This window comes from Dromiciops gliroides, chromosome 3 (assembly GCF_019393635.1).
Source record: "Dromiciops gliroides isolate mDroGli1 chromosome 3, mDroGli1.pri, whole genome shotgun sequence".
Taxonomy (NCBI): domain Eukaryota; kingdom Metazoa; phylum Chordata; class Mammalia; order Microbiotheria; family Microbiotheriidae; genus Dromiciops; species Dromiciops gliroides.
The window spans coordinates 95,525,270-95,789,155 of NC_057863.1; the positions used below are offsets into that span (position 1 = coordinate 95,525,270).

The window sequence follows — 263,886 nt, forward strand, 5'->3', positions numbered from 1 at the left end:
TTGGAAAATACTATTCTAGGGGACAGCTAGGTAGTGCAGTAGATAAAGCACCAGTCCTGGATTCAGGAGGACCTGAGTTCAAATCCAACCTCAGACACTTGACACTTACTAGCTGTGTGACCCTGGGCTAGTCACTTAACCTTCATTGCCCCGAAAGAAAGAAAGAAAGAAAGAGAGAGAGAGAGAGAAAGAAAGAGAGAAAGAAAGAAAGAAAGAGAGAGAGAGAGAGAGAGAAAGAAAGAAAGAAAGAAAGAAAGAAAGAAAGAAAGAAAGAAAGAAAGAAAGAAAGAAAGAAAGAAAGAAAGAAAGAAAGAAGGAAGGAAGGAAAGAACCTAATTTATATCAATCCCCATCCCAAAAGACTTGACAATTTCCAAGTTAATGGTTTCAGAGCTAGGAACATTTAAAATAAAGAACAGAAAGACAAATTGAACTGCCCCCACCCCATTCAAGTTCCCATGACCACACTACTGCTTTCTTTAAAATCCTCCAAAGAGGGTTAGTTCACACATCTCTTCATGGTCTTATTACTCTTTGGAGACCACTCTTTTATTAAAACCTCTGCTGATGGCAGAATGTTTGTGGTGGTGTTTGTGGTGGCTCATTTTCTTCCATATTAAAGGCTCTTCTTTCTAATAGAAACATATTATCTAATGGTCAGTGGGGTTATTTCAAGGTTACCAGTGAACATAATGGTCCAGCCTTGCTCTAAACTGATGTTTTCTTTTGTGCAATCCATCAATTAGCGTTTATTAAGCACCTTCTATGTGTCAAGCATTATGCACAAACCAAACTAACAGCTTCTCTGTTCACAGTGTGGAGGGAGTTCTCTGGGGGCTTGTTAGCTATTTGTTTTGGATCATCAGAAATATACATACTTTCTAATGTCCTGTCCAGATCAGCAATGAAGTCCTCTAGTTCTTTGGTGTCTCCAAGTTTGGCTGTAAAACAGGGGATATATGAAAGTTAGTTTTTACACATGAATGACACAAAGAGACACATGGTGCCCTAGTTCAGGATCATTCCACCTCTTACATTCTTTCATTCATACAATAATACTCAACAACTATTATGCTGCTGCCAATTGCTTGGTGCCCAAGAAGACATTTCTGCCTTCAAGGTGCTTACAATCCAATGGTTTTTCCAGATGGGGGACTACACCTGTGATTTCACTGATATAGAGAACTCCTGGAGAAAGGAAATTCTGCTCCAGGTTGGCACCTTCTCTGTGACTTGGACTCTTAGAAGGCTGTGTCAATAAACTGATTTTTACCATTTCCTCTGGGCACCAGCTCCAAGAATCAGGCATAATAACACTTCTGAAGTTTGAGCTAAATATTTTCTCCCTTCATAGTATAGTAGAGAAAGAGTTTTCCTTCACTATCTTTGTGGAGATTGAATTAAAATCCTCTCTCTCATTTTAAAATTGGAGTTATTGAACCTCCAGATCTTGGCACACAGTTTATTTAGCCTTCAGTACAAAGACAAATTGTGTTTTACTAACGATGATCTTGGGTAAGTCACTGAACCCACCTGAGCCTCAGTTCCCTCCTTTGTAAATTGAGGAGCTTGGACTAGAGGCCGTCTGAAGACCCTTCCAGAGTTAGATTTAGGACTTTATGACCATTAAGGAGACTCTGCTGGTAGTCCAGGCAAATGAAAAATGAGGGCATGAATTAAGGTGGCGGGGCACTGAAAAGAGAAAGGAGGGAACAAACATAGAGGAAGAATCAACAAGGACAGATAGGTGGCCCAGTGGGTAGCGTGCTGGGCCTGGATTCAAGAAGATCTAAGTTCAAATTCAGCCTCAGATACTTACTAATTATGTGACCCTGGGCAAGTCACTTAAGCCTAATTGCCTCAGAAAAAAAAATCAACAGGACTTGTTGACTGAATATGGGAGGTGAGGGAATTATAAAACCTAAGAGCTGGATGGGACCTTAGAAATAATTTAGGGGCCAGATAGGTGGCACAGCGGATAAAGCACCAGCCCTGGATTCAGGAGGATCTGAGTTCAAATCCAGCCTCAGACACTTGACACTTACTAGCTGTGTGACCCTGGGCAAGTCACTTTAACCCTCATTGCTGCACAAAAAAACAAAACAAAACAAACAAAAAAGAAAGAAAAAGAAATAATTTAGTCTGGTTCTCTCATTTTACAAAGGAGGAAAGTGATGCCCAGAGAAGCAAGGTAGGAGGATAAGGCAGATCATAAAAATGTCTAAGGACTTCTCCTTGGAGATTCTGAGATTTTTTTTCCCATATGGGTAACTGGGAGGGGAGTGCAATTAGTGGGCAGGGTGGGAAATAATAATGTCATTTCAGAAACAGAAAAATCACAATTAGGAGCTAGCTTGGGTTTGGATTTTATTTGGAAGAAAGCTAGGAATATGGAACAAGAAGTAGAAACTAGGATCAGTTTGCTTTTAGATATGTTCACTTTGAGGTGCCAACAACACCCCAGCCTCAATAATCTAACCAAGTTTCCTTTCTTGAACTAGCTTCCTACAAGAGGTGTGAACAAGGCAAGCTTAGAACCAACAGCCTGAGAAAAACTGACAACTTTTTTTAAATTGTCCATTTATTTTGCCGGTGACGTCTATGACCTGATATTTTTAGTAACAAATAACTCCTTGCTACATTGCTTTTTAGCCCTCACGGTCCGTTTACCAAGAGGTGTTCATTCTCTGAGCCGGCACCCCTGCAGGATCAGGTAGCAACTTCAGGCAAGACTGTGCCATCTTGAGACCACTAAATAGGCTAGGCTCATCAGAGGATGTGGGGTGGATAGCTGCACCAACTCCCAAGAAGTTTCTAATGTTACAAGACCTGTGGTGGGGGTGGAGGTGGGGGTAGGGGTGGGTGTGGAAATGGAATAGCTCTCTCTTAGGAAAAGCTCTGTTTTAATATTAGGGAGTGGTAAAATCCAAAGATTTTATAACTCCCTCCCTCCCCCCCCCCGCTTTTTTGGGCTACATTCTATTCGGGTAATATTTTTTGGGCTACATTCTATCTGGGTAATATTTCTTCTGAAAAACAAACACATCGTTTTGCTGTCAGAAAGGCAACTGTCCAGTGTCACCTGATGTTCTGCTATCCAGCAAAGGCATTTGAGGTTGAGAACATTTAAGGTCAGTTTCCTTCCCTCCCACCTAAGTCAATCCACTAACCCCAAAGAACTAGGAGGTTTCACATGAGTTTTAAAGCAGCGTGTCTCTCTCTCTCTCTCTCTCTCTCTCTCTCTCTCTCTCTCTCTCTCTCACACACACACACACACACACACACACACACACACACACACACACACACACACACACACACGGTCCTCTGCTAGGACTGGGGCACCTGAGTTCAAATCCCATCTCTGCTACTTGCTCCCTATGTGACTGGGCTCTTTGGGCTTGTTTTCTTCTGTAAATGAGGGGTTTGGATCACCTAAGACTCTCAAATCATCTAAGATCTTTTGCACTCCAAATTTTGGGATCTTTTGTTCTCAAAACAGGAAATAGAAAAGCTTCTAGCTTGACTTAACTTCACGGCATCTCACTGCACATCATGAAAATCCTATTTAATTAATTGTCGAGTTGGTTCAATTACTGAGAATGTGGGTGAAATAATTGATGCAGTTACAAAACCCCACCTTCCATAAATTCCAACAGAAGGGTTTTACATTCTGGAACCAACCAGTCTGGGAAGAGTCTGCCAGTCAGTGCTGTTTGGCACAGATTCTGCCTATAACCAGATTACAATCTGTGCCAAGGACAAGAACAAAGAAGCATCTGGAACCACTTGCAGATGTGTTCACCCCACGAAGTTCTGCAAGTGTTAGAAATCAGAAGTCTTGCCCATCAACTCAGATTCCACAGAGGTCAAAAAAGCACAGACCCTTTGGTGCTTCATGTCATGCTGGACAGAGATCGCCCCAGAGTCTGGGACTGTTGAAGAGAGGGGATGGGAAGGGGAATGAAGAGTGGAAAGACCATGTGCCCACTGTTAAATTTACCTTTACGAGGAACGACAAGGGGAGAGGACAAAGATGGCGCCGAGACTGTTGGAGAATTCAGCTTTTCATCGCTGCAGCTGAAACTGTGTCTATAAGGAGAATCTGCACCTTTAAGGAAAAGAGCACATAAGGCAATTAGAATGAAGGTATACTAATAACAGATAGTCATAAGTACAGTCTCTAAAAGAAATGAGGTCCTAAGCGTGCATGGGAAAAGATATCTGCATTTCCAGGTGTAGGCATGCATCTATGTGGATGTGTGTATATACATATACATATATGTATATTTACACACATACACATATATATACTCACACACATATACAAACACATCTGATAGCTAATAATAACTCACAATGATTAATGTTTTAGGCTTTACAAGGCACTTTCTATGTTATCTCATTAGATACTTACCAACTCTGGGAATTAGGTAATCCAGGCATTATAATTCCCATTTTACAGATGAAGAAAATGAGGCACAAAAAGTCTAAATTACTTCCCCAAGGTCATAAAGCTAGTAAGTAACTGGGTGTTTATATGTACATAAACCCAGTTCTTTATATGTATATACATATATATGCATGTAACCAATATATTTCTGTATAAATATAGTCATATCTACATGTACTATAAGGTCTGAAAAGCAATGTAGTGAGTAGTGATTTATTACTAACAGTATTAAATAACATAAAATAAATGAACAATTCTTTAAAAAGTTGACAGTCATTTGGGGCAGCTAGGTGGCGCAGTGGATAGAGCACCGGCCCTGGATTCAGGAGGACCTGAGTTCAGACACTTAACACTTACTAGCTGTGTGACCCTGGGCAAGTCACTTAATCCCAATTGCCTCACCAAAAAACAAAACAAAACAAACAAACAAAAAATAGTTGACAGCCTTCTCAGGACCAAAGGAGAGCAAGAACTAGGTAGGTAGGTAGGCAGATAGATGATAGATAGATAGATAGATAGATAGATAGATAGATAGATAGATAGATAGATAGATAGACAGACACATACATACATACATACATGATACCCAGATACCTAGACAGAGACATAAACATATATATGTGTGTCGACGGAAACTGTACATACATGTTTCTTTTTAAATATATATAAAATATTTCTATGCCTTTTATTTCATATCTATGTTTATATATTAATATTTATGTATATATAAGCATATATCACTTCATCAATTCTTTATTGAGTGCCTACTATGTGCCAGATTCTGTGACTGCAAATGCAAAAAGAATCAGTCTCTGACCCCAATGAGCTTATACACTATATGTAATAGAGGATATGAACAATATTCACATATTAGCACATGAAATGATAATTAGAGAATTATACTGTATAATGATTGCTATGAATTGGCTCATTTCTACAGCCCTCTAAGGTCTGCAAAGTGTTTTCTACCCAGCACCCCTGTGACATAGGTGTTATCATGAAAACTCCCATATCCACTAATCAAGAAGGGGATGATGAATGAGTTGCCTCCATTCCAATAATATGCAGGACTCCATGGGTATAGTGGGGATCTCGGTGTCTGTCACATGCAGTCAAGCCAATAATAGCTTTGGTTGTTTCAGGTTGTGGGGGGGGTTGGGTGAGGCTGCATTGCTCTACACAGGGATATACTTTAATGAAGAGGGACATTGTTTCTAGCCCCTCCTGTGTCAGATGATCTGAGGTCACCTAAGAACATAAGTAAGTACAAGGAAGCCTGGTCTTGTGACTCCTTTCTCAAAGATACTTCCAGGGAGCAGCTAAGTGGTACAGTGGATAAAGCACTGGTCCTGGATTCAGGAGGACCTGAGTTCAAATCCAGCCTCAGACACTTGACATTTACTAGCTGTGTGACCCTGGGCAAGTCACTTAACCCCCATTGCCCTGCAAAAAAAACCACACACACACACACACACACACACACACACACAAAGAGTATTTCCAAAGGTCCTTCAACAAGCCTTTACCTGGGTAGCTGCACCCTAAAACTGTTGCTCTTCCTAGATTTATCCTCTCTTAGAGTTTGGTGAACCAAAGAGGAGCCAGAAAGCCCTGGAAGAAAGGTTCTAAGTCCTATAACTATAGATTTTAGAAATAACCATTTAGCCCCTACCCCACCTACAACAATGCTTATTGTCTCCATTTCTTCCTTTACTCTTACACTAGAATGTAAAGAAAGGTAGGAGCCATATGGGAAACATCAGAGATACCAAGACAATAGAGTTAATGGAAAGCATTGGAAAATCAGCTTGTTTAGTTCTTGGAGAAGAAATGAGAAATAGCATCTTCATCCTTTCTTGAAGAGGTAGGAGACTATGGGTGTGAACCACTGCATATTACTGTCACACTTGGCTGATATGTTAGCTAGTTTTCCTGGAACATTTTTTCCCCTTCTGTTTTTCGTTACAGTGATATCTCTTTAGGTAGGAGAGGAAGAAAGAATATATTTAGAAATGAAGGTAATATAAAAACAAAAGAAAAATCAATAATTTTTAGAGAGAGGGATTCTAGTCTCAGGCTTTGCCTCTAAAGCATGTAACCCATCAGGGCTATTTCCTCATCTATAGGAATATGCAATTAGACAAAGCAAGTCACTTAATTTCTCAGATTCAGTTTCCTTATCTGTAAAATGGGGGTATTGTTATGAATATCAAATGATATGGCATGTTTAAGGCACTTTACAAACTTTACAAACTCTATATAAATGCTATTAAGTCTCTTCCTGCTCTAATATTCCCTACTATTAATTAAGGCATGCCCCTCCCATGATTAAGGAGAAAAGATACCAATCACTTCTTTATGTAAGCAGAAGTCATGTTCATTTCTAAAGTTCCATGAAAAGCATGTTAAATTAGACCAAAAAAAGAATCGATAATCAGTGTAATTTGGGGTAAGGGACAGAATATAGACTAAACTTAGACTTAAGACTATTTGTTTTGTATTTCTACTTTCCTATCCCTCTAATCAACATCACCTTGTAATTTCCAAACAATAAAAGTTCTAACTAGAGATACAGAAGCTTCTTCCATTTACTAGTCTGGGAGATAAATAAAGGAAACAGTTAAAAGGGGAGGTTAATGTTCATTTGGGGGCAAAGACAGTATTTGAAAACAATGTGAATATTTGACTAAAGTCTAGAACCCCCTTTTACTTTGCTTCTGGGAGAACTTTAACACAAACTTATGGCCTCAAGTATATTTTTATAGCCAGGTTATACACCAGGAAACATTTGTGATGGAAAACACAGGCAGATTCAACTATGGCAGTATAAAGCACAATATTAGCTCATAGTCCTTTGAATGAAAACCCATGTGGCCAAAACCCAGACACTCCAACGAACCAGCACTCAGCAGCTGCCAGACACCCCTGCTCCTACAGACTCCACAGGAAACTGATGCTGTCCTGACCTTCCCAAACTGATCTTACAAAGGAAATTCGGAAATGGCATTTCAATCCAAGGCCCCAAGCATGTGAAATTATGCCCGGTAACATAATTTCAAAGCACCTATTTAAAGAAATGTGACCTTTCTGTGAAAGCTTTAAACCAGGACTCTATATGTAATCAAACAGACTTCCATCAGTTTATATGTTTTAGACCTCTAATCCCAGGGACCCATATTTATGTCTATTTACAGCTGCCAAACTCCATAAAACATGAGCTTTTATGGTTAGTAGATTAGACTAATAGAATACCAGACTTGGAGGGAATGGGTACTAGTCTCATCTTGTGCCGCATGACCTTGGGCGACTCCCTTCATTTCTTTGTGCCTCAGTTTCTATATATGTGAAATGAAAGCATACTACCTGCCCTTTCCTGCCTGTCTTTGAGCTGTTATAATGTTATATGAATTCTTTGGAGGAAAGAGCTTCTTAAAAGTTATGTAATGCACACACATGTATCTCACAAATATTATATAATTATTTTAATTGGGCAGACACAGCTATTTTTACCAAGCAGTTTGAATCAACTCTTTTGCCTCAGTCATTTCAGAACTTAGAAAGTCTTTTTGTTGACTTCTACCTGAACACACAAGTATAATATACTTTTAACAAGACCTAAAGGAAAGTTTAATACTTGAGGATCTAAATAAACCCATGTTTACCACCCTTTAACTTCATCCACCAAACCAACACATTCCTGCCCAGCTCATTCCAATATCATGAATGGGGTCCACGGTACCACTCTAAAGCAGTGGCCATCAGGGTAGAGTCTGCAGGTGTTAAACCAAGTTACTTAGAAGAGAATCACTCACATACCCCCACCAGTAACCCATCCAGAGGTTTGCTCAAATCCCCCTTAACATTCCTGTGTACCCCTATCTAGGGAGAAAAATGTTTTTTAACTATAGCAATAATTTAACTGGAGCAATAGAAGGGCCAAGCACGGATCTTAAGGAGCCCCCCAAAAAATGATTGGCCTGTTATAATCTCTGGATTCGATACTGATTTGATCCAAGTTTCTAGCTCATTGGAAAGAGGAACACAAAGAAAGAATATCTCCCAGGGAAGGATACAAAAGCTGGTGGCCCAAAAGAGACAGCTAGCACAGCTGAGAACTTCACCATAGACTTCCTTCTCTTCCTCAGAAGATCTTCTAAGCAGTGACCTAAAACTGATCAGAACATTAAAACTGTCTCGAAGGCAAAATTGTAAATAAGAGAAATTTCACAGGATCACAAATTTGCAGTTGGGAGAAACCTTAGAGATTATCTAGTTCTACATGCCTCATTTTACAGATGAGGAAACTGAGGCCCTATGGTTAAGTGACTTCCCCAAGGTAACACTGGGCAAAGCCAGGATTAGAACTTGGGTCCTCCAACTCTAACACTTTCTTTCCATTGCACCACTGTTAGTAAGCAGCAGAGCCAAGATTTGAACCCAAGTCCCCTCACTCAAAAGAGGAACCTCTTTCTCTTCTTTAGCTATTCTTTGAGCTCAAAGCTCCTTCTCCTGGTTCCCCATTATCCTCACCCCCTAAGCTTCAGACCTTACCTGCTTCCCGCCCCCATCAAAGAACTTATCTATTTTATATCCTTCACCCCTTTTCCCTCAGGTCCCTGTTTTCTGCTAGGCAACAGTTAACTAATATAATAAAATAACAGTAATGTGTTCATGGATGTTGTTGTAGTCATGGGGCCCAATCCCAGGTAAAGGACATCATGGACATAATGAACCTTATGATTCTAATAGTAGACATCTCAAAGCCTTTGGACCACAGGTGAGAGAGGGATTTCTGAGTTTCTGAACCAGCTACTCTCACTACCCCCAAAGGCATGGCTACCTTCCAAAGATATCTGTCCTAATTAGACATTTTTTTTGGTAAACCAATTTCTTTTCTCTAGTTGGAAGTCTCAAACTAAGTGCAAATGATTTCATTCTTTAAATTATAAATAAATGAATAGAAAGGGGAATTTTTTTTTCAGGGCAATTGGGGTTAAGTGACTTGCCCAGGGTCACACAACTACTAAGTGTTAAGTGTCCGAGGCCAAATTTGAACTCAAGTCCTCCTGAATCCAGGACTGGTGCTCTATCCACTGTGCCACCTAGCTGCCCCCAAGGGGAAAAAAATTTTTAAATTAAAATACCATAAAGAAGTATTAAATACCTGTACACTACTAGAGTTTGAGGAAGTCAGTTGGCTAGAGAAGCCAAAATAAGCGGCTTGTTAAACAGGGAGGTATGTTGTTTAGCTAGGAGAGAAGGGAAGGGTAATTCAGGGTTAGCACTAACATTTGCTATTTCAGAACAGAATGAAGCCACAAAACATAAAACTTGTCCAAAACTCCTACAAACATAGAACAGCCACCCCACAAGTTTCAGGAAAGTAAACTATAGTAATTAACTGAGAAGAAAACCTTAAACCTGTTTGCCTTTTGTCATAGGGAATGGAAGGGGGTGGGATCATCTTCCTTGGTATCTATGTTCCAGTGGTCCAAAAAAGTTAAGGGAAGAAAAGCACTCCAGAGAAAAATTTGACCAACAATGCCATCAGCTTCTCTTCTGAGACAGCTCATGTCCTGCCACAGCATCTGAACACAACAAACCTCCCACTCAGATTGCTTAATAATATGACCTGTACATCATGGAATTGGCATAAGTATCCCAAGCCACCCAGCACACTGTTTACTTTGCCAGTGTCCAGACACAAGACTCAGCCTTCAGCCTGGTCTTAAAGCCAGGTCATTGGCACGTGCATGCTAACGTGGGTGATGCCAACACCCACAGTACCTAAAATAAAGGTGTCCTACCAGGTAAGAAGCAAAAGTAGACTTTCAAAGGTCCTTCAAATTCCCTTCCAGCCCCCAGGTTAAACAAGATAAATTGAGTGAGCCTTTCCAGCAGTTCCTCATTCCTTAAAAGCTTCCTACAATCTTCCTCAGATTCTGGTCATTTAAATGCTATTTTAATTTTATTGTCACTAAAAGGCCTGATATTATCTGCTAAAACTCAGGACAGCAGAGGTTTGTGGGAAAGACTAGGAAGGGGATTAATTCAACTCCAATCAATTTGGCAATTTGGTGGAGAAGGAACCAAGAAAACAGCACTCTGAAGGTACTTGTCATGAGTTATTTTAATGTTTAGTCCTTAGGACACCACCTTAGAAGCTGGAACAGGAAAAGCAAGGGCTCATTGAAATGTTACCTTCTAGTCACCCCACCCTTCCATCCAGTGTACATTACTGGTCTGCAACTCTAGGGCTCAGAAGGAATGTCTGCTATGCTTATTCTCTCCTTAGGATGAAAAACACCCTTGATAGAGTTTCTTCTTTTCTGGAGGCTCAGATAATGGCACCATTTTGATCTCTCCCAGAAAGTTGGGTTGGAGGCATGGAGGAGGTGGAGATGTACGGAAGAAATGGAAGAAAACCACAATGGTATTAAATTTACAACTGGATACATGTTTTCATATGTGAGAGATCAATTACTACAACCAACATTTTTTATCATGATGATGAAATGTGACTAGACAGAGATTCAGATCTTATTGATAAAACTGATAGCCTTATTAGCTGTGTGACCATAAGGGAGTCACTACAACCTCTAGGAGTCTCAGATTCTTCACCTGTAAAGATGGAGGCAATTATAACTGTGGTCCCTACCTCATGGTACTGTTGTAAGGTTCAAGTGAAAGGATATAAATAAAGCATTTTGCATACCTTAAAGCACTGCCAATTATTATTATTAAGTGATAGAAACAAACATTTCAGGAGGATGCCAAAGTACTTTTCAAATATGAACTTTTCAATCCAAGTAATCATGTTCCAGTCTTACATATGGAGAAACCAAGTCATCCCAATACCTCAGTGATTTGCCTGAGGTCCCTGTGTAAGTCAGGGGGAGTACCAAGAGGTCCTGACATGATCTCATGTCTATAGCCATGATTCACCACCTTTTAAAAATAACCAAAATTGCCAGTCAGGCATCTTGACTAATATCTTAAATGAAAATTCAGTTCATTTCAGGAGATCTGGGTTCCGTTCCCAGGCTTGCCACTCATTCATTGCTAAGCAATCTTAGATCTTAAATCAGACAGCATTTCAATCGCTACCACCTTATTTTTTTCCCCCATCTGGTAAATGGATTGTATGTGGCTATTAAAGCTTAAAAGCTAGGGCAGCTAGATGGCGCAGTGGATAGAGCACCGGCCCTGGAGTCAGGAGTACCTGAGTTCAAATCCGGCCTCAGACACTTAACACTTACTAGCTGTGTGACCCTGGGCAAGTCACTTAACCCCAATTGCCTCACTAAAAAAAAAAAAAAAAAAAAAAGCTTAAAAGCTGCACTAAAACTTTTTGGACAACCTGTATAATGGGTCTGCTGACCTCTCTCTCCCTCTCCTCAAATGGTATAGCTATTAACAAATATGACTAAAGTTATAGCACTAAAAGCCAACTAGTTAATATGACAAGTGCTCCATGCAGCTAATTCCTGGCAGCAACTGAGATGCAGGTTAAAATACAGCTCCTTAAAAAGATGATGATTTATGTGACAGGCTAACCACCCCTATATTCTAACCTAGTCTTGTGTTGATAATGGACTCAAATAGCCACCAGAGAGTTATATATGTAAGGGGTATTTTGTCTATAATCTGTAATCCATTCTTCCTTTTTATTTTCTTAACTACCAAACTAATGGTTAGTTTCATTAACACAAAAAGCAAAAAAATAAAATAAAATAAAAGGCATTCTGGGTAAAACACAAACACATTCACACACTGGAAATACCTCCCCCAATGCTGGTCAAGGATGTTTTCCAGTGCCTTCTTCCTGTGTCCACAAAAGAAACAAGAAAGGATTCTGGATCTGAGATCCCACCCAATAGAAGTCCTGATAGTCTATGAATGGGCAATCTTATACTCTATTCAAGAGGAGTGTGGTCACTGCCTGAACAAGAGCTGTTTCTTTGCAATGAAATAGCACTGGACAAACTGTCCTCATTTTCTTGCCTTGGTAGGAGAGGATGTGTATTTCACGTCTCACTTTCTATCTCATACCATAGCTGATGCTGACATATTCAAGTGTGGCCCCAGAAATAGAGACAAATTTCAAGGAATGTAAGATTTTCTTTTGATATCAATTTAGAAGAGAAGCCCGGGGCTGAGGGAGGCTCTCTCATTCAATTCAGCAAGAGCTCCAGGCTATTAGCAACAGAATAAAAAAAAAAAGTTCAGGAAAAAAAAAACAACTATTTCACTCCCTTGACTCTTACAAGCTGTAATTCATTTGAAACCTCCCTGTAAAGTAAGAATTATCCTTATTTTCCAAATGATGTGTCTCGGCTGTGGCTGCCAAAGGAAGAAAGCTAGAAGTCAAGTGCCTGACTCAAATCCTGGGTTAGGGCACTGAGTGCCCTTTATCTGCATTTAAAAAAAAAACAAACCAGTTTATGTTCGAATTTGGTGACTGAATTTTTCCCTCCTAGGAAAGGGAGAAAATAGCTCCCGATTTCCCTAGGTACAATCACAAAGAGTTTCCTCATCTGCCAAATGAAAGGGTTGAGTTAGATGATCTCTTGAGATCCTTTTAGCTCTGAAACCATTTCTCTGACTATAAAGTTTCACTGAGTTCACTTCAAGAGTAGAGAATAAATAGCGGGATGGTAGCATCGGCAACATACAGTTGTGGGAAAAGGACAGGATGAAGATGTCGGAAGGACTGGAATTGGGCTCCTATTCTGACATTCACTAGCTGCTTCGGTTCTGAACCTGTTTCCTCATGTGCAAAATTGGGGTAATAGTATCTGTCCCCTATGTCACAGAGCTATTTTGAAAATCAAATAAGTGTATATAAAATAGTATTTTGAAACTCTAAGGCACAAATATTATCATGAGTATTTAAATTACATGCAGGTACAAAAACAAGGATTTCTTTCATGGTTTCCCTTCCCTTCCCCTGCCCTAAATAAACTACCATCTTATTCTAATTGTTTTTGTGTGCAAGAGGGTGTAATTCTTTTTTTGTTGTTGTTGGGTTTTGTTTTGTTTTTTTTAGTGAGGCAATTGGGATTAAGTGACTTGCCCAGGGTCACACAGCTAGTAAGTGTTAAGTGTCTGAGGCTGGATTTGAACTCAGGTACTCCTGACTCCAGGGCTGGTGCTCTATCCACTGCACCATCTAGCTGCCCCTGAGGGTGTAATTCTTTAAAGAGGAATTCCTAAGGACCCCAAACCCCTATCCCTATCCCAAACCCCCTACCCCATTTTCCCCATGACACCTGGTTACTTTTGTTAATGATTAAAGAACTAATAATCATAATAGACTTAAAAGTTTTGAATTCCTAGGAAACCTATATAACTATCTAATTCTTACAGACAACTAATTCCCATGAGGCTGTCCTTACCCCTTCTCCCTCAGTTTCCTCATCTGTAAAATGGGGCCTCAACTGTGAGGTCCTTTCCAGCTGTAAACCTCTGATCTATGCTCCCTAGGAGTACTAGCCCAGCAGTACAAAACAGGCATATCAGCTGGTAAGTGACTAGGCAAACCAAAGCTTCTAAATCCAGCATGTTGAAGTAGCTGAGGAAGAGAAGAAAAATAGAATTCAGCAAGCCATGTGCCTTTGGAGAGTCACTTTTCTGTCTGTTCATGGCATGACTGGCTTTCTTGATATTTTTCACCATCTTAGGTTATGCCAAGTTGGCATAATTCAGTAAACACAAGGAGAGGTGCCCATCCCTAGGAGATGTGATCAGGTTTTCATAGAGTGGAGAGCCATAAAAGTCCTTTATACATAGAAGAAAAAAAAAAGAGAGAGATACTGGACAACTAGGTGGTGCAGTGGATAGAGCACCAACCCTGAAATCAGGACGACCCAAGTTCAAATGTGGCCTTAGACACTTGACACTTATTAGCTGTGTGACCCTGGGCAAGTCACTTAACCCCCATTTCCCTGCTGAAAGAAAGAAGGAAGGAAGGAAGGAAGGAATGGAGGAAGGAAGAAAGAAAGATACAAGGGAAGGGGAAAAGGAATAAGCATTTATATAGTAGTACCTACTATGTACCAGGCTAAGCGCTTTACCTCACAACAACCCTCAGAGGCAGGTGCTATTATCATCTCAATTTTTACAGCTGAAGAAACTGAAACAAACAGAGGTTAAGTGACTTGCCCAGGGCCCAGAGAACAGTACAGAAACCTCAAGCTTAGGGTTCTGACCTTTAAAAAAAAAAGTGCAAAAGGTTATTTTGAGAATCCCCAGGGTGTCATTTTTAGAAATTAGTTCTTAGCCCCATAGGTGTTTCTATACTCTAGATCTTGTCTTACCTCTCTCATCCCCTCATTGTTGGTCATTTCCTGCAGAGCCCTTGAATGAAGTCTTTTATTGTGCTCCTTTTCATTAAAAGTTCAGAATCTGGTGGCAGCTAGGTGGTGCAGTGGATAGAGTACTGGCCTTGGATTCAGGAGGACCTAAGTTCAAATCCAGCCTCAGACACTTGACACTTACTAGCTGTGTGACCCTGGGCAAGTCACTTAACCCCAATTGCCTCACCAAAAAAAAAAGTTCAGATTCTGATCCTAAAATATGTTCCCAAATAAGCCATGGGTTTACTGTGTAACTTGGAAGAAAAACTGTCACCTTTCAGTGTCCCTAGATGCTAAAGATCGCAGACCTGAGTTCACATAGTTCTTTTACCCCAGTGAACACTCACAAGACTCATCTCCTTGCTCTCACAAGGACCCTGGAAGGAACAGGTATTCCTGTTCTAGCTGAAATCCAGCGGTGAGGGAGAAGAGGTCTTGAATACAATCCCACCTCGCTCTGTATGAGCCAGACATACCCTTCTCTCCTGCCAACAAATAGCTTTTATCTCTCACCCCCACCTCTCCTTGTCTGCAGTTATTACCCTCAGAGAATACACAAAAGCTTCTCAGGTAGGGAATTCTTGCTTGGCCTCGGAAGGCGGGCGGACAGCAGGGGCTGTCCCAAACCGAAGATGAAACGAGAGCACTACCAGCCACAGAGGAAGAGGAGGAGGACAAGAAGAGGGGAACGGAGAAGGGGATCGAGAGGAAAGGGAAGGGGAAGATGAGTAAGGAGGGGGAGGAAAGGGGAAGGGAAGAGGAGGGAGAAGGGAGGGGGAGGAGAGGAGGGGGGAGAAGAAGCCCACTCACTCTCTGAATCGCTGAAACCGCTGCTGCTGTCACTGACGCTGGCGCTGCTCCTGCGCTTCATCCTCTTCAGGTGCTCCTCATACTCAAAGTGGCGCTCGTGGAAGGGGGACGAGAAATCGGCCATGACCTCATCAAACTCACACAGGACATCAGACAGGTCTGCAACCACCACTGAGTCCAGGGAAGGAACTACAGAGGACGAAGAGGCCGGTCAGAGAATGTGAGCTGGGAGGGGGAGACGTAGCCAAGAGCAGGAGGAGGTGGGGGCGGGGGGGGGCGGCAAGCCCTTCCCAGACAAGCCCCACACCTCCTCGACCAGTCCAACATCAATCAGCCTCTTCCCTCCAGGATTCCAAAGCTAGGGGCCCCGAGGGTCGCGTGCAAACCAATGCAGCCGGGAGAAGACGGGTGTGAGACCTCATCTCAGTCTCTGCCATTTTAACGAGTAAGGATGGAACGGAATATAGAGGCAGAAAGGAGAGAGATTCAGATGTTTGAGGCGTATTTTTTTAAAAGCCTCCCTCCAACCCAAGGCAAACAAACTTCAGGGTCAGACTCGCTCCCAGGCAGAGAAGGCGTCGGGTCACTGTACCAGATGGCAGAGTAAGGGAGGGCAGAAGCAGTCAGAAGGGAGAAAACAGAGAATCGAGAAAGATGGGGAGACAAGCAGACTTTCCCCTTTTCTTTTCTTTTTTTTAAGGAGTTCATAAAGAGGATTTTTTTCTTCTATTGGGAATTTAGGAGGGAGTTCAAGGTTGATACCCTTTTCCCCATGACCTTTCTCCTCCCTTCCCAAATCGGACCCCACCTGATGGTCCAGGACTAGCTGATAAGATGATGGTGAAGCCTGGATTAAAGGAGCCAGGGAGATTAGGCTCCATTCCAGGTCAAGGCTGCGGTCCGACCCCCGGATTGGCCCCGGCCCCAGCGCCCTCCGGGGGCTGGTCAGCTCCTCGGAGTTCGCTGCCCTGAGGGCTGCACTCACCTGCCCCAGCAGTGGTCTCCGCCGCGCCCCCGGCGCTGCGCTGTACTGTGGGGGACTTCATGGGACCGAGCTCCGGATCTCTCCGCGAGTGAGGCTCAGATAATCCTGTTCCCAAACCTTTAGCTCCGCCGCCGTCACCCACGTCCCCTGCGTCTGCGGGACTCTGGACTCGAAAGCACGAGTGAGCTAACAAGTGAGAGAGCGGCTCCCAGTGCAGTGCGCTCCCAGCGCTCCTCTGCAGTCCGAGGCGGCCTCAGGCTGTTATAGCCTCGGTTCACCGGGACAGGGAGGCGGGGCCGGAGGAGAGGCCTGTGGGAGGAGACGTGCCGAGTGGGGGAAAGCCGCCCAGCGGAGGAGACAGCCAAGAACTGGTCAGGGACTGGCACCTCACAGAGCCAGGCTGAGGGTGGAGGACGATGTACACTGATACTGCCCAGGAGTACCCAGGAGGTCCCCTGGTCCAACCTCTGTGTGTGTGTGTGTGTGTGTGTGTGTGTGTGTGTGTGTGTGTGTGTGTGTATGAATGAATCGATGAAATGAATTATTATTAAGGTGCTTATTACATGTTAGGTGGCAGAGTGTCCGGACTAGAGTCAGGAAGATTTCCTCTTCCTGAGTTCAAATCCTGTCGACACTTACTAACTGTGTGACCTACAGCAAGTCACTTAACCCTGTTTGCCTCAGCTCTTCATCTGTCAAATGAGTTGGAGAACTGGGAAGCTACTCCAGTATCCTTGCCAAGAAAACCCTAAATGGGGTCTCGAAGACGACTGAAAAAACGATTCAACAACTTAATACACGCTATGTACGCTGCTAAGCACGGGGCATTCAAATACAAGCCAACAACATGGTTCCTACCCTGAAAATCTTACAGTAGTAAAATACTAGAGAAAGCTAGGGGAATGTGTGCAGAAAGGAGTGTTTTAGAATAGTCAGGGAGAATGGAGTTTGGAGTAAATAGGGAAATTGATTTAGATGTCCTTGTCAAGAATGACAGTGGGGGGGGGGGTCAGCTAAGTGGCTCAGTGGACACAGCACTGGCCCTGGATTCAGGAGGACCTGAGTTCAAATCCAACCTCAGACACTTGATACCTACTAGCTGTGTGTGACCCTGAAGCAAGTCACTTAACCCTCATTACCCCACAAAAAAACAACAACAAAAAGAATAGCAGTACCTCTGTTCTCAGAAATTCCCAATCAGCAGCTTCTAAATATTCCACTTCGGGGGCAGCTAGGTGGCACAGTGGATAGAGCACTGGCTCTGGATTCAGGAGGATCTGAGTTCAAATCCGACCTCAGACACTTGACACTTACAAGCTGTGTGACCCTGGGCAAGTCACTTAACCCTCATTGCCCCATCAATGAATGAATATTCCACTTCCACTCTGACCTTCATTCCCCACCTCCACTCCAGGGGAAACTTCTGATTGGTTAGTTCTCAACTTATATTGCTGGGATCCAAGCCTCCACCTTAGTTCCCAGAGGCCAGCTCCAAAGCAAGCCTGTAAAAATACACGATCCCCTTTCCGACACTCCATTATATGTTATCTTCCTCCCCTCATTAGAGTGTAAACTCTAGAGTATAGGGTCAGGTCTTGCTTGCTTGCTTGCTTGCCTGTATTGGTAAAACCCTAAGCTTAGCATAGTACCTAGTGTCTAATAAATAATAAATGCTTTCCCAGGGGCAGCTAGGTGGCAAAGTGGATAATGCACCAGCCCTGGATTCAGGAGGACCTGAGTTCAAGTCCAACCTCAGATACTTGACACTTATTAGCTGTGTGACCCTGGGCAAGTCACTTAACCCTCATTGCCCTGGGGGGGAAAATGCTTTCTCTAACTAGCCACCTAGAAAAGAATGAAACTTCTACAATGGGTGAAGGCAGTACCACCACCACATTAAATCACTGCCCAGACAGGCTATAGCATTAGAGAGGCACCAGGTTGAGGAAAGGAAGACCCTGAAACCCTAGAACAGAGACTGTAATCAGGGGGCTGAGTGAGTGAAAGGGGACTGATTAATGTGCTGCTGAGAACAAAGCCTGTTCTCTGTCTCTGTTTCTATATCACCCCTCCTGTTTCCTCAAGGGAGATATGGACCCCATTTTTATTCCCCCTCCCAATCTTTGTTCTTTAAGAGTTCATTTTGGGGGGCAGCTAAGTGGTGCACCAGCCCTGGATTCAGGAGGACCTGAGTTCAAATCCAGCCTCAGACACTTGACACTTACTAGCTGTGTGACCCTGGGCAAGTCACTTAAGCCTCATTACCTCAAAAAAAAAAAAAGAGTTCATTTTGCTTTCTGTTTCACCAGTTGTTTTGGAAAAAAAAAAAAAAAAGACAAACCAGTTTCTCTAAGATGACATGATCCTTCATCAAGGTTCTCTGATTTGTATGTGACCCTGAGATATTAACAGTAGCCAAAGAGGGAGGTTATGGTTGGTGAAGAATGAAGAGATATGAATAGATTTTGGCACTGTGAGAAAGTGTACCCTGGCATAAAATTGGGAGCTCAGAGGGGGAAAAAGGCATTTTATTGAGATATAGAGATAGATATATATGTGGAAGAGACAGACAGATTATAGATTCCCCAAAGCAGACATAAGACATGACTCTGAACCAATAACTAGACCTAATGGGTCTTGGGTAGTTCTGCTAGAGGAAAGGTCATAAATGAGCCAGAGTAGGTTTTGTGAGGCAGTTACCTCTGGGATTTTCCTCCTTTATCATTTTTCCTTTCCAGGGCAGGTTTGAAAAGAAACCCATCCCAGGGGTCAGCTAGGTCATGCAGTAGATCCAGCACCAGCCCTGGATTCAGGAGGACCTGAGTTCAAATCCAGCCTCAGACACTTGACACTTACTAGCTGTGTGACCCTGGGCAAGTCACTTAACCCCAATTGCCTCACCAGAGAGAGAGAGAGAGAGAGAGAAGAAAGAAACAAATATTCTTATTCGATCATCACAACAACCCTGTGAAACAGATGCTATTAAAACCCCTATTTTACAGTTGAGGAAACTGAGGCAGAGAGATGTTAAGGGACTTGCCCAGGATCACACAGCTAGTAAATGTCAGGCTGTATTTAAAAGCAGGTCTTCCTGATCCCAGGCCCCTCACTATTGTCACCCAGCTGCCAAGGAGGAGGAGGAGGAGCTGGGAACAAGTGGTACTGTCCACAGAAAGCTGGGATCCACCCAAGAGGAAATAACCAACTATCCCCCCACAGCCAATACTTCTACTGCACTTGCAGCTCTACTAAAATCATAGTTGAATCTTACTTGCAACCCCAGACCAAGTTCTCTTTCTTTCAACTTCCTACATCCATGGTCAGCTAAGCGGCACAGTGGATAAAGCATCTGCCCTGGATTCAGACACTTGACACTTACTAGCTGTGTGACCCTGGGCAAGTCACTTAAACCCCATTGCCCCACACCCCCCCCAAAAAAAACCCCAAACTTCCATGGAAAAAGCAAGTTCTTTTCCCAATCAGGCCCCAGATCTCAATGGAAGCTCAGCCTCAAATGAAAACTTGAACTGACCTGTGTCCCCTGAGCTCTCCATCCACAGGAATCCTCTGCATGCGCTTCCCCTTGCTTTAAGGGACTCAATAACTTAGTTTCCTAAGCACATCCTGAGTTTGCCCAACTCTGGCTCTTTTTCCTACTCTCTCTTATACTCACTTTTGGCGTTCAAGTAGGTCATTGAAATCATTCTGGTTTTTCTTCCTCTCTGAACCCACTATTGCTCTAAAATCCCCCCAAGATGCCTTTCGGGAGCTGGTAAAATAAGTTTGCCTCTCCACAATCCTGCATCTCCTTATTCCCATCCCCCAGTTCACCTGGTTCAGCTCCAAGGTCAGTAGCTCCCATCTGCATTTAATTACACTTCAACTCTCCTGGCTCCAAGCAGACGATCACAACCATCCAACTACCTTAAAGTCTGGGAAGGGGGCATTTTTGCTGCAGTTATTACTTAGGGAACTCGAACCACCTTTTTTGAATTGGTGAAAACCCAGCTGTTTGTAAAAGGGAAGGATTCCAGGGCCCTTCTTTAGCTGAGCTTCAATAAATCTGGCCCCAAGTCCACTTCTCTTACCAAGCTGTGCTGGACATTTCTCCCTTTCAGGTCAGGGTATTTTGAAGTTTTCAAGGTGGGCTTGCCCATATAATAAATTCTTTGAGAACATAGGGATAAAATATTACATTAAGCTATATTAAATATATATATATATTTTGGGGGGTTAGGCAATTAGGGTTGAGTGACTTGCCCAGGGTCACACAGCTAGTAAGTGTCAAGTGTCTGAGGCCAGATTTGAACTCAGGTACTCCTGAATCCAGGGCTGGTGCTCTATCTATTGTGCCACCTAGCTGCCCCTAAATTACATATATATATATATATATATTTTTTTTTTAGTGAGGCAATTGGGGTTAAGTGACTTGCCCAGGGTCACACAACTAGTAAGTGTTAAGTGTCTGAACTCAGGTCCTCCTGAATCCAAGGCTGGTGCTCTATCCACTGTGCCACCTAGCTGCCCCTTGCCCCTATATATATATATATATATATATATATATATATTTTTTTTTTTTTTGGTGAGGCAATGGGGGTTAAGTGACTTGCCCAGGGTCACACAGCTAGTAAGTGTTAAGTGTCTGAGGCTGGATTTGAACTCAGGTACTCCTAACTCTAGGGCCAGTGCTCTATCCACTGCGCCACCTAGCTGCCCCTTGCTCCTATATTTTTAAAAGGCATCTTATTGATGCCATCTGCCTTCACTTGAGTCATTTGAAACCCCTCTCCGAGATTGAACACTCCCTTGTGACCAAATCAATTAAGCAAAAACAGCCTACATGTCAGACAATATGTATACTATTCTGACCTTGTAGTCACGAGCCCTTCTGCCATGAAGCAGTATATATGTAACAACATTACATATTTTCCACACTTTCACTGGTTTTCCCATTACTTGGAGTTCAGCTTCCTTTTGGTGGTTTTCCCCCCATTTACATCGGTGCAGTCATTGTCTATATATTCATTCTGTGTGTTTCATGCTACATCAAATCATATCCATCTTAGGGTCACAGCCTGAAGGGACTCTAAAGGTCATTTAGTCCAATGCTGTTTGTGCTGATTTTGGCCTGACAACACCAATAAAACACCAGCCAGCACTGCACCATCCATCTGTGGAACTATCAGTTATAGCAAATGGAGAAATTTTGAATGCTGTGGATAAATTCACTTACCTTGGCTGTATACTTTCCAGGGATGTACACATAGATGATGAGGTTGGCACATGCATTGCCAGAGCTAGCTCAGTGGTTGGGAGGCTCTGGAGGAAAGTGTGAGAGAGAAGAGGTATTAGGCTGCCTACCAAAGTGGAGGTCTACAGAGCTGTTGTGCTGATCTCATGGCTGTGTGCCTGTGAAACCTGGACAGTATACCAGCACCATGCCAGGAAACTCCATGTTCCATTTGAATTGTCTTAGGAAGATTCTGAAGATCACCTATCAAGATAAGGTACCAGACAAACACTAAGGTCCTTTCTTTTTTTTTTTTTTTTCGGTAAGGCAATTGGGGTTAAGTGACTTGCCCAGGGTCACACAGCTAGTAAGTGTTAAGTGTCTGAGGCCGGATTTGAACTCAGGTACTCCTGACTCCAGGGCCGGTGCTTTATCCACTACGACACCTAGCTGCCCGACTGAGGTCCTTTCTTAAGCTGAACTGCCAAGCATTCAAACTCTACTGCAGAGAGCACAACTCTGATGTGCTGGCCAGGTTGTTCAAATGCCAAAAGTACGCTTGCCTAAAAGACTTTTACAGAGAACTCACACAAGACAAGTGCTCACATGGAGGTCAGAAGAAACAACACAAGGACACTCTCAAGGTCTCTCTGAAGAACTTTGGAATGGATGGTGAGACATGGGAGACACTGGCACAGGACTGCCCAGCATGGTGTCTGGATCAAAGAAGGTACTGTGCTCTATGAGGAAAGCAGAATTGCATCAGCTCAAAAGAAATGTGAGATTTGCAAATTTAGAGACATCTCCACCCCAAATGTCCATATGAACTATTTGTGCCCAAGCCATGGTAGAGCCTTTTGAGCTTGCATTGGTCTGATCAGCCACTGTCAGACACACTGTCCCTTGACCCCAGCATAGTGATGTCATTTTGGTCCTCCTTGACCTCAAAGGACAACAACCATATACTAATTGCTTCCTTGCTGCCTACAGACACACCCACATCTGCCCCATCTTTTGAAAACCCTCATTTGATCCAACCATTCCTGTTAGCTATTATCCTATATCTCTCCTCCCTTTCTTTTATGACTAAATTCCCTGAGAATGCTATCCACAATCAATTTCTTCTTCTTCCTCCTCTTCTCCTCCTCTTCTTCCTCTTTCTCCTTCTTTTCTTCCTCCTCCCCCTCTAGCTCCTCCTCTTCCTTCTCCTCCTTCTTCTCTCTCAGTCCAGATCCCAATACTGATCATCATCATGGAATCTTTAACCTGCTCTGTTTTTCCAATCTGGACTGCTTTGTCTCTCCTTAAGCAGCTTGGTGACCCTCCACTCCTGAGGGTTCACCATGTTGGTGCTCAGCTTAGTGTGGCCACCTGAAAATCTTTAGAGCTAGCTACTACAGCTCAGAGCTCTCAAACCCAAGGGATCCACCTGTCTCAACCTCCAAAATAGCAGTGATTACAGGCATGCACCAGCACTACCAGCCTGTCTTTCTCTTCCAAACCCTCTGTAGCCTGGATCATTTAGCTAAAACTGTTCTTCCCAAAGTTATCCACACCTTCCTCATTTCCAAATCTAATGGTCTTTTCTCAATCTTCATTCTTCTTGGCCTCGCTATAATCTTTGACATTATCAATGATCCTCTTCTCCTGTATACTCTCCCCTCTCTATATTTTTTTGGTTTTGGTTTTTTAGTTTTGTTTTGTTTTTTCTTTTTAGTGAGGCAATGGGGGTTAAGTGACTTGCCCAGGGTCACACAGCTAGTAAGTGTTAAGTGTCTGAGGCCGGATTTGAATTCAGGTACTCCTGACTCGAGGGCCGGTGACAGGCTTTGAAATGCAAATCTTTGCTGAAAGCAAATGTTAATTTCTTCCATTCACATAGGAATTTAGTAATCATAAAAATTATCTACAAATGTTTACCTTTCCCCTTAGTTCTTCTCTGCTAAACATTACACAATGTGAGTCCTTAATCAGATATTACCCATGTACCCCATATAACAAGATTTACTCAGGTAATCCAAATCAGGGAAGGCTCAGAAGATTGTAATTTTCTAAAATATCCCCCGAATCTTCAAAAGTTGTCAGATTTTCCTCCTAGTTTTGACATGGGATCAACTGTAGTATGGTACATACTGATGGGTCTGTAGTAAAGGAGACCTGGGTTCCAGACTTGCTGATTACTAATCATGTGACGGTGGGAAGCTCATTTAACTGTGAGCCTGGTTTTTTTCATTGGCAAAGTGGAGGCCTCACAAGGTTGTGTAAGAAAAATGTTTTGTAGTACTATATAAATGTCCTTTACTATTAAAAAAAAAAAGATGAGCAGGATAATATCAGGAAAACCTGGAAAGATTTACATAAGCTGATGCAAAGTGAAATGTTCTGTATACAAAATAACAGCAATATTGTAAGATAATCTGCCATGAATGACTTAGTTATTTTCAACAATGCAATGATCCAAGACAACTTTGAAGGACTTGTGGAAAATGCAATCCATCTACAGTGGAAGAGCTGATGGTGCCTGAATAGGGATGGAAGTGCATTTTGTTGTTGTTGTTATGAGTCCCTTTTTCTAAAGTTTTTTTTTTTTGGTCTGCTCTATTTTGCAGGACTACACATGTATAACTTATATTGAATTGCTTGAAGGATGAGAATTTGGAACACAAAGTTTTAAAAATTGATGTTACAGGGGCAGCTAGGTGGCGAAGTGGATAGAGCACCAGCCCTGGATTCAGGAGGACCTGTGTTCAAATCCGGCCTCAGACACTTAACACTTACTAGCTGTGTGACCCTGGGCAAGTCACTTAACCCCAATTGCCTCACAAAAAAAAAAAAGAAAGAAAGAAAAAAGAAAAATTGATGTTACAATTTGTTTTTACATGTAAGGTGGGAAAAAATTCTAACCCAGCTCTCTAAATATTGCACCGGGCTATCTCTTAAGAATGATAGATAGGTATATAGATATATAGATACCTGCTGTCTAGGGAAGGGGGAGGGAGGGGAGGGAGGGAGAAAAATCTGAAATTGTAAAACTTGTATAAACAAAAGTTGAGAACTATCTTTACATGTAATGGAAAAAATAAAATACCTTATATGTAAAAAAAAATTTTTAAAAGAATGATAGGGCAGCTAGGTGGCACAGTGGATAGAGCACTGGCCCTGGATTCAGGAGGATCTGAGTTCAAATCTGGCCTCAGACACTTGACACTTAATAGCTGTGTGACCCTAGGCAAGTCACTTAACCCCAATTGCCTCACCAAAAAAAAAAAAAAAAAAAGAATGACAGACAGGGGCAGCTAGGTGGCGCAGTGGATAAAGCACCAGCCCTGGATTCAGGAGGATCTGAGTTCAAATCCAGCCTCAGACACTTAACACTTACTAGCTGTGTGACCCCAGGCAAGTCACTTAACTTTCATTGCCAAAGAAGAAGAAGAAGGAGGAGGAGGAGGAGAAGAAGACTGGGGAGGATTTTTTTTTCATGTTTTAGTTGGATTAGCTGGCCACCAAGGTGCTTTCTCAATATAAGATTCTATTACTGTAGTTGAAGGTGGAAACTTCCCTATAGAATGTGTTTCACAGTGAGGGTTTAAGGGTCAACACATCCAGGTTACACCTTTCCTTGGAATCTTTCAGTGATCCCTGGCTTTCACCATGATTGAGTTTACTCTAACAATGCAGATTACTGACCCCCGTTTAAAAAATAGTGGCCAGACATCGACCTAGCTCAACCAGGCCAGGCTTGTTAGATTAAATCTGATGACTCCATTAGAATGAATGTTTTACACTTTCCCATCTGCTTTAGAGATTCCTGCTGACAGAGCATAAAGTTCAGAGAAAGGAAGATCATGTTTTATTATGCCATTTAATAATGCCATGAAAACATGTGCCCATCTGTTCAGAGTCTGGAAGAAAGGGAGCCTCCAGGAAACCAAATTGTAGTTAATCAGTTCAACCATCAAAAAAACATTTGGGTGTCTACTATGGGTGAGAAGTAAGAACGGTGAAAATCAATCGGCAGGCTTAAAATACATTTAACTTTGCCCCCCTTTCTATTCTTTTTAGTTACTTTTCCAAGTAGTGTTTGTAGAAAAAATGTGAATGTGTTTGTAAGATAAAAATTTAATCATTTTTATAAAATGTCTCAATGATGCTCTTTTTTTAAACATCACTGTCCACTTCTATAGACTCCCCCCACACCTCAGAAGCTTTTTTTAAGCTGATAAGTACAGTCAAGCAAAATAATCAACATGTTGACCCTATCTGAAAATGTATGTATGCCTCATTCTTCACCTGAGGTGCACAACTTCTCTGCTCAGAGGTAGGAAGCACGTCATCATCATTCTAAAAGAATTAATTCTTGATGAAGACTGGTGAGGTCAGGCCTCAACTCCCAAAAGGAACAGTTGAGAGACATGAACATAGGTTCAGCTAGAGTGATAGAGAAGTGATAGAAATAGATAGATAGGTAGATAGATAGATAGATAGATAGATAGATAGATAGATAGATAGATAGATAGATAGATAGATAGATAGATAGATTGATAGATAGATGATAGATAGATTGATAGATAGATGATAGATAGATAGATAGATATAGATAGATTGGTAGATAGATTGATGATAGATAGATTGATTGATTGATTGATTGATAGATGGATAGATAGATAGATAGATGATAGATAGATAGATAGATAGATAGATAGATAGATAGATAGATAGATAGATAGGTAGATAGATAGATAGATAGATGAGAGTGAGAGAGAGAAAAAGAGAGTTAAGATACATGAACATAGATTCAGCTAGAGTGATAGAGAAGTGATAGAGATAGATAGATAGATAGATAGATAGATAGATAGATAGATAGATAGATAGATAGATAGATAGATAGATAGATAGATGAGAGTGAGAGAGAGAAAAAGAGAGTTAAGATACATGAACATAGATTCAGCTAGCGTGACTAATGAATCCATAGAGCAGCCCCTGACACTACCTGTTCATGATCGGTGTATTCAAAGTTGCTAGAGTCTGCTTACCCAAAATTGAGGAATTTGTATAAGAATCTATTCTCCAATCTAACAAATATACATTAAGGGCATCTTATATGCAAAGTACAGCACTAGAGACTGGGAATACAAAGGCAAAATGAAAAACAATTCTTGTCCTCAAGGAACTTATACTCTACATATAAAAAGGGAGAATAAGGAGAAAAGTTTTCTAGTGGCCAAAATAAACAACCAAACCTAGAGAGTTTTGCTTCCAACAGATACACATAATAGGACTTCTTGCCCAGTGAGTGGAGAACAATGAATGACTTGCCTCCTTTACTTCTTTTTTTTAATCAAACTTGCCTGTGTGACCCTGGGCAAGTCACTTAACCTCTGTCTGACTCAGTTTCCTCAACTGTAAAATGGGTATGATAATAATAGTACCTACTTACAAGAGTTATAAGAATCATAGGTGATAATATTTATAAAGCCCTTAGCACAATAACTGGCATATAGTAGGTACTTGATGAATGCTTGTATGCTTTCTTCCTTTTCATCAGGAATGCTTAGAAGCCTTCTATTTCATTAAAAATCCTATAGGATTATACTCAGTTTTGTTGAGAAAATTATTCTTGGTTGTAAGCCTCTATCTTTTGACTTATGAAGCATTGTGTTCCAAACTCTCTGCTCCTTTACAGTTGGAGCTACAAAATTATGCATGATCCTGACTGTTGCTCCTCAATACTGGCTACTTACAGTATTTTTTCTTTGGCCTAGAAACTCTAGATTTTGACCATAACTTCACTTGAGGAGCAGCTAGGTGGCATAGTGGATAGAGCATCAGCCCTGGAGTAAGGAGGACCTGAGTTCAAATCCGGTATCAGACACTTGACACTTACTAGCTGTGTGATCCTGGGCAAGTCACTTAACCCCAATTTCCTCACCAAAAAAACCCCCAAAAAACAAAAAAACAAAAACAAAACATAACTTCACTTGAATTTTCATTCCCGGTTTTCTTTCAGGAGGTGATCAGCGTATTTTTCTGCTTTCACTTTGCCCTTTGGTCCTAAGAGCTTGAAATATGATGTCTAAGCTCTTTTTTTGGTCATGGCTTTCAGGTATTCCAATGATTCTTTAATTATCTCTCTTCGATCTGTTTTCCAGGTCAGTTTTGTTCTTGTTACTGTGAGATAACTTAAATTTTTTTCTGTTTTTCTTTTTTACTTTGTTTCAGAATTTCTTATTGTTAAATTTTAATTTTCAGGAAATTTGTAGTTTGGTTTTATACCTCTAGTGTCAACCTGCTAATACTATTTCAATTCTTTCTTCCACAGTTTTCATTTCTTTTCCAATTTTTTTCCTCCAGTTCATTTCATTTATTAAAAAAACGTAGGTCTTGTAAAAATTCTTGCTTCATATCTTGCAGGAATTCCAGTTGGGCTTATACCCAAGCTGTGTTTTTCTTCAAGGCTTTGCTTGAAAATGTTTTGGAGTCGGTCTCTTCTTCTGAATTTGTTTCTTTAGGGTCCTCATCACTATAATAGTTCTCTATAGCAGGATTCTGTTTTGTTTTGTTTTCATTCTTCTAGTCTTCTGACTTTGGACTTTTTGTTAGGGTTAGGTTCTGTGCACCTTCAACTCTACCCCCATCCATCCCACTTTTCAGCCCCTTTTTTTGTTTTCTCCTTCCTTATTAGACTATAAGATCCTTGAAGGCAGAGTCTATCTTTGTTTCTATTTATATCCCTGTGCTTAGCGCATTGCCTGGCATGTAGTAAGTACTTAATAAAGACTTGTTTCCTTCCTACCCACCCCAAAAGGTAGAACTAGGAGCTAGGCTGAAATTTAAGAGAGGCACATTTTGGCTCAATAAAAAGAAAAACTTCCTAACAATTAGTCAGACTATGATGGACAGGCTAGGCTTCCTATCTTCAGGGAAAAGAAGGGCAGAAATCACCCATAATATGATATACATGGGGGTAAGAAGTAGGCAAGACATATAGAATTCCACTGGCAATCTTGTCAAAAAAATTGTTCATTTGTCATTGTCCTTTGTACTTTAAGAGGACCAAAATGAAAACACCATGTTGGGGTCAAAGTACAGTGTGTCTGACTATGGGTAATCAAACCAATTGAAGCTTGAAAGACTACCACAGGTTGGCTACAAATAGTCCATATGAACATTTGGGGTGGAGATGTCTCTAAATTTGCAAATTTCACATTTTTTTTTGAGCTGATGCAATTCTGCTTTCCTCATAGAGCACAGTGCCTTCTTTGATCCAGACACCATGCTGGGCAGTCCTGTGCCAGTGTCTCCCATGTCTCACCATCCATTCCAAAGTTCTTCAGAGAGACCTTGAGAGTGTCCTTGTGTTGTTTCTTCTGACCTCCATGTGAGCACTTGTCTTGTGTGAGTTCTCTGTAAAAGTCTTTTAGGAGAGCATACTTTTGGCATTTGAACAACCTGGCCAGCACATCAGAGTTGTGCTCTCTGCAGTAGAATTTGAATGCTTGGCAGTTCATCTTAAGAAAGGACCTCAGTGTTTGTCTGGTACCTTATCTTGCTAGGTGATCTTCAGAATCTTCCTAAGACAATTCAAAAGGAACATGGAGTTTCCTGGCATGGTGCTGGTATACTGTCCAGGTTTCACAGGCACACAGCCATGAGATCAGCACAACAGCTCTGTAGACCTCCACTTTGGTAGGCAGCCTAATACCTCTTCTCTCTCACACTTTCCTCCAGAGCCTCCCAACCACTGAGCTAGCTCTGGCAATGCATGTGCCAACCTCATCATCTATGTGTACATCCCTGGAAAGTATACAGCCAAGGTAAGTGAATTTATCCACAGCATTCAAAATTTCTCCATTTGCTATAACTGATAGTTCCACAGATGGATGGTGCAGTGCTGGCTGGTGTTTTATTGATGTTGTCAGGCCAAAATTAGCACAAACAGCAGAATCAATCCATACTCTGTTGTATCTCAGCCTCAGAGGCTGGTGACTCTGCAAAAAAAAAAAAAAAATTGGATTTGGAGTCAAAGGACCTAGGGTCTGTGATGAAATAATGAGATTTAGCAGATACTCAAAGACCCACCTGGAGATTAATCTAGACTGATTGAATCAAGTGAGAGTGATTAACTGCTGATTAGCCTACTTCAAGTTAACTGAATTGTAATCACACCTTGAGAACACCTTCAGAACCAAGGGATTTGGATGACACCAACCAATCAGCTTGAAGCAGTGTGTAAGGACTGCCTCTGTTCCAGACCTATAAAAAGCTTCCACAATCAGTTTGCTGGAGAGAGTTTGTGATTCAAGCAGACTTGTGGCAGAGGACTTGAGGAAGAACCAGACCAGGCTGGAACTCTAGGCTAAATAGGCTTTTTTCTTAACTTTCTGAACTCCATGGGAATATCTGTATGCTTTAATAAATGTTTAATGCCCAAGGACTGGTGCTAAAGCTTCTAATTTAAGGCGACCACGATTTAGATTTTAAACATCACAGTTTGGTGACCATGAAGGGATTGCTGAACCCCTCAACCTTCTGATCTTCACATTGGGTAAGAAATTTTATGTTTTTAAGTATGTTAATGCTTCATTTTTGTGGACTTTCTGTTTTGATTTATCTTTATCTGCTTTTGCCTTTAACTAATAACTTTATAAAGCATTGGTATTATGAAAGAGAAAATAAAGGGGTTGAAGAAAAACAAGAGAAACTTTATCATTATCATATTTCAAGAATCTGCTTCTATTGCCATAAACTGGCACATATTTTGCCAAAATGCAGAAGTAGACAGCAAGATATTAATATGAGATGTGGAGATTTTAGAAATCAAAATCAAAAATGCTCTAAATTCACTCAGAAATAATGTCAGTTCAAATGTTACATAAAGGTTTCCTTTTTATGCCATTGTATCTATATTTTGAAATTAATAGTATGAGTTTGTTTTCATAGAGATTTTCATTCTTTTAAGATTGTGTTTTGTTTTTCCAACTGATTATTTGATCAAATTATATAAAGTATTTCCTTGGTAAATTGATTACTATGACAAGTGTAAATTAATTCTAGAAAATCATTGTACATTGTAACATGTTCTGACTCAAAGCAAATTCACAGTTTTTGTGATCATTTCACATTTTTTGCTATCATTATCCTCAAATTTTTAAATCCATATGAGACTTGGATTATGGGAATTTACCATTTAAGACATTAATTGCCTTTACCCATGAGAGGAATACATACAAGAGCAGGCATTGAACTCTCACAGACAGGGAGACACTTATGAAGTCCAGGTACTGCACAGACGGCTGTAAGTTTTCATCCCACCCATCTCATTCTACACCTGGCTTCTATTCCCCTACAATATGCCTGGTGCCATGGACGTCTCAATCCCATGCATCTCATTAAGCCTGACTCAGTTTCCTCCAATATGTTCAGTGGCATGGACGTATATCCCATTCACGTATTTTAAGCCTGGCATACTGCATGTGCTGTATATATTGCTCAATGGTAATCCCCATAATTATCTCAGATGTCATGATAAATACAGTGTTGGATTTGGCCTTGACATCTGTTACCAATTATATTAGATTTTAAAATTTCTCATAATGGCATGAGGATAATTAGGCAGATGATACAAAAGGTGATGAAATGAAGATTTTTAAAAATTCTTATCTTCTCAATTCACGTTTTGTTTGTTTGTTTTTTTGTTGGTTTTTTTTGTGGGGCAATGGGGGTTAAGTGACTTGCCCAGGGTCACACAGCTAGTAAGTGTCAAGTGTCTGAGGCCGGATTTGAACCCAGGTCCTCCTGAGTCCAGGGTTGGTGCTTTACCACTACGCCACCTAGCTGCCCTCAATTCACGTTTTTAAGAACTTTCATTGTTTGATTTGATTACTGGCAAAGCTATTTTTTACTGTTTCATCAGGGAACACCTGTTCCTAGAAGAAACAAAGGGGGGGAATATGATGAAATAATGAGATTTAGCAGATACTCAAAGACCCACCTGGAGATTAATCTAGACTGATTGAATCAAGTGAGAGTGATTAGCTGATTAGCCTACTTCAAGTTAACTGGATTGTAATCACAATTTGAGAACACCTTCAGAACCAAGGGATTTGGATAACACCAACCAAACAGCTTGAAGTAGTGTGTAAGGACCGCCTCTGTTCCAGACCTATAAAAAGCTTCCACAATCAGTTTGCTGGAGAGAGTTCGTGATTCAAGCAGGCTTGTGGCAGAGGACTTGAGGAAGAACCAGACCAGGCTGGAACTCTAGGCTAAATAGGCTTTTTTCTTAACTTTCTGAACTCCATGGGAATATCTGTATGCTTTAATAAATGTTTAATGCCCAAGGACTGGTGCTAAAGCTTCTAATTTAAGGTGACCACAATTTAGATTTTAAACATCACAGGTCAAATCCCAGATTTGTTACAAATAAACTAGGTGGGGGAAGCTAGGTGGTGCAGTGGTTAGAGCACAGGCCCTGGAGTCAGGAGGACCTGAGTTCAAATCCAGCTTCAGACACTTGACACTTACTGGCTGTGTGACCCTGGGCAAGTCACTTAACCCCAATTGCCTCACCAAAAACCAAAACGAAACAAAACAAAACAAATAAACTAGGTGGCCTTGTCTAAGTTACCCTCAATTCCCTCATCTGTGGAACGAAGAGGGAAGAGTGGAGAGGGAAAGAAAGAGAGAGAGATATAGACAGAGAGATAGATAAATGGATAGATAGATGGATAGATAGGTAGTAGGCAGATAGGTAGATGATAGATGATGGATAGATAGATAGATAGACAGACAGACAGATAGATAGATAGATGATAAATAGATGATAGTAGGTAGGTAGATAGCTAGACAGCTATGGATACACACATACATATACATACATACACATTTATATACATATAAACATACATACATATACATATATATATATACACACACACTCAGAGACAATGAGAGACAGAGAGAAAGAGTCCCTTCTAGTTCTACTTCCTATAAACCTATGCTGCTTTGATGGATATGTTCTCCTAAATGGGTCCTATAAACTGCTTCTGACCCTGTTGACCAGTAGGGGGTGGTAACTTCTCTTCCCTTTTTGCTATGCTGCTTCTTCCCCACTACCCAGTGAGCCTTCTCTTGTATTAAAAACAGTGAAGCAACCACATCTCAGAGCATAGACATTTTGCATCCATAGTACCCTTCCTCTTAATCCATGTCCTCATATCTTCTCCAAGACCAATTTAGTCATTGTAATTACACAATCTTTGACTTCATCGTATTATTCTTTCTATTTACATTGCTCTAGATATTAGGCATAGTTTTCCTAGTTCTCCTTACTTCACTCTGGGTTTGTCCATTTAAGTGTTCCCACTTTTCTCTATATTCCTCACATACATGTAATAGAGACTGGAAGGTGCACAAAGTGGCTCTGATGGCATTTCTCCATGTGGAGAAGCTAGAGATCTGCTTCCAGGAGAATCATGCATCTGTGTAACAAAAGTGCCTTGGAGATATGTTAGAGCATGCATAGATATTTATGAACTGGTTCTGGTCAGCTAACCACATGGTGAGGAGGATGCTCTTCGGGTGCAGAAGAGATCAAAAGGGAGCAATGCCACCTCTGGAAGTAAATTTGTTGGGGCCAAAACCATGTAGGAATTGAGCTAAGTTTGAGCCCACCCTCACCAGACAGTAAGCTGATGTGGACCAGAATGTCCCCCTGAGGTATTGGGCAAGTGGATGTGGGGTGGAGATTGTTTGTACTTTTGCTCGTGTTTATATCTTCAAAGCATGTCTCCCTTTTTAAAAAAATTAATTTGATGGGGCAACTAGGTGGCACAGTGGATAGAACACCGGCCCTGGAATCAGGAGTACCTGAGTTCAAATCCAGCCTCAGACACTTAACACTTACTAGCTGTGTGACCCTGGGCAAGTCACTTAACCCCAATTGCCTCACTAAAAAAAAAAAATTTAATTTGATGTTAAATAGGTAATTGGAACTGGGGTACTAATCATTGGCCCCTAATAGTAGAGAGAACACAGTAAAGATGAGACAACCTCCAAACCCTCAAGTTACCGCTAGACCCTTGAAGAGCACTGAGTGAGTCAGAACATACTCGATACATACGCCATGTCTTATTGGCACATTAATATCCCATAATTTGTTCAGCCATTTTCCAATGAAAGGATGTTTCCAGGATTTTGCTACCATGAAAAGTGCAGCTATCAATATTTGGTATAGGTAAGGTCTTTTTTTCTGACTCTTTCCTATTTAGGGTTTTGCATCCAGTGGTGAGATCGCTAAATCAAAGAATATAAATAGCTTAGTGACTTTTCTCACATAATTCCAAACTACTCTCCAGAATGGCTAAATCAGTTTATAATTCCAACAATATATTAATTCACTTGTCTTCCTGTAGCCCCTCCAACATCGATTATTTCTATCTTCTGTCTTCTTTGCCAATTCAGTGGGTACGAGTTATTTTGATTTTTCACTTCTCATATTATTAATGATTTGGAGCAATTTTTCATATGGTAGTTGATTTTTTTTATTTTTTATTTGTTTTGGGTTTTTTTGGAGGGGCAATGGGTGATTTGACCAGGGTCACACAGCTAGTAAGTGTCAAGTGTCTGAGGTCAGATTTGAACTCAGGTCCTCCTGAATCCAGAGCTGGTGCATTATCCACTGTGCCATCTAGCTGCCCCCTGGCTGATTTTTTTTTTAAAAAGGAAGATTCTCTTTGACTTTCTCTAAGCACATCATCTCTTTAAGAGAGAATTAGGGGGCAGCTAGGTGGCGCAGTGGATAAAGCACCGGCCCTGGAGTCAGGAGGACCTGAGTTCAAATCTGACCTCAGACACTTAACACTTACTAGCTGTGTGACCCTGGGCAAGTCACTTAACCCCAATTGCCTCACTAAAAGAAAAAAAAAAAGAGAGAGAATTAGGTGTATGAACAGTTAATAAGATTCAGGTTTCTTAAAAATGGAAATGAAATAGGACCATCTCCTCCCACAAAATTCATTTGGGTAACATAAATATTTGTATGATATAAATGATAAATGTCAAGAAGTCAAGGGCTAGTTCTTTCTAACTTGCCTGATGCTAGGTCATACACAAAAGGACGCTTGTTAAATTTCTTCAATGATGATGGTGATCCTGCATCAATCTCACTAATAAGTTTCTCTAATAATTATTATACTTTTTCAATAATGCCAACACCTGGGAGTTTCACATTTTAAAATTTAAGTCTTATGGGCAGCTAGGTGGCACAGTGGGTAAAGCACCGACCTTGGATTCAGGAGTACCTGAGTTCAAATCTGGCCTCAGACACTTGACACTTACTAGCTGTGAGACCCTGGGCAAGTCACTTAACCCCCACTGCCCCACGCAAAAAAAAAAATTTAAGTCTTGACTATAGCTATTAGGACAATATTCTTTTATAGGCTACCTGTTAACTTATTAAGAAAAGCCCAAGACACTGATTTTATGCTATAACCTTTCTTTAAAAAAAAAAAGTGTCTTGGGCTGTCATAGTCACAAACATATTGACTCCAGCTGTGTCAATACTCTTCCAGCACACCAGTTTTCAGAAGAGTCAGTCTGTACTGGAATTGTTGCCAGCTCCCAGCACCTGTACTTATCACCCAGCAGATCAGCTTTTGTTTATAGGTGGTAATGCCCAGCATGTGAACAGCAATGTAAACTGCTGCATATGATATGATTTTACTCCCTTCTTTCTGTCATCGATCCAATATATATATTAGACAAATCCTCCCTTGGCATTCATCCCAGTATATCACCTTGTTTGTCCTGCTAATAATCCAACCAATGCTTTGCTCATCTTTATTACTGATTTATTACAAACAATCTTGTATGTCAATTTGATAAATTAAACTTGCCTTGCCATCACATGTTGAAATAAGTGAAATTCAACCCACGACATTTCACAACTTTCAAATGTTCATGGCTATTATTTTATTGTACAGTGATTCACCAATTACTTTTCTTCTTGTAAAATTGAATGGGGAGGGGCAGCTAGGTGGCACAGTGGATAAAGCACTGGCCCTGAAATCAGGAGTACCTGAGTTCAAATCCGGCCTCAGACACTTATGGCACAAACCACTGCACTGTGGGCTTTCTCTACACTAAAGAGGCCCTAGTTCTGCACCCTTTGAGTACTAAACAGGCTTACCACATGTGGCAAGTAACGGCACAGATTTCTCTTAGATATAATGGTGCGGGTGTATACATATATGTATCCATACACATATTTATGTGCATGTACAAATATTGCATTGTGTGCCCATGCATACATATATGCATTTCTATCATGCAAACAATTGTTACCCAAATGAATTTTGTAGAATTGAATCTCCTTAACCATACACCCAGTTCTCTCCTAAAGAGATAAAGTCCTTAGAGAAAATAAAATAGAAACTTCCTTTTTTAAAAAAATCAACAACCATATGAAAGATTGCTCCAAGTCATTAATAAGAGAAGTGAAAAATCAAATATATCTGTATGTGTATGTGTATTATATATATATATATAATATTTTATATATATATATAGGGGCAGCTAGGTGGCTCAGTGGATAAAGCACCAGCCCTGGATTCAGGAGGACCTGAGTTCAAATGCAGCCTCAGACACTTGACATTTACTATCTGTGTGACCCTGGGCAAGTCACTTAACCCTTATTGCCCTGCAAATATGAGTGTGTGTGTATAAAATTACATATACACATCTAAATCTATTATGTGATGTTCCAAAAGTCTTAGTGCATTTTTAAGCAATGTATATAACATAGGGGTGTGTTAGAGTCAGCTCCTATCAGTTTCCAAGAGCCAACTGTTAAATTTCCAACTTAACAATTTTCATTGTGAACATTTACACCTCGGAAATCAGGCGAGCCTTTAGAAAGTGATGGGGGATATATTAATAACGCAGATTCAAAAAGGAAGCCCTGGGCACATTCTTTTTCAGAGTGCCATGCAGTGTGTGTGTACATGCGTGTGTTATATTGTATATGCATATGCGTGTATGCGTGTCTATTAAATACTGTCTCCGTGTCATGTGGGCATTTTGATCGCCGAAAGGGGCAGAAAAGGAGTATTCGTGAAAGGAGCATTGGTCAAATCAGCTTGCGTTAAGAATGCTAGAGGAGAGGCGCAGTCTCTTTTGAGGACCCGTTGGAGAGCAGAACAGAGATCCCAGAGGGCTAGAGGCGTTATCCACCACCTTATTTGCATATGACTGTTTTCAGGATTTTGAAGGTGAGAACGAGAATCCCGATTCCAATCACTGTTTGGTGCTTGTGGGGAGTTTAGAGACAGACGGTCAGTCCTCCTCGACATAAAAGTGGATTTTTAAAGAAAGTATAACCTAGGTTTGAGATGGGTGGCTGCTGGTGAAAAAGGACAGATCTGAGCTTTCGGAAGCTAGAAAGAGCCGACCAGGTGAAGACGGGAGGCAGAGGAAGCAACGAAGAAAAAGGGGAAAGCTGACGAGTGACTTTGCTGGTCTACGAAGTGCTGTTTGATTGGAGAGCGCCGCGGCCGCGGCAATCTGATTGGAGGAAAGCATAGAAGGGCTGCCAGAGCTCATTGCCCTCTACCACCATCTACAGCCTGAAAGAGGGAACAACTGTCAGGAACCCCGGTGTTGGATTTTACTGCCCTCTCTCACCTGAGAGAGGCTTCGCTGCTGTTTGGCTGAGAGCTCTACTTAATCTGCTCTTCGCTATTTAAAACAAAAGAAAAGAAAAGAAAAAAACAAAACACACCACCACCACCGTAATATGTTTAATTTTTTGGAGGCTGAGTAACTTCCAGGTCTCGCTGCCATTCAGAACACAAGTTGAATGTTTGTATTGAAAATATGGACCTCGGGGCAGCTAGGTGATGCAGTGGATAGAGCACCGGCCCTGGAGTCAGGAGGACCTAAGTTCAAATCTGGCCTCAGACACTTAACACTTGCTAGCTGTGTGACCCTGGGCAAGTCACTTAACCCCAATTGCCTCACTTTAAAAAAAAAAAAGAAAATATGGACCTCAAAATAAACAAATTAATTAATTGAATGAATGAATGAATGAATAAAAACAATAATAAAATAAAAAATAAAGAAAATATGGACCTTGGCTATTAATGGAAGCTTGGGGTCAGTAAAAAATGCTTTGCAGTTTCCTGAAAGCAATCCAGCCTTCTCTCCTCTTTGACTCTAGGTGTATGTGTGTGTACATGTATGTATATGTGTGTGTGCATTTATATACCTAAGAATATATGTGTATATATACACATACCACATAAACACTATATTTGTCAATACTATAAATACACACACATAGTGTTGGACATATATGTTATGTGTACATATACATGTATATGCACACACCTAGAGAATATATGTGTATATATACACCTCTGGTGTATGTGTATGTATATATAAACATATGTACACACCCCATATATACACTATAGATATGTCAACACAATACGTGCATATTTCACATTGGACATATATGTTGTATATGTGTATATATTATATATATATATTCTATAGGGGGTCCATTCAGATACATGTTGGAATCTGGACAACAGTCATTTTTCATTGATTTCCCCAGCTTCCTATAAATCCCAACTAAAACTCTTTTATTGGAAGCCTTCCCCAACTCCTTCCTTCCCTCTGTTAATTATTTCCTATTTATTCTGTATACAGCTTGCTTTGTATATAATTGTTTGCATGTTGTCTCCCAATTAGATTGTAAGCTCCTTGAGGGCAGGGACTGTCTTTTGCCTCTTCTTTTTTATCCCCAGCACTAAGCACAGTGCCTGGCACATTGTAGATGCTTAAATGTTTATTGATTGTTTGATTATGCCTTCCCTGATGCTTATTATCAAAAAGTTATTAGGGGCAGCTAGGTGGATAGAGCACCAGCCCTAGAGTCAGGAGGACCGGAGTTCAAATCTGACCTCAGACACTGGGCAAGTCACTTAACTCCAATTGCCTCAACCCCGCCCCCCCAAAAAATTATTAAATAGGGTTATTTCTTTTGTTTGGGGGCAGATAGATGGTTCAGTGAATAGAGTTTGGGGCCTGGAGTCAGGAAAACTCATCTTAATGAGTTCAAATCTGGCCTCAGACACTTACTAACTGTGTTACCCTGGGCAAGTCACTTAACCTTGTTTGCCTCAGTTTCCTCATTTGTAAAATGAGCTGGAGAAAGAAATGGCAAACCACTCCAGTATCTTTGCCAAGAAAACCCCAAATAGGGTCACAAAGGGTCAGACATGATTGAAGATTTCTTTTGTTATATCTTCCAGGGAATCACATGATCTTAATACTTGGGAAATGCCTTATTGTAAATAAGATTATAAGGCATTATCTTGTTCTATCAAGTTTAATGCTTTTTCATAATAAACAATGGGATTTAAACTTTTTTACATTTTTCAGTCTACTGTGAGATGATTAAAATGTGGCTAATTGCTGAATATTGATTCAAAAAGATTGCTTGTTGGGGCAGCTAGGTGGTGCAGTGGATAGAACACCAGCCCTGTATTCAGGATGACCTGAGTTCAAATCCAGCCTCAGAGACCTGACACTTAACTAGCTGTGTGACCCTGGGCAAGTCACTTAACCCTCATTGCCCTGCAAAAAAAAAAAGAAGAAGAAGAAGAAGAAAGAGGGGCAGCTTAGTGGCGCAGTGGATAGAGCACCGGCCCTGGAGTCAGGAGTACCTGAGTTCAAATCCAGCCTCAGACACTTAACACTTATTAGCTGTGTGACCCTGGGCAAGTCACTTAACCCCAATTGCCTCACTAAAAAAATAATAATAATAATATAAAAAAGAAAGAAAGAAAGAAAGAAAAAGAAAAGAAAAAAAAGATTGCTTGTTCCCCATCAAGGATGTCCACAATTCATATATAGATGACCCTCATCAAAATTTTGTATAAGAAAGTGAGTTTAATATGTAGGTCAATAGTTACTGATGTTTTCTCAACTTTGAGGTTCATAATATTGAAATGTATTACCCAGTTCAGACCTTTGTAGCTTTTATTTATTAAATTTCATTTCTCCATGAGTTCAGTGGCAGACTCAAAGCTTTCTCCTCCTCAATTCCTGCCCTTATATTAAGGGACTTCAGTATATATATTGATGGTCCCTTACATACCCTCATTTAGCTATTTCTTAGTGTACCAAATCCTCATGACCTCCACCTCTCCACCTCAGCTACACAAAGAGATGGTCATATCCTTGATCTTTCCATCACCCACAAGTACTCCACTTCCATGTTAATGAATTCTGAAATTCCTTCAGCTGATTATTAATTTTTACCATTCCATCCCTCCCTATGGCTTGTGTCCCCCCATTCCTATTCTTTTTCCTCACTCTAACTTCCAATTCCTCTACCCCTCAGTTATTTTCTAGGCCATCACCCCAGAACTAGCTAGCCTCTCTTCCCTTTCCTATCTGAACCCTTTCATGTACTAGTTTAACTGGACACAATCCTTTCCCTTTAAATCCCTTGTCCCCTTGTCCTATCACCAATCATGGCTTGCCAAACTCTAGCCCTGAGTTATTCTCATCATCTGCCTCCTTCACTTTTATTTACATGCTGCTGAACCAAGCAAGAAAAAGGCAGCATCAATTGAGAAATGGCGGAACAAATTGTGGTATATGAATGTCATAGAATACCATTGTGCTGTAAGAAATGATGAGCAGGCAGATTTCAGAAAAAATCCTGGAAAGACTTAAGTGAACTGATGCTGAGTGAAGTGAGCAGAACCCGGAGAACATTGTACACAGTAACAGCAACATTGTGTGATGATCAACTGTGTTAGACTTAGCTCTTCTCAGCAGTGCAATGATCCAAAACAATTCCAAAAGACTCATGATGGAAAATCCAGAGAAAGAATTGATGGAGAACAAATGCAGATTGAAGCATATTATTTTCACTTTGGGGGGTGGGAGGTATAGTGGTTCTTTCCCTTTTGTTCTTTCTTCTTTCACAATATGACTTAATATTGTGGTAAAAAAAATATGAAAGTTTTTTAACAGTCGGTTAGGATAACTGAAAGACGCCAGTTTTTCTTTAAGGACCACCCTTTTGGGGAGAGAGACCGTCGCAGGTGCACTGGCGTGCGTAGCTCATGCCATTGGTCTCCTCCCCAAAAGGGTGGTCCTTAAAGAAAAACTGGCATCTTTCAGTTATCCTAACCGACTGTTAAAAAACTTTCATATTTTTTTACCACAATATGAAAATGTGTTTTACATTATTGCACATGTGTAATCTATATCAGATTGCTTGCTGTCTCAGGGAGGAGAGGAGGGGAAGACAGGGAGAAAAATTTAGAACTCAGTCTTTCAAAAGATGAATGTTGGAGGGCAGCTAGGTGGTACATGGATAGAGCACTGGCCCTGGAGTCAGGAGGACCTGAGTTCGAATCTGGCCTCAGACACTTGACACTTACTAGCTGTGTGACCCTGGGCAAGTCACTTAATCCCAATTGCCTCACAAAAAAAAAATAATAATGTTGAAAATTGTCTCTACATGTAACTGAAAAAATACTAAGGGGGCAGCTAGGTGGCAAGGTGGATAAAGCACCTGCCCTAATTTCAAGAGGACCTGAGTTCAAATCCAGCCTCAGACACTTGACACTTACTAGCTGTGTGACCCCGGGCAAGTCACTTAACCCTCATTGCCCCACAAAACAAAAACAAACAAAGACACTATTTAAATTGTTTTAAAAGAAAAAGAAAAAAAGTGAATCTGGAATAGAAAAAAAATTCTGCTGTTAGTGTAAAAAAAAAAGAAAGAAAAAAGAAAGAAAAGAAAAGAAAAAGTCAGAAAACCATGCTGATTGTTTCCACTATAAATTTTTTTTCTCAACTTGGCCTTCACTACTGCAAGACTTTCCTTCTCCTTATCACTAATCAACACTATATCTCACTCCCTATAGCAACTATTCCAAACCATTCCAAGCACCCTTCCCTAGCTCTCTCAGCTAAGGATCTTATCTCATATCAATCAAATAACCAAGGCCATTGACTAAGTATGCCCTCTTCTTTCCTCTACCTTATCTCACATCACTTGGACTTGTAAGGTGACAGACAGCACAAGTTCAAGAAGTCTGCAAGTCCTGGGTCCATTAGTTGGTGAATGGCTGCCAGAGGAGTTCTTACATCAGAGAAGATGGCCACCAACAATAAACCAATCAAGCCTGAGTAGCCAACAGATATGGACTTTGAGACGATAGTGCAAAGACAAAGTGAATTGTAATAATGGCTATAGTCATGACAATAGTCCCAAAGTTTTATGTTTCTTATGAGGTTTAAGTATCAACTCCTGAGGGAATATAACAATACCTACCAAAAGTTAACAATGCTTTGTCTTTCTGTCAATGCATGCTTGTGTTTATGTTTAGCATTACTTTTGTGTGTAGGAAATAAATACCTCTCCCAAATTGTACATTGAGTTTTCTACTCCTCTCTTTTGAGGAGACACTACATAGGATCTAAAACCTAAAACTGAAGAAAATTGTCCCCAGAATAATGGAGTAGGTATGTAATAAGTCAAGAAGTGTGATAAAGATAGCATCACCTTTCTCATTAGGGGTTAGGCTCTTTCAGGATGGAACTTAGTCCAGACACCATTTGTATGAGACCAGAGTTGAGAAGAACCTCTTAGGGAGAAGTTGGTAACACAGCCAGTATGTGCCAGAGTTTCATTGACTCAAGATCAGGCATCCAACTACTAGCCATAGCATTAACTTTCCATCTTTGAATTTGCTTCATGGTAACGTTTGCTGTTCATTTTAGTCTAATTTCCTCAGTAGAACAATGGTAAGGATCACACACAGTGACTGTCTGGCCTCTCCTTTGCCAGGGTGATCCAGGGCCCTTCACTTCCCTATCCTGTCTCCCCCTGCCCTCAACACCTCCTAGAAAATGGGGGCTTTAACTTACACATTTTGGATTCTGCATGATTCCTAACACAGCATCTTGCACAGGAAAGGCTCTCAATAAATCATCAAATGAAGGAATGAATGCATGCTAGACCAAGGAATAAAGTCTGGGGGAAACACAGATTCCAGAGGAAGAAACAGCATCCACTTCCCTGATTTATCCTTCCACGTTCTAAGGTATTCTGTCTTCAATCTGCAGCTTCCTCTATGAGACCATCTCCTATGCTAATACTCGGTGCAGTGACACTAACTTTATTATTCATTTCTACCCTTAAACACCCCCCAATTAATTTCACTCCCCAGCCAGAGCAGCTTTCTATTGGCAAACTTCTCAATTTCTACCAACCCTGGAGGATGTGAACCAGCGACCTCAAGATGAAAGTCTTTGTATCGTATTACCAAACTCCCTAAGCACCTAGTTTCCAACAGAAGGTTTCAATTATTTCCAAATACCAGTAGGCACTATTATTATTGTACACATTTTTCTTTTTTCCTTTTCGATATTGGTAGGAGTTGCCTCCTATTCCAAATCATAACTTTCTGGCATGTCGTTGTTCTGTTTTATTAATAATATCTTACACATGTATGTCACCTCTTATGTTTTTTTTAAATGCTCAATCTCTCATTTCATTCTTGAGTTGAACCTCTAAAGTCAAGGTTGTACAACTATTATTATCTCCATTTTACAGATGAGAACAATGAGGTAGACAAATGACTTGTGCAAAGCAGAATAAAAATTAAAATGTAAAACACTTTCTTGGGCTCATGCAACATGCATATGATGTGCTTCAAGATATAACAACAAAATATGGTCTTTGGCCTCAATGATCTTCTATTTATTCACTCATTCAAAACCACAGCAGGCAATGGAAACAGATCCAGAGAACAGTAGAACCAAGGATATTGTTTTTTCTATCTCTGTCCAAACAAGACCACTGCCTCATCTCACTGAAGTTTCAACCTCTTAGTTAACCTATAGTACCCAGTACTGTAAATAGGGTTGTCCATCCATTGTCTATCACCCTTTACATGTGACTTTCCCAAGATCTCTTCACTCAATAAATTGCCTGCACTGAATTTGCCACTCCGGATCTCCTGAAGAGCTCTTTATTTTTTTATAAAGATGGTACTACAAAGGATGATTCCATATATGCTTCTTTACATTGTAAATCAGGTGACCGTAACTTCCTACTCTTTGTCCTTTTTAAAAAAAATGTTTTTAATCTTTTGTTTTTATATCATCTTTATTTTGGAATCCATCCCTTCCTCCATCCCCTATTCATTAAGCCATCCCTTGTAACAAAGAATACAAAAGAAAAAGGAAAAAAACAGTTCAGCAAAACTAACTCCATAAATCAATGGATTCTGACAGTTTATATGCAGTTTCACCTCAACATGTCCTCCACCTCTATAAGAAGGGAAGGAGGTGCATTTTCACATTTCAATATACACTTTAATAGTCAGTGATTCAAATACAAAAGAGGGAAAAGATAAGAATAGCAAGAAATATTTAGGAACTTATGGGTTTTTTGGGGGGGGGTTTTGTTTTGTTTTTGTTTTATGGGGCAATGAGGGTTAAGTGACTTGCCCAGGGTCACACAGCTAGTAAGTGTCAAGTGACTAAGGTTGGATTTGAATTCAGGTACTCCTGACTCCAGGGCCGGTGCTCTATCCACTGCGCCACCTAGCTGCCCCCGGAACTTATGTTTCAGAGAAAAGGAATGAAGGAGACCAAACACTTATAGATGACAGTGTACAGAAATCTTATAACTTTATATCATGAATGCTTTCTTTGAGAAAAGAACTGGTATTTGGTATTCAAAAAATGTAATTGATTGTATTTTAACAGGTAGGGAAATACTTAATATTTAAGTCAAAGTTGCCCCATGAATCAATCAGACCATTTATTTGTCAGGGCAAAGATCCAAATTAATAAAAGGCAAGAAAAAACAAGAATGAGGAAAAAATAGTACACCAGTGAAAAAACTCAATCCTAAATATTTCGACAAGTAATCCACAACAAAAATGGGAAATGGATGTATATCAGAAATGAAACTACTACTCATTAGAACAATTTTATATAGTAGTGTAACTGATGTAAATATATTGCCACAAGATGACCAAAAGAGCTCCTAAAACTCCTTGGTCAGCAAATATTTGGCTTACTTACCAAATGGAGCGAGAGAGAGAGATGCCAAAGGTAACCCCAGTTTAAAATAGAAACTTATTTTGGTAAAATCTTACTAAGAAGAATTATGAGCCATGTAAAAAATGAAAGGAATACCACAAATAGAAGAAAAATGGAAGAAATTACTATAATGAGCTATTTCTACCATCTATGACAATGGAACTACAACATGTAAACCCTAGCATTGCAATCCCAGATGTTCTCATAGGGGAAGTAGAAATGGCATTAAAGAAAACACAGATGAGGGGGAAATTACCTGATTGGACCAATTCTCCATGCTAGAGGAAACAAAACTGTGGCATATATTTTGTTTCTGAGGGAAACTGAGGGATCAATATGAAACATATTGAAGGAGGGGGAGATACTAAAGGTGTAGGGAAAAAAATTGTACCTTATTAATAAAAAAAAAAGTAACAAAACAACTACCAACCTAGTCTCCCACCTATACAAAATTTAATGCAAACCATCCATACTAGAACAAAGGGCATCCTTGAAGACAGTATTAGTATGAAACAAGCAGGCTTCACAAGAGATATTTGGCAATAAATCACATCTTTGCCCTTATACTTATTTTTTGTTGTTGTTGATTATGAAGATGGATTTAATTCAATAGAACAAAATGCTGTCTCAAAGGTTCTTTTCCAATGAGGTAGGTATCTTCCATGCATACATAAAAAGCATTCAAGATTCCTTGAAAGATAAAACAAGAAAAATAATCCTCTTCCATGACCCTCTAATCACAAACCTCAGGAGAGACAGAAAACAAGGAGATGAATCTTTGCCCAAAGTGTTAGCCATTGTGATGGAAGAGCTCCAGCACAGTCTAAAAGGGATTTACTGTGGATACTTTGAATATTGATGTGCAAATGTTCCTGTTTGTGGGTGATGTCATGCTGAACACATCAAGCCCCAGAGCATTTCAGAGCATCTGGGAAGACATCTAGAATCAATCAAAGGAATTTGGCCTGTCTGGCTATGCAAGAAAGACCAAGTAGACAAAAAATATCTATTGCCCAGATTTCAACATGCATTTGGATGAACAGTATCTGTAATACTCTGTATTTCTTTTTTTTTTTTTTTTGGTGAGGCAGTTGGGGTTAAATGACTTGCCCAGGGTCACAGTGTCTGAGGCTGGATTTGAACTCAGGTCCTCCTGAATCCAGGGCCAGTGCTCTATCCACTGTGCCACCTAGCTGCCCCTCTGTATTTCATTTTATGCATTTAAAAATATTATTCTCCCCAACTGACAAATGGTCAAAGGATATGAATAGGCAGTTTTTGGAGGAAGAAATCCAAGTTACCAATAGCCACATGAAAAAATGGTCTAAATCACTAATAATGAAGGAAATGCACATTGAAACAACTCTGAAGTGCCACTTCATATCCATTAGATTGAATAAGATGAGCCACCACAATTCCAAAGGACTCATGATGAAATGTACTATCTACCTTCAGATATAGAGCTGATCGACTCAAAGGGCAAATTGAAGCGTATTTTTTCTCTTTCTGCTTTTCTTCCCTTTCGTAACATCATGGCTAATGCAGAAATTTATTTTGCATTCCTATACATATTGTAAGAGGTTTTGTTTTTCTTGCCTTCTCATTGGTTTAGGGAAGATAGGAGTAGGGAGAGAATTTGGAAATGAAAAAAAGTCTCCTTCCTTTAAATAAAAATTTTATTCTTAGAAGGAATCCAGGGACAGCTAGGTGGCACAGTGGATAGAGCACCGGCTCTGGATTCAGGAGGACCTGAGTTCAAATCTAGCCTCAGACACTTGACACTAGCAAGCTGTGTGGCCCTGGGCAAGTCACTTAACCCTCATTGCCCCACAAAAAAAAAAAAAAGAAGGGATCCATAGCTTTCACCAGATTGCCAAAGAGGTCTATGACATAAAAAATGTTAAGAACTTTACACCAGGAGTTCTGAACCTTTTTTTTGTATCCTGGACCCCTTTGACAGTCTGATGAAGCCTATGGGCCCCTTCTCAGAATAATGTTTTTAAATAAATTAATTTAATTAAATACATCTATCAACACGTGTTTCTTAATAAACATTTTTATTTAAGGTTTTGGTGGGTTTTTTGGTGGGGCAATGAAGGTTAAGTGACTTGCCCAGGGTCACACAGCTAGTAAGTGTCAAGTGTCTGAGCCCCAATCTGAACTCAGGTCCTCCTGAATCCAGGGCCGGTGCTTTATCCACTGTGCTACTTAGCTGCCCCCCTTTTATTTAGTTTTAAGTTCAAAATCCTATCCCTCTCTCTCTCCCTCCCCTCCCCCTTCACTGAGGCAGGATGCAATCAGATATAGGTTATGCATTATCAACATACATTTTTTAAAATTTCATAGAACCCAGTTTAGAAATCCTGACATCCAGGGGGCAGCTAAGTGGCGCAGTAGATAAAGCACCGGCCCTGGATTCAGGAGTACCTGAGTTCAAATCTGACCTCAGACACAACATTTACTACCTGTGTGACCCTGGGCAAGTCACTTAACCCCCATTGCCCTGAAAAAATAATAATAAATAAATAAATGAAATAGAAATCCTGACATCCAGCTTGTTCAATAGTATGTCTATCTGGAAGCTACAGTACTGAGGGACAATGAGTTCAACCTAGAATTTAATAGGAGGAGAACAAATCTAATCACCTTTGGTTAGGCAGTTAACAAGCATTTATTCAGTTCTTACTTTGTGTCAGGCACTATGCTAAGTGGTGGGGATAAAAGAAAGGCAAAAATGTGGTCCCTGTTCTCAAGGAACTCACATTCTAACAGAGACAATATACAAAAACAACATACATACAAGATATATACAGATCGAGGCAGCTAAGTGGCTCAACTGTGTCACCCTGGTGGAGTCATTTCACTTCTGTTTGCCTTAATCCACTGGAGAAGGAAATGGCAAATCACTCCAGTATGTTTGCCAAGAAAACCCCATGGACAGTATGGTCATGAAGAGTCAGACACAACTAAACTCAACAACAACAACAGGTACAGATTAGATGAAAGGGAATCTTAGAGCAAAAGGAACTAGCAAAAGAGGGGTTGGAGGTGGGAAGGGAGACTGGCAAAGGCCTCCTTTAAGAGGTTTGATTTGAAATGAGTCTTGTGGTGGTAAAAAGGGAAAACATTCTGGGCATAGGGAACAGCCAGTGAAAAGATATGGATTCAGGAGATAAAGCGTTGTGAGGAACAATGAGAAAGCATGTTTTGCTGGATTGTTGTTTGTCCCTCATTTTTGAAAAAGACCAATGACATCATGAGGTGATGTCTTGATTTGTGTCAACAACTTGACTTGGAATGAATTAGGAACAAAAGATGGCCATTGGAATAAATTGTTCTCATTCACCCATTTCAACAGGGGAGGGGGTGGGAAGTCTTCACATGCTTGGGGTAGACATCCCTCTAATTCACCAACAGGTGAATATTGGGGTATGGCTGCTGCATTATTCTACAGCTTCTTGGAGTCACAGGTGAGAGTTGGGTGACCAGTTGGACACCAAAGGTAGATGAGCAGCCCTGAAAAGGACTTACACCAGAGGATCTAGAAGTATAAGATTAAAAAGTTGGGCGTAGCTAGGTGGCTCAGTGGATAAAGCACCGGCCCTGAATCCAGGAAGACCTGAGTTCAAATCTGGCCTTAGACACTTGACACTTACTAGCTTTGTGACCCTAGGCAAGTCACTTAATCCTCATTGCTCCACAAAAAAAAAAAAAAAGTGATGGGAAGGGGCAAAGTTGTGAAAGGCTTTGTATGCCAAACAATTGATTTTATATTTGATCCTGGCAGTAAGAGAGAATCACTGGAGTTTATTGAATTGGGGCCGATAACATGGTACAAACTGTAAATCACTTTAGTAGCTGAATGGAGGATGGATTGGAGTGGGAGAGACTTAGGACAGATAGATCAACCAGAAGGCTATAGCAATAGTTCAGGCACAAGGTGATGGCTTGTGGCTGTGTGAGGGGAGAGAAGGGGACAGGTAGAAATGACAAGATTTCACAATCAATTGCATAATGGGGGTGAATGAATGAAAAGTGGATGAGACTGAGGTTGTGTGCCTGAGTGACTAGGAGGATGGTAGGATCCTCAAAAATAATAAGGAAGGTTGGAAGAGGGGAGGTTTTCACCAGTAGGGAAAGGGAGATAATGAGTTCTGTTTTGGTCATGTTGAATTTGAGATGTCTTTAGGATATTCAGTTTGAGATGTCCAAGAGGCAACTGGTCATGAGGCAATCACTGGTTATAAAAATATTTTACATAATTACACAAGTATAACCTGTATCTGATTACTTATGGCCTCAGAGGGGGGAAGCAGGGGAGAGGGAGGGATAGAATTTGGAACTCAAAACTTTAAATAAAAGTGTTTCTTTTTCCCTATCCAAGTCACCCTCTTTTAGACACACTCCAGTTTATCAATGTCCTCTTTAAAAGATGACTCCCCCCCCCCGCCGAAAAATAACAAACTGTGCTTCCAAGAAGTGAACCCAGCATTACAAATCTGGTCTGACTAGGGCACAGGGTATAGCAGGGATTTTTGCTTCCCTCGTTCTGAATACTTCACTTCTATTAATGCAACCTCGGCTTAAATCCTAGAGTTTCAAGTAGAGACTGGGGATCACCTTAAAATTCTAAATTTGGTTTTACCATAAGAATGTTGTTGAAAAGTCTGCAGATTGAAATGGGAGAATGAAACATATGGTAGAACAAATGTGTGTAAATAGGCATCCCTCTCTGCAGATACATACAGGATAAACACTGTCCACGTTCAACAGAACAGACACACAACTCCCACAGCCAGATTCACACATGCAGAGCTGCCAAGACAAATAGCGATTCAGCTGGACTAAATGGTGCTGCTATTTTAAAAGGTTCAAGTCACCTCTTTCTTGAACCCAGAACTCCTACCGCTGAGATGCTTTGAGCTTTGGAAGAGAGGTGACTTGGGCAGATGGCAAAAACAAATATAGTGGCTTTTACCATGTATGGTATTCTGCTGGTGAAAAGGCAGGATATTTGCAGGATGATGAGGTTTCCCAATAATGAGCTTCCAGGGGACTGGTGAAAAAGTCAGAGAATTCCTCTAGTAGGTGCAGCCAGGTGAGAAACAAGGAAGTGTTAGGAGCTATGCTCCCTCCTTAAATGGACATTTGGGGAGTTCATGGCTCCACCCTCCCATCATCAGAGGGGCAGAGAATTGTGGTGGGTGGTGATGAGGTAGAGTGCCAAGGCTGAAGAAAATACACCCCTCTCCAAGGATGGAGAAATCTTTTGAAATAACAGCAAATAGCATCACAAAGAGGGGTTTTCTTGACAATGATATTGGAGTGGTTTGCCATTTCCTTCTTCAGCCCATTTGACAGATGAGGAAACTGAGGCAAACAGGGTTACATGACTTGCCCAGAGAAACACAGATAGTATTTGAAGCCAGATTTGAATTAACAAAGAGGAGTTTTCATGGCTGCAGGTCCAGTGCTCTATCCATTGTGCCACCTAGCTGCCCCAGATCTCTTTTTAACCCCAGATATTCATATTCAAAGGTCTGGAAGAGGGGCAGCTAGATGGCGCAGTGGATAGAGCACCGGCCCTGGAGTCAGGAGTACCTGAGTTCAAATCCGGCCTCAGACACTTAACACTTACTAGCTGTGTGACCCTGGGCAAGTCACTTAACCCCAATTGCCTCACTAAAAAAAAACAAAAACAAAAAAAAAACAAAGGTCTGGAAGAAAGCTGGAGCCAAATGAGAATGGGAATGGGAATGGGAATGTAGCTCAATGACTAAGACCAAGACTCAATTTCAAGGAACATATAACAACCATATATATATATATATATATATATATATATATATATATATATATACACATACATACATGGATCAAAATTAAGATTTGGGAATAAGAAGAGATGGTAAATAAATGCAGAAAATAATGTACAAAAGCAACTGCCATCAATTTTTTGTTTGTTTTTTGCAGGGCAATGAGGGTTAAGTGACTTGCCCAGGGTCACACAGCTAGTAAGTGTCAAGTGTCTGAGGCTGGATTTGAACTCAGGTCTTCCTGAATCCAGGGCCGGTGCTTTACCACTGTGCCATCTAGCTGCCCCCATCAATTTTTTAAATAATATTTTCCTGTGATAGCCAAGGGCAGCTTTTGGATTCACCATAATGCTAGATATGAGGATCTTCATTTTCAATCTACTAAGCTTCAATTCTCTGCTCTCTCCTCCATTTGCCACTCACTCCTCACCTCCTTCTAATATGGCTTCCAACCATATCGCTCCATGGAGATGTTTGCCAAGTGATCAGCGTTCTAAATACAATGGCCTTTTTCTACTGTCTACCTTTTTGATTCCTGCGCCATCTGACGCTGTAAAGTACCGCCTCTTTCTAGCTACTTTTTATTTCCTTGGATTCTGACTCTTATGGTTCTCCTACCTCTCTGACTATTCCTTCCATGATTCTTTTTATGGGCTCCTAATCCCTCTCCCAACCTTACAACAAGATAGCCCAAGGATCTCTCTGTGGTCCTCTTCTCTTTTCTTTTCTCTATACCCTTGGTGATCACATCCACTTCCTTCAGTTATGGTCTCTATGTATGACTCACAAATCTACATGTTTACCTTTATTTTCTTTCCAAAAGTCTGGTTCCATACGTTGAATTACCTGCTGGTTCACAGCATGGGGATGTCTCACGTGTTATCTAAAACTGAACTCTCTTCCCCCACTAAATCTTCCCTTCCTCCTAATATTTCTATTTCTGTTATTGACACTATCAATCACTAGTAGTGATCCAGTCTTAAACCTCAGACACACAGGGGGCAGTCAGTAGCAAAACCCTTTTGAGGAGGAATAGGGAAAAAAAAACCTCAGACACATCTTTAATTCTCCAGATGCCAGTCCAAGTGACCTAGTCACTGTGCCATTAGCTGCCTCTGCATTACCGCCTATCTCTCCCTCCTTTGTTTGGATTTGTGTAATTGGAGGCAGTTAACTCCTTGTTACAAGGCATGACGCAAAGTTTATAATGGCTACTTTAAAAAAAAAACCACCAATATGCAATCAAGAGTCTTGGAGAGCATGAAATTCTAGAGATAGTTGTCTCCACCATATTTAGTAGCAAGCTTATCACTTTTACCATTCCATATTTTAAATTGATTTGTGCCAGAAAACAAAAACAAAAAACATGCCAATATCATGCCTTTCTTGGGCAATTATCATGTTATCCCACCCGCTTTGACAAAATACAAAACCGTTCATCTATAAGCATTTTAGTGGACACTGGAAAGGCTAGATTCATCATACCCCAGTTTGCTGATCTGCTCAAAGTGGGACAGGGAGGCCAGGACAGAACTTCTAATATAGGCCGACTACTAGAACTCAGGTGGGACAGTGGTATTAATTTCCATTTTTCTTGCTGAAAGGTCCTTCTACATCTTGTCAGCCAAGCCAGGGTACATTACAGCACCACAAAACAACATGGTATAGTCCTAGAGGTCTTTTATCAGTTGGTCACATTTCACAATTGAAGTGAAGATAATTTTGTGTTTACCAAAGGATTCTACACCTAAGAAAGATGATTGGAAGAGAGACGCTGGCCATCGGAATCTTTCTTTGACAACAGGGATAACTTGAACATCAGACAACTCGTAGATCTTTTATAGAGAAAACCTATATCCACAGTGGCCATCTCCAGCTCAAAGTCTATGGCAAGGGGGCAGCTAAGTGGCACAGTGGATAATTTCATCAGTAAGTCTTTATTGTCTCTAGGTAAATCATCTTACTGTAAAATGAGGTTAATATTTCTTATCTCAAGGGAATTTTAAAAGTAAAGTGATTTGGGGCAGCTAGGTGGTTCAGTGGATAGAGCACTGGCCCTAGATTCAGGAGGACCTGAGTTAAAATACAGCCTCAGACACTTGACACTTACTAGCTGTGTGACTTTGGGCAAGTCACTTAACCCTCATTGCCCCACCCCCCCAAAAAAAAAGTCTATGGAAGCATAACACAGATTCTTTATGTCATGCACAATTTTCCCCTCAACTGTGGTAGTTAAGCAGTCGCCTCTCCTCAGTCAGGATCTTCATGAGGTCAGATGTCCACAGCTGGAGAGATTCAGAGCGGGGATAGCATGGGGAAGGGAACACCTTCATAGATATTCATAGCGTGGGTTTAACCTTAATTGGGGGCAGCTAGGTGGCACAGTGGATAGAGCACCAGCCCTGGATTCAGGAGGACCTGAGTTCAAATTCGACCTCAGGCACTTAACACTAGCTGTGTGACCCTGGGCAAGTCACTTAACCCCAATTGCCTCACCAAAAACAAACAAACAAACAAACAAAACACCAAAAAACCTTTAATTGGGATCCATCACAATACCAGTAGTAAAATCAGATACAAATAGGGACGGCACAGCTTGGCAATACATGTAGCTTAAATATGATCTATCATCTTTTCTCGATTTCTTTTGCACACCAAACCAGAAAATTACAAAGGGATTGGGATACAGAAAGTTTAAGGGATGAGGAACGTGTTGCCAAAACAACAACAAAACAATTTTTCCTGAACTATTACAATTATTCACTAAATATCAGAGACCAAGGATTTGGTGGGAGTTTTTTTCCCCCATTTTTTTTTTCTTTTGTTTTAAGAAAATCTATTCCCTTGTCAAATATACACTGAAATGCTTTGAGTTGTAAAGTTTGCCCTCTAGTGGAAAAGTAATGGCTTGGCTGTGCTTAAAAGAAACAGGACAGAAATCATCACTCCAAATAATTTATGAGCACATGACCTAAAATTCTTGGGGAAGTGTTTCAGTTCAGCAAATATTAGTTGTGTTCTCCCCTCAAAGAATCTTACTTATTTATGTACGCTGAAAATTTGCTTTACAGGCTAATAATAATTTGTGGTTTTTTAATAAGACCTGTGATTTTCTAAGTGCAGTGACTTCCTAGTGAGGAAATGTTTCTACTGAGGAAGTTCTTTGTCATTAGAAAGTTGTGACTAAGAGTCTTGCCCAGAATCACAAACCCTTTGTATGTCAGAGAGGACTTGACCCCAGGGATTCCTCACTCTGGAGCCAGTTCTCTAACCATTAGGCCGTATGATGATAATTCAGTGCTTTAAGGTTTTCAAAGCGCTTTACATCTTGTTTGATCCTCATAACCAGGTAAGGTGGGTTCTGTTATATGGTGTCCATTTTACGGAGGAATAAACTGAGGCTCAGAAAAGTGAAGTGAATTTCTAGGGCCACATGGCTCGTATCTGAGGCAACATTTGAATACAAGTGTTCCTGATTCTGGATGCCAGTGTCCCACCAAAAAACTATGCCTTGAATATACTTAGGTAGGTCCATGCTATTCTCCACAATTAAAATGTAAGCTACTTAAGGGTAGGGACTATATAACCTTAATCTTTATATTCCTAGCACTTACGTTGTTTAGTCTTTTCTGACTCTTCATAACCCCACTTATAGGGTTTTCTTGACAGATAATGGAGTGTTTTTGCCATTTCCTTCTGTGTGTTGTGGTTGTCAGCTCTGACAAGCTTGTGCCCCTCCCCCACCTGGGCCACTGCTACTCAAGCCTACCTCCTGGTTCCCAGCAGGGGTGAAAAACCCAAGTTCTGCTTCAGCACCAGCAGAGACCCCTGTAGTCTCCCCCCTACCCAGGGCTCAGCCCTCTCACCAGACTGTGAGCTTAGTTCCAGATGACATTTGTGCTGCAGCTGATTCAGAGGCTCAGGGGCGGGGCGGGGGGGGGGGGGTCTCTTTCTCTGTTGAGGCCTTCCTGGGACTGGATCTGTGTCAGGGTGACTGTGGGGTTGGGCTCCACTCCTGTCTCAGTACAGCAGCTCCCTCCTTCTGACCCTCCAAGCTATCCTTGTTTGGAAGATTATTTTAGCACATACTTGTGTGAGTTTTGCTGCTCCAGGCATTGTCCTATGGCATTATTTGGATGTTTTTTGGAGGGATCCTGTCATGAGTTCGAGAGCTCACTGCCTTTCCTCCACCATCTTTGCCATTTCCTTCTTAAAAGTCCCCACTTATAGGGGCAGCTAGGTGGCGCAGTGGATAGAGCACCGGCCCTGGAGTCAGGAGTACCTGAGTTCAAATCCGGCATCAGACACTTAACACACACTTACTAGCTGTGTGACCCTGGGCAAGTCACTTAACCCCAATTGCCTCAATAAAAAAAAAAAAAAAAAGTCCCCACTTTACAGTTGAGGAAACTGAGGCAGGGGCTAAGTGATTTACCCAGAGTCACACAGATAGTGTATGAGACTCAATTTTTACTACGGTCCTCCTGACTTCGGGTCCAGCATTCTATCCACTGTACCACTTAGCTGCCCCTGAAATTTAATTAAAAAACAAAACACAACTTGTTCAGTCGTGTCTGACTCCTCACAAGCCCATTTGGGGTTTGTTGTGGGATTTTTTAGCAAAAATACTAGAGTAGTTTGCCATTTCCTTCTCTAGCTCATTTTACAGATAAGGAAACTGAGACAAATAGGGTTAAGTGACTTGCCCAGGATCATACAGTTTAAGTGTCTGATGCTGGATTTGAACTTGGGAAGACCAATCTTCCTAACTCCAAGACTGGCACTTTATCCACTGTGTCACCTGGCTGCCTATACATATTCCCCAAACCACCTATCCCACTAGACTAGGCAAGTCTATCTATGCTCTTTATTCCTGCACTCATTAAATCTATACAAAGAAGTCATAAAACATTTCAGTATAGCAAATAAAACCAAACTCCTTACTGCAAAGAATTCTATGATCAGGAAAAAGGACTAATCTCTCTAGCAATAAAAAAATGGCACCTTTGGGGCAGCTAGGTGGTACAGTGGATAAAGCACTGGCCCTGGATTCAGGAGGACCTGAGTTCAAATCCGGCCTCAGACACTTGGTACCTACTAGCTTTGTGATCCTGGGCAAGTCACTTAACCCCCATTGCCCAGCCAAAAAAAAAAAAATGTTTTTTTAATGGCACCTTCTCTGCAATTTAGAGTCTTAGGTACCAGGTCATAGGGCCTGTATTTGTCAAAAGCATGACTTCAAGCTGGGTCTTCCTAGCTAGCTGCACGACAAAAACATATATTCTAGTGGAAGAGTATATATTCAGAAATGACTGATGTTAAAAATAAAAAGCAGGGGCAGCTAGGTAGTGCAGTGGATAAAGCACCAGCCCTGGATTCAGGACCCGAGTTCAAATCCAGCCTCAGACACTTGATACCTATAAGCTGTGTGACCCTGGGCAAGTTACTTAACCCTCATTGTCCTGCCAAAGATAGATTAGATAGATAGATAAATGGATGGATGAATGAATGAATAAATGAATGAAGAAAAAGCAAAAATAACTTTTTTTTTAAAAATGCATTGCAAGCTACCTATCCTTTTTTCTTTCTTTTTAAAAGTCTTTTCCCAGACATTTGATGCTTATTCAGACACTTGACACTTACTAGCTGTGTGACACTGGGCAAGTCACTTAACCCCAATTGCCTCAAAACAAACAAAGTCTCTTCCAATAGAGACTAGAATCATAGGATACCATCAATCCATGGAAACAAGAGCAAAAGAACGATGGAATTCCTGGTTAGGTCCAGGTTGGATCAGATGGCCTTCCAAACCAGAGATTTTATCATTGTGACACATAATTGTGGGGTGTGTTGGGAGGTTGGAGAAGAACTTATTAAGACATGTACTTGACCTTAAGTGTTCCCTAGATGCTCTTCTCCTTTAGAGCTATGAGAGAAATGCAAAACTCCAAGTTACAAATTGCTGTACTGATCAATTCAACAAACATTTAAGTTCCATGTGCAAAGTATTGATAAAAACACTGGTGGAAAAGGACAGTCTCCTTTTTGTGGTGGCTAAGAACTGGAAATCAAAGGAATGTCCATCAATTGGGGAAAGGCTAAACAAGCTGTGGTATATGATGGTGATGGAATATTATTGTGCTATAAGAAATGACAAGCAGGAGGGGCAGCTAGGTGACGCAGTGGATAAAGCATAGGCCCTGGATTCAGGAGGACCTGAGTTCAAATCCGACCTCAGACACTTGACACTTACTAGCTGTGTGACCCTGGGCAAGTGACTTAAACCTCATTGCCCTGCCCCGCCCCCCCAAAAAGTGACAAGCAGGATGATTTCAGAAAGGCCTGGAAAGAATTGTATGAATTGATGTATAATGAAGTGATCAGAACCAAGAGAATGTTGTGCACAGAGACACCAATGTTGTTTGACAAACTGAATGACTTAACTACTCTCAACAATACAATGATCCAAGACAATCCCAAAGGACTATTGATGAAAACATACTATCCACCTACAAAGAAAGAACTGATATTAACTGAACACAGACTGAAGCATGCTATTTTTCACTTACTTTCATTTTTTTCTTTTATTCAAGTTTTTTGTACAAAATGACTAATATGGTAATGTTTTACATAATTGCATATGTATAACCCATATCTGATTGCTTACTGCCTTAGGGAGGGAGGGAGGGAAGGGATAAAAATTGGAACCCAAAACTATAAACAAAAATGTATTAAAAAAAAAAAAAGGCAGGGAGGCAGTTTCTAGTTTCTGAGTCCCTCTTCAAGCTCTCCAGAACCAAAACTACCTAAGCAAAAAGAATTGCCTTTTTGGGTACCAAACATAAATGCTCCAAGTCCTGCCAGCTTCCCCACTTCTAAATGTTCCATTCCCCAGGATTTGTGTTGGGAAGTTGCAGGAATAGCTGTCCTAGCAGAGATTGCTTCATTTTGATCTCAGTAAGGTGCGTACTTCGGCCCAGTATGATTCCATGCATATTAACAGTCTTAAATTGATTTGCTGAGTTCCGTTGCACCTAAGCAATAAACAACGACTTGTTGATAGGTCAGACTTTACCTCTTGGGCTTTTGTTTGGTTCATTTTGCATGGCTGAAAATCTCTTTCCTCTACTGTGTTCAAGACTCTTTATATGTGAAGGGTTGGAGCACACCCACATAGAAATAACATCCTGGATAGAACTTGGAAGTGTTAACTTCACAAAAGCCTTGTGAAGCAGATAATTATTCTCATTTTACAAGTAGTTCAGTATGCCCAGAGGGCTATGGGACTGTTCATACTCTTTGACCCAGTGGTACCACTGCTAGGTCTGTATCCCAAAGAGACCATAGAAAAGGGAAAAGGAACCATATGTACAAAAATATTTAGAGCAGCTCTCTTTGTGGTGGCAAAAAATTGGAAATTGAGGGAATGTCCATCAATTGGGAAATGGCTAAACAAGTTGTGGTATGTGAATGTAATGGAATACTATTATGCTGTAAGAAACGATGAACAGGAGTTCAGAGAAACCTGGACTTACATGAACTGATGCTGACTGAGAGGAGCAGAACCAGGAGAACATTGTACAAAGTAACAGCAACATTGGCGATAGGCTTGGTTCTTCTCAGCACTGCAACAATCCAAAACAGTTTCAAAGAACTCATGATAGAAAATGTTCTCAACATCCAGAAAAAAGAACTGTGCATTATGAATGCAGATTGAACCATACTGTTTCCACTTTTGGACTGTTTTTTTTTTCCTTCTTTCTTGAGGTTTTTCCTTTGTGCTTTTGATTCTTCTTTCACAAGATGACTAATGTAGAAATATGTTTAATTGTGATTGTACATATACAACCTATATCCACCTTGGGAAGGAGGGAGGGAAGAGAGGGTGGGAGAAAAAAATTTGGAACTAAAAATCCTGTGAAAACAAATGTTGAAAACTATCCTTATATGTAACAGGAAAACAATAAAATACTTTTTAAAAAAAAGTAGTTCAGAGGTCTAAGCAGACATATTTAAGTCCATAGTGATGTGGTAGAAATTTGAACACAATTCTGTGTTCACTCTCACTGCACCATCTGAGGCAAACAATTTCAATTAAAATATATATTTAATAAGGCTGAGAAAAATTTTCTTTATGAGAACATAATTGCTATTTATTTAGAAAAAAAAAGGTTGTCACACAAGAGATTTACAAAATTCATTTCTTCTTGTTTTATCTTCAGTACATTATGTTTTAAAGCATTTGAGAGGCAACAAGGTATTGTAGACAGTGTTGGGCTTGAAGTCAAGAAGACCTGTGTTTGAATCCTGTCCCAGACACTTACTAGATGTATAATCCTTGACAAGGGTCTCAGTCACCTCATCTGTAAAAGGGGAGGGTTTGGGTAAGATATTGGATACATTCAATGGTTAAGAGAAATGCAGGAGCAGGAGCTGGTTTTACCACCCCTGGGCTGCATCTCGGTGTTCATGAAGAGCTCTCCCAAGCTACACAGCATCAATCAGGAGGCACTGGTGCTCAATGCCAAGGTCATAAACTCTTTGCTCAGTATCTAGTCACTTAGTCCTATAAACTTGGAAGCAGAATATTTATCAAATACTGCCAAAGAATCAGAGATCTTTCAATTTCGTGCAGATGTATTACCAAAGATTTTAACCAGCAGACTCATGAGAGGAAGACGATAAAAATGGAAATGATTGGAAGACGCTACATCTTAAAACATAAAAAGCAACACTTTATAATTAGCCTATGTATTACTACTTCCCCCTACTTCTAGAACCAGTACCTATTCTACTAAATAGAGCCGATAAACCTTAGTCCCTTAACTTTTCTAGAAGTCTGAACAGATTATATTATGTTTTCATTAGAATTTTAGATACAATAAATCTATGCTCTCCAGCCTCAGTAGTAAAACAAAAGCCTCCAATTTACTTGGTCTAATTTTATATCTGAAGCCATTACTGATATGTGTATTTCTCTCAATATCATCTGTGTAGTATTAGGCATTGATCTTCTGTATCTTTAAGGGAAACAAATACGAAGTGCCTATCTTTTTTATTAATCAATACAGATTTAAGCTGCAGTTACAATAAATGTAAATTAATATCATGTACGTATTATGAAATTGTTTTACTTGTGGACCAAACACATATTCAGTTAAATATGTAGTTTGTTGTTGTTCAGTCATTTCAGACTCTTCATGACCCCATTTTGGATTTTCTTGGCAAAGATATTGGAACAGCTTTGCCATTTCCTTTTCCAGCTCAATTTACAGATAAAGAAATTGAGGCAAACAGCTAATATCTGAGGCAGGATTTGAACTCAGGTCTTCTTGACTCAAGGCCTGGTGCTCTATCCACTGAGCCACCTAGCTGTCCATTCGTGGGTAACATAATACTAATTTCTATATAAGCCTTTTCCATCCCATATTTTTTAAATGTACTTAATTTTTCCCAATAAAATGTTTCATGTATTTCATTCATAAAGAGATAGATATAATGATAAGACTGGACTCGATCTCTAAAGTCACCTCCTGTTCTAACTAACCTCTCAAATACAAACCAACCAAATACTGCACCATGTTTTGTGAAGAACTTATTATCAAATTCAAAATTCAATTAAATATTACTCCATAGAAGTTCACCTTTCAAAAGGCTGATATCAATCAACCACATCATGGTAAGATATATGAGGGGAAAGATTGGGTAATCAATCAGTCGATACCTTTTCACAAATGGCCCTTCACCATAAATTAGAAATGTTTTTAAAGGTTAGAAAGAAACTAATGGTGAACATTAATAAAAATGATTCAACAGCTACACAATTTGCAAAACACAGAGCATACTGTTTGAAGTCTGGAAACTTAAGTATATTTGATGCCTAGGTGAGAATGACTCTCCACCACTTAAAAAGATTTAAAACTAAGTTTTTACCACCTCTGCATAAGATGAACATTGTACAAAACGAATAATGCTCTTTGATTATGAAACTGACATAAAGAAGTCAAACCCCAAAGGAAAACTGTATACAAAATAATTTATTGCAGCATTACATTGGTTGGCATTATTTTACAGCGAATTTTTTAGCCAAAAATTTGGAACCTAAATACATGAGGCAGAAAATAAACCATTTCAATTAGAACAGTTTACTTATCTTAATAAAATCTCCCCTTGTTTTTGCCTTAAAGGGTCTAGTTAATATTACTGAAATATTTACATAGCAGTAAAATAAAAACAAAAACACTGAATGATTTCAATTTTTCTGTACAAGCCCCAGTATCCTTCTTTAAGGTTGAGAGCCTTTCTCATAGAATAAAAAGCTATTGCCTTTCCCCAAAAAAGCCATATTGTTGAGCAGGATCATATTTTTACTGGCTAATCTAATCAAAGTTTAAACATTCGTTTTGCTATGCGGTATGTTTGAATGCATTTACCAGTTAATGCACCACACATGAAGAGTAAGAAAGTTTTTCATTATAATTTTAAAGTCAGCCTATTGCCCTCCCTTGAAGAACAAATACAAAAAAACACTCTTTTAAAATAAATTGTTTTAATAGTTACTGAAAGCAATTTAGTGAAGAAAGCATTATATTTCTTGGCCATGACTTTTCTGGAAATATGTAAACTGCCCAGTGAATTTCTATGATTTGGAGAGGAACTAATCTCCACATGCTTAATCACTAAATCACAAAATTGGAGTATCTTGCTTAAACTGTTAGATTAGCATTTCTGAAAATAAAAGAAGGGCATTGGTATTTGAGCAATACATCTCACTGATAATGTTGGTTTAAATCATGAAAAACATAAACAATCCCAACTTACAATTCTTAAAAAACACCTCTATACCTCCCACATTAGGGCCCATATTTTTAAAAAAAATCTTTAAAACAGCCTAAGAACATTCATAATGAAAAGCTTTAAAACCCCACCAAGGAGGATTCAAATTAAAGACCTGAAATAAAATGTAGTGGGAACACTGGTATTATATCCAATGTAATTAGCTAAAATTGTCCAGTGTCTAAGTTTAATCAGTAAGAAATTATTATATTTTTGTAACACACAGGTGAAAGCAGAGTCCCTCTATGTTCCTGTAATGTTCATAATTTGGGAGTTCAGTTGATAGGACAAACTATACAAGTATAAACATGTCAAATGGTGATTACAGATAAGGTTTACATAAACACTGGCATTTGGGGGTCAAGAGAACAACAAGAACAAAAGCCATTTTTAAATTATACTACCCAAATATTTCACTTTATGCCTATGAGATATTAAAATGCACCCTGGCTGGGGCAGCTAGGTGGCACAGTGGATAGAGTACCGGCCCTGGATTCAGGAGGACCTGAGTTCAAATCCGGCCTCAGACACTTAACGCTTACTAGCTGTGTGACTCTAGGCAAGTCACTTAACCCCAACTGCCTCACCCCCCCCCAAAAAAAATGCACCCTGGAAAAGTAACCCTGATCTGAATCCAGCCATGAGACTATAAGTCAAATTTCATTCGCCATCACATCATGGTTAATAGTTGTATGGTTTACTGATGCAGTACTAACATCATCCTCATTTGTAGGAGGCAGAAAGGCAGGTGAAAAGGGAAACAGTTTATGGCATGCCATCCGGTATTCTTCATACTGGGTATTACAGATCCCAAAGCTGCCATCAACCAACGCCTCAAAGACTTTTGTTAAAGTCTAAAAAAAACAAACCACAGATTAAAAATATAAATTAATTAAACACCCTCTGCCAATAAGCTATTTAATCAAACCTATACTATGTACACTGAGAAAGCCTAGATGAGTTCCACTGAGTATACAATCAAGCGCTATGCCCCTATAGTTAGGAAAAATTATCCTGAAGAAAGACCGTTAGGAGTCAAACTGTAAGACAAGAGAAAAGCAATACAATTCCAAAAGTATTCTTAAAACAATGCAAAAATAAAATACAAATATCTAAAAATGTAAGTGCTTAAAAAAAGCCTTTTTTTAATGCATACTTAAAACAGTTCTCTTAGAAGATTATTTTTTATCTATAAATATGAATACAAGTTTGAAAGTTCATCTAAACAAACATTAATCCTGCACCTATTAAGTACAGGCTCCCCACCCCAAAAAAGTGATATTCTGTTATCCCCTGGATTCCACTGTTTTCCTACATGACGAAGGCTTCAAGTATTGACTAATTGCTGCCTAAGGACCAATTTAACTAGGGAAGGGTTCAGTAACAGCACTATGTAATGAACCCTTCCCTAGTTAGACTGGTGTGAAGGGATAAGTGAGAACTTTATCTAATGAGAAGGCACAGTAAAACTGAAACACAGCAATACTGTCATTCTCACAAATGAAACCAGAAGACAATGAAATTCCAGCTATGTAAAAGACAGCTCTCTGGGAGATGGGAGGAGGGAAGGAAAAGGGTTACAGGAAGAAATCCAGCCTATCAATAGCCAAATGAAAAAATGTTTCAAATGACTAATTAGGGAAATGTAAAATAAAGCCACCTCACACCTACCAAACTGGCAAAGATGATAAAAGAAGAAAATAACAAATGTTGAAGGAGCTGTGAGAAACAAGCACATTAATTAATGCATTGTCAGTGATGCTGTAAATTGGTCCAGCTATTCTGGAAAGCAATTTGAAACTATTCACACACAAAAATCTCTAAATGTTACCTTGCACCAGAAATACCACTACTAAGAGTACATACCCTTAGAGCAGCTAGATGGTGCAGTGGATAGAGCACCGGCCCTGGGTTCAGGAGGACCTGAGTTTAAATCCAGCCTCAGACACTTGACACTTACTAGCTGTGTGACCCTGGACAAGTCACTTAACCCTCATTGCCCTGTCTCCCTCCCCCAAAAAAGTATACCCTAAGGAAACCAAAGAAAGAGGAAAAAAGACTCGTGTGTCCAAAAATATTACAAAAGCTCACTCATCAGCTCGGGAATTGCTGAAGATATTATGATATATGAATGCAATAGAACATATTGTGCTTCTAAGATATGATTAAAAAGGTGATTTCAGAGGAATCTAGGAAAACATGTATGAAGTGATAAAGAGTGAAGTAAGCAGGAAAACAATTTATACATTAACAATGTAAAGACAAACAACTTTGAAAGAAATCTGATAAATTCAGTGACCTACCATAATTCCAGTGAACCGATAATGAAGCAATCTAAGCAAATCCTGACAGAAAGGTGACATTCTTGGGTTGCAGAATGATGTTTCTGGACATGGCTAATGATAGAATTTATTTTGCTTGACTATGCAAAGGGGTTTTGTTTGTTTGGTTGGTTTTTGGTTTACTGAGTTGTTTTTTTCACTCTCTGCTGCATTTTGCTCCTTTGTTGAGTGACACTCACTATTTAGAACTTTCTGTATTTCCCATACTGTTTTGAAAATGAGTTTGTACCTTAACCAGTCCATTAATCTTAGGGCTTTCCCTCCAGAACTACTTCCAATTTATTCTGTATAAATCATATATCACCGTATGCAATATTTCACAGGAAAAAGAGATAGGCTTACAACCAAAAATAACTTGCCCTGCAAAACTGAGTATAATTCTTTTGAGAGAAAAAACAGAAACAGAGGATTTGTAAGTATTTCTAATTAAAGACTTGAGCTGAGTAGGAACTTTGAAATAAAAAGACAAGAGTTCAGAAAATACTAGAAAGGTGAATATATTGGAGCAACTGGTTGGAGCTATAGGATGATGCATTACTAGCATTCTATTGGGGAAGAAGAAACAATTGTCCCTTCAGAACCTTAACATCTTCAAAAAGTACTGAGGGAATAAAAAAATAAAAACAGAGCTAGAGGTGAACTAGTTTTGTTCCAAGGGTTAGAGAGAGGAGGAGAGGGGAAAAAGCTAAAGAATAATGTTGGAAGAACTTTTTATTTCTCATAAAAAGCAGGAAGGCATCATATGAAACTCATTCTTATTTTACAGGTACAAAATTGAGAAAACACACGCACACACAATTAGTATAGAAATACATTAAACTCAAAAGGGAAACATTCAAAGATAGGGGAGGCAGGGTTAAGAGGGAGAGGTTAATACCAAGGAGGGAACAGTCCCCAGCAAATCAATTTCCTGATCCTGAAGGAAGAATTTTTTTTAAAAGACAGAGAACTTAAAAAAAAAAAAAAAGGCAGAGAACTAGTGTCTAATGGAATGTCTTGGATTGCTTCTTTAAAAATTGAGAAATGGCTAAATAATTTGTAGTTCTAAATGCAATGGAATATTATCGAGCTGTAAAAAACGACACAAAAGAAGAGTGCAGAGAATTCTGGAAAGTATGAATTGACTTACAGGGAAGTAAGCAGAAACAGAACAATTTTATACAAGGACAGAAATACTGCAAAGAAAAAACTCTGAAAGACTTAATGCAATGACCAACCATATCTACAGAGAACTTAAGATAAAGCATGTTTTACTGACCTTGTTACAGTCATGAGAGATTCATGGTGCATAAAGAGACAAACATTTTTGGATATGACCACTGTGTGGATTTGTTTTGCTTGACTACGTTTATTAGTTATTCAGGCTTTATTTTTTTTTAATTGAAAGGGGAAGGCTGGGGCAGAAAAAAGGAAGTTAGTAATAGCAATACCAAAAAAAAGGGGAGAGGGGACTATTGGAAAAATGTTTTAATGCACTGAAGAGAACAAAAGGAAGTTCAGAAGGAAACAAAGAAAGGTAGGATAATTTTGAAAGTAATGTGGAACTTATTATACATGCACATATATATATATTTTTTAAAAAGCAAGCACTATGAAATCGAGTTGTTTCAAATATTTAATCCTCTTTTAGTGTTCTGCCATATATATGGAAAGTTCTCTTTTGAGGGATAGTGTGAAGCAGTCTTTGAATTCAGAATAAAAATTATTTTTAAAGGAAGAGAGAAAGGAGGGCCAATCTCCACCAGGATCTGGAATGTATGATAAATTTGAATAATGTGAATAGCAATGGAAGAAAGACTGCTGAATGATGGCAATAGAAGGAAAATCTGAAAATGGTAATGGGGAGCATGTAAGTTATATATATATATATATATATATAAAACAGAGTATAGCCAGGACCAGAAAGATGACAAGTGATGCGGGGTCACCCAAGGGGAGGCAGGTCTCAGTGAGTGTCAGAAATTGAAAGAGTAAAAGAGGAAGAAGTCAAGATATATATGGAAAGAAATACATTTAGTTGCATCAGCTACAAACATGACAGTTTACCTTCACATTTTTATCTTTTACACTTTCATCCAATCTAGTGGCAATAGCAATTGCTTTCTCTTGTCTTGATTCATCTAGGAAATACATCATTTTAGCACCTAAAATCACAAAATGTAAACACATTTAAAGAGAAGTACAAGACACATGGTCTTTCTGATTTCTTTTATAAATATGTTATCCAAATCACCAGTAGCCAAGCAATAACAGCAATCTTGGTGTTCAAGTGACAAAGTTATTTCCATTAAGTGGGCAAGTACAAAGATTTTTACTAATCTAATTAAACACAGGTTCTACCCTAAACTTCCCCTCTCCCACAGTCTCTAAATAATTATTTTAGTATTGGCAAGTGGAAATATTCATAAAGAACTCTGAAATAATTTTTAAATCCCAATATACACTACTTGGACACATATAGATCATGTCAGGTGTGCTGTAGAGCTGTTTTTTTCCTCAGGTATGGGTCAGACTAAATGGCCATTGAGGTCCCTTCCAAGTCTAAAATTCAGAGATTCTGTGACAACTAGGCTACCAATTTAATAGATTAAAACAGTAATTTGCTAAAATATTATACCAGTGACTTTAAAGTTACTACATCGGGGGCAGCTAGGTGGTGCAAAAAAACCCCCAAAAACAAAAAATAATAATAGTTACTCTATCTATAAGAGATATTTAGCTCACTAGATTCTAAAACTAAAAACATTATAGCAAGCCTACCTGAAAGTAGATGCTGAATAGAGGTAGCATTATGTTTGAGAAATTCTTCATTAAAACTTTCCAAATCCTTGTTAACAAAGATTTTCTGCATTTCTTGGGTTAGGACTTTATTCACTATTTCTGGGAGATTACTATGATTAGATACTGAAAAAAAAAGTTTTAAAAAGTTTATCATCAACTAAAATATTAGGTTTATCTCAAACTACAAATTCTCTCTCTCTCTCCCCCTCCCTCCTGTACAGTATTAAGATGACAAAAGTAGTGCTGGACTTAGAATCATCCTAACTTCTAAATATATTGATATATACATATCCACATATACATATGTATGTGGATATAAGTAAACACGTGTTATTATGAATTTATTGCTATTTTTAAAGAAATACAAAGGAGAACGAACATAAGCAATATGACTATTTCTCACTTTATAAACTTGAATTAAAAACACTTAATTTTGAGCTAATAAGCAGTCTACGTGGTGTGTGTCCTAATGGATAGAGAACCAGCCCCTCTGAGTCAGTGTGTAATTTAAGATTCTAAATGTGGATTCTAATCTGTTCCCCCAGTTTTGGGGGAAACTGACTAAAATCACTGATAAAACGAGTTTAGGTTTTTAAGGGTTTATTGAAAAATAGAAAGAAAAAGATTGAGAACAGAATTCCAACAGCCTGGCATTCCTATCTTTCCTCAAATTTCCGATGAAGTCCTCTGCCGCCACCACCACCATCAAGTCAGGAACCCAAAAGAGCGAGAGCTCTCCGCGCAGGCTCCCTTTCCTCCTTCCTGTCTCCTCCCAGAAAATAGGAAGCTCCTCAAGTTGATTGGCTGGTAGCCTTGATAGACAGCACCCATGAGCAAACGACATTTCCTGATGCCAAGGAAAAGCCACATGGCCTTGCCCTCTGAGGCATTTTCCTCAAGGCGGCGCTTACCCACAGCAAGTCTCCAGTAGGTGGCATCATTCCAATCATTACATCAGGAAGATGTCTGAAAGATATTGTAGGCTGTATGACCCTACATACTACTTAACCTCCTGGAGTCCTTGCAGCTTTCTAAGACCTTAAGTTGCAGAGATGGTGCTGAACTGCACTAGGAGAGGGAGCTTTGTTACCAGGAGGTACCCATACCAATGAAATCATGGGCTCCCTACCTGCCTCTACTATTATTTTCTGTATTAATCTTGTGGATATATTTTTATTTAGCCACAACTATTTCACTCAAAGAAAAAAATCTGAGAGTAAGAGAGGTATAGAAAGGATTCATTATACTTACCAGATCTAGAGAATTTAATTAAACACTCATGTAGCCAAGGGTTATTACAGTTAATAGCAAAAGCTCTTTTGACCGACTGCAACATTAACAAAAATTTTCCTGTATTGGAAAATTAAAGAAAGTCATTCAGATTATTTTATTTTTGTCACACTGTAATTAAGTAATTTTTCCTCCCCACCTCCCAGAGTACTAAGTTTATTATTTTCTCAAGCATATAACAAAACTAGCTATAGGGGCAGCTAGGTGGCGCACTGGATAAAGCACCGGCTCTGGATTCAGGAGTATCTGAGTTCAAATCTGACCTCAGACACTTGACACTTACTAGTTGTGTGACCCTGGGCAAGTCACTTAACCCCCATTGCCCTGCAAAAAACCAAAAAAACAAACAAACAAAAAACAAAAACAAAAACAAAACTAGCTATAGAGGACAGACAATTATAAATCACAAAAGGTTTTCCTGATCCTTTACTCTAAGCAGTATTTTGGGGGTGGGGGGCGGGGCAATGAGGGTTAAGTGACTTGCCCAGGGCCACACAGCTAGTAAGTGTCAAGTAGCTGAGGCTGATTTGAACTCAGGTACTCCTGAATCCAGGGCCGGTGCTTTATCCACTGTGCCACCTAGCTGCCCCTAAGCAGTATTTTTAAATGGTATAAAACAATGCTGAGCAAGTGTTAGAAAAACTAAAAATAATAATTTCAGTATTTTTAACTTCTTGATCCAAAAAAGCAAATCCATGAATATATTTTCCTGAATTACATTAGTAACTAATATGGGGACTAAACAATCATTTATATTTTACAATCCAAGTATGATATCAAAATAATCAACTTCCTTTAATAATTTAATAACCAACTTCCCTCTTCAGCTATTCCCAGATACTACATTTGTTGCATGTTTAATACTCCCTAAATTAAACTAAAATATTTTTTGTCAAATAACCTTCACTAGTCTTGAATATGAGATGATTATTCAAGTAATTGGCATTGATATTTTTAAAAAACCTGTTGGACTATAGAAAGTATTTGATAGAGACCAAAATGCTTCCTTAAAGGCTTTGCTCCAACATGGTATCTCCCATGATTATGTTAAAATCATAAAAGAGTCCTTGAAAGATACAAGGGAGACAACCATGCTCAGTGACTCCTGAAATATAAATATCAAGTAAGGCAGAAAGGCAACATATATGTTCACCAAAGGTTGCACCACTGTTTTGGAGGATGTCCAGCTAAATCTAAATGGAGAAGGGACTTCACACAAATTATGAAGTCCTCCAGATGTTCCTACTCACAGGTAACACCCTTTTGACCACATCAAGCCCAGCCCTGAAATGCTTAAAAGTCTCACTCACTGAAATTCATACTTTCATATCTTTCAATGAAACTATGACATCATCAATGGCGGCACTGCTTTCAATAATGCAGAACACAATATATCCATGTCTTCCCATCCTATGCAACTCATACATATCTCAAATCTGGGGTGAACTCCCCTAAGTTTCTTAACACTAAGTGGATATCAATAGAGCACTTGGGTTATCCATTGGATATTTCTCAACTCTAACTACATGATCAGTCCTTTTTCCAATCATGTTTTTTCTGATGACATCCTCTGCCACTTCCCCTATGATAATATAATGTTGATAACATTAAAATATGTAATATACATGTTACATGTTTTAAAATATAATGCTAAAGCTACTATGTAATTCATAACTTCAGTTCTTCAGAGAATGAAGTAATCCATCACTCAGAATCATACATAATCCCTGGAAGAATACTGGAGTTAAAAAGCCAAGGCTTTGTTTCAGAATAAGGCTTGCATTCAATTTTTTAAATCTGTACAATTTTCTAAGGGCAATTCAGCCTGCTCTCCTCTAACTCAATATTGGCTCCATCTCATCATCCATACAGAATTTCTGCCTAAGATGCATGAGGCTGTCCATCCAATTATATATCAATATGGAAACATATTCTTCACCCCCTTGGATTATCCTGTGTAATTAGGAACAACTTATTTGAGAATTATGAGTCTCAATTAGGCAGATCCTCCTGTACCACTCCAAGGCCTGATGAGATTAGCAGTGTCATCCACAAAATGGCACTTCTAGAGGACACTATTGGACGTAGGAAATCCCTCAACAAGGGCTTCACACTGAAAATCCTCCATCACAGTGGCAAACACCCCCTAGAAAGCAATTACCACTAATTCTGATATGTGTCCTATTACTGGTCCTCATCTAAATTACTATAATATTTTAATTAAGCAGTTGCTTTGTGGTAAACTGCCTAATCAACTGACATGGTGACAACGCTAAACCATAGTTTAAAATAATGCAGCACAGACATGGTTTCCTATGAAACCACACTGGCAGATAAACTAGCCTAAAGTAAAACTATCAAGACAGCCTTTTTTTTCCTTAAACAAAATGTGCTGGGAAGTTTGAAGAATCAAGGCTACAACACAAAGGATAGTCTTAATATCTTGACCTTGTTAATCAAATACATGTCTTTGAACACAGGACTATGAGACCTAATGGTAGCATACATACAGTCTAAATCTTTCAACAAATGACAACTGTAAAAATATGATTTGTAAATTGTTCATCCAATTGCCCCAAAGATTAGCAGTGAGGAACTGTGATAATCTGATACCCAGGTAGGTGATCCAGTGTTAATTCACATGACTCTTCAAATTCCAAGCCTGCCAAATCTAGATAAGTTCGCTCACATTTGGGACACAAACCCCAAAGTGGCTCAGTGGATTTCTGTGCCCCATGTTCCCTGATATCTGAATTCCATATATCAATAATTTCCTATGGACAATAACAGAATCGAACATATATACACGTCTTAAAATGCTTTTAATCACAACAGGAAGCATTTCTGTTGCAAAGCAGAATTTGGAAGTAGTAGTCCAGAGAGGGCCAAAGCCCCTTTTTCTGGATGACTGACATCAAATGAATTCGAATGGTTGTCTGGAATGTCTGCCATATAGTGAGCAAAATGTCTTAACCTTAAGGGTACATGAGAGTGAAGTGATTTCATCTTTTGAATTGGGTGATAAAATAATATTCCTGAGAGTCAATATGCAATAACAATATGCAGAGGAATTCAGGTTAGAGAATAGAGCAATATCCTCTAAGTTAATGGAGGGGAAAAAACCCCTGAGAATAATTTCTTTCCTAGGCCTTAACAATTTAGGATGAGGGAAGTTACAAAAACAGTAGAGAACACAGATGTTGGCCTGAATAATGGCTAAAATAGCCAAGAACCAGATTTGTAGAACCACAAAGATGACAATGGAAAACAGGGCTGAAGTCTCAGTTCTGAATTCAATAATGATTATTTCTATTACTATGACGACTGTTTTAACCAAAATTTCTGAATAAGCATGCTATGTCAACATTCCAATAGATAGGACATACTAATCAGACTATGCTGATTTGGATACAACAAATAATCCAAAGCAAATATCCTTATGCCAACTTCAAGGTCCATGTAACAGCCAGTTGTCTATGATGAAGCATCTGATTACATAAAGTTTGTAGATAATTCTCATTTGCTAATTCATTTCAAAAGCTAAACTATGAACACTTTTCCTTATTTTTTCATAGCATTTTTAGGTGGCTTTCATTGTCCCTCACTTCTTTCCACTTAAAATAATTTTTGCCAAAAAAAGAAAACTAAATTCCCAAGCAATGTATTAAAGAGAACTGAAGACAACTGACATAGTACTTCTGGGTTCTTCAGTTTAGGGGAGCTATAAGAACTCATCCAGAGGAGGGTAGCTACTAAGTACCCTGATCAGTAGCTATGAAGGAGAATGGTTAGAGAATTTAGTGATGTTTAGACTTAAGGAAAGAAGATTTGGGATGACAACATCTGTCATCAAATATATTTAAGACCGGCGAGTAAAAGAAACGTATACTCTAGGGCACTAGGAGTGGAATTAGGGCCAATCATGGGAAAGCAGATTTCTGCTCAATATAAATTAGAAATGTCCAAAAGGAGAATGTGCTATCTCACAAAACGAGTGCTCCACTGAAGGTGTTCAAGTACAGGCTGGATAACCATTTTGGGGTACTGGTGTTAAAAGGAATCTTATGAAAGGCAATGAGTTGGATAAAGTGATTGCCACTAGCTGAGGTTTCTATATGAATGGGAAAAATACAATTGCATCTGGGACTTCATCAATCTGGATGCTTTCTCCAACAGCACAGACAGCAAGCAAGCCAACCATACATGCCCATCCTATGGGACTCTTCTCCATATCTTCCCAGGAGTTTAGCACAAGATGTCTATCCAATGTGCTGGAAGTCTCCCTTGGTTCTTTTTGACATTTCTAGAATACCAGTGGAACACTGTGGCTGTTCATACCATCATCTCTTCCTATCATACGTTTCCCTGATGGCATTTTTTACTCATTGGTTATATGTTGCAGCCTGTTCACATCTACCATGAACTTCTCTGTAGCTGTCTGCGTGCTATTCATTTTAGATTTTTCAGTCTTATTTCAGTGCCTCATGGTAATGTGAAGATGACTCTAAATTCTCAAAGATTACAACAGTGAAATTTAAGCTCTGGAAGGCTCCAGCAGGCTATACACCACTGAGTATGGCTCTGACATATTAAGTCTTGTTTTTGAGGGATAAATTAACTATAAGTACAAAAATCCTCATCACCAGGCTGGACACTTGGTAATTAGTTCTTTTGCCATGGCAATCCATTAAACTATACACTGTGAAAATGGTAAATTTGTTTAGTTCCTAAAACAATCAATGATTCAAACTAAAAGAAAAAAAGCTTTAAGTCACCTTACCTTTTCTAAAGTATATTTCAAACGCTAAAAGATGAGTGTCTATGTTATCAGCAACAAGAGTCTTAAGTGGCATAAGGAACTTGATAGCTTCCTCTAATGGATTTTCTACCTGTTTTAAAAGGAAAGTAAAAATCATTTAAAACATAGCACCAAGAACTGATTTTATGTCCTTTTTTATTCTTTTTTTTTTTTAAGTGAGGCAACTGGGGTTAAGTGACTTGCCCAGGGTCACACAGCTAGTAAGCGTTAAGTGTAACGATGTGTATACCACAAGGCCCTGTCCTAGGCCCTCTTCTCTTTCCTACACTCTCATTTGATGACTTCATCAATTCCCATGGATTTAATTGTCATCTCTATATAGATGAGTACTTATTTCCAGTCTGAACGTCTCTCCTGAGATCCAGAAACACATGACCACTTGTCTATTGGACAGTTCTTTTTTTTTTCCAATTACATCTAAAGATATTTTTTTTGAGCTCCAATTTTTTCTCCCACACTCCCTTCCCTCTCCCCTCCCAAGGCCAGCAAGCAATCTGATATAGGTTAAACATTACAATCATGCTAAACATATTTCTACATTAGTTATGTTGTGAGAGAAGAATCAGAAGAAAAGGGAAAACAATGCAAGGAAGAATAAACAAAAACAGTAACAAAAAAGTAACAACAAAAGCAAAACCTTATGCTTAAATCTGCATTCAGACTCCATAGTTTTTTTTCTGAATGTGAAGAGCATTTTCCACCATAAGTCTTTTGGCATTGTCTTGGATCACTGTATTGCTGAGAAGAGTTAAGTATATCACAGCTGATCATCACAAAATGTTGCTGATACTGTGTACAGTGTTCTCTTGGTTCTGTTCATTTCACTCAGCACAAATTCATGTAAGTCTTTCCACGTTTTTCTGAAATCTGCCTGCTCATTGTTTCTTTCTTTTTTTTTTTTGGTGAGGCAATTGGGGTTAAGTGACTTGCCCAGGGTCACACAGCCAGTAAGTGTTAAGTGTCTGAGGCTGGATTTGAACTCAGGTACTCCTGACTCCAGGGCCAGTGCTCTATCCACTGCGCCATCTAGCTGCCCCCTGCTCATTGTTTCTTACAGCACAATAGTATTCTATGACATTCATATATCACAGCTTGTTCAGCCATTCCCCAATTGATGGGCATCCCCTCAATTTCTAATTCTTTGCCACCACAAAAAGAGCAGCTATGAATATTTTTGTACATGTGGGTCCTTTTACCCTTATTGCACATTCCTACTGCATATCCCAACAACACTTCAAACTCAACATGTTCAAACCAAAACTCATTGTGATTCCCTCCAAACTTCCCCTTTGTCAAACTTCCCTATTTCTATCAAAGGCACCACAAAGGTTTATAACCTTAGCATTGTTTCAACTCTACTCTCATCCCATCTATCAATCAGCTGACAAACCTCTGGTATTTGACCACTTTTCTCTATTCACAGAGCCTTCTCTTTAATTTAGGACCTTACCACTTCTCATTTGAAATAGCTTCATAATTGGTCTCCCTGTTTCAAGTCTCCCCTCTCTCTAATCTCCTCCATGCAGCTGCCAAATTGATTTTCCTTAAATATAAGTTTCCCCCCACCCCCAATAAACTCCAATGGCCCCTTATTATTATTATTATTTCTCTGCTTAGCTTTTTTTTTTTAAGTGAAGCAGTTGGGGTTAAGTGACTTGCCCAGGGTCACACAGCTAGTAAGTATCAAGTGTCTGAGGTCAGATTTGAACTCAGGTCCTCCTGAATCCAGGGCCCGTGCTTTATCCACTGCGCCACCTAGCTGCCCCCTCTGCTTAGCTTTTAAAGTCCTTTAAAAATGGTCTCAATCTATCTTTCTGGCCTCATTATATATTACCCTCCTTTAAGCATATTCTATGGTGCAAAATGGCTTTTGTATTATTCTCACATGTGACACTTTACCTTCTTTCTCTGTGATTTTACCCTGGCCACCGCCCCCATACCTGAGAATACCCCCAACACCTCAGCCATAGCCCCATAGAAGTCTTTACTTCCTTCAAGACTGAGTTCAAGCACTGCCTTCTAATTCATGAAATCTTTCTTGATCTTCACTCCTAAACCGCTAGTGCCTTCCCTTCCTAACTTGCTTTCTATTTATTTTTTTATTTACTTATATGTATACGTGTTGTCTTCCTTGGCAGCTAGGACCATCATCTTTGTCTTCTGTTTCCTCAACATAATACCTGGTACATAGCTCATATTTAACAAATGCTTGAGAAGGGCCCTCCCAAAAAATATGAAAAGACACCCCCAAATCCACTCCTCTGTAAGTCCACAGCTATGGAACATTGCATATTATATGATTAGTTTTGTTGGTTTTTTCCCCTTCTTTAAAAATTTAGTACCAGTTATGTGGGATGGCTCTCTGGGAGAGGGAAGGAAATCCTGGTAATGTTAAAAAAAAGACATGTGTATATATTATATATGTGTGTATACACACATATATGTATGTATGCATGTATACTTACATAAACATATATACAGAGAGAGTGAAAGATAGGGGTTTTTTTTAATGCTTGTTGATTGAATGATCTGCAGTGTTTATTTAAAATATAAGTACTGATGAAATAGCTATATGAGACATCTATCCAACTGTATTATTGGTCTGGAAAGTTTTACCTATGTGGATAATTAAATGGTTCTCACTCAGGAGGCTGTGTGCTGTTCCAGAGCTTAATTCTATAAGCAGATCATTAACAACAACAATAACAACACTTCCAGTACTTTAGGGTTTGCAAAATGCTTTATAAATATTATCTCACGTGATCCTTACAACAAGCCTAGAGGCAGCCGCTAGGGTTATTACTTCATTTAACAGATGAGGAGACTGAGGCAAAAGACATTAAATAACCTGACTAGGGGTAACATAGCTAATGAGTGTGTCTGAGGTTGGATTTAAACTCAGGTCTTCCTGATTTCAGGTCCAATATTCCAGGCATGGAGCCATCTAGCTGTCTCTACAAAAATGAGGTCCCTCTTTCATTTGGATTCTGCACCAGACATGCTTCATTCACAATGGTGGCAAATACCTTTATTGAGATTATGCCAGTATGTCTCCTATGATATTAATAATTAGGGGAATGAATAGTCATTTCTACTCTTAACAAATTTCATGGCATCTTGTATGATTTTATATATGAAACAATTTGAAATTATCTAAATTGCAACCGTATCTGCTCCTTTTAATTTCTGCTCCCAATTTAGTATTGATTTTTGTCTTTGCTCTAAAAAACCAGTGATCTGTCAAGATAGGCAGCTAACTTGGAAATTATTCCAACATAGGAAAAATGATTATTTATTTCTTAGAAGTCAACAAATCAAGAAAACAAACTTTATTTAAGCACCTCCTCTGTGCCAGATAATGTGCTAAGAACTGGGGAAATATAAAAACTAGTCCCTCCTCTCAAGAAGCTCCCAGTCTCATTAATGAGAAAGACAACATTCAAAAAATTACTATGTACAAACAAGACAGAGACAGGGTCAACTGGATAAAATCATAGATGGAAGGCATTAGCATTAAGGTGGATCAAGAAAGGTTTTCTGCAAGAAAGTAGAATTTTAGCCAGAACCTTAGGGAAGTCATAGAAGCCAAAAAATAGGGGAAATCCAGGCATGTGAAAATAAAGTAAGTCATAAGATAGAGGGTTGTGTGTGAGGAACAACAAAGAGACTGCTGAGAATAGAATCAGTTGCATTTTTTGTGATATTATTGGAAATTCACAATGGCAAGAACTTTTCAATTATCTTCTTGAAGAAAGTAGTCAGAGCTAAGAAGCTTTTATATAGTTCAGAAGCTTTTGGTCTCCCTGATTTCTTACTTCCAGAACCATATTTTCTACCATCTCTTCCCCTGTGTCTACCTTTGCATTGAAATGACCAAAGATTAAACTACATGACAATTTCTTTTGGAGGGTCTTACTAAGTTCTTATTGCAATACCATTCTATAAATTTCTCTACCACCATCTACCAACTACAAGAGATATTAGAGCATAATGTGAGATTTAAAATTGGATATTAGATCATAAATCTCCCCTACTTAACCTTTCCCTTAATTTATCTCCCAAACTAGTAAATGGAAGAAGCTTTTGGTTTTCTAGATAGACCTTTTTATTTATTGTTATGGTAGTCACAATGTGATGTTGATTAGAAGGATAGGAAAGTAGAAACACAATACAAATCGTCTTAAGTCTAAGCTTAGTCTATATTCCTTATAAAAACTCACCAAACCGAAAAGGCCACCTTTGGAGCGAGAGCCCGTCTGTACCGCGCCGTCAGGAGTCCCGCCAAGCAGGCCTTTTCGGAGTCTATCTAGAAAACCAAAAGCTTCTTCCATTTACTAGTTTGGGAGATAAATTAAGGGAAAGGTTAAGTAGGGGAGATTTATGATCTAATATCCAATTTTAAATCTCACAATAACCTACAAATATCTTCATGAAGGTCTTTTTGCAAATGCTCATCATGAGTACTGAAATAAGAGATAATCAAATGTTTCCCATGAAATGTTACTTATTGCCTTTGGATATATGATAAAGCCAACTCCTTAATATGCTTGTTTAGGGAAAATTTGTATGCTATCTTCCATTTAGCTATAATTTCCTTTGGTTTCTAGTTTCATATTTACAGCCTTAAAATAACTAAAACTTTGTGCAACTGTGAAAATAAAATGATCTCTAAAGTGGAAAAGCATAAAGAAAAAGACTAGAATATACCCTGAAGCTGACAAAATACTTGTTCATGCAATTAATTTTTGTTATCAACTGACACTCATTTTTACCAATGTTGTTACTGATGTGAGGACCATGAAATGACTTCTAAATCAAAGACTAAATTGTGTCAATGTCAGAAAAGTCTATTGTCTGGCAGTATCATAATGCAGAGACATTATCGTTTCAACATGTCTGTTTTACCCTTTCAAGTTTTTCTGGCACTAATTCTTCCTTGAGGCCACTGGCTTCTTCTTCTTCCTCATCTCGCTTTTTCTTCTGATTTTTCTGTTGCCGTTCTCTTCCGGCATGCTTCCTCTCTTCTTCCAATTTAGCTTTTTTCTGGGCTCTTCTCTGCTTGCTGAGCAATTTCTTTAATTCTTTGGCTGAAAGGTTTTCTACAAATACAAAAATAAGCCAAAAATCCTTAATCAAAGTTTCATACAGTGAAAAAGTATTATTAATTGAGTTTATGCAAGCCCATAAGCTTAATTTTTTATACAATTTTTGTAAACTATAGATGCTGATTCTTCAGATATGCAATATACAAAAGACTTTATGTCTTTGATGTTGAGGAATTACATGGTATATATGCATGAATCCAACAGGAATAAGACTATATCACATTTAATATTCCTCAGATGTCAAGAAGTTAATGCTAGGTCATACTGCAATAAAACCTTATAAATAACCAAAACAATGGTTTTCCTTTTCTTTGTCCTATTTTACAATGACACTTTAATTCGATAAATCTTTTTATACTACTCAGTTCCTTAAATTTTCTAAATCATGTTATCCTTCTCCAAAGTGAAGTGAAATAATGACCTAAATATCTGTTAAATTATTCTCTAGACAGTCTCACCATTGCTGCAAAGGACAGAAAATCCACGAGCTTCATAACACAACCTTAAGTTTCTAGGCCCTTGTCTTATGTAGTTCTTATTAGTTACCTGAATTCACTTCTTGTTCTTTGCTTTCATTGGTTAATGGATTATCATGCAATTTCAAGTATATTTCGACTGCAGATCGGGCAGCCTTGAAATAGAAGGTGTGTTTTCTGAGTACATCTTCTAATCGCAATAGGTCAACATAGGCACGAAGAGTCATCTTTCTCATGCAGTATGTATGGAAGTCAAACTGATCGTCTGTTATCTCAAAAAAATGCTTTAAAAAAAAACACAAAAAAATTTATTACACATGGTCATGACTCCCACTCTGACATAAATTGCACTAAGTGAACCTCTGAGGTCCTTACCAGTTTTGAGGTTTTATAATTTGATTACTAAAACCAGGAAAATTATTTTTACTTCTATATAGAAAAATACCTGGGATTTGAAAACAGAATTTAAAACATTCACAACTTTTCCTGGCAGCCCATTCCAGTACTCAATCACTCTTACATGATAAGTCTTCCTTTGTGTTTAACTTCTATTTCTCTTGTTGAAATCTAGGCCTATTTCCTCTAGCTCTATCTTCTTTGGATAGAGAGGACAGCATTCTCTTCATAATATTCGATACATTTTAAGGCAATTATCAAGTTACATACCTGTGGGCTAATGTAAAGAATTTGCTATTGTTTGAGATTTTGTTTATATTTTTCTTCATTAAAATTTTTTTTCATATATCAAGAGCCCTCATCAATCTTTCCCATAAATGAATCAATGGAGATAGAATGCTTCTCTAGAATCTCTATACCTTAACTTTCCTTACTAAATAGTTGCCCTAACTTTTATACCATTTTGTTGGAGTCAAATAAATGGAAAAAACTGAAGGCATCAAGGAAATTATAGAAGATACCAGCTCTATAATCTTTCGATGGTTTTAGTCAGTTGGAAAAGATGGGGACATATTCAACTAAATATAAGCCTGACAATGGCGTTGGAAGGAGCCTTGGAGGTCATATGATTCAACACCCTCATTTTAAAAATGGCTCAGGTGGGTTAAGTGATTTGCCCAAGGTCACATAAGTATTAAATATCAAAGATGATGTGAACCCAAGGTCTCTGGACACCCAAAGCCAGTGCCAAGTCCATTAAGTTCTATTCACTTTCAAGTTTTGTTCTAATAAAGGAATTCAAAGTTGAGGACTACATATGTACAACACAAGAAAATAAAGTATATAAAGGATAAAGTTAATAACCATATTAATTTACAAATCTTTCAGAAATCATGTAGTAAGCATATGAACAAACATACATGTGAACTCCCCATCAATGAGCTAGTCAGTTTACATATGGAAACGATATATAATTGACTTCTTTTTTTTTTTTTGACAAAGGTGAAAAGATGTGCATTTTGCAGTGAAGAGGTAGTTTTCCTTAATATGAACCAACATATCTAGCATACCTCAGAATAATTTAAAGTTCAATAACATTGTTGAGAAAGTGAAAAGCGAAAGAATAACTATGAAGACCATTAAGAAATTAATGGGTTTTTTCTTTTTCATTTTTAAAGTGCACAGGCATTAATTTAAATTTTAAAAAGCAACACAAACTTCTAACAAGTTGAGTTATATTCTAGCAAATGGATTTTAAGTCATGTCTCTAAAATAGGAGGGAACCATTGACATCTAGAAATTTCTATACCATCACCTTATCAGTAATAGCCCACAGGCTGCCTCTCTCCACCTGTCTTCCATTAGTTACGTGGTTAAACAATTTAGGATTGACACAGTAGCCAATTTAGAATTAAAATTACTTTGAACAAGACAAAGTATACAGATGGTTTAAGCAATTTATACCATTTTGTTATTTCTGCTTTTTTGTTGGGGGAAAAAGAGTACAGAGATGCCACAAAGAAATAAAGACAAACTCAATAATCTGGGAGGATTTTTACTCTCAAATTTTATGACACTAAGAAAAACTAGGCAAGTTAAAAACAAAGAAAAATAAAATAAAGCTAATAATCCCAAAATTAAGCCCCAGATAAGTCTAGCAGTATAATGGAGCTAGTCAACTGAAAAGCCTGAAGATTAACTATAGAAAACTACAGGGAAAAAAACAACAACACATTTACCATGTATCGCAAAGCAGTGAAGCAAAGATCTATAATTTCATTTGTAATTTACGAAAGATACCAGGAGGAACAGATTAGATGAGTCAAAATCAGGCTTGAGTTAAAATGAGATTTTTGACAAGATATTATAGATTCAAGACAAGTCATTTACTCCTCTTTCCCAACATTCCTCAAGCTTTCTCACTGTAATGGCTCAGACTTCCATCATGAGACTATGACAATACTGAGTTATCTGCAGACAGGTAACAAAAGACTTTAGGATTAAAGAAGTAATTCACAGTCACTAGATAATTTAGTTGTGCTGGTAGCTACCCATTTCATTTCCTTAATAAAGTATTTGCTATTGATAAAGAAGACTAAGCAGCAATGGAAAATAAGTAAAGTGATGAATAGTTCTGGATCAAAGCAAAGAGTTTTTTAAGAACAGGCTGTATAGATTGCAGTACTTTGAGCACTACAAATGCACAAAACAAATTAAAAATCAACTTTTTAAAACCTCAATTCCTTAGAGATGTAAGACATAAAAAAATCTATGATCCTGAAACACAGGCTTTCATTGTCTTCAATAAAAGTGACTATTTTCTCTCTAAGAGATATCAGAAAGAGAAAGACGCTTAAACACTAACTTCTAGATCATCTTAGAACTCTGGCATATTTATGTCTAAAGTACAGAAATGATGGAAAGAACACTCAGAATAATGTTGCCCTTCATGTGATACTTCTTGAAGTTAGATTGAAGAAAACCGATGTGTATTTGAACCATTTTCTCTTTACCCTCTGAATTATATTTTAGAGATATAAGAAAAAACGGGAAAAGAGCATCTAGCATATTTTAAAGATCTAAGACAAATAGGAAGAGTGAAATTTGGGGCTTTATTTTGTATAAATGGAACATACTTGAGAGTCCTTCAAAAAAATTTTTTTCAATAAAAACTCACCAGCAACTATTGTAATGACACCTTAAAGATGCTAATTCAGTTTCTCTAATTTTTAGTTAAAATAAGATGTGAGTTTCTTCCCAATTTCTTCTTTTTAGCAAGCTTTATCTTTCTAGATATTGAATTTATTTAGAATTCAATATTTAGATGCTGAATTAATTTTAAAATTTTACTAAGAAAAGAGGAATTATATTGTTTTAATACAAATTTTAACTGCCAAGAAAAACTGCCTTGATATTAACAATGAAATCTTTTCTTTATTATATGCTTCCAGTTCACTCTATTTTCCCATACACAACCAATCTCTTTGAATTTTAGACTTTTATTATAATAGTTTGCTGAATTAGCAATTGGTATATATGCCCAGAGGGGGTAATTTTTGTCCCTGGCTGTTCTATATGAGTAGCAATCAATTTGTTAAACAGGATTTGGGGATTTTATGCTCTGCTGTTTGGCATAAATTGGTCTAATTGGCATAAATTTGGTCTAAATTTAGTTTAAAGAAATCACTGACTATATTCTGGTAAACATCACAGCATATTCTGTACAATGGTTCGATCTACTAGGGGAATAGAATCTAAGGTAAAGTATATATAGCTTCTCTCTATAGTGTCACAGTTATGATGATCCTGGACATAGTATAATGCTTTTTTCCAAAAGTTACAGTTTAAAAGATATAGGAAATTGCCATTAGTAGATAAATGGAATTCTAATTACTTATTTAAGGAGATGACTAATTTCCCATAGATGTAGTACTGGTCATCAAAAAACTACATTTTCTTCTTTAATGAAAAAGGCCTTTCCAGTCATTTCCATTCCCACCCTCCCCCATAAAAAAGATTAATTTAAATTAGAATGCTCAGATACTGAACACTTGTTTTAGCCAAGGGCATTACAGGCTTTCAGATTAACAAGAAAAGGATGAGGAAAAAATGTCCCCATAGGTATGAGACCCCTACACAGTCCTATTAAGACATCTACCAGGCCACGGGCATGAAATCTGAATTGTCCCTAGAAGTCCTTGGATAGAATTAATTCTAGCTGGTCACTCCCTTCAATGTCCCCCATTAAGATGTCTTCACTTTGGGTAACACCTCCGTGGGAGAAAAGGCCAAAGTGAGGGCCATTGTGCAGACATCAGGCTCACCTGACTACGATGCCTGTGGTTTTATACTGCGTCAGCATGGGAACAGTGGTGCAGAATGACCCCACAACTGAGGGCTGCTGAGGGCTGCCACAAGTGGTGCATTTGCGGCTCTTTTCCTCCTGTTGTCCATTTGGAAGGAGAGTGCTTCAGAGATGACAAAGAACAGGAAAACAAAATTCACACAAAGGAAAAGAAAAGTCTCCTCACTAAATCCTTCAATAGCATGGAACAGTAAGGCCTCTCTCTCTCTCTCTCTCTCTCTCTCTCACAGACACACAGATGCACACAGGCGTGCGTGCACGCACATCCCTAAAAAAAAAAAAAAAAATTAAGCCTTCAAATTGGACACAGGTTGTTGTAAGAAGCTCTGCACAGGAGTACAAATGTCCGGGGAAGACAGGAAGACAAGTTGGAGAGAGACTGGCTGGGGTCTAGATCCTGATGTAATGAGGAAAAAATAAATTCAATGGGCCCTACACATAAATGGTCCCTCCAGACTAGTAGAAAATTAAATAACTGCCAAATTATAGGAGAGAAACTAGTAAGTTAAGATCATTATGAAATAATGCCAGCTAGTTGGGGTTTTTCCTTCCATGGGATAAAAATAGAACAAACCTAATAATATCACAAAAATCTGAAGTGGCAAAAGGACAAATGACTAGTCGCAACTTCTGCAAGTTTTGAGAGCTGACACCAAAATCTCTTTCCACTACGTAGTTCCCAATGGGATTAGAATGGACAAGCATATAGTAGTAAACCTGTTGTCTAGGACCTTTGGAGCAAGAAGACGCCAAAATGTCGGGTCACTTACCCTTTCTACTTCATGGCACTTTTTCAAGGCTTCACCATATTTCCCCAGTCTCTGATAAGCTGAAGCACATTCTGTCTGATACCACATACACTGCATTTCATTTAGATTTTCCATGGCTGGTGTCCCTTCCTAAAATGAGAGTATTTGAAAGTTTGGTGAACATAAATATAGACAAAGTCCTAAAAATCTCACTCTCTCTTACACATAAAGTTTTCATTACCATCCTATTAACAGAATTAAATTCTATTTCATTTAAATTTGCTTTCTTCTACCTCTCAATATAAAAATCAGAGCTGTAACTCATTCTACTCTGAATTGTTTAAGATTTCAATTAAATAAAAATAATATCAAGAATCTACTATAAATAATAATCCATATCTTTTCAAAAGATAGCAACTCACCCATACAAATTGTCTTATGCAATTTAGACTTTCACTTAACTCCTAATATTATCCAGCACTTGGGTAAGGGGGGGTGGCAGGGAGGTAGGAGGGATTTAAGTGTCTCACAAGCATAAATTTTCCAGACAAAGTTTGTACTTTGAAGCACCAAAGCTTCCGCTTTAACATCTCTAGGGAAACCTCAGGAGATTGCTAAGGAAGTACACGACTTTGTGGTTCAAGACCTCTTTGTGAGCATCCATTATGGGACAGGCACACAGTTCTGATGCCTGCCTTTTTCCCCTGTCTTCTCCCTGGATGTCATATCAGCTTTTATGTCTCTGGCAGCCTATGCTGCTCTCTAAGAAGATCATAATTAGCAATTTCCTTCTATTTTGCTGCTCCTTATCTACTATAAATATAAAAAAAATTAAGTAATTAAGGATTATATAAAGCAGAGGATTTCAGTATAAGATTTCAGTAAACCTTTTTTATCTTATAGATTGAGAATATGTACAAAGGGATTCTAGGTGTCTGAAGTCTGACATTATCCATGCTATAAAGGCAAACAAAGTGGCAAAAACACATTTTGAAAAGACTCTTCCCTCCCTTTCCTTTTGAACTCCCACTTCGATGTTCACAATTCTTACTCATTAAAAGTCCATTATAAAATATGTATGAAAAACTGCTTGGTACAAATGTACTATGCTAGAGCAGCTCAGTGGTGCAGTGTAAAGCACCAGCCCTGGATTCAGAAGACCTGAGTTCAAATCCAGCCTCAGACACTTGACACTTACTAGCTATGTGACCCTAGGCAAGTCACTTAACCCTCACTGCCCCACCCCCCAAAAATGTACTATAATGAAATAATACTGAATAAAAAATACATAATTTCCAATAAGGAAATTATTGTGGCTTAGAAATGTTGTGGGGTAGGGGGAGGGGGGGGCAGCTAGGTGGTGCAGTGCATAAAGCACCAGCCCTGGATTCAGGAGAACCTGAGTTCAAATCTGGCCTCAGACGCTTGACACTTACTAGCTGTATGACCCTGGGTATGTCACTTAATTCTCATTGCCCCACACAAAAAAAAAATGTTGGGAAGAATTCATTTCTTGAAGGTAAGGACTATGTCTTAATTATTTTCCTCAGAATTTAGCTCATTACATTGTACATAATATATACTTAATAATGTTTGAATAAAGTTATTAGGGTGATGTGGACTGAAACAAAACCAAAAAGCCAATCTGAAGCCAGGAAAAGTTAAATTTTCCCAAGATTATATAACAAGGTAGCATAGAATAAAAAGGATAACAAGATCTTACATTAGAGCTAGAAAAAACCCTAGAGAACACCTAGAGTAAATGTCAGACAGATTGTCCAAACTCACAACACTCCCTCCCTACTATGGCCTGAAATGGATTAAAATGTACTTGGAAAATGTTTAACAAAATAAATAAAAATACAATAAAACATAATGTTAACATGTAGTTTTCTAAATAACTATGCAGCCCCCAGGGATCCTTATGCACAGTTTAGTAGGCTCATGTCTATTTGGGTTTTGATACCTCTGATCCCTAATTTTACAAATGAGAAACTGAGGCCCTAAGAGGTTGTGACTTGCCCAAGGTCTGGAACTTCAGTTCTAAACTCCTAGCCAAAGACCTAGTAGGCCCTGTACCACACCAACCTCATAAAATCTGCTTTCAAGTTTTGTGAGTTTTTAAATATTCAAAGCACTTTTCATGCATATTCTTTTCTCTAACAATATTTACAAATACTCTTCTTTTATTATGTCATTCTTTCAAAATTTATCATCCTAATACCTTTATTCATTCAAATATTTACTAAAAGGCTATTATGTAGGGGCAGCTAGGTGGCTCAGTGGATAAAGCACTAGCCCTGGATTCAGGAGGACCTGAGTTCAAATTTGGCCTCAGATACTTGACACTAGCTGTGTGACCCTGGGCAAGTAACTTAACCCTCATTGCCCTGCCCCCCCCCCAAAAAAAGAAGGCTATTATGTAAATGTTGGAAAAGCAGAAGCTGTGGAAAAATTGGAAAACTACTTCATTGTTGGTGGAGCTGTGAACTGATCCAACCATTCTGGAGAACAATTTGGAATTATGCCCAAAGGGCTATAAAGCTGTGCATACCCTTTGACCCAGCAATACCACTTTTAGGTCATTTTCCCAAAGAGATCATAAAAAAGGCAAAAGGTCCCATATGTACAAAAATATTTATAGCTGCTCTTTTTGTGGTGGCAAGGAATTGGAAATTGAGGGGATGCCCATCGATTGGGGAATGGCTGAACAAATTGTGGTATATGAATGTAGTGGAACACTATTGTGCTTTAAGAAACAATGAGCAGAGCACTGGCTCTGGATTCAGGAGGACCTGAGTTCAAACCTGGCCTCAGACACCTAGCACTTACTAGTTGTGTGACCCTGGGCAAGTCACATTACCCCGCAAAAAAAATGAAAAAGAAAGAAACAAACAAACAAACAATGAGCAGGCAGATTTCAGAGCAACCTGGAAGGACTTACAAGAACTGATGCTGAGTGAAGGGAGCAGAACCAGGAGAACATTGTACATAGTATCAACAATACTATGTGTTGATCAACTGTGATAGATTTGACTCTTCTCAGCAATACAATGGTCCAAGATAGTTCCAAAGGATTCATAATGGAAAATGCTCTCCAAATCCAGAAAAAAAAAGAACTATGGAATCTAGATGCAGATTGAACCATACTATTTCTATTTTTTTGTTTGTTTTTCTTTTTTGAGGTTTTTCCTTTTTGCTCTGATTCTTCTTGCACAGCATGACTAATGCAGAAATACGTTTAATGTGATTGTATATGTATATATAAAACCTATATCAGATTTCTTGCTGTCTTGGGGAGGGTGGAGGGAGAGAGAAAAAATTGAAACTAATCTTATAAAAGCAAATGTTGAAAACTATCTCTACATGTAACTGGAAAATAATAAAATACTTTTATGGGGGAAAAAAGGCTATTATGGATAATGGAATGTGCAAAGTTCTGAGGGAGAGATATAGTCCCTGCCTCTAAGAAGCTCAAACTTCTAACTTTCCCAACAGCTCAAAGTAATATTACTTGGGGAAAGCGCAAGTCAGTACCTCAAAGACTCCAGATGTGTATCTCAGAGGCATTAGTCCTCACTGCCCCCAATTCTACATGAAAATAAATATGCATATTTTTATTAAAAGTCCTTTGAAAAAAACAAGTTACCAGTTGTCTAAATATTAGATGATAATATCTAAATAGAGATTCATGAAAGGGTATATTTTTCATTGAAAATAACCATTATCGGGGCAGCTAGGTGGCGCAGTGGATAGAGCACCAGCCCTGGAGTCAGGAGGACCTGGGTTCAAATCCGGCCTCAGACACTTAACACTTACTAGCTGTGTGACCCTGGGCAAGTCACTTAACCCCAATTGCCTCACTAAAAAAAAAAAAAAAAGAAAATAACCATTATCTCTAGACACTGCTCCTGTTCTGAAAAAATATATATTATTAGAACACATATATAAACCTTCAACAATAAGAACAAATTTAATTTTCCCATGGAAAATTTTATGCCCAAAATATAAACTTGTAAATCTAATGAAACTTCATGAATTAACAGTCTACTCATTAATGAGCACCAATCTAGCAATTTACAAAAATGAACACCTCATTTGTAATATTTGTTTAATGATCAATCATTATAAATATGGTACAGAATAACAGTAACACTGTGTGATGATCATCTGTGAAAGATTTAGTTTTTCTTAGTAATACAATGATCCAGGGCAATTCCAAAAGACTCATGATGGAAAATGCTCTCCACATCCAGAAAAAAAACCCAATGGAGTCTGAATGCAGATCAAAGTATATTATTTTTCCCTTTATTTGTTGTTATTTTGTTCTTATGGCTTTTCCCTTTTGTTCTGATTCTTCTTTTACAATATGACTAATATGGAAATATGTATAACATGATTGTACATATAGAAAACATATATATCTGATTACTTGCCATCTTGGGAAGGAGGAGGGAAGGAAAAAATGTGGAACTAAAAATCTTACAAAAATGAATGCTGAGGGGCAGCTAGGTGGTGCAGTGAATAGAGCACCAGCCCTGGATTCAGGAGGACCCGAGTTCAAATCCGGCCTCAGCCATTTGACACTTACTGGCTGTGTGACCCTGGGCAAGTCACTTAACCCCAATTGCCTCACCAAAAAAAAAAAAATTTTTTTAAATGAATGTGGGGCAGCTAGATGGTGCAGTGGATAGAGCACTGGCCCTGGAGTCAGGAGTACCTGAGTTCAAATCCAGACTCAGACAGTTAACACTTACTGGCTGTGTGACCCTGGGCAAGGCACTTAACCCCAACTGCCTCACCAAAAAAAAATTAATTAATTAATTAATTAATTAATATACTATTAAGAAAGAATCAGAACAAAAGGGGGAAACCTCAAAAAAGAAAACAACAACAAAAGTAAAAACAGTATGGTTCAATATGCATTCAGATTCCAGGTTTTTTTCTGGATGTGGAGAGCATTTTTCATTATGAGTCCTTTGGAATCGTCTTGAATCACTGTATTGCTGAGAAGAGCTAAGTCTATCACAGCTAATCATCACACAGTGTTGCTGTGTACAATGTCCTCCAGGTTCTGCTCACTTTACTCAGCATCAGTCCACTTAAGTTTTTCCAGGTTTTTCTGAAATCTGCCTGCTCATCATTTCTTACAACACAATAGTATTCCATTACATTCATATATCACAACTTGTTCAGCCATTCCCCAACTGATGGGCATCCCCTAGATTTCCAATTTATTGCCATCAGAAAGAGAGCTGCCATAAATATTTTTGTGCATGAGTCCTTTTCCCTTTTTTATGATCTCTTTGGGATACAAACCTACTAGTAGTATTGCTGGGTCAAAGGGTATGCACAGCCCCACAGCCCTTTGGGCAAAGTTCCAAACTGCTCTCCCAGAATAACTGGATCAGTTCATAACTCCACCAACAATGTATTAGTGTTCCAATTTTTCCACACCTTCTCCAACATTTATTATTTTCCTTTTTTGTCATATTAGCCAATCTGATAGGTGTGAGATGGTACCTCAGAGTTGTTTTAATTTGTATTTCTCTAATGAATAGCTAACACTCATTCTTTTTTTTTTTTTTTGGTGAGGCAATTGGGGTTAAGTGACTTGCCCAGGGTCACACAGCTAGTAAGTGTTGTGTCTGAGGCTGGATTTGAACCCAGGTACTCCTGACTCCAGGGCCGGTGCTCTATCCACTGCGCCACCTAGCTGCCCCCCCTACACTCATTCTTAAAGATCAACTGCATTCTATCATACTTTCACTATTTATAAGGGTATAAAAAGCATAGGAGTCCTACAAGTATAAACTTGTAGGTTACTATTCAATTTATGCCATATCTGAACATAAATAATAACAAGTTATGTTTTAATGGAATTCAGCTGTATTCCATATTTCAGATTTTTGTTCAGAATGATTGTTCTCTTAATTAGTACAAATTGGTGAGATTTTATAATACTTCACATGCCCAAAACACAAATGTTCCAATGGACATTAATATTTCATACCCTTGTGAATCTGGAACACATATCCTCTGCCTCTTTCACCATATTTGCTCGTAGCATATATTTTGCGCATTTCGAGTTTATGAATCTATCAGCTGTGTCCAAAGACTGTGCTTCATCCATCCACTTAGCGGCTTCCTTTAAATTACCTATATGCTAAAAGAGACAAGAGATAATACTATAAAACATGGGATATTAGAAGTTTAATTTTAAATCTGCCATCTGCACTTTTGAAATAAAAGTTTATTTATACAGAACGATGTTTTTTGGTATCACATAAATGTTTAAATCAAAATCCACATTTACTGGCTCTAACATATAACATTATTTAGCCCTAAAACTCATTTCGAATATCCCTACCTACAATGTACCTCTCTTTCTCTCTCACTCTCACTCTCTCTCCCCCCCTTCCCCTCCACCCCCATTTCTATGTGTGTATGTGTGGATTTGTAGCCATTTCCGATTGAATATACATTTTTATAATTTGAAAAAATTAAAGTCAACTTACCTTATAAATTTTTGCCTTTATATAAAATAGTTCTATTAAAGTTGGAGTGCTTGCAATTGCAGCATTAATGTAATCTAAAGCCAATGAGCATTGGCCAAGTTTGTCAAAGTGTTGTGCCAGGAAATATCTAACCCAGAGTAGTGTTGTTGGGGGTTCCTTCTCTCCATTCTCTGCAACAAAAAAAAGATAACACAAAAAGAGTCAAAATCCAATATGGTCGAAAACAACTAACACTATAGCATTCAAAAAAGGACTAAGTATATCGAATTGACTATAAACTGCTTAGAAATTAAATTCAAGCTAATGTCAACTTACCATAAGGACTAAATAATTCACAAGTTTTTAGAGAAGCTTCATAACTAGTAACAAGTTCCTGTATCATAGCAACCTGTTAAAGAAGCAGTAAAAAAATTTCAACCCTTGAAAATGAGTCCTTAATGATATTTCAAATATGTATATTCATAATGCCTATGCTTTTTAAAGATCAATATAAAAACTTAAATTTGAAAAACACTGTATATGTCCTTTCAAAATCATGCAGAAATTAAAAGAACATTAGGGGCGGCTAGGTGGCGCAGTGGATAGATCACCAGCTCTGGAGTCAGGAATACCTGAGTTCAAATCCAGCCTCAGACACTTAACACTTACTAGCTGTGTGACCCTGGGCAAGTCACTTAACCCCAACTGCCTCACTTTAAAAAAAAAAAAAACCATTAGGCTTTTCCCTGATCCCTGATACATGAACAAAATTCTCTTCATAGGGGAGATTGAGGAAAGAAAAGATCTTTGGATATTTAAAAAAACTCAACCAGCTTTTATTTTACAAATTTCAACATAAAAGTGCATCTTTTTTTTAATAGAGTATATAAAAGAAATTATCACTAATTACAACTGAAGTATACATTATTCTGCATTATTTCAATCATACATACTATAAAGATTTGCCATTTTCTTTTTAGGTTGCAAAACCCATTATATGTTAATGAATTCATAAGATACACAGACACAGCCACCTATATTCAGATCAAAAACCCAATACCACACAAACAGATTAAGTGAAATGATGTAAGTTATAAATCAAGATAAATGGCAAGATAAACTGGTCAATTAGAAGATGGGACTTTTAGGGGACCACCAGTATCATCATAGCTACATAACACCAGATCCAAGGATAAATCCAAACACTGCAAGTGACTTTTGAAGGTCAAGGAAAAAGGAAGAGTGACATACCTCTCTAGACATCTAGTCTTTAAATTATAAGAAAATGCCTTTGAAAGTATAAGGTGAGAAGTCATAAAAATGACAAGCTGAGGCAATAAGATTCTCTACTGCTTTAAGGTAGGTAGTTAATAACTAGTTAGATGGTCTACTTAATCTCTTATTCCTTTTTGAAGAAACACACAAAACAAGTACTTAACTAATCAATCACAAAGCATTTATTAAGCAACTAGTATTTACCAGGTGCTATGCTAGGTACTAGAGACACAAAGACAAAATTTAAAACAACTTCTGTTCTCAAGGAACTTACTTGCATTCTAAGAACAATACTAGGGCAGAATTAAAACAGAAAACCAAACCCAAAGTGGTCATTTCATCGTGTTGATTTCGAGAAGACAATAGTGTTGTCATTGTTGACATATATGACAAAGTAAGTAGATCAAAGATGTGTACAGGTTTTGGCTGCAAAAGTTACAAAATAGCACAGACTCTGAATATACAATTCCAGTCATAGAGCATTTTAATTCCTTTCCCTAATATAAATTCTTAAAAATCACCTTACTGAAAAGCTAATCAACACTTTAATAAAACTTTAGGACTAAAACACTCATATCCTTGGATTGAGAAATCCCATTTCATACATATTAAGAATGTCAAAGGGGAGCAGCTAGATGGCGAAGTGGATAGAGCACCAGCCCTGGAGTCAGAAGTACCTGACTCCACTTACTAGCTGTGTGACCCTGGGCAAGTCACTTAACCCCAATTGCCTCACTAAAAAAAAAAAGAAGAAAAAGAAGAAGAATGTCAAAGGCAGAAAAATTAAGCCTCTATATCTATCACAATATTCACTGTAGCACTTTTTGTGGTGGCAAAGAACCGAAAATTAGGTAGGTGTCTATTAATTAGGGAATGGCAAAAGTATGGTACAAAAACAGAAGCAATGCATCCAAAATTAGAAGGGAGGCAGAAAGCTGGGAAACAATTTTTGTGGCCAGTACTTCTGATAAAGGCCTCATCTCTAAAATACATAGGAAACTAAATCAAATGTATAAGAATCCAAGTCATTCCCCAATTGAGAAATGGTCAAAGGATATGAACAGGCAGTTTTCTGATGAAGAAACCAAAGCTATCTATTCTCATATGAAAAAATGCTCTAAATCACTATTGATTAGAGAGATTCAAATTAAAACAACTCTGAGGTACCACCTGACACCTATCAGATTGGCTAAAATGACAAAAAAGGAAAATAATAAATGTTGCAGAAGCTGTGGGAAAATTGGAACACTAATGCATTGTTGGTGGAGCTGTGAACTGATCCAACCATTCTGGAGGGCAATTTGGAATTATGCCCAAAGGACGATAAAGCTGTCTATACCCTTTGACCCAGCAATACCACTTTTGGGTCTTTTTCCCAAAGAAATCATGGAAAGGGGAAAGGGACCCACATGTACAAAAATATTTATAGCTGCTCTTTATGTGGTGGCAAGGAATTGGAAGTTATGGGGATGCCCATCAACTGGGGAATGGCTGGACAAGTTGTGGTATATGAATACAATGGAATACTATTGTGCTGTAAGAAATGATGAGCAGGAGGAGTTCAGAGAAACCTGGAGGGTCTTGCATGGGCTGATGATGAGTGAGATGAGCAGAACCAGAAGAACATTGTACACAGTATCATCAACATTGAGTGTTGATCTACTGTGATGGACTAGATTCTTCTCACCAAGGCAATGGTACAGAAGAGTTCCAGGGAACTCATGATAGAAGAGGATCTCCAAATCCAAGAGGAAAAAAAAAAAGACCTGTGGAGTATAGATGCTGAATGAACCATACTATTTCTTTTGTTTTTGGTGCTGTTGTTTTTTCTATTTTGAGGTTTTTCATCATTGCACTGATTTTATATATATAACCTATATCAGATTACCTGCTGTCTAGGGGATGGGGGAGGGAGGGAGAAAAATCTGAAATTGGAAAGCTTGTATAAACAAGAGTTGAGAACTAGCTTTACATGTAATGGTAAAAATAAATAAATAAACAAACAAACAAATAAATAAGAATTTTTTAAAAATAAAAAAATTTAAATTTAAAAATTTTTTTAAAAAAGAAAATCTTCTCTTCATGTAAGCTAATTATACCCAATAATTAAATAAATGACAAGAACAATTAAAAAAAAAGTATGGTACAAGAATATAACAGAAAAATAATAGCAAACACTTTGAGGTTTACATATATTCTCAATGGATCCTGCAACAGTCCTGGGATGTTCATACTATTTTTTTTTTTTTGGTGAGGCAATTGGGGTTAAGTGACTTGCCCAGGGTCACACAGCTAGTAAGTGTTAAGTGTCTGAGGCCGGATTTGAACTCAGGTCCTCCTGAATCCAGGGCCAGTGCTCTATCTACTGCGCCACCTAGCTGCCCCGCATACTATTATTATTTGTTTTTTGTTTTTGTTTTTGAGGGGCAATAGGGGTTAAGTGACTTGCCCAGGGTCACACAGCTAGTACGTGTCAAGTGTCTGAGGCCGGATTTGAACTCAGGTATTCCTGAATCCAGGGCCGGTGCTTTATCCACTGCGCCACCTAGCCGCCCCCATACTATTATTATTAACGTTCCCATTTTACAAATGAGGAAACTGAAGTTCAGAGTTTTTAAGTGACTCACCTAAGGTCACACAACTAATTACCTAAGAACAGAATTTAAATGCAGACCTTCCTGACTCTAACACTAGCACTCTTCCATGCCATCTAGCTACCTCTTAACATTACTATACCATTAAAAAATTCAGGCAAACATGGGAAGACTTATTTGAAATGATGCAGAACGAAGTAAGTACGGGAAAACAATATACCCAATGACTACAACAATGTAAATGGAAAGAATATATATATGTGTGTGTGTGTGTATATATATATTGTAACGATTGGAATGACGCCACCTGCTGGAGACTTACTGTAGAAGAGTTCTGCCCATGAAGCGAAGGTCTTTGAGGGCAAGACCAGGAGTCTTTTCTTTGGTGTCAGGAAGTGACGCGGGCTAGTGGGAGGAGGAAGGAAGAGACTGGCGCTCAGTCTCGGGCTCTCTCTTTCCTTTGGACTCTGGTGGAGAAGGGAGCTAGAAATGTGCTCTCCATTTAATAGATAGGAATCTAGGCCTTTCTCTCTCTCTTTACCAAATTCTTATTCTCCTTAATAAATGCTTAAAAGTCTAACTCTTGCTAAAGCTTATAATTTATTGGCGACCACTCATTAGATATTTTAGACAGTTTAGCTAGAATTTTAGCCCTTAACAATATATATATCACTGAAACTCATTACCTATACAACTGAAAGCAATTCGCAATTTTCTAAGCCCTCAGTTTCATCATTTATATAATGACAATAGTTAATAATCACATGATCTACTGTACAGCTAATGCTTATTATGTAATTAATATAAGCTAATGCTTCAGCTATTATTCTTGCTCCATCAATAATTTGTGATAAAGACGGTTCTGACTAAGTGACCTTATGTACTTATTACAGCTGAACGATTTAGCCCTTCTCTATACACACAAAGTTCTCCTTATTTAAATTTGTCTCTAGCCTTCTTGGTTCAGTATTTTTTGGAGCAACAACAAATAGCTGGCATGTATATGGCACTTAAGGTTTAAAAGGAATTTATATACTAACTAATTTGAACTTCACAACAACCTTGTAAAGCAGGTATTAGAGATATTATCTCCATTTTACAGATAAGAAACTGATGTCCAAAGAGGTTAACTGATGTGCCCCTAGTCAAAAAAAAAAACAAAACAGTACTAATCAAAGGCAGAAGCCCCGCCCTCCCCCCAAAAAAATGTTGTTCAAAAAGGAACCCCTGATAATTACAAAAATTTCCATAGTTCTTCAAGATTATGTAAGCATTTTTTTTTTTAGTGAGGTAATTGGGGTTAAGTGACTTTCCCAGGGTCACACAGCTAGTAAGTGTTAAGTGTCTGAGGCCAGATTTGAACTCAGGTACTCCTGACTCCAGGGCCGGTGCTCTATCCACTGCGCCACCTAGCCGGCCCATGTAAGCGTTTTTAAAGAAACAAACAGGACTTCCTCACAAAGCTGTAAAAATGTCAGGTATTAGAACTTCCAATTTTTTATCACAAGCTATCAAAGCTGTATCATTAAGTTAATCACTGTCATTTCTAATATTCTAAACATTTATGACCAGGGTGTAACAATAAACCAAAGAAAATACACTGTTCAACTATTCTACTGGCCCGTAAATCAGTGTGAGGATCATTACACTAATATATCCAATGAAGGGAAGAGAGAAAAAAATAAAATTGTTGCTCTTTGCAGTGCTAATTTCTTAAAAGCTGCCATCATCAATTAATATGATGATTATCTTCAGACTTTATAATAATTTATGCTGTCCTTGCTTCCTATTGTCACAGGTTATCCAGAGTCAATTTGCTCCTCAATTTGCTAAAGAAACAAATCTTGAAAAAGAGATGGATGTGAAATCCTACATATTTAAGATTCAAAAAACCAAGTGCACAAGTATAGGCTAAAGGAAGAAATGTCTAGTCAATCAACAAGCATTCCTTAAGAATTTACCACTGCCAGGCACTGTGCTACGTGCTGGGGATGTAAGTACAAAAGATAAAATAAGGCCTATCTTACATTCTAATGGGGGAGAAAAGACATAGTAAAAATACATGCATCATGAATATAAAGTTAATAAATACTAATATAAAGTAGCTAAGAGAAGGGAAAACACTAGCAACCAAAGATAAGGAAAGTCTTCAAGCAAAAGATGGTACTAGGGCTGTATAATAAAGGAAAAAAGGGATTCTATGAGGTGGAGATAAGAAATCCATTCCAGGGATGTGGGACAGTCAGCATAAAGGCAAGGAGATGGGAAATGGAGTGAGATGTGTGTGGGACGGTCAGGTCAGTTTGGCTGCATCAAAGTGTGGAAGGGGAAGTAATGTCTAATGAAATACTTGAGGGTCAGGTTGTGTTGCCTTTAAAAGCTAAATAGAGCTCTTTGGGCTTTAACCTAGAGGGCATAAGAAGCTACTAGAGTTGCCTGAGTAGGGGAGTCACATGGTCTTATCTGCATGTAAGAAAATTACTTGGGCAGCAGTGTGGAGAATGGCCTACAAAGTCTTGAGGCAGGGAGACTATTAGGATGCTATTGAGAAACAATGAAAGAAAAGTGGTATCTGTGTGAGTAGATAGAATGGGTCATACACAAGATGCTGTGATGGTTAAAGCAAGATTTGGCAACCGATTACTTAAGTGGGGCAAAGGAGAGTGAGAAGCCAAGGATAATACCAAAGTTACAAACTAGGAAGAATGGTGGTGCCTTTGACAGGAATACAGATGTCCGAAAGGGAGAGTTTAAAGGGAAAGATAATGAGTTCAACTTTGGACATGTTAAGTTGAAGCAGGCAACTACTAGTATAACACCTTAGGGGAGAGCCTGGGGCAAGATAGATAGATTTGAAAATTATCTGCATAGGGGCAGCTAGGTGGCATGGTAGATAGAGCACCGGCCCTGGAGTCAGGAGGACCTGAGTTCAAATCCAGCCTCAGACACTTGACACTTAATGGCTGTGTGACCCTGGGCAAGTCACTTAACCCCAATTGCCTCACTAAATAAATAAATAAATAAAAATTATCTGCATAGAGCTCATAGTTAAACCAGTGGGAACTGATGAGTCACCAGGATAGTATAAAGGGAGAAGAGAAGGGGGAGGCCCAGGACATATCCTTGGGGAACACCCATAGTTGCAGAGGTAGTGGTGTCACAAAAACCCAGATATGAGAAGAATATCCAGGAGAAAAGGGTTATCCATATTGTCAAATGCAGCAAATAGTTCTGGAAGGATTAAGATTGAGAAAAGATGGGGCAGCTAGGTGGCACAACGAATAAAGCACTGGCCCTGAATTCAGGAGGACTTGAGTTCAAATCCGGCCTCAGACACTTGACACTTACTAGCTGTGTGACCCTGGGCAAGTGAGTGAACCCTCACTGCCCCGCAAAAAAAAAGAGAGAGAGAGAGAGAGATTCAGAAAAGATTACATAAAATTTGGCTATTAGAAGGCTGCTGGTTAACTGTAAAGAACAATTTCAGCTGAATAATGTCAGAAGCCAGATTGCAAGGAGTTGAGGAGTGTGATAAAGTAGAGATAGTTAAGTATAGACAACTTTTTCAAGCAGCTGGGCTGCAAAAGGCAAGAAAGTTCTAGGACAAAAGCTGGAACGGGTGGTGAGATTTAGACAAAGGTTTTTTAAGAATATGGGAGGCTTGGGCTTGTTTGAAGGAAACAGGGAAGGCACCAGTTTATGGGGAGAGACTGAAGAATCAAGATAAACAGGGGATGTCTAAGAAATAATCTGCTGGAAAAGATAGGCAGGAATATGGAAGATCTTGATGAGGGCAAAAACTAAGTTTAAGAGGGGTGAAGCACAGAAAGAGGTGGAATGATGGGCCATGATCAGATAGGGGAATGTCAGCTTCTATATAGGGAAATATGACATTCATGTGAACATCCCTATGTGGCTGGGGTAGGGTGAAGGAATAGGTTACTGGATTTCAAGAGGCAGAAGAAAAGGAAAGTTAGGGAATTTAAAGGAACATCCAAGTAGATACTAAAGTCCTTTACTACAAGGAACATATATTAAGTTCAGGTGAAGAAAACCATGGGCATTTTGGGGGGCAAGGCTCAATATGATTCAACTGTGAAATAATCAAAAAAGCTAATGTAATCTGTGGGACAACAAAAAAGTATAGTGTCATTATAGTGTGCCATAGTCTTCTGTTCGTTTTTGAGTGCCACATTTTAGGAAGGACACTGGAACTAAAGGGTCTCTAGAAAAGGGTAATGAGGGTTATGAGGGTGACTTAGAACCATAACCTGTAAGGATCATTTGAAGTAATTAGAGACATTTAGCAAAGGAAAAAAAAAAGAATGAGGAGTGGTAGAGAATCAGGAAATACGTAATGAAAATTTTTAGGTTTTAATTAATTCAAGTACTAATTATTTTTCCTCCAATACAACTCCAATCAATGGCTCAATGTGGCAACAAGGTAACAATGGGTTCTAAAAATCTATGTAAGCAAAGTGTGAGCTTTGGCAGGGTGTGTGTGTGTGTGTGTGTGTGTGTGTGTGTGTGTGTGTGTGTGTGTGTGTATTTAAACAAGAGGTTTATTACTAGTATTATATATTTTCCCTCATAGTTAAGTCTGAAAGACCACCTCTAATAAGTTATAGAAGAACCGCAATTTAAATTAATGAGGGGGAAATCTATACCAAGGAAACCATAAATCCTTTAGGCATTGATATAATTCCCAATCTTCTCACTTTTATGTAGCTTTTTAAGGTTTAAGATGTGTTAATTCATCTTTCCTGTAACAACTCTGAAGTAATTACAGCCCAAATTTATGTAGCTTCATAAAGGTTTCTGATTCAAGTTTATTTGTTCTCCTCACAACAACCATGTTCATGGTTATATGGCTTTTTACAGTTTTTTGAAAGGAGCTCTCCAAAGTACCTAAAACACTGACAGATAATTTACGTATTCTTACTATACAGACAAGGAAACAGGCTCAAGTAGCTTAAATGATTCTTCCTCAACTCTGTTTCAAATTAGAAACAAGGTCCAATGTTTTTTCTACTCTACTATGCTGCTTTTCAGGAAAAAAAGTTCCTCCATCTGTCCCACACTCATACAAAGAAATTCATTAGTATTGTTCTAGTACTAAATGAAGATCTTTCCTCACCAAAAAAAAAACAAACCAAAAAACAGATTTCTACACCCCTCAACTGAAATGAGGTCTGAAAATCCTTAGGCTGTCTTGGGAACCTCCACCAACATACATTTCATTCTAAGTAGTTCTGAATATCACTTTACTGAGTTTAAACTCAACTAGAGGGCTGCAGTTTTATACCCAAAGTTGGTCGAATCATTTGAAAGAAAGGCAGTAGTATGAAGTACTTTCTAAGCTCTGACCCATCTTCTCACATCCTAACAAATGCACAAAATAGGCATCTAAAGAGAAGCCTTCACACTGACACCAAAACAGAAGAGCACCACCCATCTTTCCAACTTCACAGATTTTTCTCTTACCCTACCTGGCATGACTAACAGTGTAGATTTTATTCTGTGATCCATGCTTAAAACATTTTTTCCATTTGGTACAGAGTAAACAGGCAAAGACAAGGTATGAAAGGACCCTGCTCTCAAGGTTTTGGTTTTAATTTCAGTTCAAAGATAAGCAGAAAAGGGGAAAAGTACAACTGACTTTTATGAAAGCATAACCTTTAAAGGCAAAATGTGAAAATGAACAGAGGTATAGTTCTAACCAATTACCTGAGTAAGATGGTTAGCTTAGAATAAATGGGTTTTGAGGGGTTTTTTTAGTGTGTTTTTTTTTTTAAGAAGATCTGAAAAGAAAATCTGGAGGGTAAGGATAAAAGAAACAAGTCTAAGGCTTTTTTCAAAAAATTCTTTCCTTATGATTCCTAATCATTATTTTAAACTCATATAAATCTTTATCAGTACATAAATCTGAAAATGTATTTCATTTGGCTTTAGTTTTCTTAATTATAAAACAAGAAGGTGGGGATGAACATCTTTACTAAAATGAAATTCTTTTCATTCTGTCTTTTTCATGAAACAACATTGCCATCTACTGGCAATTCCAAAAGCCTGATGACAGTTGTCAAGCTCAGGAGAAGGTTTGTTCCTATAGAATGTGATTTTAATGTTTTTTCCCTCTACAAAAACATTAAAAAGCAGTACACATAAAAATGTTACAGATCCATCTGGATCTGTGCTTTCATGTGCAATCATCTTTTTTGTTGTATTGCTATGAAAATGTTTGTTTTAGTGGGGGCAGCTAGGTGGCACAGTGGATAGAACACTGGCCCTGGATTCAGGAGGACTTGAGTTCAGATCTGGCCTCAGACACTTAACACTTACTTACTAGCTGTGTGACTCTGGACAAGTCGCTTAACCCCAATTGCCTCACAAATAAAAAAAAATTTTTTTACAAAAAAAAAGAAAACGCGTGTTTTATTCCATAAATTTAAAAAATAAATTGTTAAAATCTTTCATGTTCCCTGAGATCAGCATTACATTTTAATTACAAGCTAAATTTCTGATACTAATTTTCCCATCCCTTTTAAAAATTTTACTTTTGTTTTACTTAATAAATGTACTTAATTGAAATTTTTAAAAATAGTAAATGTTAATAAAAAAATTAAAAGGTGAAAGTTAATAAAAAAATCTATCCCTAATTTCAGGACATTGAAATTTTTATTATCACTTAATTAAAATATTTAGAATAAAAACAAATGGTATTGATGAAAATTTATTTGAAATGAAATAATTAGATATTATGCTAAATCTGCTAACCAATTAAATGTAAAAAATTCAAGTACAAAACAGAACAAAACTCTAGCCTTAGCAGCAGCACAATTGAAGGTAAGGGGTTGATTTGAGGAATTATTTGAATTGCTTACTAGATCTTACTTAAGTCAAATAAATGTGAATAAATTATACTTCCTTCTACACATAAGAAAAATATTCCACAGGTACTCAGTAGTTTGCTTAGCACTTCAAACAACATAAAAACTATTCTTTGTGTGTGTTTTTTTTAACAAAAGACAAAGGTTATTAATTCTTCATCCCATCAAGTTAGGTTAGTGTATGCCATTCACTGCATTCAACAACCATTTACTGTACATTTACAATAAAGCAAGAAAAACAATCCACTAAAGTTAGTTAACATTACAAAGACAAAAGGTAGAATCTGGATGAAAGCCTCTGAACCAATGGTTCATTCTTTAAATCACAAAACTAAAGTTCTTAGCATTTCAAAATACTAAAGTCCTACTAAACGTCCCAATTTTAGATAAAAAGCTCCTTTGTAAAGAAGAGGATCATAAATATATTAGTTTCAGGAAAATATACAACAGCCTTAGAAACTTTCTCATAAGTCTTACAGCAATACTGTACAAGGTCACTTGGTTCATTCAATAAGCTAACTAAAGGCAGGGACTATTTCATTTAGATTTTGGTAACTCCAGAACCTTTGTGCACTGCCTTGAATAGAGCAAGTACTTCAATAAATTTTTAGTGTTATTTTAACTTTCTGGTACCTAGAAAGTTACTTTTACAAATAATATAAATCACATGATTTTTAAAATTATCCTATATAATCGACACAATGAATCATTGTATTTAAATTTTTTAAAAAATTTTTTCTGAATCATACAAGCCTTCTGAGCCATTCTTATACTGACGAGAGACCCAATGCCCTTAGACCACTCTCTTCTTATATATAAATTAATACCAGTCTGAATAATACTTATAATATTGCCTTTCTTTTTATCTTAAGTTATGTAGGAGAAAATGTTTCTTTCATTGTAATGAATTAAATAAAATTCTGGTTTTTCTAAAGAAGTATTTCTCCTCTCTTACCTTCTAGAACTTCCCTGGCTATTTTAAGAAGATAAAATTTAAGTATTCCATTCTATTATTCCATTCGATTTATGCATATAGCTATTGTAATGAGAGAGACCTAAAAGACCATTCAGTCAAACCCTTTCATTTTACTAATGAAGTTAAAAGATTAAGCAATCTGCCCAATAATATCCAACAAATAAATACCAGTGACAAGATATGAGCCCAGATCTTCCTGACTCTAGGTCCAGTACTCCATCTACTACAAAGGCAGACAGGAGCCAAGATGGCAGAGAGGAAGCAGCAAGCTGCCTGAGCTCTCCTTCTGTTCCCTCAAAAAGAACATTAAATCAAGCCTCTGGACGGATTCTGAAACTACAGAACCTGCAAAGAGACAGAGAGACACAGTCTTCCAACCAGAGATAATTTAGAAGACTTCAGGAAAAGGTTGGTCTGACTCGGGCAAAAGGGAGGCCCAGTGCAGGGCAGCAGCCCAGCTCCAAGGGGGTCTGGGCAAGTCAGCAGGAGCTGCGGGCCACAGCCAAACAACTGAGGCACCTGGAACCTGGCTCAAAAATCTGGTGGCCAAGAAGGACAGTGGAAAAACCTACCTGCACCAGCCGGGAGGGCCACGAACGGGACAGGTGGGATCGGGCGCCTGGCCGAGCACACCCAGACAGGAAGTGCAGGGGGTCGAACTGCACTTACTATAAAGGCCTCAGAGTAAAAAGCCTGTCATACAGCACCTATACACCTGCACAAGAAGCTCAAAACAGGGACCCTGGTGCTCCCAGAATAGACCTCAACTTAAAAAATAAACAAGCTGCAATAATGAGTAAGAAGCAAAAAAGAGCCCTCTCCATTGAGAGCTTCTGTATCAATAGGAAAGAAAGCAACACAAACTCAGATGAGGACAATAGCCTCAAATTGCCTACATGTGAAGCCTCACAAGGGAAGGTGAATTGGTCTCAAGAACAAAAAGCCTTCCTGGAAGAGCTCAAAAAGGATTTTAAAAATCAATTGAGAGAGGTAGAAGAAAAAATGGGGAGAGAAATGAAAGCAAAACAAGAAAACTATGAAAAAAAGAATCAGCAGCTTGGAAAAGGAAGCACAAAGACTGACTGGCCAAATGGAAAAAAAAGTGCATAATTTCACTGAAGAAAACAATGCCTTAGAAAATTCATCTGGCCAAATGGAAAAACAGGTGCATAATCTCATTGAAGAAAACAATGCCTTAAAAAATTCACTTGGCCAAATGGAAAAAAATGTGCATAATCTCACTGAACAATGCCTTAAAAATTAAAATGGGACAGTTGGAAGATAAGGAATCCATGAGACACCAGGAATCAGTCAAGCAGAATCAAAAGAATGAAAAAATAGAAGAAAATGTGAAATACCTCACTGGAAAGACAACTGATGTGGAAAACAGATTGAAGAGAGACAATTTGAGAATCATCGGACTGCCTGAAAGCCTTGACCAGAAAAAGAATCTAGACACCATATTCCAGGAAATTATTAAGGAGAACTGCCCTGATATCATAGAATCAGAGGATAAAATCATCATTGAAAGAATCCACCGATCACCTCCTGAAAGAGACCCCAAAAGGAAAACTCCAAGGAATATTGTAGCCAAATTCCAGAATTATCAGATGAAGGAGAAAATACTCCAAACAGCCAGAAAGAAGAAATTTAAATATCATGGAGTCACAGTCAGGATTGCTCAGGACCTGAAAGCTTCAACATTAAAGGACCACAAGGCTTGGAATATGATATTCCAGAAGGCAAAGGAGCTTGGATTGCAGCCAAGAATCTATTACCCAGCAAAAATGTGCGTTCTCTTTCAGGGGAAAAGATGGACATTTAATGACATTGGGGACTTTCAATCTTTCCTGGTGAAAAGACCAGAACTGAATAGAAAATCTGATCTTAACATACAAGACTCAAGAGAAGTTTAAAAAGGTAAACAGAGGGGGGAAAAAAAAAAGGTTACCCAATTAGGTTAAACTGTTTATATCTCTACACGGAAAGATAATACTCATAACTCTTAAGAACTGTAAATGTATTTGGGCAGAGAGAAGGAGTTTACACAGAGGGTATAAATATAAATTGTCTTTGATGTGATGATACAAAAAAAAATTAAGGGGTTAAAATGGGAGTCTATAGGGAGGAGAGGAAAGGGGAGGTGGAATGGGATGAATTATATCATATGAAGAGGTGAAAAAAAAAAACCTATTACAATAGAGGGAAAGAAAGGAGGGGTGAACATTGTTTCAACCCTACTCTCGTTAGATTTGACTCAAAGAGGGAATAACATATACGTTCATTGGGATAAAGAAACTTAGCTCATTCTTTAGGGAAGCAAAAGGGGAAGGGAAAAGGGGGGACTGATAGAAGGGAAGATAAAAGCAAGGGAGAAAAGGGTAAAGAAAAGAGAGGGGGGTGATAAAATGGGAGGGCAGATCGGGGGAGGCAGGGGTAAGAAGTAAAACGTCGGTGAGGAGGAATAGGGTGAAAGAAGGGGGGAAAAGTACAAAAGGGGTAAATAGAATGGAGGGGAATAGACAGTCAGTAATAATAACTGTTAATGTGAATGGGATGAACTCTGCTATAAAACGGAAGCGAATTGCAGAGTGGATTAAAAACCTGAATCCTACAATATGCTGTTTACAAGAATCACATTTGAAGCAGAGAGATACACACAGAGTTAAGGTAAAAGGCTGGAGCAGAATATATTATGCTTCAGCTAAAGTAAAGAAAGCAGGAGTATCAATCCTTATCTCAGACAAAGTGCAGGCAAAAATAGATCTGATTAAAAGAGATAAGGAAGGAAATTACATCTTGCTTAAAGGCACTATAGATAATGAAGTTAATATCAATATTAAATATGTATGCGCCAAGTGGTATAGCATCCAAGTTCTTAGAGGAGAAGTTAAATGAGTTACAAGAGGAATTAGACAGTAATACTATACTAGTGGGGGACCTGAATCTCCCCCCCTCTCAGAATTAAATAAATCTAGCCGAAAAATAAATAAGAAAGAAGTGAAAGAGGTGAATAGATTACTAGAAAAGTTAGACATGATAGATGTCTGGAGAAAACTGAATGGGGATAGAAAGGAATATACCTTCTTCTCAGCAGTACATGGCACACTTTCAAAAATTGACCATGTATTAGGGCACAAAAACATCACAGTCAAATGTAGAAAGGCAGAAATAGTAAATGCATCCTCCTCAGATCATGATGCAATAAAAATTACATGTAAGAAAGAGCCAGGGAAAAGTAGAATGAAAATCAATTGGAAACTAAATAATTTCATTCTAAAGAATGAATGGGCCAAACAAGAAATCATAGAAACAATCAATAACTTTATCCAAGAGAATGACAATAATGAGACAACATACCAAAATCTATGGGATGCAGCCAAAGCAGTACTTAGGGGAAATTTATAGCTCTAAATGCTTACATGAATAAAAAAGAGAAAGAGGAGATTAATGAATTGGGCATGCAACTTAAAAAGCTAGAAAAAGAACTAATTAGAAATCCCCAATTAGATACTAAACTAGAGATCCTGAAAGGGAGAAATCAATAAGATTGAAAGCAAAAAAAACCTACAGAAATAATCAATAAAACTAAGAGCTGGTTTTATGAAAAAACCAATAAAGTAGGTAAAATACTGGTTAATCTGATTAAAAAAAAAGAAAGAAGAAAACCAAATCACAAGTATCAAAAATGAAAAGGGTGATGTTACCACCAATGAAGTGGAAATTAAAGCAATAATTAGGAATTATTTTGCCCAACTGTATGCCAATAAATTTGACAATCTAAATGAAATGGATGAATATTTACAAAAATACAAACTGCCCAGGTTAACTGAAGAGGAAATAAAATCTTTGAATAAACCCATATTAGAAAAAGAAATTGAACAAGCCATTAATGAACTCCCTAAGAAAAAATCCCCAGGGCCAGATGGGTTTACAGGTGAATTTTACCAAACATTTAAAGAACAATTAATTCCAATATTATACAAATTATTTGGAAAAATAGGTGAAGAAGGAGTTCTACCAAATTCGTTTTATGACACAAATATGGTGGTGATACCAAAACCAGGCAAAGCAAAAACAAAGAAAGAAAATTATAGACCAATTTCCCTAATGAATATTGATGCTAAAATCTTAAATAAGATATTAGCAAGGAGATTACAGCAAGTGATCGCCAGGATAATACACTATGACCAGGTGGGATTTATACCAGGAATGCAGGGCTGGTTCAACATTAGGAAAACTATTAACATAATCAACCACAACAATAAGAAAAGCAACCAAAAATCATATAATTATCTCAACAGATGCAGAGAAAGCTTTTGACAAAGTACAACACCCATTCCTAATAAAAACACTAGAGAGTTTAGGAATAGGTGGAACTTTCCTTAAAAGAATAAACAGTATCTACCTAAAGCCATCAGCAAGTATTATATGCAATGGAGATAAATTAGAGGCCTTCCCAATAAGATCAGGGGTGAAACAGGGATGTCCATTATCACCCCTATTATTTAATATTGTACTAGAAATGTTAGCTTTAGCAATCAGAGAAGAAAAAGGAATTAAAGGAATTAGAATAGGCAAGGAGGAAACAAAACTATCACTCTTTGCAGATGATATGATGGTATACTTAAAGAATCCTAGAGAATCAACTCAAAAATTACTTGAAACAATTAACAACTTTAGCAAAGTAGCAGGATATAAAATAAATCCACATAAATCATCAGCATTTCTATACATGACCAACAAAGTTCAGCAGCAAGCAACAGAAAGAGAAATTCCATTTAAAGTAACGGTAGATAATATAAAATACTTGGGAGTCTACTTTGCCAAGACAAACCCAGGAACTCTATGAACACAACTACCAAACACTCTTCACACAAATCAAATCAGATCTAAATAATTGGAAAGATATCAATTGCTCATGGATAGGCAGAGCTAATATAGTAAAAATGACAATACTGCCTAAATTAATTTACCTATTCAGTGCCATACCAATCAGACTACCTAAAAATTATTTTATAGAGCTAGAAAAAATAATAACAAAATTCATCTGGAAAAACAAAACATCAAGAATATCCAGGGAAATAATGAAAAAAAATTCACAGGAAGGTAGATTAGCGATACCAAACCTGGGGCTTTACTATAAAGCAGCAGTCATCAAAACTTTCTGGTACTAGCTAAAAAATAGAGTGGTAGATCAATGGAATAGGCTAGGCACAGGAAATGCGGTAGTAAATGACACTAGTAATGTAGTATTTGATAAACCCAAAGACTCCAGCTTCTGGGATAGGAACTCAGTATTTGACAAAAACTGCTGGGAAAATTGGAAGATAGTATGGCAGAAATTAGGCATAGATCAACATCTTCCTTATACTAAAATAAGGTCAAAATGGATACCTGATTTAGACATAAGAGGTGATAGCATAGGTAAATTAGGAGAGAAAGGAATAGTCTACCTATCAGATCTTTGGAAAGGAAAACAGTTTATGACCAAACAAGAGATAGAGTATACTATAAAATGCAAAATGGATGATTTTGATTACATTAAATTAAAAAAATTTTGTACAAACAGAAACAATGCATCCAAAATTAGAAGGGAGGCAGAAAGCTGGGAAACAATTTTTGTGGCCAGTACTTCTGATAAAGGCCTCATCTCTAAAATACATAGGAAACTAAATCAAATGTATAAGAATCCAAGTCATTCCCCAATTGAGAAATGGTCAAAGGATATGAACAGGCAGTTTTCTGATGAAGAAACCAAAGCTATCTATTCCCATATGAAAAAATGCTCTAAATCTCTAATGATTAGAGAGATGCAAATTAAAACAACTCTGAGGTACCACCTGACACCTATCAGATTGGCTAAAATGACAAAAAAGGAAAATAATAAATGTTGGAGAAGCTGTGGGAAAATTGGAACACTAATGCATTGTTGGTGGAGCTGTGAACTGATCCAACCATTCTGGAGGGCAATTTGGAATTATGCCCAAAAGGCGATAAAGCTGTGCATACCCTTTGACCCAGCAATACCACTTTTGGGTCTTTTTCCCAAAGAAATCATGGAAAGGGGAAAGGGGAAAGGGACCCACATGTACAAAAATATTTATAGCTGCTCTTTATGTGGTGGCAAGGAATTGGAAGTTATGGGGATGCCCATCAACTGGGGAATGGCTGGACAAGTTGTGGTATATGAATACAATGGAATACTATTGTGCTGTAAGAAATGATGAGCAGGAGATGTTCAGAGAAACCTGGAGGGTCTTGCGTGGGCTGATGATGAGTGAGATGAGCAGAACCAGAAGAACATTGTACACAGTATCATCAACATTGAGTGTTGATCTACTGTGATGGACTAGATTCTCTCACCAATGCAAATGGTACAAAAGAGTTCCAGGGAACTCATGATAGAAGAGGATCTCCAAATCCAAGAGAAAAAAAAAAAAAAAAGACCTGTGGAGTATAGATGCTGAATGAACCATACTATTTCTTTTGGTTTTGGTGCTATTGTTTTTTCTATTTTGAGGTTTTTCATCATCGCTCGGATTTTTCTCTTATAACATGACTAATGCAGAAACAGAATTAATGTTATTATGTGTGTGTATATATATATATATATATATATATATAAAACCTATATCAGATTACCTGCTGTCTAGGGGAGGGGGGAGGGAGGGAACAAAGGGAGAAAAATCTGAAATTGGAAAGCCTGTATAAACAAAAGTTGAGAACTATCTTTACATGTAACGGGAAAAAAATAAAATACTTTATTAATTAAAAAAAAAAAGGCAGACAAATAAGTACTCCAAATTTTAGGAACTATTTCCAAGATACACAAAAAACAACACAATGGGGATATAAGATTCTCATGCTCTAGTCTATGACTACTTCCACTGTTACAATGGTCAAGTGGTTCAACTGTTCCCTTTAAAATATTCTGACGATTCACACTGTTTGTATATTTCTGCATTGAAAGTGAAAAGTGAAACAGTAGAAAGATGCTAAACTTCTATAACTTTTTCAATGCCTTCTATGATTAGTTAATAGTGTCTAAAGGGCATTCAAATATAAATGTTCAGTAATAACTAACTAATAATCTTGAAATATTTCAATCAAGGACAGAATAAAATTCATCCTTCCTAAAATATGATAAACAGAGGTCTTTTGTGGAAACAGCCTACCTTCCTGTGTAGACAGCCTTACACATCTCTTTCAAGACATCTGACGCTTCATCCAGCCAGACAATGTATTCTCAGAGCTTCCATGCTGTTTTTAAGTTACTTACAGAGCACATGTGTGCTGATGTCAAGCTTCAATGGAATCAACGCACCTGCAATACAACCGACGCAAACCTTGATGTTGACTTCTCTCAAGAGTCTCACACTCATAAGTGAGAGGAAGTACAGGAAAACTAACAAGTACTCTCAGTGACAAGTGAAAACTGAAGTTTAAAAATAATATTCTCTTGGAATTAGAAAAAATTGAACTTGCTGTATAAATACCAAAGAAAAATTATAATTTCTAGCTTTAGGAAGTGAAATAATTATAAAATACTAAAATTTTGGCCTTACAAAAACCAAAGCCATTATCCTTGCCAATCATCCACTAATCTCTTTCTCAAAGTCAGCAGACATTAAACATGGAGTTTTAAAGAATTTAGGGATGTACAAGAAAGACAAGGAAGAAATGTGCAGAGCAGGCGCTATGTATGGAGTCTAACTGATTTTACTCTTGTACAAAACTCATATCCCAAAAGAAGTACATAGTATTAAGGAGGCACTGTAAAGACGATCAAGATCAAAACCTACCCTAAACATTTTATTGTCAATTCTACTTTAATGAATACATAGGAGCGTTAAGAATTAGTTTTAATTTGGAGTTTTAACTAAAAAAAAGAATTAAAAGAAAATGTCCAATTAAAATATATTGTGCAAAAATTCTAGTTAACATAAATTATGGAAATTAGTTTTTATATTTTATATTCCTACATAGAAGAGATAAGCTAGTTTTCCCTATTAAGAAACTCACAGGGGCAGTTAGGTGGCGCAGTGGATAAAGCACTGGCCCTGGATTCAGGAGTTCCTGAGTTCAAATCCAGCCTCAGACACTTGACACTTACTAGCTGTGTGACCCTGGGGAAGTCACTTAACCCTCATTGCCCCACCAAAAAAAAAAAAAACCTAACAAAGGTTAAAATCAAAGCCATTAAGCGAACCTTAACCAAGAAAGTTCAATTTAAAATTAAGATAAATTACAAGTGTATTTCTTTAAAAGAAACAGACAAAAGCTAAATATTAAAAGGGAATACTTTCCAGCCAATATAGAACAAAAGATTAAATTTAAAGAATCTATCATGTATTTTGCCATAAATGAACAACATTAACATTTTTTTTTTAGTGAGGCAATTGGGGTTAAGTGACTTGCCCAGGGTCACACAGCTAGTAAGTGTTAAGTGTCTGAGGCCAGATTTGAACTCAGGTACTCCTGACTCCAGGGCTGGTGCTCTATCCACTACGCCACCTAGCTGCCCCCAACATTAACATTTTAAGTTTTAGTATTTGTATTAACACAATTTAAGTTTTATTTTTAAAATCACTCTTCCTTTAATGCATCATTCAAAACTATTTCCAGTGTTTTAAGCATGACTTTATGCTAAGTCTTTGAGTCACATATCTTACCATACAATAAAAGTCAACAAATAGATTTATCATTTAAGGAAATATAAAGTAAATTTTTAGGAAAAATTCATCCTATAATCTGTGGAATATTTGTACTTGCCATGTGAAAATACTGTTTCAAATCACTAGTAATTGAAAAGCATAAATAAAGTAACTGAGGTTCCCCTCATGCCCTTTACATTGGCAAAGATGACAAAAAAGGTAAAGGACAAATGTTGAAGGAGTTGCAAGAAAACAGGTATATTAATGAACAGTTGGTGAGATGTGAATTGGTCTTTTCATTCAGGAAAGCAATTTTGATTCATGTACAAAAAGTCAATACAATGTGCATACCCTTTAACCCAGCAAATACCATTCTCATATATATATATATAAATGTAATGACTATGTATGTATGTATATATGTGTATTTATATATGTGTATGTATGTATGTATGTCTCCCAGAGAGATCAAAGGAAAAAAAGGTCCCATATGTACAAAAACATTGGTGCAACACCCCTTTTTATTGTAGTGAAGAACTAGAAACTAAAGGGATGCCCATCAATATAGGAATGGCTAAACAGATTATGGCATATGAATAAAATGGAATATATTATGTCTTAAGAAATGAGGAAAGGGACAGTGTCGAAAAAACCTGGAAAGACATGCATGAAATGATGCAGAGTGAAGTAAGCAGAACCAGGAGAATAAATTCATACAATAACAACAGTGTAAAGACAAATAACTTGGAAAGATTTAAGAACTCTGATCAATACAGGAACCAACCATCATTCTAGAGGACCAATGATAAAGCATGATACCTGTCTCCTAACAGAAAAGTAATGGGCTCAAGATGCAGAATAAGACATACTTTTTTTAGCACAGCCAATGCAAAATTGGTTTTACATGACTATGCACATTTGTTAAAGACATTTTTTCTTTCTTTCTTTTCAAATTAAGAAGACAGTTTAGAGGAAGGGAGGGGGCACTATTAGACACAAAAGAACAGAAGGGATCACAATCAAGTGGGAATTTTGAAAGTTACACAATGAATGTATTATATACTTAAAAAGAAAAGCAAGTTCTATACGAGATTCACGGTTTCATGTACAATTCTCTCCTGTTCCACAATGTACACGGAAATGTTCGTTTTACTGTGTTAAAATTCAGAATTTTGGGGGCAGCTAGGTGGCGCAGTGGATAAAGCACTGGCCTTGGATTCAGGAGTACCTGAGTTCAAATCCAGCCTCAGACACTTGACACTTACTAGCTGTGTGACCCTGGGCGAGTCACTTAACTCCCACTGCCCCGCAAAAACAAACAAAAAGTCAGAATTTTTTAATAAATGGAAAAAGCATCTGTGCTTGCAACCAATAATACTTTTTGGCCTGGACCTATGGTTTCATCAGCATGTAGAGAACTCCCAATAAGGAAACCATTATTAATGTGGATCCATGGACAATTCTGTAACTTAAGGTCTTAGAGAGATGCTTGGAGCACTAAAAGATTAAGTGTTTTGTTCAGGATCGTTCACATAGCCAATATGTAGCAGAGGTATACCTAAATCATCCTGACTCTGAAGCAAGCCTTTCTCTGTCCACTACATCTTGCTGCCTTTCTTATAATAATAGCTATTATTGATTTTCAATGCAAATTTTCCTTGTCTAATGCCAAATTTATTTTTAGACGTAAACTTGCAGCCCTTTAACTAATCCTTAACAGTTACACAAAACTAGACACTGAAAAGAGCTAGCAAAAAAATTTGTATTCTTAATATGAAACAGCACAACTGATTCTAAACAATCTAAACATCATATCTGGAGCTACTTCATGCTTAAACTAACTGCTGTGATGGATAAAAAGCATTTCAACAAATTAATGTTTAATGGGTGATTCAGGATTCACAAGGTAAAACAATAAGCCTAATCTTCTAAACTGAAGTGAGGGAGCGATAAATGTCAAGTAGTATAAACAACTAGGAAAGTACAGGACTGGGGGGAAGGGGCTAGATCAGGGTTGGAAATGGAGTACAAGTCAACAACATGGAAATGCAAAGACCTAAAGTGGTCTAAGGCTTCAGCAACAGAAGTAGAGTAACCAGTGTGGTTGGTATACTCTGTAAGACCAGATCTATGGTAGAACTGTAGTGATCACCACCACCACCCCTGCCCCAGCCCGCTGACCCCCCCAAAAAAAAAGAATCAAAGAAAACAGCATCAATGAAACACTGAAAAACACATAGAAGAAAACAGAAGTTGTGAATGAGGCACAGGTATCAAGAAAAGCGGTTTTTATCATTTATATTCAATTCACTTTTCTATCTTTATTTGTATATTAAAAGATTCATGTCTGTTAATATTTAACTTTATAATAAAAAAGAAACATTTTAAAAGAAAAAATTTCCACATGAACACAAAAATCTATTTTCTCTAGCTCGAAGTAGATTTCTTAAAAGATTTTTTAAATGATACATTAAGTTGTATCCTTTAAAAAATTTTTTTAAACATGTACTGCAATGAAATTCAAAAAAAGTAATTTTTTCTTCCAAATGTCTGTATTATAAGCAAACTCATATTTATGTTACTATTTATACTTTGTATCATCTGAAGTAAAATTAAGGGTTTTGGGGTAACTTTAACTGTCTGTTGGAACATAAAACAAAGTAAAGTATAAGCTGTGGTGAAAAAAATAAAAAACACTTCCTCTGTGACATACTGTTCAGTTCTGAGATCCACATTTTATTAAGGACACTAATGTGCTGCAAAATGTCATAGAAAGTGGTCAGAATTGTGAAGGAACTCAAAGGAATTATCACCTAGAAGAGGCATTAAACTTATTCTGCTTGGGCCCAAAGGCAGAACCAGGACCAACTGGTATAAGTTACTGGGAGGTGTACTTAATTCAACACAGAGGAAAAACTTCCTAATAACTAACGCTGTTCAAAGATGGAATAGGCTACCTCTAGGGACTGTGAATGCCCCATCACTAAACATGTTTAAGTAGATGTTAGCTAGCCAGATTTTTAGAATGTCTATAAGAATTATTTCATGAAAACTTTACATTAGATTACCTACAGAGATTTCTATACGATCGCTTCAAAATCTAAAAGACTTAGTATTCACTGACAAAGGGAAAAAAGACACATAAGATTGAAGTGTACTTTAATATATTTCAGATATGAATTCAGAGATATTTTCTCTACCAGATAAAATTCGATTTATTTTTTTTAACTATGGTAGATTTATGAATGCACCAAAAAAACCTGAGAAATTTTTTAAAGCTTCAGTTTTATTAATTTTCAAAACAGGTTACTGCTGATAAACCAACCAGAATTTTGCACAAATTTTCATTTACACGTTTTCAATAAAAACATCTTCTGAAATTGTAAAGAATAAAATCAAAATTATAATAAGCAATCTACTACAGATTTAGTAAAATGTGCTCAATATTTACACACATTAACTAGACACTAAAATAGAATACAAATGATAAAAATGATTTCATGTGCTGTACTTTGCACACACAAAAATGGTAGCAACTCATCAGCAGAACCTGTCTTTTGAGATCTTTCTTTTTAGTATGAGTGATGACAAAACTACACTATTGTATCTACTTTCTCATTCATTACACTGCTTACCAAAGAAAATTTTCAAAATGGCTCTGGAGAGTTAGGAAGAGTCAATTCCCCAAAGAAGTTTTTCTAATATTTCAGGTCTTATATCTGTACATATACAATACTTTGAATTGTTATAATGGGTTTTCACAACCATAATATCTTATGGTAAATTCACAAAAGAGATTAGCCTACAAATTTAATCTCATGGTGAGAGTACTCTAACAAGATTATTGTACTACAACAAACAAGAAGCAGTTATTAAATTATTCCTGAAGTGATAAACATGGCATAATCTTTATTAAGACCTCAAAAGAAAGTTACATAATACTAGGAATAATATTATGGAATCTATTTTTGATTACTTAAGTGTGGTCCTCTCAAGAAAATATGATTCAACCTCTAAATTAAAAATAAGATAGAAGGGGGGTGGCTAGGTGGCGCAGTGGATAAAGCACTGGCCCTGGATTCAGGAGTTCCTGAGTTCAAATCTGGCCTCAGACACTTGACACTTACTAGCTGTGTGACCTTGGGCAAGTCACTTAACCCCCACTGCCCCGCAAAAAAAAAAAAAAAAAAGATAAAAGGGGCAGCTAGGTGACACAGTGGATAGAGCACTGGCCCTGGATTCAGGAAGACCTGAATTCAGATCCAGTCTCATACACTTAACACTTACTAGCTGGGTGACCCTAGGGTAAGTCACTTAACCCCAAATGCCTCACCAAAAAAAAAAAAAAAAGATAGAAGATGGTATCTTAAAGACAAAAAGGACCAAAATATAGTCCTCTTTGATCTCTTACCATGATCACAATTACATAAAATTATTTCACAGAATTAAAAAAAGACTTACTAAATCAGCTGACCTCAATTTCATGACTGGCAAATTTCATAAATCTACATGCTTCCATTGCCCAAAATTGTTTCTCTTGGCATTTATCTATGTTTAGAAAATGCTTTCCCCCCCTCAAAAAATATTGATGATTCCTTGAACCTACATTAAAAATAACAAATGGAAAAACAAATTAAAGTCAGAAGAAAGGGAGGCAAGCTAGGTGGCATAGTGGATAAAGCACCGGTCCTGGATTCAGAAGGACCTGAGTTCAAATCCAGCCTCAGATACTTGCCACTTAGTAGCTATATGACCCTAGACAAGTCACTTAACCCTCATTGCCCTGTGAAAAAAATAAAAACAAAACAAAAACAAAAGAAAAGTTGCAAGCATCAAGACTCCTAGGACAAATTATTACAATCAGTAATAAATCTCAAAGCCTTGAAATTCTGAGGATAACTCATCACATGACTCTGAAAGTTACAAACAATACGATACTCACTAGGAAAGAATCAGTGGGCAAAACACGTTATATATTTTTAATACTTAAAATTCTACCATTTATAACATTCAGAAGTGTGTATTTTTATAACATTCAGAAGTGTGTATCAAGTTATCAAAAAATTTTACCAGTATTTACAAACTGTGACAATAAATTTCCACATATTATTATGAAAAAATTGGGAAGAGATGCATTATTAACATGCTAGATGAAAATAACTGTTTATATATTTGATCATCTAATTTATCTCTAAACATTAAAGAATTAGCCTTTAAGTCATTAGCCTGGTGGAAATGATACCAGCAAGGCTAGCCTATATAAGATGCAAACATTAAACTGAACATACCCTTTGATATAGCAATACCACTACTAGGTCTGTATCCCAAAGAGATCATAAAAAAGGGAAAAGGACCTATATGTGCAAAAATATTTATAGCAGCTCTTTAGGTGGTAGGAAAAAAATCGGAAATTATGGGGATGCCCATTAATTGGGGAATGGCTGAACAAGTTGTGGTATATGAATGTAACGGAATACTATTGAGCAATAAAAATGATGAGCAGGCAGATTTCAGAAAAACCTGCAAAAAACATGCATGAACTGATGCAAAGTGAAATGAGCAGAACAAGGAAAATACTATACACAGTAACAGCAACTTTGTATGATGACCAACTATGAATGACTTACACCCTTTCTCAACAATACGATGATCCAAGACAATTACAAAGGACTCATGATGAGAAATGCTATCCACATTTAGAAAGAACTGATGGACTCTGAGACCATTACTATTTTTACTTATTTTATCTTTTTCGTGTTTTTTTCCTCCTCTTGGATTATAACCAAGAATAACTTATTCAGCAAAACTGAATATATTCCTTCGGGGAACAGGGGGATAGATATTTAATGAAATAGAGGATTTTCAAGTATTCCTGATGAAAAGACCAGAGATGAATATAGAAAATCTGACATTCAAACATGAATGAACATGAAACTCATGAAAAGCATAAAAAAGTAAACATGAAAGAATAATCATAAAGGACTCAATAAAGTTAAACTGTTTACAATCCTATATAGAAAGATGATACATGTACCTCCTTAGAATTTTGTCATATTAGGACAGTTAAAAGGAGTTTACATAGAGAGCATGGGTGTGTGAGTCAATTTTCTTAGAATGATCTCCAAAAAAAAAAAAAAAAGGTGGTGAGACATATATACTGGAGGAAGGGAAAGGAGAGGTAGAATGAGGAAAATTTTCTCACATAAAAGAGGCTAGCAAGAAAGAACTTTTACAGTGGAGGGGAAAATGCAGGGGGAGGGTAGAGGCAATGCTTGAACCTCACTCTCATCAGAATTGGTTCAAAGAGGGAAGTATATACACACTCAGTTGTATATAGAAATGTAATTTACCCAATAGGGAAATAGAAGGGGAAGGAGATAAAAGAAAGGATGATAAAAGGGAGGGCAGATTAAGAGAGGCAGTGATTAGAAGCAAAACAGACTTGAGGAGGGACAGGATAAAAAGAGAATAGAAGAAACAGAAGAAAATGTGATGCAGAGAAATAAACAGTTAGTAATCATAATTCTGAATGCAAATGAAATGAGCTCACCCATAAATGGAAACATTTGGCAGAATGGATTAGAAACCAGAATACAACAATATACTGTTTACAAAAGACACACTTGACACAAAGACACACACAGAGTTCAAATAAAGGGTTGGAGCAGAATTTAATATGCTTCAGCTGAACTTTAAAAAAAAAAAAAAGGCAGGGTTAGCAATCATGACCTTAAACAAAGCAAAAGTAAAAACGAACCTAATTAAAAATGGGTAGTGAGGGGGGCAGCTAGATGGCACAGTGGATAAAGCACCGGCCCTGGATTCAGGAGGACCTAAGTTCAAATCTGGCCTCAGACACTTGACGCTTACTAGCTGTGTGACCCTGAGCAAGTCACTTAACCCTCATTGCCCCGCCAAAATAAAACAAACAAACAAAAAAAGGGTAGTGAAGACAACTATACGTTGCTAAAAGGTACAATGAAGCTATGTTAAAAATTTTACAGCAATTTGATAAAAACCTCATTTGTTAAATATAGATAGTATAGAACTGAGTCAATTTTATAAAAAAAAAAGCCATTCCCCAATTAATAAATGGTCAAAAGATGAACAGGAAGTTTTCAGAAGAAATCAAAGCTATCTATAGTCATATAAAAAATGCTTTAACTCACTATAGATTAAAGAAAGGCAAATTAAAACATTATACCATCTCACACCTATCAGAAATAACAAATGCGGGGCAGCTAGGTGGCGCAGTGGATAGAGCACCGGCCCTGGAGTCAGGAGTACCTGAGTTCAAATCTGGCCTCAGACATTTAACACTTATTAGCTGTGTGACCCTTGGCAAGTCACTTAACCCCAATTGCCTCACTAAAAAAAACAAACAACAACAACAACAAAAAAAGAGATAACAAATGCTGGAGGGAATGAGGAAAAAATAGGTACACTAATGAACTGTTGGTAGACTAGTAAATTGGTTCAATTATTCTGGAGAACATTTTGGAACTGAGCTCAAAGGGATATAAAACTGTGCAGACTCTTAGACCCTACTAGGTGTGTACCCCAAAAAGAATCAAAGAAAAAAAAAAGAAACTGTACATACAATTTACAGCAGCTCTTTTTGGGCTGACCAAGAATTGGAAATCAAGGAGATGCTCATCAACTGGAGAACTTGCCAAACAAGTTATGGCATATGATTGTGATGAAGTACTACTGTGCTATAAAAATTGACAAGGGTAGTAGTTTCAGAAAAACATGGCAAGACCTATATAAACAAATATAGTCAATGTATTAGAGACAAGTCCAGCTGTCTATACACTACACTATATAGAGGTATTAAACTCAAATAAGAAGGCATTGCTGGAGCTCCGTATTAGAAACTTAGAAAACCATAAATTAACATTATCTATGTTGTATTGTATTCTTATTTATTCTATTAAACCTTTCCCAATTACATTTTAATCTGGTTCAGGTCATATTCAGCTGTCTGACACCGCTGCATTATATGATGCTTCCTCCCATGTTCATGTTATATTCAGTAAATGTTAAGATAAACAATAACTGCTGAAATCACTCAAATTGAGATATCTATATTAAGTTGTTTTTACTATTAAAAAATTTAAAATTACAAGCTCATTAAAAAGGGCTAAAAACGTTTAAAGCAAAAGAAAACAAAGGAGTAGGAGAAAAGCACACTAAGACACAGATTTAGCATTGGAAAGTTAACAGTTCTAAATCTGAATGACATTTTAAAAAATATTTTCCCCAACTATGTGTAAAGATAATTTTTAATATGCTTTTTAAAAAAATTTTGAGTTCTTTATTTTCTTTCTCCCTCACCTCTCCTCTTCCTAAGATGCTTAACAATTTGATATAAATCATGCACAATCATGCAAAACATTTCCATAATAGTCATGTTGTGAAAGAAAACAGACCCAAAGAAAACACACATACACAGAATGAAAAACAGTATGCTTTGATACACATTCAGATTCCATCAGCTCTTTCTCTGATTGATTCAGGTGCCACCTCCTATGTGAAGCCTTTACTGAGTGACAGTATTCTGTTAATCTAAAAATTCACTTACATCTACTTAGCTTTACATTTACTCCAACAGCCTGTAAGCTCTTTGAAGACAAGAAATATTGTTTTTGTCTTTATAACATCTTGGCATATAGTGGGCATTTAATAAGATCTGTTGAACTGATTGTCTTTTAAACAGAAATGGTGCTTTCTATATTTTCTCCACTATTACTTAATCCTAATACTACTTTATCCTGAAAACAAATCAAAAGATAATCTAAATCTCAGGGCTTTATTTTTTCAAAGTTTAAAAGCCCTAAGAGCTCACTGGCAAATATCTATTTAAAGATCCTTCTACAATTACAGAAAATTTAACTTCTATCACATCATAATAGTATCTAGCTACATGTACATAACTTTGCTATCATGTTACATTGAAATCTGACAAATATCTATATCTTTCTCATTACTCGAAAAAACTATTGGATTCATTCTGTATGAGAATGATATGAGCTTCAAAATCAACTGACTTCTCTATTCACACCTTATGCACCAAAATGATTTAAATTCTGAACATTTTTCAAATATATTTATAACTAATTTCAAACCTAATATCATTAATAACCTCATTTCATCACTGTCTTAATTGACTTATTTCCATCTTTATACTATCAGACTTTGATTAAACACTGAATCATTTTCCCCATTTCCATCTCCAAATCCTGGTTTTAGGATCAATGCCTCTTTTAAATATCTTATAATAAGCTAAAAGTCAATTAATTACTCATAATGTGAATATATGGTCAATATTCTTCATTTTTAAAAGACAAAAAAAAATTCTTAAATCCTTAATTTACTTTATTCCAAATTTTTTTGTCAATAATTTTTACCTCTTTTCATAGCTATAAATTTCTGATCCATTAAATGCACTGAGTTTCCACAAGTTATACTTCATTTTCTGCAATGCACACTGACTCCTCATAAATGATACAGAGTGGGGGCAGCTAGGTGGCACAGTGGATAAAGCAGTGGCCCTAGATTCAGGAGGACCTGAGTTCAAATACAGCCTCAGACACTTAACGCTTACTAGTTGTGTGACCCTGGGCAAGTCACTTAATCCCAATTGCCTCACCAAAAAAAAAAAAGAAAAAAAAAGGGAAAAAAAATGATACAGAGCCTTGCTTTTTACTAAGGAAAAAAAAAAAAGAATTCTCTGGCAAGTAATGTGCTTACACACTACTGATCTATGTTTCTTTAGTCAAATGTAAAAACATGTACGTGTGTGTGTGTGTGTGTGTGTGTGTGTGTGTAGAGGGAGAATTATTATTAACAACTCACATTTATATAATACTTTTATTGTTTGCAAAGCTGTTTTCTCACACCAATCCTGAAGTGGGTCATGCCAAGAATTATTATCCCATTTTACAGTTGAAGAAAATTATGACTTGCCTACAACCACAAAGCTAAGAAGCTTTCAAAGTAGGTTTTAGGTCCAGTTATCCTGACTTCAAGCCCCGGACTCAACTACTACACCAAAAAGTTATAAGCTGGGGCAGCTAGGTGGCACAGTGGATAGAGCACTGGCCCTGGATTCAGGAGGATCTGAGTTCAAATCCAGCCTCAGACACTTAACACTTACTAGCTGTGTGACCCTGGGCAAGTCACTTATCCCCAATTGCATCACCACCCCCCAAAAAAGGTTATAAACTGCACCCATATAAAGTTCTGAAATAAGTCTAGAAATACCACTTTACTCTCTGATGGTAATAGATATTATTTTTATCAATGTACAAAATAGTTATATGTACATATATACATATATAAATATAAATATTCATTCATTCTCCTCTATTATTTCTAAAAATTTCCCCTGGTTTTTCAAAAAATAATGAGATTATCTTAATCCAATATATAATAGCCTGGAGAAAGAACCACTGGTAAAAATTTAGCAACATAATGTAGAACAAATATTCACTGAACTCAAAACAGCAGTTGAAACATTAAGATCAAACAAAATATATATCATGATGGTTTTTAATAAGGGGAACATAAACTATATATGTATATGCCACTGTTACCAGTCAATTTAATGGTAAATTCTATTCATCACTTTATCTGAAAAACTCAAAAAAACCTGCCACAACTTCGTTTTTAAAGACAAAAAACTCACTTGAATCCTTTAAGGTTCAAAGGGGAAACCAATAAGCTACACTTATCAATCACATCTAAAAGCAAGCCTAATTTCAAAATACTAAAAAATATAAACTCATAAATACTTATGACTGAAGGATGCCAGACTAAATATGAAAAAGTTAGTTAACTTTTCCTTACCAGTTCTATTACAACATTTGCCTCATCAACTAAGATTTTTTCAATGTCTGTCATTTCAGAAAGAATTCAAGTTTGAGGAAGGTAATTAATAAATAAAAAACAAAATAATGGAATGAGAACGTAAGTTGTCTACCAATATAATATAAAATTTGTATGCAATTTACCTTTTCACACACACACACACTCTCCCTCTCTCTGTCTCCCCACTTCACACACACACACATACACACAAACACACATACACATACACATACATACACTCACTCACCTGTCCTATAATTCCTGTAGCTTGCACAACAAAAACAAATGTAGTATAAGCTGGAACTAAAAATACTATAAAATAATGGGTAAATTGATGATGATATATTTTAATCAACATCTTATTAAAAAGTCTCAAATTATAAACTCACTACAATTAGTATGCACATACAAGAAAGGATTTAGATTTTTAAATCTTACATACTCTCACAAGTCCCTTTATTTTACATGAAATTAACAATTACTTTGCTATTTAAATATACTATCCAATGATAACATCTTTTGTGTTCATCAGATAAAAATTAGATGAACTAACACATTACAAAAAAAAATTGTTAAACTACAAATTTATATAAGTTACAGGGAAATAAGTTTCTATAATAATTTTAATTAAGTTAGTACAAAGACTTTATCAAAACTGAATAAATGCCAAATTTTACCTTTTCTGTATTGTAATATAAAGATTTCAAAGTGGTAAACAAGGGTGGGCAGCCTTTACTGAAGTTAACCCTCAGGAACTTATCCATTAGTTCTCTAAATTTTTCACCTAGAAACAAAAGTGTATTTTGTTAAACTTCAATGTTGTGAACAACTCTTAAAATGATCAGTCCTCAGATTTTAATAATGCAAATAAAACTTTTAAAAATTGCAACAAAATTGCAAAAATTGCAAAAAAAATTCAGAATAATTTCTGCTACTAACAAAAAGAATGGCAAAGTTTCTTTGACTTATCAACAGTATCAGCTATCTTTATTTTTTTTTCGTGCATCAAAACATCAACTTTTCTTCAAGCAGTACTTCAAAAGATGAGCTCTATAAAAAAAGTTTTCATTTAAGGCTCATACTTCATTTACAACCCTTTCCACCTATAAATACAATACTAAGTGAAAATTGTGCCCTACAATTCATAATTCAGGAACCCTATCAACAAGAGGAAAAGGGTACTGTGTCACTGAAGAGAATCTAAAAAGAATATAATCAAAATTATGTTACAGAAGTAGAATGAAAAGCTACAATTATCAAAAAAAACTCCATTTATGTGTAAACAGTATTTATTACTACTATCCCAAATTAAAATGTATGATTCCCTTGAAATAGTAACCCTAAAAATCAATTAAATATGGAATCCTAAAGGCTATATGAAGAAATTCTAAGGAAAAAAGTATGGTCTAGTGGAAATGACACTGACTTTGACGTCAAAGAGCAAATTCTGTCTCTGCTACTCAGTAGCAGTGGCACATTCTTATCAAAGTCCCTTTATTTCTGTACCATTATCCATATCTTTGAAATGAGGTCATCCTATGGTAACATTACCTATAAAAGAAGAGCTAAGATTATTGTTTCACAAGTAATTGAAAAGAAAAGATAGCTAGTTTAAGGAGTTGATAAAAGAAATATATCTACACTATATTCGAATAATAAAACATTTTTTAAACTCATTAAATATTAATCTCCCATAAAAATACTTTTATTAAAAAATACTTTTATATAATCAAAAATGCTCATCTTTAATTAACACCAAACCTTCCCTAATTTCTCCAGTAGTTAGTGCTCTTCCACCTCTCAAATTAACCTGAGTTATATGTATTCATGTCCATGTTCATCCCCACAGTCAGCAGAATGTAAGCTCCAAGAGAGCAGTGAGAGTTTTATTTTGTCATTGTACCCTAAGGCCTAGCAGAGTCCTTTGAAAACAGTGGGGAATGGAATAAATTTTCACATCCAAAATATCTCTGGTTAAACAGAATGCAGTAAACTCTGAATTTCAATTTTCACCTTGACGCCTTGAAAACTCAAACGTACCATGCTCAAATACCTCCTTGTACTAAATGATTCCTTAAACTAAATGATCCTATAGTACAAAAGAAAGAGTACACAGGGGCCAAATCAAGAAGTGATATCATGAATGGTGGGAATTCATATTTCTCCACTCAAAATGAAAAAGAGCATGTATTAAGTTTCTTAAATGTTCTGTTTTCCATAAAGGCTTAACAAATCATTCACCCTTCTACTGGACCAGATGTCCTTTGCTGTTTTTTCATCACTCTTCAAATCATAAAAACCCGGTTCAATTCTCATTTACTCACAGTAACAAGGAACAAACATCAAAATGTTATTTTTAACATCTTCTGCAACTAAATTTTACCATAATTGCCAACAGTTCAATCATATTTTTCTCCCAATATCTTTTTATTTACATGACCACTTTTTGCAAATAGGAAGTTAAATTACCAAATGCAGTCAAGAGGTTCAGAACGGGAATGGCAAACTATATGAAAAGATAACTAAGTACTTTCCCCAACATTGTTTTGGACACCTTAGAGATTGTTTAATTGTCTAATCTTTACTTTGATATAAATGGAATATCTAATAAAAGCAAGTATTCTGTCACCTTACATAAGTAAAAATAATTCTCAATGTCATAATGATGAAGAGATTTATAATGAGATTTGATAAATTAAAATTAAAGACTATGAGTCTGTTGCCATAAATTTGTAGATTCAGAGTCCATTAAGTGGGTATGTTTGGTTTTTTCCATAAAAATTATTCATATGACCTAGATGAAAACAAAGGTCACAAACAGTATAAAATGGAGGATGAAGATATGAGCTATAGTACAACTGGAGAAAGGAGTCAAATAACAACTTCTCCCCTTTGGATTATAAAATTATAGTCATAGAGTATACTCACCACCACCCAATCACATCACCTAAAAAAAAATCCTGTTCTGTTAATTATTTTAAACCTCATTATCAGCCATTTTCCCAATTGTTTCAAGAGTATTTGTATACATGGGTACTTTAGAAGGTATCTAAATTCACTCAAGCTATAAGCTTATTAATAAATAAGATCTTACTATGAGAATGACAGAGAATGGCTCATCTAGGGAGTCAAGTATTTAATTTGACAGCTATTTACAAGAGTTTACCTTTTTATGAACTGATATTTCTAAATATGCCAGAAAGAATAACTTTTTGGAAAGACAAACTATCTCCTTAGGTCTTTTTTCATTTAATACTTGGGGTTTCTTTATATTGTTTTGTTTAGGTAATAAAGTCCATTGAACTAATTATATGCTTCTCTGGCAATCCTTGTCTCACAAAAGATGGTATTTTGTACTGTGATAAAAAAATATGAAAGTTTTTTAACAGTCGGTTAGGATAACTGAAAGACACCAGTTTTTTTTAAGGACCACCCTTTCGGGGAGGAGACCAATAGCATGAGCTATGCACGCCAGTGCGCCTGCTGCGCATGTCAGACTGCCTGCTATGCACTCGACTTCTGGGGTGCAAGCTGAAAAGGCAAGGAGAGAACGGAAGTGGAGCTTTTTCCTGCTCTGCTGGTCTCCTGACTGCGCTACACAGACGGTCTCTCTCTCTCTCTCTCTCTCCAAAGGTGGCCTTCTCTTTTGGTGAGTTTTTATAAGGAATATAGACTAAGCTTAGACTTAAGACGATTTGTATTGTGTTTCTACTTTCCTATCCTTCTAATCAACATCACCTTGTGACTACCATAACAATAAAAGGTCTATCTAGAAAACCAAAAGCTTCTTCCATTTACTAGTCTGGGAGATAAATTAAGGGAAAGGTTAAGTAGGGGAGATTTATGATCTAATATCCAATTTTTAATCTCACAGTACCAATAGTTCACTTGAATATTTCATACTCAAACTGTTAGGTCTTAATTTCATTCACTCTGCTCAAAAGATTTTTTAAAATTTCACTGACGGGGGGCAGCTAGGTGGCGCAGTGGATAGAGCACCAGCCCTGGAGTCAGGAGGACCTGAGTTCAAATCTGTCCTCAGACACCTAACAATTACTAGCTGGGTGACCTTGGGCAAGTCACTTAACCCCCAACTCCCTCACCAAAAAAAAAAAATTTCACTGAGGAATTAATGTCTCTAAAATAACTACTGAAAAATAACAAGTATTTTTTTAATCAGACTATTTCTATCCACATAAAATTCTGTCCCACAAAGTAATAGTCACTTAGAATTCCAATTTAAAATTCTTTCCCCTCAACATTATTCATACCACAAAATGGAAATGTGGAAGGAAAGGATTCCTAGGACTTCTGCAATACATCCTACCTTCAATCTTTTTATAGCTAGAGAAAGACATTCTATAAAACTTCCTACACACCCCCTCCCCAATCACCCAGAAATAAGATATTTCTACTACTGTTTTCATTGATTTTCCCTTTTTGAGGTTTTAAGAGGATAGGATTTCTTCAGCTCCTATAAACTGTGCCACAGTCAAATAGGCCATTCATTGCCTGTACACAATCTTCCATCTCCCACCTCCATGCCTTTGTACAAGCAGTCCCCATCTCTAGAAAGCATTTCCTTCTGACCTCTGCTTAGTTGAAGGCTTAGCTTCCTTCCAAATCCAGCCCAACAACTGCCAACTACAGAAACCTTTTCCTGATCTCCCCACAACTTCCAAATAATTAGCTCCCTTGAAATTACTTTGTGTTACTCTAAAAATATTTTGTACACATTTGTGTACTTTTTTTTTTTGCAACAAACATTTATTTGATTTTTTCCAGTTACGTGCAAGGGTAGTTTTCAACATTTATTTTCATAAGGTTTAAAGTTCCAAATGTTTCTCCCTCCCTCCCTTTCCTCCCCCCTCCACAAGACATCAACTTTGTGTACATATTTTAATACAGCAGCAGAAGATTGAGTCTAAGTTTTAATCTTTGAAATATCCAATGCCTAATAGTGCCTCCTTTCCTGAACATAGCAGGTGTATAATAAATGTTTTAAAGTGAACTGTGGGTGGTTCTATGCTGGCAAAATAATAAAAGCATATATAGAAACTTTACTACTTTACACACAGGTATAATATTTAATAAATCTCAGAGATATAATAGTAATAATGATGGTAATAATAGCTAACTTTTATGTAGCACTTACCATATGCCAGGCACTATGACCCTCCCAACCACCCTCCAAAGTAGATATTATTATCCCCATTTTAAACATGAGGAAACTGAGGCAAAGAGAGTGACTTGCCCAGGACCACAAAACTGGTATGTGTTTAAGACTAGATGTGAATTTGGGTCTTTCTTACTCCATAGCTGATGCTCTATCCATTATACCACTTTACCAAAAAGATTCCAGTATGTTCTCTAGAATATTTGTAAGTAAACTAGAGGCTCACCACCAAGCTGTCTTTCAGGTACAAGTCACTGGACTTCTTCATCTCTCATATCTGACATTTTTTCTTTTTCTTTTTAAGAGCTACTTTTCTTTACTTGTTCCCTTGGTGAGAAAACCTTGCAGATAAGGTCCAAAACAGACCCACTTCACACTGAATTCCTCCTCAGCAGAGTGTTATAGCAAGAGGCACCATAGTATAGCAGAAAAAGTACTAAACCAGGAGTCTGGAAGACCACGGGCAAGTCACAACCACTCTGAGCCTCACTTTCCTCATCTGTAAAATGGAGTTAGTAACTGTCGTACCTACCTCACAAAGCTGTTATATATTCTGACATTTAAGACTTTAAAGTGCTACATAAATGTCCATTGTAATTATACTCAAGTTTCAGTGTGTGCTACATGTCATAGGAAGGCTACTGCAATAGTTCCTCTTAAAGTGGGTTTGTTAGATAGTGATGCCAAATAGAAGACTGATCTTATCCCTAGACTATATCAATTTGGAACTCCAAATTTCATGAAGAATCCAGAGAATTAAAAGTGGTTTTTTGACTCTTCTCAGCAATACAATGGTCCAAGATAGTTCCAAAGGACTCATGATGTAAAATGCTCACCAAATCCAGAAAAAAAAAGAACTATGGAATCTAGATGGAGATGGAACCATACTATTTCTATTTCTGTTTTTGTTTTTGTTTTTTGAGGTTTTTCCTTTTTGCTCTGATTCTTCTTTCACAGCATGCTTTTAATTATAAAAGTGGTCTTATAATTAATTAGAATGCATTTCTTTGCTAAAAAGAAAAGGTACTTTAACATATTTTAAAGCTCTAAGCTAAGAACTCCATATCAAGTATATCCTATATTAATATAGAACAAAGGACAGCTAGGTGGCACAGTGGATAGAGCACCAGCCCTGGAGTCAGGAGGACCTGAGTTCAAATCCGACCTCAGACACTTAACAATTACTAGCTGTGTGACCCTAGGCAAGTCACTTAACCCCAACTGCCTCACCAAAAAAAAAAAAGTATAGAACAAAACTGGGTGTCCTAGAAATACTAAAAGGCTGGGAGGAAGGGGGTGCTTGTTTAAAAGAAAAGGGGGAGGGGCAGCTGGTGGCACAGTAGATAAAGAACTGGCCCTGGATTCAGGAGTACCTGAGTTCAAATCCAGCCTCAGACACTTGACACTTACTAGCTGTGTGACCCTGGGCAAGTCACTTAACCCCCATAGCCCCGAGGGGGGGAAAAAAAGAAAGGGGGAGGGGCGACTGATTGCCAGCCATCCACTACAAAAACAGTATTTATTAACAATAAAACTCAGAAAAGCTAAAAGCTATAAGGTCACATTTTTTAAATGATGAAGAAAAGAACTGCCAAACAAACATATTCATTTAGAAACATAGCCCTATAGAAAGATCCTAAATGGTTATTTTTATTTTTGTTGCCAAATTGTTATCAAAGAAAATGGCAACTATTCAATAATGTATAATATGGAGCCAACAGCCCACAATGCCAACGAATTTTAATAATAATAAAATGGCTGACAAAGGAAGTTCCTGCCAATTAAATATTCTTCCTCTCATAATCAACACCTCCTATTTCTAGGCTATATGGATTCACAATTTTAGAAAAGAACACAGGTTCTTGGTGGCTCATAAAACGTGGAATATAATATGTAATTATGTTATCTTTATAACTTTCAGAGAAAAGGAAATGATCCCAAAATCTCAAATCCAAGAATATAGTATAGACTATTTCCTTCTTAAATGGGACGTTTTCCTTTTTTCCATTCAATTACAGAGACAAACAGACAGATATACATAAAGAAGAAAAAAATAAATAAATAAATAAATAAATAAATAAATAAATAAATAAATAAATAAATAAATAAATAAATAAATAACAGTTTAAAAAAATGAATCTCAACCTTGGAATCCCAATCTCAAAGAAAACCAATCAAATTTCTCCACAATTTCTGAAATTCTAATGCATAACAATTTGCTACCAAAAATACAATAATCTTACTGAAATTTCTCAATAGAATTTATAATTACCTCATTAGAAGGTAATCTCCTTGAGGACAAAGGAAATTTCTTTGTAACCCCAAAGCTTAGCATACTACCTGGAACACAGTAAGCATTCAAATAAATGCTTGTTGACTGCCAAAAAAAGCTGGAGGAAAAAAACATCTAAATTCTTTAAAATATGCCAATTTGAAGAAATGACAATAGTGATCTAAAAGATATCCAGATATTACCTGAGACAAAGTTTAAAGGTAATCTTCTGGGTGAAAGTGCTCTAGGGTGCTGCTTACTTATTTCTTCATAAATATGAAGCCTCTCTTCTAAGGTGCCTATTATTAATAAACAACACATACAAGACATAGTGTAAAAAAATAAAATACATTATAAAACATAAACAGCAGTTTAACATTTCCAAATTATAAATAAAACTACACCAAACTTTTAAAATTATGGCAAGACCAACTTTTTAAGTTTTTGTAGTGCCAGGATATTTAAAATACTACCAAAAGAGCTTAATAAACAGTACTTTAAAAACCTATAGTTTAGGGGGCAGCTAGGTGGCGCAGTGGATGGAGCACCGGCCCTGGATTCAGGAGTTCCTGAGTTCAGGTCCGGCCTCAGACACTTGACACTTACTGGCTATGTGACCCTGGGCAAGTCACTTAACCCCCATCGCCCCGCAAAAAACAAACAAACAAACAAACAAACCTATAGTTTAAAAAAAACAAAACTAAAGTTACATCCCCAGGAAGAAAAAGCAGGCCAATTTTACAAAAAACACAGATATTTATTTAACTCTTTAATGTGCCCTCCATTATCAGCAAAGTAGTGATCGATTATAACATATAAATAACCATAAAATAACAAAGACAACACATACTTGTACAAAATTACATGAAAATAAATTAAAGCTAATGGAATGGCTTTACAGCATCCAAATTCCTAAACATCATGAATGTACTCACATTTCATTTCAAAAGTAGACCACTGGAACTTTTGTCCATCTAATAAAAATAATGAGGCACAACTGACATACACTAGATAAAGAGTTGCACTGGGTGTCACAAAGTCCTGGTTTTATCCTACCTCTTATATATTAACTATTAAAGGACTTCTTCCTTCCCCCAATAATATGTTTTGGAGCTCCAATGTGGTTGTATTTTAAAAATGAGTTATTCAAATGAGAATAATTACTTTGACATTATTAAAGGTCTCAAGATATTTAGAAACATTAAATACCCTAATCCTAAAACATATATGAAGATTATTGCACAGACTGTGCTTTATATGGCCAAGCTTTGTCTTATAAAATGGCAAAAATCTCTCTGATGTCACCAACCTAAGATTATCATCTAAAAAAGTTTATCCAATAACTTCAGAGTAAAAGTTTTTAGAATAATGTCAGAACTAAATTATTTCAGCACCCTATTTGATGTCACAAGTTGGAGTTCCAGAACTTACCATGGGAGAGGAAGGACACCTAAAAAATAAAGCACTGTGGTTAGTTTAATTTAAAGTTTCAGTTCTTTTTTTTTTTTTTTTTCAAGGCAATGGGGATTAAGTGACTTGCCCAGGGTCACACAGCTAGTGTCAAGTGTCTGAGGCGGGATTAGAACTCAGGTCCTCCTGAATCCAGGGCTAGTGCTCTATCCACTGCTCCACCTAGCTGCCCCCAGTTTAATTTAAAGTAATATAGGATCCTGATATATGGAAGCTAATTCATTTTATTTTCCAATTAAATACTAAAAATATTAACTATCTGCTATTAATTACTGTATTAGAAACTAAGACTTTATGTTAACAGTTCAGCAGTTTATTTATTTATTTGTTTGTTTGTTTATTTATTTAGGTGAGGCAATTTGGGGTTAAGTGACTTGCCCAGGGTCACACAACTAGTAAGTGTCAAGTGTCTGAGGCCGGATTTGAACTCAGGTACTCCTGACTCCAGAGCCGGTGCTCTATCCACTGCGCCACCTAGCTGCCCCGGTAAGTAACTTTTTAATAAGATCTTTCATATTAAAAAAAAAAAAAAATCAATCTATTTCCCATGGTATATTTCCAAAATATTACAACCATATAGGCAGAAACCATTTTTGTCACAAAATCCACACATTTACCCATGATTTGTTTTAGAAACAAATCAATGACTGTACACATATGACCTATATCAAATTGCTTTCTGTCTTGGGGGGAGGAAGGGAGGGAAGGAGGGAGGGAGGGAGGGAGGGAGAAAAATTTCTAATTCAAACTCGAAACAAATGTTGAAAACTATCTTTACATGTAACCAGAAATAACAAAATACTATTAAGATTGGAAATAAAGAAGAAATGTACATCATTACTCCAGCAAGCATTTAATTTGAGGAAGTACTAACTGAAGAAATTAAAGAATAATCATGAAATTCTATAAGGCTTATAAAGTTTATATGACAAATTATATGTTTTTCTTCTGCATTCTACAAATAGAGAAAAATGTCCAATTTGATACGGTTGAAAGAAATAGATGTTAATATTATAAATTACAACATACTCCAAATCTGGTAGCTCCTTAACTCTGTGTTAATGGTAAATTTAATACAGATAAAATTAACCACAAGTAAATTAACTACAAGACTAAGGACAATAAAATTCATTAGTTTTGATCTTCTAATTTAGAAATTCTCATAGCAAAAGGTAAATTTCATCTCTACCTAAGTTGAGAAAATTGTCTTTGATGAGAAAGTTAATAGAGAGACAAGGGCAGCTAAGTGGTGCAGTGAATAAAGCAAGGGCCCTGGATTTAGGAGGACCTGAGTTCAAATCCAGCCTGACATACTTGACATTTACTAGCTGCGTGATCCTGGGCAAGTCATTTAACCTTCATTGACCCACCCCCCCCCCCAAAAAAATAGAGACAAGATGGGAAGGGGCAAGATAAAACTACTTCAAGAACCAAACTTGAGGGCAGCTAGGTGGCGCAGTGGATAGAGCACCAGCCCTGGAGTCAGGAGTACCTGAGTTCAAATCCGGCCTCAGATACTTAACACTTACTAGCTGTGTGACCCTGGGCAAGTCACTTAACCCCAATTGCCTCACCAAAAAAAAACCAAAAAACTTGAGATGTCATGTTTCTTGATATTTGAATAGTATGTTTATGTATTCACTATAGCAATGAACTTATTAGCCTAATACCCTATGACCATTTCTACGGCAGCTAGCTATTAGCAGAGTATAACCTTGAACAAATCCTAACTTCTCTGGCTTTAATTTTCTTCATTATAAAACAAGGATAATATTTACAGAACCTATTCCAGGGTTATTATGTGAAGAATTCTTTGTAAAACAGAAAAAGCTATAAATTAATGAAAACTGTTGCTATTATTCTATGAATCTGAAACACATAAGACAGTATTTTATAACTATACTGCACTTATTTTTCATGCAAAAATTTTATCTTGGGGGCAGCTAGGTGGTACAGTGGATAAAGTACTGGCCCTGGATTCAGGAGGACCTGAGCTCAAATATGGACTCAGACACTTGACACTTACTAGCTGTGTAACCCTGGGAAAGTCACTTAACCCTCATCGCCACCCCCCCCAAAAGTTATCTCTTTACCAGCAATTAGTAACATTTTAATGTATGCTATGTTATCTAAAAGGTAATTTTTAATATTCTCTAAAGCATCTAACATTTAAAATATTCCCTTAAAATTCAAGGGTATTCAAATATTTATAAACATGAATTTTCAAAACAGAAAAAAAGAAAAGCATCAATATTTTTTAAATACCATTAAAATGTGTTAGTTCTCCAGAGTCTAATAATGGCATTTTACAGATTATTCTTCAAAATAGTAACATTTTAAAAGCTGTAAAAATAAATAAATTACATACGAGGTTGCAGAGCTTTCTCTAAGCCTTCATAGTAATTCCAGTTTTCAGCATTCTGATCAATCAAATCTTTGAATATTTCACCAGCTTCTTTCAATCTTCCCAATTTCAACAGCATTTCTCCTAAATTTAAGTTTGATATTTTTATGTGAAGTAGTCAATTTGTATTAAATTATGAACTACAACAAATGGAGGAGGGGAGAAGGATATCCATTTACGTTTTCTTTCTGGGAATTTTGTTGAAGACAATAGCTTCTATTATAAAGGACATAATAATTCAGTTTGGCTTCCAAAAATCAAACTCCAGGTACATATCTCATCGAATGACTGCTTAGGTTCCGGAATTTCTATGACCACTATTGTATAATTTCACAGAAGAAGGAGTTGGAAGAGAAACCTCAAAGGTCAACCTGTACGTCAACCATAATTCTCTCTACAATATACTGGACATAACAAGTGGTGATAAAGATTTGTTGAAGCTGTCTGATCTCAATTCTCTTGTGTCATACTAGAAAAAACACTATAATTAAAGTGAGAAGAGCAAGTTCAAATACAGACTTTGTTACTGACTAATGTGACCTTTCAAGAGTTACTTTTACTTTTCCGGGCCCCAGGTTCTTCATCTCTGAAATGAGGAATTTACATTTAGAGCACTAGAAATTTTCCCTATGACTTTCAGAAGCTAGTTCTAATAATTATTTGATTTGTCCTTGCTTCCATTCTAAAATGAAGCAGTGTCATTAAGTGGCAAGAATACCGGACTTGGATACAAGAAACACTTAGTTTTGAATCCTGACACTGATGTGTGACCCTGGACAAGTCACGTTAATTCTGAAACTCAATTTCCTCATTTATAAAATGGAGATACTATTTACATCCTACAAACCTCACTCGGTTATTATGAGGAAAGAGCTTTGCAGACCTTAAAATACTATATGTTTTTATTTTATGACTAAAATCTGAGCTTTGTCATTATAGAAGGAAACCCCCAAAACAAAAAATTCTGTCCTCTTGCCATATCAAAGGGGGTTTTTTCCCCTTATGACCCACGTGTTATAAAGTCATAAAGAATCAGGAAAGAAACTTGTAGGTATAACGTAATACAAATTTGTGGTCCACGGTAAAAATTAAGTGCTGAGAATTTTTACCTCAATTTGGGCTGACAGGAGCCATAATCCTTTTTTTTCTTATTAGTATTTTTTTCCCCAATTACATGTAAACACAATTTTAAAAAAGATTTTGAATTCCAAATTTCTCTCCCTCTTTCTCCTTCCCCTTCCCCAAGACAGCAAGCAATCTGATGTTATACATGTACAATCATATAAGTCATATTTCTACGTTGGCCATGTTGTGAAAGAAACAAAACAAAAGTAAAATAGTATGCTTCAATCTGCATTTGGACTCAATCAGTTCTGTCTCTAGATGTAGAAGCTATATTCCACTTCCCACAACAAGCAAACTAATCTCACTGCAAAAACTTATCAAGTAGTATAGTAACAATGCCAAAGTATCTAATTTTGTGCTGTATTCTCTACCCAACTACACTTATCATCAAGCACTGAGCCTTGTTACTGTAATCTCAAGTGACAAAAAATTATGACAGCATAGCATGTTTGAGGTTTTGAAGATCTGTAATCAAACTGACTTTTATTTTGGTTTTTTTATTTATTTAGAATTTTCACCACATTACATGTAAAAACAAATTTTCACAATGATTTTTTAAAACTTTGTGTTCCAAATTCTCTTCCCCCCTCCCTCCCCACCCCTCCTTAAAAACTCAAGTAATTCGGGGCAGCTAGGTGGCGCAGTGGATAGAGCACTGGCCCTGGATTCGGGAGGACCTGAGTTCAAATCCGGCCTCAGACCCTTGACACTGTATGACCCCAAGCAAGTCACTTAACCCCAACTGCCTCACCAAAAAACAAAACAAAACAAAAACCCTCAAGTAATTCAATGTAAGTTATACATGTGCAATCATGTAAAACATTTCTACATTAGAACAAAAAAAATTATACTTCAATCTGTATTCAGATACCATCAGTTCTTTCTCTGTAGATGAACTGAATTTTTCATAAGTCCTTCTGATAGCATCCTGCTCATCATTTCTTACAGCACAATAGTATTCCACCCTAATCTCATCCCACAATTTGTTCAGTCATTCCCCAATTTCAAATTCAGCTTTTTTTTTCAATCTCTTTTAGGGTACTGACCTGGTAGTGGTATTGCTAAGTCAGAGAGTATGCATGCTTTTATAGTCCTTTGGCCATAGTTCCAAAATGCTCTACAGAATGTTTGAATCAGTTTACAACTACTAAGAGTGTATTAATGTCTCATTTTCCCCACATCCCCCACAACATTTGTCATTTTCCTCTGCTGTCCTTTTATCCAATCCAATAGGTATGAGGTAGTACACAGAATTGTTTTGACCTGAATTTCTCCAATCAATAGTGAGTTAGAGGATTTTTTTAATATGGTTATAGGTTTAGTTGAAGAAGACTTTAGCTTATTATACTAAAGGAGAGATATATGCTACTCCCTTACAAGACATAAGATATTCCTGGGAGATAAAATAGCATATACAATTATAGAAACAGCAAGAGTATAACTTCAATTGAGATAATAGACTTTTATAAGTTCATGAGGTTGTTAGACTTTTTTTGAAAGAATTACTATACTAGTAGACAAAATGAATACTATGAATATAGTATACCTAAATTTTAGTAAAGCTTTGGATAATTTATTTCATACTATTCTTGGAGAAGATCAAAATATATAGATTAGACAAGAGATGCCAAATATGCACTCACAATAAGCTTATAATTGGGAAATATTTAGCAAAATAAATAAAAATATGATAGAAAACAGATAATGATGATGGTATGTAGTTTTTAAAGTCAATACACAGCCTTCAGTGATCCTTAGGTACTAGTGGTCCTGGTTTCTATTTGAATTTGACATTAATAAATTAGGCAATAATCCTACAAAATGGATTTAGAACTCATCGAATGTTGAATGGCTAGATTCGAAGAGTAGTTGTTTGTGCATCCTCTTTGACCCAGCAATGCCACTACTAGGTCTGTATCCCATAGAGATCATAAAAAAGGAAAAAGGACCCACATGTACAAAAATGTTTACATCTGCTCTTTTTGTGGTGGCAAAGAATTGGAAAACAAGGGGATGCCCACCAAGTGGGGAATGTCTGAACAAGTTTGGCATATGAATATAATGGAATATTATTGTGCTGTAAAAAATGATGAGCAGGCAGATTTCTGAAAACCCTGGAAAGACTTACATGAACTGATGCTGAGAGAAGTGAGCATAACCAGAGCATTGTATACAGTAACAGCAACACTGTGATAGACTTAGCTCTTCTCAGCAATACAATGATCCAAGACAATTCCAAAAGACTCATGATGGAAAATGCTCTCCACATCCAGAAAATGAATGCAGATCAAAGCATACTATTTTCACTTTCTTGTTGTTGATGTCTCTTCTTTCTTGTGGTTTTTCCCTTTTGTTCTGTTTCTTCTCTCACAATATTACTACTGTGGAAATATGTTTAACATCATTGTAATATATAGCCTATATCAGACTGCTTGCTGGCTTTGGGAGGGGGAGGAAAGGGAAAGAGGGAGAAAAATTTGGAACTCAAAATCTTACAAAAATGAATGTTAAAAACTATCTTCACATGTAATTGGGGGAAACAAACAAAATAAAATACTATTCAAAAAAGAAAGAGTTGTTAACAGCAACATGGCAGGTCACCAGGGGAGTTGATCTAAAAAAGCTCTTAATGGACTGTAGGCTCAGAATGAGGCAGTAATATGATTATGAAAGCCAAAAAGACTAATGCAATACTGGGCTGCATAATTTCCAAGAACTGAGAACTTGACCTTTTCATCAGACCTCATAGGTAGTGTTGTGTTCAATTCTTCATGCCACAGTTTAAGAAGGAGAGTGATGAGCTGAAGTATATCAAGAGGAAAACAATCAGGATGATGTTCATGACATATGAGGATTGGTTACATGTTTATTAGCCTAGAAAAAAAGAGGATTCAGGGCAGCTAGATGGCACAGCGGATAGAGCACCGGCCCTGGAGTCAGGAGGACCTAAATCCAAATCTGGCCTCAGACACTTAACACTTACTGGCTGTGTGACCCTGGGCAAGTCACTTAACCCCAATTGCCTCACCAAAAAAAAAAAAAAAGAGGATTCTGGAAACATGATAGCCATCTTACTTCAAGGGATGTCATGTGGAAGAATGATTGATTAGTTTGTTCCCAGGAAACAGAACCAGAAGCAAGAGGGGAAGATGCTAAGAGTCAAACTTCCCAACAATCAGAGCTATCCAAAAGTTTAACGGGTCACCTCAAGCAGCAGTGTCCCCCTCCTTGAAGGTCTTCAAGCAGATGTCAGACAACTACTTGTCAGGTGTGTGATAATACAGATCCCTTTCGTGTATAGCAACAATAATAATAACTAGCATTTATGAAGCACTTTAAGGTTTTCTAAGTTCTTTATAAATACTATCTCATACTACCCTCACAATCCTAGGATGCCCTAGGATGTAGGTGCCATTATTAGTCTCATTTACAGATGAATAAACTGAAGCTGATACAGCTTAAGTGACTTACCTGGGTCACAGAGCTAGTCAATGTCTGGGGCCTGATTTAAACTCAGTCTTCCTGATTCCAAGGTATTCTATCTCCTATGCAACCTAACTATGTGGGCTGAACTACTACAGTCCCTTCCAACTCAAAATTTGTGATTCAGGGAAATATACAAAATCTTAATTGCTAAGATAGATGAATTTACTAACTTCATAGCACCAAAAAATACCCTTTAACCTACTTTATACTTAAGGTTCTCATAAACTCAAGAACTATGTATACACACACAAGCACATGACAATAAGCTGAATCTGTACTGTGCCAGAGACATTTTATTCTAATTTTCAAAGTAAATTCTTATTACCTTGGTCTGTCACTTAAACCATGACTGTCCTTCCTTAAGCAATAAACATGAAAAAATGTTTTCATAACAAAGGGTATTAATTATTTGGGCAAGAAGACAATTGTTTAATTGGTGTTTTTATTCTCATAATTGTTTACTACTTCAAATAATTTAGCAACAACTAGTAAGGCACAGGCTAAATTCCAGAGGCACAACAGTTCTTTTGATGAGTGATTCTCAAAAAAAAAAAAAAAGCAGAGTAACTTACCCTTAATTTCTTCTACTACAAGTTTATCACAGATTTGATTTTCATGTGTTTCTATATGTTCTAAAGATTCTTGAAATAGATCTGCCTCTCTCATCACTTGGTTCTGGTAGAGTATCAGTTCACTATACTCATAGTCTATTTTATTACGTGGAATCTAGAGAAAAGGGGAAGGGGGAAGACAGACAAAATAATCAAATATAAAAAATAAAGGTTACCTACCAATAGCTAAAATTCTGACTTCTCAGATTAAGCAATTTTATTTAATTGGAACAGTCTTGTGGTAGAACTGTGATTCTTATCAGTGTGAGAACTCTCACTGCCAATACACATCAAGACCCTGAGAAGTGAAGATGCCAAGGTAGCAGAGTTTCAAGATTTAAGAAAGGGTATGGAGCAAACATATTTTCTGGTTATCATTTGTTAATTCCTTTACTTTTACTTTTTAAATGCTAAGCACTTATGCAAATGTTCTATAACTTGCTTTGTATACTTTTACTACTTTATATGTTAGAAATCTATATTGTACACTAACTTTTTGGGGTAATGGTTATTATGTTTATAATTTTTAATTCCCCCAAAATGATCATCAATTTCATTTTTTTTAAATGTTGCTCAGTTGCCACCACACTTCCAACACCTAAAGACTCTTTTTATCTTTTTCAAAAGAATATTTATGAATCAAAAAGTATAAAGCTTCTTCACAAACCACTCAGAAATCCTTGCTTGATCTAAAACCTTATTTTCCATAAATTTCCACAGGACCCTCTTTCACAATGAAATCTCTAAGAATGAAAGTTACATTGACAATTTGGAGCAACTTCTTAAGTTCTTCCTACAACTTCTCTACTCCATTATTCTCTGCAAAGAATTTGATTTATAAGCTGCCCCTTATAGCCCAAACTCATTTCATTTGCTTCCTTTAAGCACACAATAAAAACAACACAACCAACCTTTTTTCACCTCTCTGTGAATCTAAAAACTATCCCTAAATTTGTCTGAAACTTCTTTAGGTCTTTTGATTTCATTTATAGCAAGAATGTTAATTTGCTTTGTGGTTAACCCAAAGTCACACATTTTCAATATCAGAGTTAAATTAATGTTTGTAAACAGTCTATTAGTTGAGTTTTATCTTCTTCTGCCCCCTTTTCTGAGATAGTCACTGAAAAAGCATCAGGGTATTGTATAGTACTAAAGGGAATTCATGATTTTTTTTGTGCATCTATTTAACTGGTTACCGAAGTTTAAAAAAAAAAAATCACCTGGTAATTAACCTCCTGATGTCTACCTTTTCCATACTAGACTAGTCCTCAGCCAGAGCCAATCTGTTCCCTACTGGTTCCTATACTCAAAGCACTTTCACTTGGGTCAGACCTACCAAAGCCTACTAGCACAGCCCTCAAAAAACTATAGGTCATCTTTACATATGATGAGGTATTAGAATAGCTCTTTAATAAAGGAGGTTTTAGTGATATTACACATTTTTTGGAAGTCTCTAATATACCTACCACTGATTAGGTAAACAGAAAATCAGCTCTGCAAGAGCAGATTGAAACTATTTTAATTGTCTTTGTAAACTGTGTCAAGAATACTGACTTTCTCACAGCAGGCACTTAATAAACATTTGTCAAATTAAATTAGGTCCATAGTCATACCCAAATACAAATATAATTAAGAACAGGGATTAGAACTCTTTCTTCAAAAACAGGCATCTTCCCCAAAAAAACTTTTATAAGTTAAACTTAAATATCAAATAGCAGCAATTCAATGAGTCAGCAAGCATTTATTAAGCATGCTTTGTGCCAGTCTATTGAATAGTTTTCATATGGTTAAATCTGATATTTACTTCTATCAATAAAAGAATTAGAAAGTTAAGAAAAATCCTCCTCTAGTTTGAGGCATAAAAAGTAGGTAAGGACCTCTGAAAGTCCAAAAAGCTATTATAGAAGTATCACTAAGTATAACCAAACTTTTGTCATTCAACTCTTTAAAAAATCTGCATTTTATTCAATATAATAAGTGATCATACCCGGTGCAGATTATACATCATGTCTCCCACATATATTATTTTTGTAATCAATGTAGATGTTATTGTGATTATTAAAATACAAATTCATAGTAGTTTTTAGTCATCACATTTTCCTCACTTAACAGATACTAACAAAAAAATTTTTTTTAAGATTGTTAAAAAAAACAAATACTAACAGTACAGAATTACTTTCACATTCTCATGTGTCTGAAAAATTTTTCCAAGGGAAAAACGAGAGCATACAACTCAGAAATAGTTGGAAATCATAGAACTAGACCTTATGCACATAAAATGCAGAATTATATTTAGTCTATTCCTATGTCTCATGCATATATATAAATATATATTTAGTTTATTCCTGTCATATATATATATGCATATATATATATTTCTAAATAGGAATATTTAAATCAAAAAAGGGAATAATTTGCTTAATAGAATTAACCATTACTAAGAAAGGCAATCTTTAAGGATAAAAGTATAAAAAAAATTAAGGATTACATCCAAGACCAATCTCTCTCACAAACTATTAGACATGATAAAAGATGGCCATTATTTAGTAAAGCTATCCAATTTTCCTCCCTTCGCCCAACTATTTTCAAGGCATTATAAGGGCAGTCTTGAAGTAAGTCTTACTTGCTGAGTCTTTCTAAACTCTTCCAATAGTTTTAGTGCCATATCATAATCTTTCAGCAAATGATATGCTATAGCATATCCAATCCACGATGCACGTTGTGTTGGGCGCAGCTGAAGAAGTTCATACCTTGTCTCCTTTAATACAGAGGGAGAAATGATAGAATTTTAGAACTGGAAGGAACCTTAACTATCATATTTGACATAAAAGAGGCTTCATTTTTACAGAAAAGAAATCTGAAGACCAACAGGGCTACATGATTTGCCTCATCTCTTTTTCACTCACTATAAGATAGCAGACCTCATGATTTTATTAGTTTCCTAAATTACAAAATTTTATACTTAGCATACTTCCACTGAACTTAGGAATCCATGCTTTTTTTTTTCCTTTTCTATTCTTTATAGGGCATGGCTTTTTTTTTCCTTTTCTTTCTTTTTTTTTTTTTGCAGGGTAATGGGGGTTAAGTGACTTGCCCAGGGTCACACAGCTAGTTAGTGTCAAGTGTCTGAGGCCAGATTTGATCTCGGTTACTCCTGAATCCAAGGCCAGTGCTTAATCCACTGCACTACCTAGCTGACCCCCGATTCCATGCTTTTTTAAGTAAAATTACTTTCTAATAATGATCATTTTAACACTTCAATTAAAACACTGTATTTGTCCTAGACATTAAAGTCTTCAGGGCCCACGAAACTTTCAGATTTTTGCCCTCACTTTTCATTGCTGATGTTGATACTGATTTCTTATAGTAAATTCTCTTCACATATCATTATACTGAAATTCTGGTTGTCACTTAATGGAGTATTCCATAGCATAATGATAGTTTTCAACCATGTTAATATTATCACATAAATTTATGTAATTATAAAATTTCTAGACTTGAAAGAAATTGAGGTATGTTTAAACATGGGAGGAAAAAAACTAAGAATACACTAGTAAAATACACCACTACCGACACTGGAAAATACAGGCCAAAGTCTCAAAATCTGTCAATCTTCTATAGGCCCAAAGATTTTCATTTCTTGAAACTAACATCAGCAGAGATACACTTGAGAGCTACCCTTAGAGACAAGAGGAGATGAATTCAAATCTCACTTCTAATACATGCTAACCGTGCAACTCTAGCTAAGCTGCTTAATCACTTTTATAGTGTTTTCCATGTTGCTGAGCAAGTGTCAATATATATATATATATATCTGTTGTGGGAGTTTCTTTACAAAATATTCCCTCTTTTAATGAAATCACAGATTCAGTAGTGACCCTCCTGCCTTTTCCCCACAAAACACTATGAACGGGGCAGCTAGGTGGCGCAGTGGATAGAGCATTGGCCCTGGATTCAGGAGTACCTGAGTTCAAATCCCGCCTCAGACACTTAACACTTACTAGCTATGTGACCCTGGGCAAGTCACTTAACCCCAATTGCCTCACCAAAAAAAAAAACAAAACAAAACACTATGAACTATTTTATTGTACAGAGATGAGAGTTTGGGGGATCAGGATGTCAGATTACATGAATTTTGTGTCTGTACATAAATATCTCATTTCTGATTTTTTTTCTTTTTTGATAATAAAGATTTTTATTTATAGTTTGGGTTCAAATTTTTGTCATTTTATACAACTTTTTTTTTTTTTGGCAAGGCAATTGGTGTTAAGTGACTTGCCCAGGGTCATACAGCTAGCAAGTGTTAAGTGTCTGAGGCTGGATTTGAACTCAGGTCCTCCTGACTCCAGGGCCGGTGCTCTATCCACTGTGCCACCTAGCTGCCCCTTAAGTAAACTTGATTAAAAGAAAGAAAATGAAAGAAAGTGAAAAATAGCATGCTTCAGTCTGTTCCATCAATATCAGTTCTTTATTTGGAGGCGGATAGTATGTTTCATCAATAGTCCTTTAGGACTGTCTTGGATCACTGTACTGTTGAGAATTCATTTCTTGTTTACAGTCTCACAGAACTGACCAGTCCATGGTCACTAGTTGCCATGTGACAAAGGCAAGACTTTACCCCAGATCTTCCTGTTTGCAGGGGCAGCCCACCAAAAGTGCTTGTCAGTGTCAAGCATACATAAATCCATAAAAGTAAGCTCAAAGAGCCTCAAAGTTGGAATACAACTCAGAAGCCATCTAATCCTAGTGATAGCTGAACAAGAGTATCTACTCCAAGTAAGTCAAGCAGACATGGCAGCTAGGTGGCACAGTGGATAAAGCACCGGCTGTGGAGTCAGGAGGACCTAAGTTCAAACCCGGCTTCAGACACTTAACACTTACTACCTGTGTGACCCTGGGCAAGTCACTTAACTCCAATTGCCTCACTAAAAAAAAAAGTCCTTCCAGTGAAGGACTACTCTCTCACACAAAGCACAACGCACACACAAGGCAGCCTATTAAACTGCCGGACAACCTCAAGTGTTAGAAAGTTCTCCTTTAAACCATATGAAAATCTGCCTCTTTGCATCTACCTTCCAATGTTTCTGGTTCTAACAAATACAACCAGCCTAACTGTTCTTCCATATGAGAGTCCATCAAATAATTTAAGACTATAGTCTTCTCTAGACTAGACATTCCTATTACCTTCAGTTATCTAAAAGGTCAAGCATGTCCATGTCACTCGCCTGCCACTTGTTCAAGAAGCTTCAAGGGCTACTCATTGCCATTAGAATAAAATACAATCAATCCCATTATCTTAGTTATTAACCTACCACAGAAAAAACAAATTATCAAATTCTTATTCTTCTTTTTACTTCAATTGTAAATGTTAAATTAGAGAGACAGCACAACACAATGGAGAAAAGAGCCAATTTCAGAATGAGGATGACTTGAGTTAAAGACTTGCTTCTGAAACATACATACTGGGTATGTGACCCCTGGCAAGTGAAAAGGAAAAGAAAAATATTGATAACTTTTATTTATTTTTTGTTTGATTATAAGATTAAACTTTTCTTTAGGAAGAGCCAGACCTAACAGCTAAACCAGATTAACATAGATAATCTCTTAAGACTAGGTTACCTACAGTGAATAGATAGAGAACTTTGTTCTTTAATAGCAGATAATTTAGAATAAGACATAATAAAATAATCATAGGATTACTCTTTTTCAGGGCTAAATTCCTCTTTCTATTTTCTAGCAGAAAGTGGGGTTGACCAAAGGCGAAGTTCCCCTTTCTGGAAGTTAGAGAAAAGCTAGACAGTGGTTAAATTCCTTTTTCCTGTCCTAATGGATAACCTCCTTTTTTTCCTGAGCTACAGTCTAAATTGAACAATGAAATCTTCTAAGGGAGATGCAGATGACTGATAACAAGTTGCTCTTTCACATTATACTTTCTGTTTACAAAAGGTACCCGCCTGGAAGAAAGGACTTCTGGGCAGGATTAAAAAAGCCTGGGAGAAGCAAGTCAAGTAACCTGCCTTGGTCAGTTGAATTATGTTCCAAAAAAGTTCCTGCCATTTTTTTAATTCCTCTTTTCTATAATAAAAATCAGCTCTGTAAATCACTCCTCAGAGGTCAGAGGAGTCAGGTAACCTGATTTGATATGTAAATGCTAGCTTTACAGATTAAATAAAAGATGGCTTGGTTACTTTGTCCTCAGTTTCCTTTTTATTTCAGAGAATTAATTTTAGCACAGATCACTTAGTTTCAACACCTGAGGCAACATTCTAAATAAAAAAGTCACAGAACAGCTGTGAATTTGCATTATTAATAAAAGGGTACCAATGAAATCATGGCCCATTGCCCCCAAAATTTAATTCATATGTACTTGTAAAATACAAAACTCAATTCATTAAAAGTCACAGACTGACCCTGAGTCAAAAGATATTATGTTATTGGGGGCAGCTAGGTGGCCCAGTGGATAAAGTACTGGCCCTGGATTCAGGAGGACCTGAGTTCAAATCCAAGCTAGGCACTTAACACTTACTAGCTATGTGACCCTGGGCAAGTCACTTAACCCTCATTGTCCCACCCCCCAAAAAACCCAAGATATTATGTTATTAACTTAAAGTACAAATAATTCATAGATTTTCTTTTATTCCCCCAATTTCAGTTTCAAAGATGGCTAATGATAAGGCTAAAGAAAGTTAGAGATGTATTGTCTAGAATTCATTTATTCCTTCTTAAAACCTTCTTGAAAGTGTTTTATTAATCTTTGACCTTCAAGGCATATTACACATCATACAACAGACACTTAAGAAGTATTTGTGAAAGGAATGGATACTCTAAACCTAACTCATGATTTGGGAATAAAGACTACAGCCATGATTTAATTGCCACTAGGAACTCTCAAGTGAGAAAACTCCCTCTTCCAATGCAAGTTGGCATTTCTCTGCAACTGATATTCAAATAAAACTACCTAGAGCATTAATTCATCTTTTAAATTATACCATCTTTAAAATAAAAATTTAACATTAGAATACTTACACGATAGCCTTCAAGGTCTCTCATTTGGATCTGTAACAAAGAGAGGTCCCTCAGGATTTGCAGATTGTCTTTATCTAATTTGAGGGCATTTCGATAACACTTTATAGCTTCATCATATTTCTTATCAGAACGCTGCAAAAGCCCATATACATGCCAACCTAACAAGTTAAAGAAATCAACATTCACAGACACTGGAACACAACACAACACTGTACTCTTCTTTCAAACATACTTTGGAAAGACTTTAGGGTAAAACTGAGGGGTGAGAGGAATACACTGGGGGAAGGGAAAATTCAGAGGTAGCATGGGGTGAAATCCCACTTGAAAGAAACAGGAAAGGGCTTATGGAGTGGGGGAAGAGATGGGAGGAGCAGGGCAGTAAATGAACTTTACACTCATCAGAATAGGCTTAATCTCATCAGAGTTGGCTCTAGGTGGGATTAACACACACACACAACTGGGTGGAGTATTCGATTTAATCTGGCGATAAATGAGCCTAACACCCATCAGAATTGGCTCAAGGAGTGAATAACATACACACTCAATTGGGTGGAGTAATCTGTCTAACTCTGCAGGAAAATAGGAGGGGAAGGGGATAAAGAGAGAGGGGCAAAAGAAGGGAAGGCAGATTGGGGGAGGGGACAGACAAATCCCTTTTGAAGAGGGATAGGGTGAAAAGATAGATAATAGAGTATATATCATGGAGAAGGGAATAGGATGGAAGGAAACAATAGTACTCATGAAAAAGAGAAAAGGGGGAAAGTTTAAACAAAAAATATTTTAACAACTCTTTGTGGTGGCTAAGAATTGGGAATCAAGGGAATGTCCATCAACTGAGGAATGACTGAAGAAGCTGTGATGGTATATGATTATACTGGAATGGTATTATACTATAGGAAATGACTAACAGGATGATCCCAGAAAAACCTGGAAAGACTCTTATGAACTGATGTAGAGTGAAGTGAGCATAACTGGGAGGACATTGTGCAATAGTGACAGCAGTACTGTTTGATGAGCAATTGTGAATGGCTTAACTACTCTCAGCAATACAATGATCCAAGACAATCCCAAGGGACTAATGATGAAGCATACTATCCACTCCCATAGAAAGAACTGATAAAAAGAGCACTTGTTGATTGAACATATATAACCTATACCAGATTGGTTGCTGTCTTGTGGAGGGGGGAGGAAAGGGAGGGAGGGAGAAAAATTTGGAACTCTAAATCTTATGAAAATTAATGTTATGGGGCAGCTAGGTGGCATAATGGATAGAGCACCAGCCCTGGAGTCAGGAGGACCTGAGTTCAAATCCAGCCTCAGACACTTAACACTTACTAGCTGTGTGACCCTGGGCAAGTCACTTAACTCCTATTCACTACAAACAAACAAACAAAGAAAATAAATGTTGAAAACTACCCTTACATGTAACTGGAAAAATATAAAATAAATGTTTATTGCAAAAATAAAATAAAATAAACCAAGGTCCTTCTGAATCCAGGGCTGGTGCTTTATCCACTGCGCCACCTAGCTGTCCCAAGTTAATTTTAATAAACATTATTTACAAGAGAAAAAATATAGGGGGCAGCTAGGCAGCGCAGTGGATAGAGCACCAGCCCTAGAGTCAGGAGTACCTGAGTTCAAATCCTGCCTCAGACACTTGACAATTTACTAGCTGTGTGACCCTGGGCAGGTCACTTAACCCCAATTGCCTCACACACACAAAAAAAATTGGTATTGGGGCAGCTAGGTGGTGCAGTGGGTAGAGCACCAACCCTGGAATCAGGAGGACCTGAGTTCAAATCCGGCCTCAGACACTTGACACTTACTAGCTGTGTGACCCTGGGCAAGTCACTTAACCCCCACTACCCCAACAAAAACAAAAACAAAAACAAAACAAACACTGGAGAATAAATAAGGGTCTGTCAGTTGGGAAATGGATGAATAAATAGGTCTATTTCAATAGAATGGGATACTAATGAACTGTACCACATTAGCAAGTCAAGAAAAACATGGAAAGACTTGCATAAAATGAGAGGGGAAAAAAAGCAAAACCAGGAAAACAATATAAACAATGACTACTCTAATAAAATAAAAAAGCAACCAAAAAAGCAAGAGAACTAAGACTAAAGGCAATGATCAATACTGGTTTGAAATCAAAGAGGAAGAAACACATCTCCTCCTCTTTGTAGAAAAATAGGTGGCTATAGGTTCCAAGTATTTATGTTAAGAGATGCACCTCATGGGGCAGCTAGGTGGTGCGGTGAATAAAGCATCAGCCTTGGATTCAGGAGAACCTGAGTTCAAATCCGGCCTCAGACACTTGACACTTACTAGCTGTGTGACCCTGAGCGAGTCACTTAACCCCCATTGCCCGGCCAAAAAAAAAAAAGAGATGCACTTAGTATATGGGATAGTTTTGTTTAACTGTTTTTCTTTACGATAAGGAAGGGTTCCAAACAGAAATAAAAAAGAGACCCACATGTACAAAAATATTTATAGCTGCTCGTTATGTGGTGGCAAGGAATTGGAAGTTGAGGGGATGCCCATCAATTGGGGAATGGCTGGACAAGTTGTGGTATATGAATACAATGGAATACTATTGTGCTGTAAGAAACAATGAGCAGGAGGAGTTCAGAGAAACCTGGAGAGTCTTGTGTGGGCTGATGATGAGTGAGCAGAACCAGAAGAACATTGTACACAGTATCATCAACATTGTGTGCTGACCTACTGTGATGGACTAGATTCTTCTCACAAATGCAATGGCACAGAAGAGTTCCAGGGGACTCATGATGGAAGAGGATCTCCAAATCCAGGAAAAAAAAGAACTGTGGAGTAGATGCTGAATGAACCATACATACTACTTCTTTTGTTTTTGGTGCTGATGTTTATCTATTTTGAGGTTTGTCGTCATTGCTCTGAGTTTTCTCTTATAACATGACTAATGCAGAAATATGTTTAATGTTATTATATATATATATATATATATATATATATATATATATATATATATAAAACCTATATCAGATTGCCTGCTGTCTAGGGGAGGGGGGAGGGAGGGAGAAAAAATCTGAAATTGGAAAGCTTCTATAAACAAAAGTTGAGAACTATCTTTACATGTAACGGGAAAAAAATACTTTATTAATTTTTAAAAAAAGAAAAAAAAGAAAGAAAAAAGAGATATAAACAGACATCTAAGAAATAAAAGGTATCAATAAAACAGGGGAGGGGCAGGGAGGAAGGGAAAGAAAAGGTGCATTCCAACCAGTAACTATGCTCATGTAGGAAGTACTCCAAGGCTATACAATGGCTTTAGAGTATGAAATGCAAGCCATAGACAAGCCTATCTATGATAAGAGTGTAAATAGTTCTGGATTTGTAGCCAGAAGCCTCAGCCTCAAATTCTACCTTTGCCACTTATAACTTGTGTGATCTCAAACAATTCATTTCATCTCTATGAGATTCAGTGTCTTCATTTCTAAAAAGAGGGCTTGTACCACGTGACCTCTAAGGTCCCTTCCAATTCAAAATCTATGATCTTGTTGGCCTATGTCCCTCTCTTGCTTATAGTGGTAATTCTATGAATACCCAGCACCATACTTTTTGCCTATAAATGCATAATAAGCATTTGAATTATAAAGCTGGCCCCAGTGTGGGAGGGGTACTAACTTCATTAGGTATCAGTTTTTTCATATTCTAACAGTTCTTAATTTCATTATTCTGACACAAATGATAAAATAGAACATAAGAAACAAAAATTACACTACTGAACTACTTCAAAAGGATACAGACGTGACTCTTGACATCATTCCGAAGTCCTTTACGAACAAATTCATACGCTTCTTCTTTCTTTCCTAAACAGTTCAGTGTCAACCCTTTCATAGCCAAGGTCTCTGTAAAAGAATGATAAATCTATATAGTCATACATAAGAATTTCAAAAATCCCTACTTAAATTTGAACTTAAGTTCAAATTTAACTCATAAGATCTTTTAAGATTACAAATCAATATTCACACAATCACTCCCAGGTAAAAGTGCACCTTGGAGCAAATCCTAAGAATCAGTTCTCACAACTGACAAGTATCTTATACTTTTAGCTAAGCAAAACATTTATGATACAGTTCTGGGGAAAGTGTATTTAACACTTAAGAACAGGTATAACCAAAGGAGTTTGCTGGTATTCCAAAGCCGCCTTTTACTGACCCTGATTTGCCCAGTGTTCAGAAAGGGCTTCTTTTCCAAAACGGTTAGTTACCTAATTCTCCCCATACTGTTAATGCAGAGGGTTTGCTAAACCCCAGGGCAGTACAGATTCTTCTCCATACTTGGCTTTCTTGGCCAACATGTCCTCTTCCCTTTAAGAACCTCTTATACCCTTGTATTTTGGGTAAAGTTCAAAACAGAAATTAAATACTTACTTTGGATTGAATCTAACTGAGGAGCTTCTAAATTTTTTCACCTAAAAGCTAATCAAGTAGGGGCAGCTAGATAGCACAGTGGATAAAGCACTGGCCCTGGATTCAGGAAGACCTGAGTTCAAATCTGGCCTCAGATACTTAAAGACACTTACTAGCTGTGTGACCCTGGGCAAGTCACTTAACCCCAATTGCCTCACCAAAAAAAAAAAAAAAAAAAAGATGTAATCAAGTAAAATCTCATCACTTCCCAAACTCATGTCCCACATGAGGTAAATAAAGGCTTAGTGAAAATATTTTGATTCTAATGAAATTTTCTCTTAGTTCGTATGAAATAAAAAATAATTACATTAAACAACTTCAGAGTTAATGGGGTTAATTTTTTCTAATTTGTTTCAAACTTACCAGGAGAACATTGCGCACAGTGACAACATTATTGTTCTATGAGCAATTGTGAATGACTTAACTACTCTCAGCAATACAATGATCCAAGACAATCCCAAAGGACTAATGATGAAGCATACTATCCACCTCCAGAGAAAGAACTGATATTGACTGAACACAGACTGAAGCATGCTTTTTTGTGCTTTTTCTTTTTTTTACTTGTCTTTTTATGTAAAATGTTTCAAACTTTCTGAATCTACCATTCCCTTATCCTGCAGGTAACTCCAGGCTAAAAGAAGAGCATATTTTGAACACAAAAATCATCCAAGAAACACTGACCTCCAAAAGTGGGTTCCAATTTAAAAAATAAGATAAAACTGTCAACTCAATTAACCAGTTATCAAAGGATATTGATATTTCAAAATTACTTTTTTGGAAATAGAATGGACCACCTTTTTCTCAGTCAATCCACCCTAACAAATATCTTCTATTTAGGATAATTAACAAAAAGTTGATCATTCCAAGACAAACACTGGGATATAAGAGAAGTAACCCGGTAGCATGCTCAAACATTAAAGAGAAGACAGCATAGGATTCAAATCTTTCATCTAATAAATCCAAAAAGCAAATAGATTATAAAATCTCTTGATGGACACAGACAACATCCCGCCCCGCCAAAAAAAGAAGATCCAAGTTCTGCTCCTAATCTTGCTCAAGTCATTTAAGCTCTTATCTGTGAGATGTAGGGATTCAACTATATCTTCAGGTCCTGTTTACCTTTTATAATTCTATAAACTTCGGTTTCGGGGCAATTTGGTGGCATGGTGGATAGAGGATTGGACCTAGAGTCAGGAGGTCCTGTATTCAAATCCAGCCTCAGACACTTATTAGCCGTATGACCCCAGGAAAGTTATTTAACCCCAATGCTTCAAAAAAAAATTTATACACACACACACACACACACATACATATACATACATATGTGTGTATATATGTATACTTCAATTTCTTTAACTACAAAATGCCCTACTTACTTTATAGAAATGTGAAAATCAAATGAGAAAACATTCCTGAAAATAGCTCTGTAAAATAGTATAGATGACGTATTATATATGATTAAGATCTTATTTATCTCTAAAATTCCTTTAAAAGGTTATCTCCAAACAACTAACTTTTCTTTTTTTTCCTTTCTTTTTTTTCCCAGAAGACTGTCCGTTGTCTCCCTAGAGATAGTTCTGACATTGATGCAGGACCATTAACATTTGTTATGGTCTACATCTCCAACCACTATCTCTAACCCAACCTTCTTCAACCCCATCATTTCTCAAATGTGTCACTGGTTATAATAGGTTGTAGATGGATTAGCAAGAAACATAACATTACTTAAAAAAATAACTTAGAGCACAACTAGGTCAAAACTGTCATCATAAGACTATGAAGGACAAAATAAATATAGACATAGAGACACGTACCATGAATCCTAGCCCACTGTCCTTTCCAATAAGTCAAACCACTATTATACATGAATCGAGATATAGTCTAACATAGCCTGAGTTTAACATAAGAAAAATGATCTAGAATAAGTTCCATAGAGAGTTTGATAATTTTCATATTAAAGAGCTTCATTCTTGCTTTTAAAATGAAACCAAGGCACTGAACATTAGGAAGCACTCTTCCTTGAAATTCAACAACACTCCCTAGCTACAGTGCTTCTCAAATTGGTTTTATTTTCCCATGGCAATTTAATCTTTTAAATGATACAATACCTCCATGTTCAGCAAACTTTGGATTTGACAGAATCATCTTGCAGAATTTGAGACCATTTTTGTACTGCTTCTGTTCATAACATTTCTGGAGAAAGAAAAAATAAGAGATGAAAGATTATTTTACAAAATAAATATATAAGATTATTAGCTTTTCTCAAATGATTAACAATTTGAATTTCCTTTTTTCAATATTGTCCATATGTTTTGATCATTTATTCACTATGAACTAGAAGTTAACTCATTAACTTAACATTTTCTTATACAGGATGGGCCAAAAGTCACAAATATTTAATAACTCCTTTATTTTGTGTTTATAATTTACCATACCATAGCATCATATACAATATATATAGGAAATGAATTTATATTACATGTGAAAAATCAAATCTCATAAATGGTGTTATTAAAACATCACACCCTTTTCATCACCTTTGGCCCACCCTGTATATGTCAGATTTCAAGTGTTTATAGTGATATTTGCCATAAATATTTCCTGGAAATACTTACATGAACTGATGAAAAGTGAAGTGAGCAGAACCAGGAAAACATTGTATGCAGTCATAGCAACATTGTACAATGACAAACTATGAATGACTTGGCTATTCTCAGCAACACAATGATATAAGACAATTCCAAAGGACTCATGATGAAAAGCACTGTCCAATCCAGAAAAAGAATTGATGGGGAGTCTGAATGCAAGTTTAAGCATACTATTTTCACTTTATTTTCTTCATGGTTTTTTCTTTTGGTCTGTTTTTTTCTTTCACAACATGGCAAATATGGAAATGTTTTGTATGATTATTCATATATAACCTATATCAAATCGCTTACCATGGGGGAGGTAAGGAAGGAAGGGAGAAAATTTCTAACTCAATTTTTTCTGAAATGAATATAAAAAGAATTCCCTTCCTAGAGCTGGTTCCTTACTTGTGAATGAGCAAAAACTCATGTAACCCACTACACCTGTGGCCTGTTCTGGGGATAGCAACTTCCCTTGAGATAGGAATATAACAACTCTTGCTTTGGGAATCAAATAAATCAATCAAATCAAAAGTCATTAAATCAATACTATCATTGCTTCTGGAGATGTTGTATCAAGAGAGCCAAATGGCTAAATTCACAATCTCAAACTTCCAAAACACAAAAAAACTTTCTTTCCCTAGTTACCATGCCCCTAATGTGTTGTTTTCCCCTACTTAAGCTCCCCAAGAAGTCAATGACAAAAAGAAAAACTCCACATACATCAAAATATTTCTAGCTGTACTTTTTATAGTTGCAAAAAAACTAGAAACAAAATAAACACACAAAATTGGGAATGGCTAGATCAATTTTGGTACATAAACATAGTATTTACTGTCCTGTAAGAAACAATAAATATAATAGTCAATAGTCAGTAAAAAAGCACTTTATTAAGCATTTACTATGTGCCAGGCACTGTACTAAGAGTTAGGAATACAAAGAAGGGCAAAAACACAGTCAATAGTTGTTGTAAAGGTAGAAATAATAAAATGTCATCAGACTGGATAGACCGTATGAGTGAAGAGCTGAGGATGTCCACCAAGCCTGAGGTAATTGGTATGGTAACAGATAACTTTTGAAGGGGGGAGGGCTTGAGGGAGAAATATTGGGTTCTGCTTTGAGCAGGCTGAATACAAGATGGGACATTCAGGTTATGATGACCAAAATGTGGTTTCTGGTGTAGGACGGGCTCAGGAGGGAGACTAGAGCTGGTTATACAGATCTAGGAATCATGTACACAGATATGATAACTGAACCCATAGGAGCTGATGAGACACCAAGCCAAAGGTGGCAAGGAGAGACCTTTAACAAATGAAAAGGCATTTATTAAGCACTCACAACTCACCAGCCATTATGATAAGTGTGAGGGCACTGGGGACACAAATATAAGCAAGCAACACAGTCCTGGCCATCAAGAAGTGCACATTCTAAAGAGGAAGACAACATTTAGGGGAGTCAGAGGAAGATGCGATCTAGGGAAACAGGGCATGGTTTGGAAATAGTCAGGAAAGGACATGGGGCCCGGTTCCAGTACAAGGTAAAATTTTACCTCTCGAGCACAGAGTCAGAGGGAAGGGGAATGAGGATGATGACCAGAATGCAAGCATATATGCACGGATACAGCTACAGTCAGTGTCTGTTTTGATTAACTGTACTTCATTATAAGGGAGAGTTCTATTGTGTTGGGGTGAGAAGTCTGGGAAGTGACAGCTATATAAAACAAATGATTTTTTTTTAATTGAATAGAATTATATTTTCCAAAATATTTGTAAAAACAAATTTTAACATCAATTTTTTTTAAATTGTGTTCCAACTTCTCTTCCTCCTCCATTCCCACCCCCCACCCACTAGAACTCGAGCAAGAAATGATTTTTTTTTAAATAGCAATAAGATAATTAAAAGGATTAAGGATAAAAAATAGGGCTCTAGAGAAAATAAAGAGAACTTAGAATGAATAGAGAAAAATCTCCAAAAGAGAAGATTCTTTAATTGTTTTAAGGAAGAGGCTTATTTCGTCCACAAAAGAGGCAGAAGAAAAATCAATTGGGGGGCGGCTGGGTGGCGCAGTGGATAAAGCACCGACCCTGGATTCAAGAGGACCTGAGTTCAAATCCGACCTCAGACACTTGACACTTAACACTTACTAGCTGTGTGACCCTGGGCAAGTCACTTAACCCCCATTGCCCTGCAAAAAAACAAAATAACCCCCCCCCCAAAAAAAAAAAGAAAAATTAATTGAATAAAATGAAAAGACAAGACTAGATCAATACATGAGAGTTCTATAAATCAAAGAAACTGAACTGGAAGACTGAAGTTGATATAAAGAGCCTGAATATCATACTTCAGGAAATCAAGGAAGATTATTCAGAAGTACTGAAAACAGGACAGGTTTCAAATCAATAGACCCAAAAGAAAACCCACTGAGCAAAAACTAATGTTTACTTCACCAAGAAAGAATGCTGGATTTGGAGTCAAAGAAGCTGGGTTCAAATTCCAACTCTGTCATGTATTTACCTTCATGGCCCCGTGCAAATGGATACAGTTCCCTGGGCCTCACTCACCTTCTTCATGATTGGACTTAGGACTTTTAAGGTCCCTTATGGCTCTAAATCAATGATCCCATCATCCTGTATCATAGTTAAAATAAAGAATGCCACCACCAAAGTCTAACAACAAAAATTACAGGAAGCCAAAATAAAATAATTCATGTACCAAAGAAAACCATTCAGATTTAAATAGGACTACTTCTCAACTAGGAGAAATCAAAAGAATGAAACATGATATTCTGAAAAGCAAAGCAGATGAATTTACACCCCAAAAAGGCATATCATATACAAATGTGAACTTAATCATTAATTTTAAGACTGGACTTCTTCAAACCAGATATCAGCAGAGGATTTGACAAATTCACAAATCAAAAGAAAGACAAGGAAAGTAGAAATAAAACATAAATACAATATAAAGGTAGCAAGAAAAGACCAAACAAAATCATTTAGATAAGTCTAGAGAGCTCAGACTAATGTTTATTGCTGATTTTTAAAAAATTTTGTATGATTTAGAGAAACCATCAAGTGAAGAAAGTGAAATACATTTATAGGCAAAAAGAATAATAATACCAATTTACTAATGAAGAAACTTTTTCAAAAATTTAGTTTAAGAACTGTGTTACTGTCATTTGATTCTTTTGACTACCTTAGATTTGTTACAAATCTTCATTACTTCATTAGTAAATTGGTATTATTATAAGTAGATAAGTTTGATTCCATTCAAAAGAATGGTAACTTCAATCTTCCTCAATGAGTTGCACCCATACTGCTCAAGATTACCTGCTACACCAGGGAAGGGATGTATGGGACACCAAGGAAGAAGTTTGGAGAAGCCTCTCTACACTGACAAGTTAGCTAGGAAAGGTAGTGAACTCCAATAATCTTTGCTGTTGGGGAAGCTGAGATGGGTGTATCACTTGAGTTTGAGAATTCTGAGCTGCAGTACGACTAAAGCCTATCTGAGTCAACAATAAGTTTGGCACCAAAGTGATGAACCTCTGGCAGCCAGAAACCACTAGGCTGCCTAAAAAGATACAAATCCAGTCCAGGTCAGAAAAGGTGCAGGTCAAAGCTTAGGTGCCAAGCAACAGTGGGACTGGGCCACCAATTATAACTCTGCATGTGAAAGGATATAACTCCCCAGTAAAAGGAAAAAAAAGAAAGAATGGATAAAAATACCCAACAATTTAGTGAAAACAAGAAACACATTTAAAACATATAAACACATACATAGTGAAAAGTGAAGGATCCAAACAAAACTCATTATGCTTTACCTAACTCCAAAAAGACAGGCGTTACAATCATTGAGTTCTGATAAAACAACAAACAACATAAACTAGTAACATTAAGAGAGATAAACAGGAAAACTACATTATGTTTCAAGGAATTATCTACAATGAAATATGAGAAATATGTAGAAATAAAACAGTATAACTTCTGAAAAGGAAAATCTAATTGAACTTCAAATACACTGATAATAAGAATTAATTTGAATGACAAATATTTTGCTAAAAAAGCTAACAGATTAATGAAAAGGAAAATGAACACAATCATGAAAATGATAAAATTTGAAAGACCTAGCAATTTCTGAATAAAAACTGGTTTTTACATTTACATATCTCAGCATTGCAAAAACTAGTCCTATGCTAAAGCATAAAGGAATCATAAACATAAAAAGGCAATAGTAAGCACTTTTTATATGACAATACAGTAAGTGTTAGAGCTGAATGTAAACTAAGTAACAACATCCTAAATTAGTAGATTAAAAAACAAATCCTAAAAACTAGAACTATTCTAAAGAGCATAACAAAGATAGAACAAACTAAAATTTATAGGATGCAATTAGAACTATCTTTAGAGGAAAATGCCTTTCCCTGAAAATATATTAGCAAAGCACAAAGAAGATAAAGTAAGCTGAGGATGCAATTTAATATAAATAGAAGGGAGCTTTCCCTTGTGGGAAAGGGCTGGAGGGTTAGAAACGAAAAATCTGCAATTATGCCAATGTGCTTTTTAAAAGGGAGAAAAATTGCAAAGAGACAAAGTATTATTTACTGATGACATGTTGACACAGAAAATCCCAGAGAATTAGCAAATAAACTAATTCAAATCAGTAGCTTCAGCAAAGCAGCATTTCTATAGAGTAACAAAACCTAAGAGGAAATCGATAAAGAGGCCCCATTTAAAATAACTATATATGTATATTATATCTACTGGCCAATCTACCAAAGTACATTTAAGGCCTGTATATATAGAACTCAAAACACAACTATAGCTAGGTCCTGATAAGTGTGAATAATAAATCCTGTTAAGTGGTTGCACTATTCAAAGTTATATGTAAAATATAATCATTTGTTTCAGCCCAAAACTGTTTTAAATAAATCATTTTGTCAATGTAACCTAATTGTTAAGGATAAGAAAAAATATTTCTGATAAGAAAAAAATATTTCTGATTGAGGTATATTACAAAGGAAGAGTTGTTATAGAAAACAAAATTTTTTTTTAGTGAGGAAATTGGGGTTAAGTGACTTGCCCAGAGTCACACAGCTAGTAGGTGTTAAGTGTCTGAGGCCGCATTTGAACTCAGGTCCTCCTGACTCCAGGGCCGGTGCTCTATCCACTGCGCCACCTAGCTGCCCCAAAAACAAAAATTTTTAAATCTAAAAATTGCTGAAGGGGCAGCTAGGTGGCACAGTGGATAAAGCACCGACCCTGGATTCAGGAGGACCTGAGTTCAAATCCGGCCTCAGACACTTAACACTTACTAGCTGAGACCCTGGGCAAGTCACTTAACCCCAATTTCCTCACTAAAAAAAAAAAAAATTGCTGAAAATCTAATGATAAGCCTACACTGATAATGACAAAGACATTACTGTCCTTTAAAATATTTTAGCAATAGAGACTAAATAGTTCTTTCTTTAAATCTTTGTACATCTGGCTTCAAACACAAAAAAATAACCCTGCAAAAATGGGGATCATAACAGCATCCACTTCACAGGATTGTGGCAAGGATCTAGTAGGCACTATCTAATGTATATACCTCTTGTGCAGCCCTACCCAAATACCACCCCGCCTCAAGAAATGTTTCAATCAGAAGTATTCTTCCTTTTGTTCATTTTGTTAAAGGCTCTTTTTAAAAAATGCAAATCATAACATAGCCTTCATGTGTCACATTAATTGAATTTTGGTTCATATTAAATGAGAACTTATAGCATTCTATGTTGCTGGTTGTTTAGTCATCTCAGTTATGTCTGACTCTGTGACCCCATTTGATCTTTTCTTGGCAAAGATACTTAAGTGGTTTGACATTTCTTCTCCAGCTCGTTTTTTTTGTTTGTTTTGGGTTTTTTTCGGGGCAATGAGGGTTAAGTGACTTGCCCAGGGTCACACAGCTACTAAGTGTAAAGTGTCTGAGGCCGGATTTGAATTCAGGTCCTTCTGAATCCAGGACTGGTGCTTTACTCTCTGTGCCACCTAGCTCCCTGCCAAGCTCATTTTACAGATGAGAAAACTGAGACAAACAGGGTTAAGTGATTTGCCCAGAGTCACACATAGAGTTAGTTTATGAGGCCATATTTGAATTCAGGAAGATGAGTCTTCCTCACTCCAGGCCCAGCACTCTATCTACTACACCACCTAGCTGCCCTAAACCATTCTATAACTTGCACTAAAGCAAATTTTGGATTGGCTTAGATGTAGAGGGATATCCATTGGTTATGGCTACATACAAATATATAATATGACCTAAATGAATTTACAAATGTAATGCTTTACCTAATGGCCGAGGTTACATTTTCTCAAGTTAAACAAAATATTAAGAAAAATCATTAGGATCAAAATTCTACAGTCTCAAAGGAAACACTTTTTTTAAAGTAGGAATAAAAGAGAATATCACTTCTAAAACTCAAGGTGTACTATAGAACAGTAATCATAAAGATTATTTGGAAAAAAATTTAAAATTTTTAAATTTTTTTTAAAAAAGATTATTTGGGGGGCAGCTAGATGGCGCAGTGGATAGAGCACCGGCCCTGGAGTCAGGAGTACCTGAGTTCAAATCCGGCCTCAGACACTTAACACTTACTAGCTGTGTGACCCTGGGCAAGTCACTTAACCCCAATTGCCTCACTAAAAAAAAAAAAAAAAAAAGATTATTTGGTACATGTCTAAAAAACAGAAAAATAGATGAGTAGAACAGACTAGATGAGGAAGACTAGGAATAATTTAAGTCAATGTTGTTGTTTATCCTTAGTTTTTGAAGAGGACCAGGGCATCAGGAGGTGATGTCAAGACCTGCAGTGAATTGGATTTAAGTGAGGGAGGGCTGTGCAAAGTCACCAGTCTAACTCTCCTCCAGAGCCATCTGGGTCCAGTGGCAAGATGAACATCAGGACAACTGGAGACAGCCCAGGATAAAAAAAAAAATTTAAGTCAATAACCCCATAATTCAAGAAACCAGGGCATTTGTATTTGGGGAAAGAATACCTTACTAAACGGGGCATACCTTTTAACCCAGCAGTATAACTACTAGGCCTGTAGCCCAAACATATCTAAGAAAGCAGAAAAGATCCTCCTTGTATTTACAAAAATATTCATAGCAGTTCTTTAATGATAAAAGTAAAAACTAAGGGGATGCCCATCAATTTAGAATGGCTAAACTTTGGTATATGAATATAAAGGAATATTTATTGTTCTGTAAGAAATCTGGGAAGACTTGTATGAACAAATGAAGAAAATACTGAACAAAATCAGAACAATTTAAACTTTTAATATAAAATGACCAGTTTTGAAGAATATAAGAAATCTGATCGATACAATGATTAATCATACTCCCAGAGAACTAATGATGAAGAATGTTACTTCCTAACACAGAGATGATATACTAATATGCAGAATGAGACCTATTTTGGGACAAGGCCAACATAGGAACTTGTTTTGACTATGCTTATCTGTTACGTCAGGATAATGGAATGTGATAGATGAGATTTGGCAGATACTCAGGAGCCCACTAGAGTGCATTACTGGCTGATTTGACTGGATTAGTAGTTAACTAGATTCTAAGCACATCTGGCTGGTACTTGAGAGTACTTAAGAAAGCACAGTTCTCAGAAGCTAAAGAAACTTTGAACTTCCAGCCCAGTCAACCAACCAGCTTGAAGAACCTCCCATTTCTGGGAGGGGACAAGAAGGAGGAAGGAGAACCTGCTCCGGGAGCTTGGGCTCTTTTGGTTCCTGACTTCACCGTGGTGGTGGAGAGAGACTCCAGAGGACTTCACAGGAAAATTGAGGAAAGATAGGATTGCCAGGCTGTAGGAATTCTGTTCTCAATCTTTCTCTTTCTATCTTTCAATAAACCCTTAAAAACTTGTTTTATCAGTGATTTTAGTCAGTTTCCCCCAAAACTGGGGGAACAGATTAGAACCCACATTTAGAATTTTATATTACAGTTACAAAGGTTTTGTTTTTCTTTTTTTAGGGGGGGATGTTATGCTTGATAAAAGAAAAAAATTTCAATTTTTTAAAGTATCTAATTAGGAATCTGTATTTGTTCTTAGAAGCCAATTGAGTTTATTGAGTAGAAAAGTGACATGCTCAGATACCAGCTTTGTGAGTCATGCTGGCAACTGGTGTGGAGGATGGATCTGGGAAGAGACTTAAGACAAGGAGACCAATTAGAAGGGCCTTGAAAGAATGCATGAGAGGGGCAGCTAGATGGCACAGTGGATAAAGCACTGGCCCTGGATTCAGGAAGACCTGAGTTCAAATCCAGCCTCGGACACTTGACACTCTGCTTACTTTGACACACTGGCTGTGTGACCCTGGGCAAGTCACTTAACCCCAATTGCCGTGAAAACAAATACACCTAACTAAACCAGCATGCTGTCCTCTATCTTGCTCCACCTTGTCCACTATACTATCATAAAATACTTTTAAAAATATAAGGTATTCGAGGACTAATGCATTCAACTGACTACCAACTAAATTTAAGCTACTTGGGGGCAGGGTTTTGTTTTGTTTTGTTTTTTTCCATTTTCTTTGTAGGCCGTGGACCTAGTGCCATAACAGTAAACAGTAAATTCTTGTTAAAAATAAGGTTATGGGGGGCAGCTAGGTGGCGCAGTGGATAGAGCACCAGCCCTGGATTCAGGAGGACCTGAGTTCAAATTTGACCTCAGACACTGGACATTTACTAGCTGTGTGACCCTGGGCAAGTCACTTAACCCTCATTGCCCTGCAAAAAACCAAACAAATTTAAAAAAAAAAACACAACAAAAACAAGGTTATGATCAGTCCACAGACCCTGCTTTGCAAAATCTTGTCCTTTCCACCTCCACATCTCTTCTGGTATCAGTTCTCTTTCCCAATTCATATAGCCAAACTTCCAGTAGCCAAACCTCATGCCTCTTGGCTGAAAACTGAAACGGCCTCCTTAAAGGCCTCCCTGCCTCAAGTCTCTCCATTCCCATCTACCTTCCACAGAACTGGGGTGATTTCCTAAATAATGGCTCTGATCATGTCAGTCTTCTACTCACCTCCTGGATGTCATGGTGCTCTTCCCGAATAAAGTACAAACAACCACCAACATTCTGTGAGGAACAGCTGTCCCACTGGGGACCCAAATGGCAAGCTCCAGTTGGGCAACCCGAGTCCTCCCCTCTTCCTTTTTCCTTTCTCTTTCCTTTCCTTCCTTCCCTCGCTCCTCTCCCTCTGTCCATATAGAGAATCATACCCTTACCTGTGTGCAGGCGCTCTGCCCAAAGGATTATAAGCTTGACTGCTGAAACCTCACAAGACATCTTGGGGTTTACAGGATAGATTTCTTTTTTAAAGACCCCCCTCTCAAACTCAAATCAGTCTTTCATGGATATGCCAACAATAGGTGCCAGCCCAAGCCTCATTAGCCCATGGTTTGGCCCTGGATGGCTCAATGTGAAGAGCAACTGTTTCTGTTTTGCCCAGAAACCCTGAGGGTATTTCCCTCCCAGATTTACTTTTTTATTTGTTTGTGTATTTTTTTACTAGGTAAGAGAGGCCATTCTTGGCCTCATTTTTTCCACAGCTTCCATCATTGAATTAGTTTAAAAAGGCCAAGGTCTCCCACTGCATCCTGGGCCATATCCAATGATGCAGATCTTGCCACTGAATCCATATAGCTCTGAAGGAGAGTGAGGCTAGTGACTTTGCACAGCCCCACCTCACTTAAATCCAATTTACTGCAATTCATGACATCACCTCCCCAATGTCATGGTCCTCTTCGAAAATTAAGGACAAACAACTACAACCCCTATTCAAACTCTAGTGGTACCGGACAGCCTCTACAACCAAATATAAAACTCACCTACTGTTTCGCATTTTAAGTCCTATACATCCCCGCCCCACACAATCTTTCCAACCTTATCACAACCACTTCTCTTTATGCTCCTGGACATCTTGTTATTTCTGATATTCACTGTCTCTGTGCTTTACACTGGTTGTCTCCAGTGCCTGAAGTGCACTTTCTGGTCACCTCCCGGAATCCTTAGTTTCCTTCAAGAATCAGATCAGACACTAACCTCTCGGTAAAGTCTCCCTCAGTTCCTCCCCTCCACTCCTCAAGTTATCTTGTGCACATATTATTCTGTGTGCATAGTTATGTACATGTTGTTAAGTTAGACTGTAAGTACTTGAGGTCACAGGCTGTTTCACTTTTGTCTTGGTATCTATCCCCCTTAGTGTGGGGGCATATATAGAAGGTAATTAATAAAGGTTTACTGATTACTTGATAATCTCTTCTGTATTCTGTATTCTTTTTTTTTCCTTTTTGGGACAATGAGGGTTAAGTGACTTGCCCAGGGTCACACAGCTAGTAAGTGTCAAGTGTCTGAGCCAGATTTGACCTCAGGTACTCCTGAATCCAGGGCCAGTGCTTTATCCATTATGCCTTTTAGCTGCCCCCTTGTATTCTGTATTCTCAATGACAGGTACTCTGCGAAGGGAACCACCAACAAGGGTAAAGGAAACACCATAAAATTTAATAACATCGGGGCAGCTAGGTGGCTGCAGTGGATAAAGCACCAGCCCTGGATTCAGGAATAGAGTTCAAATCCGACCTCAGACACTTGACAATAGCTGGGTAACCCTGGGCAAGTCACTTAACCCTCACTGCCCCACAAAAAAAAAAAAATTTAATTTTAATAACCTCTCATTTCAAAACTTCAAAGATCAGCGATTTCAGTGTAGGTACTTCTTCCACAAACACAGGGGACAAAGTCAAGTGGACAAGTATTTATTAAGCATCTACTATGTGTCAAACACAGCTATGTACTGAGGATACAAGAGAAAAATAGTCCTAAGCCTCAAGGAACTTACATGGGCAGCATGCAAAGAACTAAGCATATACAAATAAATAAATGAGAGTGAGTGAGTGTGTGTGTGTGTGTGTGTGAGAGAGAGAGAGATAAACAGGAGCTAATCTCAGAGGCAAAGTCCTTTACACCTTAGTATAAAGTTTCATGAGTTCTGTATAGTCATGGAATCATAGATTTAGAACTGGAAGGGACCACAGAAGCCACCTAAAAAAATGTGTCAGTTGGTAGGCCAACCCCCTATGAATTTAGCTAGGATTGTCCTCCGACCAAAAAGGAAAAAAAAAAATCTCTCACCAAAGCCTTTTTAGATTGGTAGAACCTGTAGTGGTCCAATTTCTCTGGAATGGGTTGTTTGGGGTTTTTTAAGAATCCAGAGACATCTCCTCAACGAGACAAAGCGAAAAGTAAAAATCAAGTGAAGGTATCAATTTCTTGCATAAAATAAGAAAGCATATAATGTCTGTCTTTATGCTGATATAGGGATTGTTTTCTGTCTAGAAAAAGCCAATAGAATGAGAAGAAAAATTTAATTTAAGAGAATTTGGCGATATGCCTTTAAACAACTTAAACGTTATTTCATGAAACAGCTTTCATATTTTCTGGCCAAAAGTGAAAAAAAAATCTAAAAAAGAGTAAAAATGCACTTTAACCAACTCCCTTAAACGGGACGATGCTACAATGACACTGGCTCATTTCACCAAGGAAACTATTCTTCCTGAGGGCGGACACAGTGCTTGTATTGGAGCCATTAAAACGTCTTTTACCTTACAGAGTAAACTTCTCTCCTTATTTGCCCTGTATTCTGAAAAATGTCTCCTAATGGGTGATACTTTCAAAGTCATATTACGCACACTTTTTAGGATCCAGGAAACCAAGTGTGAAGACCAGCTTAGTTTAAAACTTGGGAGCAACAGCTGAATTTTTCTCTGCCTGTGATTCGGTCTTTTGAGGGTTCTAAAATTAGTACTTTATTTATAGCAAAGAGGTGGTGAAACCTGGACGGCCTGTGGATAGCTTGAAAACTTAGGGCTAGTTTTAGGCAGAATCTTTCAAAAAATAAAAAAATAAATGAGTAAGGAGCTAGACCTACTAGCTCACTCTGACCACTCACTAAAATTGCAGGCCTACAGTCCTAGACGTGAGACTTAAAGCTGGGAGTCCTAAAAGCCCCCCGGTCCGTACCCCCGCACGAGCGCGTCGAGGCGGCTCAGTGGGTAAAAGCGGAGGGATCTTCCAAAGGGGGGCAGCAGCGGCACCGGGCCTCGCCTGTGACTCTACTTGGTCCTTATTTTCTAGGGGGCCCGGAGGGGCCTTGGGAGGGCGGGGGGTGGCCCGGCCGAGGGCTCCGTCAGCCGTCCCCGGCGTGCGGACCCTCGAGGCGGGAGGATGCGGGCCAGAGCCAAGGAGGAGGCGGGACGGCCAAGCCCGGAGGATGCTCCCGGGACGCCCGAGGGCCCGCGGGGCCGGGCCGATCCCCGGGGGGCGAGGAGGCACCCCCGGGGAGCCCCGGGACAAAGAAGCGGGGCGGGGGCGAGGCCTGGGCCGCGGCGGGCTGCGCACGGCTCCCTGGGGCGGCTCCCCGCCACTCACCAGGATCCGTTTGAAGAGGTTACCCTCCTTGGGCGGCAGCTGCACGGACGGCATGGCGGGACCCGAGGGAGGCGGCGGGGAGGCTCCGGGGCTCCGGCTTCGGGGGGGCTCGTGCTCGGGCTCGGGCTCGGGGCGGCCACCGCGGCTAAAGGAGCGCTCCCGGGACGCCCACCCGCCGGCTCACTTCATCAGCCCCAGGACTGGACGCGGCTCCAAGGTCAAGGCCGTGGGGGCGGGAGGGCTGAGCAGGGAAGGAAGGGCGGTCCAGGCGAAGAACTCTCTCGGGCCGGCTCCACTTACAGCGACCGGGGGCGGGGATAGAGGCGGAGGCGGGGGCGGGGGCTCCGCGCCCGGCAATGATGGAAGGCTGCTCTCCCGCCCCCTAGCAATCTCGCCGGCGTGCGCGTGCGCGCGGATGCTTGAGGTAGAAGGCGGGGTTTCAAGAGTTATTGAGAGAAGACCAGCAGAGGGAGCGCTGGAGCAGGAGCCTTGTTCCTTTCCTCCAGACTTGGGCTTCTTAACTAATAATAGGGATCCCGACTGCCCTAGGGATTTCAGTGGTTCTCAAGATAGCTTCATAACATTATTAAGACAGTATTTCGGGGGCAGCTAGGTGGCGCAGTGGATAAAGCACCGGCCCTGAATTTAGGAGGACCTGAGTTCAAATCCGACCTCAGACACTTGACACTTACTAGCTGTGTGACCTTGGGCAAGTCACTTAACCCCCATTGCCGCCCTCCCCAAAAATAGACAGTATTTCGTAACATTTTTTTTTTGCACACATACTTTTTTTTATTTTTTTTTAATGTATGAGGTATTTTATTTTTTCCGTTACATGTAAAGATAGTTCTCAACTTTTGTTTATACATGCTTTACAATTTCAGATTTTTCTCCCTCCCTCCCCTCCCTCCCCCCCTCCCCTAGACAGCAGGTAATCTGATATAGGTTATATCTATATATCTCTATACATATACATATAGATAGATATATATATCATAACATTATTAAGACAGTATTTTTGAATATATAGATAATATAGTTCAACAGTATAAATAATGAAGTCCTCTTTTTGCCTCTCTTTGTCTTCCTGTCCTTCAACCAAGGCATCATTCATGAAGTCAGCAAGCATTTACCAAGTGCTTACTATGTGACAGGAACACAGATATAAGTATACAAATATTGTGACAGATTGAATGCAGAAGCGGAGAGTCAGATCTAGCTGCCATCTGTTAATTCAGCTGTTAAAGAGAGTTGCAAAAATATGTGAAATGTTCTGCCCTTCTCACTAGTTTTTGTTTTTGGGAAATAGTGGGTTGTGGGGTTTTTTTTTATTTTTACAAATAACATGTTGACGTATAATGGATTTCTTAATAAATTGATATGTTTTTAATTTATCAGTTATAAAAATATATTAAATGTTATGGGGGAAATTGATGGCAATTTGGGGAAGGGGTTCTTAGGAATTCTTCTTTAAAGAATTACACCCTCTTTTTTTCTTTCTTTTTTTTTTGTGGGACAATGAGGGTTAAGTGACTTGCCCAGGGTCACACAGCTAATAAGTGTGAAGTGTCTGAGGTCAGTCTTGAACTCAGGTCCTTCTGAATCCAGGGCCAGTGCTTTATCCACCACTTAGCTGCCCCCAAGAATTACACCCTCTTGCACACAAATCCAAATAGAATAAAATAATATTTTATTTAGGCTCTTGGGAAAGGAAACCAAGAGAGAAGTCCTTGGACTTCTCATAGGAAGAAGGCATGGCACAGAGAAATGGCTCTCTGAGACACCTTTCTCCTTCAGCAGGAGACAGGCAGATCCTTTTATAGAGGACCATGGTGGTCTGATGGGGTGATCATCTGACTGTGGAAAGTTCCTTTATTGGGTGGTGGGTTGGAAGCAGTCTGGTGAGGGGTGGTTGTTCGGTCCCCTCCAGCCACTTTGGCATCAGCCATTTTGGCATCAGCCACGCCTAATAGGGTTATCTCCTCAAGGAGTGAGGGAGACTGGAATGAAAGGTAGTGGTCCTGGAGTTATCTCAGTCCAGATTGGGTGCCACTTATCTCTTTAGATGTGTCTGTCCTTTGGTTTAGTTTCTCACGGAGAAGGTTCCTTGATTTCCCCCAGAAAACTTCTGAGGTACTCCAGGCCCATAACATTATAGGTATAAAGTTTATACAAATTTTTGGTTATAATTTCAAATAGTAATGGTATATAATATTTATAGATATAACCCAAATATACAAAAGCTTTTTATGGAGCTCTCAATAATTATTAAGAGTGTAAAGGGGTCCTGAGACCAAAAAGTTTGAGACTCACCAGACTAGGGGTAGTTCCTTAGTGAGGAAGGTCCTTCTGATGTAGGAGGCAAAAAAGGATTAATAGAAAAACCTAAGATCCAAGCTTTAATTCAGATATGAGCTCCAAAAGGGAGTTAGACCCCAGTTAATGGATAACTTATGCTAGGTTCTTGTACCCACAGAAATCAGTACCCATAACAGGAACAGAGGGAGCTAGGCCCCAAGACCTGACAAGACTATAGAAATTCTTTTTTTTTGTTTTGTTTTTGGGTTTTTTGGGGGTTTTTTGTGGGGCAATGGGGGTTAAGTGACTTGCCCAGGGTCACACAGCTAGTAAGTGTCAAGTGTCTGAGGCCGGATTTGAACTCAGGTACTCCTGACTCCAGGGCCGGTGCTTTATCCACTGCGCCACCTAGCCGCCCCGACTATAGAAATTCTAAAGAAAAATGATTATATTTTGAAACTAGCCATGGAAATGTCATGGGGTGCAGAGCACCCCAGAAGTTCTCTGGGGCACACCGAGGAATCTTGTCCTTAAGAGGCTAAACCAGAGGACAGATACGCCTAGAGAGATAAACAGAACCAAATCGGACTGAGCTAGCTTCTTGATTCCCACCCTTCATTCTGGTCTCCCTTACCCCTGGGGAGATAAATTTGGGTGTGGCTGCAGCCTTTGTGTCCTGAAGAGAGATCCATAGCCACCCCTCACCCAATTCCTCCAGTCACTGCCAGTGGGGGATGGTCCTCCTTCACTAAAGGAACTTTCCACAGGCAGATGGTCCACCCCCATCAGTCCTCTATAAAAGTACCTGCCAGTCTCCTGCTCGAGGAGATTGGTACCTCTGAGCCACGTGCTTTGTGCCTATCTCCCCATGAGAAGTCCAAGGATTTCTTTCATGGTTTCCCTTCCCTTGCCCCTAAATAAACTACCACCTTATTCTAACTACTTTTGTGTGCAAGAGGGTGTAATTCTTTAAAGAGGAATTCCTAAGAACCCCAACCCCTAACCCAAACCCGTACCCCATTTCCCCCCATTACAGGAATCAGAAAGAGACATGCACAGAAAAGGCAAAATTTATCCCCAGATTCAACTTATGACGTGTAAACCCCCAAAACACACCTCCACTGAAAAAGGTACCCACCTCAGGGGTTGGCTTAGGACCTCCAGGAACTCCAAATTAGAATAAGATGTACCTCCCCAAAGTGGAGATTATTATAATGAGACTGATAATCAATTTATCTATACTATAAATATAACTGTCTTTCCTTTCCTTATTCGAGAGATACCTTTCCACTTTTCTGGTTCTCTCCCTGTGATCACTCACAGCATTGCAATAAAACTTGGTAAACTGAGTCACTGAGTCTTGTAATTGTTTTGGGACAACAGGATTAATTTGACCCCAAATTCCAACCCATATCACTTCTACCAAGGCAAGTCAGCACTTTTTCTGCAATCAGACCATTGACTAGCTAGGAGGTGTTGTAAACCAAAGCAAATGCTCTCTTAATGGAATTTAGATCTCTCTTTTGTTAACCTGGAAATTAAGGAAACAATCAACATAGGAGAAATAAGGTCTTTAATTGGGGCAGAGGAACTGATAGCTCATGATATTAGAAGCTAGGAATACCCAAAGATGGGAATAGAGGACAGGATTTTGATGGGGTAACAGGAACAAAAAGGAACCAAAAGATTGCTCCAGAGTCTACAACTACTTAATGTAAATGAACCTTTAACAAAAGAAACAATAGAATTGCTCCTGAGTTAAGTATAGGAGCTACTAACTCTAAATAGAAACTATTTATGGACTCTTTCACATAATAATCATAAAGTCCAGAGAGTTAGGGGGTAAACATTGGGAGGGAATAAGTTGCTAGGGGGGAAGGTGGGGGAGGTCCATAAATCCATCAAGAGTCTGGAATTGACAAAGATTGGTTAGCCCCAGGCAATTCATTTGTCTGGGAAGGGGGAACTGGGTAGGGAATCAGCTCTCAGTAAATTTTGTAAGTGAGAATTGGAGCACCACCACCCTGCTAAGAAAGACATTGCAGGGAAGCTCTCCCCTGAGGAAACATAAGAAAGGAGGATTGCAGGAAGGGGCCTCAAGACTAAAAGCCAGTTTTGCAGGTGCCTAAAAGTAGATATATAAGAGAATTTCAAGGCTAGTGGTCTAGCTAGTCCAAGTGTGCCAAAGGTTAAAACTAGTTTGTACTGAGCTTGAGTAATTAGCTTATGCATATTAACTGCCAACACCCCAAAGATGGAGACTGCTGCCATTTTCAAACATGCGATGTATATAATGGGAGGGGGGACATGTTAAGGGGAAATATGTAGAGGTATTCCGGGAAGATTGTACACCCCTTAGTCCTCAACTAATGAGGGACCTTTGCAAAAGGATTAGGAATTAAAAAGAGTAGTTTTCTGGGGCAGCTAGGTGGCTCAGTGGATAGAACATCAGCCCTGGAGTCAGGAGGACCTGAGTTCAAATCTGGCCTCAGACACTTAACACTTACTAGCTGTGTGACCTTGGGCAAGCCAAATGCCTCACTAAAAAAATAAATTTTTTTTAAAAAGAGTAGTTTTCTGTGGCAAAGCCCACCACTCTTCTATAGTGTGGGCCCATTCTTGCAAGAATGTAATAAAGCCTTCATATAAGTCACCAAAAATGAAAGTCCAGTATTTTTATTTCCAATAATGATAAGCAGTTCATTTGAAGGCCTTGTTAGATGTTGTAATAAGGAGATCTCTCCAAAAAAAAAAGGATTATTCCAAAGTTAGGGAATGACTGGAGAGAAGGCCCATATCCATAGTCACATTATTGTTTGTCCTTATTAAGAGAACCATGACATCAGGAGGTGATGTCATAATTTGCACTGAATTGGATTTTAGTGAGGGAGAGCTGTACAAGGTCAGTCACCAACCTTTCTCCTTCAGAGCCATCTGGGTCCAGTGGCAAGATATATATCAGGACGACTGGAGATGGCCCCAGATGTCATAAGGCAATTCTGGTTAAGTGACTTGCCCAGGGTCACACAGCTACTAAGTGTTAGAAGTGATGTAGTGGCATATCCTGTAGTAAGATAAGTCTTTGATTGGCTTCTGGGTTACTAATTCCCTGCATGTCCAGGTTTACTCTCAGACAAAGGAGTTGTTGATGTGTTAACCAATGAATTGGGCAGTCCTCATACAGTTGTTCTGGTTATCCAGATAATTGGGGGGCTCAAGCAAATCAAGATATCCATTTTCAATGTATCAAATATACAACACATGGCTGATTGCTACCATGCTGGAACCAGATCAAAATGTAATTGGGAAATATTAAAAAATAAAAATATAATAAAGCATAGTGTAATATTGCCATCTGTATGGGGCTAAAATTCTAACTAAACTGTCTAAAAATCTATTGAGCGGTCAACATAAATTAGAAGCTTTAGCAAGAGTTTAGACTTCTAAGCATTTATTAAGGTGCATTAGAATCTAGTGATCAGTGGGAAAGAGGCCAAGATTCCTTCATCTATCTACTTCAGGGAGCCAGCATCTCAGCTCCACTCAAACCAAGGTCCCCGGTGAAAAAAGAGAAACTGCTCACTCCTTCCTCCTCCCAGAAGCCTCCTGTGAAAATGGAAACAGGGCCACACACACACACACACACACACACACAAACACGCTCGCACACGCACGCACGCAGAGCTCTAAGATAATTGGCTGGTAACTTTGATTGACAGAATTAACAGGCTGCTCTACAGCTGCAAGCCGGCTTGTCCTCACAGAGCTTCTCCTCATGGCGGAGCTTCCCTACAGTATCTCTCCAGCAGGGGCATCATTCCAATTCTCACAATAGATAATGCTGCATCTTAAACCATCAATATGCTGTCCAGATCCTTCTGTATGGATTAGTGGCCCCCATTTCTATTTGAGTTGGATATCACTAGCCTACAGTACTGATAAGTTAAGAAACTTGCCCTGGAACACACAGATAATGTCATAGGTGGAAGGTGAAGCCCTATTTTCCCTGCTGTCTAGCTACTACACTGTGCTATGTAGGAGAATGACTGATATTTATATAGCGCTTTAGAGATTGCAAGTATATTAGCTCACTTAATTCTCACAACAACCCTGTGAAGTATTATTATCATTCCAATTTTGCAGATGGGGAAATTGTGGTTGACTTGTTCACAGTCTCATCTCATAAAGGTCACAAGAGAATTTGAGCAGAACTCTTTCTAACTCTATGTCCAGCATCCTATACACTAGCTATTAAATTTCCTCGGTTCTTATTGTCTAAGGTGCAGTCTAAGTAGCCAAGTGGACTGTGGCTATATAGAGAGCCCAGTGTAAAGTGTCTAAGGTCAAATTTGAACTCAGGTCCTCCTGAATCCAGGGCCAGTGCTTTATCCACTGCAACACCTAGCTGCCCCAACCGAACCTATGCTTTTATAGATGAGAGCTGAGGCCCCAAGAAAAGTGACTTGTCCAGAATTGTTGTTGTTCTTTCTCCAAGAGGACAGTGACATGAGGGTGATGTCTTGACCCGCAAATGAATTGGATTTAAGTGAGGCCCAGCTTCACAAAGTCATCAGCCTCACTCTCTCCTCCAGAGTCATCAGAGTCTAGTGACAAGACAAAAGTCAACTCACTGTCAATGCCCCAGAAGGGCTAAGTAGGAATTGAGATAAAAGATGGCCTAATTTACTATCACAAAAATATCAATTTGGGAGGGGAAGACCCTTAAAACTTCTGGCCAGAACAGAAAACAATTGCTATTCACACTCATTCTAAACTATCAAAATCTAAATGATGAGATATAGAAGTTTGGGCTGGGGCTATTATTGGCAATTTAATGAAAACAGAGTGATTTGGGTTTAAAGGCTAGTCAGGTAGCACCATTTGAAACACAATTGTCTGGTACAGAGAATCACTGATTCCTTTAAAACCATTTTCTTTTTGAAAGCCTGTTTTTCCAGAGTTATATTTCAAGAAATCATAAATGAAAACTGCACTAGACTAAAAAAGTAAATTGCTTTTAGAAAAAAAAATAACCCCAAAATATCTCACAAAATATAAGCAACCAAACATTATATTCCACAGACAGAACATCCACATGTAAGGATATGGTGCCCCAAGTGGATAAAGGGATCACATGTAGTAAGGGGCTATAGTGTATAGGTGCAAGGGAGGCAGAACAGATATTTCTAGCCTCATCTTCCCTGATCTTTCTCCAAGAGAGACCTTCATTCCTACCAGGTGCTTTTTTCCCCCTAGAACTAGTTCTGGGGACTACAAGTCTTCAGTTCTTGCTTGTGGTTCATCACAGACCAGAGCACAGGCCAGAAGAGTGTTAACCACACCTCTCCTTGGGTCCTGTCATGTCCAGAATTACATAACTACTAAAGTAATAAAGTACCTGGTATTCATCTACCAGTGGTTAAATGTACAAATCCAGGGTGTTTTTGTTTTTAAACTATACTCCCAAATAACCAGTAAAATATGACCTCTATTTATTTTTTTTTTTTTAGTGAGGCAATTGGGGTCAAGTGACTTGCCCAGGGTCACACAGCTAGTAAGTGTTAAGTGTCTGAGGCCGGATTTGAACTCAGGTCCTCCTGACTCCAGGGCGCTCTATCCACTGCGCCACCTAGCTGCCCCCTCTATTTAATCTTTAATTGCAAGTTTGGTTTGGGTGTAGAAATGGAAATATATGGCCCCAATTTCTTCCATCCATCTGGATGATATTTGTAAAGTGCTTCCCATGGTGCCGTACTATACAAATGTTAGCTATTATTCTTATTACTATTAATCAATAAAACAATAAATCAAGCCCTGATTTGTAAGGCTTGCTGATTTCCAAGATGTGAATTTTCATACTGCTATTTTAACCAGTACCTTCTCCTGAAAGAGCTTCTTTTTCCTGGACTTTTGTTTCTGCTTCATAATAAATATAATAGATTTTGAATTAAAAGGGCCCTCAGAGTTCATTAAGTGCAGCACTCTCATTTAATGTTTAGCTGTGGGAGTTACTGGCTGAAGGCTGAGCTGATAAGCAGACAGGCTGGGCTGTCAGTCACTTGAGCTCTCTCTCCTTCCTTTTTGGAGGTCTAGCTTCACTTCATCCTGGGATGTGACTTGCTATTGATGTGGGGGATAGATTTGGGATCAAACTGATAGTGAGGCGCCCCAAAGAATTACAAGACTCAGTGACTCAGTTTCCCAAGTTTTATTAAAATACTATGAGGCCACAGGGAGATACCATGGACATAAGTGTCTCAGTTCGGGAGATGGAAAATAGTTATATTTATAGAGAGAAAAAGTAGGTTATCTCCTAATTTGGACTTCCTGGGGTCCTAAGACAACACCCAAGGCAGGTACCTTTTTTCTTGGAGGTGTGTTTTTGGAGTTTACATGTCATAAGGTAAAGCTAAGGACACATTTGGCCTTTTCTGTGCATGCTCATAAAGACATGTTTAAACTTGTCAAAGCCAGAGGATCTCTGTGTTTTTGATATCTCTTCACTTAAGATCTGGTTTCTAGGTGTCCTGTCATCTAGGAATATTAATGGCTATTAATGGTTAATAGCCCCTGGTTACTGTCTCTGTTGATGGTAAGGACTGATAGGGACAAACCCTCTTGGTTAGTGTAATAACACAAACCTTAGTTTCTCTGTTAACCCTTTTAGGTATTATTGATAAGGACTCAAGCCTCAGTTTATTTGTTAAGCTACTTTTTAGCTACTATTGAGTCTTAGGTTATCTGTTAGCCTCCTCCATCACTATCTAGCCACCCCCTTGGCACAACCAAAAATTTATCATGGCAGATGTGCAGCTGCCCTTTTCATTGTTCCTGATTCATCTGCCCAGAGAAAGCCCCAACAAAAATATTCTCTTTGCACTTGGGCAGCTAGGTGGCACAATGGATAACTATGTGTCATTGGGCAAGTCTCAACCTCTGTCTGCCTCAATTTCCTTCCTTAGTTGTAAAACAGGGATCATAATGTCACCATGCCATGGGCGAAATGTGGGGATTTTTAGGTATTCCTCAATAAAGGATTACACTCTCATACGCAGTCCAGTTAGAATTAAAGTGGTCTTTTATTTAGTACTAAGGAAAGTGACCTAGTCTGAAGCTGAAGACTTCATCCCACCTTGGGGAAGATGGCTTAGAAACATCCTAATATTATGGAAATGCAGTAGTATCCCAAAAAACCTAAAGATCCCAACCCTCCAAGGAATCCTTGAATCTCCCAGGGGAGGGGCAGCTCTGCCTCCCACCTCAGGAATGAGTGTTGCCCAGTATGACCCTGGTACACTGATATGAAAGATGGGTGCTGCATTTCTTCTTCTTCTTTTTTTTTTAGTGAGGCAATTGGGGTTAAGTGACTTGCCCAGGGTCACACAGCTAGTAAGTGTTAACTGTCTAAGGCTGGATTTGAACTCAGGTACTCCTGACTCCAGGGCTGGTGCTCTATCCACTGCGCCACCTAGCTGCCCCAGGGTGCTGCATTTCTTACTGATGCTGATGTCAGATGGAATTAGGGTCAAACTGATCTTGAGTCATCCCAAAAGAATTACAAGACTCAGTGACTCAGTTTCCCAAGTTTTATTGCAATACTGTGGGTGACCACAGGGAGAGAACCAGAATAGTGGAAAGTTATCTCTCGAATAGTGAAAGAAAAGATAGTTATATTTATAGTATGGCTAAATTGATTATCAGTTTCATTATAATAATCTCCACCTTTGGGAGGTATAGGGGAAGACCTATCCTGATTGGGAGTTCCTAGGGTCCTAAACCAACCCTTGAGGTGGGTACCTTTTTCTGTGGAGGTGTGTTTTGGGGGATTACATGTCATAAGGTGAATCTGGGGACAAATTTGGCCTTTTCTGCACATGTTTCTTTTTGGTTCCCATGCCTAGTTTCAAAACATCTTCGTTTATCATTTATTCCTAGTTTGAGTTTCTATAGCCTGTCAATATATCATTGTTATAGTCTAAGGTCTTCATGGCCTAGCTCCCTATGTTCCCATTATGGGTACTGATTTATGTGGGCAAGAGAACCTGGCATCCTGACTTGTAAGTTATCCATTAACTGGGGTCTGAATCCCTTTTAGAGCTAATATCTGAATTAGAGCTTGAGTCTTGGGTTTTTCTGTTAACCCCTTTTTTACCTCCTACATCACCTTGAGTAATCCAGCCAGTGATAAAAAAGGGAAGGGTCCATTTGCATTAGGGACTAGGTTAAAATGGGGCGTGCAAGCCCCCATTCTTTGCACCCACCAGCTGCACACTGGGGTGCCCTTTGTCACAAAAAAGAAATAAATGAGCTTTTGTCACATTGCCACTGCAGCTGAGTTCCAGAGAATTATTGAGCAAGGGTCGTTTTCCTCTCAGGGGTGTTGGGAATTCTTAAGAATTCCTCTTGGGGCAGCTAGGTGGCGCAGTGGATAGAGTACCAGCCCTGGAGTCAGAAGGACCTGAGTTCAAATCCAGCCTCAGACTCTTAACACTTACTAGCTGTGTGATCCTGGGCAACTCACTTAACCCCAATTGTCTCACCAAATAATAATAATAATAATAATAATTCCTCTTTATAGAATTACACCCTCTTGCACACAAATCCAATTAGAATAAAATATTTAATTTGGGCATTAGAAAAAGTAAAACCTTGAGACAAGTTTCAAGGGGAGGTGTAGTAATGCTATGTCCTAGAGCAGAAGACAGGCAAATACTTATGTAGAGGACTGATGGTGGAAGTGATCATCTGACTGTGGAAAGTTCCCTCATTGGGGGTGCACCTGAGGGAGGACTATCCCCCACAGGTGGTGGTGGTTGGGAGAAGTTCAGTGAAAGTTGGCACCAAAGGAGCCATCTTGGTCCCCCTCATACCACAAAGGCAGCAGCCACACCCAATGGGCCTATCTCTCCTGCTTCAAGGTGTGTCTCAAAGAGAAGACCTGTGTCATCTGGCTAGGTCAAACTTCAATAGTCCTACCCCATAACACTAAACCTCATGTCAATAATATCGCCTATCTCCCAAAGTTCTTGTGAGGATCAGATGAGGTAATAGGTACTTAATAAATGTTTATTAGCGTCCCTAGTTTATTACTGTTCCCTAGCAACAGGACAAAACCTGTGTTCTGTGTGATGGAGGAAGGGGGACATCTCTCCAGAAATGGTAGCCTTAAAAGTCAAAGAAATGTAGACAGCAGGGTTGTGTAAATAAAGACATTCTCATTCTGCTTCATCTCAAAGGGAGGTCACCACTATCTAGGACTTCAGGTCTAACCTAGACTTCCTGAAAGTCTGAGATTAATGACAGGGAAACATCCCTACCTACTGAGAGAAATGAAGTAAAGTCTCCCCCACAAAAAATGCTGTTATCTCAGAAAACAAAACATAAGAAAGGAGGATTGCAGGAAGGGGCCTCAAGGCTAAAAGACAGTCTTGCAGGTACCTAAAAGTAGATATAGAAGAGAACTTCAAGGCTACTAGTCTAGCTAGTCCAAGTGTGCCAAAGATTAAAGCTAGTTTGTACTGAGCTTGCTTAATTAGCTTATGTATATTTTTTTTTCCTTTTTCTTTCTTTCTTTTTTTTTTTTTGCTGGGCAATTGGGGTTAAGTGACTTGCCCAGGGTCACACAGCTAGTAAGTGTCAAGTGTCTGAGGCCCAATCTGAACTCAGGTCCTCCTGAATCCATGGCCGGTGCTTTATCCACTTCGCCACCTAACTGCCCCAACTGCCACCATTTTCAAATATGCAATGTATGAAATGGGAAGGGGGACATGTTAAGGAGAAATATGTAGAGGCATTCCAAGAAGATTGTATACCTCTTAGTCCTCAACCAATGAGGCTAAGAAGGGACGGAACTTTGAGATAGGATTAGGGATTAAAAAGAGTAGTTTTCTGTGACAAAGCCCATCACTCTTCTATAGTGTGTGCCCATTCTTCTTCTTCTTTTTTTTAGTGAGGCAATTGGGGTTAAGTGACTTGCCCAGGGTCACACAACTAGTAAGTGTTAAGTGTCTGAGGCTGGATTTGAACTCAGGTACTCTTTTTTTTTTTTTTTTTTTTTTTTAGGCAATGGGGGTTAAGTGACTTGCCCAGAGTCACACAGCTAGTAAGTGTCAAGTGTCTGAGGCCGGATTTGAACTCAGGTACTCCTGAATCCAGGGCCGGTGCTTTAACCACTGCGCCATCTAGCTGCCCCCAGAACTCAGGTACTCTTGATTCCAGGGCAAGTGCTCCATCCACTATGCCACCTAGCTGCCCCAATGTGTGCCCATTCTTGCAAGAATGTAATAAAGCCTTCATATAGTCACCAAAAATGAAAGTCCAGTATTTTTATTTCTGACACCTACCCAGAGCAGACCTGATCTTGGGAGACACCAAGATTTCTCCAAAGTTGACATTCTCCATCTTCCTGAAACCACCTGACAACTTGTCTCAATCACTTAACCTCCCTAATAAAGAAAGCGAGTGAGCAGCCCTACCAGATAGATGCCTTTTGCTCTAAAGCTATGTAAAACTATATCATTTCTGTTTCTCTGTGTGTGTCCTTTTGTTTTGGGGAGTTGCAACTGTCCATTAGCTGATGTTAATTAAACTTTTATCTTCTAAGCCTTGCCTCTAGACTTATTGTCAAAGGCAAGTAGGTAGGAAGAATTGTTTTTCTGGAACATATTAGAATCTCTTGCCTGAGAAATGTACCAACAGTGGCAGAATGGATTAGAACTCAGGACATGACTCTAAATAGGCCTCAGGTCCTTATGATTTTGATGGAGGAGTCTAAAAAAGGGTTGACAGATAATCTTATCAATAGTACCTAAAAGGGTTAACAGAGAAACTAAGGTTTGTGTTCTTATCAACAGTACTGTAACCAAGAGGGTTCAAGTCCCTATCAACCAACACCATCAACAGAGACAGTAACCAGGGACCATTAACCATTAATAGCCATTAAAATATTCCTAGATGAAAGGACACCTAGAAACTAGATCTTAAGAGATATCATAAGGGGCAGCTAGGTGGCGCAGTGGATAAAGCACCGGCCCTGGATTCAGTAGTACCTACCTGAGTTCAAATCCAGCCTCAGACACTTGACACTTACTAGCTGTGTGACCCTGGGTAAGTCACTTAACCCCCATGGCCCCGCAAAAAAAAAAAATTTTTTTAAAGAGATATCATAAACACAGACCCTCTGTCTTTAGGAACATGAGCAGAAAAGATCAAACGTGTCCTTAGGTTCACCTTATAACATGTAAACCCCAAAAACACACCTCCAAGGAAAAAGTACCCACCTGGGGGTTGTCTTAGGACCCCAGGAAGTCCAAATTAGGATAAGACCTCCCACATACCTCTTTAAGGAGGAGTTAAGATAATGAGGAGATAACCACTTTTTCTCCCTATAAATATAACTATCCTTCCCTCTATTTGAGACACCTGTCTCCTTTGGGTGCTTCTCCCTGTAGCCTCACAGTATTTTAATAAAACTTGGGAAACTGAATCACTGAGTCTTGTAATTCTTTGGGATGCCTCACGATCAATTTGATCAATTAAATCCATCCCCTCCTTCAATTTCTTTGACTGTGGGCCAATCCCATGTTTCAGTTTCCTCACCTTTAATATGGGAAACCTCAAAGAGTAGTTGTGAAGAGCCAATGAGTTAATATATACCCAAAGAGTTTTGTACATCTTTTCTTATGTGTTGTCTACCCCATTAGAATGTGAGTTCCTGAAAAAAAAAAAAAAGAATGTGAGCTCCTGGAGGGCAGGCGATGTCTTTTGTCCTTTTTTGTGTCCCCAACCCTTGGTACAATGCCAGACATTTAGTAGATGCTTAATAAATGATTATTGACTAAGTGGTGCCCACTTACCCCCATTCTTCTTATCTGAGTTTATGCAGAACTGAATAATATAATGAGTTATGTTACAGTTTGAACTCAAATTTAAAAAAAATATAGAGACCATAACAGCACTCCATAAAGATGTCAAAAATATAATGTGTATTAAAGAAAAAGAAAAAAACTGATTCGACAAAAGAATTGCAGACATTCAACTATTTCTTCTACCACTGTGTCTGGAGGTTTTTATCTTTGCATTTGTCAAATCAGTAATGTCAGTATTTTTCTGGGTTTTTAACCCGGCAAACATTTATTGAACAAGACATGAGATAGGCCCTGGGGCTACAGAGGCAATAGCACTACAGCCCCTCTTCCCAAATTCCTGGAGAGTAGGGGAATAAAATATGGACACAGAGGAGTGAATACACTTTTTAGAGGAAGAGGGATCTAATTGTTGGGGACCCAGACCTAGCCTTGAGTAGGAAGAGATACCTAAACTGACCTTTGAAGGAAGCTGGGGACTTGACGAGGCAGAGATGAGGGATAAATGCAATTTGAGAGTTTAAGGTGTGTTAATTCTGGAAATCAAAATTATTTCATTTCTCTTGATCATCTGTTTCCCTCCTCCTCTCTGGCCTTTTTGTCTGGAATGCTTTTTCTTCACATCTCCATCTGCCCTCTCCAAACCTTCAGCTTTCTTCAAGGTTCTCAGTTTTGGGGCTGCCTCCTCAAGAAGCATATCCAGATTGTTAGTGCTTAGTCTTCTCAAATTATCTTGTATTGACTCCTGTTTTTTCATTATGTCCCAGAATAGAATGTAAGGTCTTTACCAGTGGAAACTTTTTTTTGGTCTTTGTATTACCAGGACCAGTCTAACTGCTTGAGGGTAGACCAGAGTGGGAATGTGACCTTGAGTCTCACCCAGAACACATAAACTACCTTGAGTAAAAGAAAACTTGCACGTGACCCTGGGCTATGTAGGTATTATGCCTTCTTTGTTCTGTTTCTATATAATACCTAGCCTGCCCAGGGGCTGGGATCTGGGATGTTACTTTGTCAAGTTGCTACACCGGATGACTGATCTCTTCTGAGTCAACTTCCTTCAACAACCCAATTAACCTAACTAATCCTAATAAAACCTATTAATAATTAAGCAAGTATGAGCCCCCTCTTTCTTCGATATCTCAGTATTGTCTCAGAAGGTATGCCACCCTACAATTGGCAATATTAGGGCAAGATAGTCTGCTCCTCTTATACTAACATCAGGCTTTACACTTAGGGATTTAATAAGGAGGTATTGAGTTGGCAGTCAAAAGCACTATAGAATGCCTCTCTCTCACTCCCATCCACCCTCTCCTCCAAACCCCTATATCTGAGCTTTTCTCACTTTCTATTATTTGGGTCAAAGGTCCACATATACAAAATGAAGTGAAGAATTGAGGCAATTTGCTAGATATTTCAAGTCAAGAAAAGATTATCTTATTATTTGGATAATTCAGAAAAAATGTTTTAGACTTAATTGTTTAGATACAGTATCTTTGGCAAGAAAACCCTAAATGGGGTCACGAAGAGTCAGACACGACTGAAATGACTGAACCACAACAACAACTTAGACTAAATCACAGAGAAAGCGCCTGACCTGCATTGGCAAAAGGAGTTTCTTAATCTGCGAGTACCCTGTACCAGCGACTTCAGTCAGTCAATAAACATTTACTAAGCACTTACAGTTGTGCTATGCAATCACTGTTCTAGTTCCTATTCACAGATAATATGCACAACTAATTTTTCTCTTTAAATATATTTATTTTTCTTTGTTTTTGCGGAGCAAAGTGTGTTAAGTGACTTGCCCAGGGTCACACAGCTAGTAAGTGTCAAGTGTCTGAGGTCAAATTTTAACTCAGGTCCTCCTAAATCCAGGGCCGATACCTTATCCACTGCGCCACCTAGCTGCCCCCTAAATGTACTTATATAGCCAAAGATATAGTTGTGATATTGATAGCAAAGTTTATCCTCTCCAATTTTCAGATGGAAAAACAGGTTAAACGACACAATTTTCTTTTCTTTTTTTTTTTTTTTTGCGGGGCAATGAGAGTTAAGTGACTTGCCCAGGGTCACACAGCTAGTAAGTGTCAAGTGTCTGAGAATAGATTTGAACTCAGGTCCTCCTGAATCCAAGGCCGGTGCTTTATTCACTGCGCCACCTAGCTGCCCCCCACAATTTTCAAAAATATATTCCAAGTAACGTAGTTTAGTACTTACTAACCCTGAATGAGTACCACATAAATACTTCAAGTTACCTCCTCTAAAACTACTGATCTTTTGTTTACTTACTGATCCCTTATCAATTTCAGTTTCCCTTTTCCTCTTCCCCTTGTGGCATGTTGGGATTTGTAGTTCCTGCCTCAGTAGCAGGAATTCTGGGAGTTGTAGTTTACCTCCTCATTCCCCCTTCCTTTTCAATGGCTGCGCTCGTATAAAGGTACAGTATTGGGTATTAGTTGTGTTTCTTCTTCTGTCCTTGTCATTTATGTTCCTTTGGGGCTCAGTCCTTTCCCTTGCTCCCTCTTGGGGAATGAACTGCCAAAATGACCCTAGATTTCTAATCCAGTAGCCCAGAAACCCAGAAAGAGGTGGAGATGAAGCTCTGAAAAAAGAGATACAAGAGGGTCTTTGGGAGGGCTCCCCAGGAATGAAAGTGACCTTTAGGGAGATGTACCTATGGCTGGAACCTAAGAAAGTTATTGAGGAGCACGGCGAGGTCAGCCCTCAAGTAAGAAGTCTGGGACACTTGCCACATTTCTGAGCTACTCGGCTTCTTAATGTCCCTTGTTCATATGTTGGTTTCATCAGAAGGACCCGGAAAGCTTTGCAGAAGTTGCATTATTACTGCTTCAGCTTTTCAGGCCCCGGAAGGAAAGTTACAGCATCCATGGGCCTGAAATATTGAGAGATTTCTCCTCCCTGGGGAATTGTAGGCTTCTAATGCCCAAGGACAGCTAGATCACCTATGAGTCCCCTGAGGGATGAAGCGTCCCTCCTCCTGCACACGTGGAGTTTATGCCTAGCATGTCAGAAATGATGTTAAGTCTGAGGGCTTTCAGTACCCAAGCAGTAAAACTTTATATATATATATATATAGTATTTTATATATATATATAAAATATATATATATAATATATATATAAAGTATTATATATAATATATATTATATATAGTATTTTATATATATAAAATATATATTTTTTATATATATATAGTATTTATATACTATATATATATATATATATAGTATATAAATATTTCTGTGGGGCAGGGCAGAGTTGCTGTTCCTGATGTTTGAAAGCTATGTAATCAGAGGTTCTTGATTGGGGGAGGGGACAGTGTGTCTGTGAACTTAAAAAAAAATTTCAAAATTATTTCAATATAATCGGCTTCCTTTGTAAATCGTGCATATTTTACACATGGAAAAACGGTATTCTGAGAAGGGGAAGGAACTCATAGCATTAAAAAAAAATTAACCCCTGCTCTAGATTTTAGAGTAATCATCGTCACTTATGTTTCTCAACAAAATTCAAGGGGGAAAATGTTATTTGAGGTCTTTTCAAATAACATTTTTCCCCTAGAATTTTATTTTCCCAAATTACATGTAAAATACAAATTTTGACATCACTTTTTCTTTTGGTGAGGCAATTGGGGTTAAGTGACTTGCCCAAGGTCACACAGCTAGTAAGCGTCAAGTGTCTGAGGCTGGATTTGAACTCAGGTACTCCTGAAGTCAGGGCTGGTGCTTTATCCATTGGGCCACCTAGCTGCCCCTCAAATAACATTTTCAAAAAATATATGGCTCCGGGCAGCTAGGTGGCCCAGTGGATAGAGCGCCAGTCCCGGACTCAGGAGTACCTGAGTTCAAATCCAGCCTCAGACACTTGACACTTACTAGCTGTGTGACCTTGGGCAAGCCACTTAACCCCAATTGCCTCACCAAAAAATAAACAAACAAACAAAAAATATGGCTCCCTCCTTTTTTCTCTGGTGCAAAAATTGTCAAAGAATACTTGAGAGAGTGTTTTTTAAATGTGCTTGAGTCACTGTGTAAAGCAACACAAGTATTAGCTATGGGATTTTTGTGATTTTCACTTTGTTTCCTAATTACCTCTTTTCTCTCACAGGTTTTGGGCTAATTCTAAGTGAAATTCAGTGAGAGATAGTGGTATTATGAAAAGAGCTCTGGACTTAGAATCAGATAGTATGGATTTGAGAGTTCTGAATGAAGCCCAATTTCTTCATCTTTAAAACTGGAAATGATAATAGTTCTACCTACCCCACAGAGTAATTGTGGTAGTCAAATATCTGTTCAATCAATCAGTTTATTAAAAATAAATTATTATTATTATGTTGGCTGCTATATATAATATAAAAATATTATATAAATTATTTTATATACATTTTATATCTTTACATAAATTATATAGAATATATAAAGTATTATATAAATAAGAGCTAACATAGTTGATTTCTGGTTAACTTTGTAGTTCTGATTTATATTTTTCCTGTGATTCATATCAACCTAATTATGTCTATTAATTCCATCAACATATAAACTTCTGAGTTCCAGACACAATTTATTTTTCTTATATTACCTTTTTTCTATGAAATTCCTTTTATTTTCCTATGAAACCACCATGTATATACTAATTATCTATTATAGTAATAAATGATAGTTACCCTATACAGATAATCCTCAGACTTCATTGGGGGCAGTGAGGGTTAAGTGATTTGCCCAAGGTCACACAGCTAGTTAAGTGTCAAGTGTCTGAGGCCGGATTTGAACTCAGGTTCTCCTGAATCCAGGGCCTGTACTTTATCTACTGCACCACCTAGCTGCCCCAGACTTCATTTTTAACAAATAGTTTTTTGTTTTGGGTTTTTTTTTTTTGGCAGGGCAATGAGGGTTAAGTGACTTGCCTAGGGTCACACAGCTAGTAAGTGTCAAGTGTCTGAGGTCAGATTTGAACTCAAGTCCTCCTGAATCCAGGGCCAGTGTTTTATCCACTGAACCACCTAGCTGCCCTCTTTAACAAATAGTTTACCCTCTATCCTATACCAGCATCCTCTATAGAGACTATTCTCACTGGAATTTTCTTCTTTTCTGACTACTCTCAGCATAGGAGCCAAGGAACAGAGAACTATTGTGGAAAACGGGTAAGGGAATGGGAGAATTAAAGGAGCAGAAAATTGTTACTATAGAAGGGAAAGAGCTCTGAACTTGTAATACACCAGTTGATCTCAAAGGTTTCTTATAGCTCTAAAATTCTGTGACTATAGGCCTGGATGACTTTTATATATTATGCTGTGTCAGATACTTTCCAGTTGTTCACCAACAGAGTAAGATCCAGGCTTAGAGTTTGGAGGTAATTTAAAAATGGCTCTTTCCAACCTTTTCTGCTCAGAAGTTTGTTAATGAGGGTCACTTTAGGTAAAGTGCTATATATAAACCTCACATCCCTATATAAATGGTCTTTATTTTTATTATTATCATTATATCAGAAGCCTTGATCATTTGTCATGGTTGCTTAGCGGAAATGGGCAGATAGAAAATGATGCTGCCTTCGATCAGTTGATTACTCCCATTTTACTACTTGGAGAATTGTGGAGGGGTTATCTTATGGGCTGGTAAATACTAAGACTTTATGTGGATGAGGAGACTAGACAAGATTTTTGAGGTCCATCTAGCTTTATAATTCTCTTGCTAATATAATAAAAGTAGTAGGTTTTGTTTCAGTGATTGTTTTTGCACAATTTCAGATGCTGAGATGAGTCGTTACCTGAGTGTTTGGATCCTTTCAGTTAATTATCACCAGCAATGTCGTTTCTATGGCCTTCTTCCTCATCTATCCAGAAGGAATGGGCTTAACCCAAAGCAGTATATTTTTAGGCCAAACTGGAACTACATATATTATTCTCCATTACAAAGAAATTGGTCAAGGAAATATTGTCATCAAGATAGCAGGATACTGTGGAAATATAAAGCACTACAGAAATATATGGAGGACCTAAACGGAGAATATCAGAGGCTTGATGGATTGTTACATAATGTCTCTGTGAGTGAAGGTGATCGAAGGACTATGAGCAGAAGACATGCTGAGTTGGCTCAATTTACTGCCATCTGTAAAGAAATTCAGGAGTCTGAAAGAGCAATAGAAGAATTAGAATCAATGTGTAAAAGTAAGTAAATGTTCTCTATACATACACATGTATACATACATACTTACATAGAGATGCATATACTAACTGGCATTTACTAATACTCTTTTTTTTTTTTGGTGAGGCAATTGGGGTTAAGTGACTTACCCAGGGTCACACAGCTAGTAAGTGTCAAGTGTCTGAGGTTGGATTCGAACTCAGGTTCTCCTGAATCCAGAGCTGGTGCTTTATCCACTGGGCCACCTAACTGCTCCGACTAGCTAGCATTTATATAAAGCTTTAAGGTTTGCAAAGCATTTTACAAATCTTATTTTATCCTCACAACAAATCTGGGAGGTTGATGCTTTGATTAACCCCATTTGACAATTGAAGAAACAAAGGCAGACTGTTTAAGTGACTTGCCATAGCTAGTGTCTGAAGACAAATTTGAACTCAGGTGTTCTTGATTCCAGGTACAGCACTCTATCCACCCTTGCCTTGTATAGTCAAATACAGGTCCTTTTTTTGTGTGTGTGAGGCAATTGGGGTTAAGTGACTTGCCCAGGGTCACACAGCTAGTAAGTGTCAAGTGCCTGAGGTCAGATTTGAACTCAGGTACTCCTGAATCCAGGGCCAGTACTCTATCCACTGCACCACCTAGCTGCCCCCAAATACAGTATCTTTAAAAAATATTAATGCCTCAGAGCACCAAAATTGTAAAAAACAAAAAACTTCCAAGTTAAAACAAGTGGAGAAAATGTAAATTCTGAGAGTACAGATCTATCTGTGTGATTAATGTATTAATATGATATGGTTCACTGCAATCAAGAAGACATGAGTCCAAATCTGGCATCAGACCCTTAATAGCTGTGTGACCCTGGGCAAGTCACTTAACTTTTGTTTACTTTAATCCACTGGAGAAGGAAATGGCAAACCACTCCAGTATCTTTTTTTTTTTTTTTGGTGAGGCAATTGGGGTTGAGTGACTTGCCCAGGGTCACACAGCTAATAAGTGTTAAGTGCCTGAGGTCAGATTTGAACTCAGGTCCTCCTGCTCCAGGGCCGGTGCTCTATCCACTGTGCCGCCTAGCTGCCCCCACTCCAGTATCTTTGCCAAGAAAACCCATGGACAGCATTGGCATTCTATGTTCCACAGAGTCACAAAGAGTCAGAGATGACTCAACAACAACAACAAGAGATCGTACAAAAAAGTATTAATTTTCTGTATTACCTGATGATGGTGCTGATGATTACTGTGGTAGAATCAGAAATTTCCCCAACTTTTGCCATTTAGACTTTAGGTATCATAACCCGGGAAAGCCAAACTCCATCATATTTACCAAGATTTAGAACTACATGAATGTTTCATGCTTTGTGGTCAGTTAGTCAGCTCCTATGATTGACTCAGTGACTTAATTAAGCCAAATGAATTAAAAAAGCATTTATTAAGAGCCTGCTGGATGCCAGACACTATGCTAAATCCCAGGGATACAAAGAAAGAAAAAAAACAGCCCTTGTTCTCAAGGATCTCAAAGTCTAATGAGGAAAAAAAATTTAAAAAAAAAGAATTTACAGGAGCAACTAGGTGGCACAGTGGATAAAGCACTGACTCTTGATTCAGGAGGACCTGAGTTCAAATCCAGCCTCAGACACTTACTAGGCACTTACTAGCTGTGTGACCTTGGTCAAGTCACTTAACCCTCATTAAGCTGGGGGGAAACATTTTTTTTAAGTCTAATGAGAAAGACAACATGCAAACAACTATGTAAAAACAAGCCATACACAGGATAAATTGGAGTTGATCTTGGAAGGCATTAGTACTTTTTTCCCTCTTAGGAAAGCAATTTATTTCCATGTTTGGAGGTGGTTGTACCAGCACATCACTATTATTTATTTATAGTTACAAATGACAAAATAAACAACTTAATTTCACGGAAGGTAAAATTTTTTGAGCATTGAGATAGTGACATCTGAAGTAAAAATACCCGTGTTTCAATTCCAGCTCACTCTTTGTTACCTGCACAAATCAATTAACCTCTCAAAACCTCAGTTTCTTCATGTGCATTTCTTAAACCTATATTCAGGGCAGCTAGGTGGCACAATGGATAGAGCACTGGCCTGGATTCAGAAGGACCTGAGTTCAAATCTGGCCTCAGACACTTGACACTTACTAGCTGGGTCAACCTGGGCAAGTCACTTAACCCTCATTGCCCTGCAAAAAACAAAAACAAACCTATATTCAAAGTCCTTCATGTGCCCATCCTGCAAATGCCCACAACAGGCATTAGTATTAAGGAGCATGGGGAAAGGTTTCTTTGAAAAAGTGGGATTTTAGCTGGAACCCCCAGGAGGCCAGGGAAGCTGACAAATAGAGATGAGAAGGGGGTAGCTAGGTGGGGCTGTGGATAAAGCACTGGCCTTGGATTCAAGAGGACCTGAGTTCAAATCCAGCCTCAGACACTTGATACTAGCTGTGTGAACCTGGGCAAGTCACTTAACCCCCATTGCCCTGCAAAAAAAAAGAAAGAATGAAAAGGAAGGACAGACAGCAACAAGTGAACTAGGTCCTTCTGGCTGTGAGCTCAAGAACATTTTAAAGTCAGGATGTAAGTATATTCAGTTTGACACTAAACAACTTCCAAGGTAAAAGCATCAAATGCTGTCTTCCCATCTCAAACAAAAGTTTAAACCTGATCATTTTCCAGGATTTGAAAAGGTTTCTTACAACATTTTATGTCCCACATTGAATTAGGTGACAGGCCATGTGACATAATTAATAGAGAGCAGCACTCAGATCCAGGAAGACCTGGGATCAAGTTCTGCGACTGACGCCTTCTGGCTTTGTGACCCAGGACAAGTCACTTAATCTTTTAATGTTCTGGGCAACTCTCTAAGACAAAGTTTTGCAGAGAAGGTGCCAACTTGCATAGGTAGAGAGAGTTCCCTCTTCCAGGAGTTCTCTATAATATAACAAAAATATGACACATCCAGGTCCTATTACATGACGTGATCAAATACATTAGATTGGGATTTTGTCATAATCTGTATTCTTTTTCTTTTTTTCTTTATTTATTTGTTTTTTTATAATCTGTATTCTTACGAGAAAAAAAAACAAAACTTGATTGTAAAAAAATTTACCTATGAGCTGTTAGCTAAATTTACTGACTGCCCATTGTGTTCATGGGACTGAATTAAGCTTTGTAGGGAATTGTAAATGGATTATAATTATAATGGAATTATAAATGGCCCTCCCTGCTGTTGTGAGGATAAAATTAAATAAGAATTGCAAAAGCACTTAACATAGTGCCAGGCACCTTCAAGGCTGTGGTCAAAGAAATCCATCTGAAGAGTTCAAATCCAAAGAAATCCTGACCTGAAGGTAAATCTCTAATAGAATAAATCCCATGAGGGACAGGATTATTTTCTTTGTTGTCTTTGTAGCTTTAGCATTTAGCATTGGGTGTAGCACATGATAACCACTGAAATTGAATTAAATTAAATCAAATCCCTTTCTACAACCACCAAAATAGAACCAATCTAATGGGTGAGATTAACCTTTTTATAGCTTCTCCAAGCAAGTGAAAAGTTGTAACCATCGTTTCTGTTGTTGCTTTTTAGGTTTAGACAAACAAGATGAGAAACAGCTACTTGAACTTGCTTTAGAAGAAAGAGAAGCCATTGATCAAAAGATCAACAGGTTATGCAGAGAGGTAATCTCTAACCTTCATAGACATCACATAGAGAGCAATGTTTTTACTGGGGGCCCTTGGCTTTGGAGTTCACATTACTTTCTACATACTACTTCATTAAGTCTTACAGAGACTGAATAGTTATCAGTATCATCACTGTTGTTGTTTGTAATAATAATAATAATAATAATAATAATAATAATAATTGGTAGTATTTATATAGTACTTGCAGGTTTGTAAAGTGCTTACAAATGTGTCATTTTATCTTCACAACAGCTGTGAGAGGTAGGTGCTTTATTGACACTTTTACATTTGGGAAAACTGAGGCAGATAGAGGTTAAGTGACTTGGCCAGGGTCACTCATCTACTTAGCATATGAGGAAGGATTTAAACTCAAGGTCTTTCAGACTCCACATTCAGCTCAGTGCTGTCACTGAAAAGGAGAATTAAGGGAGGGGGAGAGGGAGGGATTAGTATGGCCTAGTGGAAAGAGCAATGGATTTGGAGATGGAAGACCTAAACTTGAATTCTGGCTATGTCTTTTTTTAAAGTGAGGCAACTGGGGTTAAGTGACTTGCCCAGGGTCACACAGCTAGTAAGTGTCAAGTGTCTGAGATTTGAACTCAAGTACTCCTGACTCTATCCACTGCACCACCTAGCTGCCCCCCCCCCACTATGTCATTTACTACCTCTGTGACCTCATCTAATCACACTCCCTTTTGGGCCTCAGTTTCTTCAACTGTAAATCAAAGAGACTAGAAGGTCCCTCCTGGATCTACCAATTTATAATCTAATAATGAATCCCTTCTTTTTAAATAGCTGGCTTGGCTAAGAAACCAGAATAGAAAACATGTTCTGGTGCCCAGTGACCACCAACCTGCTTTTATTTCCCACCAAACTAGCAGTCCCCAAAATGGGATAGAGAGATGAAAGAAGCAGAGGTGGCAGCATTAGTTTATTATTGCCACAGACTTAAAAATGGGGCTACAACATCAAGACAGAGCCAAGACTTCTGACTTTCAACACATTGTTCTTTGTCATGGGCAATATAGTTTACAATTTGAATTCTGTATCTCAGAAAACATTTATCTGGGAGAATCTCTATCCGTCTTGGTAGCTCCTGAAAGGTGTTTGGGCAGCTGTGAAATGTCTTCCCTTCTTCCCTGGGTTATTTTTTATTATTATTAGAAAATCTCCATTTCTAGTGATGCCTCAGAAATCCTCTATTTGAACCTTTTTGTCTGAGGGTGGATTCGAAGGAGAGTCTTTAAACAGAGAATGACTGTGAGTAGAAGTCAAGGCAGGGCATTGTGTCCCTGCTCTAACCCAGAGGAAGGAAGAGAGAATGAAGAGTCATATCACAAAAGCCTTTATCTCCTCCAAGGGAGGGTTTTCAAAGCTTTATTTTTTTCCTTTGGATGAATGAAACTAGTGTTTGGGAAATAATTATAATAAACCTAAGCTGAGGGAAACAGAATAGAAGACTTTGTGCTTTGAGCCAATGGTCAACATTTTAGAAAATTAAGATAATATGATAGCAGGGAAATAGAATCTCTCGAATTCATTGGGGTTTTTTTTTCTTGTTCTTTTTCTTTTTTTTTTTTTTTGGTGAGGCAATGGGGGTTAAGTGATTTGCCCAGGGTCACACAGCTAGTAAGTGTCAAGTGTCTGAGTCTGGATTCGAACTCAGGTCCTGCTGAATCCAGGGCTGGTGCTTTATCCACTGCGCCACCTAGCTGCCCCTCAAATTCATTGTTGATAAATTGTCAATGTGAAATGACCACTTAGTTCATGTCCAATATCATCCTTCTCCCAGTCTATTTGGCACTTAGAGGTCATGAACCTAAGTTACCTTACCAGTTAAGTGCTTTGAGAGTTTTGTGTAGCATCTCTTAGGCAGGTGCAAGTGTTATTCAGAGTGAATGAGGTAGGGCAGCTAGGTGGTGCAGTGGAAAGAGCAGAGGCCCTGGAGTCAGGAGGACCTGAGTTCAAATCTGGCCTCAGACACTTAACACTTACTAGCTGTGTGACCCTGGGCAAGTCACTTAACCTCAATTTCCTCACTAAAAAAAAAAAAACAGAGTGAATGAGGGAAAATGGACTTAGACATTTAGCACATAAAAATTAGAATGTGTTTTTCCCTCTAGCTTTTCCAGGCTCTGGTGCCAGAGGAGAAAGGTGACAAGAATGATATTATTTTAGAAGTAACATCTGGGAGAACAACTGGAGGTCAGTAAAATCATTTCATGGAGAAAATTCAAAATTTATTTTCCCACATATTGATTCTATTTTTCTTTCAGTTATTTTCACTCAGATTTTTTTTTGGGGGGGGTGAGGCAATTGGGGTTAAATGACTTGCCCAGGGTCATACAGCTAGTAAGTGTCAAGTGTCTGAGGTCAGATTTGAACCCTGGTCCTTCTGACTCCAGGGCTAATGCTTTATCCACTGTACCACCTAGCTGCACCTAATTCAAGTTTTTTGTTTTGTTTTGGTTTTTTTAGTGAGGCAATTGGGGTTAAGTGACTTGCCTAGGGTCACACAGCTAGTAAGTGTTAAGTGTCTGAGGCCGCATTTGAACTGAGGTCCTCCTGAATCCAGGGCCAGTGCTCTATCCACTGTGCCATATAGCTGCCCCTCAAGTTGTTTTTTTTTGAGGGGGGCAATGCGGGTTAAGTGACTTGCCCAGGGGTCACACAGCTAGTAAGCGTCGTGTCTGAGGTCCGATTTGAACTCAGGTCCTCCTGAATCCAGGGCCAGTGCTTTATCCACTGTGCCATCTGACTTTCACTCAGACTTTTAAAATAATCTCTTTAAAGAAAGGTAGAACTTTTAAAAACCAAAAGGTTTTTTAAAAAGGTTAAAAAGGTTTAAAAAAACTTAATGGATACAAATCAAGGAATTATATGACTTGTGAAAACTGATGTGAATTACACTGCACTGTTTCTTCCTACTTCCAACAATTTAATGTAGGTGAAATCAGGTTAAAACGAATACCAGGCAGCTAGGTGGCACAGTGGATAAAGCACCGGCCCTGATTCAGGAAGACCTTAGTTCAAATGTGGCTTCAGACACTTGACACTTACTAGCTGTGTGCCCCTGGGCAAGTCACTTAACCCTCATTGCCCTGCAAAAAACAAAAACAAATACCAAAGGCATCCTTGAGGAGGGAACAAGGAAAATAATACCATACAGTGGTACAGTGCCTTATTTTCAGAGCAGTTTTATAATAAAGGGGCAGCCTGAAAGATATGTGGGGAACAAGGAAGGGTAGTCTCATCTGCTGTCTCTTGGACTCTGTTGAAGTATGCTCAAGAACTGGAGTTTAGCTGTAACTGGTCAGTGATTTTTGATATGGCTGACCTGAAGAATATCATAAAAGTATTTTATTATTTTCCAGTTACATATAGAGATAGTTTTCAACATTTGTTTTTATAAGATTTCTAGTTTCAAATTTTTCTCCTTCCCTTCCCCCTCCCCAAGACAACAAACAGTATGATATAGGTTATATCTGTACAGTCACATTAAACATATTTCTGTATTAGTCATGCTGTGAAAGAAGAATCAGAGCAAAAAGGAAAAACCTCGAAAAAAATAGAAGTAGTATGGTTCAATCTGTATCTAGATTCCCTAGTTCTTTTTTTCTGGATTTGGAGAGCATTGACCTGAAGAATATCAAAAGAGAAGGATGTCTGAAGGATTCAGGTAGAAGTCTGCATGCCGAGCCAGCTGAAGTTGTGAGGAAATACCAAAATGCCCCATCATTTTGGGTTGAGTTAAGAAATTGAAATGACACATGTAGAACTATACCAACAGTTAAGTAATAGCAGATGGCAATTTTTCTGTATTCAATCAGGGATAAACAGAAAATGTGAAAGCACCATAGCTAATTTGTTATCTCATCATGAGTTGTATGAGGTTTCTATTAATACCATTGTTTTTGAGTTTAAGAAGGAAAGGCACATTTTTGAGGGCATAATGAGCAGGTAGTGGTTGACTGTGGGGCTAGCCTCAGCTGTACTTTTTAGTATATTAAGCTTGCTCTCTAGTTCCTTTGTTGTTGGTTTTTTTGCGGGGGGAGGGGGGAGTTGGGTGAGGCAGTTGGGGTTGAGTGACTTGCCCAGGGTTACACAGCTAGTAAGTGTCAAGTGTCTGAGGCTAGATTTGAACTCAGGTCCTCCTGACTCCAGGGGCGGTGCTCTATCCACTGTGCCACCTAGCTGCCCTTCTAGTTCTTTTAAAAAAATGTTTATTTACATGATTGTAATGTAAAACCTTTATCAGACTGCTTGCTGGCCTCAGGTTGGGGGAGGGAAGGGAGATAAGAGCAAAATCTGGAACTAAAAAAAAAAATCTTTACATGTAATTGGAAAAAAAATTTTAAGAAAATAAAATTTTTTTCAATGTTTATTTATGTTTTTAAAAATACTCCAAATTTAATATACACTAAAATTTAAATTGAATCCTTATTTAGAAGAATGGACTTAGAAATATGATCTAGGGGGCCTCAGACACTTGATACTTACTGGCTGTGTGACCCTGGGCAAGTCACTTAACCCTCATTGCCCTGCAAAAAATAAAATAAAAATATGATCTAGTTTATGGAACTTTTTCCATGGAGGAAGAGGAGGAAATAAAAGGGGGAAGGGGTTGGTCTGGGGAGGAGGGCAACAGCAATTTCCCAGCTGACCTCCTGGCAACAGATGCTTAAGCCTTCCCTCTTGCTTTACCAGTGATGGTGGGAGGGGAAATACACAATATTTTTGTCTTAAGTACACCTACACAGCTTCTCACAGGAGCAAAAGGACTCCCCTTTCAGATGTTTCTCTATCACCTACCCCTTTTTTTTCTTTTCTTAAAAAAAAATTGTATTAATGATTTTGGGGGAACATTGCTTTCACTTCCCAGTAACTTCCCCCTTGCAACAAAGAGGTAAAAACACATTGACTGTATCTGATGACATATTCACCATTCCACACTTATAGTCCAGCATCTCTTTCCTGAGAAGAATGAGGCATGCTCACTAAAGCCCAATCCCCACAGTGTTTCTGATTCTATCATTTTTCTTTTTTTTCTTTTTTTTTTTTTAGTGAGGCAATTGGGGTTAAGTGACTTGCCCAGGGTCACACAGCTAGTAAGTGTTAAGTGTCTGAGGCCGGATTTGAACCCAGGTACTCCTGACTCCAGGGCCAGTGCTCTATCCACTGCGCCACCTAGCTGCCCCCTATCATTTTTCTCACATAAAATTTTTAAAACTTTTTTTTCATTCTCAGTGAAAAAGTTTTATTTGACCCAGGGTTTAATTCTCAAGATAAGCATCCAAAGAAGAACAATAGAGATGAAAAATTCTAGCTTATTTCTCATGAAATTTCTTTTTTTAATCATAAAAGTATTTTTTTATTTTCCAGTTACATGCAAAAATAGTTTTCAACATTTGTTTTTATAAGATTTCTACTTCCAAATTTTTTCTCCCTCCTCTCCCCCCTCCCCAAGACAGAAAGCAATCTGATATAGGTTATATATGCACAGTCACATTAAACATATTTCTGCATTAGTCATCTCATGAAATTTCTAAAACCTTTCAATTGCTTTTCAAAAACTTTTTCCCCTGTGATCTACCTCTTTGATATCTGCCTGTTAAGTCACTGGGAAAAGCTAACAGGTACAAGAGCTAAGTAACAACAACAATAATAACAGCAATAATAATAACTATAATTGTTGTAATGATAGCTCGCATTTATGTAGCACCTACTTTGTGTCAGGCATTATGCAAAGCACTTTTAGCCCTGGCTCTACTTGACAGAGTACAGGTTCTAGAAGGTCCAACCAGGCTGTAAAGGCTTCCAGGCCAGTCCCAATAATGTGCTTTGTATCTGGTATCCAGAACTTAGCACAATGCCTGGCACATAGGAGGTGCTTCAGAAGTGCGTGTTGATTTGCCTTGGTGACTGACGACCAGTCTAACTCTCTTTGGAGAAACTCATTATCAGTTTGTCCACAGGGTGATGAGCTTTTGAGCCCTAGCACCTTGCAAAGGTTCCACCAGTTAAGGCTATAGAGAGTGCAGTCTGCATAAGTACACCAGGTGTTCACACTAACAAAACACTGGGTCCTTTCAGTTAAGCCAGGAGCCCTGCAGACTTCAGAGGAGGAAAATATAAAGAGGTTTTTGTTTTGTTTTGTTTTTTTCTAAAAAGTTAGTGCCAACTGAATCTCTCTCTCTCTTTTTTAAAGGTGATATCTGCCAACAGTTTACCAGAGAAATATTTGAAATGTACCAGAGCTATTCTTGTTACAAAGGTTGGAACTTTGAGATTCTAAACTACACCACAGCTGACTATGGTATGAACTGTCAGAGTATTCTCCTGTTCTTTGAAATGTGCCCATCTTCTCTCTGATTTACCATCACTGTGACTTGAACAGTTTTTGAACTAGCAAGGGAGTTACATATGAAGCTTTACAGAGCAAGGGGAAAAAAACATCATTTTTGCCTTCAAGGAGTTTATCATTTGAATGGGAGAGACACTGAATAAGCATGAGTTGAATGCCCATTATATGTTCCACATTGTGTCTGAGGTTGTGGAGATAAGGATTTTGTGTACAGTCTGATCCCTTCCCTCCAGAAACTTAAAGTTCAATTAAAATTTAAAAGTATTAATTGTGTGTTTATTGAGTTCTATTGACAGGCATTGTGGCATAGTAAAAGAGAGCTTACCTCAGAGCCAGAAAGGCCTCTGTTCAAGTCTGTGTGACCTTGGACAAGTCACTCACCCCTTGGAGCTCTAGGAAAGTCTGATATGAGCAAACTTGGCCACTTATGCCCCTGTATCTACCAGCTGGCCCTAGACTATGCTTCAGCATGATTCCCCACTCAGTTGTATAGCCAGGTTATCTCATCATCTGCCTGCCCACTCTCTGTGTACTCACCCCTACCTCCACAAAAAAAAAATCTTTTTCCTAGTCATCACTCCCCAGTATGTATTGTCTTCCCCAATTAGAGTGCAAGCTTCCTTGAAGACAGATGTATTTGTCTCCCTAGGAGCACTTTGCACAGTGCCTAGCACATAGTAATCTCAGAGAAAGTGCTGACTTGCATTGGCAGTGGGAGTTTCTTCTTTCAGGAGGGCACAACACTAGTGAAATAGTCATAATGATAACAAGCCTTTACCCAGGCACTGTACTAAGCATTTGACAAATATTACCTCATTTGATCCTCACAACATCCCTGGGAAGTCCATGTCATTATTATCCCCATTTCATTTAAAGAAAGTGAAGCTAGATAGTTGGAAAATAAAAAAATACTTTTATGATTTAAAAAAAAAAAAAGAAACTGAAGCAAAAAGAGGTTAAGGGATTTGCCCAAGGTCATACTACTACTACATTTCTGAGGCTGGATTTGAACTCAGGCCTTCCTGACTCCAGGCCTTATGTTCTATACACTGAACCAAATGCTTGAAGACAGCTTCAGTTCCTATCCCTATCCTTTGTTTTGTTTGTGAAAAACAAGACTTGAGTTAAAATTTGGTTTTAGACATTTACTGACTGTGTGACCCTGGGCAAGTCACTTAACCTCTACTTGCCTTAGTTTCCTTATCTGTAAAATGGAGATATATAGCATCTCCCAGGGTTGTTGTGAGGATAAAATTAGATGCTGTATATAATGTGATTTGCCAACCCTAAAGCACATAGATGACAGTTATTATAATGATGGCGATGATGGTATTTGATTCAGTGCTTGGCAGAACAAGCTGAAACTGAAAGTAGGGGGAGATGCTTGGATCCTTCTTGGATTACAAGAACTCAACCCTAGCTAAATTCCATTACTTTCTTTCTTTCCTTTTTTTTTTTTTTGGTTGGGCAATGAGGGTTAAGTGACTTGCCCAAGGTCACACAGCTAGTAAGTGTTAAGTGTCTGAGACCAGATTTGAACTCAGGTCCTCCTGACTCCAGGGCCATTGCTCTATCCACTGTGCCACCTAGCTGCCCCCATTACTTTCTATTGATGATCTGTGATCTTCCTGGAAATGATCAGAAGTTGATATACTATAGTTCATTTAAGAATTTAAAAACCTGTTATATTAGTCAACGTTATTAAATAATGTTACTGGGCATCCCTCTTGCATGCAAGCCCCCAGTCAACAGAGCACCTGAATTCAAAGTTCTGGTCTTTAAGGGTTTATCATTCACTAAACCAGACCTTAAATAAGATCCACCTAGGCCTCAAATCCGTGTTCTGTTAGAGTTGAATGGATGTATAACCCTTGCTTTTCTTTGCATTTAAAGGTGGGTTGCACCATGCAGCAGCTCGAATTTCTGGTGACAGTGTCTACAAATATTTGAAGTATGAAGGTGGGATTCACCGAGTTCAGCGGATTCCCGAGGTTGGCCTCTCCTCAAGGATGCAGCGCATCCACACGGGAACGATGTCCGTTATCGTTCTTCCTCAGCCAGATGAGGTAACCTCACTAAGAAGACAGTCTAAATGGGCATTGTGAACAAGACTTTCCTTTTCTGGGAGAATAGGTTGTTTTCATGATCTCAAAATGTGTCCCATAACCCAAATTGGCAGCCTTCAGCTTTTCCCAGAGTGAAGATACTGTCAGTGAACCAAGAAGCATTTAGGAAGTGCTCGATATACATGAGGCACTGTGCAAAGTTCTGGGGATACAAAGCAAGACAAAAGCATCATCTGTCTTCAGGGAGTTCACATTCTAATGGAGGAGATGACAGGCAAACAGCTACATACATGCTAGTGTGAGTGGGAGGTGATCTCAGGGCACTAGTAGTGGAAGAGATGAGGAAAGCCATTTGATAAAAAGGTGAGACTTGATCTGAATGTGGAAGGAAGTCGGGGAAGCTAAGAAGCAGAGGTGAAGAGGGGGAGCATTCTAGGCACAGGGGACAGATGGTGAATAAGGACAGAATTGGAGATGGAGTGTCATGTGTGATGAACAGCAAGGAAGACAGTGCTTGTTCTATTTTAAGCGTATGTGGTCTTGGGGCAGCTAGGTGGAGCAGTAGATAGAGTGCTGGGTCTGGAGTCAGGGAGACCCTGAGTTCAAATCCAGCCTCAGATACTTAGTAGCTATATGACCCCCAGGCAAGCTACTTAACCTTGTTTGCTTCAGTTTCCTTAACTGTAAAATGGGGATAATAATAGCCCCTATCTCCCAAGGTTGTTGTGAGGCTCCAATGAGGTAATATTTGTAAAAGCGCCTGGTTTTGACTAGCTAGCTTTTTTTTTCTATTTTATTTTTATTTTTAATTTTTCTCAATTACATGTAAAGATATTTTTTGAGTTCTAAGTTTTTCTCCTACTCTCCCTTCCCTCCCCCCTCCCGAGGCCAGCAAGCAATTTGATATAGGTAATACAGTATAATCATGTTAAACATATTTCCACATTAATCAGAACAAAAGTAAAACAAAACAGAAGAAAAAAATTTTTTTTAAAGCACAAGAAAGAATAAACAAGAACAGTAACAAAAAGGCAACAACAAAAGTGAAAATAGTATGCTCTTGGGCTGCATTCAGACTCCATAGGTTTTTTTTTCTGAAAGTGAAGAGCATTTTCCACCAAAAATCTTTTGGCATTATCTTGGAGCATTGCATTGCTGAGAAGAGTTAAGTCTCTCTCAGTTGATCATCACATAATGTTGTTGATAGTGTGTACAGTGTTCTCTTGGTTTTGCTCATTTCACTCAGCATCAATTTATTAAGTCTTTCCAGGTTTTTCTGAAATCTGCCTGCTTACCATTTCTTACAGCACAATAGTATTCCATGACATTCATATATCACAACTTGTTCAACTATTCCCCAGTTGAGCATCCCCTCAATTTCCCATTCTTTGTAGATAGCTCTCTATGACATTCCAACCCAAGGAGTCACTGAGTCACTAACTTGAAAACACCCAATGACAGGGAACTCTATGTCTGGAAGCAGACCATTCCACATTTGGACAATTCTAAAGAGAAGAAAGTTGATATTTAAATCAAAGGTAAACCTGCTTTTCTATAACTGCCTGCTGCTCCTCAATCTACCTTCTGGGGGGGGGGGGCAAGTCTAAAACTGCTACCATGGGAGAATCTGTCCTATATGTGAAGAAAACTGTCATGTTTCCCTCCAGGGTAAACACTCCCTGTTTCTCAAAAGATCCCATCATTTAAAGTTTCCTGACTCTTCTGGTCCATCCCCGCCCCCCTTTCTGGAAACACTTCAGCTTATCAATGACCTCCCTAAAATAGGGCTCTCAGAACTTGATGCAATTCTGCAGATGTGCCAGAGCAGAGCAGGAGCATCACCCTCCCATCCTGTGAACACTGCACCTCCATTAATGCTGCCTAATGTTGGGTCAGCTGTTTGGCTACGGTGGCCACTCTTGTTTCCTTTTGTGCTTTCAGTCCACTAAAACCCCAGTGTCTTTTCTTGTAAAATGTGCTCTGGTGATGCCTCCCCTGTGCTTGTACTGTTGGTTTTCTTAACCCAGGTGTAAGACTTTACATTTATCTTCCATTGAAGTCCTGCTTAGATTCCTAATTGTTTTTGGTTTTGTTTTTGCAGGGCAATGAAGGTTAAGTGACTTGCCCAGGGTCACGCAGCTAGTTAAGTGTCAAGTGTCTGAGGCTGGATTTAAACTTAGGTCCTCCTGAATCCAAGGCCAGTACTTTATCCACTGCGCCACCTAGCTGCCCCTAGATTCCTAATTGTAATGTGGAAGTGATCCTCTCTCGAAGGCTCCATACCAGTGAAACATAAGCCCTGGAAGACTGGAAAGACTTAACTAGAGGTCCAGCAATGGACCACTTGAGCAAAATTTAGTGAGGTTCCCCCACAAAAGTTGAGCTACTAGGTGAAGAAGATATGTCTATAACAACTAATAAAACCATCTATTAAGGTATAGAGGGTTGTGATCTGCTATAATATCCTGTATCCATAGTCTCCCACCTCTCCCCTGAGCAAGGTCTGTTTCACTATCTGTCTTCCAGGATCAAGATTATTCAGTGTAGTCACTCAGAGTTTGCTAACCCCATCATTTTAAAGGATACATCAGGAGCCTCCTAAGGTTTCCTTCCTTTCTCCTTGTTGGCCAGGATCAGGGTGAACAGCTATTCCTTTGATCACTTTCTCTAACTTTTCAAGAAGGAAATTATCAATAAGGCAAGTCAAGATTTTATCTATCCATAAATCTTTTCTCCCTTTAATATGAACTTCCTGTTATCCAATTTTGTTCTCTGTCCTTAGTCTGAAGAACATTTTTCTTCATACAGAAAGCAAATAAAATAAAATTTATATAGTTCTGACTTTTCTTTCTGGTCCATTATCATTATCCCATCTACCCTGAGCAATGATTCTGTCTCTTCTGTGACTTTGACAGTTATCTATATGCAAATGTGCAATTATAGGTAAAAAACACAGTGACCTTGTCAGTTTAATGGAAGGAAGGATATTTGACCTCATACATATCACAGAGAGTTGGTTGGATGGAATTCATGACTATAATTTGGCTCTGGAAGGTGATATACAAACATGTGTATATATGTGTGTGTGTACATATATGTGTGTGTCTGTATATATGCATGTATACATATATAATATACTTTATTCAAAAGATATAGACTAGACACAAAAGATGGGTATAGTAGCATATGGTAGCATATTATGACTAACTCCTCCTTAGAAGACATCTTGGAACTTGAAAGGAGAAACATGGTGGAAAGCATTTGGGTGAAGATTAACAGAGGTAGCAACAAAAACTATATTGTTGCAAGGATATACTACAGACTTTCTAATAGAAGGAAGGAATGAGATGAGGAACCTAGAAAAGATTATAAACTTGGACTGGAAACACAATATTGTAGTGATAGAGATGTTCGACTAGAGGCTGGTATTCTCTCTGCCAAAAAAGCAGAGGAACTGATAAATTTGTGACTTGCCTTAATGATAAATTCATCCTTCAAAAGATGGAAGAAGTGATTTGGGAACTGCTAAACTGGGCTTAATTCTGATGAACAAGAAGAAACTTAGTGTTGAATTAAGAATGATATTGTGAGGGGCAGCTAGGTGGTGCAGTGGATAGAGCACCGGCCCTGGAGTCAGGAGGACCTGAGTTCAAATCCGACCTCAGACACTTGACACTTACTAGCTGTGTGACCCTGGGCAAGTCACTTAACCCCAATTGCCTCACTAAAAAAAAAAAAGAAGAAGAAGAAGAATGATATTGTGGGGGCAACTAGGTGGCGTAGTGAATAGAGCACTGGCCCTGGATTCAGGAGGACCTGAGTTCAAATCTGACCTGAGACACTTGACACTTACTAGCTGTGTGACTCTGGGCAAGTCACTTAACCCTCATTGCCCCACCAAAAACAAACAAACAAACAAAAGAATGATATTGTTGGGGCATGTAAGCATTTCCTCATAAAGTTATTGATTGAGAAAGAGAAGGAGGCTGGGCATAGTCTTGTGCTCCTGAGATGTCAGCAGAGCCAGTTCCAAGGGGCTCCTAAAAAGGTTGTGTGAGGTCCAGTGCTATAATATTATGCAAGGGAAGTTAGCCAAAAGAGAATGTAAAGCCACCAAGAATTAAATTCTGAAGATAAGCAGAAATAATTTCTCTGCAAATAAAAAAGGGAAGCTGGTTGAAAAGAGATTTGCATATACAGGAAACTTGTTGACAAATTCAGATTGTGAAAAAATGTGTAGAAATTATGGAAGGAAAGGTAGGCAAAAGCATTGAATGCAAGAGTAATATCAGAGCAGATTACAACCTATTCATCTATCAGAGCAGATGTCTGCCTATCTTGTGCCACTCTTATCGATGTTCTCCTGTAAATCCACCACAGGGGTCTACCCAATATCTCGGGGACCTTCTTCTTATCCTCTTAACATCACATGGATATTACTTGAGCCTGTAGACACTTCACTGGTTATCACTTACTCTTGTTGCATGATTGGCCTACCTTTTTTTCCCTGGAATCATAGAAACATAGATTTAAAGCTATAAGGGACTTTAAAGGCCAACTAGTCTGACTCTTTCATTTTATAAATTAACTGAGACCGAGGAGAGATAAAATAATTTGCAGGTAGTAAGTGGCAGAGACAGGATTTGAACCCAAGTCTTCTGACTCTAAATTCAGCACTATTTCCACTTGACCACATTATTTACACTGCTTCCTCTGTGTTTTCATTTGTAAACTGCTCAGGATCATCATTCATTTCTTTATTGCCCTTTGGGTTGTCTTTAGCTTCAGTTCTTTGGAAGGAAGGAAGAGACAGGGAACAGGGGTGGGGAGGAGGAAGGGGGAGGGAGAGAGGGAGGCACCAAGGAAGGAAGGAAGGAAATAAGCATTTATTAAGTGCCTACTATGCATTTTAGATGCTGTAATAATATTACTAGAATATTCATATTCAAAAAATTCTTGGGGGTGGCTCGGCGGCACAGTGGATAAAGCGCCGGCCCTGGATTCAGGAGTACCTGAGTTCAAATCCGGCCTCAGACACTTGACACTTACTAGCTGTGTGACCCTCGGCAAGTCACTTAACCCCCATTCCCCCACAAAAACAAAAAAACGAAAAATTCTTTGTTGTTTAGGAATACCATTTTAACCCTGAATTAGTAAAGCTTATGAAATATTAGATTACCTGTCACTTGATTACATTCAAAATTAGTGTCTCTAAATAGCAAGCAATTGGAATACAATGTTTATGATAATAATTTTTTATGAGTTTTTTTTCCTTAGTCTTAGGTAGTGGTAATAATAAATTACTATATTTTACTAGCTGTGTGACCCTGGGCAAGTCACTTAACCCTCATTGCCCTGCAAAAAAAAAAATTTAATAAATTATTTTATTGTAAAACATCAATTTATTGAAAAATATTCAGTATGAAATTATTATTATTAAATAGAAAATTCCACTAAGGGCAGCACTTATCAATGCTTTTGATCCATTCTAGGTAGATATTAAAATAGAACCCAAGGATTTGCGTATAGATACATTTCGAGCCAAAGGAGCAGGAGGGCAACATGTTAATACAACAGACAGTGCTGTCCGAATTGTTCATATTCCTACAGGTAAGTAGATCTTTGCTCTTTTGGATGTTTTCCTTTTATTCCCAGTTAGAATCCAGTGAACTCCCAAGGTGTTTGGGCTTCTTGAAGGTCTCCCCTATTAATTGAATTCAACAGATATTTATTAACCACAGACTGTGATCAAGGCATGGTACCTGGGGCAGCTAGGTGGCACAGTGGATAGAGCACCAGCCCTGGAGTCAGGAGGACCTGAATTCAAATTAGGCCTCAGACACTTAACACTTACTAGCTGTGTGACCCTGGGCAAGTCACTTAACCCTAATTGCCTCACTAAAAAAACAAAACAAAACAAAACCAAGGCATTTTACCTGACCACTCTCCATCCCAAAGGAAAACCTTTACCAGAGGATACATACAGGATGGAGGCCTGATCAGAGACTGACAAAGGGCCTTTAAATCTAGAAGGCTTGACCAGGCAATATAAAAATGAAGAGGTTGGACAGCTAGATGGTACAGTGGATAAAGAACCTGCCATGGATTCAGGAGGACCTGAGTCCAAATCCAGGCTCAGACACTTGACACGTACTAGCTGTGTGACCCTGGGCAAGTCATTTAACCCTCATTGTCCCACCAAAAAAAAAAAAAAATGAAGAGGTTGGCAGCCTAAGCTGCAGCTTAAAAGACAGTTGCATCTTTCTGCTAGTTATTGTGAAGTGTCTCTTGTTATGTCTGCTTGACCTGGCTCCAAAAGCCCCTTCTGTACCTATCCTCTGACCCAGTCCCTAAACTTTAGACTTTCTGGAAACCCTCCTAGGCCTCCTTCCTAAGGATTAGTGCAGGGTTCTTAAGACACCTTTAGTAGTCTGGGGAAGCCAGTGGACCCCTTCTCAGAATAATGTTTTTTTTAGTTTTATCATAAATATATTTTATTATTTTCTAGTTACATATAGAGATAGTTTTCAACATTTGTTTTTATAAGATTCCTAGTTCCAAATTTTTTTTTCCCTCTCTCCCTTCCCTCCCCAAGACAGCAAGCAATCTGATATAGGTTATATATGTACAATCACATTAAACATATTTCTGCATTAGTCATGTTGTGAAAGAAGAATCAGAACACAAGGGAAAACCTCAAAAAACAAACAAACAAAAAGTAGAAACAGTATGGTTCAATCTGCATCTAGATTCCACAGTTCTTTTTTCTGGATTTGGAGAGCATTTTCCATCATGAGTCTTTCGCAACAATCTTGGACCATTGTATTGCTGAGAAGAGTTAAGTCTATCACAGTTGATCCTCACAAGATGTTGATACTATGTACAATGTTCTGGTTCTGCTCATCTCACTCAGTATCAGTTCATGTAAGTCCTTCCAGGTTTCTCTGAAATCTGCCTGTTCATCATTTCAAAATAATATTTCTAAATGCATACAACAAGATACATAGGACTACAAAGGAACCCAAAAGTTAGTGAAAATAAAGTCATAAATTTTTTCCCCAAGTTCACAGACCCTGCCTTCCTTCCCCCCCCCCCCCTCAATCTATCTCAAAACCCAGGAGTTAAAACCCCTGGACTAGTGATATCTTATCTTAGGCTTGTCCCTATCTTGTACAAATACCAGCCCTAGGCAAGGAAGATATAAGGAGTCCTGTGTATCCGTAGTCCTTATATGTTAGTGACTCATCCTAGACATAATCTTATTCATAGTCCAACTTTGACCTTGGCACACCAGTGCCTTAGGGGCTGTGTTTACTATCTGTAAACTTCAGTCTCCTAAAAGCTGGATCTCGTGACTCTCCTTGCCATCTGTTCTCTGATAGAGACTGTGTATCTGTTAGAACCACCAATAACTGTCCTTGAACCTCAGCCAACCCCTTGCCCAATTCTTGCTTAGATGGGTGCCCCTGATCTTGGACTCTTTACAGCCTGCTAGCTGCACTCACATTGTAGCTTTCCTTTCCCTGATGATCTGATATCATGGTTTTGCACCTACTTTCTGGACTTAAGCTGTCATTGGACCCACCCTTGGAATAAACAGTTCCCTAGCTGTGATCCCTCATTTAAACCCCTGGCTTTTATCAAAACCTGCAAGAAAGGCCTGAATGCTCGTTCCTAACTTTCCTGATTTCTTTCCTAATTCTGGAATTGCCCAGGCTTTGTTAGCAGTTTGGTTCCAGTAGGTATTTGGGATAGCAAGCACTTTTAATTTTAGGTATTAGAGAATATAGAATTGGAAGATTTCTCAGAGAACACCTTCATTTTATAGACGAGGAAGTGGAGGCCCAAAGAGATTCAAAAGGCTTTTCTAGGTCAAAGTTAATTGTATAATTGAAACTAATGCTCATTCTCCACCTCCACGAACCCATCCCAATTCCTAAAAGTTGTAACGATTGAAATAACGCCACCTATTCTAGCTAGTCTGTCTAAAATCTAATGAGTGGTCGCCAATAAATTATAAGCTTTAGCAAGAGTTAGACTTTTAAGCATTTATTAAAGAGAATAAGAATTTGGTGAAGAGAAAGAGAAAGGCCTAGATTCATCTATCTATTAAAGGGAGAGAGCATTCCTAGCTCCACTCTCCGCCAGAGTCCACACGAAAAAGAGAGAGTCAGAGCACCAGCCTCCCCCTTCTTCCTCCCACAAGCAAACGTCACTTCCTGATACCAAAGAAAAGACACATGGTCTTGCCCTCAGAGACCTTCTCCTCATTGGGGAGCTTTCCTCCAGTAAGTCTATAGCAGGTGGCGTCATTCCAATCATTACAGTTTCTAGAATTTTAGCCCCTTACAAAGTTATTCCTTACTTTCTCTAAAAAGAAAAATCCTCACTTTAGCTAAGTTATGCCAGTATCTCAATGTCTGCTAGCCCACATGGAGGCCTTGGCCCAGTCTCTATATTGGAAGTATTGTCATGTTTATCATCTCTTACTTGAAGTAGAAAAGCACCTTCTTATGTACATTTAAGTTGGGGGGTTGGAGGGGAAGTACTATAATCCCTCCCTCCAAAGAATGAAACATTAGAACTCCAGCTTTGTGGAACAGAGAAATGAGCCCTGAGTTAGAAGACCTGAGTTCAAATCCCTACTCTGCTATAACAACCTTTATGAACATGGGCAAGTCATTTTCCTTCTCTGGTTCCCTCCCACTCCCCTGTTTTCTCATCTGTAAATTGAGAGGTTTGAACTAAGGGCCCTTCCAGCTCTGATCCTGTGATTCCCCCATTCCTTCCATGCTCAGCTACTATTGGATCTCTAATCCCTGACAACTCTCTAGCCACCTGACTCTTTTTCCCTAAGTATAATATAGAGAGAGGCTAAAATGTTTGTTTGGGGTTAAGCAAGTTGGAAAGATTAATTTAAAACTGTTTTTGTGACATTTAGATGATTCAGTGGATAAAGCACTGGCCCTGTAGTCAGGAGAACCTGAGTACAAATTTCAACTCAGACACTGTGTGACTCTGAGCAAGTCACTTAACTCTGGTTGCTTTTCCAAAAAACAAAAATAAACCAAACCTGTTTTTTAAAAAGATATTAGTGGGGGCAGCTAGGTGGCGCAGTGGATAGAGCACTGGCCCTGGATTCAGGAGGATCTGAGTTCAAATCTGACCTCAGATACTTGACACTTACTAGCTGTGTGACCCTGGGCAAGTCACTTAACCCCAATTGCCTCACCAAAAAAAAAAATAAATAAAAAGATATTAGCTAAACTTTTCGCTTTATAATTTTTTTAATAGTGCCCTGCTTTAGTATCTTAGTTAATTATTTCCCAAATTCCTTTCATTTTTTTACCATTAGAATGCAAAATTTGAGGAAAGTCCATTTGGTCTTTGAAAATTCTATTGTTCTCTCTCATTTATTATAATAAGATTTTCTTTTCTCATTGCTAAATAAATAAATTGGCACTACTTTCCTGGACAATTTATAAGAAAGGCTAACAAAATTATTTCTTACCAAATATTTTTTAGATTCTTTACTGACCAAAAATCATCAAATTTCCATAGCTCTCACCTAATTTTTTTCTTTCCAAAGTCATCTGCTGGGGCAGCTAGGTGGCGCAGTGGATAGAGCACCGACCCCGGATTCAAGAGTTCAAATCCTGCCTCAGACACTTGACACTGGTTGTGTGACCCTGGGCAAGTCACTTAACCCCAATTGGCTCACCAAAAAAACAAACAAACAAACAAACAAACCAAAGTCATCTGCCTCTGGCTATATTACTTAGAATGTACTATCCTTCCTGGAGGTGATCTTTATCTCATTTCAATGTATGTCCTAGAGAATTTTGGATTATAAGAACATATTTTGGTGACTTCTGAGATTCTCCTCTCTCTGCAAATAACTGAGCTGGTCAGTTGGCCAGTTTGCACCTGAATGAGTAGGAATAGATGTCACCTGAGCCTCAGGTGATCCACAGGCAAGAACCAGCAAGGGTCAAGTAACAAGACATGGAACTTGGAGGCTGAGTCAAGGAAAGCTCATTAATCTTGAATTTTCAAAAAAAAAAAAGTTAAAGGGAGCATGTAAAATGCAGAAGAATGTCAGTGAACTACATGCTACCTCAGGCAAGACTATGCCTGTGGTCCCACCTAGGACCACATGGCAGGTAGAATCTAGGGTGGGAGGTCTTACCATTTATTGTGTAATGGACCCTGTTGGCAGCTTGGTAAAGCCTATGGACCTCTTTTCAGAATAATGTTTATTTTTTCATTTGGATTTGAAGGAAGTGCTAAATTTCAGCTAGAGCTTGGTAAATTGGGGGGGCAGGGGGGCGATGAAGGTTAAGTGACTTGCCCACGGTCATACAGCTAGTAAGTATCAAGTGTCTGAGGCCAAATTTGTTTTGTTTTGGGGGGGGGGGTTTGCGGGGCAATGGAGGTTAAGTGACTTGCCCACGGTCACACAGCTAGTAAGTGTCAAGTGTCTGAGGCCAGATTTGAACTCAGGTACTCCTGAATCCAGGGCCAGTGCTTTATCCACTGCGCCACCTAGCTGCCCCCTGAGGCCAAATTTGAACTCAGGTTCTCCTGAATCCAGGGTCTGGTGCTTTATCCACTGTGCCACCTTGCTGTCCCCGAGCTTAGTAAAAATAAAGATGTAATCCCTGAAATTCATCTACTGGGAAGACTAATGGGTCCTAGGCTAAGAATCTCTGATCTAGGTACTAGTTCAGAACAATAAGGAGGACACCTTAGTTCCCCAGTAAGAGTAGTGCTAGCCACAAGCAACAAATTATCGATATGCCTAGAAAAAGGAAACTAAATCATGCAAAAAATGGAATGTCCTGTGTCTAGAGGAACTTCCAGCAAAAAGATCACTGCCAAGTCGGTGACATCAAGTGATAAAAAGGGTGATAGTAGGAGGAAGTAGGTGCAGAATGGAACATGGCACAGTTTGAAGATAAGAGGGGAAAGGATGACAGTGATATTTGGGGTCAGGAACTAGGATCTGGGTTAGGTGAAGACCCATTCAGATATACAATGTCTGTGCTTGCTTCAGCAGCACATATACTAAAATTGGAATGATATAGAGAAGATTAGCATGGCCCCTGCGCAAGGATGACATGGAAATTCGTGAAGCAGATATGCAATGTCCAAAATGTCTATGGCTCAGAACTTAGATTAGCTTGAGATACACAGTTCACAACATTATGTGTGTTAAGGGCTAAAATTCTAGCTAGTCTGTCTAAAATATCTAATGAGTGGTCGCCAATAAATTATAAGCTTTAGCAAGAGTTAGACTTTTTTTTTTTTTTTGGTGGGGCAATGGGGGTTAAGTGACTTGCCCAGGGTCACACAGCTAGTAAGTGTTAAGTGTCTGAGGCTGGATTTGAACTCAGGTACTCCTGAATCCAGGGCCAGCGCTTTAACCACTGTGCCATCTAGCTGCCCCCAAGAGTTAGACTTTTAAGCATTTATTAAGGAAAATAAGAATTTGGTAAAGAGAGAAAGGCCTACATTTGTCTATCTATTAAAGGGAGAGTACATTTCTAGCTCTGCTCTCCACCAGAGTCCAAAGGGAAGAGCGTGAGACAGAGCGCCAGTCTCTTCCTTCTTCCTCCCACTAGCCAACGTCACTTCCTGACGCCAAAGAAAAGACTCCTGGTCTTGCCCTCAAAGACCTTCACTTCATGGGTAGAACTCTTCTATAGTAAGTCTCCAGCAGGTGGCGTCATTCCAATCATTACATGTGCTAGAAATTGTCATACTTTTTTTTCTTATTTTCCCCTACATTGTCCTGTAGTTATAAATCTTTTTTTAACCTCACTTGCTTAAATATGAAAAGAGGGTTTTTCTTTTTTACATAATTTTAAAATTACCTTGTTTTTAAATTAATTTTACCCTGTATCCATCCCCCTCCCAGAGAACTATCCTACATAACAAAGTATATGTGTATATATGTGTGTTTGTATGTGTGTATATACATATATCCTATATGATAGAACATATGTACATACACACACACACACACACACACACACACACACACATATATATATATATATATATATATATATATATATAAAAGGGGCCATGCTTTTTCTTTGTAATTTTGCAACATTCACTTTGATTGTTTTATGGTGGTGGTTCTTTATATGTACATTGTTATTGTCATTGTTTATATTGTTTTCTTGGCTCTGCTTACATCACTCTGCATTAGGTCATGGCGATCTCTATAGCCATCACAATCATCATCTCTTACAGCATAGTAATTATTTCCTTATTTTCACATGCCTCGGTTCATTTAGCCATTCCCCAATTGATGGGCATCTACTTTGCTTCCAGTTTTTTGCAAGAAGGTTTTTCTTGTGTTGGTAGGAAAGACCATAAGATGGGAGAGGGTCCCTGTGTTCAGTCTTGTTGGGGGAAGCATCCAACAAGTAGAATCCTGGGTGTGAAAATGTAGATATGAGTGCCTTCTCTGTTTCTACATGGAGATTCTATGACATGATTTATGCTCATCTCTTTCTCTGTTCCCACTGGGCCTCCAAGTGATTTTTATGTGCATGTTGATTGCGGCCAAAGGCCTTTTTTCTTTTCATCTTTTTTACTTTATAGACTTTTAGAATCTTAGAGATTTGTTCCGATTGGGCCCAAAAGACAGAACTAAAAGTAATGCATAGAAGCTGGCAAAGGGACAGATTTCAGATCTGTAGAGGAAAACAAATTGGAGCTATGTGAAAGTAGAATGTGCTGTCTGAGGAGGTAACAGGTTCCCTGTCACTGGAGGTCTTTCCATTGTTTTGTTTTTTGTGGGGCAATGAGGATTAAGTGACTTGCCCAGGGTCACACAGCTAGTAAGTGTCAAGTGTCTGAGGCTAGATTTGAACTCAGGTCCCCCTGAATCCAGGGCCAGTGCTTTATCCACTGCGCCACCTAGCTGCCCCCTGTAGGCCTTTACGTTGAAACTGGATACTCACTTGAGAGGCATTCCGTAGAAAGGCCTCCTGGCTTCAGAGGTGCCTAGAAGTTGGTAAAAACCCCAGAAGTCATAGGATTTAGAGCTGGAGGGAGCCTTGGGGATCATCTAGTCTAAACTCCTTGTTTTATAGATGAGGAACTCTGTGGCCACAAAGGTGAACTGACTTGCCCCAGAGTTGAAAACCAGGTCCTTTTGTTGTTATTATTATTATTATTATTATTATTATTTTTAGCACTGGGCAATGAGGGTTAAGTGACTTGCCCAGGGTCACACAGCTAGTAAGTGTCACGTGTCTGAGGCTGGATTTGAACTCAGGTCCTCCTGAATCTAGGCCCAGTGCTTTATCCACTGTGCCACCTAGCTGCCCCCTGAAAACCAGGTCCTTTAAACTTGAATTCTAGTGTACTTTCAATTCCAGAGTTTTCTAGTACAGCACCTACCAAAATATTATAACGTAATACAGCATGTTTAATATGATTTCTTGTGACTATTGTTCACTTCCAGAATCTCTGGTTTTTCAGGACTAGTTGTCGAATGCCAGCAACAGCGATCACAGATCCAAAATAAAGATACAGCTTTGCGTGTGTTAAGAGCTAAACTCTACCAGCAGACAGTTGAGAGGGAACAGAGTAAAAGACAGAGTGTTCGAAAACTGCAAGTAAGATATAATTATTTTACTTCTTCCTACTGCATAAAAATTAAACATTTAATTGTTTATCAAATGTATTTTTCCATATTAAATGTTAATATCATGCTCTTTTTTTGTTTGTTTTTTTTGCAGGGCAGTGAGGGTTAAGTGACTTGCCCAGGGTCACACAGCTAGTAAGTGTCAAATGTCTAAGGTCAGATTTGAACTCAGGTCCCCCTGAATCCAGGGCTGGTGCTTTATCCACTGTGCCACCTAGCTACCCCAATGTCATGCTCTTTTAAGGAAATTGTCCATTTGTAAATAGGATAATAATTATTATATATTATATTACATAAATATTATGTCAAGTATATTGCATCATATACAAATAATATATAATAATAACAGTTAGCATTTCTATTTTTATTTGGGCAGGCACAGTGGATAGAACATCAGACCTGAAGTCAAGAGTACCTTTGTTCAGGCCTTAAGATACTTATTAGTTGTGTGACCCTGGACAAGTCACTTAACCCTCATTGCCCTGCAAAAAAAAAAAAAAAGATTTTGGGATTTAATATGCTCTCAATTGAGAGCAGTTTAAGCTCTTTGAAACAGAAAATCAATTAGAAGAACTATATAAGTCACAGCATACGTAGCTGAAAATGCTATAAAACAATATAATTGAGCCATCGATTGCTGCTTGTTTTGACACAGGTGGGAACAAGAGCTCAGTCGGAAAGAATTAGGACATATAACTTCACCCAGGACAGAGTCACTGACCATAGAATCTCTTATGAAGCTCGAGATATTAAGGTATTTCCTCTAAATTTGCTTTATCTAGTCTTCATTTCCAATTAAAGAAACAAATAATTTCTCATGGCTATATTTCAAATGTTAACAAATGATATGGAGTCAATATGTTATTTGTTAGGCTCGCAAAATTTGTAAATGCTTTCATTAGCCTAAGAACATTCCTACCATTAGGATTTATGGGCCCCCTCAGTGCTGATTGGTTAAGAAGCTTTAACCCTGCTCTGTTTTTCTGACCTGGGCCAGTTTGCCCCTCCTTAGGTAACTTGGTGGTCCTCTGTTCCCTGTGGGTCACCAAATTACTTCTGAACACCTGTCCTCAAGTGATTCACCAGACTCAGCCTCCCAGTGACAGCAACAGTAGGGATTACAGGTGTGAATCATAATACCTTGCTATGTGCCTCATTTTAAAGTATCAGTGCTCTGATTTTAAAAACCTGTTTAGGGGCAGCTAGATGGCACAGTGGATAAAGCACTGGCCCTGGATTCAGGAGGACCTGAGTTCAAATCCAGCCTCTGACACTTACTAGCTGTGTGACCCTGGGCAAATCACTTAACCGTCATTGCCCTGCAAAAAATGAAATAAAATAAAGGGGCCCACAAATCTAAATATTGGGGCAGCTAGGTGGCGCAGTGGATAGAGCGCTGGCCCTGGAGTCAGGAGGACCTAAGTTCAAATCCGGACTCAGACACTTAACACTTACTAGCTGTGTGACCCTGGGCAAGTCACTTAACCCAGATTGCCTCACCAAAACAACAACAACAAAAACCTGTTTGTTGACTTTCTATATCAGTATGTAGCCTGGTCATCTTTGTTTTGTTTCCTTACTGTCCAATATGAAAACATAACACTGTGAATCTTTATGCAGATACTGTACAATTGCTGAGCAGTATGGGTCTCAAAAAGGTTCTGACAGTGTAGTTACAAGGCTAAAGAAATCTTTTTGGCCTCAGACACTTGACACTTCCTAGCTGTGTGACCCAGGGCAAGTCACTTAACCCTCATTGCCCTGCAAAAAAAAGAAAGCACTCTTTTCTCGAGAGAATCACAGATACTCAAATAAAAATTGTGATGCACTGATAGTTTTCCTTTTTTGCCAAATGGACTAGTAAAGTGACTCCTATTCAGGCCTTGTTAAAAAAACGGGGAGAGATGGAAAGGTAACAGGGATATATTCTTTCCTTATAACAATTTAACCATCCTCTTTTTGTTTTCATAAGTACCTTTTTCACTATTCTGTTGTACCTGTTCTTACAAAAAATGATTTGTAAAAACATATCTTTTGTGCCTCTCTCTGATCAGGATATATGTGTGTGTGTATATACATATATACATGTAATATGTACATATTATATACACATATACATGTATATGTGTGTGTTTTTTTTCCAAAGTCCCTACTCTGAAAATGACATGTGTGAGTGTGTATGTGTGAGATCAGTAGAAATATGAGGCACATGTCCATCTACTCCTGACGATATGGGTCTCACTCTTAAATGAATAAACTGCAGTTTACCTGTCTATCTGTATCCCTCATGGCTTATTTGGGCAGAAGCCAGTGAGGATTCAGTTCTTGCAGCAAACTTGTTTAACGTCATTCATTGAATAGTAAATGCTCTTGGAATCAGAGATTTTTCCTCTGTGTTCTAATCCTTTCTTAAATTCAGAAGTCATTGAAGGTTTATAAAGTCTTTTAAAAATCTTCTGATTGAAACAAACCATGCAAGTCCAAGTTGACTGTTATTCTGCAAATTCAGTTTATAAAAAAATAAGTACCTATTTATGCATAATACAATTAATTCATAGGGTTGTTGGGAGGCTCAAATGAGATAATGTATGTAAATAATATCACAAATCATAAGGTTTTATTATATTTTTATGTATCTGAATTTAGATGATTGTCCAGTGTTCATTACAACTAAGAAGCCACTGTCTAAGTTTAAAAGGGAAGGGATAAAAGTGGGTGTCCGGTTGAGGGGAGATTGCAAAAAATTGGGAGGCTAACCCCGTATTGGGATGGAGGTAGAACGGAAGTGAATCCTGAGAAATATGAGATGGGTGACCATAAAGGTTGAAGTTTATTCAGAGGCAGAATCATAGAATGTTTAAAAAACTGGATAGATGCCTAGAACACATCCTTCGTTTTCTGGATAAGGGGTCTGAGTTCCAAAGAAGTCGTTACTTATCCAAAGTTACAAAGGTAATTGGTAAGAGCTTCTTAGAATTCAGATTGGCTTTTTTTTGGAAGCACTTCTGAATTGATGTTCTTTCTGTAATTTTACAAAGTTGTACTCAACTTTATTCATAGTTTCTTCTTGATTTTATGTAACAACACAGGTGAAAAAAAGAGCCCAATATGTTACTTGACTCCTCCTTTGATTTTTATCTTTTTCTGTTCACCAATTCTTCATAAATAACTCTTTCAGGATAATTAATATTTATTTCTTTTGTCAGGAATTTTTATGTGGTGGGAGACCTCTGGATACACTGATCCAAAGACTGCTAGTGTCAGCAAACGAAGAAGCCCTTGTTGAAATTTTGGATAATCACGTTAAATCTTCTGAATAAAAGAAGTGAAATGGACCCTGCTTAAAAATAAATATAAATATATATATATCTGTGTGTGTCTGTGTGTGTTACATATATATATATATATATATAAAAGATTGAAACATGGGTTGCTTTGTTTAGTTCAGTTGCTTCGTGACCCCATTTGAGATTTTCTTGGCAAAGAAATGAGCTTTTCCAGCTCATTTTAGAGATGAGGAAACTGAGGCCCATGGGGTTACGTGACTTGCTCAGGGTCACACAGCTATTAAGTGTATCAGGCCACATTTGAACTCAGAAAGATGAGTCTTGGGGCAGCTAGGTGGTGCAGTGGATAGAGCACCGGCCCTGGAGTCAGGAGTACCTGAGTTCAAATCTGGCCTCGGACACTTAACACTTACTAGCTGTGTGACCCTGGGCAAGTCACTTAACCCCAACTGCCCAGCAAAAAAAAAAAAAAAGATGAGTCTTCCTGACTCTAGGCCTGGCACTCTATCCATCGTGCCACCTAGCTGCCCTAGTAAGTTGTTTTAGCCAAGACCAACAGAAATATTCAAAGAAAATGCAGCTAAAAGGCCACTTTGTCTTTTTCTTCTTTTTGGATCTGATTACACTTTTAAACCATTTCCTGCATTTAATATTAGAATTACCAGGAAGCTTAATCTAAATCTTTAAGTAATCATTTTGATACAATTCAACTCATTCTTATTAAGCTGCTGCTAAAATGTTCAAAGAACAATAATGTGTCAAGATAATGGAATGTGGTAGATAAGGAGATTTAGCAGATACTCAGGGGCCTACCTGGAGATTGATCTAAACTGATTGAATTGGGGGAGAGCCACTGACTGATGACTGGCTTACTTCAAGTTAACTAGATTGTGAGCACATTTGGCTGGTACTTAAGAGGGTATTGTTCTCAGAAGCTAAAAACTTTGAACTTTACATGGAGACCCCCTTAGGGTCCAGTGAACCAATGAATTTGAATGATGCTAGCCAATCAGCTTGAAGAACCTCCCATTTCTGGGAGGGGAACATGAAGGAGGAAGCGGACACTGGCAAGAGAGTTCTTGCTCTTTTGGTGCGAGTCATCTGCTTGGTGGCAGAAGACTTCAGAAGTGGGAGGTTTAGGAAGGCGAAGATTTCCAGGTTATAAGAAATCTGTTCTCAATCTTTCTCTTCCTTTTACTATCTTTCAATAAACCCTTAAAAAAACTAAACTCCGGGCAGCTAGGTGGCACGGTAGATAGAACACCAGCCCTGGAGTCAGGAGGACCTGAGTTCAAAATCCAGCCTCAGACACTTAACACTTACTAGCTGTGTGACCCTGGGCAAGTCACTTAACCCCAATTGCCTTGCCAAAAAAAAAAAAAAACCCTAAACTTGTTTATCAGTGATTTTAGTCAGTTTTCCCCAAAAACTGGAGGGACAGATTAGAACCCACATTTAGAATTTTTAATTACACAATATTAAAAAATACAGGAGATAAATACCAAATAAAACATGGGCAGTACTTTCATTTTATTTCTGTCTGAGGAGTTGATGCCCCTTCTCCATACCAAGGCCTCCCCCTCTACCTGTGCCCTCGATCCCATCTCTTTCCTTGTCTCTTCTGAGAGCTTGCTCTATCAATCATGAAATTGAACAATGCAACAAACATTTTATTAAAAGCTTATTATGTGGGGCAGCTAGGTGGTGCAGTTGATAAAGCACCGGCCCTGGATTCAGGAGTACCTGAGTTCAAGTCCAGCCTCGGATACTTGTCACTAGCTGCATGACCCTGGGCAAGTCACTTGACCCTCATTACCCTGCAAAACAAAACAAAAAAAGTCTATTATGTGCAAAGCACTGTTCCTTTATTTTCAGTTTCTCTGATCAGCTTCTTACCTACTGCTTAGGTCTTTCCTTGTCCTTTAAAACTCCTCATCCTATCATTGTCCATCTCTCCTTCTTTTCATAGATAGACTCCTAGAAAGAATCATTTACACCACTTCTTTAGCACCAGTTACTTCTCAATCCTTTACAGCTTCTAACCCTACCACTATACTGAAATGCTTTCTCCATATTCACCAAAACCAATGGTCTCGGGCAGCTAGGCAGCTCAGTGGATAAAGCACTGGCCCTGGATTCAGGAGGACCTGAGTTAAAATTCGGCTTCAGACACTTGACACTTAGTAGCTGTGTGACCCTGGGCAAGTCACTTAACCCTCATTGCCCCACAAAAAACAAAACAAACCAATGGTCTTTTCTCAGTCCTTGTTCTCTATGATCTCTGCACTTTGGGATACACTTAGTCAGTCTCCTCCCTTAGCTTCTGTGACACTGCTCTCCCAGTTCTTCTCATTCTACCTATTTACAAATAATTGTTCTGTCTCCTTTATTGGATCATTACCCACCTCCTCCCTCCTTAACACAGGTGTTTCCCCAATGCTCTGACCTGGACCCTCTTGTCTTTGTACTGTGTTTTTGTGTGTATGTCCACATACATATGTATGTATATGAATGTGTGTGGGGTGTTTATATATATATATATACATATATATATGTATGTATGTATGTATATATACACATATATATACACATGTGTGTATATATATAATGTTACACAAATATATATTTCCTTAGAGGTCTTTTACAAATATTATTTTGTTAAATATTTCCCAATTACATGTAAAAAAAATTAACAATCTTTTTTACAATTTTGAGTTCCAAATTCTCTCCCTCCCTCTGCCTTCCTCCCCCCTCCCCCCCCCACTTGAGAAGAAAAGTAATTGTATTTCAATGTGAGGTCATATAAAACAGATTTTCATATTAACCATGTTGCAAAAGGAAATACAAAGCAATAAAGATAAAGAAACATATGCTTCGGGAGCAGCTAGATGGCATAGTGGATAAAGCACTGGCCTTGGATTCAGAAGGACCTGAGTTCAAATCCAGCCTCAGACACTTGACACTTAACTAGCTGTGTGACCCTTGGCAAATCACTTAACCCTCATTGCCCTGCAAAAACAAAACAAAACCAAAAAAAAAGAAACATATGCTTCAATCTGCATTCAGAATTCATTAATTCTCTCTCTGGAGGTAGATGGGGTTTTTCATTACAGGTCCTTTAGAATTGTCTTGGATCATTGTTTTGATCAAAGTAGCTAACTTCACAGTCAGTCATCCTTACAATGTTGCTGTTCCTATATACAATGCTCTGGTTCTGCTCACTTCACTTTGCATCAGTTTGTATAAGTCTTCTCAGTTTTTTCTGACACCATCCTGCTCTTCATTTCTTATAGCATAATGGAATACTATTCCATCACAAACATACCATAAGTTGTTCAACTCTTCACCAATTGATGGGCATCCCTTAGATTTCGAATTCTTTGCCACCATGAAAAGAACTGCTATATATTTGTACAAATAGGTCCTTTTCCCCCTTTTTTTTTTGACCTTAGAAATCTTATGAGCTTCCATGGATTCAAGTATCTGTATACAGATGACTCTCCAATCCATGTATCTAGTCCTAATTTCCTTCCTCAACTTCTCAACTCCAGTCACTGTCCACTGGATTCTTCCTCCTGAATTTCCTAGAAGTACTTCAAATGCAGTAAATCCAGAGTGGAACTTATCTTCCCCATCTATCTCTACCCCTCCTCCAAACTTACCTTCCTAGGACACCAGTATTCTCCCGTGCAAAGCCTCAGCTTTCTCATCTGTGAAATGGGAATAATTGCTTTATTGTGAGGCAGCTAGGTGGTACAGTGGATAGAGCACTGATCTCGGAGTCGGGAACATCCGAGTTCAAATCCCATCTCAGACAGAAGCTGTGTGCCTGACCTTGGGCAAGTTATTTAATCTCAGCCTCAGTTTCCTCAACTGCAAAATGGGGATAATGATAGAACCTACCTCCTAGTGTTGTGAGGTTCAAATGAAAGACTCTAAAACACTTAGCACAATGCCTCAAACATGGTAGGTGCTATATAAATACTAGGTATTATGAATTTATGAAAATTGCTTAGTCAAATGTAAAAATGCTGAATATCAATTATTTATTGTCCCTGCCTCCAGTATGTCTGGTCTCTGGTCTATCTTCCACACAACTGAGAAAATAAACTTCCCAAGGCACAGATCTGATCATATTTTAAGTTTCTTGTCTTTGTATATCTAGTGTGTAGCACAGTGCCTTGCACATATTAATTACCAAAAAAAAAAAAAGGTCTATTTGTTGAATTAAAATGTTACTCACTTACTCAAAACCCTTTGAGGGTTTAAAAAACCAAACCAAACCAAACTCCTCCTTAATTTGGCATTTTGATTTTGTTCTGAATTACCTTTCTAGTGTTTTCATACTACTGTTCTTCATGACCTCTGCATTCCAGTCAAACTGGATTAGTCACTGTTGCCCAGACTCAAAGTTCAAATCTCCCCACTGGGTGTATTCACACACTCTCCTTCGATTCCACTTCTCAGAATCTTCATCTTCCTTCCATTGTGCAGGTCTTGTCTCTCTCCGAGTTTTCATCTCTGTTAGGTCCCCTTTTCCCTGGCCACATCTTCCCCTCCACCCTCCCCTTCTCCCTCCTAGTTATTACTTCTAGCACTTTTTCTTCAACTATTCTTGTACTATTCCTATGTACACTATCTCTCCCACACTGGCACTGTATCCACACTTAACTGTTTGTGGAATGGATTTAATTCTATGACAATAGTTACATCATTTGATCTCTAAGTGGTTTTGGTTTTTTGGGTTTTTTTAGTGAGGCAATTGGGGTTAAGTGGCTTGCCCAGGGTCACACAGCTAGTAAGTGTTAAGTGTCTGAGGCCACATTTGAACTCAGGTACTCCTGACTCCAGGGCCAGTGCTCTATCCACTGCGCCACCTAGCTGCCCCTCTAAAGTGTTTTAAGACATTTTGTTCCTGTAAATTATGTTAATTTTTTTTTTTTACTTACCACTTCAGATATTTACAAGGGATAGAGATTGAACCTATGATTCTTTTGGTAGAGAAAATTCCCTACCTCTACCCTGGCAGATGGGCACCGTCTCTGCTATTTAGATTGTAACAGTTCAAAAAACAAAAAACAAAAAAGATAGATTGTAAAGATTGCCTGGAGAACTAAGAGACTGTGATAACTCACCGTCACACAGCCAATGTGTATATCTAAGGTGGGATTTGAAACCAGGTCTTTGGGGATTAGAAGCCAACTCTATGTCCTATGCCATAGTAGCTCTCATATTTATACACACCTTTTGAAATTTCTGTCTGAAAGGCAAAGTACTTATCTGAAAGGTTTTTTTTTAAGCCCTACTTTATTCTAGAGGAAGGTATCTAACATGTTGAGTCTTGAAAAATTCTAAATATTAAGGTGGGTTTTTTTGATTGTTTGCAGGGCAATGGGGGTTAAGTGACTTGCCCAGGGTCACACAACTAGTCAGTGTCAAGTGTCTGAGGTCTGATTTGAACTCAGGTACTCCTGAATCCAAGGCCAGTGCTTTATCCACTATACCACCTAGCTGCCCCCTAAACATTAAGTTTTTAAAGTTATAAGGTTGGCTATTTTTCAAGCCTGTCCAGAGTGGCAACAGATGGAGTATGCTCATGTAAACTGGAGGCATCAAAATGAATTCCTAAAAGCCCAAGCTTCACACAAATGTTGCAAAAATCTTCAGGACATCATGTGGAAATAAGTTTTTATTAAAAAAAAAAACACCTTGAAAGTTTTTGGTGAAAAAAGAAGAGCTGACTATGAAACAGTGTGAATGACCAATATTTTGAAATAAATTTCTAAAAAGTTAGTATGAACCGACTATATAAGATATCAGCTTTTGAAGGTGCATGGTGGTCTGAAAAGCAATTTAGGGAGCAGCTAGGTGGCATAGTAGATAAAGCACCAGCCCTGGATTCAGGAAGACCAGAGTTCAAATCCGACCTCCGTTACTTAAACCTCATTGCCCAACCAGAAAAAAAAAAAAGAAAGAAAAAAAAAGCTAAGAAAAGCAATTTAGCTAGACTAAATCATGTAAAAAACAATAATTGGGAACTTTTATAAAGCAACCATCTTCTCTTTTTGGTATGCTAAAAATGAATGCTGGTTTCTCTGTTGACTCTGGACTCAAGAGGATTAAATATCTAACAGTCCCACTGGAGGTTGAAGGAATAATAACAAATAATAGCTGATATTTATATAGTGCCTACTATGTGTCAGGCACTGTGCTAAATGCTTTACAAATACTATCTCATTTTGTCCTCAAAACAACCCTGGAATATAGGGGCCATTATCATCTCCATTTTACCGATGAGGGAAATTAAGTGACTTGCCCATGGTTACTCTGCTAGTAAGTGGCTAAGACTGAACTTGAACTCGGGTCTTCCTGACTCCTGGAAAAATAGCTTCATAGTTCTGGTCACTGTTCTTAGTTTTTAAAAGCACCAAGGAATTTGTGTGTAGATGAAAGGGGACTCGAATACCAAAGATTGCTCTGTAATAAGCTCAGAGGCATCTAAAAAAATTCTTTCAGGCTTTCATCACCTGCCTCACTTGTTAGAGACTCCCTCCATTGTCATTGTTTGTACTTAAATGGGCATTCTTAGCTATCTCGTATCTTCAAATTAGGCACTGGCTTGGAGATACTGTAAATATGTTCTCCATGGGAATTTTACTAGCTTCCTACAATGAAGACAATTGAATTCAGATTTTCATATATCTATCCATCCATCCGTCTATCTAAAACATCTCAATAACAGATGTAAATATTTCAAATATATTTCAATAATATTGCAAATATATAATTCGAAAAAAAAATTAAATCTGGACAGATCTTCAGTATCCAAGAAGATAATTAACCAGCTGCTTCTGGGAGGGGGATGGGGTGGGAGAGGAGTTACTAAAGCTTCGCGGCCATTTCTATGTGAACTCTATTAAAGCCACGGATCACCACCATCCTCGACTCCAAAGCAGTAAGAAGAATCACGAGATGGCTAAATAGAGAGCGATTAATATTAGAAATATTTATCAAACTCCTTAAGAGAATTTTAAAGGATATCCTTAAAAGTCACTGATTTTTTATTTTGGTTGATGCTTTCTGTGGTGACGTCATATTTGATGTCCGCCCTACCCCTCCCTTACCCAGCGGACCATCCCTTGTTTTAATATTAAAATGGTTTTTATTAGAGGGAGAAAAAAAAAGTGTCTGATAGCATAGGCAATATTCCACACCTAACGTCTCCCACCACTGCATTTAAAAAAAAAAGGGGGGGGGGACTACGCTTTAATTGACGTTATAAACAAATTAAGGGCCAAAAGCGGCAGCGCCTCCTTTCCCACAAACGGCCCGCAGACACAACACAATGAAACGAAAACTCCCGACGTGCCATCCTCTCTCGACCTTTCTTTGACCCCAGCATGCCTTGCGCCTCCCGGAGACATCTGGGAACTGTAGTCTCCCGGGGGCCGCCCCCGTCACCAGGACAGCAGCTGCAGCTTTTTCAGCCTGCTGCTACCGCTGCTGCCGAGAGCACTGAAGAAGAGAAGGAGGAGGCGGAGGAGGAGAAGGGAGACGACAGAAGCGAGCGGGACGCAGCCGGCTGAGAAGAGAAACCTGCGCTTCCAGCTTGGCAAGGGCGCAGAGCCAGCGGCAGGACTCGAGAGCGGGCGCTGCAGCGGAGCGGCGGCGGCGGCGGCCGGCCTCCGAGCGAGGAGACAACCCCCCTAGCCAGCCTCAGACCCGGCCCCGGCCCCGGCCCGGCGCCCGCGCCTCCGCCACCGCCACCACGCAGTCCCGGGAGGAGCCTCCGCGCCCCCGCCGCCTGCCCAACCCCCGCGGGGGAAGGCGGCCTAGGAAGATGGCCGGACCCTCGGTCTCGTCCTTCTTCTCAGGACCTGAGGAGCTGGAGGACGCGGCCCACGCCCCCCGCCCTGCTGGCCCAGCTCAAGTCCTTCTATGATGCCCGGCTGCTGTGCGATGTGACCATCGAGGTGGCGGTGCCCGGCGGGGGGGCCCGGCGCAGGCCGGCTCTTTTCATGCAATCGCAACGTGCTGGCGGCCGCGTGCCCCTACTTCAAGAGCATGTTCACGGGTGGCCTGTTCGAGAGCCAGCAGCCACGAGTGACCATGCACGACGTGGATGCCGAGTCACTGGCGCTGCTGCTGGATTACTGCTACACGGGCCGCGTGTCGGTGAGCGAGACCAACGTGCAGAGGCTCTACGCGGCCGCTGACATGCTGCAGCTGGAGTACGTGCGCGAGGCCTGCGCAGCCTTCCTGGCCCGCCGCCTAGACGTGGCCAACTGTGCCTCCATCCTCAAGTTTGCGGACGCCTTCGATCACCCGCAGCTGCGGGCCAAGGCCTTGGCCTTTGTGGCCCGCAACTTCTCCCAGCTCAGCGGGGCGCCCCGCCCTGGCGGAGAGGAGTCCCTGGCGGAGCTGAGCTTGGCCCAGCTGCAAGAGGTGCTGCGCCTTGACAGCCTGGACGTGGACAGCGAGCGCATCGTCTGCACTGTGGCGGTGCAGTGGCTGGAGGCCGCCCCCCTGGAGCGGGGCCCAAGTGCCCCTGATGTGCTCCGCTGCGTGCGCTGGCTCCACTTCGGGGATCGTGACCGGGCCTACCTGGAGGGGCTGCGTGCCAAGCCCTTTGTCAAGCGCTACTGCCCAGGGCTCATCGAGGCCGCCCTGCGTACCCGTTATGGGGATGTGATGGTCAAGACCCCACAGCCTGCCCTGCCGGCTTCCAGCGGCGCCACCGGCCCAGTGGCCGAGAGCCCGGCCCGCAGGATAGGCATGATGGCCAAGGAGATGGTCATCTTTTTCGGACACCCCAAGGACCCTTTCTTGTGCTACGACCCATACTCGGGGGACATCTACACCATGCCCTCCCCTCTGACCAGCCTTGCTCACAATAAGACCATCACTTCCTCAGCTGTCTGTGTGTCCCCAGACAATGACATCTACCTGGCGGCCCAGCCCAAGAAGCAACTCTGGGTCTATAATCCAGCCCAGAATAGTTGGCAACAGCTGGCTGACCGCCTGATGTGCCGAGAGGGCATGGACTTGGCCTACCTCAATGGCTACATTTACATCTTGGGAGGCCGAGACCCCGTGACGGGAGTGAAACTGAAGGAGGTGGAATGCTACAGTATTCAGAGGAACCAGTGGGTTCTGGTGGCCCCCGTGCCCCATTCCTTCTACTCCTTTGAATTAATCATGGTTCAGGATTATCTGTATGCTGTCAACAATAAACGGATGCTCTGCTATGACCCTAGCCGCAACCAGTGGCTGAACTGTGCCTCTCTCAAACGCAGTGACTTCCAGGAGGCTTGTGTCTTCAATGAGGAGATCTACTGCATCTGCGACATCCCAGTCATGAAAGTCTACAATCCAGCCCGGGGAGAGTGGAGGCGAATCAGCAACATTCCCCTGGATGCAGATACCCACAACTACCAGATTGTCAGGCATGGGCAAAAGTTACTCCTCATCACCTCCACCACCCCGCAGTGGAAGAAGAACAGGGTCACTGTACATGAATATGAACCCAGTGATGACCGCTGGGTTAACATAGGGACGATGTTGGGACTTCTGCAGTATGACTCGGGCTTCATCTGCCTCTCAGCCCGGGTCTACCCCTCCTGCCTTGAGCCGGGACAGAGTTTCATCACGGAGGAAGATGATGTGCGGAGTGAATCCAGCGCAGACTGGGACTTAGAAGGACTCAGTGAACTGGATTCGGAGTCAGGGAGTTCTAGCTCCTTCTCCGAAGATGAAGTCTGGGTACAGGTGGCACCCAGAGGGAATGCATTTATGCAGCAGGGTTCATTATAAAGATGTTAGTTGGGAAGAATAGTTTATTGGTATGGAATGTATTTTAATAGTTCCCCCTACCCACCATTTTCCCCTCCACCACCCAATTAAAAAAAACAAGTTGCAACAGCTAATTTGGTTTAGTAGGGGACAGTGTTTGGAAATATTAATGTATTGTATTATTACAAGATTTAAGCCTAAATATTTAAAGAACATTACAGATCAAAGAAATGCAACCTATTTACTAATTTACTGTGCTAAAGAAAGAAGTCCTGGGTTTACTTTTAAGAGTAAAATGCTATGCAAAATATGCTAGATGGTAATTTAACAAGGCATTCTGTTTTCTTAGTATTTTAATCACCCGTTGCACCTACGGATTGATTTGATTTTTGTTAGTATGTTTATGCTTTGATAAACCTGAAAAATTTAGCTTGCTATTCATTTTAAAACTGTGAATTGCCATAAGCATTGTAATTTTTGAAAGATTGAATTGTGATTTCATATTAGGAACCTGGTGGAAATAGGATTTGATGGAAAGAATGTTTTTAAAGGTATACTTTTTCCTTCAGATAATGAAAATAGTGGATTATCCAAAGTACCGATGTAATTTTTTCTTATATAGTTTAAGTAACATAAAATATTTGAAATATTAGATTAATCCCCAAAATTTAGGCTACAAAAAAGTTGATTTTATTTGTCACAAAGTTTATATTAAACCTCTTACGCTATAGCCTAAGGAAAAAATCAGGACTCCACTATTTGAAAAGCAATGTGAGGATCAGTTGTGAAATGTGAAAGTTTGTGAATTTGCCAAATGACACTTGCCTTCTTTAAAATGACATTCCTTTCCATTAATATCAAGAAATCATTAAAAAAAACCCTTCCTAAACCAAAAATTAATTTGCCTTGTAAAACCTTGATATTTTGAACTATATTCTATACATATATATATTCAAATCATAGCAACAACTTTTTCACAAGATAATAGTTAGGGTATTTTGAATTTTATTGCAGTGGTCATTCCTTGAATTACCATAAACCTTATATACTTCCCTAAGAGACTTTGGATATACGATTTTGGTGATGGTTTTAGAGAGCTTGTCAGTGGAAGATGGATTATTACTTTATGGTTAATGTCAGAGAATATTGAATGTGAAGGTGTGTATAAACTTAAGTATTTTATTGAATTTGGTAGTAATTGTGTCTATTGACCATAACATCAAGTGCCAGCAAATATGAACATTTTAAAAAATGCTGTGTATAAGGCCTGTTTTCGTGTAGCATTAAGAAAAATACCAGGTTTGTAAAAATGGTATACAAGTTCTTGATTATCAGCTATAAGCTATTTTTCTATTAAAAGTTGACAATTTAAGAACACAAACTGGATGTTAGGGGGGTTTTATTCATATTTTTCCCTTTAAGTGTTCCCTTGCAGACTCTCAAGGTTTAACCTCCAAAAGATTACATATTTTTATTTTTCTTAGGGTGTATGGACCTGTTTTATGTTAATTCTGCAAATCATGCACCCCTTTCTTTTATTCTTCTGCAAAGATTACTTTAAGAGAAACTCCAAAGTAGAGGGTTCTTTCAGAACTTCAAGAAACTCTTCTGAATAGATCAAAGTGTAGTTGCTACTTATGTTCTGAGGGTTTTTCTCTAATTGAGCTGATATGACATTTTAAGTAATATAAATTATACATCAAATCTTATAAATAATTACCCTCTTCAAAAACATTGTAGTATTTGACCTTGGGTGGTCTTTAGTTATTCAGCACTTATTCTTCCAGCCTGCCAGAGGCTAGGACTTAATTTGACCTGGGTCATGGACCCTATAAGGAGTTCTTAACTATTCTTTTGCATCTTGGACCTCATTAGCAGTCTGGTGAAATTTGAGGACTCCTAATCAGAATAACATCTTTTTAAATGAATAGAATAAAACACATAGGATTACAAAGAAAACTAATTATATTGAAATAGAGTCATCTGAATATTTTTTGAAAACCAGTTCACCAAAGCCAGGTTTAAAAACCTCTTGCATCCTAAATGGAATTTGAAAGCCTGGCATCTCTGAAAAGTCAAACTATAAGGCCTTATTTGGAAATAATTTGGAGTCAAAGGAGATTGTTTTTGTTAACAGTATGGGTACTGATGGGTACAATTCTGTCTCAAATTCAATTCACAAGTTCTCTTTAAGAACAAAAGCCAAACAACAAACCAACCAAACCAACTTCATAGTTCTTATTTTTTAAGTCTGCCACTGAACTTAAACTCCTACAGGAAATGATTTTTTTCAACGGTGCAAGCATATTTTTGGCAAGAAATTTGCTTCCAGCCTGGTCTAGCTTTTGTTTTTGAATGTTGAAACATAAAATTAAAATGCCAGTATAATCAAAAGATAGTGATTATGACCAGCCCCCTGTGCGGCCAGCTTAAATAGTTACTTGCAAGGGTAAATAAGGAACGATATCAGCTCTTGGAGGAAAATCCTTACAAATAAGTCATACCCACTGTTTTGTTTTTTGTTTTAAAAAAGGTTAAGACCTTTATTTTTTTAATTGAACCCCCCCCCTTTTTTTTTTTTGGCAGGGCAGTGAGGGTTAAGTGACTTGCCCAGGGTCACACAGCTAGTAAATGTCAAGTGTCTGAAGCCGGATTTGAACTCAAGTCCTCCTGAATCCAGGGCTGGTGCTAGCTGCCCCAAATCAATTTACATTTTAAATTCCCTTGAGATAAGAAATATTAACCTAATTTTACAGTAAGATGATTTACCTAGAGACAATAAAGACTTAATAATAAAATTGTTGATAGAACCCAGGATCCTTGATTCCCCATCTAGTATTTTCTTTGAAAAACTGCTGCTTTTGCTCACTTAGTGACAAAACTGGCAGTGAAGTTTTTCATTTTGGCTTTTTTTTGGTTTTTGGTGACCGGAAAACATCCTTGGTCTAAATTTCCAGGTGGCAGAATTCATTCTGACATCTTTGAGCAAAGCTCTGATTTCAAGTGATTGCTACCATTCCTTAAATTTCACCCAATGCTAATAGTCCTATGCTTGTAAATGATGTGTTTGATCTGAGGAACTAAAGAATATAATTCCTAACTAACAAAAATACTCAACTTCAAAGGTAAAGAGCATTGATATTTCCAAAGGAACGACTAGATTCTGGACTGTATAAGATTCTCTATCATCTGCCCTGTTAAAGGGAGTAAAAGAAAAGGTCTGAGTCTAGGGGTAGTGCCATTCATTTAGAATTTGTTAACTCTAATTTGGAGCTAGGTAATACCTGAATTACCAATCTCTATGAAAGGTCTTTGCCAATGTATCTAACTAAGTACGTTATTTTAATGGTTCTGCTTTTTCCTTTGAAGACCAATACATTTTTTTTTTGGCGGGCCAATGAGGGTTAAGTGACTTGTCCAGGGTCACAAAGCTAGTGTCAAGTGTCTGAGGTTTTCCTGAATCCACTGCGCCACCTAGCTGCCCCTCCAATATTTTTTTTTTATTCTTATAACATTTGGAAAGAAAGGTGCTAGCCAACCAATGCCCCCATTATGGGCCTGTAGGCACCAGTTTTTGTGGGTGATTATATCAAATTAATTATCCATTAAATAGGAATATTACTCCTCAACTCCAAGCAACATGAAAATGGTTATACATGGAATGATTTTTTTCATTTGAAAAAATGGGCTTTACATGTAATTGGAAAAAATTAAAACTATCTACATTTTTTAAAATTCCATTTGTTCCTCCAGTCCTCCTTTCCTAACAATTTTGGCAGTCACACTTTTTATCACTCTTACAAAGATTAAGTTAACTGAATCTGTTCATCCAAAACAGCTGGAGGTTTGGTAAAACCAGACCAGAAACACTTACTAATCACAGCATCAATATTGTGTAGCAAGTAATAAGTGAAAGCAATATAGGTTGTCTATTTGAGAACAAATAGATCAACAGAGAAAAGGGACAGGTGGGTGCTTCTTCCCAAAAGAGATTACTATGTATTAAAAGGTCCACCTTTTTGGTGCCTAGGCTACTAACAACTTTGATCAATTAGGACAGCTAAATACAGAAACCAAAAAGAGTTTAAGCAAGAAATAATGACAAACAAACATGTAAATAAGGCTGTGAGAAAATAATTATTAATAATGGATTTGGGGGGGGGACCCAGAGATCACTTTCTCAGTCCTTTCTCCTCCACGCCCCACCCCTTCCAGAAAGTTGAGTTATAGAGAAACCATCAAATCTCATCTGGGACAAACCCAAGTGAACAAAAGAAATAGATTCTATTGTCTGGGTGGGGGAAGGACTAATGGAATCAAACCACACCTAGATAATGGACTTTTCCTTAAGCAACTTGAGTGAAGGTCTTTTGTGTTCTTTTCTCTGACATCATCCCTTTGGGTCTTCTGGATCTTCTAGGTATTTTAGGTCTTCTGAGCTCTCTTGAGTCTCCTTAAGACCACATGCTATCTCTGGGAGACAGCTTGGGTCTTCTGGGGCTTTTCTCCTGCTTGTGCTAATTGGCATGCTGAAGCTTTCTTCCTACTTTCTCTATCATGTGGCCTGAGACCATGAGAAGTTAGGGAGACATGTGGTCAATACCTTACTGGTATAATATTAATAAATTAATATTGCTTGTGCATATACTGATGTCGGATGGAATTGGGGTCAAATTGATCTTGAGTCATCCCAAAAGAATTACAGGACTCAGTGACTCAGTTTACCAAGTTTTATTGCAATACTGTGGGTGACCACAGGGAGAAAACCAGAATAGTGGAAAGGTATCTCTCAAATAAGGAAAGGAAAGACAGTTATATTTATAGAATGGATAAATTGATTATCAGTCTCATTATAATAATCTCTACCTTAGGGAGGTACAGGGGAGGGCTTATCCTAATTTGGAGTTCCTGGGGTCCTAAGCCAACCCCCAAGGCTTAGGTACCCCCAAGGCGGGTACCTTTTTCCGTGGAGGTGTGTTTTAGAGGTTTACATGTCATAAGATGAATCTGGGGACAAATTTGGCCTTTTCTATATTTTATATATATATATATATATATATATATTTTATATATATATATATATATTTCTTTCTTTCTTTTTTAAGTGAGGCAATTGGGGTTAAGTGACTTGCCCAAGGTCACACAGCTAGTAAGTGTTAAGTGTCTGAGGCCAGATTTCAACTCAGGTGCTCCTGACTCCAGGGCCGGTGCTCTATCTACTGCGCCACCTAGCTGCCCCTAAATTTGGCCTTTTCTGCATGTCTCTCTGATTCCCATGGCTAGTTTCAAAACATCTTCATTTATCATTTACTTCTAGTCTAAATTTCTATAGCCTGTCATTTCATCATTGTTATAGTCTCAGGTCTTCATGGCCTCTCTCCCTGTGTTCCTGTTATGGGTACCGATTTATGTGGGTAAGAGAATTTAGCATCCTGACTTGTAAGTTATCCATTAACTGGGGTCTGAATCCCTCTCGGAGCTCATATCTGACTTAGAGCTTGTGTCTTAGGTTTTTCTCTTAAACCCTTTTTTCCTCCCATATCATATACCAATAGCAATTAATTTTTTTAAAAAACGAGGTCTAAAGATTCTGTATGACTTGTGACTGGTTGATGAACTTCCACCGCCCTGCCCCCAGAAGAAAATCAATACTCTCATTGGTTGGCAAGGGGTACAAAAGCCAAGCTCCCCATGTAGAGAAGTGGGGAGGAAAGGAGAGAGATGGGGGGACAGTGGAGAGAAGATGGTCAAGAGCAGAAGTGATATAGGAGGCAAAAAAGGGGTTAACAGAAAAACCTAAGACCTGAGCTCTAATTTAGATCTGAGCTCTAAGAGGGATTCAGACCCCAGTTAATGGATAACTTAAGACTTGAGTCTTCATTAATACAAGTCAGGGCCTAGGTTCTCATTACCCACATTAATCAGCACTCATAACAAGAACATAAAGAGGCAGGTCATAGAGACCTGAACTATAACAAAGACATAAGAGACAGCCTATAGAAATTCTGACTGATAAATGAAAATATTTTGAAACTAGGCATGGGAATGAAAAGGTGACATGCACAGAAAAGGCCAAGTTTATTTCCAGATTCACCTTATGACATATAAACCCCCAAAACACACCTCCACAGAAAAAGATACCCCCCTCAGGGGGTTGGCTCAAGCCCCCAGGTACTCCAAATTAGGATAAGCCCACCCCTTGAGACTGATAATCAATTTACATATACTATAAATATAACTGTCTTTTCTTTCCTTATTTGAGAGATACCTTTCCACTTTTCTGGTTCTCTCCCTGTGTTCACTCACAATATTGTAATAAAACTTGTGAAACTGAATCACTGAGTCCTGTAATTCTTTTGGGATGACTCAAGATCAATTTGACCCTAAATCCATCCCACATCAGAAGGAGGGGCAGTAGTTGAGGTGGCAAGAAGTAGCAAGCACAGATGATCTGATAAGTGTCAGTAAGAAATAGGTGAACATGGGAAAGAAATGAGAAAAGCATCAGAAACCAGAGGAGTATTGTGGAGGGGGAGGGGTAGAAGTAGGGCAAACTGTATTCAACCAGCCCAGTAAGGGAATCTGCAGATAGATCTCAGGGGGGCCTGTGAGGGTGGGTAGCAAAAAATAAGTAAACAAATTTATTTTCACTAATCTATCACTAAAGTTTAGCATTTGCTTCAATTATGAACTTAAAAAAAACAAGATTGAGAAGGGGTCCATGGGTTTTATCAGACTGCCAAAGGGGTCCATGATATGAATTCCTCCTCAAAGGGCATGCATCAATCCTAAGGCCACAAAAACTGCTTTCGGTTGAAAGGAGATTTGTTGCTGTTTGTGCTTAGTTCTCAAAGAGGACCATGACATCAGTGTGATGTCATGACTTGCAGTGAATTAGATTTAAGTGAGGAAGGGCTGTGCAAGGTCACCAACCTCACTCTCTCCTCCAGAGCCATCTGGGTCCAGTGGCAAGATATATATATCAGGATGACTGAAGATGACCCGGATGTTTAAGGCAATTGGGGTTAAGTGATTTGCCCAGGGTCACACAGCTAGTAAGTGTCTGAGGTGAGATTTGAACGCAGATCCTCCCAACTTCAAGGCCACTGCACCACCTAGTGCCCTATAGCATAAAACTAGAAACGAAGTAGCTGCCCGTAGATTGGGGAATAGTTAAATAAATTGTGCTGTATGAATGAAATAGAATGTGACATATAGAAATGAAGAATATGAAGAATTCAGAGAAGCACTGGTTTTGTGGTTAGTAGATAGGGAATATATCCTAGAGGCAGAAAGATCTGGATTCAAATCCTATTGGACAAATCCCTTTACCTTTCTGTGCCTGTTTCTTTGCCTTAGCTTAGGCTTCTTATCTATAAAATGAGGCAGTTGGACTCCAGGGTCTCTCAGGTTCCTTCCAGCTCTAACTGATTCTATGAACTGATGCAGAGTGAAGTGAACAGTACTAGGAAAAATAACATACAAAATGGCTACAATGTAAATTATAAGAATAACAGTTGGGAAATCTATGTAATGCACATGGCTAAATTAGAATACTTAGATAATATTTGGCATTGTTCTCATTGGAAAGATCAGAGTGTCCCTATGTCTGGTCTAATACTAATTGAAAAAGCAGAAGATTTGTTGTTGTTGTTATTGGTGGTGGATTTTTTGTTTTTGTTTTTTTGGCAGGACAATGAGGGTTAAGTGACTTGCTCAGGGTCACACAGCTAGTAAGTGTCAAGTGTCTGAGGCTGGATTTGAACTTGGGTCTTCATGAATCCAGGGCTGGTGCTTTATCTACTGTACCACCTAGCTGCCTGCCCCCCTATTGTTTTTTGTTTTTTTTGTTTTGTGGGGCAAAGGGGGTTAAGTGACTTGCCCAGGGTCACACAGATAGTAAGTGTCAAGTGTCTGAGGTCGGATTTGAACTCAGGTCTTCCTGAATCCAGGGCCTTGTGCCATCTAGCTGCCCCGCCCCCATTGTTTTTATTTTTATTTATTTTTTCTGAGCCAATGGCACTTTATTAAAGGGTCCATGTCCCCTCTAAGGAAGTGGACCTCAGATCTTCCTTGCAATCTGAGATCCCCCTCCTTCCAGGACCTTGTTTTTTTTATAGGTTTTGATACCTAAATATGCAAAAGAGGCATGGTGAAATACGGACTCATTGCTTGATAGACCTTGCTCTTGAGGGACAAAAACGACACCTTAGCAGGGGCAGTCGTGGGTTGGATGAAGCATCAGGGCATCTCCACTGACCAAGTGGTCATAAAATGGTCACCTGTTCATGTTGCATCAGAGAGAATGGTCCAGAGATACAACAAGTTGGGGGGCAGCTAGGTGGGCAGTGGATAGAGCACCGGCCCAGGAGTCAGGAGTACCTGAGTTCAAATCTAGCCTCAGACACTTGATACTTACTGGCTGTGTGACCCTAGGCAGGTCACTTAACCCTCATTGCCCAGCAAAAAAAAAAAAAGAAGAAGAAGTTGGGGGGACTTTCCAAAGCATCAATTCATTCCACCCACACTGGGTTGAGACGAGGAGTTTGAGCAAAAAAGGTGGGAGAGATCTTTTTCAGCATCCTTGTGGCTGCACCAGGGAGCCTCCTAACTTGCTAAACAAGTGGTGCACATCACATGAACGTTTGAGGCCCACTGTAAGAACGGAGCTATCTAATTATCCCTATATGATTTATGTAAAATATCAACCTGATTAATACTGATTGGAATAGAGTTGGGGTCCAAATGAATAATCTTTCACATCTGTCCCAGTGCTTGGCACACAGTTGGCATTTAATAAATGCTTGCTGATGATTGCAGCCTGATTTAAACCTGCTTATAGCAACACCTTGAGTAGTTGGCTTCAGAAAATGTGTGACTCGATATCTCCTTTGGTCTGGGGGAGGAAAAGGGAAATCAGAAGCGTGTGGTTTGTTCTGGCTCCAACACTGACTCTGTGGTCCAAGGCGTTTCTTCTCTCAGAAGCCCGGTTCCTGATTCTCCAGATGGGCCTAATGTGGCCCGTACTCATCCACTTCTGTGATTTATGCTGCAAATCTGGGGGGCCCTGGCTGCCCGGAGTTCAAGGGCCATTGTCGCTTCCTCGGTGCTCCCACCTGTCGGGGAAGGCCGGGCATCCTAGGGCAGCAGCCCCACCCCACCCCACCCCCAGCACGCTCCAGGCAATGGCGGCAGCAGCCACAGAAAAACCCGGAAAGCCCCCCCCATTGTTTTTAAAATAAATACAATTTACTAAACAATTATTTGAAGGGTGGCTTTGTGGGTTTTGAGGTAAGACATGAAATTAGAAAGCCAAACTTTTGAAGGAAGGAAAGAATAAAAAAAAGCACTGTGCTAAAGTTAGGGACATAAAAGCCAGCAAGGAAGATAATCCCTGCCCTCAGGAAACTGATATTCTAAAATAGGAGAGGAAACAAACCTTGGATAGTGTTTGACCAGGGTGGGACACTTTGCTTCAGAATGTTATTAAGCTGTGTAGAATGATGGCCTTCTCTAAAACGGGGTAGGGAGAGAGTGAAAGAGACAGTTTGGAACTTAAATTGTAACAAAAAAATTTTAAAAAGAATGTTACTGGGAGAAAAGTGAGATTGTGGTGGGGGAAGGGACAGGAAGCCGGGAGGCTGGGAGGAAGAGTGTGGAATGACATGCTCTATCTGGAATCTGTGGTAGAATTTGTTTAATCATAGTTCCAGAACTGGAGACAAGGCAAACCTTGACACTCTAAAATAATTTTGTAACTTTTTCATAGAACTTATTTACAGTGAATAAATAGTTTTTAAATGCTTGTTAATTGGTGAGGCACAACAGATCCTTCCCTAGAAAGTCAAAACAAATAAAATACATTCCAGTTTGGACAGATGAGTTATAAACTAACATTTCTTTATATGAGCTGATATAGTAGAATTATGTACAATAAAATCCAGAACAATTAAAAAGTAAAAATGTTGCTTACAGAGCACATGGCATTGTTTTTTCCTGATTTTTTTTTCCATCATGATTTTGTAGTGAAACAATCATAAAACTGATGTAGGAAGCAAAAAGGGGTTAATAGAAAAACATAAGACCCAAACTCTAATTCAGATATTAGCTCTAAAAGGGATTCAGATTCCAGTTAATGGATAACTTACAAGTCAAAATGATAGGTTCTCTTACCCACTGAAATCAGTACCCATAATGGGACCATAAAGGGTCAGGTCAAATAAAAATAAAGGAATTGATGGCCTATAGAAATTCGGACTAGAAATAAAAGAAAAATGAAGGTGTTTTGAAGCTAGTCATGGGAACCAGAAAGAGACATGTGCAGAAAAGGCCAAATTTGTCCCCAGATTCACCCTATGACATGTAAACCCCAAAAACACACCTCCATGGAAAAAGGTACCCGCCTTGGGGGTTGGCTTAGGAACCCAGGAACTCCAAATTAGGATAAGCCCTCCCTGTACCTCCCTAAAGTGGAGATTATTATAATGAGACTGATAATCAATTTATCCATACTATAAATATAACTGTCTTTTCTTTCACTATTCAAGAGATACCTTTCCACTATTCTGGTTCTCTCCCTGTGGTCACCCACAGTATTGCAATAAAACTTGGGAAACTGAGTCACTGAGTCCTGTAATTCTTTTGGGACAACTCACGATCGGTTTGACCCTAAATTCTGCCCACACCTAAACTATGAAGTCATCATCTTTTCCCAGAGACCCCACCCCTCTTCCTAACTTTCCTATTATTATAGAGGGCACCACCAACTTCTTAGTTACCTAGGTGTCATCTTCCTTTACTCACTCTCACTGCCCATATTCAATCAATTGCCAATTCCTATTGCTTCTACCTCTATAACATGTCTCCTTTATAACCGTCTCTCCTTTGACCCTGCCACAACCCTGGTGTGGTCCTTATCACCTTCATCATTGTTGCAGTACCTTTCTGGTTGTTCTCCTTGTCTCAAATCTTCCCACTATACTGTGTCCTCCACTAAGGTATCAAAGTGATCTTCCTAAAGCAGGTCTAACCATGTCACCCTCTTATTCAATAAACAAAAGCTTCTTAAATAGTGGATCGTGACCCCATATGGGGTCATGTAACTGAATGTAGGGGTTTCAAAAAATTTGGGGAGCAGCTAGGTGGCACAGTGGATAGAGCACTGGCCCTGGAGTCAGGAGGACCTGAGTTCAAATCTAGCCTCAGACACTTAACACTTACTAGTTGTGTGACCCTGGTCAAGTCACTTAACCCCAATTGCCTCACAAAAACAAAATAATATACAAAAAATTTGGCAACAGTAAAAGGTTTTGTATACCAATTTTATATACCTATATACCTGGAGTTGAGTAAAAATTCTTGGGCAAAAACGGGTATCAAGTGGAAAAAGTTTAAGAAGCCCTGGAATGAACACCAGTGGTTCTTTATTGCCCGCAGGATCAACTATAAAAGCTTCTGTTTAGCTTTTAAAGTTCTTCATATCCCAGCCCTTTCTTACCTTTCCAGCTTAACTACCTTACTACCTTCCTCCTGGAGTGGGCTGGAACTAGAGAGCTGATTGTTAATTTTTTAGTGTGAGCATTTCCTGTCACTGAAATCTACCATTATGATTGTATCACTGTCTTCTTATAATTAAGTTAATTTTTCCTTTATAAATTGGGATGCTGATGCATTTGGAGTGCAGAAGTTTAATGTTGTTATTGGTTTGTTGTCTATATTTCTTTTCAACATGGTGTATGTAGTTTCCTTGTTTATCTCTTTATGTTGTGAATTTTTGTTTATACTTTGCTAACAAGATTGCAAATCTTGGTTTTTTTGATTCATCTGATGTATAGGAAATGTTTTTCCAGTCCCTCATTTTTATTCTATTTGTTTGTTTGTTTTGGTGAGGCAATTGGGGTTAAGTGACTTGCCCAGGGTCACACAGCTAGTAAGTGTCAAGTGTCTGAGGCTAGATTTGAACTCAGGTCCTCCTGAATCCTGGGCCAGTGCTTTATCCACTATGCCACCTAGCTGCCCCACCTCCTTTTTATTCTATGCGTCTTTGTTTTTTAGATGTTTCTCATAAGCAACAAATTGTGGGGGGTTGTTTTCTTCTTCAATTTATCACTCTTTTTCATTTTAATGGATTGTTTAATCCATTCATATTTAAAGTTATGAGAAGTGGGTTTGTTTTTTTCTTTTATTTCCCTTCACTATTGTGTTTGTTTCCCCCCCTTTCCTCTTTTTCCACTTTGTCTATTTATTTTAGATTAATCTACTTTAAGTCAATCCTATTCCCAACAACTCTTTTCCCCTCAACTTCAACCCCTCTGCTCCCATTTGCTATCCCTTTCCTTAGTTTTTGAGTTTTGCTTAACTTAATAGTTCCTTTTTATTCCTTCCTTTTATCAAATTATTTAATTTTCTTTCATTTTTTCTGTCTTATTTAAGTAGCCAAATAAAATTTCCCTTCCTCTGATCCCCTTCTTACCAAGGTATTTGAGGAGAGGAGGGAGATTAGGTTCATAGTTTAGCTCTGAATTTACATAGCATTAGTTCCAAATACAAAGACCCCTTCCCCAACCCGAGTTTGCTTCCTGGTACCCTGGTTTATGAGATATTTCCTGCTAGTCTGGCTCTGCTACAATATCCAACCTGGAATCCTGGGCTCCAAGGTCTCTGTTGCTTAAGCTCCCAGGCCGGGGACTCCATTCCCTGTACTAAGAATTAAAAACGACAAGGAAAAAAAAAAACGATAAGGAAAACAAGACCTAAACTCCAAGACAATTTCTCATGGCTACAGAGCCTAAGGAGAAGGGAAGGTGGCCTTCAGGCCCCTTCTCACTTACTACAAGATGTGCTTACCCTTAGGAGTGAATGAGTCCTTCACCCTTGGATGCCAGAGAAAAGAGAACCAGGAATTTCTTAATTGTCCAATCTAATGGGCTATTCTCAGTTTACATCTTTATAGATGTCTCTGCTTCATGGCATTATTGACTACTCTCTCCTGGATATTCTTTCCCCTAAGTTTTTTTTTCTTTTTGTGAGATTATTTCCTATAAGTTTACCAGTCTGACTGCTATTTTTCTTTCTTTCTTTTTTGTTTTCTTTCTTTCTTTCTTTTTGTGGGGCAATGAGGGCTAAGTGACTTGCCTAGTAAGTGTAAAGTGTCTGAATCTGGATTTGAACTTAGGTCCTCCTGAATCCAGGGCTGGTGCTTTATCCACTGCGCCACCTACCTGCCCCATGATTGCTATTTTTCAATCCTCTTTGTTGGATCTTCAGGCTCTGTCCTTGTGGCGAACCCAGAGGGCTCTCTGTCACCCCTCTGACTGAGTTACCCTTCCCCATACTTGGGCTGTGGTCCCGAAGCAGCAAGAGATTCCAGAGACAATGCTTGGCCCATCTCCCAGGGTCCGAGGAGTTAGCTGTACTAACCTTGCTCTGTAAAAGCCTAGAACAAGTTCCGACATGTCAAGGCTGAAAGGTTGAAAAATTACTCCTATCGTCTTAGAATTATTCTTGCAGAGACTTTATTTGATTTCTTTGTGGTTTTTTGCTTTAAATACTGAGCTGTCCCAATAATAAATCGCACACAGTTATTCACCCTAAGGTGGTGCTGATGTGTCAATTATTAATCATCTTCAATCCTCAACCCCCCTCAAGGACTTGAACCTACGACCCGACCTGTACTCTTCTATTTTCTCTCTACTCTCACTTGTTGATCTCATCAACATCTATGAGTTTAGTTATCCTCTCTATGCAAATAACTCCCAGATCTATATCCATCCAGCCCTAGTTTCTCTCTTAAACTCTAGAATCATGTCATGAACTGCATATTTATTCATTTACAATTAAATGTCTAAGAGGTATCTCAGACTCATTGTTCATCATTGTCTCCAGAAACTCATCGTCCAACAAGATCAAATAAATTCTGAGACCGACACCTCCTTTTCCCTTGGACCCTTCTCTCCCTCTGATTGGACAAGGTAGAAGATGAACATTTGAGAGCTCTTCCCAAGGTCTTCTCTTTAAGGAGAGGGCCCGGAGCAGACGCTTCATCATTTCCCACCTGACTGCAGGACTTCATCATGCCTCCCTGAGTGTCTTCCCTCTCCCCATTTCCTTTCACCTTTCTTTTTTTCCGGGTAGTCTTTCCCCATTAGATTGTGAGTTCGATTAGGGCAGGGAACTTCTTTTGCCTTTGTATTTCCAGTGCTTAGCATAGAGTGCTACAATTGTTTAATCATAATAATCAAATTATTGGTCTCACCCAGAGTTCCTGGTACATGGTAGGTGCTCAATGTTTAATAAATATTTTTTAACTGACTGACTGGCTCAATAGGTCCAAAACACAAGTCATTATCTTTCCCCAATAACTTACCACCACCATGACACCCTGCTTCAGGGGAGTGAGCTAGGTGGGCAGCTAGGCGGCCCAGGGGATAGAGCCCCAGGCCTGGAATCAGGAACACCTGAGTTCAGATTTGGACTCTGATATTCACTACCCATGTGACCCAGGGAAATTCACTTCAACTGTTTGCCTTAATTTCCTCATCTGTAAAATGGGAATAATCATAACACCTACATCCCGGGTATTTTGAGGATCAAATGAGATGATTGTAAAGTGTTTTTAGCACTGTGTAAAATAAAACAATTGTGAAGTGCTTAGTAGTAAATGTTGTTGTTATTGAGCCCTCCTGTTAATATCCAGGGCACCATCATCCTTTTAGACTCCCAGGTTTACAGTGTCAACACCCCCCCCCCACTGCCCCCTGGCCCAGTTCAGTGTCATCTTCATTCTTTACTCTCATTTGAACCACATATCCAATTAGATGACAAATCTTATTTTTATCTCCATAGCATCTCTTGTATATACCCTTTGCTCTCCATTTACTCAGCTGCTGCTTTAGTTTGGGACCTCATCACCTCTTATCTATCCTATTTCAATGGTCCCTCTAAATCTCTTGGCCTCAAATCTCTCCCCACTCCATTTCATCCTCCATGCTGCTCCCAAAATGATTTTCCTTAAGTCAAGGTGACTATATCACCTACCCACTCTATAAACCTCAGTAGTTTGCTATTGCTAGTAGAATTAAATATAAACACAGTTATTTGGCTTTTAAAGCTCTTTTAAAGCATTGTATTGCTGAGAATAGTTAAGTCCTTCACAGTTCTTCATCAAGCAATATTGCTGTCACTGTGCACAATGTTCTCCTGGTTCTACTCACTTCATTATACATCAGTTCATATAAGTCTTTCCAAGACTTTTTGAAATTATCCTGCTTGTCATTTCTTATAGCACAATGATATTTAATTATAACAGTTTATTTAGCCACTCTCCAAATGATGGGCATTCCTTTGATTTCCAATTCTTAGCCACCATAAATAGAGCTGTATAAATATATTTGTACAAATAGGTCTTTTCTCTATTTTTAAAAAGAGCTTTAAAAGCCAAATAACCCAAAGGACTAATGATGAAGCATACCATCCACCTCCAAAGAAAAAACTGATATTGATGGAACACATCATGAAGCATGCCATTTTTCACTTTCTTTTTTTCTTTCTTTCTTTCTTTCTTTCTTTCTTTCTTTCTTTCTTTCTTTCTTTCTTTCTTTCTTTCTTTCTTTCTTTCTTTTTTTTGGTGAGGTTGTTGGGGTTAAGTGACTTGCCCAGGGTCACACAGCTAGTAAGTGTCTGTAAGGGTCTGAGGCCACATTTGAACTCAGGTACTCCTGCCTCCAGGACCGGCGCTATTATCCACTGCGCCACCTAGCTGCCCCACTTTCATTCTTAAAAATTTGTCTTCTTATACAAAATGACTAATATGGAAATGTTTTACATAATTGCACATGTATAACCTACATCTAATAGCTCACCATTTCAGGGAGAGGGAAAGAGGGAGGGATAGAATTTGGAACTCAAAACTTTAAATAAAAATGTGTATTTAAAAAAATAGGGGTGGCTAGGTGGCGCAGTGGATAAAGCACCGGCCCTGGATTCAGGAGTACCTGAGTTCAAATCAGATACTTGACACTTACCAGCTGTGTGACCCTGGGCAAGTCACTTAACCCCATTGCCCCGCCAAAAAAAAAAAAAAAAGCCCTTTCTTATTTGTCTGCTCCTCTTATACATTACTCCTTTCCACATGTTCTACAATCCAGCCACACTGGCTCACTTGCTGTTCTCATGTAGCCCTCCACTTCCCATTTTGGTGCCTTTCCACTGGATGTCCCTCATGCCTGGAATGCTTGCCCTCCTTTTCTCCATCTTTTAGAGTCCTTAGCTTGCTTCTTTTCTGTCCCGCCCTCCCTTCTTTCCTTTCCTTCCTTCCTTCCCTCCCCCTGCCCCACCCAGGGTCACACAGCTACTAAGAGTCTGAGACCAAATTTGAACTCAGGTCCTCCTGACTCCAGACCCAGCACTCTCTCTACTGTGCCACCTAGCTGCCCCTGTCCCTGGCTTCTTTCTTTCAAAATTTCTGTACCTTCAGCAGCTTTTCCTTTTTAAGGCTAATTTATATATGTGTTGTATGTATGCTTATGGATATGGAAATGTATGTGTATATGTATATGTGTATGTACATGATGTAAGTGTATGGTATATGTGCATGTGTATGTATGTATATATGTATGCACATGTCTCCATGATTAGAATGTAATTTTTTGACGTAATTGACAATTTTTGCTTTTTCCTTTGTATTCCCAGAGCTTAGCACAATGTCCAGCACATAGTTAAGATCTTAATAAATGCTTGTTGACTGAGTGGTATGTTTATTTGCAGATGACACAAAACTGGAAAGAAAAGCTAAATACCTGATTGGCAAGAATTCAAGGAAATCTTGACAGGTTAGGACTACTACTCTATATTTCTGGTTTCTGTGGAGGAAAGAAAGGAAGAAGAGACAACTTGAGCTGAATAAAAAGCACAAGGAAATTGTGTGTAGATGGTTGTGAGGGATAGGTTTGGATTTGTAAAGAAGGACAGTATATCTGGTTTGTTTTTTTTTTTTTTTTAGTGAGGCAATTGGGGTTAAGTGACTTGCCCAGGGTCACACAGCTAGTAAGTGTTAAGTGTCTGAGGCCAAATTTGAACTCAGGTCCTCCTGACTCCAGGGCCAGTGCTTTATCCACTGCGCCATCTAGCTGCCCCAAGAAGGACAGTATATCTGAATGTGGGAGGGAAAAATTGAGGAAAATTTTGTGAGGCAGGAGGGAATTTGGTTCTCTCTTCTCCTTAACCCCACACCACTCCCTCTCCCTCCTCCCCATCTGAGTTCATAGTTTCAGGATTTAATCACAGATGATGAAGTATTATTTCGTCAATAAGGTGCTAAGGTAGTACAGTGGATAGAGGAAATGGCAAACTATTCAAGTATCTTTGCCATTGGGACACTACTAAAATGACTGAACAACAACAAAAGGTGTTAAAGCCCTGTTACCCCCTTTAAAAAGCGTGGATCCCTTTCTCTGATTGATGAACAATTGATTATAATTAGACAAGTATTGGCCTTACTCAGGGTGACCATCAAAAGAAAGACTTGGAGAGTTAGAAGAATTCTAGGCTTTCTGGAGTGTGAACTTTGAGCTAGAGGGCAGCTCCACTTACCACTGAGTGGGATATAGTGGACTTGAGTCAGTTCAGATTCTGAGGCTGGGATCTGGAAAATACCCAGCCCCCAGCCCCTGTAAGTGTTAGACCATTCTGTCCATATTCTATCCCCTTGCTAAAGCACACCTCCCACCTTGTTCTTTTGGCCAAATAGGGTGTTACCCTGAGAGACATATATTTTGCCTTACTGAACATGGTGTACCGCACCCCCCTTCTCTCTGCTGTCTCCTGTTAGAGCAAACCCACACTGGTACTACCCCTCCCTTTTTGCACTCCAAAGCCCCTAGCTCCTGGTACCACCCCTCTCCTAACATAGGTGGAGTGGTTTCGTAACCCCCTGCCCTTTATCCTCCCCTTTCCTCAGCTCTCGGACCTAGCTGAAAATGCCTCCATCAGAAGCCCAACTCGAGTACTAGGTGGGATAGGATTGGATGTTAGATTGTCCTGAGCTCATTGGTGCACTCCTCATTCCTTGTGTGGGGTCACCGGTTCTCATGAAAATGAAATAAATCTGTCTCTGCTTGACTCGGTGGTCTTCTCGAATTATTTGGGTAAGCTGAGGCAATTGTCCCATATACCACCAACCATAAAGGTTAGCAGAGAAAAAAAAAATTATAGTTTAGTAAGAGAAACACTATTTATTTAGTGGTTCAGTTGTGGTTTTGTCATTTTCCAGTTGTGTCTGACTCTTTGTGACCCCTTTTGGGGTTTTCTCGGCAGAGATACAGGATTGGTTTGTCATTTCCTTCTCCAGTTCGTTTTACAGATGAGGAAACTTAGGCCAACAGGGTTAAGTGACTTGCCCAGGGTCATACAGGTAGTAAATGTCTAAGCCTGGATTTGACTTCAGATCTTCCTGATTCAAACCCTCTGTCACCTACCTTATTCCAGAACTTCAATAGTATTTCTAGGGGCAGCTAGGTGGCGCAATGGATAGAGCACGGGCCCTGGATTCAGGAGGACCTGAGTTCAAATCCAGTCTTAGACACCTGACCTTGGGCAAGTCACTTAACCCCAATTGCCTCAACAAAACAAAACAAAAGCAAAACAGTATTTCTACTTGACAGGTACTTCCCAGGCTATCCAGAGATAAAAACAAACCAATTAGGAACATCAAGGTATTCATGGCTCCAGTGTCCTATATTACTCCTATATTACTCTTTTTCCCATATAAAGAAAGGGATATAGATAGGAACTGGACACATGATTTCATTCTACCAATGCAAATTGGCACCTTTGTTGCAACTTAGAGTCTTAGGTGCCAAATGCATCAAAAAGCTTGTTCAGGGTCACACAGTCAGTCTGTGTCAGAGGTGGGAATTGAACTCCTATCCTCTTGGCTCCAATACCAGTTACTTCTCTATCCACTATACTATTTGGTCTCTCATGTCTTCATGCAAACAAACAAACAAACAAACAACAACAACAACAACCCCACATCTTAAATAAGGATTTTTTTTTTTTGAGAAAAGTTTCTCAGTGTGATCCACATTTACACAGTATAATGGAAGGAATAATATTCTCATAGACAAGATTTGGATTCATTCTATCACTAGTGTGAAACATGAGTAAATCACTTAATGTCTCTGAAACTTCAGTTTCCTCAAACACAAAATGAGAGTAAGGGAACTTTCAGTTTCCTAATGAGGAAATTGCATTGTAAACCTTAAAACATTATATTGTCATGGGAAATATGTAGTGGGGGTCCTTAGGTATTCCTCTTTAAAGAATTACACTCTCGGGACAGCTAGGTGGCGCAGTAGATAGAGCACCGGTTCTGGAGTCAGGAGTACCTGAGTTCAAATCTGGCCTCAGACATTTAACACTTACTAGCTGTGACCCTAGGCAAGTCACTTAACCCCAATTGCCTCACTAAATAAAAAAAATATATATTAAAAAAAAAAGAATTACACTTTCACACATAGTCCAATTAGAATAAAATACTTTTTATTTGGGTGCTGGAGAAAGTGACCAAGAGGGAAGTTGAAGACTTTGCCTTAAGGGGAGAAAATGGCTTAGAGACAAGATTCTCTGAGACACATTTCTCCTGGACTGGAAGGGAGGCCAAAACCTTTATAGAGGATGGATGGTGGGGGGATGTGGGGTGACCACCTGTGAGGGAAAAATCCATCCTCTTCTCAATAATTCTCAGGAACTCAGCAGTGAGGTGACAAAGGCTTTATTTTCTTCTCATGAGAAGGAGGCACCCTAGTGTGCAGCTACTGGGTGCCCAGAAAGGGGGCTCGCAGCCCCTGTTTTATACCCTAGTCCCTAACTCAAATGGACCTTCCCTTTTTTCATCACTGGTCGGGGTTACAATCTGCGCGCAAAAAACCGCAGTATTCCCACCCCTCTTCCTTGTATGGGCATAACTCAGGAGTGGACCTTATACTTCCTTATATGGACAGAACTCTGGAGAGGACCTAATTGAGACCAGGCTCCTTGAACCATGTGACCTTGCTAACCTGAGGGGGAGGAGGGGATCTGAGACCTTTGTCCTACAAACAGGTCAGGGGAGTATGACTGACTGTTATATCCACATTGAGAGGAGACAATTACCCATTTCTCACACCACCTGACCATGGAAAGTTCCCTTAGGGGGTAGGGAAAGCTCGAGTGTGAGGTGGTGGTCCCGACTTCTGGAGTTATCTCTGTCCCTTCCGTCCCTTCTGTCCCTTGGTGCCTAGGCAGCAGCCATGCCTAATGGGCTTATCTCTCTTACTTTTTAGGTGTGTCCATCCTGACAGCTAGTTGGCCAGTTTAAACTTTAATAATCCCAACCCCCATGTCAATTATCAATATAGGAGTCTGTGGAGTTTTTTCTCTGGCCAAAATACAGCATCAAAGCAAAGGGGTTTTGTTCCAGCAGGACATGCATAACAAAGGCAGGAATTTGGCTACATGAGTGGATATTGCCTTAACAAACACAATTTACTAAGAACTGACTATTCCTCACCTATTCTCCATTCCTGGGCCAATGAATTGCCTGGCGCTGACCAGACTTTGTCAATTCCAGCTTCCAATTATTTTGTAGCTCTCCCAAACTTTCCACTCCAGAGATTCCCAAGCTTTCTTTATGTACTTTTACTTGTAAAACAACTTACTTTGGGAAACTATGAGAAACTTACTCTTTCCAAGAGCAGTCTCATAGCTCTCTGTTCTGTTACCCCATATAAACACTGCCCCCAGTCCCCATCTTTGGGTATTCCTAGTGTGAGAAATGGGTAGTTGTCTCCTCTCAATGTGGATATAACAAGTCAGTCATACTCCCCTGACCTGTTTGTAGGACAAAGGTCTCAGATCCCCTCCTCCCCCTCAGGTTAGCAAGGTCACATGGTTCAAGGAGCCTGGTCTCAATTAGGTCCTCTCCAGAGTTCTGTCCATATAAGGAAGTATAAGGTCCACTCCTGAGTTATGCCCATACAAGGAAGAGGGGTGGGAATACTGCGGTTTTTTTGCGCGCAGATTGTAACCCCGACCAGTGATGAAAAAAGGGAAGGTCCATTTGAGTTAGGGACTAGGGTATAAAACAGGGGCTGCGAGCCCCCTTTCTGGGCACCCAGTAGCTGCACACTAGGGTGCCTCCTTCTCATGAGAAGAAAATAAAGCCTTTGTCACCTCACTGCTGAGTTTCTGAGAATTATTGAGAAGAGGATGAATTTTTCCCTCACACCTAGCATCTGCTTTCTGATACTCTGACTGATAACTCCTCTGTCCTGATTAAAGACCTTAATTCTGTTAAATTGTTCATTAATTTTCAGGTTAACAGCCTCCTTAGCTTACCTTTTGTTCTGGCTTATTTTCATGTGCATGCTAAACCAGAAAGAATTATAGAACGTCTAGCCTTAAATTAAATAGTTATGAACTATGAATGTCTCTCCTGGCCATGAGTTGAAGAGACATTAACTTCACCTGAGTCTGAGATCACCCTGACTGGCTTTTGTTATCTGGGCATAATGACTTTTACTAAAGAGGTGACAGTTTTTCCAGCAGAGTTCTCTTTCTCTTCTCAGTGTTGTGTGGAAAATAGGGTAGGCGGTTTGGGATAGGGGTTAGGGGTTTGGGGTTCCTTAGGAATTCCTCTTAAAGAATTATACCCTCTTGCACACAAAACCAATAGAATAAGATAATAGTTTATTGAGGGGCTGGGGAAGGGAAACCAAGAAAGAAATCTTTGGACTTCTCATGGGGAGAAAGGCATGGTACAGAGCATGGTTCTGAGATACCAATCTTCTAGCAGGAGACAGGCAGATACTTTTATGGAGGACTGATGGGGGTGGTCATTTGACTGTGGAAAGTTCCCTTATTGAGGGAGGATCATCCCCCACTGGTGGTGGCTGGAGGAGTTGGGTGAGGGGTGGCTACAGATCTCTCAAACCATCTCTCTGCTCCTCAGGCCACAAAGGCAGCAGCCACACCTAATCTTATTTCCCCAGGGGTGAGGGAGACTAGAATGAAGGGTGGTGGTCCTGAAGCTAGTTTAGTCTCAGTCTGGTTTCACTTTATCTCTTTAGGTGTGTCTGTCCTTTGGTTTAGTTTCTCAAGGAGAAGGTTGTTTGATGTACCCCAGAGAACTTCTGGGGTGCTCTGGGCCCATAACATCAGAAACCATCAAGAGATGTCATAGACATAGGGAACAGGCCCAAAGAGAGTAGCTTGATGATATTGCCAAGGTGCATCCTGGCTACACATATTTCCTACATTCATATCTGTAAGCCTTAGCTCAAAGCCCATTTGTATAAGACTTTCCTCATTGGTGGAGTGAGTACTCAGTGCTCCATTGTGATGGGAATGCAGTGGGACCCCAAAAAACCTAAAGACCCCAAACCCCAAGGAATCCTTAAAATTCCCTCACCAGAAAAGCACCTCAGGAATAAGGTATGGCCAAGCATGACCGTGGTACACCTATAAGCAATATCAAGGTCTGCAACATGATATGCAGGATAAGGATGGCTTTGAGATACCAATCTCCTCAAGCAGGAGACAGGTAGATCCTTTTATAAAGTACTGATGGGGGTGATCATCTGACTGTGGAAAGTTCCCTTAGTGAGGGAGGACCATCCCCACTGGTGGTAGCTGGGGAAATTGGTTGAAGGGTGGCTGAGGATCTCTCAAGCCATCTCTCTGCTCCACCCGAAGAAAAGGCAGCAACCACACCTCATCTTATCTCCCCAGGGGTGAGGGAGACTGGAATGAAGGGTGGTGGTCCCTGAGTTAGCTCAGTCCTGATCTGGTTCCACTTATCTCTTTAGGTGTGTCTATCCTTTGGTTTAGTTTTTCTAGGAGAAGGTTCTTTGATGTACCCCAGAAAACTTCTGGGGTGGCCTGGGCCCATAACACTACTGATATCCCATTATTCAAAGATCCCTTCATAGTTATCTTGCCTTTCTCTCCCCTTTGTTTTGTACTTTTTGTTCTTTTTTTTAAATTAAAATTAAAATTTTTTTTAGTGCAACATTTATTTTATTTTTTCCAGTTACATGTAAGGGTAGTTTTCAACATTCACTTTCATAAGATTTAGAGTTCCAAATTTTTCTCCCTCCCTCCCTTTCCTCCCCCCTCCACAAGATAGCAACCAATCTGGTATAGGTTATATATGTGCAACCCACAAGTGCTCTTTTTATCAGTTCTTTCTTTGGGGGTGGATAGTATGCTTCATCATTAGTGCCTTGGGATTGTCTTGGATCATTGCATTGCTGAGAGTAGTTAAGTCATTCACAATTGCTCATCAAACAATACTGCTGTCACTATGCACAATGTCCTCCCAGTTATGCTCACTTCACTATACATCAGTTCATATGAGTCTTTCTAGGTTTTTCTGGGATCATCCTGTTTATCATTTCCTATAGCACAATACTATTCCACTATAATCATATACCATCACAACTTCTTCAGTTATTCTTCAATTGATGGGCATTACCTTGATTCCCAATTCTTAGCCACCACAAAGAGTTGCTATAAATATTTTTTGTACAAATTTCCCCCTTTTCTCTTTTTCACAATTACTATTGTTAACTGTTTCCCTCCATCCTATTCCCTTCCCCATGATATTTACTCTATTATCTATCTTTTCACACTATCCCTCTTCAAAAGGGATTTGCTCCTGTCTGTCCCCTCCCCCCAATCTGCCCTCCCTTCTTTTGCCCCTCTCTCTTTATCCCCTTCTCCTCCTATTTTCCTGCAGGGTTAGAGAGATTGCTCCACTCAATTGAGTGTACATTATTCCCTCCTTGAGCCAATGCTGATGAGATTAAGGTCTTTGAGCCTATTCTGATGAGTGTAAAATTCATTTACTGCCCTGTTCCTCCCCCTTTTCTTCTCCCACTCCATAATCCCTTTCCTGTTTCTTTCATGTGGGATTTCACTCCATGATACCTCTGAGCTTTCCCCTTGCCCAGTGCATTCCTCTCACCCCTCAATTTTACCCTAAAGATGTCATCATGGGGCAGCTAGGTGACACAGTGGACAGAGCATCCACCCTGGGCCCAGGGGAACTCCAGCCAAAACCTGGCCTCAGACACAAGACAGTCACCCACTGCATGACTCCAGGTATGTCCCTCAACTCCAATTTTTTATGGTTTTCTAGGGTCTTGTATTTGAAAGTCAAATTTTCCATTCAGTTTAGGTCTTTTCATCACAAATACCTGAAAGTCCTCTTTTTCATTGAAGTCCCATTTTTTCCTCTTAAAGATTATAAAAGTTTTGCTGGATATGTGATTCTTGGTTGTAATCCCAATTCCTTTGCCCTCTGGAATATCATATTCCATGCCCTCCAGTCCTTTAATGTAGAAGCTGCTAGATCTTGTACTATCCTGACTGGGCCTCCACAGTACTTGAATTCTTTCTTTTTGGCAGCTTGCAATGTTTTCTCCTTGAACTGAGAGCTCTGGAATTTGGCTATAATATTCCTAGGAGTTTTCCTTTTGGGATCTCTTTCAGGAAGTGATTGGAGGATTTTTTCAATTTCTATTTTACCTTCTTCTTCTAGAATATCAGGGCAGTTTTCCCTGAGGATTTCTTGGAAGATGATGTCTAAACTCTTTTCTTGATCATGGTTTTCAGGTAGACCAATAATTTTCAAATTATCTCTCCTGGCTCTATTTTCCAGGTCAGCAATTTTTCCCAGAAGATATTTCACATTGCCCTCTATTTTTTTATTCACTTGGATTTGCTTTATGGTGTCTTGGTTTCTCATAAAGTCACTGGTTTCCATTTGTTCAATCCTAATTCTTAGGCAATTATTTTCCTCAGAGAGATTTTGTACCTCCTTTTCCATTTGGCCAATTTGGCTTTCAAGCTGTTGACTTTTTTCTCATGTCTTTCCTGTATCACCCTCATTTCTCTCTCTCTCTCTTTTTTTTCTTAGTCCAATAAGTTTATTTTTGGAAATGCACACAAAAATGTTGAACCATTTCATGCATCTTCAGCAGCTGAAGCATCTCTACCCTTGGTGTTCCTAGTATATATCACTTTTGCTCTGTGTTTGGAAATTAGCTTAATCAGACCTTTACTAAGCAGTTCCTGGAGGACTGCCCGGGCTAGAGAACCCTGAATCTTCAGTCTTTCTGAGACCACTGCAGCATCCTCAATTCTCTTTCCATTTTTTCCTCTACCTCTCTAACTTTATCTTCAAAATCCTTTTTGAGCACCTCTATGGCCTGAGACCAATTCATATTTTTCTTGGAAGCTTTAGATATAGGGGCCCTGATGTTGACATCTTCCTCTGAGGGTGCCCCTTGGTCTTCCTTGTCACTAAAGAAACTTTCTCTGCTCCTTACCTTTCTCTGTCAGCTCATCTTGCCTTTCTTTTACTTGACTTTTAGCTCCTTAAAGTGGGGCACTCTTTCCAGGCTGCAGTATCTCAAGCCTCAGGAGGTCCCAGGTGGTATGATTTAAGGAAGAGCAGGTTCTTCACTTGCCTGGACTGTTCCCTCTTCTGTAGATGACCTCAGACCAACTTGCTAATCAACCAGCTTTGTGTGCTGTGGTTGTCAGTTCTGATGAGCCTGTGCCCCTCCCCCACCTGGGCCACTGCTACTGGAGCTTACCTCCTGGTTCCCAGCAGGGGTGAAAAACCCAAGTTCTGCCTCAGCACCAGCAGAGACCCCTGTAATCTTCCCCCTGCCAAGGGCTCAGCCCTCTCACCAGACTGTGAGCTTAGTTCCAGACGACACTGGTGTTTCAGCTGATTCAGAGCCTCTAAGGTTCTCTTTCTCTTGCGAAGCCTTCCTTGGATTGGATCTGTGTCAGGGAGACTGTGGGGTTGGACTCTACTCCTGTCTCAGCACAGCAGGTCCCTCCTTCTGACCTTCCAAGCTGTCCTTGGTTGGAAAATGATCTCAGCACATTCTTCTGTTCCCCTTTGTTTTGTAAAGATACAAAAGACCAGGTCTTCTCTTACTCCAGTGGGACTGCCACCATGGTGATCTGTTCCCTGGCCATTATTCCTCTCTCCTAACTAATCTCTTATTTTACAAGATTTTGATGAGCCTCCAATTCTTTGGGTGAGCTAGCCCCTGATCCAGGTCACAAGTCCCTCCAAAACCATAGAGGGAAGAGGGTTGGTATTGACAAGAGCTTGAGAGATAGGAGACATTATTGTCTCCTAACCCTCAGTGCTCCTGACACACAAAAAAATCAATGTGTAGCTCATACCTGGGTTATTTTGGTTGAAATATTAGATAATATAACATGGAAATAAGCAGGCCAAATGATTTTGTCTCTCTCTTTTTTTTTTTAAAGTGAGGCAATTGGAGTTTAGTGACTTGCCCAGGGTCACACAGCTAGTAAGTGTCAAGTGTCTGAGGCCAGATTTGAACTCAGGTCCTCCTGAATCCATGGCCAGTGCTCTATCCACTGTGCCACCTAGCTGCTCCAGGCCAAATGATTTTGTAATGAAATAATACAGATATATGTTCCTTGACACTAACTTTTTTTTAGAGTGGTGAGTTTGAGGTTTTAAAAACCATTTCACATTATCCAGATGTATTTTTTCTTTTTTGTTGTTGTTGAGGCAATTGGGGTTAAGTGACTTGCCCAGGGTCACACAGCTAGCAAGTGTTAAGTGTCTGAGGTCGGATTTGAACTCAGGTCCTCCTGACTCCAGGGCCAGTGCTCTATCACTGCACCACCTAGCTGCCCTGTATCCAGATGTATTTAGTTAAAATTTCAATTAAGTTCATTAATCTTTTTCAGCCCTTCTTTATTATTGATAGTTTTGCGTACAATAATGAGAAAGGGGAAAAGAGATGGGAGCTCCATTCTGTTACTTAACTTCTAATGTCCTCAGTGGAGGCAGCAAAGTTTGTTAGGTAGGTCTATTCTTCCAGCACGTTCCAGGGCATTTGGAAGAAGTTTTGTTTTGTTCAACTCATTCTGAGATCGTTCATACCTGTGGTCATCGATACAATTGTTTTTTAGTAGTTTGGCTTTCAAATAAAAATTAAAAGTTGTCTGTCTTGTACACATGCATGTTTTATGTTCTAGAATTCGTATTTCCAAGGTCAATTAATTCATATAGGACAGAGTCCTTAGGATGCTGGGGACATTTCCAGATGCTGAAATCTCCTCTGCACATCTCTCTTGCCCACTTATGAGGTAGTAAGGGAGACACTAACAGCAGATTGGGGATATTTTGAAAAGCATTTGACACTGTATCCTCAGATTTTTCCCTGGGACCTTTCTGAGACAGATCAAAAGATGGGTGAGTAGGACCTGAAGACCAGCCTTTTAAATTTTCAGTTCCTGGGTAGATGAATAGTCAATCAACATCAGGGCAGCCAGTGATGCTTTAACAACTAATTACATTTATCACTCATTATATGACAGCTCAATTAGCCAGTGATATTGGTGGAAGAGAGGGATGTTTTCATTCCTTTATAGTGAATTTTTGTTTTCAAGCACTGGATTTGAAAGGAATGGACCTAGATCTGACTTTAATTCTGCCACTTGTTAGCTATGAGTGATTACATTTGTGTGGCCTCATATCTGTTTCTGGAACTCAATTGGTAAAAATTTCTAGAGCCATTGTATTCCTGCCAGAGGAACACAGTATAAAAGTGTAAGTAAGATATATTATAATTATTATATTCTAATACCTATTCCTTTTAAAACAGTATCTCTCTTTTTTTATAAGTATTGTTTCAGTTGGAAAAATTGAATGGATATTAAACCACCCATTTTTCCAGTTATGAAAAAAATGAAATAGAGTTATATAACTAAAATCCATAAGAATGATTGAGGTAAAAATAAAAATGAAAATGGAGAAAGGAAGAAATTATCTTTTATTCTTCTAAGACAACATCCAACATTCCAACATCTTTCTTGCTTGACTCTTCTTCTGAGCACTAGTTGTGTGAAATTGATTTATTTCCACTCTGCTGAAACCCAGCTCATTAGCAACAATTGTCCATTCAAAGCCCAGTTGTTTGCCTAGTTCCCAAACTGACTTTAGGTTAATCACAGCATCTTGGTGAATTGGAAAAAACCACTCAAACTTTTGCTTCACTATATTGTATTTTAAAGGGAAACAGAAAGGATTCTGGAAATTGTATGACAATGGTCAGCAAAAAATGTTTCAATTGGAGGGCTTTTTTTCTTCAAAATGTAAAGGGGGAAAATGGGGTACAGGTTGGGTTAGGGGTTGGGATTCTTAGGAATTCCTCTTTAAAGAATTACACCCTCTTGCACACAAAAGTAGTTAGAATAAGGTGGTAGTTTATTTAGGAGCAAGGGAAGGGAAGGTGGGGGGGAAGGGAAACCATGAAAGAAATCCTTGGACTTCTCATGGGGGAGATAGGTAAAAAAAGCACGTGGCTCGAGGTACCAATCTCCTAGAACAGGAGACTGCAAGTACTTTTATAGAGGACTGATGGGGGGAGGGGTGACGATTTGACTGTGGAAAGTTCCTTTAGTGAGGGAGGACCATCCCCCACTGGTGGTAGCTGGGGGAATTGGTGTGAGGAGTGGAGGGACCATCCCCCCACTGGTAGTGAGTAGAGGAATTGGGTGAGAGGTGGCTATGCATCTCTCTTCAGGACACAAAGGCTGCCAGCCACACCCAAATTTATCTCCCTAGGGGTTAAGGGAGACCAGAATGAGGGTGGAGGTTCCCAAAGCTAGCTCACTCCAAACTGGTTCCACTTATCTCTCTAGGGTATCTGTCTCTGGTTTGGTTTCTCAAGGACAAGATTCCTTGATGTGCCCAGAGAACTTCTGGGGTGCTCTGTACCCCATGACAAAAGGCTAAATCAGAAAAGGAACTAAGACCTTGTAGACTGTTACTTGTAACAAAATTTCAAGAGGAGATTTATACACTATGTGCTCAAACTGATTCTATTGTTTCTTGGCTTATGTTCACATTTTTTTGAAAGTGCCAAAGAGATTAATAGCATTGTCTGTGGAACCATCTTCTTACACACTTTTTCAGCTTTACAGAAAGGTAGTGTTTTACATTATTTATTTCTGGAGGTAATTGAACTCCTCAAATGGGTCAAAGCTCAGCAAACTCAATTAGACATCTACGGCTTTTTATTTTTCTCCCTTAATTAAAAAAAAAAAAGGAAATTACCAAATACGCCACATATTAGTCACTGGGGTGTGGCATTAAATGGTTTTGTTCCAAAGCAAGCAGGAACAACAAAAAGGCAAATAATAGGCTCATTCAGCCACAGCTGGCTTAACAACCTTGACTATGCAAATAAATATAAACTGTGGTCAACCTTGCATGAAATCTTTATGTTTATGTCTGAAAATGTAAACTACATTGCCCACCTATAATCCAAGTTCTCTATCAAGAGAAGGAAAATAAGTTTCTCTATCAGACCCCTAGAGTCCGTACTGGTCACTGCATTGACCAGCATTCTATACATGTTTTCTTTCATGTTGATAGCAGTAGAGTTTTCAGAGTTCCAGTTTCACATTTTTTTATATTTATCTGTACTCACAAATCTGGGATATAAGTAGGGAAGGCATCATTGTCCTTGTTTTGCAGGTGTTGAAATTGAGTCTGAGTGTAGTGACTTGGTCAGAATCACACAGCAAGGAGAACTTGCTGGGATTTAAAACCAAGGTGTGCTTATTTCATGTCCAATGCTCATTCTGCCTCCTTTCATCATTATAGTTTTATTGTAGTGTTTTTAGATACTAGAGTGAAAGTCTATGAAGATCAATTTCCCTATTTCTTTTGAAGTGGACAGGGAATCTGGACTGAGGGGAAATAACCATTTGAGCCAGTAGAGAAAAAAAGAAAGTGTCATGACACACCACATACTAACCCTCATACTTCCTCCCTCCAAAATATTGGATCTTTTCTGGGTTTGGGTAGGATTTATTGAATTTAAGGAGATTTTTTTTTCATCCAAGTGAGGTACTAAGGAGTAAAAAAGCAAAGAGCCATGAGGAGTAGCATAGTGTACTAGAAGAGACAGCGTAATTAATCTAAAAATATTTTTAATTGCCTAAAATGTGCCAGGTGGGTGCAGCTAGTGGCACAGTGGATAAAGCACTGGCCCTGGATTCAGGAGGACCTGAGTTCAAATCCGGCTGTGTGGACCCTGGGTAAGTCACTTAACCCTCATTGTGCCCTCAATAAATAAATAAATAAAATAAAATGTGCCGGGTGCTGGATATACAAGCATAAAGAATGAAACCCCTATTCACAAGGAACTTCTAACTGGGGAGGAAACAAGTATAAGGACTGGGACTAAACCTGTGATTTTATTGATATAGGGATCTCCCAGAAATGGAAACTCCCTCTCCCAAAGCAGGTTGACACCTTCTCTGCAATTTCTAGTCTTAGAGGGTTGCCTAGAACACTAAGATACTGTGCTTAGGGCCACCTAACAGTAATATGTCAGAGTCAGGATTTGAACTCAAGTCTTCCTGGCTTGGAGGGCAGTTTTCCATCCCACATTCTACAATTGTCTCACCATTGTTGTTTAACCATTTTCCAGTCACGTTCAACTCTTTGTGACCCTTTTGGGGGGTTTCTTGAAAAAGATACAGGAGTAGTTTGCCTTTTCCTTCTCCAGCTTATTTTACAGATGAGAAAACGGAGGCAAACAGAATGAAGAGATTTGCCGAGGATCACACAGCTAGTGTCTGAGGTTGGATTTGAACTCAGGAGTCTTCCGGACTCTGTCCTCTATCTACTGCACCACCTAGCTGCCAAAGGGAATTATATGAATACACATTGTTGTTGTTTGTCTTTCATTCTCAAAGAGGACCAATGACTTCAGGAAGGTGATGCCTTGACTTGCAAGTAAATTGGATTTAAGTGAGAAAGGGCTGTGCAAAGGCACTAGCCCCACTCTTTCCTCCAGAGCCATCTGGGTCCAGTGGCAAGGGCAAGTCATAGGTCAGCTGACTGGAGGTGGCCCTGGATGCAGTGAGAGACCTTGGCTTTTTTAAGATAAGGTCTTTTCAGGTCTCAATTTTGTCTGAGGCAATGCCTATTCAGTGATTAAAGGCTAGGTAAGATATGAGGCAAAGGATGGGCCTCATTTGCTTCTTCCAAAATACAAAAAAAGGGAAAAAGAAATACAGATAAATACAGAGTAGTGAAATACAAGTTAGTTTCAAAGGGAAGCCATTAGCCATTGAGAGAATCAGGAAGGGTTAAGCTGCATTTTGTTGTTGTTGTTGTTGTTGTTTTTTTGCTAGGCAATGAAGATTAAGTGATTTGTCCAGGGTTACACAGCTAGTAAGTGTCAAGTGTTTGCGGCTGGATTTGAACTCAGGTCCTCCTGAATCCAAGGCCAGTGCTTTACCCATCGTGCCACCTAGCTGCCCCTTGAGCTGCATTCTGAAGGAAGAGAGGAAATCTATGGAGCAAGAGTAAAGGAAAGAAGACCGGGAAAAGATCGACAGCATTCAGGTTCTAGTTCGGGTCTTCAATTACCAGATGATTTCCAAGGTCACTTCCAGGGCAATCTTCTTAACTTTCTTTTCCTCCTTGCCTACAGGTTAAATTTCATACTGAAATAACAAGTGAGAACTTTGTAAACAGCTGATATATCTTAGCACATTGGGTATTTTTAAATTAAGAAGATTAAAAACTAAGAAAGTATTTACTATTCTGAAAGATTCAATATAGAAAATTCACTGTAACGATATTAATAAGCTACCTTTAAAAATTTCATCTCTGAATTCCCATAACATTTTATTTCTTATGATACCATATTCTTTCTTCTTGCTTTTTTTTTTGTTTGTTCATTTGTTCTTATTTTGTGTACATGTCTTATCTCTTCTACTTAACTTTAAGTTCTTTGAGGGGAAAAGGCCATATTCATCTTTTAATTCCCATGATACCTGGCACATACTAAGAACATAGTAAATGTTTGTTGAATGAATACATGGCTAGAAAGATGAATGAATATTTATTAATTTGTTTGCCTGGCAATTAAAAAAACCCAACAAAATCCCTTACTGAAATGATATTTGTCATATACAGATAGTACTACAGAAAGTTGCGTATTGAAATTGTTCTATACATTTCCATTTCTCTAGATTTCATAGTTTGTAGAGGAGAGGGGTTAAAAGCACAAGTGAAAGGCTTGAGAAAATTTCACAGTGCAGTGAGTGGCTCATCACAAATCCAGAAAATGACTAGGTTACATGTTTCCTAACTTTTAGCAGAAAATTAATGGCGGTAAAGAATGAGATACATTTTCAGAGGTGGTCAAGGTGTGGATTTATTTTGATAGATTAAATTTATTCATTACAAGGCAGGGCTTTTATTATTTGATGGGAAGAGATTACAGGAGAGTAGCTGAAGGGTTGTGATAGTGATGCCAAAAAGAAAGAAGAAAATAAAGAAAAGAGTGTCAATGAAACATTTTAAAACACACAGAAGAGAGAACAAGGCAAAATGGGTATGACTAGTCTAATTTTATATACATGTTAAAAACCCAGCTATATTAGAGATTCATGCTTTTATATGCAATCCTCTCTTGCTGTTTTTCTGTGTGTATAAAGATTGTTTGCCAAGTTCAGGATTTTTTTGTTGTTGTTTGTTTTTGTTTTTGTAGGGCAATGAGGGTTAAGTGACTTGCCCAGGGTCACACAGCTAGTTAAGTGTCAAGTGTCTGAGGCTGGATTTGAACTCAGGTCCTCCTGAATCCAAGGCCAGTGCTTTATCCACTGCGCCACCTAGCTGCCCCCCAAGTTCATGATTTTCAAAAAAGAATTTTTGAAAATGTAAAAATTAAATAATAAAAAAAAAAAAGCTCAACCTAGTACTGGATTGAGCAAAAAAGAAACTGAAATGGGCCTGTGACCTCAATGTTTTGGAACTTCCTTCCAATGATTATATCACAAATTCACAACTTCAATTCTTTCCCATGTCCATCCATAAATTCATGACAGGTTGGTGGCCTTCCTTGCTAGAGGTCTTCCTGGATTTCTATTAACATCTTGACTTGTCATCCCTTTTCCTCACTATGTAACCAATCCATTTATCTTACTATCATAGGATCATAGATTTAAAGCTGAAAGAGACTTTAGAATCCATCTAGTCTAGTCTGTTTATTTTATAGATAAGGAAACAGGCACAGAGATGTTGTTACATATTTTCCCCAGGATTACATAGACAATAAGTCTCTGAAGTAGAACTTGAACCCAGGTCTTCCTGACTTCCAAGTCCATTATTCTGTGCCCATCTGGTGCCTTTCCAGTCTGTCAAGCAAGAACACAAAGAGCATCAGAAGCAGAATAACTCAGAATGAGTAAATTGCAGTTTGAAAAGGATAATTAAATTCTCAGTCACAGAGTGCTGGCAAGGGGTAGACACACAAGCACAAAAGTTCTTACCCAGAAACGTGGAGTCCGAGGGTCTGACCGTAGTTCGGACGTCTAAGCTGAGCTTTTGGCGAGGGAGGGAGACCCAGGCTGCCCGTCCGCTGTTGCGGACAGAAATTCTCTTGTTTAGATTTACCAGTTAATAAGCATTTATGAATTAGAATTGTGTGATCCTATTCTTTGACCTTCTTCTCTTCACCCAACACATATATAAATTACTCTTATCATTTATCTCTTTACTTTTAATTCCCTCTTCATAATCCATCCTTTGTAATTGAAATTTGTTTTGCTCCTGACTACCTTATCCCCAACTCTACCCTTTCTCTTAAACTCTATTCTTCACATTCTTTGTCCCCACCTATTTTTTTCTGAACTTAAAAAACATCTAAGAAGGAAGATTTACATATACAAGGTAAGACAGAAAATAAGATTATATGTGAAATTGAGAATGCCTACTCTCCTTGTACTGCAAAGATGCTTTCCAGCTCTGGTTTTGTTTTTGTTTTTGTTTTTTGCTGGGCAATTGGGGTTAAGTGACTTGCCCAGGGTCACTAAGCTAGTAAGTATTAAGTGTCTGAGGCTGGATTTGAACTCAGGTCCTCCTGAATCCAGGGCTGGTGCTCTATCCACTGTGCCACCTAGAAACTCTGGTTTTCTTAACAGGAATGTTTAAAAATTCTATTAAAGGTCCATTTTTTCCCCTTGTAGAATTTTACTCTCTTTTGTGGGATAAATTATTTTTGTTTACAAAACTTTTCTTTTGCTTTTTGGCATGTCATATTCCAAGATTTTCTTTCCCTTCTAAGAGTTGTGTTAAGTGTTGTGTAATCCTGATTATAATTCCTTGGTCTCTTTCCTTCTGATAGTTTGCAGGATCTATATATCTCTCTCTATATATATTTACTTGAAAAATGAATTTTGGATATGACATTTATGAGTATGTTCAGTTTGGGATTTCTATTAGGATGTAATTGGTGGATTCTTTAAAATTTTTTTTTACCCAGTGGCTCAAATGGTTCCAAACTGTTTTCCTTTATGATATTTTAAGATGTAATTTCTAGATTTTTTTTTGATCTAGACATAGTTTTCAGGAAGTCTGGTGGAAGTCTCCTTGACCTATTTGTGGGTCAGTTTTTTTTAAAGTTCTTTATTTCCTTCCTACCTCTAACCAAACATTTATTATCTCTCCCTCCCATGACACCCCTCAATTTAAAAAAGAAAGAAAAACAAAACCCTCATAATAAATATGGTCTAGCAAAACAAATTTCTAAATTGGCCATATCTAAAAATGTATGTCTCATTCTGCATTTTAAATCCATCACCTATCTAGAGGTTGGAAATGTGCTTCATCTTCAGTTCTTTGGGCTCCTGGTTTGTCATTACATTGATCAAAATTCTTAAGTATTTCAACATTGTTTTTCTTCATAATCTTGTCATTGTATAAAATGGTCTAGTTCTGCTCACTTCCCCCAAGCTTTCCCAGTTTCCTCTGAGACTGTCCATTTTATAATTTCTTATGACTAAATAATATTCCATTGCATTCATATGCCATGATTTGTTTAGCAGTTTTGCAATAGGTGGGCCCTCCCTCAGTTTTCAGCTTTTGGATAATATGAAAAGAGCTGCTATAAATATTTGTGCATATATGTGATCTTTCCCTCTTTGACCCCCTTAGGGTATAGGTTCAGTAGTAGTATAGTTGAGTCAAAGGGTACATATGGTTTAGTAATTTGAGGTCTAGCCCAGGGTGTCACTGGTTTGCCAGGAAAAATTTGGTGGGTCATGCCACTAATTCATCCCATAAGAGTGATTAAATGCTATAATATTTCAAGGAACTCTAATTTTCTCTGTGCATGGACTTCTTCCACTCAGCTATGAAGATTTCTACCCCTTAAACTTAGTTGGGGGGGGAGTGTGTCTCAAAAATTGCTTTGGAAGAAAAACACATTATTCTGTACCCATCTGGTGCCTCTTCTATCTAAGTTAAGCAAGAACACAACAGTATCAGAAGTATAATAACTCAGAATGAGGAAGTTGGAGTTTGAAAGGCATAATTGAATTCTCCATTCAATTGAATTGAGACTGCTGCTTGTTCCACCAAAATCTATTCTATGTTGGCAATTGATTACAGCAAACTGATGAACAAACTATTGCATGATGCTGCTTTTAGTCAAAGTGATTCAATTCAGCTACATTCAATTCAACAAGCATTTTTCAGCTACCTACTATTTGCAGGGTTCTGTGCCAGCTACAAATTGAAAATGAAAAACAGCTCTTGCTTCTCTTCAAGGAGATTTCTAAAAAAATACAAATGTTCATATATATATATATATATATATATATATATATATATATATATATATATATATATTATATATATATATATATATATATATATACCTTTTTCTCACTGGACCTGGACAGTTCAGGCACTGGAAGTGTTCTTCCAATCTAAAGTATCTTTTCTTTTTTTTTGTGGGGCAATGAGGCTTAAGTGACTTGCTCAGGGTCACACAGCTAGTGTCAAGTGTTTGAGGCCAGATTTGAACTCCACTGCGCCACCTAGCTGTGCCCTAAAGTATCTTTTCTTTATGGGCATCTGAAGGCTTTTCTCATAAAACATATCTCTCTATAAATACATATATACATATATATATATATACATACATACAGTATACAAAACATATGTACTTATATAGTTTACTCATTGCAATTTGGCTTACCTCTTGAGCTTTCTTTGGCATTTTAAAAGCAGGAACAACTTTAATATCTGGTGATCTTCTTAACATGTTGAAGAAGCTGTCAAAAGGGCAATTAGAGATAAGATGTACACATTCCAATATACAAATTCTGTTAGTTCAAGGGTTCTTAACCTGAGGTCTGTAAAAAAAAATTTAAAAAAATTTTTTTGGTGAGGCAATTGGGGTTAAGTGACTTGCCCAGGATCACACAGCTAGTAAGTGTCAAGTGTCTGAGGCTGGATTTGAACTCAGGTGCTCCTGAATCCAGGGCCAGTGCTCTATCCACTGCACCACCTAGCTGCCCCTCTAAACATTTTTAAATAGATTTTTTTTTTATGGGGCAATGGGGTTAAGTGACTTGCCCAGGGTCACACAGCTAGTAAGTGTCAAGTGTCTGAGGCTGGTCCTGAACTCAGGAACTCCTGAATCCAGGGCCGGTGCTTTATCCACGGCACCACCTAGCCGCCCCTTAATAGATATTTTGATAACTGTGTTTCAATATAATTGACTTTTTTGGTTTGGGGGGCACTTTTGGGGTAACACTATGTATTTTATTTTATACATTCAAAAACATTATTCTGAGAAAGGGGTCCATAGACTTCACTAGACTGCCAAAGGGGTCTCTGAGTTAAGAGATCCAAAGGTTATGTAATGATTGGAATGACACCACCTACTGGAGACTTGCTGTGGAGAGCTCCACCATGAGGAAAATGCCTCAGAGGCATTGTGGCTTTTCCTTGGCGTCAGGAAATGACGTTTGCTCATGGGTGCTGTCTATCAAGTCTACCAGCCAATCAACTGGAGGAGCCTCCTATGGTCTGGGAGGAGACAGGAAGGAGGAAAGGGAGCCTGCGCAGAGAGCGCTGGCCTTTTTTTTGGCTTCCGGACTTGATGGTGGTGGCGGCAGAGGACTTCACAGGAAATTTGAGGAAAGATAGGAATGCCAGGCTGTTAGAATTCTGTTCTCAATCTTTTTCTTTCTATTTCCAATAAACCCTTAAAAACCTAAACTCGTTTTATCAGTGATTTTTAGTCAGTTTCCCCCAAACTGGGGGAACACATTAGAATCCACATTTAGAATCTTAATTACACAGTTACAAACCTCTGTGCTACTCATTTGAAGGACCTGCCTGTAAAAATGGCAGTTCTTGATTAAAATTAAGCCCTGAGATGAGAGTCAGAGTGTGGGCCACTAAGGGTATAGCCTTGTTGGAATGTGTAGTTTGCTTGTCTCAGAAGACACTTTGCAGTTGTGAGGAAACAGACTGCATGGCAGGATATGTGTGACTGGAGATGATACCATCATCAATATCCCCACCCGAGTCATCGTTTTGAATAACAAATACTCTTATCCATGGCTGATCATATTTTGAGTTGCTCTTGGAACCTCTATTTTGAGAAAGGGCCCATCATTCATTTTCTTGACTTCCCCAGAATGCCACAGTGGCATTTTTCCTCTATCCTGCTGCCCTCTTCTCCCATTGGTGAGTTCCTACCAGAGCTTCCATTTTGAGGCATTTATGCTTCATTCTCTGGACTGATTACACCACCATGCCCCATGAACCCCACACTCTCTACCCTGCTGCTTTTTATCTTTTTTTTATGTGTTGTCTTCTCCCCACCCTCTTTAGAATGCAAGCTCCTGGAGAGCAGGGGCGAGCTTTCTTTTTGTTTTTATTTGTATCTCCAGTGCATAGTACAGGACCTGCCGCATAATAAATACTTAATAAATGCTTGATCATCTATCAGATTGGCTATCATGACAGAAAAGGAAAATGATAAAAGTTTGAGGGGATGTTGGGAAATTGGGACACTAATGCACTGTTGGTGGAATTATGAGTAGATTCAAACATTCTGGAGAGCAATTTGGAACTATGTCCAAAGGGCAATCAAACTGTGCATACCCTTTGATCCAGAAATACCACTACTAGGTCTGTATCCTAAAGAGTTTTTAAAAAAAAAGAGAAAAGGAACTACTTGTACAAAAAGATTTATAGCAGCTCTTTTTGTGTGGCAAAGAACTGGAAATTGAGGGGATGCTCATCAACTGGGGAATGGATAAACAAGATGTGGTATATGAATGTAATGGAATACTATTGTGCTATAAGAAATGATGGGTAGGTGGATTTCAGAAAAACCTGGAAGGACTTACATGACCTGATGCAAAATGAAATGAACAGACTCAGAAGAACACTGTACACAGTAACAGCAACATTGTATGATGATCAACTATGAATGACTTAGCTATTATCAGCAATACAATGATCCAAGACAATTCCAAAGGACTCATGAGAAAAATGCAATTCACATCTAGAGAAAGAACTGATGGAGTCTGAATGCAGATCGAAGCATATGAGTTTCACTTTATTTTTTTCATGGTTTTCTTATGGTCTTTATCTTCTTTCATAACATGACTAATATGGAAATGTTTTATGTGATTGCACATATATAATCTATATCAAATTGCTTACCATCTTAGGGAGGGAGAGGTAGAGGAAGGAATGGAAGGAGAAAATTTGGAACTCAATTTAAAAAAAATGAATGTTAAAATTTGTCTTTACAGGCAATTGGAAAACAAAACATATTATTTAAAAATTTAAAAAAACAATGGGGGGGGGGACAGCTAGGTGGTACAGTGGATAGAGCACTGGCCCTGAATTCAGAAGGACCTGAGTTCAAATCTGGCCTCAGACACTTAACACTTACTAGCTGTGTGACCCTGGGCAAGTCACTTAACCCCAATTGCCTCCCCCCACCAAAAAATAATGCGGGCAGCTAGGTGGCACAGTGGATAGAGCACCAGCCCTGGAGTCAGGAGGACCTGAGTTCAAATCCGGCCTCAGACACTTAACACTTACTAGCTGTGTGACCCTGGGCAAGTCACTTAACCCCAATTGCCTCACCAAAAAAAGACAAAATAATAATAATAATAATGACAGAGTATATCCACAGAAGCTATGATCTAAAAGATCATGTAATAAAAGATGAAGTATAAAAAAATGCTTGTTGATTTGAGTGTGAGAGCTACACTACTATAGATTGTAACCCACACATATCATCCTGTGCAATTTTTGCCCATATCTTTACATAGAATCTCCCCAGAACATCTACCCAAATTTCTGGAGGGCTTTCTCCAGTTCATTTTCAATATTAGGTAATTGTCATCTCTCAGTCTCAGTACGTGGCTCACCTTCCTTTTCCAGTCACTCATGTCCTTATGCTGCCTTTAATGTGAATAAATCATCCATGGTCATATTAGTATTTCAATTAATTTTGCTTTTAATGTTTGTTTTAATAGTTTGTAATGACTCTACTTTAGCACCCTAGAATCTATTATTGCTTCATCAAAAATTTTAATAAGGATAGTATACTAAAGAACAATGTCATCTATTAATACCTGTGAATCATAGCCTAGAAACGTTCCTTTAATTTGACATACCTCTTTGTGTTATTAAAAATGGAACAACAGTCTAATCATTTTCTATATTTGAAGTAACAAAGTTTGGCAGGCATGAAGAACATCATCCTTTTTTTTTTTACTACCTCCCCTTTTATTGATTTTTTAAAGGAATTTTTCCTTTTTTTAAATTTATTTTTCTCAATTACATGTAAAAACAATTTCTAACATTTTTTAATTTTGATTTCTAACATTTAAAAAAAATGGGGGGGGGGCAGCTAGGTGTCACAGTGGATAAAGCACTGGCCCTGGATTCAGGAGGACCTGAATTCAAATCTGGCCTCAGACACTTGACACTTACTAGCTGTGTGATTCTGGGCAAGTCACTTAACCCCAATTGCCTCACCCCTCCCCCCAGAAAATTTGAATTCCAAATTCTTTCTCTCCCTCTCTCCACTCTCCCCTCCTTGAGAAGGTAAGCAATCTGATATAGATTATATGTGTGCAGTCAGGAAAACTATATTTCCATATTAGCCAATTTTATGAAAGAAAACACAGACAAAAAAACCCCAAGAACAATAAATACTTTAATATGCATTCAGATTCCATCAGTTCTTTCTCTTTAGATGTTTATGTATATTTTTTTCATCATAAGTCTTCATCATATGAAAGGAACCAGAGAGGAAGGCAGGTAAATCCTTTATTATGGAGGATGGAAGAATCTTACAGGATGAGAGCCCTGGGGACGTTGGGGTGGCAGTTTGCATTATTGGAAGGAGTACCCACACTAAGGAATAGTTATTACATATGTTCCAACTAGT

General features: G+C 38.6%; 4 protein-coding genes and 1 non-coding gene across 6 annotated transcripts in view; 3 read left to right on the forward strand and 2 right to left on the reverse strand.

The window, feature by feature from the left end:
- The window catches only part of RGCC (regulator of cell cycle), an 18,646-nt gene extending 1,740 nt beyond the window's left edge, over positions 1-16,906 (reverse strand). The window contains exons 1-4 of the mRNA XM_043991138.1: positions 16,607-16,906; positions 15,622-15,810; positions 4,004-4,111; positions 879-941 (exon numbers count right to left, since the gene is read on the reverse strand). Coding sequence (XP_043847073.1) covers positions 879-941; positions 4,004-4,111; positions 15,622-15,810; positions 16,607-16,667 — 421 coding nt within the window. The 5' untranslated portion in view covers positions 16,668-16,906. The remainder of the gene's footprint in view (positions 1-878; positions 942-4,003; positions 4,112-15,621; positions 15,811-16,606) is intronic.
- Positions 16,907-60,616: 43,710 nt separating this feature from the next.
- Positions 60,617-164,646, reverse strand: NAA16 (N-alpha-acetyltransferase 16, NatA auxiliary subunit). Its single transcript, XM_043998383.1, has 20 exons — positions 164,347-164,646; positions 151,347-151,431; positions 148,570-148,674; positions 144,785-144,942; positions 140,382-140,516; positions 137,720-137,873; positions 132,501-132,620; positions 128,866-128,961; positions 121,892-121,998; positions 90,290-90,362; positions 89,975-90,144; positions 89,470-89,622; positions 83,478-83,606; positions 78,517-78,730; positions 77,771-77,964; positions 72,827-72,935; positions 68,008-68,106; positions 66,736-66,879; positions 66,022-66,119; positions 60,617-62,487 (listed from the first exon to the last, which is right to left on the reverse strand). The coding sequence occupies exons 1-20, from the start codon at positions 164,398-164,400 to the stop codon at positions 62,287-62,289; spliced, it is 2,598 nt and encodes an 865-aa protein (XP_043854318.1). The 5' UTR covers positions 164,401-164,646; the 3' UTR covers positions 60,617-62,286.
- A 16,189-nt stretch (positions 164,647-180,835) lies between these two features.
- MTRF1 (mitochondrial translation release factor 1) lies at positions 180,836-213,795 on the forward strand. 2 transcript variants are annotated; one of them, XM_043995746.1, is made up of 10 exons: positions 180,836-180,945; positions 184,272-184,691; positions 188,268-188,359; positions 190,486-190,567; positions 194,571-194,678; positions 196,620-196,792; positions 202,285-202,402; positions 210,293-210,429; positions 211,114-211,212; positions 213,665-213,795. In XM_043995746.1, exons 2-10 carry the CDS (start codon positions 184,280-184,282, stop codon positions 213,776-213,778), a joined length of 1,335 nt encoding a protein of 444 aa, XP_043851681.1. In that variant the 5' UTR covers positions 180,836-180,945; positions 184,272-184,279; the 3' UTR covers positions 213,779-213,795. The 2 variants fall into 2 exon arrangements, with proteins under 2 accessions (XP_043851681.1, XP_043851683.1); XM_043995748.1 differs by lacking the exon at positions 180,836-180,945 and adding an exon at positions 183,648-183,668.
- On the forward strand, positions 207,836-207,942 carry LOC122752170. The gene has a single exon (XR_006355964.1). It is a non-coding gene; the product is annotated as a U6 spliceosomal RNA (small nuclear RNA).
- A 7,469-nt stretch (positions 213,796-221,264) lies between the features above and the next one.
- On the forward strand, positions 221,265-224,918 carry KBTBD7 (kelch repeat and BTB domain containing 7; the record flags this gene model as incomplete). Its single annotated transcript, XM_043993368.1, is given in 3 exon segments — positions 221,265-221,651; positions 221,653-221,733; positions 221,735-224,918. Coding segments are annotated over 3 exon segments (2,292 nt in total), but the record flags the coding sequence as incomplete, so codon positions are not given.
- Between the last annotated feature and the right edge of the window lie 38,968 nt (positions 224,919-263,886).

Bases quoted from the DNA above. Each gene is read 5' to 3' on its own strand.
- MTRF1 (XM_043995746.1), top strand. From the start codon at position 184,280: ATGAGTCGTTACCTGAGTGTTTGGATCCTTTCAGTTAATTATCACCAG. The intron at 196,793-202,284 runs GTAACCTCACTA...GATCCATTCTAG, and splicing joins TTCTTCCTCAGCCAGATGAG to GTAGATATTAAAATAGAACC. The intron at 210,430-211,113 runs GTAAGATATAAT...GTTTTGACACAG, and splicing joins AGAGTGTTCGAAAACTGCAA to GTGGGAACAAGAGCTCAGTC.
- NAA16 (XM_043998383.1), bottom strand. From the start codon at position 164,400: ATGCCGTCCGTGCAGCTGCCGCCCAAGGAGGGTAACCTCTTCAAACGG. The intron at 132,621-137,719 runs GTAAGTTACTCT...ACTTAAATTTAG, and splicing joins TGTAGTAGAAGAAATTAAGG to GAGAAATGCTGTTGAAATTG. The intron at 89,623-89,974 runs GTAAGTTGACTT...TGTCTCTTTTAG, and splicing joins TAAAGGCAAAAATTTATAAG to CATATAGGTAATTTAAAGGA.